This window comes from Castor canadensis, chromosome 9 (assembly GCF_047511655.1).
Source record: "Castor canadensis chromosome 9, mCasCan1.hap1v2, whole genome shotgun sequence".
Classification (NCBI taxonomy): domain Eukaryota; kingdom Metazoa; phylum Chordata; class Mammalia; order Rodentia; family Castoridae; genus Castor; species Castor canadensis.
Window position 1 is genome coordinate 148,968,107 of NC_133394.1, and position 275,200 is coordinate 149,243,306.

Here is a 275,200-nt window from a genome sequence, read left to right on the forward strand (position 1 = left end):
CTTTGAGAACAAGAACTATAGCAAAAATTCCTGAAAATGAAGGTCTAGTTCAGAAAATTGAAACAATCTTGATTTATGTTTTAAGAACAGCTTGTTTCTACTTGGGATCAGGAGTATTACAAAGGTGGAGCATTAAGTGATTGGTCTGACTCTAAGCCTGGCTAGTTTTGTTTTTCAAGTGGATGGCATATTATGTAAGCGGGTTAAGTACACACTGCTTACTCAACCACCGGACAATCACCGATTTAGCTGAAGTCCTAAAAAATTGATTAACCTGAAAAGCATGAGGATTTGTACCTTCAAGCTCTGAAAGAAGTACCTGGACTCACTGATCTTGACCTTACCATTACAGAACAGAATGGTCCCCTTAAGACTCAAGACACGATACAATTTTCCTATTCATAAATAGTGCAATGCTTTTTGATTTATCTGTATAGTCCAACCCAGCACAGCTTTCAGCTGGATAGTCCTAGAAAAGCAAGCACTCAACGTTCTTTGGTAGACTTGGGGATATGGGAATGACAGAAACCAAGCCATCAAGTGGTAGTCTCTGCTGATCCTTCCCTGCCAAGAGTATCAAAAACTCCCTCAGTCCCTCTCAACAGCTACAGCACCTTCCTAGCCCTCTCTGGGTAGTCACCTGTGAGATTCACTTGGCTCAAAACACCTTAAACCTGCCACCAAGACCTCAGTCCCACTTGTCTTCTGTACTCCAGTTAAAGTTCTTTGTTGGTTTTGAATTCAACTCTAAGTTGGAGCTCTCCAGATACTTTTATCAAGCAGCTCTTCCTGGTCATAAGAAGGGAGGAGCCCTTTACCTGAACTCTTCAGGTGGTTGTAGGTAACCACTCGTCTCCCCCTCAAGTAGTGGAACTCATTTGTGATATAATCCTTGCCAGAAAGAATCTCTAGCAATGGCCCAAGAAGTTTCCATACCACCTAACAGGAGGCGTGAGCATGGACTTGGGCCCTAATCTACCCTGGTGGTTTAAGAGACAGCTTGGGCACCCAGCACGGTATCTGAAACATAGCTTAGTAGAAAAATGGTCAACGTTGATTTTTGCCCCATACCTAAGCAGTTTCTCTCGCAAAGTTTCCATTCTCTCCAAGTCTCAGTTCTGCCACTTATTGAGGTGTCAGGTGAGAAAGCCACCAGTTATCTGTGCCCCATTACGTCAATATATATGAGCTCATCCGTACACCTTGCATGCACCTTGGAAGAAATAAGTCAAGCTTCCAAGTCTCAGTTCTGCTACTTAAAAATTTAAGCTGATAAAGTGTCAGTAGAGAAAGCTATTAGTATCCTGTGCCACGATATACCAACACATCCAAGACTCATCTGCACATGTAACACCCAATAAAGCATGCATCTGGGAATAAGTCAAACTCCCTGATCACAGAACCAGATTAGAACTTGCATACACTGCTCAATTTGAGATTAGCTCAGAAGACTCAAAACTCACAAGATAGACCTGCCTAAGAGTTGTGTGCCCAGGTGACCAAAATCATTTGTGATTCCACAGTCGCTGCTGCCATGTGTAACTTGCTATGTCACAGTTTTGGTCTTGTTAGTGTATTTGACTTTCCAGGAGAAGGGACTTCTGACCAAGACATCCCTTCAATCTGGAGCTAGTTTAGGTACACTTGGGTTTCTTGTGTGCTACCCAGCATAACTCCCTTTATTCAAAGCATGACTTCATTCGTCATTAATGAGCCATCCAAAGAATTGATTTGTCTAACCTAGCTTTGCAAGAACTGACTTTGAAACTAATTAGTTCATCTTAACAGCTATGTAAGATTTCTCTTGCAGCCAGACAGAAGTGGTCAGAAAGTTGTATACACTGTATCCACTGTGTACCAGGTGGTAACACAGGACACAGGTACTGGACAAGTTCTTAGAGCCAATGTCAGCCCACCTCAGGATATCCCAAGCAGACTTGGTTCATCTGGCTGCTGGGACAGACCCTAGCAAGGGTGGTGTACCCACACCACAAAGTCAGAGCAGTGACGCCCGACCATCTAAACTGACGCGCACGCTTTGCATCCCAAGACTCTTCCTTGGTGCCATAAGAATTTAAAGGTACTTCTGGGGGCTCCATCTTTCTGCTGAGCACATCACATCCTCAGTATCTTCTTTCCTTACCACAGTTCTCTCTCGTCCTTCAGTGTTTCACCTTTGGAGTAATTTCTCCTGTAAAACAGATATCCCCTGTGGTTTCATATTATCACAGCTACTTTACAACACCTCAGTTCCTCCAAAGAACATGCTTCCACTATAACAAGACCTTACGAGGAGTAAGCTTTTTCCTCAGTGCACCAACATTTTTACAGAGGGGAATAAGAACCTAGCACCAAGTTCCAGAGTCTTGTACATCTGACCTTTCGGTAGACAAGAGACCCATGCAGTGTGGCTAGCAGTGGCAGCTCTTCCTTCGACTAAGCATTTCTGGATTTCATGTTTCTGATGTTACAAGAAAATGTCTATGAATATGTTGATTCCAGAGTGGAAGAGTTCACTTCCCTGAAACAGTCAATGGAATTGACACTCATTTATTCAACATCTACATGCCAGACACTGGGTACATGGCTGATGTGCAAACACCTTACTGCCTTGACCTTGGTCATCTCTAAGCCTACAGAGGGCAAGCATTTTTGGGGTCCTCTCTTTCTGGAAATGCCTATCTCCCCTGGGAGCAAAACTACAGCATCACCATTTCTGCATTCCCCCAGCAGGACACACACCTGTGGAACCAACTTACTAAGAACATCTGCACCAAAAGGCACTTAGGATTTTTATAAGTGCATGACATGGCTACTACTGGATACAGGATAGTTGTACATTGAAGCTGAAAGCCTTGCTTAAAAGTCAAAACCACTGCCAACTGTCCCCAAATGTCAACAGAACAAGTAATGCCACATGGATCTGAACATTGCCATTTCCAATCTCAACTTCAAAGTTTCCCTTTCAATCCACTTATGAAAACAGGCCACAGAACAAGTTGTCTGTGTACAGAAACCCTTACTTGATTCCCAAAAATGCCATCCACAGTAACTGGAGACCATCCAGACAGCAACAGCCTGGTTCTCACTCAGCTAGGCTCCAGCCCAAGCCAGGAGCAGAGACAGTAGCATCCCCAGAGAGTCTGTAGCCCCATCATCCTCTGGCCACACATGGAACTACTGCCATCAGTCAGGTTAAGGAATTGGTCCATGGTTCAAGGCCAGGGGCAGATGCCAAGTAACTCCAGGTGAAGCAAAAAATGCTTTAGTGGGTATTTCAAAGACTGATACTCAAGCCACTGCATTTGAGCACTGTAAGCACATCATTTAAGTGGTACACCATAGATGCTGAATAAATGATTCTCATTCCCACTGAAGTCAGGAACTGGGATAGGGAGAAACTTTGTAATCACGCCTTCAGTGACCCTTTGGCCAGGCAAATGTAGTACAGGCATCTGTTAATCTTATTGTGCCCAGGTTTGAGGTTTTCTCAAGGACAGATATGTGACAAATCTTTGTGATATGAATGCCACTGTTACCATCTAGAGGAGAAACTCTGCAGAACAGCTGTTTAAAGCCTTCCCTGCAAAGGGACTTCAAGCCAGGGACTGGAGCTTTGGTTTAGAGAAAAAGGATGACAGAAGGCAAGCCCAGCCTGACCTGCTTTTAAGAGGAAAGTTGCATCCCTCGAGTCACATGTGAAGTCCTTGCTTCCAGGCTCAGAATGTGACCGACTAGAAATCAAGTCATGGCAGAATACCGTGGGCCCTTGGAACAAGTTCGAGAGAGGGCACATTCAATGTAACCTTGAATTTCACTGGTTGGAGAAATAGGGATGCTATAGATCAAGAAGCCACAGTTTTATGCTATCTTGAGTCCTTCTGGCAGTCGTTATCCACTTCTACGTCTAACCTAGCTCTTGTGACTACTGGCCAAGACTTTACAGTATATACTAGGCTTTATAAACGTCTGGCCAGAATCAACCTTAAGGCTGGAAATGAGCACCTGAACCCTGTCTGTTGAAGGGTTCCCTTGAAGACATCTGAATCTTTTTAAAGACTTCCCTGCCTCGTTGTGGTCCTAATTGCCTAAGTGTAATTCTTTGGGGACAATAAAAAGCTTGTGTGATCTCTCATGGGAGGATCAAGTCCTTCAGGGACAAGTTCTAGGAAACCTGAGTTTGTACTCCAGGGTGCTTTCACTCACATTTTGCCTCACAATCAGCTTTTCAAGATGTTTTATAGTATGGTTATACTCCAGTAGGACTCATGCCTTAGAAGGAAATTGGAAGACAATGACACGCTCAAGTGAAGATGAGGCAGAGCTAGGGTAATACTCCTACATCTAAGAATACCAGTGATGGCCAAAGCACCAGAAGCTGGGAGACAGACCAGCTTCTCCCTCACAGTCTCAGAAGGCACCAGCCCTGCACACCCCTTGATATTGGACTTCTGGTCTCTTAACAGATAAGCAGTTTCTGTGTAAGCCACTGAGGCTGGGGTACTATTCTATGATGGCCCTGGCAAACTAGTACACCTTCTTAGCCAAATGAAGACCTGAACTCTGGATCCCCTGTTGGGGGGAGGGATATCTACCTGGACACATGACTACTTAGAAAGATGAGAGCATTCTCAGCACAGCCCAAAGGGAAGTCCTATTCCCTAGGTCTATCTAGGAGTTCAAGCTCACTCCATGCCCCTCAAGAGGCAGGAGAAAAATGGAGAAGGCCAGAGTATCTAGTCAGCATCCCTCTCAATGGAAACAAAGGGGCACACGCTGCCAGTACTTACATAGTCTTCCTGTGCTTTGGAAAGGAGCTGGGCCTCTGTTCACATATTCAGAGACGTGGACTAGGGAAAAGGCTAAGTGTAGAAAGAGTTTAGAAGTAGCTAGTAGAAGCCACTTAAGGAGTCTAGGACAGTGGTCTCTAGTAAGGCACTGGCAGAAGCTGTCATGGATTTCTAGATGCTGCAGCACTCCCTGGAAAGAGTTGGATCCAGTTCTGCAAGACAGATTTGAATAAGTCCGACACATGGAGTAGGGAGTACAGTGTCTCTCCAAGCATCATGGCTGGGGTGAGGGACCCAAGCACTGATTGAGCAGTGAGAAAAGGCAAGCCAGCATCTCTACAAGGACACTCTAAAGAGCAGAGCCCCTGCAACTGAAGGTTCCATGTCATCAGCAGAAGGCCCTGGAATAACCATCAGACTAGAGCCTTCAGCAGTGTAGGACACAGAGTGACTGAAGAGCCAGGGCCTCATACCATGGCACAACTAGGTCAGAAATGCCCAAACAGACCACGACCACCCACTCAGTGGGAGGCTACCAAGGGCTGATGTCTTTGACGTAAGTTGAGCGAAGGAAAAACACCAGGAAAAAAAAAAATCAGTATTTGCACAAAGATAGAAGGCTTTTCAACTGGAGCACTACTGACACCATTCAAGCTTTGCTAGGGAAAATCCTGGCTTTTACCACTCACTGGAATGGCAATCATTCTTTAAGAACACCTCTAAGGGTTGCAAATCCTGATCCCCTGTTTTCAGGCTCCCTGTTAAGGACAGCAGCTTATGCTCTGAGGGAAGACTGAGGTTGAATCCTCATTGCACACCACCTAGTTACTTTTGAACTTGGACAAGCAAGAACCTTAGCCCCCACTGTAAAGTAAGAGCCAAGAGAGAACAGGCCGGCTTCTGGCTTCCATGAAGAGCTTAAAACATGTGATGTAAGAACACTGTCCTAGAAAGGGCCAGCTCTATGAGGCAGGAATGAAGGTTGGCAAGGGCCGGCAAGGCAAGACTCCAATACCTGGTATTGGAGTACGGCTGTACCATGCACCGTCACAGCAAGGGAAAGAATTGCTGAGCTCTACCACCCATGGGAATTTAACATGCAAAAAGGGCGAAGACAGTTAACAGTCCAGAGCCCCTAGCAGCTACAGGAGAGGTTTTAACTGAAGCCATGTAGGACACAGGTTTAGGTCCCCACATTTTTCAAATAAGATTTGCCAACTCCAGCAGGTTAGCTCTCACCCAGACTTTACAAGGCCTATCCTCAGCAATAGGCTTAGCTGCCTATGAAGTGACTAGCTCAAAGAGAGAAAGATAACAAGTAGGGTATGTTCCCTAATCTTACAATTAGTCTTGAAAGTGCCAGCAATGTGTTCTTAGAAGTCCATTTACTGTAGATAATCTCAAACTGGACAGCTACTTAATCAGGAGGCTCCATAACCTGCAGGAAACAAAGCCAATGTAGCACTGGTTACAGGTGTTAGAAATTCACCTGTTTGCAAGACCCACCTTCCCTAGTGTGCTGCTCAGTTGAAAATAAGGTAGATTGCTGTAGAGCCACAGAGTTCCTGCTCATTATGTAACAAGCACTCAAGAGGCCACCTGAAACCCATTTCCCCCTTCCAGCTGGAAGGTGTAAGACAACCCATAACACTTAGGCCAATTAAGGGTGTCTCAGTTACCCAAGTAATGGAACTAGCTTACCTACAGCCAGTCTTGACTTAAGTATTTGTTTCAAGTTGCTTCAGTTTAATAACTTAAGAGTTAAACACAAATTGCTAGTTCCTTCAAGAATTCAAATCAGGAGCTTCATACAAGTCATATGGAGAGCGCTATGCTAAATGTTGGAAAAAAATGCAGTCTTTGGTGGGGGAAGAGAGCAAGGAGAAGCTAATCCTGTAATCAGCATTGAATGTGTAATATACAGCATAAGAAGTGTCGTTAGAGACGGGAATGGCCTTAAACTAGGGTGTCATAAATGGCCTGGAAACAGCCAGTGCAGCAGCCTGGGGCAATTGCTAGACAGACAACCACCAGGAGATTGTGCTTGAGAACAAGGTAGAGTCGGGCACTTGAGGGCTTTGTAGGCCAGGAAGGAGCTGCTCTCTAAAATACAGAAGTATGACTGAAGTTTCAGACCACTCTGGCTGAATGAGGGCCTGAGTAGGTGCAGGGAAACTTGTCACAAGTTAGTAGCATAGGTTAGGTGAAGCTTGGCACAGGGCAGTGCTAGTGATAGGAACAGAACGGATTCGGCTAAAGACTGGACCTGGGAGATTAGAGCAGAGGTGGGTGAGGTTTCTGACCAGGACAACTGGAGACACAAGGACACTTGTCACTGTGAAGGGACATCCCAGGGGTAATGTTTGCAGGGCAGGGGGAAAGGCAGAGTTTGGTCTCTGGTTTTACTGAGTTGCTTTTACGACATTTCAGACACCAGGTAGGGGTTACGAAACGTGGATAAAGTGACCAGGCTGTGATGAGTCACTGCAACAGACTTGAAGTCCACTGATTAAAGCTTTGCATGGGGATTAGGGAACCCCAAAGAATAGGCTAGCCACAGCTGACTCCACTGAGGTGTTACTGAGTCCCACAGCTGAGATGACCCAACAGATCACACCACAGGGTGAAGCCAGGGGAATACTCTCCTGCTGGCCCTCTTCCATCCACACCCTGCAAATTGCCAACCACATATTCATCTTCATTAAGTTGTAAGTCGATTTTATAGCTAACAACTGCCCCACATCCAAGCTTTTAGCTCTGATGTGTAGCCTTCTTAATTAAGCTGAAAAATAAGTCAGAGCCCAGCCAGCATCTTGCTAGAGGCTTGCAAGTGTTTGCGGTAAGGTTGCTTTGCCATGTCATTTTCATCCTTATGCCCGCAGATAAGTGTTTACCAACTTGCAAGAGTTTGAAGCTGATGCCTTGTTTTTCCCAGTCCTTCTGATCACACTGGTGTGTGGATTTGTACCACTTGCACTAACAGCCTCATTTAGGAGGTCCGATTTCCCTGCAAGTTGATTGCTCAGCAGGTAGCTACAAGTTCCTTGTGGAGGAATGTTTTAGGAATCACAGCATTTTGCACAGATTTAACATTGCTACTGCCCTTTAACTTGCAAAACGATCTTCAGTATTTCCTGATCAAGGATTTCGGGAAGTAGCACCCCTTTTCAGTCATGAGGCATACCCAATAGACAAGGAATGTTTACAGAGCTTGGAAGGTTGCAGCTTGAGGTGGTTAGAGCAGGCGATACTCAAAGCAACATCTGACAAGTACTTTGGAAATTACTTTCCAAGGTTGATCCCCAAGAAGGTAATCCGGCTAAGATGTCTGGGAGAACCTGGAGGCAGATACATGCCTGGGGCATTTCTAGAACACCAAAGATAGTTGCTAGAGAAGTTGAATCTTAAGTAACAGTAATGTCTACCACATAGGACCTAAGGCCATTTAAAGAAGAGCAGAGTGAGGGCCTAAGGCCATTTTAAAAAGCTAGCTTGTATATCGCAGGACTGGCGCTCCTGTGTGCTTTAAGTTAACGTCTACGTTTTGAGGATCACCTTGCTGCTACCTGGAAGAGACAGGAAGGTGGAGGAAGGGAGAATGGGCGAGGTAGCGGGATAGGAGACAGATGCAGTCAATGACCCAGGTGAGCCAGAGTGAGCTCGATTCTGCAGCATTTTCAGGGAGCACAGGTGGCAAGTGATTAGGCCGGCTAGACTACGAAAGCGTCGTCTGAAGGTAGCGCCAGGACTTTGCAGACTTGAAAGAGCACCGCCCTCCGCAACCCCCAGATTTCCTGGCTTAGGTTTCAGTTTGTTTCTGGGGGCCACAAGTGTTTGTCTTCCTTTCGCCCCTTCCCCCACGCTCGTCCCCACTGAGAAGCGAGGCTCAGGGCGTCAACTCCCTCTTGGCCTTGCTTCCCCCTCCATGAGCTGTTCCTTAAGAGTGGGGAGGGCCTTTCTCGTTTAAGAACCAACCCCTGGTTTTCTTAGCAGCCTCATTCTCCTTGTCTTTGGTTTCTTTGCGCTCTTTAGAGTTGAGAGAGAAAAGCCGGGAGAGCTTGCGCCTAGGAAGCTGTTATTTCTAAAGGTTTTGCTTCGAGGGAGGAAGGGCAGCCCCTCGTCATACTTCAGAAAAAAAGCAAAGCGAGTGTCTGCAGAATACTTGAAGACTTCTGCAAACCGAGCTTTACTCGGTGAAGGCTGGTTAGGGGCTTGGCAGTACCCGCCTCGCAAGCACGAGAGAAAAAGGCGGCCCCGCTCCCGTCCCACCGACCCCTCTCCCATCCCACCAGCCCCGCTCCCTTCCCACCGGCCCTTCCGGATCCCGCGAGTGGGCTGACACCGCCTTTTCACAGGCCGTCTGTCTACGTCACTTCCGGGGCGTGGCGCCAGGCGGCCGGCGGGGGAGGGGCGGGCGTCCGCGCAGGCTCGCGGGGCTGCAGCCGCTGAGCTGAGCGCTTGACTATATATGGTCAAAGCTGGGGGCGAGCCGCACCGGGACCGCGCTTCCGGGTTCGGGCGTCCGCAGCGGCAACGCGCAGGGCAGGCGCGAGCCGGCCTCGGAGCCCGGCCTCGGACCGCCCCCTCCGCGCCCGGCACGCCCGGTGCCGCCTTCCGCGCTGTCCCTGGGCTTGGCCTCGGCGAGGTCCGTTTGGAGCGCAGCCGGCCCCCAGGCTGTTGGCGAGCGTGGCGCGGTAACAAGTGGGCAAGGATGCCGTACGAGATCAGTGAGTGCGCGGGGGGCCCAGGCGGGCGGGCTCGACTGCCGGATCTCGGCAGGGTCTGCGTGGGGAGGGTGCGGCCGGCGACGCGCTCAGCCGATCGGGATGCGGGGCGGCGACCCCCCAGCCCGGGGTCCCCCCGAAGTTGTCGCTGCGGGCTGGGCAGAGCCGGCAGAACCCCGGCGCTCCCGTGGGCCCTGGCCCCGGAGCGCGGACTAGGAAGTGGAGCCGGCCCTTGCGCTCCTGGAAAGTGGCGGCCGCCCCTCCCATAGGAGGCAACAGGTGACCGGCCGAGACCGGTTCGGGGCCCCTGTCGCTTCCCTCCCGTTCCCTCTGTCCTCTAGGGGCCAGACTGGGGTCCTTTCTAATGCGCCCTGCCGCGTTTGTGTCTCTGCAGAGAAGGTGTTCGCCAGCCTACCCCAGGTGGAGAGGGGCGTCTCCAAAATCATCGGCGGCGACCCTAAGGGCAACAATTTTTTGTACACCAATGGCAAGTGCGTCATCCTGAGGAACATTGACGTGAGTAGACTACCCCCTTCCCCACGAGGCCGGTCTCTGCAGCTACCTTAGGAGTGGAGAATTCTCCCCACCCCCCATCTCCCTGCCCCAGTGGCCTGGGGAGGGGGAGAATGCCACGCCCCCTGCGCCTCGGAGCCACACCTCTGGAACCTTAGAGGACTGGTCTGCTCATCCAGTCATCCAGGCCTTTTTTTTTTTTTTTTTTTTTTTAAATGGAGAAACTAAGGTTCCAGTTAGTTCAGTCCTTAGGGCAAAGGCTCTGAATTTGAGGGATCAAACAGAAGTGGTCAGTTGCTGCTTATCTTGGGGATGGGAGGGTGCTTGGGCCTGTCTGACCCCAGTTTCCTCATCTGCAAAACAGAGATGGTGAGATGATCCCTACTTCCCTGGTTGCCTGGGCCGCCTGAATGAGCTGATCGTCCTCAGCTGGCCATGCCTGGCACACATGGAGCACTTGGTAAATGGCCCTTACTTAGGCTTAATCATAATGCCCAGGGTTTCCCCATGTGCCAGAGCCTGGACTAACACACCCAGCACTCTGGACGCCAGCCTGATCTGCCACTATGAATCTGCGCCTCAGAGTGAAAACAGGAACCAGTTTATTCCTATGAATCACTCTCTCATTCTCTGCAGGCACTCTGTACCCAGGCTGAACGTGTCTAGAGCCAGCTTCTTGGGAAGTCCTTGCAGGTTCACGTTATTCCCTTGTAGTTATTGCAATGACCCAGTCTGCTTGTCACAGCCCCCTTTCCCCCTTCCAGGTCAGCAAGCTTAACTCTTGCTTCTCCCTTCTTCAGCCTAAGAAATTGTATGGGGACTGGAGGCTGGCAGTGCCAGACCTGTTGTTTGGGGGGGCTTCTCCTGGGTTGTGTTTTGGTGAAGGGCTAGTACACAGGTGGAGGTTTCATTTCACTTCCTTACAGGGATGTCAGCTCTCATTCCTGTCTTCTGGAAGGAAGCCCTTGGTGGGTTGAGGTTGTGGCTTACATTCATACTTGGCCTCACAGTGGCTGAGGGAATGCAGGGGCTTTGTGGGCTCATTTTCCTTGTCTGTAAAACGAGAGGCTGCTCCCAAGTCTGCAGTGTTGCTGGCTCTATCTGGGTAACCTAGCCAGTCACTGCTATGCTCTGCTGGAAGCAAAGAGCTCTGGTGATTCCTGCCCTGCCAAGGATTGCTGGACACCTCACATGAGAGGGTGGCAGGTGCGAACCTGCCTTGAAGATGCTAACAACTTACTAGTCACATAGATTCCTAGAAAGCTGATCTAACCTCCTTCTAACTGGGAAGGCATCACCAAGGGCTTAAACAAGTAGAGTGGGGTCCCAAGATTTGGAAAAGGTAAAAATCAAGGTGCTGACCAGTGACTCAGTAGTTTGGCCACAGACGAGGCACTGAAGCATTCTCGGGAATTTCTGGCAGTAGGATGTGTGATTTTTGCCACCAGCCAGGCACCCCCCCCCATGCCATTGCAGTCTGCAGTGGGTTCCACCTGGGGGCACCAGCCTTGTCTGGTGCTGTGCCAGCTTCCCTTCCACCAGCGGTGGCCCAATATTCCCAGAGGAGTCTTGCTCGGTGAGGGGAAGGGGCTGATTCACCACCAGGGAAGAGCAGCCCTTTGCAAGAAGCACTCTTGAGTCTCAAAGCCCGTTCTTCCTTCTGAGATCTCCAATCTTATTCCTCCCTGGGGCTTATCATTTTGTCCTGAGTGTCCATCCTCTTCCTGCCCCAGACACCCTGGGGTGCTGCCAGTACATCCCTCTCTGCAGGCACTAATTAGTTTGATTGATGACCCACTGGTCCTCAAGTAAACGTGCGTAAGATTTTTATCAGGGCAGAGTGTTCCTAGGAGAAAGTGAGTTACGAATTCTCAAGAACATTCAGGTGTCTGGTTGAAATCTAGGCTCAGGAAGAAGGAGGGAACAAAGGCTGGCGCCATGTCGTGGAAGGTCTAAATCCATGATTGGTATCTCACACTTCACCTTTGAGGTTGTCTTGTGCCCTTCCCCAAAAATGCAACCCCATTCCTCTGACCATTGACACCCAAAAGCTGGTACTCCATTCTCCTATACCATGTTTCATCCTTCAGCCAGCCCTGCTGACACCACAGAGTATGCAGAATTTGACAGGACTGTACTGCTGTGCTCCCACCCCATCCTTTAACACCTGGATTATTCCACCCTCCACTCGCAAAAAACAAAAAAAAAGCCAAACTGCTCTCCCTGCTTCCATCCTTGCTGCAGCATTGTCCGTTCTTTTCTCGACACAGCTGCTAGAGTGGTTATGTTCAGACAGGGAGGTCCAGTTTCTCCTTGTCTCCTTCCACAGCCCCCATTGGTGAAAGCCAGAATCCTCTCTCTGGCTGAGAGGGCCTCACCGTCCAGCTCTCTCCCTCTGACCTCCCCAACTCTCATTGCCAGCTCTAGACCCACCGCATACTTCCAGACCTGCCACATACTCCTCTAAGGACCTACAGTGCCCTGCGCTGGCTTGCTCCCTGATGAAGGTTTCCCTTTAGATGTTGCCTCATTTGCAGGGATTCGCCTAAATAGCATCTCCACCTATGGCCTTCTCTCACACTTGGTGCTGATGTTGAGTAGGAAACAAGCTTGCACATAGGCCGCTGCTGCCTTGAGTGCACACAGGTCTCTGCCTTTCCCACCAACTGAACACCCACTCCAGGAAAGCAGGCTTTCCCATGTCATTCACTGCTTGTCCTCACACTGGAAGAGTGCCCAGCACACGGCAGCTGCTTGATTAAGAGAAAAGTTATGTCGATGTGCAGTTTTTCTTTGAGACAGCGTCACTGTGTAGTCCAGGCAGGCCTGGAACTCGGGATCCTTCTGCCTCAGTCTCCTGAATGCTGAGATTCCACATGTGCACCACCATGCCCAGCTTTGCTGCACTTGAATTTTTTGGAACCACCTTTTAAACTTGGAACATACTCTTACCAACTTTCTACTGGGAGCTACCTCTGTCATTTATTTTGCTGACTTAAAAGTTGTTTTGTGAACCCAGGATAACAGCACTTCTCAAGCTTTAGGAAGAGAGATGTTTTTCTCAACACATACCACATCCCATTGCCTCATGTGAAGAGGAAATTCTCTGTAGGATTAAAGCAGGTGGTGATGAGGCTGTTTACAAACTAATCCAGGAGAGTACGCCAGAAGTAAGGCTGCAGTGAGAAGTGACCCCGAAAAGCGCACACAGGGATTTTAAGGAAAGCACCAGGTCCTAAATTCTGGAACTAAAATATACATTGGAAAAGTTAGGACTATGAAGTTAAATTTCAGAGAGTAAAACATACATAGCAGTTTGACATGGTTGTATATCCACATACAGTGTCACTGGACTTGTCTCTTTGAACAGCATATGTAGGCCAGTTTGGGGGAATGCCCACCGACTTTCTCTTGATCTGCCAACCACATGTGCAAGGACCCACAGGTGGGAATGGGGGAGAGCAAGACTTGAGGACTAACCAAGTCTCTCTGTCCAGCCACATGCCTGCTAAGTCCCTGATACACATCCAGAGTGGTTAGAGGCCCTAGCACATGGAGCTTGCTGTTGGGTAATGAAATGAGCTCCAAACAGCAGAAGGAAGTGATAGGTCGAATGACCTGAATAAACAGGAGCCAGGAGTCCATGCACCTTAGCCTGGCCACCTGATAGGAGAGAGGAAGCAGTGGGGACCTTCATCACAGGACAGTCAGGGAAGGACAGTGAGGGCCAGTAAGATGAAACTGGGGTTGTCACTACAGTTCTGTGGGAGAGGGGAGCAAGCAGAACCAAGGCTGGAGGCCTCAGAGCAGCTAGTGGCAGTGAGTGACACAGGCAGCCCTGAAGTAGACCCTGGAAGGAAAGAAAGTTGTGTATCTAAGGTTTAAGGCCAGGAGGCAATTGGGAAGCTGCTTAGACATTAATGCATCACTCAAGGGCTCCTCAGCTGTGGTGACCATCCTTTGTTCTGGATGTTTCTAACACATATCCACTAAGCCAGGATCTTGCTGAGCCATGCCCTAAGCCACAGGGTTCATCATTCATCACTGCTTGTCAGGAAGGGTGGTTTGCCCCCACCCTCATCTCCCTGACGGATACTGGCAATGTTTGAAGAGTTGTGTTGCTGGTATCCAGTGAAGAGAAGCCAGAGGTGTTGACAAGCATCCTGTGAGGTGCAGGACTATTCTATAACAAGGAATTATTAAGCCCCAAATGCCAGTGCTGGGTTTGAGAACCCTCTTAAATGACTCACACACTGAATATTACAGGCATGTCTTCGAGCCTTTGGAGCACGAGGCAAAAACCACGTGTGCTTCCCAGTGGCAAGGGTAGCTGCTGGAGTTTAGGGCCGTGGAGAATGAATAATAAGCGTTCTCCTAGAAGGGGGTTTAGACAGGAAGCAGCATGAGACTGGGATCCTCTCAGCCCCTCTGTGGACTCCTGCAGGGTGGCCTTGGTGGGTGGGGGAGAAGAGCCATGTTTAAGGTAGTGGAGTGATGATCTGCTTGAGGCTGCAACACACGTGGTACAGGTCCTGCCTTGTGGGGCAGCACGGGAGTCACCGTATGTGTTCGCTGCTGCACCCCCAGGGCTTGCACAGGGGCAAGTGCTGGGTGGCTCTGAGGCCGTGAACAAGTCGTACTTAACACCTGTCTTCTGAGACAGCGTGGTCAGGTTCAGCCTTGCCTGGGCATAAGTTCTGGTCGGGAAGTGCGAAGGTTTGTGTTGCTGCTTGGGAGCTGGGTCCTGCAGTAGTTAAGAGTTGGCCCTAGTCACCACTGACAAGAAGGGCCCTGTACATTTTGTTTAGCACAAGTCCAGCTACTGCAGGATCCGCCTTTAGCCCAGGAGTATTCAGAATGCAGTGCCCTGCCTGGGAGCACATGCCTACCTTACCCTGGTAGACAGTGGAGGAACCCCCAGGCTCTAATCTGTGATGGATGCAAGGGGACCCCCTTTTCATGGCTGTATTGGACCGCTGAAACGTTTGGTTTGGAGACCTCCCAACCTTCTAGTATATTCACCAGATTCACTGTGGGCTAAGAGCTGAGGTGAGAGGGCCAAGCCCTGGACGGTCATATGTTGCCTGTACCCCGACCCTTCCCTCAGATCTGACCTTCATCCCAAAGGGAAGAGAACTTTGGAGCTTCAGGGGAGAAACTGCGTGCCATCCCAGGCACAGTGGTTATGTAACTCCTTCTAGAGGCCCGTTAGCAAGATGTTGGTTACGTGAGTCTCCTCCCAGACAGGACAGACTTTGGAGGTGTCGGGGCATTTGACAAGGCTCCAAAAGAGGATTGGAGTTCCTGGGCAAGAATTGGAGAGGCGGGGTGGAGTGGCAAAGGATGGTGGTTTGATGCAAGGTAGAGGGACTGGGCAAGTGGTGGTTGCTGTCCCCAGAAGGGACAGGAAGAACTGGGTTGCAAAGAGCTGATAAAGACAGACTGCCGACAAGGGCCAGACCTGGGAGGCCCCACAGGGTGGGTCTCTGTAGGCCAGGACTTCCTGCTTGCTTCCTGCAGACCTGTGTCCTCTGATTGCCAGAGCCTGCCCAGTCTGCAGCAGTGCTAGAAGGAAGTCTGGGGGAAGGGCACCCTGTATGGAGGACCGTGAGGCTGTTCTGAATGGTGGAGTGAGTCTGGGGGCCCTGCCCACAGCAGTAACTACACCCTGGTGGTCCTGAAATTGGTCCCTTCCCATCTCATGCTCATTATTGTAACTCCTTCCCCAAGACAGCAAGAGGGGACAGTCTGGACTAGGCTTTCCAGAAAAGTACTCACTGGGGGCAGGGAGGCATCCCATCTTCCTGGCAAGAGTAGAGCTCCCACTGTGAGTGGAGTAGGTGGGGAGGAGCTGTGCTGACTCAGATGTAAGTCATTATCTGTAATTTGGAGTCTCTCACCCCACGGCTGACCCAGTTGTATTTAGAATACAAACGAGAGTGAGTGAGAGAGAGAAAGAGTGATTCATCCAGCCCAGGGTAGGATTTGCTGCCCTTCAGGGCTTTTCATACCCTGTGTGCAGATCTTGACCATTTAGGGGAAGGAATTTTAGGGTCAGAACTTCCACCAGGCCCTGCCTAGTCATCTTCCATCCTGGGATCCTTTCTTCACTGACTTGATTGCTCCCTTGGAAGGCAGTGTGGTCTCAGAGGTCACCCTTCTTCAGATCCAGTGAGGGGTTCACAGCCCCTGAGAGGTGCGGTGTCACCTGCAGAGTGGGTGGTGTTCCCATATGGGTGAGTATGGGGCTCTTAGTGTCGAGCCAGTGCTTGGTGAGTGTGGTCTCCTGTCCACCTGGTGTTCAGCTGAGTGCTTTGTTAGGAAACTTGTCCATGTCAGAATATCTGAACATGAAGGAGGGGCAGCTTCAGTGGGTGTGATTTAGATACATATATACAGCTCAGATTTTGACACCCTAATCTCATCCCATAACTGTGGCCAGATCACAGTGCAGAACATTCCCATGATTTCAGAAAGTCCCTCAGCCCAGCCCACAGCAGCTCCTGATTTGCTTTCTTTCCCTGAGGTTGCCTTTTCTAGAATTTCTTTCCTGTGAAGGGAATCACACCGTATGTGATCTTTTCTTTGCTTTTACATAACAAGCACAGAGCGTTTGAGATCCATTTCTTGTTGAGCGTTCAGTTTGTTTCTTTTTGTTGCTGAATGGTGCTGTGCTGAACGATTGTACCACACCTAGTTTCTCTTCTCGTGCATTGATGGCCATCCAGCCTGGGGCTGTTCTGAATAAAGCTGGTGGCCTTTTGTGGACATATGCTTTCCTTTCTCTTAGGGGGACACACAGGAGTAGGATTGTTTGATGATACGTGTGTGCTTAACTTTATAAATAACTGCAAAACTTTTGTAGCTTATTGCTTTCTATTTGGACCAAAGTATGTGGACATTCCAGTGTCCATCCTCCCTCATCCTCACCAGCATTTGGTGACATTGGTCTTTTTATTGAGTCTCATGGGGGGTATGTAGTGACATTTCCCACAAGACTAACGGTGTTGAGCACAGTGGCTTATTTGGCACTCATAATGTCTTCACTGGATACTCCATCTTTCTGATTTCATTAGCAAATGTTTTTCCCAAGATGGATTAATCACACATAATAAATAATGCTGTGTTAAGTCTTAGGGGTGAAAGATAAAGACTACAAACATTTTTCCTTCCAAAACCATTTAGTGAGCACGTTACTTGCTAAGTGCTCTGATAACTGTTAGATGTCACACTAAACAGGTTACAGAAACAGAGAAGGATGGAACGTTAGGCAGTGTTCTGTGGCTGCTGGAGGGCCAGCGTGAATGCTGTGCAAGCATAGAAGACCCACTATAGGCCATCTTGGGAGGCTTCTTAGAAGAGGTGCTATTTACACTGGTGAATGGTTGAGTGGTATTAGCAGGCAGGGAGACCAAGAGAACTGGTGTTCACCGATGTGGGAGGTTATGTGTGCCAGAAGGTGACTGCATTGACTGGGCTAGAAGCTGAATAGTCTCTGGGATTGGGGCAGAGTGGGATCCCATGACCAGGAATAGACAAGTTTCTGGGGTTCCAGACAGAGTAGTAGAGAGACAGGAAGGGATTGCAGGTAGTAAGAACAGGTAAAGATTCTGGAAAGCTGGGCAGCCCAGCCACCACACCTATTGTGTCCTCAGCCTTGAATCTGAGAAGCTGCCGCTTTCTCAAAGTCCTTTGGTTATAGAAAGCTGGCATCAGGGATGGGAGAGTAAATAGCCATGTCTTTATTTCCTCCTGAAAGCTTACCTGTGCAGACCATTTAGAGTGTGTGGGGAATTTGTGGGAGTGTGCAAGGCAGAGAGGACAGGAATCTGTCCTTTTAGTAAAGTGAATGTCATTACTGAGGAGTAAGGATGATCCTAGTCCCGAATGCTAGCTCCATTCTTGACACAAACACCCTCCAGCCTTTGGTCTGTGCTACAGAAGGTGTGGGGAATCCGCATCTCCCCCAGCCCCATGCCTGCTCTGCTGAGCCTCAGAACCAGGAGCTGTTCCCAGTCAGACACTGACCTGGCTCTGGGAGTCGGACACAGCTGGCTGGAGTGAACGTAGCCTCAGCTGACAGCTTCCCACACACTGGCGGAAAGGAGAATCATGGAGTTCTTTTTTCAATCAAGCTTTTGCTTACTGTGTACATTCTACAAATACGTGTGTTCTATGTCATGGAAAGTACAAAACAAGCAGAGGAGAAATGGCCTAAAATTGTCACCCTGAGAGGCAGCAGCAAGTGGCAGGTGTACTTGCAGATGTACTTGTAGGACTTTATGGATAATGCTTTGACTTGGGTGTTGGTGTGCCTCTTCCTCAGTCTATGCACAGGGGAGCTGGCAGCAGCTGGCTGTTTGTGCGTTTCACCCTGATCTCCTTCTCCCCGCAGAACCCAGCCATTGCTGACATCTACACGGAGCACGCCCATCAGGTGGTGGTGGCCAAGTATGCACCCAGCGGGTTCTACATCGCCTCTGGAGGTACCCATATGAGCACAGCTCTAGGACATGTACAGTGTGGCCCAAGTGGCACCTGGGCCTAAGACCAAGCTGGGCTGTTGGTTTGCAAAGGCTGGGGAGGGGTGGCAGGTTTTGAGCAAGGGGATTGATGTAATTAGCTTTAGTTGAGACTGCCCAGGAAAGAATAAGCCACCAGAATGCCCCATTGCAGACCTGGCCTTCTTTCTAGAAAGTACACTTTGTAGTTTGCAGTTTTTCAATAGGCTTCAATTTGTAGGTCAGCAGAAACATTCATGTGAAACTGGCCAGAGGCCTTTAGGTGGCTGTACCATGAAGCATTGGAACTCAGCGTGTGTTCGTGCGTGTGCGCGCGCGCGCGTGTGTGTGATAGCTGTGTATTGTGTCATTCTTGCCCGCTGCTCCTTTCCCAGCCAGCCTCAAAGCTGATGCTGGCATTGTGTGTGAGTGCTGGCCTTTTCCCTCCAGCCTGGGCTTTCTGTGTGGCTCAGTAGGAGGCTGGAGCAGAGGAGGGGTGTGAAGTTCTTTACATTTGTAGTAGCTTTATTCGTTTAGTGCTTTGAGGTAGAGTTTAGCCATTTACAGATGAGGAAAGGAAGCACGGGAGATAAAATGGCACACCCTGCATCTCATTCATTTGTTCACTCATTCATTCATTCATACACTCAACAAAAATTTATGGCCTGCCTTGTTTACTGCTGTCTCCAGTCCCAGGGAGGGCATGAATGGCTGCTGTGACTTCCTCGCCATTGCTGAAGAATAACAGCTGGTACTCAGTGCTGAGAGAGTTGTTACTAAAAAGGGGAAGGACCAGGACCAGGATTCTTAGTGCTGGGGCCATCTTTATCTGCCCTGCAGATGGTGCATGACTTGCTCCCTGAGACTGTGTATCTGGGAGATGGAGTCCTGCAGGGTTGGGAGAGACCTGGTCTCACCCCTTACTAGCTGTGTAGCCACAGTTGGATCTTTTTCTGTAAACTGGAGCTGTGAGTACTCCTCCCCCCACAGGGGTTGGAATAGGATCCAGTGAGGTGATGGGAGTACAGGTCTCGTACCAGGTGCATCATTGTCACCTGTCACTGAAACTGGGGCACGCTTTAGAGAGAAGGGGTCCTGTGGTAATAGAGCCAGGACAATGGACGTGTTGCTGACAGCCCACCAATTACAGTGTGGGCTGGGCCAGGAATTTGGCACATAGTAGGCATTTAGTAGTTGCTGTGTTGAGATCTACTCACCTCTAACCCACGGTTTATGTTGGCTCTCTGACCATCTTTACTTCTCTGGCCTTGGTTGCCAGCAAGTGTCTCTTCATGTAAGCCTCAGGATTTGGCTCTGGTGCCTTTTTAACTTGTGTTCAACACAGCCAGGAGCCCTGACAATGTCTTCTCAGGGCAGAAAGGTAGTTGGTGAGGGCATCCACTCAGCTCACCACACCTCCCTGCCCTGCCTGCCCCAGCTCAGACCCTGGGGTCCCAGACCTGACCTCCCTGTCCCCAGGGGGCTGTTGAACAGACAGAAATCGATGGCCTTCAGATCTAATTCGGAATCTATGCAGAAGACTGGTGCAGAGACTGGAGCGAGGATGGGCCACATAAATAAGTGACCATCAGTTTGATATTTTCCTCTTCAAAGCACGCTGATTTGGTGGAGGAGCCAAGGGCGTTCATGGGCCGGGACCACTTTTGCACATTTCTAATCCATTTCTTTGAATAGAGCAAGGCGATTGTTAAGGATTACAATGAAATGTTGGCTGCAGAGATGAGGCTTTGGGCTAAAAATAGTGTAGCTTGAAGGGTTTGGAGAGAGCAGGGTGAGAGAAGGGGAGGCTCAGGAAGGACCGTGCTGGTTGCATGTTGGTTACCTGTTACCTGATGTGCCTGGTGGGGTTGAGGTCCCAGTACCCCAGAAAGTCCTCAGCTCCCTTTCAGCTGGGCCCAGCCCTCTGTGGAATCTGTAGATGTGTGTCATTCTGACTGGCTGCCAACTCCTAAAAGAGAGAACCTTCCAATAGGGCTACTACATGAGGGGCCTGTGCCAGTGAGCCGAGCACAGACAGTGATGTTCAGTCTTGGCGTCTAGAGCCCAGCTCCTATGGGAGGGTCCTTAGGGCAGTGGTCATTTCTAGGGCACCTCAGAGCCAGGTGCTGGTGGCTTATGCTTGTAATCCTAGCTACTTGGGAGGCTGACATCTGACGATGAAGAGGTTCAGTGCCGGCCTGCGCAAAGAGTTCCAAGAGTCCCCATATCCAAAATAATCAGAGCAAAATGGACAGGAGGTATGACTCAAGCAGTAGAGCGCTTGCTTTGCAAGCACAAAGCCCTGGGTTCAAACCCTATTCCCACCAAAAAAATGTTCTAGGGCACCTCAGCTCTTCAGTAGCACTGCCTTTGGGGAGTTTGACGCTCATCTGTCCCCTCACTTCCTGGAATTTACGCAGTCAGTCCCCTCAGCACCTGACAGTGACCCTCTGATGGCCCTTAGGGTGCAGCAAGGGTTCCTGGCAGGCTTCCTGGAGAAAGGAGTGTTGGTGCTCAGAGTTGAAGGCTGGTGGGTGGCTGGGCCAGGAAAGACCAGGCTGGGGGTTCAGTATGAGCTGGGTTCTCCTTTCTCTGCTCCACCGCACCATATCTGCTGAGCAGCAGTGTGTACCCAGCATATGTGGGGATGCAGACACACTGAAACAGCTACTAGCATGGTGGCTCCCTGTACTAGTGTGGACAGGAGCTTACTAATAGAGGTCCCTTCCTTTTGTCATTCGGTCCTTTGCATGGGTGCTGTGTCTACGAACAGATCAGTGAAAGTGTCTTTTCCTGTGTGCTTCCCCTCTGGCCCCTTACCAGGGGGTGATTGGTCCCAGCACCTGGCTTGGCACCCAGTAGGCCCTCAGTCAGTTTTTGGCAACTGCTGCAGGATTTCCCTGATAGGTCAACATCTAGTTCTTTCTGTCTCTTTCCTGCCCCACCTGCTTCTGAGAAGAGTGAAATGGTCTAGGGGGAGGCATTGGAAAAGCAAGTGGATGCCAGTGGAGGAATGGAGCCAGAGTTAGTGCAAGGAACAGCAGATTAGCTCAGGAAAGTAGAAACGCAGGGCATGCCCTGTCTGAGAGGGTCGGGCATCCTCCACCCTGTCCTATAGAGTGTTATCTTCTCCACGGTGCACTGAGCACAGTGGACAGCCTTGTGGCCGTGTGTATTTGGGTGAATGTGATGTGATGGTGTGTGTACACACGTGAGCGTGAGTATGTGTGCATGTGGGTATGTTGCATATGTGTGAGAGTGTGTGCCCATCTGTACACGTGGGTGGCCTTCCTGTGCACAGCACTCCTCTAATGCTGCAGCGCCTTCTTGCCTTTTTTGGTGAAGGGACTTAACTGATCAGGTCTCCAGGTTATCTTTGGAACAGACCTCAGCAGCATGCCAGGCCATCTTCCCAGACCTTACCAAGCAGTGACTAGGGGCCCTTGTTGAAACCCTCCAACCAGACTTAGCACTGGCAACAGCCCTCATGTGTGCACCCTCTTGGGTCTAAGCACTGGCTGTATGTTTGCACATAGGGAGGAGTCTCCAGTATACAGAGCCTGCGTTAACTCATGGCTAACTCGTAATGAGTGCTTACTGAGGACTAGTCTGAGACTTTGCACAAGGGCCTTGTTTTATCCTCATAGCCCTACAGATGGCACTGCTCTTCCCCCTCTCATTGGGTAAAGCCACAAAAGAGGCCGTGTGGCTTATTGGAGATCTAAAAGCCCGAACATGGTGGAGGTGGGTTTGGGCCCTGGGTTGAGGCTGGACTGGGAGCTGTCTCTACTTCTGCCTTCCCTTGGCTCCACTTAGCCCAGAAGATGAAAACCAACTTCACTGGAGCCACCTGTTGGTTTTGTGCACTGCTGGGTAAAGAGGCCTGGGGTCCCTGGAAAAACACTGCCTGCTTACGTAGAGAAGAGGCAGAGGTTGCACATGTTTCTTACCACAGGCACAGTGCTAATTTGGGAGGAGGTATGTCGAGACTGGTATTTAGTGGCAGGATCTGGAAAGGGGTGGGTCTTCAGTGTTCCTTTCTTTACAATGTGCTGACAGTGCCCTGGTGAGAACAGAACTGTGCCACGGTCTGTGTACTGTTCTCCTTCCTTCACAATGCCCACTTCATCTGTCTCACTCAGCCCTCGCTCGAGCGCTCAGAACCTCATGTGATGAGTGAGGCTGCTGATCTGCCTGATGGCAGTAGCTATACAAAGGTCAGGTCTGCAGGTCTCCCATGGTGGGAGAGATGGGCACCACAGCAGTGTCATGCTCCACAAGTGAAGGATTTGGTTCCAAGTGTTAAGGAGGTGACCTGGGGCCCACACGCCATGTGGACACCCTACCAGTCATGAAGCAAAATGCATCGTGTTGGGATTTGGGCTTTGCATGTCCCTGGGCTTTTTCTGGTGTCTATGCAGGGTTTGCTGTCCAGGTGAAATTCAGGGGCCCCACAGCAGCCCTGTGAAGGCAGTGCCTTGATTTAAGAGTAGCTGAGTGTTGTATACCTAAACCAGGCTCTTTCGTCCAGAAAGCTGGGAATACAGCCTGTGCTAAGGGGGTTGGAAATGTGTGGCCCTGGCCCAGCGGAGAAAAGTGGCTTTCAACACCCTCATTGTATCCTGTTCCACAGATGTCTCTGGGAAGCTGAGGATCTGGGATACAACGCAGAAGGAGCACCTTTTAAAATACGAGTATCAGCCTTTTGCTGGAAAGATCAAGGACATTGCCTGGACTGAGGACAGTAAGAGGATCGCCGTAGTCGGGGAAGGAAGGGAGAAGTGAGTTGCTTGCCTCAGCCTCTCCCTGCCTACCTTCCCCTGCCACAGCCTGCCCCTGGTGGGAGGGTCTTTGTTTACTTGGACTGGTGGGGCTGAGCTCCTGGCATGAGATGCATGAGTAGCTGGAGCCACTGGCCCCTTCACATCTGGCTTGGGGCACACATAAGGAGGATACTGTATCACAGGCTGTCATCAAGGCCTAAGTACCTTCTCTCCCCTCTCTGACATCCTGAGCCCTTCACCTCCTACGAAGTCCAGCTGTTGTGCCCACATCTCAGGCAGCAAGAAAGGAAAAATGAAAGAGACATGCCTCTTTGAGGGGATCCTCCAAACAGCTACTGCCCAGCCACTAAGCTGCAAGAGGGGCCAGATATGTGTTCCTCCTAGCTGAGCATGTCTTCTGAAGTCCTGTGAGCATAGCAAAGAGATAAATGGTTAGTGGGCAGGCAGCACAGGTGGTGGCTGTCCTCAGGGCTGGTGACCAGCAGGGTCAGTGCTAGAGCTCAGGTCTCATCCTGAGAGCTGTCAGGGCTCCCACCATAGCTTCCCTCAAGCACTTGAAGTTGACAACCACATATGTATCTTTCTCTAACTCAGAGACATGTTCTGGTAGGTTTTAGTTCTTGTGTGGCTTCTCAAGTCCATGCCTGTTGATCTTAATTCCTTTTTTATTCAGCAGCAAACAGTAACTAAAACAATCATTTTCACTGAGTGTCAGTGGAGAGTGAGGGAGCTCCTTTCCCAGTAGAGGATGGTAGCTGGCATATTTCTTGGTCCCTTCGAATAAAACTGTTAGGGAAGTGATAAAGCCATAAAGAGACACCTCTAGTGACACCTTCCACATGGGAGGCACTGACACTGGGCCATGCAGACATGGACTTCCAGTCCCTTCCCAAAGGTACTTGGGTTGCTCCAACTTGTTCTCAGATTCCTTTGGGCATGTACTTTGTAAAGCCAGAATCACAGGCTTTCTAATGTATCCCATTAGTACCCTGAGCCAAGGCTGTGCAAACATCCACCCACAGCCTTTGTGGTCTGGCAACTTAGCTCTTGCATTTTTCCTTGACCTTCTGGGATTGATATTTTTTCTCCTTGACTCCTCATTGGGTAAAGGTTTGGAGCTGTCTTCCTGTGGGACAGTGGTTCTTCTGTGGGTGAGATCACAGGACACAACAAAGTCATCAACAGCGTGGACATCAAGCAGAGCAGGCCATACCGGTTGGCGACAGGGAGCGACGATAACTGTGCTGCATTCTTTGAGGGCCCCCCATTCAAATTCAAGTTTACAATTGGCGTAAGTGGACTTCAGTATTTAAGGGTGGTTTTGGGGGTGTGCTTTGTGTATAATTAGACAAGTGTCCTGAGCTGGAGGTACCTGTTAGAAAGAGCCACTAGCTGCCTGCTTCTTGCTGGTTCAACCTCAGGCCTGCTGAGCCACCAAAGGGGCAGGGGCAGTGGTCCCAGGACATACGGATCAGTCTCTCAGGTGCCTCCTCTGAGATACCGGGACAGCAGAGATGCGCCTACACTGTGGCTTGTGACTGGTAAAATCAGATGTTCAGCTTGGTAGAAGAGTGCCCAAGTGCCCTAGGAGCTGTCACATGCTTTGGTATAAACATTGAGCCTCAGGGGGCCCGCTCCTCACATACCCCATCTTGCCCAAGTGCTGGCTTCTCAGACTCGGGTTCCCATCCACTGTAGGATGGTGGTATGTGGAAGCCATCTGTGTCTTGAGGATTTTAGCTATGGACAACCCATGGAAGTCAAGAGCGGCTCAGTGCTCATCGTGTCCTGTGGTTTATACCTGTTGGTCAGACTGGCACACAGTATTGTGGGAGCAGGGGGCTTAGCGTGGACCCTGTGGTTCTGTACTATCCCGTCTTTACTGTGGAAAAAGTAGTCAGCACTTGTCCTGGTGATGAAGAGAAAAAGGTGGAGTGACCACGCTTAACTGAAAGAAAATGTTTTAGGTGGTTGAGTTTGGGGCTCTGCCAAGGTCTCAGGACTCCTCATCTTTCAGGAATGTTGGTGTTCCTGCCTCATGAGGGATTAAGTGAGATAATGTCCCTAAAGTGGCTCACTGAGGAGTACTGTTCATTTTAATGACTTAACACAGTGAGTCATAAATAGGCAAGGGTGTGCACAGGACTCACACGGTGGGCAATTTTCAGAGACAGATCTTGGCTTAGGGTACAGACCGCTATCCATGGACTCCCCATTGCTAGTGAAATGTGGTCCCTGGAGCTCAGATTGAGCAAGCTGCGGGTTGCTGGTAGGCCATGAGGGAAGCTCAGTTAGGCTGTGTCCAAGGGCGCTTCCCACACTGTAGCTCTCAGATCCTCACTCCTGCAGCTACTGCCTAATTGGTAGATAGTGAAGACCTGGCTATTTTGGGAGGTTTGTTGAAAGCTGTAGCTCCAGGTCAATGGTTTTAAGTGGTGCAGAGGCCCTGCAGACTATGGAGTGAGTAATACTGAGCCAGCCAATCACCTGAAGCTGAGCCCAGCAGAGGAGAGAAGAGGTTTCTATAGCAGCCACTGTTTCCACTGACAATCTCTCCACTTCCGAGGCCTCCCATGAGTTCTTTTTGGACTTATTTGGCCTTACTTTGGGCTGTTTGTGGGTAGGGGCTCCTTTCCATGTCTCGGGAGGGATCCTTTCCCTTGCAAATGTGTACTAAATGCAACACAGAGCATCTAAGTGGTGTAATGGAAACGGCTTGAGTCCAGAGGAACAGCCTAAGCCCATGTCCTCCACTACCCTGTATTATCCTGTGTGTGCTCATTCAGAGGCATGGCCAGAACATTGTCTCTTCCTTTTTACTTTCTAATCTCTGGATGCAGTCCTTGCCCAAAACCCCAGTCCTAGACTATTAGGTAGAAGCATTTGCTTTAAATGGTCCCATTCCCAAGTAGGCACCACCACCTATACTGAGGACTTCACTCCCAGGAGCCCACACCCGTAATCCTTCCTGTCTGGGGACCTAGAGGTGAGGGAAGGGCTGGGAATCAAGGTCGGAAACATTAGGTGGCACCTGATATTGAGCTGCTTGGCTGTGCAACCTGCAGGCTGGACATGCCTTTAAGGCTCCCTGGGAAATGAAAGATGGCAGCCCTCCTTCATGGCCCACAGCCATGGGAGAACTCAGAATTTGGTGAATGGTGAGATAATCTCCACAGGTGGTTTGCACTTGCATTTGAGCTCAGCTGGCATACTACGGAAAGAACAAGGGAGGGCCTTCAGGAAACCCACCTGCCCAAAACACCTGTGAGGTGCTGCTGACGTGTGTTTGGCCTGGCCTGCTCACCAGTGGGATGAAACTGCAGCTGTGGGACTGGGCAGTGGGCTGCCTGCCTTTCCTCAGCTTCTCCCCTGCTGCCTGTTTCTGAAGCATGGGACGGTCACTTACTTCCCAAACTAAAGGGCCAGTGTGCAGACAGATGAGGAGATGAACAGGGCAAAAGCCTAAGGCAGGCAGGACGTTTGTGAAGGACTTGGAGGAGTGAGTACCTGCTGGCCGCCTTTCCCTGTATGGGTTCTTCTGATCATGTCAAAAGCTGGGGGTGTGGTGGTTCTGAGAAATTACAGAGCCTTTTTATAGTGAAGGCTTTAAAAATGAAAATGTGTTAAGGGGTTTTTTTTAATTATTATTGGTTTTTGTTGTTATTTTTAAGTGGAAATTAAGTTTCTTTTACTGTGAAAATCCAAACAGTAGTAGTCTTGTCCCCATCTTCATCCCCAACCCTATGACCACCGGGGATCAGGGCTACCTTTGCCTCCTTCGCTGCTCTGCAGGCCAGGTGGCCCGTGCTTGCTGGAACTCTCCTCCAAGTGACCAGCCCACAGGCAGCTCTGTCCTGGGGTGGCCATCCATTCCCACACCTCTGCTCCCTGCTTCTTGGCCTGTCTAGGCCAAGTATGGAGCTGGGTGGTGACATTACAGAGCTTTTCCAGGCTCCTGGGCAAGAAGGGCCTGCAATTTTGTGGTGAGGGAGGGCACAGGCTGAGTTTGAGCTGCTGCCTTGAACAGGAGTAAGTCGTTTAGAATTTCATTATAGTACACACTTAAACAACCCTGCCAGTGTACCCAAGAGGGAAGGAAAGCAGCAGTCCAGAAAAAAACAAGAGGGACCTTCCTTTCAGAAGTGACAGCAGGCCACTTCCCATCTCAGTTGCCCAATCTTGGGGTCACATTGTTTTCTCTTTTGTTCAAGAGCTCCGAGCAAGCATAGATTCTACTCCTCTGAACCAGAGTTCTGGCTCACCATTAGCCAGAGTAACCTGCATCCATCAGGCCTCAGGGACTATAGCCTGGCCTTGCCTGTGTATGAAGATGGAGGAGTGCTTTTCCCTAGAGTGGTCCCAGGCTTTCTCCCCACCTTCGTGTTCCAGATGCAGTGGGTGACCTGAGGAGGTGACAGGAGTCACAGGAGACACTGGGTCTGAGTTAGGGGTGGTTCGGGCCCAATGGCCCCCTTCTTCAGTGCTCACATTCTGTGGACATAGGTTGAGGTCCCCTTGGAGGATCTGAGCAAGGCCTAAGGGGGTGGGTGGGTGGGATTGTGTCTCTGTCCCCACCATGGAATGTTTCTGTGTCAAGCATGCCCCTCTGATAGACACATCTTGAAGTGTGATCAACACCCATTGGGTGATAATTTTTGGTTGTGGTGTGGCCTTGAACAAGTTTCTGTGCCTCCAGCCTTCCTTGTCTTCTTCTGTCAAGTGAGCATTTGACGGTCTGGGATGACCGAGGCTTCTGGATCTGTGTCCATGTCCTTGTTCTTAGGTGGCGTGGGGCAGTTTGTGTCCATCAAAGAGATGGTTCAGAGCTGCCATGACTCTGTGATCTGGAGCTGTTCTCCCCACCTCCCACTCCACCCCTCAGTCTGACTGTGCCTGAGCGGAGTAAATGTGCACTGAGAGGACCAGTGTTCCTGGCTGGTAGTGTTGTGTCCCTCTGCTTGTCTGTCTGTGTGTGGTCGTGCTCACAGCAGGCTGAACTGGGCTTTCCACTTTCCAGATGGAGGAGAATGAGAGGCAGGGGCCACAGTGTTGGCTCATAGTAGAGATGTTGCCTTCCTAGACAAGTGAGACTTGAGCTCCAAGTATGCAAGGCTTCTTGGTGGTGGTGTTTTGGTTCCTTTTTTCTTTTTGTGTTTTTCCGATTTCCTTCCTCATGGCAAGGCCAAAAGCGGACATTTCAGTTCTTTAAGCACTTTTGGGTGCCTGCTCTGTCCGTGCTCCTGGGCCAGTCACCCAGCATGCCCTTCCTCATCCTTGCTTCCCAGAGGGCTGTCCTGTGCACTTACTGATGGTCTCACTGGGAGACCAGCAGGACTTATCTCCTTCTCCATGGACTCCTGAGACGCTCTGGACTGACAGTAAGCAGAATGTCCCCCAGCCCAGGGGGCCCCAAGGGGGATCAGGGTGAGCCCTTGTTCTCCCGAAGAAAGTGGTAATGGGACTGATATGTCCAGGGTGAGTGGAAACGCTTCCAGGAGTGTGCAGGGGGCTCCTTTTGGCTTCTTAGCCAAACTGAGGCAGTGAAGGACATGGTGCTGCCCTCTGAGCACTTCATAGGGAAGATTGCTAGAGCCTGAGGAAGAAGCCAGGTAGGGACAGGGGGCGAGAAGAAGCGAGCCAACAGGCACCAGCTGGCCACAGGACCATAACGTGTGCTAGGCTAAGGTGGGAGGGGCTGGTGGGTGCAGGTGGGCATGGGTCATGGCAGGGAGCAGGGAAGGGTGTCCTCCTATACGGTGGTAGCTGAGGTTGGCAAGAATTGAGGAGGACTCCTAGAGGGGACACCTGAACTAACGAGGTAGTCACTGACCTGGAGCCCAGGGGCACCAGATTCCCAGCAGTGACATGGACTTGGGTGGGTAGCTTCCTACCTGGTTGCTTCAAGCCTCCTTTTCCTTGGTGGTGAGAGGGAGATGATGGGAGGAAGGAGGTATAGACAGTGAAAGGGGGGAGGAGGGAGGGCAGGTAGGAGAATGGTGGTGGAGGATGGACTCTTGGGGACTCACTGATACCCCACACCAGGGCTCAGTGAATGTTAGCTACAAGGAGCCAAGCAGGAGTGGAGTAGGCACAGTGGCACTGGGCTTCTGAGGCTGGACCCCTGAGGTGGCTCTGTGACCCGTCTGGATGACTCCAACAGAGACTTGAGAGTCTGGCTCAGGAGATGACTAGGTGAGATAGCCGTGCTAGACTGCTGAGCCTCTGGACTTGCTGTGATGTTTCCCCAAACGCTCCCTCTCTATACTGCCTGGCTTCCCTGCGGGAAGTGCTATTTTTAGCCCTCGCTTTCTTTGGCTGATGAGCTGCTGGCTGCTCTCTGCCTGAAAGGGGCTATTTCCAGAGCAGACGTGTCTCCTGCCCCTGTGGACTCTCAGTGCCTGGCTGAGTTTCAGGAAGTGGTGGTGGCCTGAAGCTCTAAAGCAGAGGTCCCAAAGACATGCCGGCCCTGAGCCTCCAGGGGCATCTACTTTCTCCAGCCTTCATTTGGCCCCTGTCTTGCAGCTGTTGGTCCCCAGGACACACAGCACTGCCCCTGCTAGGCTGGAGACACCTTTTCAGAGTCACAGAGCCTGGGTGTGCTGTGCTGCTTCCCAGGAGCGTCCTGTCTCTGACCTGGGGTTGGAGTAGGAGGTCTGACCCCAGGACCACTGGAATTGGAGTTTGTTACAGGTTGGAATTGAGCAGTGCTAAATAGTTTTCTCTAATTCATGACATACTCCTTATACATAGCACCCCACTTTGGCCATCCTCTCTTCCCAATGTCTGCTTCATTGGGATGAGTGCTTCCGGCCTCCTAGTTCTTCAATGTCCTGCTGCCCCTATCTGGCAGAGGGGCCCCAGAGTAAGCTGTCACCAGTGTGGCTCCTTTGTCCCCTTCACCACTGAGGAAGTAGCAGGGGTGTGACAAGCCAGTGCAAAGCCCATGGAGAGTTAGGCCCTTGCTCGCTGAGGAAGGGGCATCAAGCAGGGGGAGTGAGCTGGATATTCTCGTCAAGTTGTGGTTACATTGTTAGCTCTGGGTTGTTCAAAGGGGATGAGCACACTGCTCTACTCCATAGATGGTGTAGGGGCTTTGTCTCTAAGGCCTTTCTTCTATCATCCGTAAGTCTCTTGGCTGACAGGGATGGGGACATGGTCCCTCAGCGTGCAGCGGGCTTCCTTGCACCAGAGACGGATGGCAGATTGGTGGCCTGAGGAGTTAAGGATCTGACCTCTGGGGTGGCTCCCAGCCAGAGCATGCCTGAGCCTGCCCAGTACCTGCCAGAGTCTGAGAGCTGGTGCAGTTGGGACAACTCTGGACAAGAAACTGGAACCCGGATTCTTACAACTGGCAGGCTTAAGTTACCCAGCCTCTTTGGACCTGGTGTTCTGTAAAGAATTTGCCAGGAAGCTTGCCACAGCTCCAAAAAGCAAAAGGCAGTTGAACTTAACTGCAGAGTAGGGCATCTCCAGCCTTGGAGCCTGGGTGTTGCAGCACCTATAGGTCCCTGAAAACTCCCACACACACAGGGCACCCCTCAGTTACTCAGATGCTTGTTCCTGTTGAGAGTCATAACCACTGTTTCATTTCTTTTAAAAGCCCTTTGTTGCTCTGCAGATAGATGCCTCCTGGACTGGGCTTGACACAGCCTCATGGTCATGGCCATGACAAAACCTAAGGATTTAGGGCTTGAACTGCGTGGGACCCCAGAGAGAAGAGGGCAGATTCAGGGGAAACAATGATGAGGTTGGGAGGCCTGGCTGGAGAATGATGACCTGGGCAGGGACAACAAGGCTAAAGTGACCAATTCAAGGGACTGCCTGGGACTCTTTTCTAAGCTGCAAGGTTTTCCTGTGGACTGACTTCCTGTTGTCGTGGCAGCTGATGTGAGACAAGTTTTCTGAACTTCATCAGGTGGTAACACTCCTCTTGCCCACAGGACCACAGTCGTTTCGTCAACTGTGTGCGATTCTCTCCTGATGGGAACAGATTTGCCACGGCCAGCGCTGACGGCCAGGTAAGGGCTGGGGCAGTGGAGGGGTGGTGGACAGACAGGCTTTGGGAAGCTCTCCCTCCTCCTGTGTCCTGGGGCATACCACCAAAGCACACCAGACACTTTTGCTCTTTAAAGACCTGGAAGGCTCTGTAGAGCCACAGTGCAGAGAGAAGTGGTGTAGTTACTGCAAGCGTTTACACACCCAGACCCACGATCCACATACATTTTGTTTCTTGGAAGATATACATCTATGATGGGAAGACGGGAGAGAAAGTCTGTGCACTCGGAGGGAACAAAGCCCACGACGGAGGAATTTATGCTGTGAGTATGGATTTGTGGTGCTTGACTTGGTAGCTGTAACTTGGCTAAGTCTGTGTTTACAGCCATTGAAATTCATTTTGAAGTTAGGGGTTAACAGTCGGGCAGTGATGCACAGCTTCAAGGTCAGAGTGAGGTGACCGAAACAGGAGCCCTGCCAGCTGGGGCCATTCCACCTCCTGCCCAGGGCTTGCTTTTCCTGCTCAGAATTGAGGGCTGCTGTCTGGGGTCTCTTTCCACTCTTAAAATTCTCTGACATGTGACACTGGTTTTGATTGAATAGATTAGTTGGAGTCCTGATAGCACCCATTTGCTTTCTGCCTCTGGAGACAAAACCTCTAAGATTTGGGATGTCAACGTGAACTCTGTCGTCAGCACATTTCCCATGGGCTCCAATGTCCTGGACCAGCAGTTGGGCTGCCTGTGGCAGAAGGACCACCTCCTCAGCATCTCCCTGTCTGGGTACATCAATTACCTGGACAAGAACAACCCCAGCAAACCTCTGCGGGTCATCAAGGTGAGGCCTATATGGGGGTGGCTCTGCCCCTGGAACACTAGGAGAGGAGGGAAGAGCGGGGACCAAGGGCCAGATAGAAGCTGGAGAGTGTTTGGGAGGGCAGGCGCTGGTGGGAGGTCATATGTCGCCCCCTTGAGCAACTGTGACAGCTACACACGTTTGGGACCCGGGGGTTTCGGAGGCAGTGGCCTTGCCCTTTGCTATTGTTCTGAGGGACTCGGCCTTTGTCGGTCAGAACACACTGAGTACCAGGGTAGGCGACAGTGCATCATGGAGGATGAGGTAGGGGAATGAATCCCTGGGGGAACCAGCAGAGAGCTTGGGGTAGGAGGGAGTAGACAGCCTTGGATCTGAACCTTGACTGTACAATTTGAACATGGACATACGTTTGAGGGACACTGTGGGGTTCTCTGTGGTCACAGTGCAGAAGACCTGAGTGAGAGCATGGCAGGTGAAGTTGGAGGAATTGCCAAGGGCCAGGCTGGGGAGGACACAGTGGCAGTTTTTTAATCCTCCCTAGGAGGCTCATTCTGGCCTGATGCTGCTGGCCTGGCCTTCCACTGTGTGCCAGGAGGCTGGGTGGGGTCCTTCCTTCTGTCATCCACCCCTACCACTTTGCCCTTTCAGGAGATCTGCAGCCAGGAGTCAGGGTCACCCTCTCAGGCTCCAGCAGCTCCATACCTGACATTTTATGAGTCTGAGCCTGGGTTTAAAGGGAGGGTTTCCACAGCAGGGTCTACCCATCTTGGTGGCTGAGGCTTTCTGGGGCCCCCAGCTGGAGCTGCTCCAGGTCGAAACCCCAGCCTTTCCCTCACCAGTGCAGCCTGCTGCTATGGAGCTGTGGAGACAGCATCTCAGCTGGGCTGACCCTGCAGGGTCTCTGCCCCCTGGTGGAAAGGGCTCCCCGAATCCTGTGGGAATGACTCCTTAGGGCAGGATCAGCTTGGTGCTGCCCTGAGGACAGAGGGAGCTGGGAATGCTTCCATGTTGGTGCCCAGTCCAGAGTGATGAGTACAGAAGGGAAGGTGGGCATAGCCTGGAGGTAGGAAGATCAATCAGCATGGCTCTTCTGGGCCTCCAGGTGTGAGGGTGAGCAATTGAACACAAAAGATTTAAGCTTAGCCACTACCCAGCATCCTGTGCCCAGATGAGCAGTTTACTGTGGGCGCCAGGTATATTGGGCAGGGACCAGAAGCAGTGGTGCAGTTAGACCACACCTCAGCAGCATTTTCTGTGCAGTTAGAGAAGAAACAGAACAAGCTGCCATTGGCAGCAAGAGAAGAGGGTAGAGTCACTTCTAGAGGCAGATGTGTGGTCATAGACAAATCCTCTGTGTGCACACACAGTCCCCTGCATCACCAGCAGTCATGGAAGGTGAGGGGGTAGTTAGTTGAGAGAAAAGAAGTGTCACCAAGCAGGACCTGAAGGCAGAGCCATCACCCCTGCTTGTGAGCACCAGGACCTCCTAAAAGTAATCACATCACTTCCTATGAGGTGAAGCCCAGGTGACGTGCTCATCTGTGACAGTGGGGGCAACATTTCTTCCTGTAGGTGGCATCAGGGGCTGTTGGGTGAAGGCCACATGTCTGCAGCCCGTTCTCATCACTGGGCTTTGATTTAGTCCCTCTCCTTGACCCACATGGGGGTTAGGTGCCTCAGAGTGGGGGATAAGTGGTGGTGGGGCTAGGGGACACAAATGGCCATGGTTTATCAGAAGATCAGTGAACTTGGGGTGGCAGATCATGGCTCTGGTACTTGTTTGTGGGCAGTGGGGCTGCCAGGGTCCCAGCACACCTCAGCTGCTACATGACAAGCTTCCGTCTCTTTCCTCTCACCCAGATAGCAGCTGACAAGCCACAGAGGACAGCTGAGTCCACAACTCACCCTGCCCCGCTTGTCTCCTCCACAGGGTCACAGTAAATCGATCCAGTGTCTGACAGTGCACAGAAACGGTGGCAAGTCCTACATCTACTCTGGGAGCCATGATGGGCACATTAATATCCTTTGACTCAGGGAGTTGGCTCGAGCCCTGGCAGGAGTGACTTTCCTGTTCCCACAGTGCTAGAGAACAGGCCAGCCGGGTGGCCCCAGCCCCAGCTGTGTGCTCCGGGCAGCTCTGGCCTCTGGTGTGAGCGTATGCATCTGGGGCCTCACCCAGAGCAAGCCTCCGGCCAGGACATCATTGCCTCAGTGGGGTCCAGCATGTTCCTCAGCTTCTCTGAGTTGGAACTTCTTTCTTCCATGTAAATGAAGCTGGTGTCGCCCTGTGCTCTGTCCTTTTTAAGCAGGAATCATTGAGGACTCAGAATGACTTAGAAACCATCTAGTAGAGCTCTCCTGTTTTAAAAGTGGGGAAACTGAAACCTAAAGAGGTACGGTACCTTCCCCAGAGTTGCACATCCCGTTGGCAGCAGAGCTGGGACCAGAACTCCTCCCGAAGTTTTTTGTGTTCCCTTGGTGACTGACATTTCCTAGAGGCATGAGTGTCTTCTCACAAACTCCCCTCTCTGGGGCTTCTCCCTAGTGATGGAGTTTCTTTCATGCTTTCCCTGTGTCTCCATGAACAAGATGCTAAACACTCACCTCACAGGGCGATTGGGCCGGCCATCTGCAGAGGCCCTGGACCCAGACCCCCACGTTATCAAGCCAGCCGGCGCTGTGTGTTGTGTTCTGCCGCTTCTGTGGGCGCTCACACTGTGTTGGCCACCCTTTATGTAGTCCTCTTGTTTGCATGCTGCTGTCCCTCCTAGAAAGGGCTGTCCAGGACCCACACTTCTCACCTTACAAACCTGCTTTGTCTTTTCAGGGTTCTGGGGTTTTCACAAGTTTTTTCCCAACCTAGAGAGGAGAGTGGATAAATCACTCTGTGCCCCACTAAACCTAAGAGAAGTGTCACACTTGGTAGCAAAGAAGGTCCTACGACCAGTCTCTCTCTTATTCACAGTTGATCCCTCTGTGGGCCTGAGGCACCACCTACGTCCATTTCCCAAATGTCAGTGCACCTGTTAGTTGAGCTGTGTCATGTCCCTAGCTGGATTTTCCATCTCAAGGATGCATCAGCTTTGGAACACATGTCCAGCTTCCCAGGGAAACACTTGTCTTTATTTGAAATAAGATTCTCATTTGTTGATGTAAAAGAATCTCATTATACCCGGGCGCCACACGCGCAGAATCTCCAAGCTGGTGCATCAGGTCAGCCATCAGCTGAGCAGAGAGCAGAGCCAGTGTCCCTGGGAATGGTCATAGGCCTGACTGTGTTACAGGCAAATGAATCCTTGCTCGCCTAGAGTCCTGGTGAACAGTGGCTCCATCTGAACTGTCCAGTCACTGTAAGAGCCCTCTTCCAGAAGGGCTGTTCTAGAAGTTGTTTTTCATCCTACAGGTTGAATATCCCTTATCTACGATGCTTGGGGCCTGAAGTGTTTTGCATCTTTTTAAACTTTGAAATATTTGTGCATACATAAGGATACCATCTTGGGGCTGGGGCCCAGCTCTAAACATGAAGTTCATTTGCTTCATGTACCCCTTGCACACGTAGCCTGAAGGTAATTTTACGCAGTATTTTAACTACCACATGAAGGATAGCCATCACAGGCCAGTGTGACTCAGTGATTTGAAAATTGGCGTCGTGTGGCATTATTACAAGGAGATGGGGTTGGACTGTCTTGGCCCTCTGACTTGCAGCCAGGCTGTCTTGCTGCCTCCCACTGCCTTGGCTTCTGAAATCCCAAGCTTGGACATCCACGAGGATCTTGTTCTTTGTGGGGCTTTCTAGACCGCCTGGATGAGGGGTTGGTCGGGGTCTCTCTGGAAAGGCAGATGCCACCCACCTGAAACCAGGCTTCTCCTTAACTGTGCTCCACATTACTGGGATTCCGAGACTGGGGAAAATGACTCCTTCTCTGGGAAAGGTCACACGAATCAGGTGTCCAGGATGACTGTGGACGAGTCTGGGCAGCTTGTCAGCTGCAGCATGGACGATACTGTGCGGTACACCAACCTCATGTTGCGGGATTACAGGTGAGAGCTGCCTTTGAGAGCTGGGGATGAGTCCACAGGGGCCCAGGATGAGCCACAGGCACCCACAAGGCCCAGGGCCAGGGGTGGTCACTGTTCTCCACAGCATCCTGTCTGCTCTTTCTAGTTCTTCCTGGGCACCATTGTTGTTGGACCCTTAGACAGGGCCTGAGATACACGGTCCAGATGTGCAGACATCAGGTCGCAGCCCTGCTCTTCAGGAGCTGGCCAGCTCTCCCTGTCACTTTCACTAGTAGAGGTGGGTGAAGGTAAATCAGACCATTGGGAAGGTCAGGTGAGACTCTTGTCATAGCTGGTGCTGGGTGTGACTCTCCTGCTTAAGTGTGAGGTAGGCACAGGCTCTCTGACTCCAAGGGCTGCTCTGTTTTTCACTCTGATACCTTTGATCAACAACCATTGGAACTGGGAGAGTAGCTTCTAACAAGTGGCTGAGCTCTGAATGCAGGCAAGGGGAGTGGAGGGAACATTCCAAGTCCCTGACTTAGGAAACAGACTTCCAGACCTTAACAGGGCTTCCACAGCCCACTGTCCTCACACTAAGGACACACATACACACACAGGCACATGTGCACACCCCTGTGCTGTACTACTTGAGGAGACCCAATCATGACTCTGTCCTACCCAGAGGGCACATTTGTGAGCCCCACATGGGGCATGGCACCTGCGTGCAGCAGATACGCAAGTGCTTACTTCCCAGGGTGGCGTCTGAGCCTCCCGAGCTGTCCTAGAACTAGGCGTCCTCGTTTTCCTCTTTGTGACTCTGCTCTTTTTTTTCTTTTATTATTCATATGTGCATACAAGGCTTGGGTCATTTCTCCCCCCTGCCCCCACCCCCTCCCTTACCACCCACTCCGCCCCCTCCCTCTCCCCCCTACCCCCTCAATACCCAGCAGAAACTGTTTTGCCCTTATTTCTAATTTTGTTGTAGAGAGAGTATAAGCAATAATAGGAAGGAACAAGGGGTTTTGCTGGTTGAGATAAGGATAGCTATACAGGGCATTGACTCACATTGATTTCCTGTGCATGGGTGTTACCTTCTAGGTTAATTCTTTTTAATCTAACCTTTTCTCTAGTTCCTGGTCCCTTCTCTTATTGGCCTCAGTTGCTTTTAAGGTATCTGCATTAGTTTCTCTGTGTTAAGGGCAACAAATGCTATCTAGTTTTTTAGGTGTCTTACCTATCCTCACCCCTTCCTTGTGTGCTCTCGCTTTTATCATGTGCTCAAAGTCCAATCCCCTTGTTGTGTTTGCCCTTGATCTAATGTCCACACATGAGGGAGAACATACGATTTTTGGTCTTTTGGGCCAGGCTAACCTCACTCAGAATGATGTTCTCCAATTCCATCCATTTACCAGCGAATGATAACATTTCGCTCTTCTTCATGGCTGCATAGAATTCCATTGTGTATAGATACCACATTTTCTTAATCCATTCGTCAGTGCTGGGGCATCTTGGCTGTTTCCATAACTTGGCTATTGTGAATAGTGCCGCAATAAACATGGATGTGCAGGTGCCTCTGGAGTAACAGTCTTTTGGGTATATCCCCAGGAGTGGTATTGCTGGATCAAATGGTAGATCGATGTCCAGCTTTTTAAGTAGCCTCCAAATTTTTTTCCAGAGTGGTTGTACTAGTCTACATTCCCACCAACAGTATAAGAGGGTTCCTTTTTCCCCGCATCCTCGCCAACACCTGTTGTTGGTGGTGTTGCTGATGATGGCTATTCTAACAGGGGTGAGGTGGAATCTTAGTGTGGTTTTAATTTGCATTTCCTTTATTGCTAGAGATGGTGAGCATTTTTTCATGTGTTTTCTGGCCATTTGAATTTCTTCTTTTGAGAAAGTTCTGTTTAGTTCACGTGCCCATTTCTTTATTGGTTCATTAGTTTTGGGAGAATTTAGTTTTTTAAGTTCCCTATATATTCTGGTTATGACTCTGCTCTTCTTAACACATCCCTTGTGAGGTCTTCCTGCTGCAGGCCATGGTTGCATGCTCCGAGAGGACCCAAGGCCCCAAGGCTCCTACAAAGCCAACCATGGCCTGATGACCTCATAGCAGGGCCCATCCAGAAAGCCTTTGGGGCCCACACTTGTCCTAGTTACATGAAACATTTCTAATTGACTGTTTTCAAGGGGCGTGTGTGTGTGTGTGTGTGTGTGTGTGTGTGTGTGTGCACATGTATGCGAATTCTAGGATGAGTTTTGATAGCATTAGCCAAGACAGAAGGTAACACAATTTTCCCATTAAAGGTCTTTAAGTTTCTCTCCTGGGAGGAATGGGTTATAACTGGTGTAGGAGGAGCTCAATTCTGCCTATACCCAGGAAACTCAGTCTTTGACCAGTAAACATGGGTTTCCAACCCATGCAGAGTGGAGTGATGGGAAATAGGAACAGATCTTCCCTTTACTTTCTCTCACTGACTCCTTTCCACACCTGTCTCCCATCATTGCCCAGAATAGTGGTCATTTTGTCACCTCCCTCCCTCCTGTCTGTCCGCAGGCTGCCACGTCACAGTAGATTATGGTAGAATTTCTCCCGCATAGCTGTTTTGGTTTTGCAGGTTTTTTGAAGTAAGTATATGTTAGTATCCACAGAGCCACATAAACATAAGTGTTCTCTCTCTCACAGTGGCCAAGGAGTTGTGAAGCTGGACGTTCAACCAAAGTGCGTGGCTGTTGGCCCCGGAGGCTATACTGTGGTCGTGTGTATTGGGCAGGTATGGATCCAGCTGGATTTGGGCTAGAAAGGACTGCATCTTCCAGCTGTGTGATGTCTAGCCTCTAAAATCTACTCATACTCACTTGACAGTAGCTGTAGCCAGTGTTTTGGTTGAGCACTCATGTGGCTGTGCCCAGGGCTTCCCATGTATGTAATCTTTCCACAGTGTGACAAGTTAGGCAGAGTACTCAGATGCCCACAGGCTGGCTGGGAAAAGGGCAGAGCTGGGATCTGTCTCTGAGTCTCAGATCACACTGCAGGCCTCAGTTGGAGCTGTGTAACTTTAGACACTTGCCTCTCTGAGCTCTTATATTCTCCTCCATAAGACATGGACAGGGATGATTGTGAGGATACTGTTGTTGAGCTCCTCACACATCTTGAATTCCTTTTACAAATGGGGAGGCTGAGACTCAGAGCAATCTGGTGAATTTGCCTAGGCCACGTGAGGGTAGGGTGGCACCTGGGCCTGGATGGGTTCTAATTCCACAGCCCGGGTTCTTGTTGCAATGCTGAGGTCACCTGCACACCTTTTCTTTTGGAATGCCTGGAACCAAGTGCCTTTGACTGAATCCATGGCTGACCTACTTTATACCGAATTCCGCTCCACTGCACACATCATCTGTCAGTAGGCCTGGACACCCCAGCGTGTGGACACACACTGCTGAAGAAAGCTGCCATGCAGGATTGGTCCACCCTCCTCGTTCTGTGAACCTAATTGCTTCAGGGAGAATGGATTCTGAGTGTCCTAGATAATACAAACTCCCTGCCAAGTAATTATTGCACACAGCCTGGATGGTCACGGGGGTGCAAACCTCAGGGCGGGGACTGCAATCTCCAGCCTTGTATTAGGACACCTGGCCTCTGTGGGGACCAGATGAGAATTTGGGGAGAACTTCTTTGTGGGAGGGCCTCAGTGGAGCTCCCCATCCCAGGCCTTGGTTTCTTCATGTGAGGTTTGGGGAGGTCACAGGCTTACCCTGCCCCTGAGGCTCATAGCAAGCAAGAATTACCTGGGGTGTGAGTAGTCTCAGCCCACCTGCTGAGGGAGGTGCCAGCAAGTGTCCTAGTGGACGAAGAGACAGACTTCTGGGAGCCCTAGGCCCCACTGACTTGCCAGCTCTCTGGGGCATCCATGGTCTCCTGACCAGGTGAGGACCTTCTGTTCCAGGAGCGCTGGCCCATGGAAACTGCAGGTCAAGTCTTACCTCAGGTTCATTGGGCAGGTGCTTGTGCCCTCCTTCACCTGGCAGAGACCAGGCTGTTTCCTGAGGTGGGTCTTAAGAGGTAGATTATAGTAGGGTGCTGCCACCTAGCCACTCCTCAACACTCAGAAGCAAAGTCCCTGAAGGGGCCCTCAGAGCAGCTGATGGCTCAGGCATGGGTATGATGGGGCAAGGCCAGACCTGTTGAAATTAGGCCACACTGTCTAGGGGCAGTCCAGTCAGAATAAGGTCATTGTTTCTTCTGTGTACACCGCAGGGTAGAGATAGGTTCACTGTGGTGGATAAGGGCAGGGTTGTAGGCTCCAAATGTGAGTCCTGACTCAGCCCCTGGACAAGTGGGGACACAGCATGTGAAGGTTTCCTGTTCTCCAACTTCCCTTCTGACCGGGGAGAGCTGACGCTGCTGTCTCCTAGGGCTGGAGCAGTCCTGGCCAGGTGCTCTGTACTCACTCAAGGGTGGGAGCTGCTGATTTGGCTTACCAAGACCAGTGCCGGATCTATCCTGAGCATTGAAATTACATCTTCCAGATGTGTAGGCCCTGCTGGGTTCGCATCCCCCCAGGAAACAGGCCCAGGACCATTTGTGAACTCTTCCCACCACAGGTGGGTGCCTGGGCCAGGATTAGGTCACCACCTGCTTACTTCCAGAGTCCTGTCTGGTCAGCATGTTCTGTGGGAGTGTCTCCACTAGGGCTAAGGTAGCTGGGCCCAGCATCATTAGGATTTTCTGACCCCACACATGGACTTCCAGGTACTCGGCAGGCTGGACTCCAGGACCCCTGCTGTGGTACCCTGGTCTTTTTCTTCCCACTTCTGCAGCTGGAAGTGCTCAGGTGGAGTCCATGGAACTCTGCTGCTGGCCCTGAAGACTGGGTGTTCAGTGTCCTCTGCCACATGGGTACCATGCTCTCCCAGGCCCTGGCAGGTGTCAGCCTGAGTCCCTGTGGATTGTGCCATTGCTCCTGTTGCCTTAGAGCCAAGTCCCTTCCTGGTGCTTCTGTCCTTTGCCCTCCAGAGAACACTGCTCAGCACTGTTAGTCACTGTGCCCATTGTCTCAAGGTGGTGCTTGCAGCTAGTGATAATGCGGTCTTTTTTTTTTTTATTTTTATTTATTCACATGTGCATACATTGCTTTGGTCATTTCTCCTCCTGACCCCCACCCCCACTCTCTCCCCTCTCCCCCTCACTTCCAGGCAGAACCTGTTCTGCCCTTATCTCTAATTTTGTTAAAAAGAAGACATAAGCATAATGAGAAAGACAAAGCGTTTCTGCTAGTTGAGTTAAGGATGACTATACAGAGAGATTCCTAGCATTGCTTCCATGTACAGTGTGTTACAGTCCAATTTGATTCATCTCTAACTGACCTTTACACTGGTTCCTGATCCCAATAATGCAGTCTTCATGATGGTGGTGACAGCCACCACTTCCTGATGCTGGCTGACCAGGGCCTGTCACTGCCCCTACTTGACTGATAAGGGAGAGACACACCTCAGTCCAAGACTGGGACTGTACCTGGGATGTGACTCAAAGCCCAGGGTCTCCACCAGGATGCACGCCCCTAATGATGAGCAGTGTCACAGGTGTCCACTGTGCTAACTTGTAGATCGTCTTGCTGAAGGACCAGAGGAAATGCTTCAGCATCGACAACCCTGGCTATGAGCCTGAAGTTGTGGCAGTGCACCCTGGCGGGGACACAGTAGCTGTTGGAGGAGCGGTAAGACCCTTCTCATTCCTGTGCCTTCTGACCTTGGTATTCTAGTGATCTGGGGACCACGTGAGCTGTGTGAGTCCTAGGGAAGTGGGGAGGCAATGACAGTCCTAGATGTGAAAAGCGTGCTCTGGGTCCCAGCATCTCCTGCTGTCTCCACACGAGTGTCCCCAGTTGACCAGACCTGCCCTGCATTGTGCAGTCTACATGCTTTAGTGGGCCTTCTGCAGTAGGGTGGGTAGCCACCTCACACCACAGGTGTGTTGGCTCGCTGCCCCCACACTCAGGGCATCTGGTGTGGCAGAGAATAGGGGAGGCTTGCACTGCGGCCATTCATCTGCAGGCCCTTACCAAGCACCTTACTGTACACTGCCTCGGCCACAGCATGGCCACACAGTCCTGCAGGAGCTCATGACCTTGGGCAGGCCCAGGGCAGGGAGCACCCAAAAGTGGGCATCTTGGCCTCAGAGTTAGAGTTAGCCCTGCAAGTGGTTGCGAGCTAGAGAGGGCAGCATATCAAGCAAAAATAGTGTCTCATGGTGCTGGGCTTAGAGGTGGCAAGAAATTTCTTAGTAAATTCTGGATACTGAATCATTTCACAGTTTTCCTTGAGTTCTAGCTTCTAGTCACCCACAGAGCAGTCACTGCCTGCCAGGCCAAGTGCCTCCAGAGGATGTATTTCATCCTCCCCTTAGCCCCAGGAGGCTGGGGCTTCTGATAAGCTAGTCTTGCAGCTGAATTGCAAACTTTTGAACCCCTGGGCAACAAGTGCCTCCCCCAGAGGAAGCTAGGCCAAGCTGTCCATGTATTGCCTAGTCCCATTGGTGCCTAGAAGCCCAGCTCCAGGGCCTCCTGCCCAATGCACCAGCTTCCTGCACCCATCTGTCGAGGCCCTCAGGCTACTGGCTACACAGAGATGCTGGTGACCTTTTTTGTGGCTGTTGGGGGCTCAAAGGCTAATGTATAGGAAGGGCTTTGTCTAGTGCCTGGATTATGGAAGTGTGCGGCAGCATTAACTCAGCAGCATCACCACACAGCCCCGCCTCCAACCTCAGAAGCCTTCCAGGCCTGCTCCCTCTGCCTTAGAAGTGTATGAAGCTAAGGACCTGGGGTCAGCTGGTCAGTGTCTCCCATGAAGAGGTGAGGGAGTTCTCCCAACCCTCACCCCACCAAGAAGCAGTCCCTAGCTATAGCTCATGGCAGAGGTTTCCAGCTGGCCCTCACGTCCCAAGTTAGGCCAGTGCCGTGGCTTGTTTAGACCTTCTGTTGCCTCATTCCAGTGTCCTGGGAAACTGGATGAAACAAACCCCAGGTTAGACCAGGAGGAAAGTATTTTCTTTGAACAGATACATGGCCAGAGTAGCCTGTATCCTGTGCCTGAGCTACAAGGCCTCTTTCAGGAGGCAAGACACACACACATGCACATGCACACAGGCAAGCATACACTTCTCCTGGCCCCAATCAGCAGCATGACCGCCTCCCCCATCCTGTTTGCACTATACAGACGGGTTGGTTTTCCTTCCCTCTTGTTCTCAGGCTAGGCAATGTTCCTGGGGCTCCTCTAGTTCTGTCACTATCCCTGTCCCCCACTTTTTGGGCTCTGGCATGTTTATGCCAGGGTCCTCAGTGGAAGGTGAAGGTTTGAGCCTAGTGTTCCCTTTACACAACTCCATCACCCCACCTGGCTCACTCAACCTTAATCTTTTGCATGTTAGAACTGCCCTTTAAACAGCACTTTGAAGGAAACTGGGGTGTATCTTCCTAAGCCACGCAGGTACACAGCTGCTTTGTGCTGCTTTTTCCCGTTGTACCACACACCATGCTGCACCCATTTCAGTGACATGATATTCCAGCAAGTAGATGCCCACAGGGTATGCAGTCCATGTTCATCCATGTGAGGAAATTTAGTGGTACACTGAGATTATGTCCCAAGTGCCCCTGGAGCGACCTGGGCAATCTGTCAACATGGCTCTTTTCCTTCATTTGAGCTTTCCCTGTGGGTGATTTCCTCCTTGCCAGACCATGAGTCCTTGAATCCTGCATGACGGACAGAGCCTGGGCAGGGCTTTGTGATCATGTGGGAGGACAGTGCTGGGGCTCCTAGCAGTGGAGACTGGCAGATACAACCGCCCCACTGAACCCTTCCACTGCTACCCTCACTGCTTCATTCAGGTACATGCTGCTTTTCAAAGCCAGTATGGTGGACAGGGCAGCAGCTGTGAGAAGTGAGGGGCTCTGGGGAAAGTGGTTTCTGCCCTGGGGTCAGAACCCTGCATCTCTAGAGAGTAGGTGCACCCTTCTTTTTTTTTTTTTTTTTTTTTTTTTCATTTTTCTTTTATTATTCATATGTGCATACAAGGCTTGGTTCATTTCTCCCCCCTGCCCCCACCCCCTCCCTTACCACCCACTCCACCCCCTCCCTCTCTCCCCCACCCCCTCAATACCCAGCAGAAACTATTTTGCCCTTATTTCTAATTTTGTTGTAGAGAGAGTATAAGCAATAATAGGAAGGAACAAGGGTTTTTGCTGGTTGAGATAAGGATAGCTATACAGGGCATTGACTCACATTGATTTCCTGTGCGTGTGTGTTACCTTCTAGGTTAATTCTTTTTGATCTCACCTTTTCTCTAGTACCTGTTCCCCTTTTCCTATTGGCCTCAGTTGCTTTAAGGTATCTGCTTTAGTTTCTCTGCGTTAAGGGCAACAAATGCTAGCTAATTTTTTAGGTGTCTTACCTATCCTCACCCCTCCCTTGTGAGGTGCACCCTTCTGAGGGGAGCTGCCCGAGCACAATAGTGTGACAGGAACATTGCCAGTGCTGGCCTAGTTGAACTGGTATCTTGAGCCCACCAGTGCTGGGGGTCACCACAAGGCAGAGGCCCCCTAGGAGGTTGTGTCCCCAGAAGGCTATGTCCCCTGAAGGCTGTGCGTGTAGGTATTTCCCCAGGTTTGCCTAGGAGCACCTGTCTGAATGACACAGGTGTTTAAGGAGGGCTTCTTGACCTCCAGCTGACAGAGAATCAGAGTGAAGAGGCCTGGTCTCCAGTTCCAGTGCCCTCCAGAGTCATTCTGCCCACACAAGAAGGAAACTGAGCACTGCTAAAGCACTTTAGGGAGTGTGAGAAGGAGCATGCAGCTCCCCCAGTGACCAGGGCCCAGGGAAAAGCACTTCCTAGCTGATGTCCTGACCTTCCTATCTAGGAAAGGGTATGTTGCGTGTGTTGGGAAATGACTGTCTTCTCCATCCCGGCCTGCAGGATGGCAATGTGCGTGTGTACTCCATTCTGGGCACCACGCTGAAGGACGAGGGCAAGCTCCTAGAAGCCAAAGGACCTGTGACAGACTTGGCCTACTCCCACGATGGCGCCTTCCTTGCTGTGTGTGATGCCAGCAAGGTGGTCACGGTGTTTAGTGTGGCTGACGGTTACTCGGTGAGTGGGCCGTGGACCCTTCTGTCCCTCTGTACAGCACAGGTGCAAGTGGCTGGAGGATCCCGGACTATTCTTCCTGAGCCTGTGTCCTTGTTTCCATGATTGGCAGGCACTGTGGGGTTCTTGGGAGGAGGCAGTGAGCTCTGAGGGTTGCCTGGCTTGGAGTAACGCTAAGGGAACAGACTCTGTCCTGTCCCTGGTCACTATGAGGGATGGCAAAGATGATGTGTGGGAACTGGCCTCAACCCTGACCTTCCACTTCTGTTTTTAACCTGCCACTAGGAGAACAATATTTTTTATGGACACCATGCAAAGATCGTGTGCCTGGCCTGGTCACCAGACAATGAACACTTTGCCTCTGGCGGCATGGACATGATGGTGTACGTCTGGACCCTGAGTGACCCAGAGACAAGAGTCAAGATCCAAGGTGACTCCCACCTGCAGTCCTCAGTAGAGTGTCCATGAGCTGGGCTCTGCAAGCTGCCCCAGAGGCCATTGCCAGGGTCCAGTGTCCCTGGGGTCTGTGGGGTGATAACGACTAGCTCTCCTTTCCAGCACACACGGGGCACTCTGCCAGCCTGTGTGGAGGGGCCGTGTAGAGGGAAGCCAAGGCACTCCATGAGAACACATGGGGCGTGTGAGGAAGGGCTCCTGGCATCTTCCTTCCCCTGCCTGTCCTAGAGCTCAGCCGCAATCAGGCTCCTGCACTCCTGCCGCGGCAGGAGCCACAAGGGGATTACAGATTTCCCAAGGGGCTTCATTTTAGATAGAAACCAGTTGTTCTTAATAGCGAGTTTGATTCAGCCCAGCATCTCATTTTCACCCGTGCTGGTGGCTCATGCCCTAAGCTCCGCAGCAGGTGCTGGTGGCCCTGTGTGCGGCACCCCTTCTCCCCTCCTGCCTTTTGTGTTAAATGTGACGGGGATCCTCACCTTCTAAGTGATCCGGGAGCAGTCCCAGAGCTTTATGGGAGGGAGATGCTGCATCATCACCATTCCTGGTGGGCAGACCAAGGTGTCTTCCAAGTGGCCATCCTGATATGTGTGGAAATTCACAATCTTGTAGTGAGTAATCTAGCAAGTTCATGAAAGAAATGAATCAAGAAAGAAATGTGGCAGAGCTAGTGGGGTGTCCAGTGGAGAACAGGGCCCGTATCTGTCACGGTCCATGAACTTCCAGAAACAAAGTGACCTCCAAGCTAAACTTTCATGCATGTGGATGAGTCCTGTGCCCAGAAAGAGTCAGTGTGGTGGTGCGGATGTGGCTCAGAGGTTCAGCCTTAACAGTTGAGCTTGGTGGTTTATGGAGCTACCAGGCACCAGTGCCCCACGCTACCTCCTGTATTAGGGCCTGGATGGTCTGACTTACAGGGTCCTCATCTGACTCCCCATACTCCATCCATGTGGGGCTGTAGACCAAGCCTGGTAGCCGCCTAGGGCTGGGGAGCAGAGAGCCAGTGGTGCCCACTTCCTGGAACTGAGAGGCTCCCAGGACCTCGTGGGAAGGGCCAGCCAAAGAGGAAGCATAGAGGCATGGGCACCTCACCACTGGAATGAGAATGGGAGGCAGTGAGGGGCAGTGTGGGGTCTCATCACCCTGGTGTGACCTGAGATGGGGTGTCAGGTGGGTCAAAACCCTGTGTTTCTCAAACTGTTACTCAGCATCATGTGTTTACCTGTTTTATGCTACTGGTGACACACTGCTCAGTCATCTCTTGGGCCCGGGGGCATTGGTTGTAGGCCCTTCTCAGATACCAAAATGCAAGATCTCAAGTTGTTTGTATAAAATTGTGTAGTGGAATGATGGGCTGGAAGCATGGCTCAAGCAGTAGAGGGCCTGCCTAGCAAGCTTTGTGCCCTGATTTCAAACTCCAGTACTACCAAAAAAACAACGTAGCATAGTATTTGCTTATAACCTGCATATGTCCTCCTGTACACGTGAATCGCCCCTCGATCGCTCACAGTGCCTCATGCAGTGTGCATGCCATGGAAGCAGCTGTTACACGGTACTGATCGGGGAATATTTGACAAGAAAGAGTTTGTCCTTCTTTGTGACAGATACAGGCATTGTGGGCCTGACCATATTTTCCATCCTTGTTGGCTGGGTCTACAGATACCCATGACTGACTGCATATCTGCTTATGTCTTATCTGAGAATTGTTGCTTTATACGTACAAAGAAGGGTGCTTTTTACCTTCTTTGGGGGAGGGGACGGTTGGTGTTGGGGCTTAGAAAGGAGCCACTGGCTCCACCCAGTGTCCTAGTGCAAGGCTGGGTTTGCCTGCTCCTTGGCCTCGATCCTCTGCAGTCCATCCTTCTGGTGGTTAGTTATGGGGCCTTTGGTGATAGTCAGAGAAGTTCCATTTTCCTTAAACCTTTGTCCTTTCTTCACAGATGCACACCGTCTGCACCACGTCAGCAGCCTGGCCTGGCTGGATGAGCACACTCTGGTTACCACCTCCCACGACGCCTCTGTCAAGGAGTGGACAATCACCTACTGAGGACTCCCTCCCACCCCGACGGACCGAATCAGGGACTAGAGTTTAACTGCCGCGGAACATATTTCTCTAACTATTTCTGTAATGCACCCCTTGCCCCGCCCACCCACCCTAGGAGCAGGGGGCCTGGTGACTACCCTCATCTCTGCAGGGTGTTCATGTCTGTACGCGTCCTTCTAAAAGCTTTAGACAGTAACAGTTTGCACATGAAAAATAAAGCGAGCACTTAAACAACGTGTGGAGCATAACTCAAAACCCACAACTCAACCAGACCTTGAAAATATGGAACATTCCAGAGGCAGAGCCTCCAAAGCACAGAGACCCAGCCCCGGGGCTCTCGCTGTCTGTCGGGAGGCTGCACAGGGAGCACAGCGCACGTCCCCTTTCCCATGCAGGACACGTCTGCACTGGAGAGGAGGGACAGCGTTGCAGTCAGCACGCCGGCGTTGTCGGTAGAACAAGCATCTGTTCCACACTGAGTCACGCCACGTGGCTGCCCCCGGGAGCCGCCCGGGGTCACATGGGGACACACGAAAACCTTGGATGTGTTTCATTGTCAGCTTTTGTGCTTGGTTTTAAGAACAGAATTGTGGGATTTTTTTTTTTTAAGTGTATCTTTAAACTGTTGCCTGTCATTCTTGCGCTGGCACATTGACAGCACCGTGTCCAGGCATGTAGAGCCCTTGTTAGCCAGACTGAGGTGTCCTGGCCACCATTATCATCATGCTTCAATGTTTACTGTCATCCCCTCTGCCCCCAAGAACAAAGGTTAAGGGCAAAGGTGAAGTCACTGTAATCTGTCATTGTTTTTACCTTTTCTTTTTCAGTGCAGAAATTAAAAGTAAGTATAAAGCACCGTGATTGGGAGTTTCTTTGTGTGTCGGAATCGCTGGTAAATGTTGGCTAAGAACAATCCTCCCTTGCACTTGTGAAAATATTTTGAGCGCTTTAAGAGATTAGACTGAGAAATAATTAAATATCTTTTCTCTTGATTGTGGATCACTGGCTCTGTGTGATGGGGCACATGGAGGTGGGGGGAGATGTGGGGAGCCCTGGCGGCTATAAGTGTCTCACCAGCCTGCAGCTTGGGAGGCAAAACCTGAAGTGGTGACTTCTTTTTATTTCTTCGAAAGGACACTTTTTGTGAGTTATTATAGTGTGTATAAATACTTACATGGTGGTTTTGTGTGGTTTTACTGAATGCCAAATATACCAAAGTAGTCATATCAGATACCAAGCTTGTTCACTCAACACCCATTTCTGACCTTTATTTCAAGTAATATTTGTCTTTGTATGTAAATATTTTAAATCCACATTGAAGGGGCCAGGAGAATAGCCATTCACAAAATCAGAAACACTGAAATGATACAGAAATTATAAGTATGTACTAGATCAAAGGACATATAAGTGTGTTTGACATGACATAATTTTTAACATCTTAATTTTTCATGGAAATTATATATCTTACAGTTTTCAAAATACAGGGTTAGAAACTAAGTCACAAAATAATGTATATGGAGTGACCCCATTTATGGAAAAATATCATAAACTCAGAATTTTAAAGTGGCTTAGTTTAGAAGGTCCACAGGGAAGGAGGCTGTCTCATTCCTTCACTCAACAAAATTAGAGCCTTTGGGGTATTTTTTGTTTGTTTTACTTTTGAGACAAGGTCTCACTATGTAGCCCAGGCAGGCCTCAACCTCATGGTCCCCTGGCTCAGCCTCCCAAGTTCTGATTATAGAGGTGCTTGCACACTATACCAGGCTAAAGGCTTTTTGAAAAAAGAGGCACACCCAAGATCTTCACCTATTTTAAAGGAAAATTTTTACTTGTATACACACAAGTGAACTTTGAAAGAGAAGACTGGGAATCAGAACAAAAAGCCACTTTCTGTAGAGAAGACACAGGCAGTGTCTGTGAGCAAGCAGTTTGCTGTCATCAGCAGTTGCACACCGCCTTTTGCAGCAAATCCTGGTCACTGGGGGAGAGGAGTGACGTTCACAGATGGGGAGACCTCCCTGGCTGGCTCCTTTGTAGGCAAGGTGATACCTCCATGCATGCCAAGTTCATATTGCAGAGCAGCCTTGGCTGCCAGGAGCTAGAAGGATTCTGAGATCTCGCTGGGCTGCACTGGATCCGACAGCCATGTCTGGCTGATCCGAGTGGGATCACCACTCAGAGCAGGAGGCTCATCGCCAGCTTAGAGCCGCAGGGAGGCCTGGTGGAGCAAGAAGGCTCCACCTTAGCAAAACTGCACCAAGCCAGGGGCTTGGATTCCTTTTTTTCCAGCCCTGCTAAGATGAAAAAGCCCAAAAGAAAGCTGTTAGCGCGTGTAGGTCTCGGATAAATTCCATAGCCTCCCTCCATCAGCGCTGCCCTTGAACGGGCATGTAGATAACTGTGCATCTGACACTGCCGTCAGGTTGTCAAGTGCGTGTGTGCAAATGTGCATGCAAGCTGAACATGAGGAAGTCCTGGAACTGAACCCCTGCCGCAAAGAAAGTCTTCATGCTCACAGTCAATCACCACACTGACATAAGGTATTGATCATCAGACAACCAATGGGCATAAAAATACTTAGACAAGGATCTTTTGGGTTTCGCCTTATGTAAATTTGCCTAATGAGTAACCCGGAATATGTTAGAGCCTAATTCATCCTGTGTGAGTCTCAGAGCTGGGGCCCCATTTGTGATGTCCGTATCTGGAAATTATTAAAGACCCCAAGAGCTTGTTATATGGAGATGTACTGTACCAGAAATTGAAAACCAAGAAAAAAATTTACAACTAATGTATCTAAAAGAAACTATTATAAGATCATTACTTGTTATTATAGCATTCTTATAGGAAAAATATTTTCCACAAAAAAAAAAAAGAGGCATCATTTTACATTTAGGAAAATCTCTTAGCGTCTGGTTTTCTCCATTCAATCTGTGACATTGTTTTCATTAAAGTAAATGAAGAAAAGCGGGTCTCAACGCACGTACACAGAAAAGCTCAAGTGCTTGTAAGCATTTCAGACACTTGTGAACATCCGTCTTTGACACGATACAAAAACTATGTGGAAACTCCCTAACGGTTCAATTCTCTATGGAATCTGAAGCCACACCGATGAACTTGAGCTTGTCTTCCATTGCATTAAAGTCCTCTTTGCTTGCATCTTTAACCATGTGTGAGTTTGTAGCATTCATTGGTTATTTGGACAAGTGATTCACTGAGTTAGATCTCTCAGATGTTAAGACATTTCACACAGTATCAGAAAGTCACATTTCTTTCACCAATTCAAAAGCATCATTATTGGAAGTTAACACAGCTCCAAGTGACTACGACAGGTCCCGGGGTCTCTGTTCCCTGAGGCCTTCATAACCTCCCATTGTGTCTCCAGGTCAGGGCCAACTTGCTTCTTATTTTGGTTCCACTTTCCAGAGATGCAAGTGTGGAGGAGACACGTGTCCACTCCCACTGAATGGGAACCCATTAGTCACGTGAGCACGTCAATTTTCAAGAGGCTGGGTGGCTGGAGTAGGGGACTGGGAAGCACAGGCTCTGGAGGGGAGGCGCCATACCCAGTTAGGCTCCATTACTTAGGAAAGGGAGAGCAGCCTTGTCCCCTTCCCTGCCCCTGCCACACACATCAAATTCTATCTTGGGCATCTCTGGGAATGTTTTCTCCTGACATCTCTGTTAAGTACCCTTGGACTACAAAGTGAATTTTAAAAAATCAGTTACAAGTGTCCACCTGAATGAGCCAAGATTTTCTCAATAGTCTGCAACCAAAACAAAATAGAAGAACATTTGATTACTGAGATTGGCATGGAATTGAGGCTGACAGAGAACTGCAAGTGACTATGATACAAGCATAAAACTACACGTAAGAGTGTACATATATAACCTGCAACTGAAGCTGAGGTTTTAAACTGCGACACAGTTAACATTGATTATACAGTTGAGCTAAGAGTCGTTGGTTTTTAACTAATAAATAACCTGCTTAATGCTTTTATAAATTAGAATTCTGGGTAAAATTTTGTATAAAATAATTTTACTAAAGTATGTTTGAAAGTCACTGGATTAAATTGTCTTAAAAAGCAATAATTTCTCATTATAGAATAAAAACAAACTTAAAATTTGCCCATGAGTATTTAATCCCAGAAAGAAAGTTTCTAATTTTATTATTTTTTTATTCAAGGGTGAAAAAAAGTCCAAAAAGAAAATCAATGCCATTTCTGTGGTAACCACAGCACTGAATAACACTTGAATTTTTTTTTAGTACACATATATCCCAAATATTGCACCCATAGCTACAAGTGCAGAAAAATATTCATTGTTGATCTGAAATTCAGATTTAACTGGCCATCCTGTTCTTTGTTTTGCTAACTCTGAAAACCCTAAGTCGATGGGCATATCACATGTTTCATGGTCATCCTGCCAGGTGTGGGTATCCTCCCCTTGTAAGGGACGCCAAAACTGGGAATATTCAGCTGGGTAAGTTGAGGCAAATTATGGATTTGGAATTAAGTCTGCCTGACCCGATCCTCGGGGAAAGGTCTTCATCATTCCAGAGTGCAGAAGCAAGACAGAAGGACAGAAAGTGGAGGAAGATGCACTGCACTTCTACAATGGGGCGGTGAGCAGCCTGCCCTAGTCAGAGTGCAGCAAAGAGATCACTCAAATCATCAGGCTGAAGATGATTGAATGGGGATCAATTGAGGGGGTACGGATAGAATTAGGACACCAGGCAGGGTGATGAAATGCTCAGAAGTAGCTTGGAGGAAGATGTTACCAATGCAGAGCCTGCAGGAACAAGGGGAGGGAGTTCTTGCAAGGGAGCAGGGGTACCACGGAGACTCCCACTGGCCAAACCCAACAGGAGCAGAGGCCTGGTTCACAAGGCACCCCGTCTCCATGACAACCCTTGGTCACTACTCTCAGGTACCCAGGAGGAGAGCAATCCAGTGTCTGTGCTGATGGGAGCAGCTGTGTGTGGCTGCCATGGAATCATGTTCGTCCCAGCTCTGGTCTTTGGACTCCACCATCTTTAAATTAAACATTTCCTCACAGTTGCGTCTTCATTCCATTTTGGCACTTCTCCCTCCAATACTGTGTCTGGATTCCAAAAAGGAAACTAAGGAAGAAATAAAGGAGGAAGGGGGTGATGCAAATCCTAGGGAAGGAAAACACTTTCCTGGAATGATGACTGACTTCCCTTTAGGTCTCAATAGCCTGAATTGGGCCACTGTAGGTTCTGTAATCCCAGCTAGATGGGAGACCATAAATAGAAGGATCACAGTCTAAGGCCAACACTGGGCAAAAACATGAGACCCTACCTGAAAAACAACTAAAGTACAAAAGGGCTGAGGGTGTTGCTCAAATGGTACAGTGCCTGCCTAGCAAGCAGAGTCCTTATGTTTAAACCCCACTGTCACAAAAGACAAAGATCGTGAGAGATGCCCCTGCGTAGAGAATTCTGTTAGAGAATGGCATATGCTTTTCACTTTTCAGGTATGTTTCCAGTCACCCAATTATCATCCTACTTTTGACCCTGTCACCACAAAAGTGTTCTTGCTTGAAGACTCAATCCATTAGTTTATTACATCAATTATTCACACTAACTAAAATGCTGATATTTTGTTAGTAGTAGATGTTAATATGAAGCAATATGGTTCATATCATTAATTCCTGATAATTAACTTTGAAAAGGAAAAGAAGGAGCTTGGACAAAATAAGCCAAAGAGGTCAGAAAGCATTAGAGACCCCATGCCAGAAGGCCATTTTCCCTGTCCTACGAGCCAGGCCCCTCCCATGATCCTAGACTGGGTCTTTAATTTGGGTTCTGTTCAGTAATTCGTCACAATATCTGATGAGAAGGAGAGAAGTGATGACCACCTCTGTCTATCTTAAAAGAAGGTGGGGAGCAGGATGAAGCTGGGGCTCCGTGTAAATGCTTGCCTGGTTCTCATGGAAGAAGCTGTTCACACAGTCCTATTTCAGAGTCATTGTCCTCATGCCCTCCCCACCCCGGGCCCAATCAGCTCAGCTGTGTTTGGTTTGCAGGCCGGTGCTACCTGGAGTGATGGAGCAGGCAGGGGAAGCATCTGGGTTGTGAAGGGTGGGTCTCCAGAGTGCACGTTGCAGGTCTTCTCAATGCCAAAGGTAAGTGACCTTGGGACTTCCTTTGGGAGGCAAAGAAGGCCACAGTTGGACAAATTCAACTCAAAGCAAGCAGATACACACAGAGTTGTCTGTACAACTGGTATTTCCAGGACCCACCTGCAACACCAGATACTGGAGACCCGAACATGCCACGCTAGGTGTGTGCTGCCTAATGAGGAAAGCTCTGCTCTCATGCCCAGAAGAATGGCTCTTTGTGCTTCATCTGCTCCTCGCCTGCTGAGTGATCTTGGACACTCAGGAGCAGGGAAGCCAGACTGGGAGGAAATTTATTACATAGGATGATTGAGTGCATAGGCATGGAATTACATCTTAACAATATAATTGGGGTTTATGTTGTTGTATAAAAACTAAGTCAGTTCAGGCTAATCCAAACTCTGAAGAAGTGGTGCCATGTGTCAAGAAAGGAGGGGGAAAGGGAAGAGGAAGAGGAGGCGGAGAAAGAAGGAGCGTGTAAGGAACACTGGCTGGAGCCATTCATATGGCCATATGGAGAACGGTACTCTGCAGGGGGAAACAGAGCAACACGTTGGCAATTGAGTTAGAATCACTGACTTGTTTTCTTGTGATCAGATCACAAATTAGCCTAAATGGTACCACAAGGAGATGACTTTTTTTTTAAGGCAGCTTCCAGAGAAACAGGAATAACCTTGTCTGCTGCATTCTAACTTGCCCTGATTTGTAGGTGGTCCAAAAATCAGGCCAAGCAATGTGCCTCAGATAACTTGGAATTTTGGCAAGTATGCCTCTTTTACGCCTCTTTGACTCCCTCTCATCTTCTCTTCACCCTTCTCTTCCTTCCTCCCTCCCTTCCTTTCTTCCTTTTTCCCTTTCATACCAACATCCAGCTCGTTAGATTTGGAAAACGACATTGACAGTACTTAAAGGTTACAGAGTACTAATCACAGTGAAGCCAGTACTCAGGCTTGGCCACGTTGACGAACACAAGCTGCCATCTTTGACCTGAGGCTTCAGTCACCAGGTGCAAACAACCCCACCCATTGGTTCTCTCTCTGGCACGCATATGTAACTTCGTGTGCATTTCAGTTTTTTAAATCTCACATTTGAACTGGAGCACAGGCCCCTGTGGAACTTCCTGAGAACAACTTCCTCCCCATTAGCGTTACTCCCGTGGTGGTGGGGCTGTCCTGGAAAGAGTAAGACATTAAGCAGCACTCCTGCCTCTACACGCAGGAGCCAGTCAATCCCCCTGCCTTGGTGTGTCACCAAAAATGTCTCCCAACACTGCTAATTCAGAGGAGGATCCATTTTTTTATTTCTAAAGAGCTGGGTTGCTATTGTAGGGTAAAGAGCTTTACACTTTGTGATTCTAATAATTTTTAAGAAAGAACTGATGAATTAGATATTTGACTTCTTCACTTTATTCGTTCATTTAAAATTCACTCAATTATTTGTTCACTCATATATTCAAGGGGAGAGGTGGCAAACGCTAAGTCCATGTCTCTTCTCAGGGCCATCATCCTTGAGGACACGGAAGGTACGTCTTTCACGTAGGAATTTCACCTTGTTTCTAAAAAACATCAGCAACAGCAGAATGATTTTGCACCTGCCATTTTCAAGTGCATTTTACTTACATAGTCAACAGGCTAGCTTGGCACATTTTAGCTCCTACACTTCTAACACTCATGGGTTACCCTCGGTGTACCAGCTGCTTCACTTGGCTTTGGGAACACACTCAACTTTGAGAGTTGGGCAGATGTGGTCTGTCGCTTCACTGCATTTCTAGAGCAGTGGGAGAGTCTTAACGAGGGATCATAGGGTAACAGTGCGTGCTTGCTGTGGGAGAGATGTCCACGGCTATGGGAGGGAGCCATGGGTGCCTGGACAAGGGACATGAAGTCCAGCCTGGAGCTGGGGGAGGGATGGGGGCTATTAATCCACCTTTCAGGTTTCAGTGAGCTCCTGGATGTACAGCGGCTCTGTACCACTTCCACCATGTCCCAGGCCTCCTACCAGCCAGGGTGTGCCCCACCTCCACCCCCACCTTTCTGGAGGCCTCATTGTCTCTGGTTCTGAGGTCCTTCGGTTGCAGTGCTTAGCTGAAAACAGCAGAGAGCAGCTGCAAATCCTGGCTGGGCAGAAGCCAAGCCTGCTGTTGGATCTTGGGCTCCTGGCAGAGGGGCTGAGGAAGCCCAGCTTGGCCAGCAGAGGGGCAGGCGCTCCCTCCTCCTTGTGCCTCCACCTCCAGGGAGCCGCCTCCTGGCCTTCTGCCTTCAGAGAAACTGGCTGGGTCTGTTTTGAAACATCCCAGGTTGGCAGCAATGAATGGATGGTTTCCCTTGGCTGACTTTGGTTATGAACCTGTGGGGGGCCCAGCAGGAAGAGTGCCAGCCCTTTGATCTCTCCTCCTTTGTTAAGAGGACAGACTGGCAGGGGACTGCTTTGTAATTATCTTGTTTGAGATGAGCAGAGAACATAATTGCCCTCTGCAGGGATAACCCAGTCCAGGAAGATCCCTTTTTACTAACACATAATGAGTGTTTTTCTAGCCCACTTTTGAGTGGAAGGGGGCTTGGTGTACTGGGCACAGTGGCCTGGCTTCTTCCCTTCCCAGTCCTATCCAGGATCCCCTCTTCTCAGCTGCTTTCTTTCAGGCAAAAGAGGTCAACGGCAATAGATTTTTCCTAAGAGGTACTAACAGATGGTGAGTGTACGGCCCTAACTCAAAGTAGCACAACCTACTCCATTTTGTAAAGGATCCTATCTTGTCTGGCAGGAAGGCTGTTTTACTTTGTTTTTTAGGAACTGCTTTTCTGAACTCAGGGGGAAACCAATTTGCATCTTGTTGACAATATATTTGGCCTCATGATGTCATAGAAAAGATTGTACAAGTTAACAAGCAACCACCTGGGCAACAAAACATTGAGAAACTGACCACCCCAGCTGCTTCCTGGAACAGCCAGCTAAACAAACAAACAAAAATGTCAATACTATATTCCTTTTGCATCTTAAATGCTTATGAACCCCAGCTCTAACCTTGTTCTAAGCAGATACCTCTTAGTATCAGCCCCTTTCCTTCCTTGGAAAGTGAATAAAACTTTGCTCTGCTTTGATTCTTGTTTTGCTATGAAATCTTTCACATCCCACGGACTGGTCTTTTGGACTGGGACCTACCAGTGGGGAGTGAGTTTCTTCTTTCCTCTTCCCCAGGTCAGCCCACTGGGACCTTGGTGTTAGCCAGCTTTCCAAACCTGTACCCTAAGAAGGGTGGACTAAGAGGAATGTGCCTGCCTGTATAGTGGGTCTTTTAGCCTTCCCAACATGTGATCCAAGACCGTCTGCATCTGAGACTACTTACAAAGGCTTGAATATCATTGTTTGCCCATGGCAACAGCAAGAAAACACAGCCCCACTTCTAAGTATATACTTGAGATTGGGGCTCAAAGGTATAGGTAAGGGTTTTTGAGCACCTCTGTTCAAAAGAGCCCCAAACTAGAATCAGTCCATCAGGAGGTGGACTGAGAAGCAAAGGTGATCGGTTCATATTCAGTGGTCAAAGTGAAGGAACTACTGATACAGGCACCATGGCATTCATCTTGTCAGCAGGACACAGAGCAGAGAACCTGTGTGATTCCACTCATGAACCCCAAGAGCAGGCTAGAGTGATGTGCGGGAATGACCATTAGGATGGTGGGACCTGGAGTAGGATGGGAGTTACTGCTTAGGAAGGGGTGTGGTAGAGCCTTTGGGGGTGTCAGACACACACACTAGCTGCTTATGAGTGATGGTTTTTACACAAGCGTATGTGTCCATGTGCAAACATGCTCGGAGTTCTCTGCTAAAGATCTATAGGCATTACTACATGTCACACACATGCACACACACGCACACATGTACACACGCACCCCTCTAGCTTCTTTCCAGACCTAGCAAATCAGAATCCGTTGGTGTGGGGGACTGGGGTCTGCACCTCGCACTCCTGACATAACTGGGCACATGGACCCCTGGCCTTATAGGCTGTTGAGGGAGGTGCTTCAGTCATCCCCAAGTCACACCAGATGCCATTTCCCATCTGGGCTGGAAGATTTCAAGATTTTTCTAAATCCGTCACTAGGGAGTAAGATTGGTGCAATAGGACCAATCCATTCACCCTGGGACCTCACTGTCTCTACCCAAGACAGAGGATATCTCGCAAGGAAGCACGGACAAGCAAACTATTTCCACCTTTCTAACTCTTATGGACCAATGTGTGTTAAATCTTCAGTCAGTTTTGCACATCATGTTCAGATCTGCCACCTTCTCCCCAGGTGTCACATGGCTTTATTAAGAGGTTGAGGCAGGGAATATGCAAGACTATGTTTATGTCATCTCGTTGGATCCTCAAAACAAACCAATGAGCAAAAATGAGGCTCAATAAACTACCCCAAAGGGACAGAGTAGGTAGGTGTGCTTGGGAATTTGACCCCATCTGACCCAGCAAGACATGCCTGTTGCAGTGCTGGTAAGAACCTGCTATGGGATTCCTGCTTTGTGTTTATTTATTTCAATATATGAGTATTTAGATGATAAGTAAACCAGTCATTAAAAATTATAAGTAGACATTAACCTTGGTAACTACATCTTAACCAGCAAGTGGATGGATGCACTATAATTTAGTAAGCTATACCCTAATACCAACATTGTTTGTGGTTTTGCCAGTGAAAAGATGATAAATGTGTTTTTACATAAATCTTTGCATTTAGAATTATTGCCTTGAGAGAAATTATTCAGTAGAATAACTAGAACCAAGATTGTGCACATATTTAAGACTGAGGGACAAGTTTGCTGCACTGCTCCCCAAAAATCTTCTATTACCTTATACCCTCTCCCTAGTGACTGCCTGTCTCACTGCACCCTAGCTAATTTTGGGTACCCTGACTTAAAACAAGTGTCATCAAATATGGCACCCAATGCAATCCAATTTGCACTGGTGAGGCCAGCCATCTTAAGTACATTTCTTATGCTTTTCATATGTGAACTTCTTAGTCTGTAGAGTGTCAGTGTGAGCTCTTAATAGATGTGTTAAGAAGCTGGGACAGTTTTGTATCTGCTGTGATGTGTTTCGTGGATGATTCTTTGTGTTGTAATCATGTTCCCAACTGACTCAGTCATCCAATCTTTAGTCAGTTAAATCTCTCCACTAATTCCTTTATGACTGCTCATTGGCTTAAGGTTGAAATTTTAGAAATTTGACTACCAAAGCAAAATAGTCACCCATGTTTTTCTATTGTGTTGTGATTTCATAATTTACCTATATATCAATAGACCAGGAGAGAGAGAGAGAGAGAGGGAGAGGGAGAGAGAGAGAGATTGTGACTGTGTGTGTATAGCCACAGCAAACTACTAAGTGAGATCCAACTTGGTATTTTTCAATTACAAATTATCAGTAAGTCTGTTATTTTAAACCACTGCCAGTGGTGCCACTTTGAATTTATAGTAAATTTATTTAGCGTAACTATTAAGCATCCATGTCAGACATTATGTATGCCACTCCACTGGCCAGTTCCTTATTGTAGTAATGCTGCATCACCCTATAATCCTAGCTCTGCAACGTCTCTGCTAGGAAAATCCCCATCATCACTTTTCTTTTTCAATGTATTTTGTCATTTTCTATGTATTCTTCAAGATCAATTTCAAAGTTACTTCATCAACTCAAAAATTGCTCCACTGACTTTTTTGTGACAGAGTTAGGTTTGTGCCTGATATTTATATTTCTAAAATAAAACATATCCTATTTAGTGATATTTATGTAAATGGTAAATCCATTTTAAAAAAGCATAGGAATGATCAAAACAAAAACCAGGAATTTCTTCTGGGGGAGAGAAGAAGACATGAGTATTGGGGGGGGTGTGGAGATTGTAAGATACGGTGATGTCTGTCACTTAACTGGAGAGGTGAAATATTTTTTATCTAAGGTGAATGTGTGATCACAAAAACTTAGCAGCTCAAGGAATAGACTTTATTATCTCAGAGTTTCCATGAGTCATGTTTCTGGGCACAGCATAGCTAGGGCCCCTGGAATGCTCAAGTCAAGGTGGTGGTGGCCTCACAGTCAGCCAGGGAGAGGCCCCAGCAAGATGGATGTCACAGTCCTGTGTGACATTATCACATGCATGCAACCCTCACCTTTGCCAGAAATAGGTCAGAGGTTCTACCCACACTCAGGGGAAAGGAACCCCACAGACACAGGAGCTGCACACCATGGGGGCCTCCCTAACAACCTGTCAGCATTGGTGGTTACACCTGTGTTCATTCAATTGTCTGTTAAGCTATATCCATGTGCATTTTATAATTATTTCTGTACCTACAATAAGCTTCACAGTTTCAAAATATTAAAACTAGGCTGGTTACTGTGGCTTACATCTGTTATCCCAGCTACTTGGGAGGCAGAGATCAGGAGGATCACAGTTCAAGGGCAGCCCAGGGGAAAAAGTTAGTGAGAACCCATTTCAGCAAATAATCTGGGTGTGGTAGTTCACATCTGTAATCCCAGCTATGCCAGAGGTATAGGTCAGAGGATCACAGCTTGAGGCCAGTCCCAGCCAAAAATATAAGACCCTTCCTAAAATAATTAAAGCAAAAAAGGCTGAGGATGTGACTCAAGGGACAGTGTGCCTGCCTAACAAGCATGAGGCTCTGAGCTCAAACTATAGTACTGTCAAAAAAAAATTTTTTTAAGCTGTGAAACAATTTCCTAAAATCAGTTAGTTTAGACCTCTATACTGAGATGTTGAAAGTTGCCATGAGCTTGGAAGGCATTCTACACATTGCCCTCAGAAATGTTTGAATTGTTCCTAAATTATTCTCATGCCTAATTCTGATTTGAAAAATGTAAGCAATCCTATTAATCCACAACCAGTTTTCAAAGAATTGACATTTTGCAAGATGTGCTGTGTGCACAGACCATAGGAGCAAAGGCTGAACCTTCTCTCAACCCTTTGTGACATTCAGCAGTTGTATTCACTCACCATTCTTACCAAATTTACTTCCTGCCATTTTGGTTTTGTTCCTATTGTGGATGGGCTCTTTATTTTTAAATATATTTTCTAAGGATTGGCACCATTAACCTGGAACATGGCTGAATTTTGGATTTGTACCACTTCCCCGTGCACTTTGTTAAATTCCCATTAAGTCTAAGAGTTTTTGTTTTTATATTCTTGTGATTTCTTGGTGTGTAATGGTGACACCTGGAAACCATGTCAGTTTTGGGTCCCTCCTTCCCAGTGGCCATCACAGGTTGGTGTCTCATGGAAGTAGGTCCCTTAAAGAGTCTTAGTCATCAGTCACACTTCTTTGACATTGTGGCAGATGGCTTAGTCTCCTTGAACCTCCTTTAGAGCCTGGGGTCATCAAAGTCTACTTCATAAGATTCTTGGGAAGATTAAATAAAACTGGCTGCTTTTAACAGTAGCCATCTCAAAGTTCACTAATGTTAGATAAAGCATGATCATTATTCTTTTCCAATGGGAATTTAAGAACAAGAAAGAGCCCCCCAAGTTGCTAACACCATTCTGGGTGGGAGGAGCAATGTCATCCACTGACCGCCTCCTCCCCCAGGCACAGGCTGCTAAGCCCCAGCCTTGGGGAGATAAAGTGGCAGCTCAAATACCCATGACTGATTTGAAGGGGAGGGGCACTCAAACCCAGCCCACCTTACCACAAAGCCTGCGCTGACCTCCCCTGGGCATCACACTAGAGCAGGGTGGAGGGGTGCCATCATTCACCCAAGCTGCTCAGCCCACTACACGTCAGGACCACGGGAGCCTCCCTGACAAGCTCTACCCATGCCTAAGCCCCTCCTCAGAGGAAACAGATCCGACTCCCAGGAGCCTCTGACATCTGCATCGTTTCCCAGCTCCCCAGGTGGTGGTAATGGCCAGGGTTGAGAACCACAGATGGCCCAGTGTGCAGTTACACACACGACAACCAGCGCACGAGGGTAATTCCAACTTCTGACTTTCCTGGTGTCTTTCCAGTAATGTTCCCCCATTATTTTCTTCCAGTCCATCAACCCAGTTCCTCTCACCTCTTGAAGGAGGAAGGCTTTTGGTTTAGGCCAAACCTCCCTCCTTCTGTGGAGTAAAATAAACTTTCGTAACTGTTTCCTCATTCCAACTAGAGTTTGTCAGCCTTGGCACTAAGACATTTAGACTGGAAAGTTCTATGGCAAGGGTGCCCTGTGCATCACAGGGTACTGAGCAACATCTGCCTCTGCCTGCCAGCTACCAGTAGCATCCTGCAGTCCTGAAAACTAAAAATGTTGCCAGATGTTGCCAGATGTCCCCTGAGGGGACATGTCTATCTCAGCACTTCTACTTCAGCGCTCCAGGGAAGAATCACAGCCCAAATCCAAATGCCATCTGTGGGGAGGATCCCTTCCTGCGTGGGTAGGTCAGTGCTACGGTTCAGATGTGGCTCATCCCTGCCGAGACCCCTGCTGAAATCATGCTGCCAGCGTGGTGGTGTGTTGGAAGGTATGTTCATTAGATTCTGTGTCCTTTCATTTATTCTTTCCTTGGGCAAACAGTTACTAGTGTTGTATTGGTTTCCTGTGGCTACTGTAATGAATTACCACAAACTCCGTGGCTTAGACAGCAGAAATTTACTGTCCTACTGTGCTGGAGGTCAGAAGGCCAAAGCTCACTAGGCTGGGCTAAGTCCAAGTGTCCACAGACCCTTACTCCTCTAGAAGAGCTCAGGGTAAGGTCTGAGTCCTCGCTTCTCAGAGCTGCTGGACACGGCCTGCACTCCTTGGCTCATGGCCTTTTCCTCCATCTTCAAAACCAGCAATGGCCGATTGAATCTTTCTCATGTTTTCTCTCTCTCTCTCTCTCTCTCTCTCTCTCTCTCTCTCTCTCTCTCTTTCCCTCCCTCTCTCTCTCATCTATTTATCCCACTTTTAAGGATCCTGTGATGACTCTGGGCCATCTAAATAATCTAGGATAACTTCCCTGTTTTAAGTTGGCTCATTCAAAACATTAGTTCTCTTTCTTAATTACCCTTTGCCAGGTAAGGTGACACATTTCCAGGTTCCTAGGGTTCAGATGTGGACATCTTTAGGGAAGGTAGGGCATTATTTTGCCTTCCCCCAGTTCCTGGGCTGTGTAACACTATGCTAAATATACATGAGACAGATCAGTGACATTCTCTTCTCTCATAGGAAGCATACATTCTAGAGAAGAAGACAGAGATTAAAATAAATAGACAGGCAGATCAAGTAGTATAAGTGACAAGAAGGCAGATACAATACAGGGACAGAAAACTAACAGGTATTGAGTGACTACTTCTCAAAGCATGGTCATAGGAAGCCTCTGTAAAGGTGACATCTGAGTCCTGGATGTTGAGGTAGGGTCTCCCATATGTACTAGTTTCTTCCAGACAGATGGAAAACCAAGTGCAAAGACCCTGAGGCATGTTCAGGCCAGCCATATGGCTGAGGCAGGTAAAGCAGAGAGAGTGAAGGGAATCAGGATAACAAATGCAGGGGTCAGATCATTGGGATGTTGAAAGCCAACTCATTCGGGTTTTGGTTCTAAGGACTGGAGAGCTTTTGGGAAGGACAGCAGAATGTTCTGACTGACATTTCCAAATGATCAAATGATCATCCTTTCATGGTGGGGTAGCATTGGGGGAAAGGGGGAGCAGAGGGAGCTGTGGGGAAGGGGCTGCACTGACACAGACAAGAGATGCCCAGCTGGCAGATGGAGAAGAGGATGCTGTGAGGTGGTCTTAGCAGTACAGTCCACAGGTCTGTGAGAGGCCGGTGAGAGGAATGGACTCAGCTTGAGCTACTGCAGGGAAGAGCTGTGGGGCTGACTCAGATGTTGCCAGCAGTGCAGTTAGGACAAGTCACTTCTACTCCTCGAGGTTCTGTCTCACTGTGGCTTAAATGCTATAGTAAATGGGATTGTTTTCTTAACTTTCTTAGGGGAGTGGTCATTGTTAGTTTACAGCAACACACTGATTTTTGACTTGGTTTTTTCCTGAAACTTTGCTGAGTTCACTTATTCTAACAATTTTTAGTAGAATCTTTAGTGTCTTTTATATATAAGATCATGCCATCTGTGAGCAAAGATGATTTTATTTCATCTTTTTTCAACTTTAATGCTATTTATGTCTTTTTTCTCACCTGTTACCATTTTGAATGGTAATGGTGGCGGCTGGCATCCTTGCCTTGTCCCTGATCTTGCAGGAAAAGCATTCAATGTTCCTCCATTTACTGTGCTGTCAGTTATGGGCCTTGTACGCATAGCTTTTGTCATGTTGTGGTACTTGCATTATAGACCTAGTTTGTTGAGTTTTTAAAAATGAAATGTGGTTGAATCTTTTCAAATGCTTTTTCTATATCTGCTGAGATGAGCGTGTGTTTCTTGTCCTTCATTTTGTTACATTGTTTGTTTTCCATATGTTGAACCATCCTTGCATTCCAGGTATAAATCCCACCTAGTTATGATGTCTGATCCCTTTAATGTGCTATTGAATTTGGCTTTCTAGCATTTAGTTTGGGGGTTTTGTATCAATATTCATCAGGGACATATTGGTCTTCAGTTTTCTTTTCCTGTCTGTCATGTCTTTGTGTGGTTTTGTGTAACTTTGTCAGGGTAATTCTAGTCTCATAGAATAGGTTTGGGCATATCCTTTCCTCTGATTCTTTGAAAGAGTTTGAGGATTGGTGCTAATTCTCTTCTTATTGTTTGGTAGAATTCTCTGATGACTCCATCTGGTCTGGAGGTATTTGACTACAGCTTCAATTTCTCCACTAACCTCAAGATGCTCAGATTTTCTATTTCTTCATGATTTAGTCTTGCTAGGTTGTATGCTTCTAAGAACTTAACACTTCTTGGAGATTATTCAACTTTTGGGTATTTTTTAGTTTTCAAAATTATTCATTAGTAGAGCAATGAATGGTTTCAAAATGATTATAGAACAGAGTATGAGCAATCTCGCATACAATTGGAAGGTGATTCAAAAGCCACAAATCATTGTAAGCACTTTGTTTTAAAAACAAAATTTAAGTTTCTCTATTAAATAACATGCTTCCATGATTAGAAAAAAATCATACCCTTAGAAGGAAGCAAAACCAAACACATCCTGGAAAATATTGTGAATTTTATTCTGTATTTCCTTTCTGACTCTCCAACAGGTGCTTCATAACCAGTGATCTGCTCACCAGGCGCTTTGGCTGTACTCACTGAGTAAAATGGATGGATGATCACAGACCATAGCATGTACTCCTGCCAGCCACTTCACTGAAGTTATTTAAGAAGGAGGACTCTGTTCTTGGCAATGAGAAAGCAGCCTATCACTAGTGGTATTTACTCCAATTATTCAAACATCTGCAACATTTCCAGTCCCTGAGGTTGCCTGGCATTCCCCATTCCACAGCTTGCATAACCAGGTCGCATTTCCTTCCTCCCCTTCTCCTTATTGGCCCCTGAAGGTCCTGGGTGTGGAACAGTGAGTCTAGCTTTTAGCTTTGTTAAGAAGCCCCAGCAGGGCTGGAGACACTGGGCATGCTGAGTGTCACCTGGCATTGGAGAAAGGCCTCAGTGCAGCTTGGTGAGCCCAGAACTGACACCCAGCAGAGAGATGACCAGAGTACTTCTATTCTCTAACATATAAAGAAGAGTTTCTGGCTGGAAAATCTGAGTCCCCAATACCACAGTGAAAGTGACATCAGGTAAGTGTGGCTTCAAAGGGGGACTTTGGCTCCCTTTCACTCAAGTGTCCAAGGCAGGACAAGTTGAAATCTATTTCCCTGCTTGAGGGAGATGTTGAACGTTGGTCTGTCTGTGGCTAGGTCAGCAGCCTGTGGATTCTGTGGGTCATGTGAGAAGCCTGTTGCCTACAGGGTTTAAGAAGGCTCCTGGCCAACCCAGGGTTCTAGCATAGAGATTGCACTCTCTCTGTCCAGATTCTTCCAACTCAAGACTCTTGAAATAGTCAGAAGGCCAAGAGGAGCCAGCCAATGTAGTTGATTTCCAGTTTTCCCCTGTCCCTCAGCTTGTACAATGAAAATTCTCTATGATTTAGAGGGAATTCTAGCTTTGCAGTGCTGTTGTGTTGGTGGCAAACACATAGCACCTGCAGGTCAGTTTCTCCTGTGAAAAGGGAGACGACTGAGGGCGTGGGGGCTGCCTCACTCTGTCCCAATTCTTGGCTGCGACCTCAAGCAAGTTTTTGATCTCTCTGAAACATGTTTCCTCACGTGTTGTCCCACAGGGGTCAGGGGAACAGCAGACAGCCCCTGTGCAGACAGGTGATTAGGCCGGCCTTTTCCGGGGAGGGAAGTGGCACCCGGGAAAGCAGGCTGCTTCATTGCCCATCAGGGAAGCTGCCCTTTTGCCAGTCTCATGACTGGCTGACCGATTCTGAAGAGTCACAGAATTACAATTAAGTCCTGATCGGTCTCAGTTCTTGACCACAGTACCAGTGCCATTTCCTCACTCAGTCCCCCTTGGCTAAGTGTCAACACTGGGCCTGGCGCAGGACTGGAATTAAGCAATCAAGAGATCAGTGGGGAATGGGAGGTTCCTCCTCTGCCTGGAGCTGCTCCCAAAGGCAGAACTGGCCAGGTGGGGAGAACAGGCCAGAGGCCTTTGGTGGGGGATGCCACCTGCCATGGTAGCAATGGGGAAGTGTCACTGTGTGAGGCGTAGGCCTTCCCGATACTTAGAGCAGGAATGTGGGCAGGACACATGCCAGGGACAGGTGGATACTGCTGGCCCAGCACTGCCCTGGAATGGGCTGTCACAATGCTTACATCTTCCTCCTCCCTCTCTCCCTGCCCCCCACTTTTTTTCTTTAAGTTGAGGCTTACTTACCTAGCAACTAGGAGGCATCTATGGCTTTTGAGCAGAGATGTGAAGACATTATCTGCCTTTGGAGAAAGATTACTCCAGGGATGCTGGAGAGAATTACTTGTAGAGTATGGCTATTGTGAGACCAGTGGGTGGATGTCCGGGTGGGAGAAGACAAGGGCCTAGACCACTGGGGTGGAGAGATTAGGCAGCTTTTCATTACTAGGACAAATAATTGAGCTAATAAACTTAGAAAGAGAAAGGGTTGATTTTGTCTCATAATTTTGGAGTTTTCTCTCCATGACCATTTGGCCCCATTGCTCTGGGCCTGTGGTGAGGCAGCTCATCACGGTGGGGCACATGGTAGAGCAAACCTGATCGCCTCAAGAAACAGGAGAGGAAAAGGGCCAGGGTCTCACCATCCCCTTTGAGAGCACACTCCTGGATCTCCTAAAACCTCCCACTAAGCTCCACCTCCTAAAGTTTCTACCACCTCCCAGGAGTACCAAGCTGGGGACCAGCACATGAGCCTTTGGGGGACAGTCAAGATCCAAAGCACAGCAAGAACTATATTTAGAGACATCTGAGGCAGGCTATGTTAGCTGAGACAATGGAGGAGAAGGAGGGAGGTAGAGGAGATCCCGTGCACAGCAGTGGAGGGTGCCTGGTGGTGACATTCATATAAGTAGAGGGCAGAGAAGACAGAGGGGGAGGAGAAGAGGGGAAGGAAGTGTTGTCTTCATGAGAAACTGAGGGCTTCCAGGGAAATGGTCTTTGCTCAGCTTCAGTTTCATTGCCCTTCACTTCCTTCCTGTGCTGTCTGCTGCTCACCACTGATGGACAGTGGTTAATCCAATACCCACTCCCCCTACTCCACCCCACTCTATTCATTGTCCACAAGTCTCTCATTGAACATATGTCTGGGAAAAGTTCCCAGTAAAGTCATTCTACTAAGAACCGGTCTGGGGACAGACATTGCAGGAAATTTGTGCATAAGCAATGGGTCAGAGCTTCAGTGAGATGACACAAACACTCCAAGGCAGCAGCTAGCAATCTTGACCTACAGGCCAGATCAGCCTGCTACGTGTTTTTGTAAGTAAAGTTTTAGTGGAACACAGTCACGCTCATTCATTTACACAATGTCTATGGCTGTTTCCACACTACATTTGCAGAGTTGTAGGAGCATCAGGTGTATGACTGGGTAAGTTAAAAATGTTAACCAACTGGCTCTTTGCAAAAAATGTTAGCGTACCCTACACTTGTGTGTTCCCTTCTCTCTCTGGTGCTGTGAAGGGGTGTTTGATAGTGACAGGGGACCTTGGAACCCCTTTGTCTAAGTTCTCTGTGTCCAAGAACAAAGATCAGGATTCTGTTCTCCTTGGAGATGAGGCAGACATCCTCCATGTCATTGATGTGAAACACTGGTACATGTCATAACATAGAAATATGCATCACATCTGGGTCTATGCTCTGAGTTTTATACTGCAGTCCCGTCTATTAAAAGCTATTCTAAGGGAGGAATCCACAGAGTAGAGGATGAATTTGGTCCTTGGCCTGGCTAAAATGTACCACCCCTAGCACACACTTCACAAATACATAACACGTATGGGACAGGCAAGGGGAAAGTCTTAGGAAGAAGCACCACAGCAGAGAAAGAAGCCACTGAGTACCAAGTGCGAAGATGTTTTCGGTCGATGTAGTGTGGAGCACCTGCCTCAGGATCTGATCCCTCACTTGCAGGACACATCAGCCACCACCTGATCCCAGCCACATGGGGTCCTGCCTCTGTTTAAAATGCTGGTATTTTGTTCATCATGAACACTTTTTGCTGTCATTTTGATTTTTCAAAATATTGCATTAACTATGATGTCTCTTGATGGCTGAGTTCTCCGTGGCCCGTTAAATTTTGCTTTTGAGGCAAGTGCCTCACATACCTCACCCTGGACCTGGCTCTGGGAGAGGGAGCAGCCAGGGAAGCAGGACAAACACAATGAGCCCAGCATCTTGGAGGCCAGGTGGAAAGGAATCATTAAGGCTGCTACAACAGAGTGAACGTCCAAATCGTGTTTCCAAGTGAGAGACACCAGACACAAAAGGTCACATATTGTATGGTTCAACTTTTATGAACTGTCCAAAGATGGAAAATCTGAAATCTGTGGAGACAGAACACAGCCTGGGACTTGGGATGGTGGGGTGACTGCAGCTGGCTGCAAGGTTTCTTTTGATGATGATGGAAATATTCCAAAGTTAGATAGAGGTCATGGTTGCATGGTTCTATGAATGTACACTTAAACTGCTTGCATGCTAAATGTAATATAAATCACATTTCAACAAAAAAACACAAAAGAGCTGAATAAAGTGAAAATAAAGAATTAAGCATTGAATGAATAAATAAAGATGTAGCTGACTTAAAAATAGAGTGTGTCTCTAAACAAAAGAAGGACAAATCGAGAGGCTCAGGACCTTTCTGGAACATGAAGCATCGCTCTCAGGACACAGCAGATCTCAAAATCTATTGGAAGGAGAGAGTCCCATGGCGGGAGGGAGGGAGCCTAGGATGCTTATTGCAGAGCTGTTTGTAATATTGGAAAAAAGAGGAGCAACCCATGTGACCAACTGCTGAAATGAAACATGGTCGCGTAAAGGATGGGATGTCACACAGCTATTGCAAGTAATGCCAATGATGAGAGAAGGAATGCTGGAATATCACCAGAGGAGTGCAAGAGGACAAAGGGTGAACCAGCACTGGAAACAGCTCCACGGCATTGCCGGTGCCTAAGGGCCAAGGAGTGCCATGTGAGAATCAGAAGCCACTTCACTGATTGTCTCGTGCTCTGCATTGCCCCATCATGGGGCATTTTCATACACCACATTTTAATCTGGACGTGAAGTGTGTGGGTTAGGAATCTTCTTATTCTCAGTTTTACAGGTGAAGAAACAGACTCAGGTTTCAGGCCATGTTGCAGGGTCGCACAATTTGCAAGTGGTGGACCCAAACTTCACTAGGTCTTTATGCTTGTAATTATCATTCCTTTCTTTCTGTATTACAAAAGTGTGAAAACCAAAAGGGTCAGATTCATCATGGGCTACTTTTAATGGCAACAGCTAACATTTATCAATAATAGATCCTCAGTATCCAAGAGGAATTGGTGCTAAGAGGCCCCCACACTTGCCACAGATTTTGGTAAACCTGAAGGTGCTCCAATCCTTATATAAAATGGTGTAATATTTGCATAGGATCTTTGCAATTAAATTAGCTCTAGATGACTTATAATGCCTAAGGCAATGTAAAACATTTTTATATTGTAGTGTTTAGAGAATAATAACAAGAAAAAGTCTATACATGTTCAGTACAGATGCAACTTGTTTTCCAAATATTTTGATCCATGGCACAGAACCGGCTTGCACAGGATGAGCACTGAGCTCCTCTCTTTTGCTCAAGGGTGAGAGGAACACCGAACTGAATTGTTGTTTCCCAGGTTCGTGTCCTAGCACAGTTGATGATTGAAGGCACCTGACAAGCAGTTAAGAGTTAATTCAAGTTCACATCACAGACCAGAGTTAAGAGTAAAGCAAGCACAAAGCACCCTGATGGGTGGGACTTAGTGAAAGAGCTAAGCCAAAGAATGACTGACGTTCACAAGATTATATAGAGGCCACCTTAGGCACTCTCCCCACTCTACCTTTGACACTGTGGCTATAACCGACTGTCTAAGTGACTTTTGGTCAAGTCCGACCTTCTAATTGCCCTCCGTCTTTATCACACTGGACATTCCAAGAGGGTCTCATTAGTCCATCCTTTCCTTGAGGCTTATCACCTACATTTTATGACTACGCTTATTATTCTGATGAGACCCCTTTTTTGTTTATCTTGGGAAAGTTTGCGGGGTCTGTATTTTATCCCTTTAGATGTCTGCCTTTAGGAATGTTTTATCTTGTTTCCTTATCTAGGAAGGAAAACGGCTATGTCTCTGCCTCTGTCTCCCTAAATGTTTTGCTTTTAAGTGTGCCTGCCTGTCTCCTTTATCTAAAACAAAGTTACTTCTACCATTCTTCCTTTTACATTTCCAGGGCCATTTCTGTCATTTGTTCCCAGAAACATTCCTGCCATTTTATTTCTGCTCACACTTATCCCCTTATAGTAGCATCTCTGGATTGAAAGTGGCAAAGGGCCTCCTCGCAGGAAGGGTGGGTGGATCTGCCTTCTGTTGAGTCACTGGAGGAAGCTGGGCACAGGGCTTGAGCATGCAAAAATCAGGGATCTTGGTGACCTGCAGAAAGAGCAGAGTCTGGTTGTGGGGACACAACTTAGCACAGTAGTCCTCAGTGCTGTCTGGACCTCAGCAATCCACAAGCCAGCCGTGTTCTTCAGGGAGTGGGGACAAGATGACAAAGAGCAGAGAGCAGAGGCTCCCACTGTGGAGCAGGTTCAGACTTTCAGCGATAACTGATTGGCCATTAGTGTTTTTGCCAAGACTGATAGTGGAGACCTTATCCAGAAGATCAGGGCAAAGTTAGGCTGAAACACTTAAGCTTTGCACCTGGACTTTCTGCCCCCAGTACCAAGAACACCTGGAGAGCCAGTGGCCTTTATCATGCCTTGAGGGTTAGGAGGGAGCTCCGCTCAGATGTCATTCTGCCTCTTTCTTGCTGTGCAGCTTTGGGCTAGTAGCTTCACATCTCTGAGCCTTTATCCCCTCACCTATGGAGCAAGAATTTCTAGCACCAGATACTGTAAGTATTTGTTAAGTGAGCAAATGGAAGTGTGTACAACAGAGATCTTAATTGAAGCAGGGAATGGCCAAGTTTGGATTGCCAACAAAAGGAGTCATCCCCTTAGATAGGAATGGATTCAGCCACACAGGAGCTTGTCCACAGACATATTTTAAGTGCTAAATGTTCCTCAGAAGCCAGGCTGAGAGCTCTCTTGGTCCAGAGATTGCACTTGATGAAATCTATCCCATGCTTATTTTTCCCCATTCTCGGCTGTCATCACTGCCTCTGCTGATTAAAAACAGAAAATCAATAAAGGCTGAGCTCACCATTTAAAACTCCTCTGGGTCACTAGGCAACGGTGAGGACTTGGTGCTGTCAGCCTCGGGTGCAGGTCCCGGGGAAGGATGAAGGAGTCATGAATTCTGTCTGCAGCTTTGGAAGAATTCAGAAAGACGGAGGCAACATCTGGATTGGGTGGTAATGACCGGGAGGAGCAGGCAGAGGAAGCAGGTAGATGGGCAGAGGCTCTGGGGTGCACAATGTATGCTGCTTGTCAGCAGCGAGGACAAGCAGGTGCCCCTCATTTGGTATCCCAGGTCCCTGGCTGCCACTGAGGCTTGTGGCACAGTGTCGAGACAGATTCCAAGATTGCTCCTGGGCTCAGTGGGGAAAATGGTATGATTGATTAAGAATGTCTGCCACAGAACCAGACATAGTGGCTCACGCCTGTAATCCTAGCTGAGGTTGGGAGGATCATAGTTCAAAGATAGCATGAGGCGGGGGTGGGGGGGGAGTTTGCAGGACCCCATCTCAATCAATAGCTGGGCTGATGGTGCATGCCTGTCATCCCAGGTGTGACAGAAAGTATAAAATAGGCAGATCATGGTCCAGGCCAGTCCGGGCAAAAAGCAAAAATAACCAGAGCAAATAAGGCTGGAGGCTGGGGGCATAGCTCAAGTAGTAGAGTGCCTGCCTGGCAAGTGTGAAGCCCTGAGTTCAAAACCTCAGTACCACTCCCCACCAAAAAAAAAAAAAAAATTCTGCCGTGAGACTGGGAGGGGAGAATGATGTTTCAAACTCAGGAATTGCTATTTCTTGGTTAACAAAGGCTGTAAAGGGAGAGGGAGGCCAGTGATGCAGGCCAAGGTGCACCCTCATATGCACTTGGCCCTGGATGCCAAAGGTCCCAAGCTGAGCTGCTCCATTCATCAAACACAGAACCTTATCCAGAAGAACTGGAGAATTCTTGGAAAGGGTGTGACTGAGGCTAGGTTTTGAAGACTCTGTGAGGTCAGATAAGCAGAAGAAAGAGAGGAGGCTCATCTGAAAGCAGTCTGGGACTAGCTAGCTGAGTCTGAGCAGAGGTAGGGAGTGGAAGGTACTAGGGGTGGTAGACAGGATGGGCTGACATAACAATGTACCCGACTTACTCTTTGCATCGGCTGTAAGGCAGGCAGTCTTAGTTCTCCCCTATAACATAATCCAGAGTAACAAACTCACCATCAGGGGCAGAAATTAGACTTTCACAGAGCCCTGAACAAAAGGAGAGGACTGAGCCCAACAACGAGAGACCCAACACTCTAAGCAGGTGGACAGAGGAGTGTGTATTCCTAAATGTGGGCACTGAGTTTGGGGTACCCAAATCCATGTGTCTTATTTAATTGTAGCTACTAGCTCATAAAGGGAGCCAAACTTCCCTTTATACGGAGAAGTCGTGGCAAGCTTGGTTACATAACTTGCTCATGGTCTCACTGCCAAACCATCAAAATTGGAACCTGCCAGGTATTTGAAGACAGTGTCCCTGTGAGGTGCACTGCACTAAGCTGTCCCTCTCAAGCTGTCTTCCTGGGAAGTTTTGGAAGAAGATGACCTTCCCCTGCAGCACTCCAGGGCAGTACAGGCCGGTTACTGCCCACCCTGTGCTAGGTACCACCACGGTGCCAGAGACACAGCAGAGGGTATCTCCCTACCTTGACACCATGCAGGTAGTTTTCAATGACTGTCCTTGCCTGGTCTATTGGCACTATAGTGGGTCTTCCCCATCTCCCCCTCCTCACAGCCCAGCTCCATGGGCACCGGTGAGACCTTTGTGAAGGGCTGACTTGCTCATCTTCCAGAAATCCACCCAAATTTAGAAGCCATCAGCATTCCCATTGCTCCAAGGACATCATCCCACATCTCTCCCCTTGTCCTCAGGACAGGCCTGGTCCCACCCCACCACCTGGGCTCCATCCACGTGGGTCTGTCCAACCCTTAACACAAGCTCCTTCCATTCCTGGCCCTTTCTACTGGCTGTTCTTCCTGTCTGGAATGCCACTCCACCCCACACACACGTCAGTTAATTCTTACTCCTGTATAGGTCAGAATCTCCTGACCTCTCCTCTCCTACTCCTTACACAGCTTTCTAGACTTTCCCAAAATTATAACTAAGTACTAATGCCACGACTGTATCTAAACACTATATTAAGTGTATGCTCGTTGGTGTCTGACTGATGCCCACTTGTGTGTAAGAGCTAGAATAATCGAGACTTTTCCTACCTTGTTACTATCCCTAGAGTAGGGTGGGCCTGACTCACAGTGGGACTCCACACACACTATTGAATGAACAAGTGAATGAATAAATGAACACACGAATGGGTGAACAGCACAGCACAGCTGCACGCCTGCTTTGCAGCTCCCTGCTTTACCTATGACAGCCTGAATAACAGAACTGTGGCATGTTCTGCCTGTGTCTCTGACACACTCCCTAGGGTGCATTCCGGGGCACAGGAGCTAAGCCTATGTATGAATCTCAACATTGACCATGTGCAGAATCCAGAGAGAAGACAGCCTTGGACACCAAGCAGGTGCCTTTCGTCCCACACCACGATTCCTCTCCTCCATCCCTTGCAGAGGGGATGGAGAGTTAAAATTTCATAACCAGAAGCAGTCACTATTTTGAACTTAAAATAAATGTAGGGATGCCTTCTAGCATGCTACTGGGCTTTAGACGTCACCCTCAAAATAGTCAATCTATAATTACAGAGCAGTCTTGGGCTGCCCAGGGCAGAGAGACCTCTTTACTCACACTATGAAGAGTACAAGATGCATCTCGTTGCTCTTTAGCTGGTCTGGAAATGTGAAGCTAATTAGATTGGATCTGTCAATAATGCAGCCTGCTTACAAGCCGTGCATGGCTTTTGTGTAATTAGGCTTTGCTCGGAACTAAAAGTTAGGGGTCAGTCTCTTAATCATGAAAACAATGAAATAATGAAAAAACCTGATCTTTAGAGTGCTGATTAAAACTGAGTTCCTCTGGCCATAGTGAAACCTTGGTCCCATTTTTGTAATCTTGGAAGAAACCAGCGGGAATTAATGACAAGGTGAGAGAGGTGATCCAGGTCTTTGTGGAGTGTGCTTGGACCCCGAGCCCAACCCTTTGGGAAGCTCTGCTTGGATATTACAAACCTGCACCCCCCCACCCCGGGGTGCAGGGCCTCCCATTGCTCTGCTCTACCCTGAGGGGTAGAATCTAGCAGCAGGATTGAGCTCTGGGCCAGGAGCTGGGCCAGCGCCCCCTAGTGTTAGAACAGTGTGCCTTTCCTTGCTTTCCAGGTCTGTCCTATGGGAGGGCTAATGAGCTCCTGCAGGGCTCAGGGATCACAGAGATGAAGAGGCCTGGCAGGGCCTAGGAAGGAACAGTTCTGTCTTTCCCTAGACGTAGGCCAGAAAACCTGGAAAGGACTTCACGTCCAGCCCACGCTTTCTCAAAATGCAGAAGCCAGAATGGATGGCTTTTGGCTGTTTGTTGATGAGATGTTTTTGTTTTTAGAGCACTTTTAGAGTTCATATCAAGATTGTGAGAGAGGTACAGAGATTTCCCAGATTCTTTCTGTCCCTACACATGAAGGACCTTCCCAGTTACCAGCTCCCCCCCCAACCCCACCAGCAGGGCACGTGTTTCAGTCTACCCTCCATGAGCCCGTGTTAACACGCTGGTCACCCTGTCCACAGTGGACGTCAGGGATCTCTCGATGGCATACATTCTGTGACTTTGGGCAAACACATAAGGACATATATTCACCATTAGAGTATCAGGCAGAATATTCTTTACTTATTTTACTTAATAAATATTTTAATATCTCCCATATTTCACATATATCTTTACTTAACCAGTGCCATGCCTTACAATTGTCAGGGAGCCTTGAAAAATATTCTGTCATCCAGACAGAGGTCTGGCATTGGGGGTTTTGACCACACTCTCCAACGGTAATTAACAAACATCCTGAGTAAGAGCCACTGGCTCAGTCACAAGTGTAGATGAGGCTGTTTAGAGCAGTGCATCTAAACATGGAGGAGGCAAGCCAAGGCTGAAGTTGGGGCCACCCTGAGAAGCCATGGTTTGCCTGAGGCTGCACATCATCAGGGACGAGGAGGGGCTGGTATTCCTTCGTGTTTTTAGTACAGTTCAGATGCCCTGCCCCATCCCAAATCCCTTATGTCAGAATCCCAAAGGATGAGCCCAGAAAAGCTGCGTCCTTCTCAGCCAACCTGACCCTGTCCTCTGGAGGGCATCAGAAGTCACTCCTTTTACAAAGGCCAAGATGCACTTCAGGGGATCAGAGAGGTTGGCCAGCTGAGGATGTCACCACGCTATCAGATTTTGGCAAAGGGAAGAGTTGAACCGAAGCCCCACGCAGGGCAGTTCTGGTGCACGTGGGGCTCACTGGAGGAAGCTCTAAGCTCTGTGTGGGCTGGAAGGTGTCTCTGAGCATGGCCAGTGGTTGTCTAGGACAGGAAGGAGATTGATAGGCGGGAGCCTAATTAGAATTACCTGGGACACTTGTTATGCCTGTTGTTTCTCGGCCTTTTGACTGAGATCAAGTGTAAAAATCACAGCTTATTAGATCTTTCCAATTCCATGGGTCAGGACTGAGGTGACACATCTGGTTTTTTTTTTTTTTTTTTAAATGAAATAGTCCACTGTGTTATTTTTTTTTTCATTTTTCTTTTATTATTCATATGTGCATACAAGGCTTGGTTTATTTCTCCCCCCTGACCCCACCCCCTCCCTTACCACCCACTCCACCCCCTCCCGCTCCCCCCCTCAATACCCAGCAGAAACTATTTTGCCCTTATCTCTAATTTTGTTGTAGAGAGAGTATAAGCAATAATAGGAAGGAACAAGGGGTTTTGCTGGTTGAGATAAGGATAGCTATACATGGCATTGACTCACATTGATTTCCTGTGCGTGGGTGTTACCTTCTAGGTTAATTCTTTTTAATCTAACCTTTTCTCTAGTTCCTGGTCTCCTTTTCCTATTGGCCTCAGTTGCTTTAAGGTATCTGCTTTAGTTTCTCTGCATTAAGGGCAACAAATGCTAGCTAGTTTTTTAGGTGTCTTACCTATCCTCACCCCTCCCTTGTGTGCTCTCGCTTTTATCATGTGCTCATAGTCCAATCCCCTTGTTGTGTTTGCCCTTGATCTAATGTCCACATATGAGGGAGAACATACGATTTTTGGTCTTTTGAGCCAGGCTAACCTCACTCAGAATGATGTTCTCCAATTCCATCCATTTACCAGCGAATGATAACATTTCGTTCTTCTTCATGGCTGCATAAAATTCCATTGTGTATAGGTACCACATTTTCTTAATCCATTCGTCAGTGCTGGGGCATCTTGGCTGTTTCCATAACTTGGCTATTGTGAATAGTGCCGCAATAAACATGGATGTGCAGGTGCCTCTGGAGTAACAGTCTTTTGGGTATATCCCCAAGAGTGGTATTGCTGAATCAAATGGTAGATCGATGTCCAGCTTTTTAAGTAGCCTCCAAATTTTTTTCCAGAGTGGTTGTACTAGTCTACATTCCCACCAACAGTGTAAGAGGGTTCCTTTTTCCCCGCATCCTCGCCAACACCTGTTGTTGGTGGTGTTGCTGATGATGGCTATTCTAACAGGGGTGAGGTGGAATCTTAGAGTGGTTTTAATTTGCATTTCCTTTATTGCTAGAGATGGTGAGCATTTTTTCATGTGTTTTCTGGCCATTTGAATTTCTTCTTTTGAGAAAGTTCTGTTTAGTTCACCTGCCCATTTCTTTATTGGTTCATTAGTTTTGGGAGAATTTAGTTTTTTAAGTTCCCTGTATATTCTGGTTATCAGTCCTTTGTCTGATGTATAGTTGGCAAATATTTTCTCCCACTCTGTGGGTGTTCTCTTCAGTTTAGAGACCATTTCTTTTGATGAACAGAAGCTTTTTAGTTTTATGAGGTCCCATTTATCTATGCTATCTCTTAGTTGCTGTGCTGCTGGGGTTTCATTGAGAAAGTTCTTACCTATACCTACTAACTCCAGAGTATTTCCTACTCTTTCTTGTATCAACTTAAGAGTTTGGGGTCTGATATTCAGATCCTTGATCCATTTTGAGTTAATCTTGGTATAGGGTGATGTACATGGATCTAGTTTCAGTTTTTTGCAGACTGCTAACCAGTTTTCCCAGCAGTTTTTGTTGAAGAGGCTGCTATTTCTCCATCGTATATTTTTAGCTCCTTTGTCAAAGATAAGTTGCTTATAGTTGTGTGGCTTCATATCTGGATCCTCTATTCTGTTCCACTGGTCTTCATGTCTGTTTTTGTGCCAGTACCATGCTGTTTTTATTATTATTGCTTTGTAATATAGTTTGAAGTCAGGTATTGTGATACCTCCTGCATTGTTCTTTTGACTGAGTATTGCCTTGGCTATTCGTGGCCTGTTGTGTTTCCATATAAATTTAACAGTAGATTTTTCAATCTCTTTGATGAATGTCATTGGAATTTTGATGGGAATTGCATTAAACATGTAGATTACTTTGGGGAGTATCGACATTTTTACTATGTTGATTCTACCAATCCATGAGCATGGGAGATCTCTCCACTTTCTATAGTCTTCCTCAATCTCTTTCTTCAGAAGTGTATAGTTTTCCTTGTAGAGGTCTTTCACATCTTTTGTTAGGTTTACACCTAGGTATTTGATTTTTTTTGAGGCTATTGTAAATGGAATTGTTTTCATACATTCTTTTTCCGTTTGCTCATTGTTAGTGTATAGAAATGCTAATGATTTTTCTATGTTGATTTTATATCCTGCTACCTTGCTATAGCTATTGATGATGTCTAGAAGCTTCTGAGTAGAGTTTTTTGGGTCTTTAAGGTATAGGATTATGTCGTCTGCAAATAGGGATATTTTGACAGTTTCTTTTCCTATCTGTATTCCTTTTATTCCTTCTTCTTGCCTAATTGCTCTGGCTAGGAATTCCAGTACTATGTTGAATAGGAGTGGAGATAGTGGGCATCCTTGTCTGGTTCCTGATTTTAGAGGGAATGGTTTTAATTTTTCTCCGTTAAGTATAATGCTGGCTGTAGGTTTGTCATATATAGCTTTTATAATGTTGAGGAACTTTCCTTCTATTCCTAGTTTTCTTAGAGCTTTTATCATGAAATGATGTTGGATCTTATCAAAGGCTTTTTCTGCATCTATTGAGATGATCAAGTGGTTTTTGTCTTTGCTTCTGTTAATGTGGTTTATTACGTTTATTGATTTTCGTATGTTGAACCACCCCTGCATCCCTGGGATGAAGCCTACTTGGTCGTGGTGAATAATCTTTTTGATGTGTTGCTGAATTCGATTTGCCATTATTTTGTTGAGGATTTTTGCATCAATGTTCATTAAGGAGATTGGCCTATAGTTCTCCTTTTTGGAGGTGTCTTTGCCTGGTTTTGGGATAAGTGTAATACTGGCTTCATAAAATGTGTTTGGCAGTTTTCCTTCCCTTTCTATTTCATGGAACAGTTTAAGGAGGGTTGGTATCAGTTCTTCTTTAAAGGTCTGATAGAATTCAGCAGAGAATCCATCAGGTCCTGGACTTTTCTTTTTGGGGAGACTCTTGATTGCTGCTTCAATTTCATTTTGTGTTATAGGTCTATTCAGGTGATTAATTTCCTCTTGGTTCAGTTTTGGATGATCATATGTATCTAGAAATCTGTCCATTTCTTTTAGATTTTCAAATTTATTTGAATATAGGTTCTCAAAGTAGTCTCTGATGATTTCCTGGACTTCCATGGTGTTTGTTGTTATCTCCCCTTTTGCATTCCTGATTCTACTAATTTGGGTTTTTTCTCTCCTCATTTTAGTCAGGTTTGCCAGGGGTCTATCGATCTTGTTTATTTTTTCAAAGAACCAACTTTTTGTTTCATTAATTCTTTGTATGGTTTTTTTGGTTTCTATTTCGTTGATTTCAGCTCTTATTTTTATTATTTCTCTCCTTCTATTTATTTTGGGATTTGCTTGTTCTTGTTTTTCTAGGAGTTTGAGATGTATCATTAGGTCATTGATTTGGGATCTTTCAATCTTTTTAATATATGCACTCATGGCTATAAACTTTCCTCTCAAGACTGCCTTAGCTGTGTCCCATAGGTTCCGGTAGGTTGTGTTTTCATTTTCATTGACTTCTAGGAACTTTTTAATTTCCTCTTTTATTGCATCGATGATCCATTCTTCATTAAGTAATGAGTTATTTAGTTTCCAGCTGTTTGCATGTTTTTTGTCTTTACTTTTGTGGTTGAGTTCTACTTTTACTGCATTGTGGTCAGATAGTATGCACGGTATTATTTCTATTTTCTTATATTTGCTGAGGCTTGCTTTGTGCCCTAGGATATGATCTATTTTGGAGAAGGTTCCATGGGCTGCTGAGAAGAATGTATATTGTGTAGAGGTTGGATGAAATGTTCTGTAGACATCTACTAGGTCCACTTGATCTATTGCATATTTTAGATCTTGGATTTCTTTATTGAGTTTTTGTTTGGATGACCTATCTATTGATGATAATGGAGTGTTAAAGTCTCCCACAACCACTGTGTTGGCGTTTATATATGCTTTTAGGTCTTTCAGGGTATGTTTGATGAAATTGGGTGCGTTGACATTGGGTGCGTACAGATTGATGATTATTATTTCCTTTTGGTCTATTTCCCCTTTTATTAGTATGGAATGTCCTTCTTTATCTCGTTTGATCAATGTAGGTTTGAAGTCTACTTTGTCAGAGATAAGTATTGCTACTCCTGCTTGTTTTCGGGGGCCATTGGCTTGGTAAATCTTCTTCCAGCCTTTCATCCTAAGCATATGCTTATTTCTGTCGGTGAGATGAGTCTCCTGTAAGCAACAAATTGTTGGATCTTCTTTTTTAATCCATTTTGTCAAACGGTGTCTTTTGATGGGTGAATTAAGTCCATTAACATTAAGTGTTAGTACTGATAGGTATGTGGTGATTCCTGCCATTTAGTTATCTTAGTTGTTTGAAGGTTTGATTGTGTGTACCTAACTTGATGTTACTCTCTACTGTCTTGCTTTTTCTTATCCTGTGGTTTGGTGCTGCCTGCCTTTTCATGGTTAAGTTGGGTGTCACTTTCTGTGTGCAGGATCCCTTGCAGAATCTTTTGTAATGGTGGCTTTGTGGTCACATATTGTTTTAGTTTCTGCTTATCATGGAAGACTTTTATTGCTCCATCTATTTTGAATGATAGCTTTGCTGGGTAGAGTATCCTGGGGTTGAAGTTATTTTCATTCAGTGCCCGGAAGATCTCACCCCACGCTCTTCTTGCTTTTAATGTTTCTGTTGAGAAGTCTGCTGTGATTTTGATGGGTTTACCTTTGTATGTTACTTGTTTTTTCTCTCTTGCAGCCTTCAATATTCTTTCCTTAGTTTCTGAACTTGTTGTTTTAATGATGATATGTCATGGAGTAGTTCTATTTTGATCTGGTCTGTTTGGTGTCCTGGAGGCCTCTTGCATTTGTATGGGAATATCTTTCTCTAGATTTGGGAAATTTTCCATTATTATTTTGTTGAATATATTACGCATTCCCTTCGCTTGCACCTCTTCTCCTTCTTCGATGCCCATGATTCTCAAGTTTGGTCTTTTGATGGAGTCGGTGAGTTCTTGCATTTTCTTTTCACAGGTCTTGAGTTGTTTAATTAGTAGTTCTTCAGTTTTTCCTTTAATTACCATTTCATCTTCAAGTTCTGAGATTCTGTCTTCTGTTTGTTCTATTCTGCTGGATTGGCCTTCCGTTTTGTTTTGCAGTTCTGTTTCGTTCTTTTTTCTGAGGTTTTCCATATCCTGGCTGTTTTCTTCTTTATTGTTGTCTATTTTTGTCCTGAGTTCATTTATCCATTTATTCATTGTGTTCTCTCTTTCATTTTGGTGTTTATACAGTGCTTCTATGGTTTCCTTTATTTCTTCTTTTGCTTTTTCAAATTCTCTATTTTTATTGTCTTGGAATTTCTTGAGTGTCTCCTGTACATTTTGGTTGACCCTATCCAGTATCATCTCTATAAAATTCTCATTGAGTACTTGTAGTATGTCTTCTTTTAAATTATTCTTGTAGGCTTCATTGGGTCCTTTGGCATAGTTTATCTTCATTTTGTTGGAGTCTGGCTCTGTTTTTCTGTTCTCTTCATTCCCCTCTGGTTCCTGTACTAATTTTTTGCTGTGGGGAAACTGGTTTCCTTGTTTTTTCTGTCTTCCAGTCATTGTCCTTGGTGTTGTTACTGTCCCTGTACTGTGTGTAATTAAGTATTTTCTAGCTTGTAATAATAACAATGGTAATATTGAGAATGGAAGAGTGAGCTGAGATGGAAAGCAAGAAGTTAAAGAAAAGGGGAAAACAAATATACAGACAAGAGGGAGAAAGCAGAACAAGGTATCAGACAAGAGAGTTTCAAAGGTATAAACAGGGAGTGTTAGTGTACTAATCGACAGTAAGCTGAACAGACAATAGAGTGACAGAGAGAGGATTGAAAATCAAAGATAAAAAAAATAAAAAATAAGTATATGAAAGTAATATCTATTTATAAAAATGAATTAAAATAAAATGGAAAATAGAAAATTAAAAAAAACAAAAAAAACCAAAAAACCAAAAAACTTCTAAGTTTATATGCAATGCAATTTCAGTCTTAATAATTTGGATGTCCGTCTCAATCTCCAGTCTTGGAGTTGGTGCCTCAGATGTTGTTCTGTAGTTGTCTCATCAAAGGGGATGCATAAAGTAGAACAAAACTACACTCACACACACACACACAGAAGAAAAAAAAAAAGCCCCACCAAGTGTCCCCAGTTCAAATGCAATACAGTTTCAGTAAGTTTTTCGGCTTGCAGGTGTAATTCGGTTGTTCTCTCATCAAAGGTAGGGAGAAAAAGAAAAAAAAAGCGTCTGGAGGCAGTTCTGAGAGTGGTATCTGCAACTGTGGCTTGCCTGCCTGCTGCTCTCAGCCTGTAGCTGGCGGCGTTATTTATGCAGATCTCTGGGGTGAGCTTAGCGCTCACCTGGTCCCACAGGCTTTGTTTGCTCAGAGTTCTCCTGTGCGGGGGAGGGGAGCCTCTGCTACAGGCTTTCCCCTTTCCAAGCACTGGGAAAGGCGACACTGCCCCGCGTTGTCAGGCCTGCGTGTTTATTTACAGTTCACGTGGGAAGTGGGTCTTCCCTCCTCTCACAAGCGTCCCCGCTCCTGGTTGCTGGCGCGCCCCTTTCCCGCCAGAGCCTCTCCGGCCCGCCCGTCTCGTTTATTTACAGTCCCGGGAAGGATTCCCTTCCCCCAATCTTCAGCGCTCAGGGCGCCCCACCCTCTTTCCAGCTGTCTTAACTGTTCTTATTGCTTAGTACTCAGTTTCTCTTTTTTTCCTGGGTGGAGGTCAGTCTGTCCAGGGGGCTATGCTGCTCTGGCCCAGGCTTGTCTGTGGGGGAACCGCGGTACCGCGAAGCTCACCTGGTCCGCGTCTTCCCAAGCCGTATGGGCGCCGGCCACTGGCGGCCCCGGGGGCCTCCTCGGTTCTCCGTTTAAGGTGAGGTGGAGATTCTCTGCGCCGGCTGGAGATGTGGAGGGGTCAAAGTTATGCCTTTTCTCGGTGATTATGCCTGCAAAGTGTGTCTCCAGCGTCTCTCCAAGATTTCACTATAGGAGGGTCGCTTTCTGCTTCCTCCCTCTAGCCGCCATCTTGGAATTCCCTCGACACATCTGTTTTCAAGGAACTCTCCGGTGATGTCAATGACTAGTATATCGCTGTGCTGTCTTCTGGTGTTCCAGGGTTCTCAAGGTCAGGCTTCGCCCGTGGCCCTGTGCAGGTCTCCCAGGGTGGGCATGTTGGTGTCTCTGGTCCCTCATCTGGACTGCAAACCCAGGGGAAGAAGTCACACCTGCATCTCCCAACACAGTGTCTGGAAGATGGCCAGTTCAGAACTCATGTGGAACCCAGGAATAAATTGCCTTTCTATCAGAGGTTCAATACTGTGATGTGTGATAGGGCCTTGAAAGCTTGGTTCCCAAGCCCTCAAAAGAACCTCCCTGCCCCCTGGGCCCCACACCCCACAGTAGATCCACACTCTATTGCTCCTAGCAGCACATACTGCAAGTACTGTGTCAAGGCCTTAACCCTAGGAGGATAACCCTCTGTTATTCTTCCCATTTTAGAGACTGGGAAGAAATGACTTGCTCAAGGTGACAGCGCTCATGTGGGGCTGGCGTTGGAACTAGTGGTCTAGGGTCGGCATCTTCACTTCCGTCGTGGCCGCCTTCCCACCATGCAACACAAGACCCTTAGCAACCAGATCCGAGCCAAGCTTAGGAAAGCATTCCCTCCCTCCTGGGAGAGCTCCCCCTGACTTTCCCACCCATGCACCCTGCTCTCCGGCCCATGGGCTTTGTCACCTCTCCATGAGCAGCCAGCCCTCCCCTGTTGGCCCCCTCTCTTGCTCTCCTCCTGAAACCTTTCTGTCCCACACAGGCAGCCTTCTTGCTGATCTCTGGGACAAGAGGAGCCATTCCTGGTCCTTACATCCTCTTCTGGCCATTGGAGCACCCACCCAGTTCTCTATGCAGCCCAACCTCCCCCTTCTTTCAAGTCGGCTCAAATGTTACCTGGCCAGAGAGGCCCTCCAGAACCTTCTTTCCAGAATTTCCAATGCCTTCCCAGCACCTCCAGGCCCTCTTGACCCTGTCCTTTGCATTTTTCCAGAGCCCTTATCACATTTTAGTACACCAAGTCATTCATGGATGGCTTCACTTATGACCAGGATCCCTTCCCTAGAGCATAAGTCTATGAGGAGGCTGATGGAGCAGCTCAAGTGACAGAGCACCTGCCTAATAAGCATAAGGCTCTGAGTTCAAACCTCAGTACTGCCAAAAATAAAATAAGTCCACGAGGATGGCAATTGTCTTTTTTTTTTTAACTGCTCCATTACCAGTGCCTGGACCACAACACATCCTCAGTAAATGTTCGTTGAATGAATATAGGAACAGTGTCTTAAACTTCTCTGTGTGTCTTTCTCTTTCCCATGTATGTGTGTGTTCTGGAAGGGACTTTATCTGCTTTATTTTTAAATTTTGTGGGCCTGGTACTTGTGGATCATCAAGAAGCCTTTTAGACTAGATGAATAAGTAAATTAATGGATGGGTGGGCTCTTTCCCAGAGAAACACCTGCTTGGCACAATGCAGCAAACAGGAGTCCATTCGTAGCCCTGTCTGTGGCTGTTTCTCTATCCCATAAGAGCTCAATGTAGCAATGACGACATTTGTGGCCCCAGGAACTCATTCAGGACTATCAAAGGTGACCTGGATCAAGTTCAGCTGTCCTGGCCAGCAGTGACAACAATGGAAGATGATGGTCTTGACTCTTCCCATTTCTCCCTGGCCAGAGAAAGGACCTGGCTTCCAGGAACCCCAATCTTCCCTCATCCTGGTGACCTCCTGGTGACCTGTGCTCACCCTGACCCCAGCCACTGCTTCTCAGCAAGCAGAGCTCAGCAATGTCCACGCACTGCAACTTCCTGGCCCAGCTACCCTTGGGTTTGTTGCTTTGGATTTTTTCCTCCCTATCCTCTGGCCCCGGCCCAAGCTTTGACTGGTGCAGCAGAACCTGCCCACCGTGGCAGCCTAAATGCTTGTAGGTGTCCCTCTAAACCTACTGCCATTTCTCCACCCTTGGAGGAGTTGTCACAAAGCCACCACCAAAGCAACACGAACCAGGCAATCCAGAAGGGCCATACTTTCAGATGGTGCCCTTCCTAGGGGACAGTCCCCACCTGTCCCTGCTTCAGGATTTCTGCCTGAGAAGGTCAACAGTCTTTGCTGCTTTGGGGCAGAGAGTATGATCCTGAATGTTCCACTCACAACCCCTGAGTGTGTGCAGCCAGTGTGGGAAGACAGGGCTTGGTTCTAATGTCAAGAGGGTCTCGGAAACTTTATCCAGCTGGCTAGGCAGAAAGTCCTGGGATTTAAAACTCAAACACAAAGTTCTTTGCCCCATTCATTCGTGTATTCATTCCTTTAAGTAACAAGTCCATTTTCCTCCATCTTTTTTTTCTAATTAAATCATTTAAGATACTTATTGAGCACCTACTATATTCTAGGCTCCATTCCAGGAGCTGTACACAACAGCAAGCATGACAGGCTGGCTGAGTTAGGGTTCCAGAAGGAAAGAGAATGTACCATATGCATTAAATCATGGGACACGGCTGAAGGGAAGACTTAGAGAGAAGTGGGGGTAAGGGATCAAAGGAGAGAGACACTCTCCCCCACCAGAATAGCAAGGAGGCATCACCCCTAGAACCAAGAGGCCAAGAGAAGGACAGCGTGGGAGCCAGATGTACTGGGAGAGACACAGCTATTGGAAGCCATTGTCAGAGGTGTAGACTTGGAGCAGGAAGGAGCAGGGAAGGGACACCCTGCCAGGCCCTCTGTTGGGCTGTTGGTCAGCTGCAAAGTGATCTGTAACCCAGATGCTGTCCTTAGTGACAGGCTCCCACCATTGGAGCAGAGTGGAGACTGAAGCCAGGGAGGCAAGGAGAGGGACCAGTCCAAGGGCAAACCTCAACACTCTGGACCCCCTGTTCCAGCTGGGGGAAACAGAGAAATAGATAGGCCACTAACATCCTCCTTGGAGGGGTGGGGGCAGTGGGAGGCAAACCACTCCAAAAGAGAGTAGGGGCAGGTGAGATGGAGAGTAACAGGGTGTATTTTATGTCCAGTTTCAAGGCATCCTCTGCTCAGTCCTACTTGAGCAGAGACCTGAGAGGAGTGAGCGGGAGCCTTTCAGAAACTTTGCAAAGTGCTACAGGCAGAGAAAGTGCAGGTGGAAAAGGCCCCAAGATGGGACTGCACTTGACCTGCTGCAAGGACCAAGATTGATGCTTTTGACTGGGTGGATAGGCAGAGGAAAGGGAGGAGGAACAGATAGGAGTATAAAATTCAGAGCCTGGGAGGGTCGGGAGCCATCGGAGGGCTCTGAGCAGAGGAGAGACTGGATGCAACATACAGAAGAAGGAACACAGCACTGCAGGTGCAGGTGCAGGTGTGGACAGCAGACAGAATGATGATGCCGTTTACCATGAAGGGACAGCTGCAGAGGAGCAGGTGTGTGTGTTGGGGGTGGCGGCGCTGACTATGGACACACCAAGTGTGAGCTGCTTACTACGCATCCGAGTGGAGCAGCAAATGTGGCATGGGAGCAGCTCTAGTCTCCCACTGACTCTCCTCAGGTCCCAGGTCTGCCGGGAGCCAACTGAGCTGCCTTTTATCCCCAGGTTCATTTTGTCCCATTAACTCTGTGGTTCCTTTTCTGTATCTGAGTGACGAGGTCAAGTGGGCTGGCCAGCAAGGCGAGCCACAGGCATGGGCTGGAGCCACAGGTGGATGGATGGCCCAGGAGTGAGCACAGAAAGAGGAGAGGCAGAGGAGGTGAGAGGACCCTGAAGAGCCTCCAGGTGCAAGGGCTCCAGGGAGGCAAGGGGAAGGCGGAAGGTGCATTGCCTGGAAGCTGCTGCAGAGGGAGAGAGGGGAGCTAAATGACACACACTCTGGTTGGCCTGCTGGAGGTCATTTGTGACCAAGAACTTCAAAGTGGTGAGGGAGAAGGATGTCAGACATGGGTCTTCCCTGGGTCCTTGCTAAAGCAGCCTCACCCCCACCACCAACCATACCTAGTAGGTACACTTTTCCCCCTAAACTATGCCTCGCCTCTTCCAGGGAGCCCTCTTTGAATTGCTTCACAGTCCACAGGCTCAACTCCAAGCTCAACTGCTTATGCATCATATAGTCCTGAAAAAAAAGACCAAACCAACTATGTCCCAATGCCTTGTTGGTAAATATGACTGACAACAGTGACGACCGGACACTGCAGTAGAGAGTCACAGATGCACACCTCAGGGTGTCCCCTCAAGACACACACTGCAGGCAGCGCCAGCCCCCGTGAGGTGCTCAGTAGACAGAGCTGCCGTACTGATCGCTACTGCTGCCTTCCCCGACCCCCACATCATCGTTCGTGAGCGTGTCTCCTCAATACCCCTGTCCACCTGCACCTGTTCTCTGTCCCTCATGGACCATCTCATTCTGTCTGTGCTGCTCAAAAGTGGGCATTGGCCCACCTGGGGCTCATCCGCAGCTCTTCCCACCAGGGCTGCATTCCAGTGGGCCCTCCGGGTCTAAGAACGCATACTGGCCAGGGTCTGGGGCACAGGCCTTTCCTTCACCATCTGGACCATGTGCTGAGTCTCCCTGGAAGCAGCAAGGTGGTTGAGATCTGCTCAGGCCACCAAAGGTTGCAATATTCTTGTTAGGAAGATCTGGTCATGCAGAAGTCTAAGCAAATATCTAAGAGTATAGATATTTATCTTGGGCCCTCCAAATTTTATGAATGACTGACTTACAGATGTTAAAAACAGCTGTAACCTACGAGTCTGCTAGGTGTGGGGTGTTACATCCACGTGTTATTAATCCCTACACAGGGACATGTTGTGACCTTGTGATAGAGGTAAGGAAGCCAGTTTCAGAGAGGTTATGTGAGGGGTCTAAGGTGGAATGGTTGGTTGGCCGGTGGCAGAGTCAGGGTTTGAACCTGGGGCAGTGTGGATGCTGGAACTTTGCTCTTTTCACTTAAGCCAGAGGGGCAAGGAGAAGGGTCTAGATTTTAGGGCATTTTAACCAACTTTCTTTTTTTTTTTTAAATTGTTGTACTGAGGGTACATCATGACATTTACCAAAGTTCTTCCAATGTATTATAGTTGAATTCACCCCCTCCATCATTCTTCTTTATCCCCTTCCCCCTGGAATAGTTTCAACAGGCCTCATTTTTCCATTTTCATACATGAATACCTAATATTTCTAAATGACTACAACCCTGATGAAGTCTCGGGAGCTGAATTTGAATTTATCAACTTTTCTCATCAGAAAGGATTCATGTTATTCTTAGCCATTTTCACACCTAAGTTGTCAAACCCAAATCAGGAATGACCCATGGCAGCCACAATGAGGAAGCCTGGTGCAGAAGCCTGAGTGTGACCACTAAAAGCAGCCCAGGGACAGTTGGGGTCCTGGTGAAAAGCACCTGCAACAGACTCTGAGGGGCCCAGGTAAAAAGGGGCTTAACTGGTAGGCAGTGGGTGGCTCATGGCTGATCCAAGCTCTTAAAGTATGCAGAAACCATGGCAAGCCAGGAAAAGAAGACAGGGGAGGAGGTCCCTGGCTCCCCACCACAAAACACTCAACCCCAATGTCACCAGCCTCACAAAGCTGCACCTCTGCTGCCTGGAGCTCAAGGCTTCCCCTACACTGAGGGTGCCTTTTCCTGCCTCCCTGTGCCAGACTCAAGTCCCAAGCTGGGCAAGACCACCTGGCCCTCTAGTTCAAGGTTTTGGAGAGCAGGGGAGACCTCAGCTGGCATTTTTACTTCTCTGTTCAGGCATGGTCAGTAGTCAAATATTGATTAAGTATCTACTATTACATGCTAGTCACTGCTCCGGGCACTGGGGAGGCAGCAGTGGTCACTAGTGACGAGGACACTGTCCCCAGGGAGTTAAAAAGTTAAATTCTGTAAGAGAAGAAAGACAGTGACTGAAAACCCAGTTGAACAGGGTAAACTCAAACACTGAAAACCCATAGACAAACAGGGTAACCTCAACACTGATAAACACACTGGATGGAATAAAAAGAAGAGAGAAAAGGAGGAAGAGAAAGAGGAGGAGGACCAGGAGGAAGGAGAGCTACAGAGGAGCCCTGGGGTGTTGGGAGGGTCTAAGTTAGCAGGCTGGTGAGAGCAGCAGTTCTAAGAAGGAGACATTTGTATTGACACCTGTTGGACCACAGTAAGGCAGTCTTGCAGGGGTTTCCTGGGTAGAAATAAAGGCAGGCCCAAAGGTTCTTGGGCATGGGAAATGTGGTTGCTGGGGACTGTAGGAGGACCAGGGGAGGGAAGTACAGTGGATGAGGGAGAGGGCAAAGAGTAAAGAGGTGGTGACATGGCCTTGTCACCAAGGCTGTAGTGACCTGCTTAAGTCTCCCAGGTGACTGGCAGCAGAGCCAGACCTTGAACCCAGGTCAGGGGTGCCGAAGCCTTGCTCTCGGGGCTGCAACCACACTGCTGAGAGGACTTTGTGAGTCAGGACAGTAGAGGAGGCCCTTGGGGTAGAGGGGACAGAAGTGAGCACAGAGTTCCAGGAAAATGTTGGAGGCTTTGGGAAGGTGGGTGGTGGGGTCTGACTGTCTGACTGTCACCATGTTGTCTGTCACTAGGATAATGCCAGGAGAAGCATAGGGGGAGATGTCAGGGAGCTGTGTCCATTGCCCAGGTGAGAGGTGTCATGGCCCCAGACATAGTAGAACACAACAGATAAGTTTTGACAGTACAGATGGGCAGAAGGAGGGAAACCAGAAGCTGAAAGGGCCTTAGTGTCTTGACCTGAAAAACTAGGGAAGCTCAATAGAGGGAGAGGCTCGGGGAAAAGCAGACTTAGGCAGGAAGACAGGAAGTTCACTTGGGACTGCCACGCTTGAGTCAGGGGAGGACACTGCTTGGGCAGGTGGACATGGGTCTGGATATTGGAGGAGAATCCTAGCCGGGCAGACGGATGGGGGATTCTATTGTGGGGGGGTTAAGGCCATGGGTCTGGATAGGGCACCAGTGGACAGCATGTGGGCAGAGGACAGAAGAGGCTTGGTGCTGAGTCTGGAACAGTCCACTATTAGAGGTCTGATGGGGAAAGACGTGGAGAGAAACCCTTTGGTGTATGGAAGCCAGGAAAAGGAACTTTCTAGAAAGACCCAAAAGGAAGAGGCATAGTCAACCTCATCAAAGCTGCTGGGAGGTTGTGGGGAATTGGCACTCGAGCAACTTAGCAGGGTGATTGATGGGTCCTATGGGCAGGACTGAGGGGACATGAAAGCTGACTGGTGGGGACAGTGCCTTATCTTAGGATTCTTTTGCTGTAACAGGTGGTAACAGGAGGCTGTGGTGTCAAGTGAAGTTTTTCTTGTTTGTGTGTTTGTTTGTTTTGAGGGGAAGTCATACAGCACAGCATTTTAAAGTAGACAGTTCCTTGGCACTTATACATTCCGTGTTCCTCCACCACCATTACTATCTAGTTCCAAAACATTGTGTTCACTCCCAAAGGACAAGTACTTCTCCATTAATCAGTGTACCCAGTCCCCACTCCATCAGCTTTGATCAGCCACTAATTTGCTTCTGTCTCTGTGGATGTGCCAATTCTGGACACTTCATGTAAATGAAACCATACAAGGTGTGGCCTTTGTGATGGCTTCTTCCACTCAGCATTGAATTTCCAAGGGTTCTCCATGTTGAAGCATGTGTCACACGGCCTTCCTTTTGGTGGCAGAACAGTATTCCATTGTATGGATAGAGCGAATTTTGTTTATCTTTTTAGACAGGGATGGACATTGGGCTCTCCCCACCTCGCAGCTATCGTGAATAGTGCTGCTATGAAGATCCGTGCACAAGCTTTTGTTTGAACACCTGTTTTCAATTTCCAGATGTAACACCTAACAGTAGAACGGCTGGCCATGTGGTGACTCTATCTTTACTATGTAAGGAACCAGTAATCTATTTTCCAAAGGTGCTACACCATTTCACATTCCCACCGGAAATACAGGAGGGTTCTGTTTTTTCCACTTCTTCACCAATACCTCTTAGACATTATTTTTTCAGTGGGTGATATTAAGACAGTTTTTTCCAGAGCCTGGAAGGATTCAACCGAGGGACATATGACCAGTGCTGAAGAAAAACAGGGTCATGGCTGGAGGGAATTCTTCAAGAAGGCACAAGTAGGGATTCCCCAAATGAGGAAGTCTGTTTGATGTTGGACTGCCAACATGAAAATACAGAACTAGCTCTGACATCAAAGCACTTGAGTCTCACCTGGTAGGCTTGTCCCCTCCTGGTGATGGGATTGTCCCCAGAGCAGCACGAATGGAGGCAAGAGAGGAGAGAGCGGTCTTACTTTAAGCCTCAACTCTCTCCTACAAACATTGTGCTTTGCTGAGTATCTAACCTCTTAAACTTTAGCATCCCAAGCTGTAAGATGAAGATAAGACCATAATGTACTGCTCTAGAACTCATAAGGCCATGCATACCACGTTCCTTGCACACCGTAGATGCTTGCTAAATGTAACTCCTCTCATTGGCCACATTCTTTTGACTACATTGTGAATGACAGGTTATGATTCTTTACGGCTTACATATTATCCAGCCCCATGTAAGGCCTATAGGAGGTGCTCCATAAACATTTGGCAATTAGTAAGTTAACAAAAATAAAAACATAATAAAGAGATTGCCAGGGCCACCCAGTGTTGCTCCTGGGCTCCTCACTTGTTTCTGTTACATCCCTCTGCCACTGTAGTTCTCTATTCATCTCAGAGTGCTGAAGAGTGAGAAGAATTAGCCTGTGTGCATCACTTTTGAGCTAGGGAGAGAAGGCCACTAGGCATGCAATGACCATGCAATGGTACTGAGCAGATGGCAGCTCTGGGTATGTCTCCATGGCCGAGTTTCCTCCAACCTGGACCAAGCAGCAGGAGCCAACCGCTCACTGCTCACCAAGGCTCAGGGCTTGATGTACCTGCATTTAATTTGTTCCGGGTCACTTGACCTTCGCTTCAGTCCAGGCAAGTTGGTTCATCACTGCTCACATCCTTGTGCTCAAGAGAAGGGATCTGACATCCAAGGAGGCAAAGTCAAGGTCAGTCCCTTAGTCAGAAAAGGCTTCTTCAAGATTCTCTCCCTTGACTCCTGCTCCAGGATATGTTTGTCACACACCTGCGTATGTTTGTAACAAGCTGAGCTAGCCATCAGCAGTTAGGCACCAGTCATTGATCACTTATCAAGAAGGACATCAGAGATATTTATAGTCATAGCAGTTTAATCATTAATGCCATTTTTTTCTAAGACTTAAAGAGCAGCTGGCAGAAGGACTTGAGGACGTAAGACTCTGAGAGTCAGTCTTATGGGATTCTGGTGAAGAGAAAGTGAAATGAAGCAAGTGCTTAGTGTAGAGTCTGGGTGTTAATATAAAACTGATTACAAGTGATTATGGCTATGGTTATTATACCAGTGTCCACTAATCAATAATCCATATAATCCATGCTGATCTCCCTCCTCCTCCAACCTTCCCCCCTTCTCCTCCTTCTTCTCTTCCTCCTTCTCCTCCTCCTTCTCCTTCTCGCTCTCTCTCTCTCTTCCTCTCTATCACCCTCTCTCCCTAAGCTTCCCTATTTCCCCCATTCATTTTCAGTTCTTTATTTTAGGATTATCTTTAGTTTCCTGGTAGTCAGCAGACAACCTGAGAATCAAGGCCTGACTGATTCTAATCAGTTGGAAAGCTTGGAGCCCGTGGTGTGTTGTAGGGCTTTCTGTTCAGAACTGTCACCCTGTGGCTTGTGGGAACCACATGGCTCTGCTCAGAGGGACCACATGTCAGTGTGGACAGTGTACAGGGAGGTACAGAGACACTGAGTAACTTTCCCTTGATCACACAGCTAGGCACTTCGAGGAAGGATGGCTTCTAGCTTGCCCAGGCCAGATGAGGGCAAAAAGTCCACATTTGCTGTTTGCTGTGGCATATTGCTGCTAGCCAATGTGTTCACTTTGCCTTTGCCCTTGTAAACACAGGCTATAAGGGAGGTCTCGCTTCAAGCTGTCTGGCTTAGATCCAAGCTCCATGGCCAGCTGTGTGGGTGAAGTTACTTTTTGAGCCTTGACTTCTTTCTTTCTAACAGGAGTCAGATGCAGGGTTTTATTAACAGCAGCAGCAGCCATGGTAGTAATGAAGGTGATTTTATAAATATTTAACCTATGGACAGCCAAGCTGGGGGCCAATCAGATTGCTGGGAGTAGAGTCCTGGTGTTTTGCTGTGCTAGATATTAACCCTGTAGCTGCTGGATTGGAAGAGGCCTGACAGAGATGGGCATGGGCTGCCCGGGCGGCAGGTGGACATTCAGGGATCTAGGGCTGGTAGTTTTTCACCTTCTGGTCTTTGAAGAGCTGGCACAGACACAATAGAAGGCAGCAACAGAGTTGCTGTACTCTTCTATACTCATTCCTTTCTCCACTTTCGTGATGTTCACCTACTCTGACCTTGACTTCTAGGTGGTTCCAGTGTTGGGTGAGTGACGTATATCCCAATGAAAGCCACACTCTGACCACAGCTGGAATCATATTTTCTCTAAGTTGTTTTCAAACTGAAGATTCCAGTGGAAACTTTGAATGCCCACCATCTTCCTTCTCCACTACTGAGCCACGGATGGACTCAACACCATCCCATGGCCTGCCCAGGCATAGTGGTGAATGCTGCTTTCTAGATTTCCTTTGTGACTGTCCCACACCATCTCACACCTGCACCATCTCCCTCCTTTGCCTTTCCATTGATTGCTTTACCTCACACTTCATAAAAACCCCAGTAGACAGAACTGAAGACAGAATATAGGTGATGCCATTAGAATGTAAATGGCAGCTGGGCACCGGTGGCTAACACCTGTAAATCCTAGCTACTACTTGGAAGGTTAAGATCAGGAAGAGCATGGTTTCAGGCCAGCTTTGACCAAAAAAAAAAAAAAATTGGAAGACCCCATTTCAATGGAAAAAAAGCTGAATGTGGAGGCATATATCTGTCATCCCAATTACAACAGGAAGCCAAGTTAGGAGAATCAAGGTCGAGGCCAGTCTGGGCAAAAAGTAAGACCCTATTTTGAAAATAACCAGAGTAAAAAGGCCTGGGGCCATGACTCAAGCAGTAGAGAGCTTGCCTAGCAAGTCAAAGCCCTGAGTTCAAACCCCAGTATCACCAAAAAACCATAATAAAACATGGGTTGAGAGTGTGGCTCAAGTAGCAGGGCATCTTGCGAGGCCCTGAATTCAAGCCTTGGTACTGTCAAAAAAAACAGACATAGCACTGGACAGAACGTAGACACTAGCCCTTGCATGGAAATTCCTCATTTGCCAACTTCCAAAGTTGTATCCTACCATGCGTTTACCCACGTTCCATCCTTTGTGCCCACACTGCCACTTCCCTGTGCCTCCTCACAGGAGATACGACTTGTCCACACACAGACTCTTTCAAATGCACTGTCTTTCCTCAACCACTCAAATTGCCTTGTTGTAGTTACCGGTGGCCTTCATGTGGCTACATGCTGTGGACACTTGTCATTCATCTGTCTTGATTTTCAGCCAGTGTTTGACCCAGCTGACCTCTCTCAGCTTCTTAAAGTTCTCGTCTTCATTCCTACCCCTCACTCTCCTTGCTTTCCCAACTGGATCTCCTTGCCTGTTTCCATCCACACCTTCTCTTCCTAGGATGGACTTCCTCAGCGATTTTCTCTCTCTTCACTCTCTCTGGCTAATCTTACCTAGTCCATGGCATTAATTACATTTAATTCATGTTCAGCCTTGACCACTTCTCGAGTCCCATTCCAGTGTCCAACTGCCCAGATAGTAATTCCACTTTGATGTTCCACAAACATCTCAAGCTCAACACATCTAAAAAGAGCCCTTCAGCCTCCCAGTCCCAGTGCTGGTACTTTTCTAGTCTTCAATAGCTCAGTGAATGATAGTTTGCTGCTCAATAGACACCAGGGATTTGCCAGGCATCTCCCAGGGCCTTTCATATACGGTATCCCTCATCTATGATCATGGAGCCATCTTCAACTGGCTGACAAGAAGACAGATTCACAGGTTTGGTAGCTTGCCCTGGGTCACAGTATCAAAGCCAGGATTGGGACCCAGGTTTCTGAGTCCAGTGGCCTTGCTCTTTCCATTCTGCTGTCTTTTCCAACCCTGGCTCTTCCTTAATCATTTGGAGTCCATCTTTACCCTTAGGCACCCAAAGGACCACCACCAGGTTGCATAACTCCAGGGGGAACATTCACTATGTCATCTGTGAATGGTGGCCCTGAAGTTATAGTGACAGTCACATCCACTAGAGCAAGAATAAGCCCATGGAGGTGGGCAGAGTGGTAGCCATGGACACTGCCATTTGTTTTCTTTTATCCCCTCCTATCCTACCTGGCTTCATTCTCTTACCTACTGTCCTCCCCTCTCGTCCACTGCACCCCACCTGTTCTGCTTGCTGCACACCTCTCTGGCCAGGCTTTCTGTCAGACTGTGGATGTAGGTGAATTGGTTATGGCCTCGAGTGTGAGGAGGGTAGCAATGGCTCAGCCAGGGTTCTCCAGAAAACAGAACCAATAGGATCTGTGCACACACACACACACACGTATGCACACACACATTCATATACATACAACACATATACACACATGTACACATATACCATACACTTACACAAATACACATTCACACACACTTATACACATATGCACACTCACGTACATACAAACACATACATGCACACACACTCACACATGTACACCCACCCATCCACATACATACATACACACACAGATGGACTAGCTATCAATCTAGCTATCTATTCATCCATCTAGATTTATTTTAAGAAATTGGATCATGTAATGGTGAAGGTGGCAAGCCCCAAATCCATGAGATGAGCCAGCAGCTAGAAATCCCAACACTGACAATGCTGTAGTCTTGTTCCAAAGAATGGAAATTTGGGGGGAGTTTTTATTTTCTCATCTTAAGCCCTAATTCCTTCCTCTTCAGGGACCTCAGCCTTTTCTCTTAGGATCTTTGACTGGGTGAGGGCCCTTACATCATGGAGGACTCCTTAAATAGAGTAAGGTACTTGGAAATACGAATCATGTCTAGACAACACCTCCATAAAAACTGTTCTCTGGGTATCTGACCAAACAACAGCACCATAGCCTAGCCAAGCTGACATATAAAGTAGTCCATCATGGATGGGGACTGTCACAAGTGAGGACACAGACACAAGAACCATCAGCCCAGGCATCCAGATTCCTCCCTAGCTGATCCATGTACTCTTTGGGGGGTGGTTACACAAGAGGAAGTGAGTCAGGGTTCCAGAAGAAAGCAACGGAGGTATGGAGGAGGTGAATGCTAGGAGAGACACAGGAAGGAAGAAGGGCCCTATGAGCCAAGTGGCAGCCTAGGCAGTGGCAGAGAGGCCTGAAGATGCTTCAGGAAGACAAGGCCAAGGTCTGAGCATCCCTTGATGTGGGCTGAGATGACACAAACAGGACTGATCCTTCAGTGCAGGGCCTCCAGTGTCACAATGGAGTCTGTCTAAGGCAGCTCCCCAACAACAACAGACAGCTGGACTGACTTCTGGACTGGAATCAGCCCAGATCCCACCATCCTACAAAAACCGTATATTCTCCTGGTGTGGTATTTTCTGTCTTAGAAAGCAGAACATTCAAACTTTATTTTAATTCTACTTGGTATGCGATACCTTATAAATTTAATTCGTTTTCAAAAACATTAAAATTTAAATCAATTTAACACGTTTGTTTGTGTGGTTCAACACTATTTTATTTTCAGTGTAGAAAATTGGGAAACTATGGGAAAACAAAAGGATAAAAAAAATTGGTGACAATACCACAACTCATGTTTTGCTGTTTCCTGTAGGTCTATTTTCTATGTACATGAACCTGTGTCTGTCCCCCACACATCTCTGCAGCCCTGTCTCCACTGTCCTTCTGCCCTGTGCTGGGCCAGCCACTCCCTTCCATAGACCTGTGAGCAGTCTGCCATCTGTGTGTTCTTTCAATGTCATCTCCTCCCCTAAAATGTCTGCTCTGCCCATAATCCAAGATTCTAAGAGCTTACTGTTTGTTGAATACTTAATGTATAAGCACTATATTTAAATTTTAATTAAAATTATTATATGCACATAGTTTAAGTACATATAATGTTTAATAGTGTGAATCTATTAATGAATCCATTTTGATGTGATAATTATACTCATTTTTGAATGAATATGCATTACATTGTCAAGTAAGAGTTTATTCTGTGTGTTTCTACTTGCATCAAATGTTCTCAAATGACATAGTTTTAAGGACTACATGGAATTCTATCCTCTGGATGTACCCTAATGTAGCCAAACTTTCCTGCTAGACATTTTTCCTTTTGAAAATGAGGCATTTTTCCAACACACAAAATGCTTCAATGAACAGCTTAGACTTAAATCTTTGTGTACATCCATCCCCATTCTAAAAGTCACTCCTTAAAGAGGGGGCATTGATGCTAACAATGATTTTCACGCATTAGGATAAATTTTTACAAATGCAGTAATTGGGACAAAGGAAATCAATACTTTTATGGCTATAGAAACATATTTCCAAATTCCAGAAAAGCTGCACAATTTCCCATGTCTGTCACGCCCGTGACTTGGGTTATAATTTTGGTGATTGTTTCCAACTTGACAAGTGAGACTGGCACTTTGTCTTAGTTTCCACTGATTTCGCTCTCACCTCTTGGAGAGACAGTCCAGCATTTCCAAAACATGGCCGGCGGAAAGCACAATCTGAGGAGAGCACTGTGCAGAGCAGCCTGTACTCAGCAAGTCATGAGGCAAGCAAGGGAAATGCAGCCACACACCAACCCCACGCCTCACAAATGGAGAAACAGGCCAGAGAAGAGCAGGGAGATGGCTGGGTGCTCAGTGCTGCTATGGCTCATCTTAGTGTCCTTATCTGATGTCCCCTAAAGCAGTGCTTTCAAAGGTCACTTGGGGTCGCTCCTGTGACTTACTCCTCTCTCCAGCAACTGTCTGATGGTGTCTTCCCTTTTCCTCTTTCTCAGGAACAGCAAGAAATCCAAAGTCTGAACAACAAACCATGAAGTTCAGTGAAAAAGACCCAGCAGAAAACAAAGAAAGTGAGCTGGCAAGAAGGAAAGTGGTCAGTCCTGGTTTCGTGGTCTCTCCCTGGTGTGAGCCTTCAGGTGACCCAGTTCCTCCCTGGCCCCTCGCCCCCCTTTCTCCAAGGGAATCAGGCTTAGGGTGATGCTGGCAGAGAAGAGCGAGCAATAGCTCACAGCAAAGCTACATGGGAAGGACTGTGTGACCACACCATGTCTGGGATAAGGCAGTGCTTGAGAAATGATGGTATCCACAGTACTGACCTTCTGGTGGCTTCCTGGACTTGAGCAAGGGTCTCCATTCCAAGGTCATTTCTCAGTGAGGGGCCATTTTCCTTAAGACTACATTGAAACTCATCCCCTGCTCCACCTGCCCCTTCCTCCTCTTCCTGCCTGGGAGTCCTTATACCCTCTCGGAACCAGATTCAAGAGGCAACAGCTGGAGAGTGGCCCTCTGTGCTGGACCTTTACACCTGGTTCTCTCAGTCATGGTGAAGGCAGCACAGTCCCACTTGGCAGGCAAACATGAGACTTATAGGACACTGAAGTCACCTGTTCAAGGCTGTGTAGCTAATACCAGGTGGAGCCAATCTCAAGTCTTGGGCCATCCGTGTGTCATTTCCTGTGACGGGTATGGAGGCAACCAGGGTTCAGAAGAAAATATGTCCATGTTTGTAATAAGTCTTTTTGTGGCAGGACAAAGATCATCACAAGTTTAGTGACCATATTGCTAGGGAAGTGGGAAATTGACGAGATAAATGTCACTGTACCTGTACAGGTGAGGTTCAGGGAGGCAAAGCCACTTCCCTCAGGTCACCCACAGACATGGAAAAGTCACTAAATAGACAGCAGTTCCTCTAGGTGGACACTATGTCTTTTCTTCTATTGGATGAGTCAAGGATCTACTGTCCAGGTATTTGGTGTGATGAAGGAAGGAATCCTGCTCAAATGATAATCAATAGAAAACTCTCCTTTCATTTCAATGCTTCCCTATTAGAGAATGTTCACCTTCTCCAAGGCTCAGGAAATCATCCAGAAGACATTTGAGTTCAGTTCCAGAACTATCTACTTTCCAAAAGGCACTATATGAGCCAGCTCAGGCTGTCGTGACAAAGTCCCACAGACTCAGTGGCTTAAACAATGGAAATGTATTGCTTCACAACTCTGGAGGTCAGAAGTCTGAGATCAAGGGGTGACATGGTGGTTTCCTTCTGAGTTTCTCTCTTTGCCTTGCAGATGGCATCTTCTCCCTGTGTCCTGACATGGTCATCCCTCGTGTGTGTCTATATCCTAATTTCTTCTTATAAGGACATCAGCATATTGGATTAGGACCCATGATCTCATGTTGCCTAAATTATTTCTTTAGAGATCTTGCTCCAAATACAATTACATTCTGAGGTCCTAGGGGATAAAACGTCAGCATTTGAATCTGGGAGGACACAATTCAGCCCACAAGACATACATAGTCCTTTGTCTCAGGGCACTCCTATCCAGAGGGATAGGAACAAGATGAGTGGCAAGATGGGGAAGACAGAACCAGAGTGGTAAGAGGTCAAGGGAGGCTTCTCAGAGGAGGTGGCAAGAAACCTGAGCATTGAACGATAAACAAAGTTAAGATTGTCACCAGTGCAAGATGTCATGAGGGAAATCCACAGATGTGCTAAAGGGTTCTTGCTCTCAAAACACTCTTAAGAATAAGAGGCTGGAACACCGGAGTTACAGGCAAGAAAGAATTTTATTGATAGAGAAAGGCTAAGCAGAGGTACGCACAGCAGGGTCTGGAAATAGGGTGTCCCCTGAGTGTTGGAGTGGGGGATATATATATATATGTAAGACTTCACCCTAACCTAAAGAACAGTTCATAGTCAGATCCTATAGGTCCATTCTTGGTGCTTGCAGGCAGCCTATACCTCCTGGTTCTCTGGCTGAGCTGGTTCCTCTGCTTCTCTCAGGTTGCAGGGAGCTTCCATATTCCTAAGATGCCATGGGGCTGATTTATGTTATGGGGCTGCTACAAGATCAGTCAGGAGCAAGGGCCTGGGCAGACCCCAGATGCTAGGAGCTATGGAAATGTTGGCAAGTTGATGTGTGAATTGCTCTGAATTTAGAGGCAAACTGCTCCAGTCTTCCGAACCTCAGCATTCTCCTAATGTGAGCCACAAAGGCCAATGGGTGACTGCATGACCTCAGGAAAGCAGTGAGGTGTACAAGATGAGATCGGGATCAGGGAAGGGTGTTTTGGTGTGGGAGCCCCTCCTAACCACCATCTGGTTCACTGAGAGTATACCATCCTCCCTCCGACTTTATGCCCAGTGCTTCTATTGAACCCCAGGTTCCTGGTGCCTTCTGGGTTTTCAATCCCAGTGGTATCCATGGAGTGATTTTAAATGGGGGAAGGGCTTACTGATCCAACTTGAGCGTTAGCAGGATGTGGTAAAGGCTACTGTTACTGAAGAGGAAAGGGGAGGCCACACAGAAGGAAGTATGGTGGTGGAGTGAGGAAGAAGAAACGAGATAATGAATATAAAGTCACATCAAGACGGGTCCTTAGTGTACAAGTGTGTGGCTGTCCCCACCCTTCCTCTGCCCCTCCTGTATCTTCTGCCCTAAACATACTCGACCATTTGGCTTCCCACATACACCAATCATTTGGGCCTCCACCCTGCACCCTTCCCTGCTCCCACACCTTGTGCTCAGAGTTGCACTTTCCAAAAAGACTCCAGGATCTGACTGAGATGGGTGTGGTACCCCACTACCCCAGGGAGTCCTCTGCCCTTGCAGTCATGTTGTAACTGAGTGTTTCCCATTGGGCTCCTGTTCTGGACCTGTAGCTCATTGAGGCTGATAAACAGTGCAAGAAATAGCAGCTCCCCAGAGGTGTCCCTGACTGATGTATTTGCAGAACGCTTGTCACACTCCTGTGCTCCTTGCATCCTTAACCTAACTACTGAGGTGGGGCTTCCTTGCTGGTTCCCATTTGCCCTGAGTAGCCCTGTCTAACTGCTAAGCAGCGTGGGACTGGATGTTTTCATGTGCAGGTGACATTTGGGCTCCCAGTACAGCTCTTGTATTTTTTATTTTGGTAGTAAAAATAATAGTAAAGTTTATTAGGAAAGAACTTTGGTATAATAGGATAAAAGTGGGGAGAAATGGAAAAATGAGAGAACCATTTCCTGCCCCCATGCAGGAAATGGGAGTAGAGACTCAAAATGGTGGCCCCCATCTGTAGTCTACTGGAGAGATGGGGGAACACACTGGTCAAAGATAATGGATCTGCGTGGCTGAGATGGCTGCTAAAACAGGGAGGGGTCATCCTTGCCCACCCAAACCACAGAGACAATAGGTGTGTCTTCCCTCTGCTAGATAGAATTATTCTCCACCCATCCAAGGAGCATAGGAGCTTGTTAACATCTCAAAGAGAAAAGCAGGAGGAAAATCCTATGGTTCTTCTTCTCCCATCTTTACTTCAATGTGTGCTTTTTACTATACCCAGTTTGCTGGCATCTCTTATTTGTGGACCCCAGTTCTGCCCTGCTCTTGCATCCTAGATGCTCTGCATTTGCCAAGCCTGCCTCTGTCCCTGCTCTAGCCTCTGTACCCCCTGTCTGCTTCTGGCCATGCCTGAAGGCACTTCTCTGACATTTGGGACAAACAGGCCACACACTGAATTAATTCTTTGATAGCCCAGAGTGCATGAGGTCCTCATCTCTTTAGTACTCTTGAGGAAGGAGGTGTTCCCTCCTCCAGAGCAGGATGAGCAGGACGCAGTCATGCCCAAGAGGCAAATTCTTTTTCTTCCAAACCCAGGCCCTCCCATTCACTGTAGAGCTGCTTGGCAATCCAGATACATCTCCAGCCTGCTGTTCTGGGCTACGTGTTTTCTGTGTGAGCTCCTGAATAACTCTGCAGACGTTTGAAACAAAATCAATATTCCATTTTGTACTGTGCCTGAGGTCACACAGTTAACAAGTGAGAGTCAGCTGAGTCCACCAGGCTTCCAAAGCCAAGCCAGCGACCGACCACTCCCTTTGACCCCAGCTGTTAGAAGGGCACCCTGGGTTTATGCCAGGTGCTGCCTTCAGAATGCCAGCCTTATACAGAGAGACATTAAAAGATGCCAAAGAGGGGGTGGGGGGTAAGGAGAAGATATGGCCCAAACAATGTATGTACATATGAATAAATGAATAAACAATTAAAAAAAGGATCCCAAAGAAAAAAATCTGCACGCTGTTAACTCCACAGAGGACAGAGTTCCCTTTAAGACTCTTCAGTTGCTGAAATGACTTTGGGGCAAGGAAAAAATATTGCCCGTTTCCTGTTCATTCAGGCATGATCAGATTACCACATTTCCTGTCGGGCACTCCCCACTCCTTCCCGTGGACTCTGCCTCCTTCCGCACTCTCGGAGATGCCCTGGTACAGTCCAGGGTCTCTGGGCTGAGCCATCAGCTGGACCATTAGGCCCCATCGACAGGAAACCAAACATGGATTACAGGGAGTTCAGCGTTCCTTCCTTGACACATGACACCAGCTACCCTAGGAGGAGTGAGGTGCCGGGTGGAAGGAGAAGGAAGGTAAATAGATGGCTTTTGTGCGATGGCAGGCTGTGGGGAGTCACTGTGGGTGGCCACTGTAGGACAGGGTTCAGCCCCAGTGTGACAGCTGTGTGGCTGAAGGGCCTCAGGATCTGCATGAGGAAGGTCTGAATTTGAATCATGCACTCATGCCTGTGTGCTCTTGGTGCTCCGGCCCCCAAGCTTCCATTTCCTGGGTAGACAGCACCCCGGCCACCTGACTGGGCACAAAGAATGAGGCTCCAGTAAAGAACTCTCCTCTCCCGCCCATGCTTGCTTGGGGATGTCTCCCTCCTTTCTTTCCCATGGCACCACACAGGCAGTGACACCATCAGTCATGGTACCCTCTGTCCAGGGGCCAGTGGGAGGCGATAGCAGGCACAGGCAGACCACACAGGGATGAGAAGAGATGGCTTCCATTTTACCCTTCTCCACCGTTGGGCAGGGCCTCTCACACCCGGCCTGTCTGAAGAGTCCAAGTCCTTTAAGAAGACTGGGGCTGGAAGCAGGGGCAGGACTCAGAAGAGATGACCAGCTGATTCCCAGAAGCTCAGAGGAAGTTGCATCTGAGCTGAGATCACAGGAGGACTTTAAACAGAAAAGGCAACACAGACTGAGTGGGTCCCATTCAACTCAAGTTCCTCACACTGTAGAAAAATACTTTGGGCCCCATTTCACTTGGTAACACCCATCCCTGGGGCTGTAATCCCTCTGTCAGCCCTCTGGTCACCAGCGTCTACCAGTCCCTCCTCTGTAACAGGCTCCATGCCCAGAAGTAAGGACCAAGACCCACGGCCCTTGCCCTCAAAGAGCGAGCCTGTCTCTGTCCACTGTCCAGCCTGGCTGCTGACACCACCAGGGCACCACCACCTGCCAGCCCCTCCTCAGAGGATCTGACCTGCTTTAACTGTTTTTGTGCATAACCCCCTAGGGGAGGTGTCCCATTATCTCTCCCATCTTTTTTTTTTTCTAAATGCCTCTAAGATTGTTTACAGAATAACTGCTACACTTGGTTAAGAAAGAAACTCCTTTCACATGGCAAATCACACACCAACTGGTATTACAATACTCCTAAATCCTATCACCAACAGATTTAATGGAATAGCTCATTAAGGACAAGCAATTAATCTGAACAATTTACATTAACACTTAAAAACAGAAAAAAATAGGTATTCATTAAATTGATAATTCTGTTAGAGTTGGAGAAAAATATATGGCAAATATTACTCATGGTACAAAATATAACAATATTTCTTTATAATTTCTATTAAAGCATTAACCGGGAAAAGTTTTGACAACTTCCATAAAATTTCATTGGAAAAAACATCTTATGGTAAATAATGTACTTTATGTTACATTACACCTACAAGGATATTTACTTTTTTATTTTTAACTGATCGAGCATTCTTCATCCTTCCATTCCCTATTCATTTCTCAAATCATGGATCACCCCCATCTTAAAGATGAGGAAACCGAGTCAGGGAGCTGCCATGTAACCAGCCAAATATTCCACAGTCCTTAGGGGCTGAGCTGGGGATCAGACACGGTTGAGTTAAAGAGATAAATGCAAAAATGAGGGAGGTGGAGCTTTCACCTGAGAAAAGAGGCTTTCTCAAAGGAGGCGTTGGCAATGGATCTCAGATATGACACAGCCTCCAAGACGGTGACTTCAGACAGATGTCATGGAGAGACCTTAGGCCGGGGCTACATCAGCGAGAGCAGTGAGAAAGAAAGTAAATTAGAAAACAGCAGCCCATGGGCTCAACAGCCTCATCAGTGAGGTGTCATTAAGATCACATTTTACAGATGAGCAGACTGAGCCCAGAAAGCTCAAGTCACTTGCTCTGGCAGCCAGGGTTGAATGGTGGAGCGGTCAGGTGCTGGAGCCCAGGGAAAGGAGGTGAGTGGGGCAGAGAATTGCCACCTGTGCTCAGCGTTGCCTTCCCAAAATTACGTTAGCAATTTGGGTCCCTGAACTTGGCCTCATCTGTCGTGTTCACTGCTGCGAACGCCCTGGGAGCTTTGTTAGAGCCTCACACCTACAAAACACAGACATGTTTTTTTTTCTTTTATTATTCATATGTGCATACAAGGCTTGGTTCATTTCTCCCCCCCTGGCCCCACCCCCTCCCTCCCCCCCCCCCAGTACCCAGCAGAAACTATTTTGCCCTTATCTCTAATTTTGTTGTAGAGAGAGTATAAGCAATAATAGGAAGGAACAAGGGTTTTTGCTGGTTGAGATAAGGATAGCTATACAGGACATTGACTCACATTGATTTCCTGTGCGTGTGTGTTACCTTCTAGGTTAAATCTTTTTGATCTAACCTTTTCTCTAGTACCTGTTCCCCTTTTCCTATTGGCCTCAGTTGCTTTAAGGTATCTGCTTTAGTTTCTCTGCGTTAAGGGCAACAAATGCTAGCTAGTTTTTTAGGTGTCTTACCTATCCTCACCCCTTCCTTGTGTGCTCTCGCTTTTATCATGAAAACACAGACATGTTAAGTGATGCCTGCAAAAGTGCCTTGCATTGCACTTGGTCCCCCTGTACCCAACCTGCACTCATCTGGCCAGCCTAGGATGGCACCTCTCTTGGCCCCAGCTCGTGCCAGCTGATCAGCCCTCGCCAATGGCCCAGGTGTTTCTGCTGCATGGCCCTGTCCTGGCTGTGGCCATCTTGGGTGTGGCCGTGGGCAGGATGACATGGAGGCAGATGCCTTTCTTCTCAGCAGGAGCTCCTCCTCTCTCCTTCTGCCGGTCCTTATTTTAAGATGCTGGGCTGAGCATGCAGGTGGATGCCTTAGCCCGGCACAGCGTGTGTGAGTGTGAGTGTGTGTGTGTGTGTGTGCAAGCATGTGAGTGAGTGTGTGCGCATCTGTGGATTGTCAGGCATCTAGGCCCCATAGTCACATCCTGGTGAAGAGTCCACAGGGGTGTCAGGGAGTGGTCTCCTGGGCTCCAGGCCCCTCCCCAGGTAGCACCAGGGACAGCTCTGTGCTGGCCTCACCTGAGAAGCAGGAAGAAACAGCATCTGGGAGAGAAAGCCCCAAAAGCACTTGGAACAATGCCTGGTGGAGGGCGCTCAGTGACAGCCAGCTGCTGCCACAACTTACTATGGCTTTGCTTTTGGCTGGGGTCTGGGTCACACACTGCCAAATTCATTTGACACGGTGCGATCTGGTTCTTCAGGGATCCTTATGCAGCCCTGTGAGGAAGACCATGGTTCAGTGCTCCCACTCGCTTTCCTCTCTCTTCCCAGGACTGGTCCTGCTTGCTCGTCGTGGCCTCTCTGGTGGGCGCCTTTGGCTCCTCCTTCCTCTATGGGTACAACCTCTCCGTAGTGAACGCCCCCACCCAGGTGAGTGTCCGCGCGGGGTCGCCCGGCAGAGGGCGCTACGGCCCGCGGAAACCTCCAGGTCGCCGGCCTGGCCGGCCACGTGCAGCCCTCTGCAGGCTGGCGGGTCCAGACCTGTGCTGGTCACTAAGCGGGGCGGGGGGGAGGTACGCAAAGAGTGAGACCAAAAACGTGCTGACAGTGTGTTTGGGACAGGGGTCAGCTCCCTGTGGCTAGGATGTGATATCCTGGGGTGATCCTGAGCGCCACAATGCCAGGGCAAGGAGTGGGAGGGGCTTATGCACGGACACCTGTACATTTTCTTGTCTTGTTCTTTTTGTTGACCTTTGATCACAACCTGGGGGCCGCTGCTGTCTAGGACTTCCTGGTTTCTATTTCAGTCCGGCCTCCTGCATGCCCTGCTGCTGGATCGCAGGTGGAGGTTTGCTCCTTATCTGGGCTTTCAGGTTCCCACGGTGCCCTGTTCCTGGGCAGGATGGAGGTGTGAGGGACATGCCCCAGCAGGTGATCCTGAGTCCAGTCTTGTGGGTGGAGGGACAACAGGGAGGCCTAAGACCTAGGGACCAATGGGGGAATGCAGGTGGCTTCAGGTGGTGTATTTCAAGGGCACACCGGGCAATCAGAAGCTGGCTGGACAGCTCTGGGAGCTTTTCAGGCTTTGCTTCGTTTGGGAGTCTGGCACCTCCTGTGCTAAATGTGGGGGATCCTGAGTGGTAGGTCTCAAAGTGTTCCCAGGAGCCCTAGGGTTTTCAGGGGTGCCTCAGGGATCTGGGCTTCGTTTGTGCAGGATCAGATCCAGGTTTTCAAAAGTTCAGTTTGCTGACATCTTTGGGTTCTCTATAAATTCATTTGAAAAATAAGTTCTTGTGTGAAAACTGTTTGAAAACCAGGGGCTTCTTGAGGTGCTTGTATCAATCAATATTTGACATTGTCATTGTGGTGTCATTCAGAGATGGGGTCTGACTTGTCCAGAGTTGTCTCTGAGTGGAAGGGGACTGCGGACTTGGAATCTTGCTTCATTTTTTTTAATTGTTTTGCTGGGTCGGGGTACACTGTGGCACTTACAAAAGTTCCCACAAAGTATTCAATACATCATACTTGAATTCACCCCCTCCACCCCTCTCCTTTATCCCCCTCCCCCCATTCCTGGAAGAGTTTCAACAGGTCTCATTTTTCCATTTACATACATGTGTACACAGTATTTGCACCATATTCACCCTCCTACCCCCTTTCCCTACCTCCTCCCCCACTCCCCAGAGAGGACATGTTCAGCCCTCCTGTCCTCTGATTTTGTAAAAGAAAAAAAATGGCATTTTTGTTTGTTTAAGATAGCTACACAGGGAGTTTCCTTGCTTCATTTTGAAAGTTTAGCAGATGGGTCAGCTGAGAGAGTGGTGAACCTTTGTAATCATGGCTTGTGAGTTGGAGAGACAAGTAAAACTTGAACTTGGGAGTTAACTGATGTGGGCTTAAGCAATGGCTATGGGAATTTGAGGCAGGAACAGCTCATTCATTCATTCAACAAATATTTATTGAGTGCTTATCACGGAGAAGGCAACCTGATGGCATTCGAGCTGAACCTTGAAGGGCAGGCAGGATTTCCAAAGGGGGTTGTGTGTGAGAGGGAGAGCGAAGTTGAAACACACAGAGAGCCTGGTTGTGTTGAGCTGATGGCATGTTGGGACATGGAGGTGTGAAGTGCCTGTTCCCAAGGGACATGGGATGGAAGAATGGTGGGAAAGCAGGGTAGAGTCAAACCAGGAGCTCAGATATTAAACTGAGCAGCAGAGTTTAGTGTGTGGGTACTGAGGAGCCACAGCAGGTTCTTGAGGTGTGAGGATGAACCATAGGGGTAGGGCTTCCACATAATTGTTTGGGGGGTGAGGCGCACAATTCAGTCTGTTAATTCTTCATCGTGAGGAAATAGGGGCTCAGGACTGAAGCAACTTGCCCAAGATCACATAACTAAGAGAAGACAGTGCCTAAATTCAAACCCAGGTCTACCTGAACCTAACCCATGTCCTTTCCAGCCCCTGGCATTGACCACCAGTGCCTGGTCCCCAAAAGCCTAGTGGTCAGGAGTCTTGGCATGGCCAACTAAGGAAAGAATGAGCATGGGGACAGTGAGAAGCCAGGACTCCTGAGTGGGCTGTCTGTGCTGCTGCACCTAGAGTCTAATGGCTGTGCTGGGGCTCTCCTTGGAAGGAGCAATGCCTGGGAAGTGCAGGTCCCACAGAGAAATGAAAGGCTGCTTTGTTGCTAGCCAGGCCAAAGTCTGCCCTTCATGGAGACCTGGGTCACCCTTTCCTGCTCTGTCTAAGACCCAATAATGCATGCTTTCTAAACGGTCTCATAGTTTAGTTTCATGGAGATGGGCAGACACTTCGTTCTTTGGTGGCTTCACTGGGTACTTACTCGTGTTTGTCAGGACGTCAGGAGCTGGGATAGAAAGATGGACAGCACACACAGCCACATCCCTCAGGTGCCTCCTGGCAGCAGTGACAGATTCAAGAAGTTACCGACCTTGAGAGACAACTGCAAGGAGCTGTGAGCCAGGATTGTAGATTGGACAGACTCTACCTGGGAAGGTCAGAGGGCTTGCTGGGGCTCTTGGGAACCATGAAGATCTAGGGTCACTGTGTGGCATCAAGAGGATGGAGTGAGAGGGAGCTGGGTCAGCTGGAGAAAGGCTACAGTGCCAGACAGGGGCGGACAGCACTGCCAGGCTGCGAACAAGAGGCAGGCTGAGGTCAAGCTCACCGGGAAGCCTTCCGAGGCTGGAGCCAGCAGTCTGCAAGGGAATTCCACCTTCACCTTCATCTCCACCTCAACCTGGCTCTGCAGAGCGCTGGTGACAAACTCCTGGATAAGTGGCTGTGAGAAGGAAAGGAGATCACCTGTGTAGCAAGCATGAGGCCCTGAGTTCAAACCCGAGTACCTCCAGAAAGAGAGAGAGAGAGAGAGAGAGAGAAGGAAAGAAGATCCAATGTTGGAGGGGCTCAGCCCTGTGTCAAGCGGTCACTTTCAGTTCTCTCTTTACCTGCAGTAGGAATAACTCTGGGGGAGTGAGGCTGCTCCAGAAGCAGGAAGGTCCAGAGAAGAGACTCCAAGGGAAGTGCTGGAGCTGGAGGGAGTTGGGCGCCAGGCTCTCAGGAAGAAGAAGAACACCCTGGGAACCCAAGAGATGCAGACACGGGGTGGGGGGGGGGGGGTGGCACTGCTTGCAGAGATGATGATAGAGGCTGCCACCAGGGGGCGCTGCAATGGACAAGCTACAGCGTGGTCCCTGCTGGCTCAGGCTGGACACTGGTGTCAGCACTGCACCAGTCCCTAATTTGCTCAAATGCTTCAGTTGTAGGACAGTTGGGGTCCAGCTGATGGGGTTCAGGGGGACTCCAGGTACAGCTGTCTACTGACAGGGAGGCAATGTGTCACTGAGCAATTATGCACTAACTGACCTTGGCCCTGGCACAAGGCCAGGCCAAGGTTGTGTCTGACCTCTAGGCACACCTTAAGAACACTCAGTGATTCTCCCACATTTGGAAACCTTCTGGAATGCTGTAACTCCCACCTCTGGGCACCATCTGTGCACTTGGCCCATATTAGGAATTGTACACACCTACTCAATTCTCTTTATCATCCTGAAAGTGAGTCACAGTTCACCCCCTTTGGTGGAGGAGGAAACTGAGGCCAAGAAAAATTACTATGTCCAGCTTCCAGGACTGGCACATTCCTGCACTTCTCCTCACTGCAGTCATCCCAAATGAATGTATTTCCTGTCCAGCCAACTTTGCAAGAATCCCAAAATCTGACTATGTGCCGGATCTGGATCCCTCTTTGGCAAGAACACCCACAAGTTTCATGTAGCCACAAAAGGTCCTCGGCCAAATCAGCTGATAGGATGTGAACTCATGGTCTGTGCTCTGTGGCTCTCTCAGGGGAGAGAAGTCATCCCGTGGGTGTATATTTCCCAGGTTTGTTCTCTTGTTTGTCCATTTATTGGTGATCATCAAGCTTTGCCTTTCTGATCAATTCCAATTGGCTCTAGCTACCTACCTACTATCTTTATTCTCTAGCATCTTCCTATCTGCCTGCCTGTCACCTATCTACAGTGTTCTGAAGTCCTTGTAAGGGGGTGCAGAATCCAAGGCTAATTTTCACACAAACCAAATTTTAATTGTCTGAGTTTTCAAGCAGTCAGGTGTGGAAGCTAATCTGAAACCTGGCAAATGGCCTCATACGTATGCCATTTAAGCTTTGCTCTTTAGTAGGAAAGTGTGACTCTTTCTGGTACTGGCTTCATTAAGACTGCCGGAATAGTCTGTGATTGCTGGAGATGTCCCCTGGTGCCTGTGGGCTCCAGAATTGCAGTGGGAGATGTCCTCTGGTGCCCATGGGTCCCCCATGACTGGACCCACCTGAGAGGGCAGCGAGGGTTGGAAGGTGACACTGAAGCTGCAGTGGGGTTTCTGAGCTCCAAGGCCATTCTCTTGAGAGGAGGCAAATTTCCATCCTTGGTCAGGCATTGCTGATGCAGGTGTCAGGGCAGGGCAAGTGAAAGCTCTTTTTGTGCATGAGCTTTGTGCAGAGAATCTACAGGAAGATGCTGGAAACCACGTGCTAAAGAAATTCTGAGCCAAGGTGGACAATATGGAACCCAGACTCCCGTCCAAAGAGCCCAAGAAAGACAAAGCTGGGGTGTGGAGCACAAGACTGGCCAATCCATGAGGAACCCCACTTGCTGAGAAGTGGGATGCCTGACCTAGGATGTGTGACACTGACCGCAATGTGGGAGGAACCCAAGAGAACAGCTGGCTTGGGCAGAATGGCCACTGGGCTGGACACCAGGAAGAACCACCAAGAAGGAGTGGAGTGGAGATGAACAGGAGGCATGAGGCATGACCGAAATTAGCAGGCAAACTTGGGGCGCTGTGGTCAGAGAGCAGAGGGGTGAGGGAGGGGCAGTTTAGAGCTCTGCAAGGAGAGAGCGTGAAGTGCCTCTTTGTGCAGTCCCTGGTTAAGAGAAGTACTGGAGCCCGAGCACCTGTTCAGCACCCAGAGTTTCAGAGACCAATGTGTCCTTCCAAATAGCGTTCTTGGGCACCAGTTTCCCTGTGCCTCACACAGTAGCTGTGGTTCACAAGTCTCCAACACTTCAGACGCTGACCACCCAGACTTAGGTAGGGCTGACTTCCCATTCCTCCATGAGGCAGCGCCCGTTGCAGACACCATCCCCAGGCTCGGGCTAGCTCAGGGAGCTAGCCATACTTCCGATCCTGGGGTCCCAAGCCGCCCTCGGGGTTGACAATTTGCTAGAACAACTCACTGATCTTTGGAAAGTGCTCTATTTAACATTACAGCTTTACTGTAGCAAAAAAAAAGGATGGAACTAACCCAAAAGAAGAGGTGTTTAGGGTGAGGTCTTGGGAAGGTTCCAGATGTGCAGCTTCTCCCAAAGAGTGAGTATCTCCCCAACTCCACATCGATGTAACACTACACCCATTGCTCTGGAGCTGTAGTGTCCAGAGGTTTGGTTTTGGTTTTTTGCTGTACTGGAGATTGAACCCAGAACCTCGTACATGGTAGGCAAACACTTAGCCACTGAGCTGCATCCTCAGCCCTCTAGTGTCCAGCGTTTTCATTGGAATTTCATTATGGACATGTGGTGTGGTTGATTGGATCACTGGCCACAAGTTAACTCACTCTCCAGTCCCCCTCTCTTCCCTGGAGGTATATGGGGTGGATAACATTTGTTCCAAAACCCCAGGCCTCTATTGCATGGTGTTTTGGCATGACCAACCCCCATCCTGAGCTATCTCATTCACACGCACTGATGGGGTCTGAGAGGCTCATGAGTAACAGGACATTCCTGTCACTCAAGAAATCCCAAGCACTCAGAGGCATTCTCAAGGGAACCAGGGGCAAAGCCCAGCCAAGTTCTTCACTCCCCTCAGTAGCATTCAAATTTATTGTATGGGCACCTGCACACCCATGTTTATTGAAGCACTATTCACAATAGCCAAGTTATGGAAACAGCCAAGATGCCCCAGCACTGACGAATGGATTAAGAAAATGTGGTATCTATACACAATGGAATTTTATGCAGCCATGAAGAAGAACGAAATGTTATCATTCGCTGGTAAATGGATGGAATTGGAGAACATCATTCTGAGTGAGGTTAGCCTGGCCCAAAAGACCAAAAATCCTATGTTCTCCCTCATGTGTGGACATTAGATCAAGGGCAAACACAACAAGGGGATTGGACTATGAGCACATGATAAAAGCGAGAGCACACAAGGGAGGGGTGAGGATAGGTAAGACACCTGAAAAATTAGCTAGCATTTGTTGCCCTTAACGCAGAGAAACTAAAGCAGATACCTTAAAAGTAACTGAGGCCAATAGGAAAAGGGGAACAGGAACTAGAGAAAAGGTTAGATCAAAAAGAATTAACCTACAAGGTAATACCCACGCACAGGAAATTAATGTGAGTCAACTCCCTGTATAGCTATCCTTATCTCAACCAGCAAAAACCCTTGTTCCTTCCTATTATTGCTTATACTCTCTCTTCAACAAAATTAGAAATAAGGGCAAAACAGTTTCTGCTGGGTATTGAGGGGGTGGGGGGGAGAGGGAGGGGGTGGAGTGGGTGGTAAGGGAGGGGGTGGGGGCAGGGGGGAGAAATGACCCAAGCCTTGTATGCACATATGAATAATAAAAGAAAAAAAAATTCAGGCACTTAAAAAATAAATAAATAAAATAAATTTATTGTATGTACTACAATGCATGTGACACAAATGTATTTATAAACATAAAATTACTTTAAAATGTTTGTTAAATGAATTAGCTGTGAGAGCATAGCTTTAGGGATCTCAGAGTTGTCTCTGTTCTCACCTCATTTAAATTAGGACTTATTTGAGAAAAAATATCAGCATCCACAAAAATTAGCTGGGGGTGGTGATTCACATCTGTAATCCCAGCTACTTAGGAGACGGAGGTAGGAGGATCACAGTCTGAGGCAACCTGAGCAAAAAGTCAGAGATCCTACCTGAAAAATAGCTAAAGCAAAAAGGGCTGAGTGCCCAGCTCAAGTTACAGAGCATCTGCCCAGTAAATTCAAGGTCCTGGGTTCAAACCCTAGTAACACACACACACACAATAATGAATGGCTTGGCTTTTATAATGAATTACTCAATTTTCTAGTGGTTTCTGAGTTGGCAATGGTTATCTTCCCTTGGGGAACCTCAGACTCTCACCCCTTCCCCAGTAGCATTTAAGACCAAGGTGTCTGCAGAGTAATTAATTTGACTGCCTATAAATTTCCCAACAGAAGTGTTCTGTCATCTTCCTCTCCCCACACCTTCCTTAAGGACAGATATGGAAGTGATGATAAAAAGACAGAGTCAACATCTCTGTCTGAACAAGTAGAACCACCCAATTAGCTGCAGAGATTTGACTCTGGTGAAAGAAAAGGCTCAAGTAAACCAGCAAAGGGCTGGAGGCCTGGCTCAAATGGTAAAGCACTTGCTTGGTAATCACAAGGCACTGAGTTCAAACCCCAGTACCTCCAAACCAACGATGAGAAAAACCAAAAGAACCAACAGAGAACCCAGAGGGGCAATCTGGGGCTTTCGACCAGCCCCGTTCCATGCTGCAAGCTTGGCCAACTGTGCTGGGGTTCCAGGTACAACTCAGTGTGGCTTCTGGCAGGTACCTCCGTGTGGCCTGAGGCTTCTTCTCAAGGGAACAAGACAGGACTGATGAGTAGACATTGTGTCAAGGATATCCATCCTAGTCACCTTGAACGGAGGTGTTTAGGGCTCCAAGCGTTTGTAGGAGAGGGCTGAGATTACAGAACCCTGGTGCAGTTTGTCACTGCGGCAACACCTGGCAACTATGCTGATGAAGTGTGCATCTCCGAGCCCCAGAGTGTCTTTCTGGATGGCTCCATTCTGCCTCTCTCTTGCTTCTGCCTCATCCCCTCTCAGCAGTTATAAAAGCAACAGGCGTCTGTTAGGAAAAGCAAACAGCTCAGCAATTTAACAACAAAACTGCTAGCATGAATCACCTCTGTGAGTCAGGAACTTTGGCTCTCGTTAGTGTGCCAACCACTTAGGGAACAAGCTGGGATAATAACCCCATTTTACACACCAGGAGGAGGTGGATAGCCCAAGTTGGCTGGGCTAATGTCAGACAGTCAAGACCTGGCAGGGCGCCACCCAGGGCCACTTTGACCTCTTCCTCTAAATCTCTTTTCCTGAAGTCATCCTCACAGTGCTATTTTACCACCCTCCTTCTTTTGGCTCACTGGTTATATTGCGAGCATCTTTCCAGGCTGTTCAAGTCTTGTCGCAGGATGTTGGATGTGTACTGCTCCATCCTGTTCTGTGGGTGGCCCATCTCCCGACCGTGGGCCTCTTCAGCTGTTTCTGATCCGGCCTAATACACTGCTGGGTTGTTGAAATTGGGAAGTCTGAGTCATGGTTGGCTTTGGTCTGATTCTAATCAGAGCTGGCCGAGCTGCTGACTGACAGGAGAATGGGGCCTTCTGGGCCTTGGCATTGGTGTCTGGTGTTCCAGCCCGTGAGTACCAACCCACCCTGTTCTATCCCCTGAAGGTCTCAGCCAGCTTATGAGAGCCAGGTAGACTGAATTTATTATTTGTTTATCTATTTGACAGTAGTGGGGATTGAACTCAGAGCCTCCCTCTTGCTAAGCAAGTGCTCTATGAGATAGGGTCTTCTTAACTTCCCTAATCTTTCCATCTCTGCCTCCCAAGTAGCTGGGATTACAGACGTGTGCCACCACATCCAGTCGGGCTGCATCTTTGATTCAGAATTTTCTCACCCCATAAGTCCTTCAGGAAAATGCTTTTGTTGCCCTGGTAGGGAAGGCTTCATGGCCCAGCACAGCTCAGTGGGTCAGGGCAGTGGTTACTACAGTCGGAGAGCTGGGATCCCTGCCCTAGAAAGGTGAGAGGTGGGGAATCTTGGAGGGAGAGGGACTGTTGGTGTGAACATGTTGACAGGGACTTCAACACCTCCTGTAATCCCCGCAGAAGCCCCTTTTCCTGGTCTACACAGCCATCCTGGCATTGCTGTCCAAAACACCACTCTGAACTCCTATTGGATCCAATGCCCTTAGATAGTCCCCACTGCCTCTAGGCTGACTTTTTTGCAGCCATAAGCAATTTCAGTAGTCATCTGGCCAGCTAGGGGATGTACAGAAAGGACTGGGAAGTGCTACCTTGGGTCTGCCTCAATGCTCTATCCTTGTAACCACAACTAGCTGCACAACCTCTCAAGGTCTCTTGCTTGCTCGGCAGGAGAGAGACTTGGGATGCCCAGCGGTTGAATAAGAAGGATAGCAGAGTGCCTTCCTTCTCTCCTCCTGCCTGGAGCCACATGCAAGAGAAAACCTAGGGCTGGGGGTGTGGCTCAAGTGCTAGAGCACCTGCCTAGCAAGTGCAAGGCCCTGAGTTCAAACCCCGGTACTGCCGAAAAAAAGCCCTACTTTCTTTATATTTTTCCATAATTACCTGCAAGAGCCAACTGACACCCCACTGCAGAGAGACCTGAGGGGGACCCCAGGAAACTCTGAAAATCTCTCTCTCCTGACCACTGCTTGCAACCCACTGAATTTAGTCTAGGTATCTCCTCAGGACATGAAGGTGCACTGAGCTCTCCAAGCCACCACCAGGTTGATGACTCAGTAGGAAGACACAGGGAAAGATCAGAGGAAACCAGACAGCACGGGCCTCATCCCCCAGCAAGTGTGGCAGTTCCTGTGAGATTTGTCTACCAAGGAGACTCGAGGGAGGGTAGATCAGGGCTTTTATCGAAGGCTGGTCACATGGGCCTCTCTGCTAGGCATGTTAGAAATGCCAGGTTCCTGGAAGAAAAGCAGGTAGAGACCACAGGGAACACCATCAACTACACTGTCTGCACAAACAGTTAGGCACATCTAGGAAACAGTCAAACCTCCTGAAACCTATGTCCCCAGATGCCAGATCAGGCCAGCCTCACAGCAGGCGTTTTTAAGGAAAGTAGTCTCAGGCCTGCTGGGTGAAGTCTTATCTGCACAGGAGGCCTTGGTGTGGGGAGCCAGGTGACATTGGGTGGCACTGCAGAGATTCTGTCAACAGGCACCTTTGAAAAGACTTCTGTACCATTCTCCTCACTGTGCCACTCTGCTTGCTGATCTTCACAAACCCCTCAGATGCTATGGGCGCGACTTGCTCTGTCATACAACAGACATATTCTCTGGACATTCACGAAGTGTTCTGCTTACATGCAATTTTATGGCACCCCTGAGAATAAGTTTAGATGAGTGCATGACAGGCTTTTCGTGAATCAGTAAGCAACCTTAATGTGGCAACATGGGCTGCAAGGTAATCAGCCTCCCATCGTCTTGCAGTTTCCTGTCATGCGTTTGGAGGATGGGAATACAGAGTCAATTTATTGCCAGAAGTGTGGCTCTTGAGTTCTTGAGCTGGAAGATAATGGTGAATTATTTATAGATTCTTGGACCTGAGGAAAATACAGAAATAATGATACTGACACCACCACAACCACCACAATTCCTGGGTTTTGTTATGTGGCCTGTGGAGTCAGAGCTGTAGTTTACAGTCACAACAAATCCAATAACTCCTGACAGATGACAATGGTTTCACAAATGAGGCACTGGAGGCCCAGAGAGGTCAAGTAGCTTGCTCAATCACCCAGCAGAAAGGTGACAGAGGGAAGAATGGTACAAAGCAGATGGCAAGGGTCCCTAGCCACTGAGAACACTGCCCAGAGGGGCAGAGCACCTTGCTGCAGTGGGCCACACTGAAGGACTCGGTGGAACAAGTAAGTCTTGAACGCAGGACTGTCAACTCTTTGTTCAGTCTTCTTACTTTTCTTTTCCTTTTTTAAAAATTTACGATTCACTAATGGTACAAGGGGTTTTGTGTGAAAGTTACATATAGGTATACAAATAATCCAATTAATAAGCAGGGCAATGAATTAAGCAGTTTCAGAAGTACAAATGGCTGAGGAAATGTCCAGCATCCCTAGCCATGAAGGAAATGCAAATCAAGACTGCACTGGGATTCCACCTCACCCTGGTCAGGTGACAATCACCAAGAAAACAAACAGCAGATGCTGGCGGGGTGGGGGGAAGGAACCCTTGTACACTGTGGGAATGTGAGGAATGCAATCACTATGGAAAGCAGTGGAGGCTCATCAAAAAGCTAAAAATCGACCACCCTTAGGTCCCTGCCATACATCTGAAGGAGTATAAATCAACACACACACCCATGTTTATCGTAGCACTATTCACAGTGGCCAAGTGACGCTATCGGCCTAAGTGCCCAAGAACCAACGAAAGGATAAAGAAAATGTGGTAAATATACACAATGGAGTATTACTCAACCGTAAAGAAGAATGAGATTCTACCATTTGCAGGAAAATGGATGCAACTAGAGATCATTGTACTGAGTGAAATAAGCCGAGCTCAAAAAGCCAAATATCACATTTTTGCTTGTGTGTGGGATCTAGGTCTAAAATGATAAAAATGGAGAGTATACCAGGGGTCAGCTCCTTTTCTTTAGCCAACTGGCCTCTTAGTCATTCCTTTGCAGTTTAGACTTTGGTTAGTACTTGTCATAATATAAATATTCCTTGATGAATTTATAAAAAAATTCAATCAACTCATGATCTTGTACCAAATGCAGGAGCCTCCTCTCTGGCCTGGCTTTATCTACTCTTGACACTGGAGCAGCATTCATGCTACATCTGTGATGAACATTCCAAACCACCTGGTCTGCTGATCCATGTTCAGACCCTCAGTTGCTCTCCAGGGCCCATAAGATTACATGCAGTCTCCACAGACTGCAGGGAAAGCCAAGTGTAGACAGCCCCTGCCTCTTTCTCCAACCTTTCTCCTGATGTAGGGCCACTCTTCAAGACCACTGGGCCACTTATAACTCCCCAATGCCCACCCATGGTCTCCAGCTTCTGCACCTTGAGCATCTTTTCCTTCTGTCTGCAGGTGTCCACCTGAGCCCAGCCCACCTGCCTTTCTAGCTCACTTGATCAACCAAGTCTCTGGATTCCTTGCTTGGTTCCTGCTGTCACAGCACTTCTTGCTCATTATCATGGCATACTTACTCAGCTATTGTCTCCATTAGATCCTGAGCTCCTTGAAGGCAGGGGGACCAGAGCTTATGTCCAGAAGACAAGATGGACCCCTGGTGCCCTAGTGGTAAAGAGCAGATGCAATGTAGAGCCAGAGAAAGAGACAAGAATGAGCCTTAGATGTGTAGAATCCAGGAAAGAGGTGGTCCAAAGTGGACCAGTGGCTTAAAAACTATCTTGACTGCAGAATGCTTTCTTCAAATGAAATCTGACCAGTTCCCCATAAAAGGGAAGCTCTCAGTAAAGGGCCACATCACCAACTTGGACCAAATCTTTCCTTTCTTGCAGGTTATGTTGTAGTGCGAAAGTCGTGGTGTGGCCTTTAGAATCAGCTTGATTGCATTTGGATAAACTAGCTGCTGTAACTAATAAGCCCTGAGTTGTGATGCCTTAATGCAGTGAACATTCTTTCCTAATTCATGTCACCATCCAAGCAGGTGAACAGAAGCTGTGCTCCACAAAGCCATTCGGGGTCCCAGGCTCTGTCAGTAGAGTGGTCCCACCTGGTTCCTTAGGAAATGGCCAGCTGAAAGGAAAGGAGGTGAGCATGAAGAAGGCAAGAGGACAAGAGAGAAACCTGCACACCTGTGTTCATCACAGCACTATTCACAGTACCAAGTTGTGGAATGAGGCTAGGTGTCCGTCCACAGATGAATGGATGGAGAAAACATGGTATATATACACAATGGAGTGTTATTCAACCATAAAGAAGAATGAAATGATGTAATCTGAAGGGAAATGGATGGAACTAGAGATCATGTTAAGTGAAATAGTCATGCTCGGAAAGACAAATGCCACATGTTTTCTCTCATATGGGAATCTCAGATTTTCTTAAGACATGAATATAGAAGGGGGATTATTTGGGGGAGAAGGGACCAGTGGAAGGAGGAAGGGATACAAGAGAGGGTGATTGGGGATGAATATGATTGAAGTACGTCATATACATGTACAAAAATGTCATAATGAAATCCATCACTTTGTATAATTAATATATGCTAATTAAAGAAGGCATGCGAACTCCGAATGCCTTGGTGAAGGTAACATACATCACTTCTGTCACTTTTGCCTTCACTGCTGGGGTGAGAAGCAGTCCTATGGTCCCGTCCAGATGCAGGGACTGGGTGACATGGCTGGTTGCCAGTGTAGGCAGGAAGAGGAGGCAAGCCAGACCTGATGACACTAGCAAGCTCTGATCTGTCGGACTCCATGTGGCGATGGGATGTGTTGCTTATCTGGAGGTCTCTGCTACTTGTGAAATTTCTCAGGATGGTGACAGGGTTAAACAGGATGAGGTACACAAATGTCTGATCCATCCTTAGTAGTCAACCAGCCTTCATTTCAGGTCTCCTATGCTCTACAATACGGAGTGTTTCAACATGAAAGAGGTGTTAATACAGCCATCTTTGCATTTTCCACATTAAGAGTTGGAATAGGAGTGGTTAAGATTTGTGATCTGAGGTCCACTGCCTGGGTTTGAATCCTGACTATGCTACACCAATGGTGGGAGCTTGGGAGCCCCTTATGGCTCTGTATCTCTGACTTTTCATGTGCCCAGAAGAGAACCAAAAAAATGGTGCCTTCTCACGGAGTCGTGGAGGGGAAGAAATGAGTTTACAGGTGTCATTCTTAGAATAGCACATGATTATAAATATGACAAAAGCAATACCTATTTGTATTATAATATTTTTATGTGGATGTTACTGGCACACAGCCAAAACTCAGTTTAAAACACTAACGTGTCCAGGTGCTGTTCTGTAATATGGACACAAACCAGGTGTTCACCTCTATGAGGTTCATCCATTTCAAATTCAGTGAATGTTTGAGCAATAAATTAGCAGGACAGCCTTCATCACCTCGCTCCTGCAGTCACAAAGGCCTGTCAGCTGGGCCATGGCTACCTTCACAGCTGGAAGACAAACATTTAAGCACCAAAGGAGCTTTTGAGAAATGTGTTTCTGCAGGAGGTACAGGCTACACTACCAGTCTTCTGGCCTTCTCCAGCTTTGTGTAGAGGCTGCTGCTCCGGGGCTTCCCAAGACAAAATAAGAAATCTCTTCAGATTTCTGAAGCAACCCTGGGCCCTCATTTTCTCCCATTGGGCTCCTGAGTGCAGATCAACACAAGAGAGCAGAGCCTACTTCTTCCGAATTAGCACCTTGTCCTCTCCTTCCACTAGCGCCAGACACTGACTACAAGCATGGCACCAGGAGTCTTTTGCAAGAGAACTGCAGTCATTTGAATCAGCACAGGACTGCAATCAAGCCACACCCAAAGTCCTGTCTATCTGGTGACAGTGTAGACAGAATGTGTCCCTGAGAATTTCTGGACACGCATCACGTATACCAGCTTCTCCACAATGCCCTTACCCTGTGCATAGCTGCTGTGGCCCCTGTTATCCTACTGCCTTCCTGTGGCCGCTCTGTCTCCTTACCTTAGCAATTATCAGTGCCTCTCCTGGTTGACTGTGCTCCTTTGGATCACTGCTGTTGTACTAGTCAGAGTCTGACAGTGTGTCTAGTCCGTACGACGGCAGATTAATATTTGCTCTTAAATCAGTGCATGCACCTCTGAACTTAGCTGCTTAGCTTTTACCCTTGCACGGTTCATTGCAGTCTAAATGAAGCTATTGCATCAGAACCCTGAAGTTAGCATAAAAAGCTCCTCCACCACACATGGGCCACATGACCACGGGGAAGTTATGTCACTCTCTGTTCCTTTGTTTGTCAATTACAGCCTCTACTTCTAGGGTTGTCTGAGGTTGAGATGAGGTAATTTATGTGTTTCGGTAGAGTTTCCGTAAGTGTAAGGAACATAAAAAAATTTTATCCAACTGATGCTAAAAAAGAAGTTGGAGAAAATAGTGAGTTGCTCACAGCCTGGGTGGGAGGGCTGAAGAAGCAGGTCAGAGCTCTGCAGCCAGAGATCACACTCCAAGCCATGCCCAGAGCTGTGTGTGGGGTCCCCTGCCGTCACCACTGCTGGTGACCACACTGCTTCATAGGACCCTGCTGCTGCCCCAAGGCTGCACCCCCAAACCCAATCTTGATGAAGCCTCTGTGCTGCCAGAGGGTCCTCTTGAGCTCTGTGAGCCCCATCACACCCCATTCAAAGTCCAGGCATCTGACTGGCTGAGATTTGGTCATGTGTTCTCTCCCTAGCTGCAGCGTATTCTGGGAGAGCATGTTCACCTGCCCTACATCTCTGGCAAATCACTGTGCTGAGGATTTGGGCCCAGGTCTGTGGGATCTGAACCTAAGCTTTTCCTGCAATGTCATCTGCTGGCCCTGTGGGTTTGTGGACCCATGTTGGGTAGCAATAGGCAACTATAAGTATCTTGGGGACTGAACCCTCTGGGGGAGCTTAGTGCCATGATCTCAGTCTTTGGTGCACATCAGAATCACCAAACCCACCCCAAACCCAGTGGTAGTGAGGAGGATGGAGTGGGTTTGGAGATGCATTACATTGTGGTTTTAATTTGCATTTTCCTATTGGCTAGTGATGCTGAGTGTCCTGTCACTGCCTTATGGTCATTGGTATTCTGTTTAGGGTCTGTTCAAGTCTCTTGCTCATTTGAAATTGTATTATTAGTCCTCTTATCGACATCTTAGAGTCCTTTTTATATTCCGATACATTTTCTTTGTCTTGCAAATATAACGCAGTCTATGCCTTTTCTTCATTTTTGATGCTGTCTTTTGAAGAATTTTTGATAAAATCCAAATGAGCATTTTTTTTTTATGACTGTCGTTTTTGTGACTTGTATCTTTGCCTATTCGAGAGTCCTTCTTCTGTTAGGTACGTGCATTTGTGACACACTTCTAAGGTGGTCCTATTGTGCATTAAAGTCAGCGAGGCCCAGGTACAATAGTTATCACAGTCTTACGGTCAGACCTGAGTTTGACTCCAAGGTTTAACACTGAGCAAATCACTGTGTCTCTCTGAGCCTCAGTTTCCCTATCTTTAAAATGAGGTAAAAATAGGAAACATTCCCAAAATTTGAGAGTCCAATGAGATAAAGTTCAAACAATTTACCAAAGTGCAGAACTTGAACAAAGTGTTCTGGAAAACTATTCTGTTTTGTGTACTGGCTTGCTTCAAGCAAGGATGGAACAGAAGGAAATAACATGATCTGTTGTTTGTTTCCAGTATATCAAGGCCTTTTACAATGACACGTGGGAAAAACGGCATGGACATCCAATAGATCCGGATACGCTGACTCTGCTCTGGTCTGTGACTGTGTCCATATTCGCCATCGGTGGACTGGTGGGGACAATTATGGTGAAGATGGTTGCAAATGTTCTTGGGAGGTCAGTAGGGGGAGCCTCTGTGTGGGGGCTCCCTTCCTAAGGATCATAATATATCTGCATCATAGTCAGGGTCGCAGCAGGCAACAGAATTCCACTCAGACAGTTTGACCCTCACAACAGATTTTAAAGTCCTAAGGGAAAGGGTGGGAGCTAGGGTAGCAGAGCCCAGGAGGAAATGGAGCTGGAGTTGTGAAGGGTCTTGGCTGTGTCAGAACTATAGAACCCAAGTGAGGGCCACCAGGAAAAAATACCCTGTGTATCTCTCCTCTCATACTCCCATTCTCTTGCAGGTTCCCCCCCTCCCCCTGTCTGGCCAAATGGAAGTAGAAGACATAAAACTAGGGGAGCCTGATTAGTACCATCCAGGAGAGCCAGGTCCCAGGGTACAGAGCAGAGCAGCAAGGGAGGAGAGGGGATCTGGGTGAGGGAGCAAATGGAGAACGCTCAGCACAGAGCCTTTGAGATTGTTCCCCATGAGCACAGATAAATCTGCTTTTTAAGACCAGCTACATAGCTGGGTGCTGGTGGCTCACACCTGTAATCCTAGCTAACAGGAGGCAGAGATCAGGAGGATCACAGTTTAAAGCCAGCCTGTGCAAATAGTTCTTGAGACCCTATCTCGAAAAAAAAAAAATCACAAAAAAGGGCTGGTAGAGTGGCTGAAGGTGTAGGCCCTGAGTTTAAATCCCAGTACCACAAAAAAAATCAACTACATAGATTATCTTCCATTATATGGCTGGATCATCATTTATTTAACCACACGCTGATTGATAGAGGTTTAGGCTATTCCAAATAGTTTGCCTTAGAAATAAGGCTGCAGTGAGTATCAAAAAGTCCATGTTGAATTTTCTCACCCATGCCCCCTCCAATCAGATCCACTTTACCATGTGAGTCTTGCTCCTGCTCCTCACTTATTTTTTGACATGAAGCCCTCTCTCAGAGCAGATTAGTTTATTAGTAAATTCCCCCCCCAAAAACAATGTCTTCTGTAGACACTGTTATTCATTCTTATAACAACAGCCTCCTGGGAGCTACTGAGGTAAGCATGGAGAAGAGAGTCTGAAAATTTGATGTCTGAACTTGAGTTATGAGTCTTTCACTATTAACTGGAGGCTCTTGACCAAGTCATTTAATTTATCTTAACCCCAGTTTCCTCATCTGTAAAATGGAGACAGTTTCTACCTGCAGGGAAAGTTATGCAAGCTGGAGAAAACGAATGGAGAGAGGATGACATTGGTAGTGACTCATAAACTCATAAAACTGTTCCTCTTCACCTTCATCCTCACTGTCACCTTGACATCCATCTCTAATAAGTACTCAACAGATCCCTGTAGGAATTTACCTGAACTGGAGAGGACATTCATCTGACCCCAGAAAATCTCGTAGCTCCAGGCCTAGGGGCTACAGAAACACTACTAAGACGGATCCTACCCATTTTTTCCCACTGTGCCTTATATCCCAACAAGGAACAAATTAGAATGATGATAGTCAGGGAACGTTTTCCAAAGGCTGGGACGGGAAGCCACCTTGAGAATACCACATGGTACTCATGGAGGTATGTGGTGCCCAGTGAGGTGTGGGGGTGCTAACATTTTCCTTGCCCCCGAGACCACTTCCAGAATAAGAATTAATAAACTCAGTCCTGGGGGAGTACAGCTACTGCCTAAGGGAGTCAGCGATACCATTTCTGAGGTCCTCCGGTGTTCCTGGCACCTCACGTACCTTCTTTTGTTTAATTTCCTCTGCTCCTTGGGGTCTATAGATGGAGAATTGAAGGTCAGAGCAGTCAAGGTGTCTGCGCAAGCTTAGCTAGTTCATGTGTGGCTGAGCTCACGCTGGAACCAAGATGTGAGGATCTCAACACCATGATTTTCCCACTGTGCCAAGCAGATCTTTATTAGGGTCCTCTTGGCAATGGTGCTGTGGTATCCATGACGACTGGTAAGTGGCTGGTTGGCACCACTTCGCAGGATCCCTGATATGCTGTCACTCAGCCTCTGGCCCAAGCCACACCTTGTCCCCACAGTCCTTCTGTCCTATCCCAGTTACACAGAATCACACCCTAGCCTAGGCTTTGTGGACTATGACATCTACTTGCCTTATACTTGGCTGTGGCACTTCTGCCCTGCAGTTGCCCCTTAAGGATGTTCTGAACGCAAGCAGATGGGGAAAAGAAAACTAGCGTATGGACAAAGGGCTGTGGCCCAGGAAATCCAGACTCCCCCATGTATCATCTGTGTGGTGCAGAGCGTGACCACTTTGTCTCTCAGCCAGTGTTTTTCTCATGTAAAATGCAGTCATTGAAAGTGGCTTTATAACTCTCAACAGAGTAGCAAAAAGAGTAGGGTTGGACTGAAATTCAGATCCAGGTCTGTTCCACCACAGGCCAGTGCTATTTCAAACTCCTTGTTTATTCCTTGCCTTTGGGGGAATTTTCAGGGAAGAAGAGAGCCCCGGCTCATGGTGAGAGGCTGGGGAGTGCCAGCAGCAGCACAGGTGGTCCATCAAAAGATGCTCATACAGGTGGGAAGAGAGAAGTTCCATGGACTGGGGGCTTTAAGTTGCCCAGTTCCTGACAACTCCAGCCATGGGGCAGTTCCTGTGTAGGCCATGTTGAAGTCCTCTGTGAGTTGGGACAGAAGTTAACACAGGGATATCTCTGCAGATGAGGCATATTTCATTGTGTGGACCTCAAAGATGCAAGTTCCTTGCCTCCTGGAGCCTCTGGTCAGGAGAATTTGGGTCATAGAGAATTCTGGTGGAATGCCAGGCCCTCACTTGGGGTCCTCTGTCCTCTGCTCTCATGGCTGTAGTGACAAACCCCCTTTCCCTCATGAGACAGGACAATGGCTGTGCTTACAGACACTGGCTACAGACTCAGCTTCAAGTCTGGGCTCAGAAGCTCACAGCTTGTGGACTTGTGCACGAGTTACTGGAACTGTCTGAGCCTCACCTGGTTCACAGTGACATAGGGACAAAGTAACAGCCCATGAACGGATCGCTTTCAAGGTCAAATGAGATGAGGATATAAAGTACTCTTCTCAGCAATCGACTGGAGTCAGCACCCAACTTCCTGTTAGCATTTCGTCATCGTCACTACTGCTCTTCCCAACATGGGTCATTCGTCATTTGACAGAGCAGATTGTGAATATGTTCTTTAAATGGTGCTAAAATTGTCTTCGTTACACACATCATTGGATCTAGTTTTTCCCTCTGGAGCAAAGCAAAGGGAATATATTTAAAAAAAGCACACGCACACATAAGAAAACTCTCATGGGATTGAAGTCAAATTCTGGGTTAGACTCTTGAACAAGCCGTACAACCACAGTCATCTATGCACACAAGTGTTTGTCTATCAGGATGGGGGTGGAGAGACACTGGTTTGGCATTTGGCCTTCATGAACAAGAGAGACTGACACTGGGCAGGGAAAGCAGCCCTGAGCAATTCCTTATGCAGTCATTGTGACCCTGGGACATGCTATGGGTGGGTAAAGAGATTCAAGAAGAGGCAACTGACGTGCTTCTTAATTTTTACATCTGTAAAGTACAGATAAGCTGCTCCCCACTGAGGGGGCAGTTATGACAACTGAATGATATAAAATTTATTCAACAACTCCTGCCACTCAGAATGCTCCTTGAATACCTGTGATTGGAGTCCAAATCAAGTTGACTTAAGCCCCAAAGGGGCTCACATGACTGAAACATGACTTGGTAAAATCCAGTGACTCATATACTATAGAGAATCAAATATTCTTTCCTCCAAGTCTCAGCTCTGGCTTATCCATGTCAGTTCATCCCCAGGCTATCTGTCCATGGAGGATCCACATGGTCCAGCATTGTGAAACCTCTTCTTCCAATGTCACACAAAAAGTCCCAGGCATGACTCTCAGTGACCTGAGTGAATTGCATGCCTCCGGGGATTGTCAACCAGGGGACAACGCCACCCCACCAGGGGGTATGTGACAATGTCAAGAGACATTTCAGGTTGTTAGGACGATGTGCCTATGGCACCTAGGCGAGGCCAGAGATACTGCAACACACTGTACAGCCCTACATAAAGGAGTTCCCCAGCCCCTAATGTTAATAATGCCAAGATTCTGAAATTCTGGCAACTAACCTTGAGTGCATTAGATGGAGCATTTAGGAAAGAGAGTCCAAAGGGCTTTGAGAGTGATTGATGGCTGGCCAGGTCTGGATCGCCCACCTATTCCTAAGGCCACAGTGGGGTGGAGATGAAAGCACTGCTAGCCATCACAGTGGGAGTGGAGATGAGGAGGTTTCTTGGGGATAATCCGAGGGATCTACTCAAAAGAAGGAGGATCTGAACAAGCACCAACAACAGGCATTCCACTCAGGACTCCAGAGGAATAACAGGTTCCTGGAAGTACTATTTCTGCTCTTGTCATTTTCTCCTTCCAGCTTTTAAAATGTGTCTTTATTTTATTTGTGGTGGAAAGTAACTTCAGCTCTGTGGATGCCTGCCTGAGTGGTCTGCAGTGTACATGGCAGGCATATGCTGCCATAGCACCATGTCACAGACTAGGAGAATTCAGCAACAGGGTTTGTCAGCTCATAGTTCTGGAGTCCAAAGGTCCAAGATCAAGGTGTTCACAGGTGTGGTCTTTCCTGAGTCATCTCTGGGCAGGAGACAGCTGCTTTCCACTGTATCTTTACATGACCTTTCTCTAGGCCTGCACATTCTGGTATCTCTTCCTCCTCAAAAAGGGACACCAGTCATATTGGATTAGGGCTCCAATATTTAATTGTAATTACCTCTTTGGAGACACACTCTCTAGGTGCAGTGAACTTTGGCACATGAACTTTGGGGACCACAATTCAGTCCATAACAGAGCACACGCACTGTGTTTCTACAGTTTCTTCTTTGAGGCTAGATTAATCTCAGGAGGCCAACTCTACAGGAGTGGAGGCTGGGGCAGGGGCTGGGGTCCATGTGTTCTGTTGAGGGAGTAACGCAAGATGAGGGAAGCAGGAGAGGCAGGGGAAGGAGCCAGCAAGGCTGTGCTCTCTGGTCAAGCTGAGTTTTGTAGGTGTGGCATGTGGCAGGGAGACATATAACTAACCAGGTAGGGTTCCACCAGGTGCAGAGAGTGAAATGAAGGATGGTGGAATTCAAGCTGGGGAAGGCAGGATGGATAGATGCAGGAGGGTAACAGATATGGGGAATAAGGGATGATTTTGTCTTCTAGGCCTAGTACAGCTGAAGAAGAGCTGGAGGGTTCGCAGAGGCAGCCAGTAGTCCAGAGGTTCCCCATTTCACTAGGGGCTTAATAAAAATGCTTTCCAAATTCAAATAGCAGTCCCTGTGCCTTGCACCATTTGATTCTGGTCCTGGATAGGATGGCATAGAAGAAGGTGGGTCTCGGGCATTCTCTGACTTTCCTTGCCCAGGCTAAGTCTCCCAGTCTCTTTGAGCACTGCCCAAGAGCATGGGCTCCAGGGTCTTCGTCACCCCATCACTTTTCCTTTCTGCCTGAGAGCAGATGGCCTTCTGGATTGCACGAGAAAGAGTCTACAGTATCGGAGAAGCTCGAAACATTGAGTCAGGGGTCCTGGGTGAATTTCAGGGGGCCCTGAAGTTCTGCTCTCAGTGTTGATCTCCATTGTTTTTGTTGGTGTGTTCATCCTTGAAAAAAATCAAAACACAGTGATTAAAATTCTTATCTCTGAACCCCAGTGAGTCAGCTTTGTGAATTATTTGCAAATAAGGCTTCCATTCACACTGGGATGCTGTCAGGCTGGGGGTTATTTTGGGAAGGAATATATTAATATGATGAACTTGCTTAGAAGGGTGCAGTCTTATTTGCAAATGTTTCATGTCAGACTTTACTGTGATTTTAACATTTTCTGCATAGCTCAAAAGGCATCATCAGGTCCAAATGCAAGAGTTCAAGCCACAGCCTTAGGAGACCTCTTTGGCTTCCCTATTTCTCTCCATCTCTTTCCAGTCATCAGCAAATCCCAGTAATTCTGTCTTCCAAATACAGGATCCCACCACTTCTCACAACCTCAACTGCTACCAATTTGGTCCAAATTATCAGCTCTTGCCTAACCCCTTGCAATAGCTCCCAAAGTGGGCCACCCTGTCGCCCACCTGTGACACTCAAGATTGAGTGGTCTTGTTAAAGTGTAAGCCAGGCCACATCATTCCCCCCTTGGCATCTTCTGGTGGCTGCCTACCTCACCAGGGTGGAAACCCTGGCCCTCCTGGTAGCTAGAAGAGTTTTGGCCACTCCTCTTCACCTGTTTACCTTCAGCTACCACCTCACCGATCCTCTACTGCCTCCAGACATAATACTCGGGGATATTCTGAAATAGGCCAAACCCAGCTCTTTTTACCTCTCTGCCTAGAGAGCTCCCCCGAGACATCCACACAACTCATTTACTCTCCTTCTTTATGTCTGTGCTCAGATGTCACCTCCTCGGGGTGACATCTGGTCTACCTTGTGATATATTACGCCCTCTTCTCTGCTTTAGTTGTCTACAAAATTTGTCACCACCGGAAGCTACAGTTTTATAACTTGTTTATTAGGAAGAGCATAAGATAAGGGACTTTGTTGTGGTCATTGTCATATACCAGAGCCTAGGCTGGTGTTCAACACCCAGTCCACACTCAATTGTGTATTGAATGAATGAATGTTAGTGAATAAATGAATGTTGAAAGAATGAATGGCTCTGGATGTAGGTGACAGCCCTTAAAAGTATCTTAGTATCATGGTTACTAGAATGCTATATCATTCATTTAGTAGTGTGTGGCCTTGACTTGGGTACTTCTAGATCTGTTTTATCATGTGTGGAATGTGGTGACAGATTATCTAACGTCACAGAGTAACTTTATACAATAAGTATGAAATTTTTAATCTTGAGCTTGGTCCATAGTAACACTCTGTGTTTTTTAGCTATCAGCATTATTTTAATGTATTTTTTAGTTTCTCAAGGCTCCACACAAGTTCCAGGTGCCATCCTAAGAGTTTTTCATAAGTCATCTAATTCTCATGGGAGGTTACAAAATAGGTATTATTACACATTTTACAGAAAAACAAGGCTAAGAGAGTATAATAAACCTGCCAGATAGTGAATCTCTGGATGTGGAGTCAGGAAAAGCCCATGTATCTTGCCTCTAGACCTAGAAACTGAATTGAGACTCGGGGCAGATAGAGGCAGGCCACCTGGTGGAAGTCCAGGTTACTATGGCCTACCTCCCAGGATTTACTCTTTCATCTGGGCTACAAGAACGTTTTAGGCTTCAACATGTGACAGTAATTGATTTAGTTGCTGGGACTACAGTAACAAGACAAACTCTTTGGCCTTGTGGTGCTTACATTTGTGGGAGAACAAGGACAACAAACATCAAAATAAATAGGATAATTTCTTATGGTGCTGGGCTGGGAAGGCGATAGAACCAGGTGACAGGATGGAGGACAATGGGCTCTTCAGCTGGGAGAAGCCATATCTGATACAGTGTCAGGAGGTGACATGTGAGCTGAGACTCTAATGAGATCAGTCATGCAAGGAGCAGAAGGGACAGCAGGAGAGAGGACAAGGCAGCAAGGATGAGGGGCAGGAATCGTGAACCCCCCTGGCATACCCCAGAAGCTGCAGGAGGCTCATAAGTTTGGGGCAGTTAGAATGAGGGAGAGAGTCTTAGATGCTACAGAGGCCATCTCACACTGGGTTTTATGGGCCTTGGTGTGGAGTTATTCAAGTGCAGTGAGAAGCTACTAGAAGGTTTTAAACAAGGGAATTTACTTCTATGTAGGCTTTGAAAGAGTCCCTTGGATGCTCTGTGAATGTGAACAGCAGTAGGGAAGCAAAAGCCAGTAACTATGGGATTCTCCTGGAAGATATAGAAAGGGAAGAAATCTAGCTCAAGGTTTGAGACAAGTCAGAAAGAGTGGATACAGTCCCATCCTGAAATTCAAGAAGTCTAACTCCTAAAATTAATAATGAATGCCTCTCCAAACCCCTAGCTCTTCATTATTTACAAAACACATTAACTCATAGGTAACTCATAGGTATGACCTAAAACAAGTTTCTAATTTGTTGGAGTCCTAGTTAACTTGTGGCGAAAATAGGAATATTTGAGAGTACTTACCTCATAGGGTTGTTTTCAGAATTAAGTGAACTACTCATGTAAAGTGTTTAGGATAGTATCTCAGATACAGCAAGAATTGAAGAAATATGGACTATTTTGACCATTTTGCAAGTGAGGACAAGAAAACACAGATGTCCTCACTCCTGAAAGATAGAGCCAAGGCAGGAATCCAGTCCCCTAAGGGAGTCACGCTTCTCAACAGTGATATGTTCATAAAATGACAGTAGTCCTGACACACACAGCAATCACCAATAACAACTGTCATGGGAATTTGCCTAGCTGGCCTTGTTTGAGGGTTCAAGTCCAGTCTTACATTTAGTACTATAGCTCATCAAATCTGAGATGCATGGTGGGTGTAAGAAGTATTGTTTTATGAAGGGAAAGGAGAGGGAGAGAGTAAAGAGGGAGGAGAGAGGGAAAGAGGGAGTGAGGGAGGAAGGAAAGAAAGGAGGGAGGGAGAGAAGGAAGGAGACATCTGCTTCTTGTGGTGGTTGAGAAGCCATTGTCTCTCAGCTCCACACTCACTCATGTTTTTGTTTATCTGAGTTTCCTTAGCCGTTGATCCCAGCTTCCAGCTTTTGTTTGCTCCCCAGAACCAGACTTGGTGCCCCTCAGAGGAAACAGTGTCCATGGGCAGTACCCACCCCTCCCCAAAGTTCTGAGTTAGCTCTCCAGAGCCCCCATTCCAAGCCCCTAAGGAACTTTCATCACAAGGGTAACACCCTATTTTCCAAGAACCCCCTTTGACATCTCAGTCCTCCAATACTACTTATCCAATTTCCTATGTTAAATTCTCTCCATTAAAACAACTAGAGTTATTTCCATTTTCCTGTCTGGAGCCTGACTATAGATTGTAAGATGCACCTTATTGTCAGAAATGTTGAAAGGCTTAGAACTGATTGAATAAAATACTGCAACAGGGAATTCACAAATGACAGGTTGACAGTGCCTTCGCAAGTGACCCAATTGACTCCATGGTGAACCCAGGGGAAAGAAATGCCTGATTCAAGGTCACACAGCCACAAGATGTCAGTGAGGGCTGGACCCATGTTGCTGATTCTTAGACTGGTGCGCTCCCCACTGTGCCTGAGTCTCACTCTGCTGACCCTTCTGAAGGTCGTGGCCTCTGCTTTTGGGTTGGACAGGTCATTGCCATGCCTCGTCACAGTGGGGGTGTCCTCATCAAATCCCTTCTTTCCTTCCAGGAAGTCCACCTTGCTGGTCAACAATGGCTTTGCGATTTCTGCAGCACTGCTGATGGCCTTTTCTCTCCAGGCAGAATCTTTAGAAATGCTCATCATGGGACGCTTCCTCATGGGTGTGGATGGAGGTGAGACTTCCCCGTGATGGCAGAGGAGGGCAGTAACGCATGCCTAGGGATTGTCTGGAAATGTGAGAGGTGATTCGGGCTGTCACAAGACTGGGACTCTCTGCTAGTATTGAGTTGGCAAGAATAATAGAACCCTGCATGAAAAGGGATCGTCCTGTGGGAAGAACCACTCCATTCCAATGCCCTAGCCTCCAAATTGAGAAACATTTGGCTGATCAAACCCAAGCCAAGTCCAAACCCTGGGTGGTTTTCAGCATATCACTTTTAGCATAAAATGCACACTCCAATGGTGTCTGTAGTTTCCAGGGGTTGCTTGTGAGGATTGTGTTTCTGTCCAGTGTTTGACTCATTCCTCTTTTCATTTATTTGCCAATCACTAACAGAACAGTTACTATGCCTGGTGTTCTGTATGCTGGGGTGTAATGATTGAGAAGACCCAGGGCAGACAGATGACAAAAAAAAACCACAGGGAAGGGGGATAATGAGGGTCATCTTAGAAAAGCCATCAGGGAAACCTGTTTGGAGGAGGAAACATGGCAGAGACCAGAATGAACCAAGGTTGAGAACTGAGCAAGTATCTGGGGAACTGGGTTCCCAGCAGAGAGGACAGCACCGTGGCTCTGAGGTAGAGGGGTGCTTGGTGCATCCCAGATAAGTAGGGGTTCACTGTGGGTGGAGCTTATGAGTGAGGAGTAGCGTGGGAGCTAAGGCTGAGGAACACTCAGGGCAGATCATGCAGGTCACACACAGTGAGGATGGAGGGTCTGTGCTGAGTGTGAGAGGAGGTCAGGTGACAATTGAGAGGAGTGGGACCTGGACCAGTTCACATTTTCATAGGACTCCTGCTACTCCTGTGCAAAAGGCAGGGCACCCCTACCTTGGGACCAGGGGACCAAGGAGTCCAGGAGAGACAGGCTGAGGCCTAGGCAAGATGGTGGTAGAGCAGGCAATGAGGAGTGGCTAGATTCTGGATGGTGGTGTTGGATTGGGAGACTCAAGATTCATTGTCAAAACCAACAAACTTCTTTCTCTCTAAACATGCAAATCTGTGACATATTACTTTTAAGCCTCTGTAGAAAGATTAAAAGGCTTCGTAGTGCTGCCAGCTCAGCTTTGAGGGTTTTTTCTTCTTTTCTTTCTTTCTTTCTTTTTTTTTTTTTTTTGAGGTACTGGGAATTGAACTCAGGGCCTCCTGTGCTTGTTAGACAAATGCTCCACCACTTGAGCCACACCCCCAGTCCTCAGCCTTGAGCTCCTTTGCTCATGGAGAGACAAGCAATACCGTCCAAACAAGGGATTACTGACGATTATGTTCAGGTATAATGCAGACAGCACACAGGATAAGGTTTCTGGATTCATCTCTGAGGACAGGAGAGCAACGCTTACCCATATGCAGGGTGGGCTTGCACGGGTGCAGTCAGCTGTTGCATGTGACCCCAGGATTTCTGCACGCATCTTGTCAGTTCTTTGCTCTCACTTAACAGGGCATTCTGCTCATGTGCATTGGGTCCTCTGTGCTTGGCTCATGAAAATGGTCCAGTTGTTGACTTGCCACACTGGAAGGTCACACACCAATCAAGGTCAGACCTATTTTACATGGAGAGGCATGAGAAAGCTTGAGGAACAAGTCAGCAGCTCCTGAATCCAGTCGTTGATGGAAACAGCTTTTTTTTTTTTTGGCAGTGCTGCAGTTTGAACTCAGGGCTTTGTGGTTGCTAGGTAGGTGCTCTGCCACTTGAGCCACGCCCCTGGCTCTTTTGCTTTTAGCTCATTTTTCACATAGGGTCCCATGCTTTTGCCCAGGGCAGCCTTGGGCTGCAATCTTCCTACCTCTGCTTCCCAAGTATCCAGGATTACAGGCATGTGTTGCACGAAGCCCAGATTGTTTTTTGAGATTAGGGTCTCACTAACTTTTTCTCCAGTCCAGCTTCAAACCATGATACTCCTATTTCCCCCCAACTCAAGTAGCTGGAATTACAGGTTGTAACCACCATGCCCAACCCTGGAAATAACTTTTGTTAGGCAGGAAACCTAGACTGAGGAATCAGGGCCCTCCCTACTTTGGCTCATTAGGACTTGAAATCCTTCTATTTGGACCCCAGTTCTTCTTCTTGCCAATCTCTGACTTCTAGAAAGCTACTATCTCTGAACTTGTTCCCCCACTGTATCATTGAGACAATAATACCTACCTTTGTTAGGACCCGGAATCCTATTCCCCCGAGAGACTGAGAGCCAGGCGTGAATGCAATCAACAAAGCAGAGTTTATTGGGCTGGCTAGCCAGGGTCGAGCTCCCACACGGACATGCAGGACCGGTTAGGAAAACACGACCCTGAGCCTCTTTAGGGGAAATCTTATATAGACCACGGTGGCATGTATATTTTTGTTATCAACATTGGGCAAGCAGGCAGAGCACATCTTGCGCGTACCTCACATCTTGCACGTACTTCACATCTTGCATGTACCCCCCGCTCACATTCCCCACATTCTATATGCCCTAACTGAGCCCTGCCGCATTGCTTATCTTATCTACATGGGGTGTTTGGTACTGGTTTCTCCAACAAGGGGGTTGGGGCCCGCTGAGACCTCCTATTCCTTTCATTCCCCCCTTTTCTTACGGCCTAAATTGAGGAATCATTTTTAAGGGGATGAAGAGCCTGATATTGTTGGCGGAGGACCAGAAGTTGGATAGTATTAATTCGACTTTTGACAAAAGTCATAAGTCGGTTTAGAATCCAGGGTCCTATGGTAACAAGTAATAGGATGATTATTATTGGCCCTGCCAATGCAGATAAAAGGGTAGCCAACCATGGGGACTGGTTAAACCAAGACTCGAACCAGCTTTTTCCGGCCTCTTTTTTTCGTTTTTTTTGTTTTAGGCTCTTTCGAAGTTTAGACATGGAGTCACGAACAACTCCGGTATGGTCAGCGTAAAAACAACATTTTTCCCCTAGAGCAACACATAGTCCCCCCTTTTGGAGGAACAACAAGTCTAGACCTCGTCAGTTTTGAAGTACTACCTCAGACAGGGAAGTGAGGGATTTTTTTAGGTGGCTAATGGAGGTTTTTATTTTTTTTATATCTTTGTCTATGGCTGTACGCAGCGAAGACATCCCTTTCTGCTGGGTGGCCAAAGAAGCTATGCCGGTTCCTGCTCCCGCTAACCCTAGGCTGAGTAGGGTAGCAATAGTTACTGTGGAAATAGGTTTTTTCTTTTTTTTTTTTTAACCATTTTTGTATTTTAGTATGAATATAGACTCTCTTCCGAATGATAGAGGATGCGGGGCAGCACAGTCACTATAACACAGAATTCTTTAGAGCTGTTAAACACCTTAGTTGATAGGCACGGGGTGAGTCCAGACCGCGAGCATAGCCACCACCCATTGTCCTTTGGAATTACCCATTTAATAGCATTTTCCCAGGTAGAAATGGCGTTAATAACAGTACATAAGTCCCGTTTGTTTTTTGGCACTTTTTCTAAGCAGGTTTCTTGGCCGCTTACCTGCTGTATGGTCAGACCTCTCTTACGGTCTCCCCAGGAACACTGAGTGGGGTTTTCCTCAGATGAGGTATTGTGAGTGGTGTTTAGCCCTATTGCCTCATAGAATGGGGGCCTCACATCATAACATAACCAACAGGAGTTAGTCATGTTAGGGTTGGTGTGGTTTAACGTCAGGAAGGCAGCACCCACTAGCTCCCAGAGGGGGTCTTTAGATCTGGTCATGAGACTGGGCCTCACCAGGGGAGGGCTGGTTTCTGATGGTCTTGGAGTTGTAACATTAGCCCGGGCTATGGTTGAGGGAAGGTGATGAGCTGTGGAAGGTCGGGGAGGTGGCTTTACATAGGGTGGCCTAAGTACCTTATTAGGGCCTATTGTTAGAGTAGAGACTGGTTGTTGTACACGCCGCAAAGTAAAAAGGGCTCCTGGATGATTTGTTTTGTAGAGTCTGACTCCCCAGGATTTACCCAATTCCCAATTCGTTGCCTTTTTTTCTAAGTCAGTGAAATTTATCATAATGGGATTACAATTGGGGGGAGTTGGGCATCCCTTATTTATAGGTCTAGGTTGGTGGTATGTAATGCCAGATTGAGAGACTTTACTTAATTGAATAAGGTCCCCCTGTTTGGGGGGTGGCCACCATATATCCCCTGAGCTCTCACAACCCCATGACTTATAATAATAGTCTGCGATTTTTTTACATTTTTTTCTGTGGTTGGGTTGGGGAGCGGGGCAGACATAGAAGTAATTTTGGCGTAAATCCCATTGTCCCCTGCCAGTGAATAAGGCCCTTAAGTCAAAGTATAATTTTGGGAACCAGGTGCTGGGAGGGGTCACCTTGGAGGTCTGGTTAAGAATGTCTCCTGTGGATACATCTACAATCATCCAGGTCAGGTTAAAAGGTTGATGTGGATTTGTATGCCCCCAGCAAGTGGTGGACAGGGTTAGAAAAAGGAATAAAGTTACCGAGGTCCAGTATGAAGTTTGAGTTTGAAAAAATTTTCCTTGTGGTGGGACACCCTTCCTGTTGGCAGGAAGCCTTTCTTCATAGCTACCGGATCTGCCGGTCTGATGTGGGTGTAGTGGACCCAGGTGATAATCCCATTCTAGGAGGGCTGCGGAGCATCTGGAGTGTTTTCGTTTTTCGGAGCATCCCGTATCAGCCGGAGCTTGAGTGGGTTTGTTGGATGCTTTTGTGTGGACCAATTTTTCTGTTTTTTCTCCGGAGGGTGAGCCCGTCTTACATGGGAATGGTGTACCCATGCTGCAATCCCGTCGACCTTGAGGGCGGTAGGGGTAGTAAACAGTACAACATAAGGTCCTTTTCATCTAGGCTCTAGGGTTTTGGACTGATGCCTTTTAGTCCATACCATGTCACCCGGGACTATGCCATGTTCCGGAGCCGGGTCCCTCTTAACAGCGTGGTATGCTTGAATTAAGGGCCAAATCCGTTGTTGCACTTTAGCTAAAGCCTGCAACATGGTCAGGTAATTTGGGGCCAGATCACCTAGTTCTGGGCTTAAGGTCCTCTGAATGATGGGGGGTGGAGCCCCATACAGGATCTCAAAGGGAGTTAGCCCATGGACATAGGGGGAGTTCCGGACTCGGAAGATGGCCAAGGGAAGGAGCGTCACCCAATCACCGCCAGTCTCCAGGGCCAATTTGGCTAAAGTCTCCTTTAGTGTCCTATTTATCCTTTCTACTTGCCCTGAGCTCTGGGGGTTATATTTACAATGTAGCTTTCAATTGGCCCCCATAGTCTGGGCTAGTCCCTGCAGGACTTTACTAACAAAAGCCGGACCGTTATTTGACCCAATTGCCTCGGGCACCCCATATCTGGGTATGATTTCCTCTAGCAAAGCCTTTGTCACTACCTGACTCGTCTCCTTCTTTGTAGGAAAAGCCTCCACCCAGCCTGAAAAGGTATCTATGAATACCAGCAAATATTTGTACCCAAACTTTCCCGGTTTTACCTCAGTAAAATCCACTTCTCAACTTCTTTTCGGAGCCCTCCCCCGTTCCCGAGTACCTGTATGGTGCCCCTCCCTTCGTCCTGGTTTTATGATTGTGTAGCTGGCACAATCTTTCACAATTTGGCGGACTGCTATGGTCTGGTTCGGAAATCGGAGCTGCGCAGATGTCAACAAGTCTAGTAATTTTCTCCGCCCCAAATGGGTGGACTTATGTAAGTTAGCCAACAGGAATCGTCTGAGTTTTTCAGGCAGAATTAACTTGCCTTTCAAGTCGCTTTTTCATCCGTCTTTTCCTTTTCTAAAGGGGGAGTGGGCTCTCATCCAGGTGAAATCCTCTGTGGAGTATTCTGGTGGGGGGGGTAGCGGAGGGAGCTCTGGGACTGGCACGTCTATCACCGCAACCGTGGAAGGTTGCCCTGTCTCCATGGGAGGACTCACCATTGCTACTCTCTTTGCTTCTTGATCTGCTCTGTTGTTACCGACAGCTTCCGGCGTCTTGGCAGACTGGTGGCCTGGGACATACATCACTGCCACTGCCTTTGGTTTTTTTTACTGCCATTAATAGACGCTGGACTTCGGCTAGGTTCTTTAGATGTTTTTCTTCTGCTGTGCGGAATCCTCTTTCGCGATAGATGGCCCCGTGGACATGGATGGTACCGAAAGCATAGCGGCTATCGGTGTAGATATTGACTCGCTTTCCTTTTGCCCTCTCCAGGGCCTCTGCCAAGGCAATTAATTTCGCTTTTTGGGCTGATGTTCCGGGTGGGAGGGCGCTGCTCCATACCGTATTTCCTTCTTGGTCGACTACAGCTGCCCCTGCCCTTCGGGCTCCATCTTGGAAAAAACTGCTTCCATCCGTGTACCAGTTTAATTTGCAGCCGGACAGAGGGGTGTCCTTTAGGTCAGCCCGTACCTGTGTAACTTCGGAGAGGAATTCTTTGCAGTTATGGACAGGTGTCTGCAGTTCCGGGTTAGGCAACAAGGTGGCAGGGTTTAGGATTACGGGATCTGTGAATGTGATCCGAGGGGAATCCAACAAGAGCCCCTGGTAGTGGGTGAGCCTGGCATTTGTCATCCATTTCCCAGGGGGTTGTTTAAGGATTCCCTCCACCGGGTGAGGGGCCGTTACCCAGAGGGCCTGTCCAAAGGTTAGTTTATCGGCTTCTCTCACCAGCACGGCAATGGCCGCTATGATGCGGAGGCAGGGGGGCCATCCTGCCGCTACTGTGTCTAATTTCTTGGAAAAGTATGTCACTGGTCTCTTCCAGGGACCTAGCTGTTGGGTCAAGACTCCTTTGGCTACCCCCTTTTTTTCATCTATAAACAGAGTGAATGGTCTTGTAGGATCTGGCAAGGCTAAGGCAGGGGCCTGCAAAAGAGCGTCTTTTAGCTGATCAAAGGCCTGTTGTTCTCTCTCTCCCCAACTCCAATCTGGAGCTTCTTTGGTGGCCTCATATAGGGGTCTGGCTATTTTCGCAAATCCTGGAACCCAGAGTCTACAGAACCCCGCGGAACCCAGGAATTCTCTCACCCCCCTAGTGGATGTCGGGGATGGGATAGCCAGAATAGTCTGTTTTATGGCATCAGTCAGCCATCTTGCCCCATCTGCAATCCGATAACCCAAATATGTCACTGACCTTTTACAGATGTGAGTTTTCTTGGCACTTGCCCGATACCCCAGCTCACCTAATTCCGTTAGCAGGTGTTCAGTAGCCTTGATGCACTCCTCTCGGGTTTCTGCCGCTAACAGTAAGTCATCAACATACTGTAATAGAGTGACTCGTGGGTGGCTCCGACGAAAAGGTTTCAGGTCCTGGCTCAGGGCCTCATTAAACAGGGTGGGAGAGTTTTTAAATCCTTGCGGCAGTCTGGTCCAAGTGAGCTGTCCGGATTGGCCCCCATCTTTTTGCCATTCGAAAGCAAATAGCGGCTGACTAATTTCTGACAATGGAATGCTGAAGAAAGCATCTTTCAAATCAAGGGTTGTATACCATACTTGCGAGGGGGGTAGGTGGCTGAGCAAGGCATAGGGATTCGGAACGGTGGGATGAATGTCCTCCGTCCGCTCGTTTACCTTTTGTAGGTCTTGCACAGGCCTATAGTCTCCGCTTCCCGGCTTTCGGACGGGGAGCAGAGGAGTATTCCAGGCAGACTGACAAGGCCGCAGTATTCCTTCCTTTATTAGCCTGTGAATATGAGGGGCTATGCCTCTTTGGGCCTCCTCAGGCATAGGATACTGTTTCACCCGAATGGGGAGAGCAGAAGCCTTCAATTGTATAACTACAGGCGGGAGGTGTTTGGCGAGGCCGGTTCCCGCAGTCTCTGCCCAGGCCGTGGGAAATCTTTTTACCCAATGAGTCATGTCCCCTCCTGGTTCCTGTTGACTCTCAAACAGACGATGCTCGTCAGCCAATGATAGGGACAAGACATGAATCGGGCTCCCTTTTCGATCAGTCACAATTATTCCATCTGGTTCAAAATGGATATGGGCCCCTATTTTGGTGAGTAGGTCCCGTCCGAGCAGGGGAGCGGGGCTCTCAGGGACGACCAAGAAGGAGTGTGTGACCTGGTGTTTTCCTAAGTTCACCTTTCTTTTGGTAGTCCATGTACATAACTGCGTACCGGTGGCCCCCTGAACAACACTTGTTCGTGCCTTGTTCAAAGGTCCATGTGCCTTGTTTAAAACCGAATATTGGGCGCCGGTATCCACCATGAACCCCATTGGCTTCCCCTCCACATGCATTGTTACCCAGGACTCGGGGAGGGGGTCTGAGCCCCGTCTCCTTCAGTCCTCTTCTCCGGCTAGGAGGACTCTGGCCTGCTCTACTGCTCGTTCCCTTTCCCTGATTTCCCCCGGTCTCCTTCCAAACCCTCTTTTTCCCTTTAACTTAGGACATTCTCTCTTCCAATGCCCCGTTTCCTTACAGTAAAAACAGTGTTCCTTATCCGGGGTCCTGGCGTGGCCCCCTCCCCTGGGTTGGTCCCGGACACCCGCTAGGAAAATACGAGCCATTTTTCTCTGTTGCTTTCGGTTTTCCTTAGCCTGGAACTCCCGGTCCTCCTTTCTCAATTTCTCCTGGGCCTTTCTGTCTTCCTTTCTCTGTCTTTTTTCCCTTTTTTTTGGAGTTTTCCTAGCGGTAAAGACCTTTTCCGCTACCTGCAGCATTTCTCTTATAGTCATCTCCCCTAAGTTTTCCTGTTTATTGAGTTTTCTCCTAATGTCTGGAGCTGCCTGATTAATGAATGAGAGTACCACAGCAGACCGGTGGAGGTCCGCCTCAGGGTCAATAGGGGTGTACTGACGGTATGCCTCATAGAGGCGCTCTAAGAAACCGGCTGGGCTTTCGTTTTCCCTTTGAACGACTGCTTTCACTTTTGCAAAATTGGTGGGCCTTCTGGCGGCCGCTCGGAGACCGGCCATAAGAGTCTGGCGGTAGATCCGAAGACGCTCCCTACCTTCTGCGGTCCCGAAATCCCAATCAGGGTGGCGTAGGGGAAAAGCCTCGTCTATGGCCGGTTGGAGAGTTGTGGGTCTCCCATTATCCCCCAAGACGTTCTTCCTCGCTTCGTTGGGGATGCGCTCTCGTTCCTCCGTCGTAAAAAGAGTATTGAGCAGCTGATGACAGTCATCCCAAGTGGGACGGTGTGTATGCATGATGGACTCCAAGAGATCTATGAGACACTTGGGGTCTTCAGAAAAGGGCGGGTTCTGCGTCCTCCAGTTATATAGATCACTGGAGGAGAAGGGCCAGTACTGAAACTGTTGCCCTCCTCCCGGTCCCCCTTGGCCCACCATCCGGACTGGAAGTGTAGGGACAGTTTCCTCCCCCTGTGTTGATGAGGGGGGCCCGTCTTCCCCCTCCCTTTCCCGGATCCCTCGGGGGCGAAGTCTTTGACCCATTCCTCCTTCTGCTGCCAGTCCTGTTGAGGAGGATGAGGAAATTTCCTCCTCCGGGGCACTGGCTTGGCCAGGGGGAGTCACGTATGGAGGCGGCCGATCTTCCTCTGCCCCTGCGAGAGATGGGTAAAGGGGGGAACTCTCTGGTAAGACCGGAGATGGTGAAGGAGATGCCCTAATTTGAGGACCGGTCAAGGTGGGAAGAGGAAGTTTTTCCTCCTCCTTTATGACCAAGGCGGGCGTGACTGGGGTTTTAGCCCCGGGGGCCGAACTGGAGGGGTGGGTCAGAAAAACTGTTAACCAAGGGGGAGGGTTCCTCACCAGATCCTCCCAAACCAAAATGTAAGGAACTTGGTCTGGATGGCCTCGATTGTCTGGCTGAAAAATGACTGCTTTAACCTTAGTGATCAGGTCTAGGGAGAGGGAACCTTGAATGGGCCACCCGACTCCAAAGGTGGGCCACTCTGCAGAACAAAAGGTGTCGAACTTACCTTTCTTGATGACCAGACCCGCATTTAAGGCCCTTTCTTTCACTTCTGAAAAGTGAGAAAGGATCAGAGACTTTGGGGTTGTTTGTCCCTGTCCCATTGTGGAAGGAGACTCAAACACCAAGAGAGATAGAACAAAAAGGGTAAAGGCAACAATAATTCCACACACACACAACACTCTCCAGCACTCGCTCGGACCGGTCCTTCTCTCACACTGGTGCGCACCCCATTCAACCTCCTCACCGTCCAACTGGGATATCAGGCCGAAAGGCGTCCACTTGATGGGTGGTCGGTCGACTAGCTCAATTAGTTCTTTACCTGGCGCCAGGGTTCCTAAAATGCTCGAGCCCAAATGAGAGGAAAGCCTCTCCCAATAGGACCCTGTGGTCCTCCTTGCGAGATTCCCAGAATGAATCTCCCTGGGGATTGGCCGAATCCCCGCCGCGGCCCAAATGGAACACTCAAGTTCCTCCAAATGAGGGTCTGGGATCCCCTCCCAATGCCTAGGACTTGGGATCACCCCTGCTTTCTCGCAGGCAGGTTCTGTCTCTCGAGAAAATGAAATCTCGGTGGGACCTCCAAATGTTAGGACCCGGAATCCTATTCCCCCGAGAGACAGAGAGCCAGGCGTGAATGCAATCAACAAAGCAGAGTTTATTGGGCTGGCTAGCCAGGGTCGAGCTCCCACACGGACATGCAGGACCGGTTAGGAAAACACGACCCTGAGCCTCTTTAGGGGAAATCTTATATAGACCGCGGTGGCATGCATATTTTCGTTATCAACATTGGGCAAGCAGGCAGAGCACATCTTGCGCGTACCTCACATCTTGCACGTACTTCACATCTTGCATGTACCCCCCGCTCACATTCCCCACATTCTATATGCCCTAACTGAGCCCTGCCGCATTGCTTATCTTATCTACATGGGGTGTTTGGTACTGGTTTCTCCAACAAGGGGGTTGGGGCCCGCTGAGACCTCCTATTCCTTTCACCTTGAAGGACTGTACTAAGGCTGAGATGAAACTACACATAAAATACGCAGCTGTGCACACCACTGGATACCTGGACACTGGTGTGAGCTAGTGGAGGCACAATTCCCTTCCGCAAAGAATTCTTGGAGATGCAGCCATGAAGAAGAGCGAAATGTTATCATTCGCTGGTAAATGGATGGAATTGGAGAACATCATTCTGAGTGAGGTTAGCCTGGCCCAAAAGACCAAAAATCGTATGTTCTCCCTCATATGTGGACATTAGATCAAGGGTAAACACAACAAGGGGATTGGACTTTGAGCACATGATAAAAGCTTTAGCACACAAGGGAGGGGTGAGGATAGGTGAGACACCTAAAAAATTAGCTAGCATTTGTTGCCCTTAACGCAGAGAAACTAAAGCAGATACCTTAAAAGCAACTGAGGCCAATAGGAAAAGGGGAACAGGAACTAGAGAAAAGGTGAGATCAAAAAGAATTAACCTAAAAGTTAACACACACGCACAGGAAATCAATGTGAGTCAATGCCCTGTATAGCTATCCTTATCTCAACCAGCAAAAACCCTTGTTCCTGCCTATTATTGCTTATACTCTCTCTACAACAAAATTAGAAATGAGGGCAAAATAGTTTCTGCTGGGTATTGAGGGGGTAGGGGGGAGAGGGAGGGGGCAGAGTGGGTGGTAAGGGAGGGGGTGGGGGCAGGGGGGAGAAATGAACCAAGCCTTGTATGCACATATGAATAATAAAAGAAAAATGAAAAAAAAAAAGAATTCTTGGAGCTGAAGGTAGCAGGTTTGCAAGGGGAGTGACGGACAAAAGTATGCCTCAGGGGACAGGAGCAGAGGCGCCAGGAGCTGGAAGCAAGACCAAGGGGAAGATTGTCTTCCTTCCCTCACTGTCCCCAGGGGGACAATTCAGGACTTTATAATAATCCAGAATTGGGGTGAAATCACTCCTCTTAGTCATGCATTTGACTAGAAAGGAGACAATGGCTAAGGAAAGAATGTTTACCATGAAAAGTCATGGCTGCCCTTCACGTAGTGTTTCCAACTCACCAACTGTGTTCCCAGAGTTCATCTCTGATCTTTCTCGTTTTCCACACAAGACACTGAGGCTCAGAAAGGTGGAATAGAAAAGTGCTTCAGAGTGAGGACTGGCGATTCAGACCATCTGGGCTCTGTCACTTACCTGGGCTAATTTCTTTAGCTTTCCTGTGTTCATGAAGCTCTGCTACATACAACCAAACAAAACTTAATGGAGTCAGGTCAAGCTAAGCTTTCAGTGCATGGCTGCTGGGAAATCTCTTTGCTGAGCTCCACTGGGCTGTCTCATGTCTGCCATCGGTACAATTGTGCAGTGGCTGATGCCTCAGGGGGGTCTCATTCATGTGCTTAGTGTTGGCAGGTGGGTTGCTCACAGGGGCGTCCAACAGGGCCGGCTCATCTCCACTGCCAGGGTAGCCCAGGCTTCTTCACATGGAGATCCAAAGAGCCCAAACTACAGCAGGAGGAGAAAGTCCCGACATACAAGCTCTCTGAAAGCACATTTGCTAAGTCCCTTTGGCCAAAGCAAGCCCAATGCGTGTGGATGCACAAGCAGCCTCCTCCCCATCTGAGCCTCCTCCTCACCTGAGACCTAACAGCAAGGCACCCCTGGCTGGTGATGTGAGAGTGAAGTGATCTCCTCTGTGTGCTACTTAGCCCAGCCCTAGAAGCCTCCCTTGCCTGCACCCACCCCAGGCAGGGTGGGGCATTCGTGTCGTGATTGCCTTGGCTACTAGTTCAATTCTCAGTTCATAGGGGCAGATCCGGGACCTGCTCGGGCATAAATACAGACCCCCTCGCCTGCCCTGGAGAAAGGCTTAGGAGATCAGTGACCTTAGAACGCCCTTCATAACAAGGCCACTGAGATGCACTCTCTGAAAGTTTTCTATTCATCCACTCAGCCCCTTTTCCATTGCTTTTTTGACTTGTCTTGCTAACTTAAGGAAGGTGATACTGTCACACATACCAAGTGCTCCCTGAATTTCCTTAACTAAAAATAAGATACATTCAAAGATGAATGCCACTTTTACACACCATAGGTTCAAAACAAATGTCTTTTGGACTATTTTCCTAGAACTATTTAAAAAGAAGCTGGAAGAAAAGGAAAAATAGGAGGGAATTATAGAAAGAAAAGGAAAAAAGAGAGAAGAACACTGCCTATTGGAGCCTGCCAAGACTCAAGGACTTTGTGTTATTTTCAAGAAACCCTCTCAGAGCAGGGAGGGGAGCAAGGGGAACGCGAGGGCATTTAAGGCGATGCAATTGGTCAGAAAGAAAGGAGAACTGCTGGTCATGAGCTAGATTGTCTGTGTGCTCATAATAAAGAATTTAGAGCCAAGTGGTAATCCTGGAGGATTCTAGAAGGTGGAAGACTCTAAGACTGGCTGACAGACCAGGTTCTCCTGGAGAATTTAGAACCAGATAGACACACAGCAGACCCTCCTAGAATGAACTTTTTCTAGAAAGTTTAGAGAAAGTAAACACGTTATCTTTCACACTTAAATATAATACAAACTGGCATTGGGGGCAAAATGCATGTGAATTGTAAAATTCGAAATAGAAGTACAGAATTTGTGCTGGTGGGAGACTGAATTGGACATGTTCCTGCCATGGCCTTCCCAGGACTGCCTGGGCTCCTGGAGTTCAAGTTCACACTGCTGCATTAGGAGCCCTGGCACGCACAAATCGTGTCTGCTGCATTAGGAGGTCCATAGTTTCAGTCATCAGAAATATTACATAGAAAGGTCCCGAAATAATTCATAAGTTTTAAGTAAATTTTATTATAATATATTGTCATTAATCTCTTTTTTGTGGTACTGGGACTGGAACTCAGGGCCTTAAGCTTGCTAGGCAGGTGCCCTACTGTTTGAGCTATACCCTAGTCCTTTTTGCTTTACTTATTTTTTCAGATAAGGTCTAATGCTTTTTGCCTGGGGCAAACCTCAAGCTGCCATCCTCCTAGCTCTGTCTGTCTTCTAGCCTGGATTAAAGGTGTAAGCCACCATGCCTGGCCTGTTAATCTCTTACTGTGCCTAATTTATCCATTAAGCTTTACCATAGACATGCATGTGTAGCATTAAACGTAGGCTGCATAAGATTTGAAACTATCCACGGCTTCAAGCATTCACTGGGTGTCTTGGAGCATGTCCCCATGGATAAACAGGGACAACTGTACTTCCAAATAGCTCTAAGTGCTGTGAGGAACACAAGTCAGGATGGAGATATGGAGTGAAGGACAGGGGCTGATTTATACCCACTGGTCAGGAAAGACCACAATGAGGAGATGTGTTGGTTTTCTGTGACTGCTTTTGCAAAGGGCTGCCAACAGAGTGGTTGAAAACCACAAGAAGTGTGCACTTCCACAGTTCTAGAGGCTAGAAGTCCAGATCAAGAGTTGGCCCTTCCTGAGGCTCTGATGGAGACCAAGCTCCTGATTTCTACCCCAGCTGTCTGTCTGTCCTCGATGTTGCTGTCCATCCTCAGTGTTCCCTGTTTTGTTGCTCTCTCTCCATCTTTACATGGCCTTCCTCCTTCTGACTCTCCATGTCTTCCTTCATGTGGTCTTTTGATAAGAATGCCAGGCATTGGATTTGGGTCCACTCTGTTGTGGATTTTGGTGCCATGGGTTGGTCAAAGAATTTACCAAGACAAGCAAGTAGGAGAAACGGCAGTTTAAGAGGCTGCTGAGCTAAGTAGCAGGCATTGAGCACGAGGGAGTGTTGCTGTGTTGCCATCCTGAGGGTTGGGACAGGTTTATTTATGCAAAGCAAAGCAAAAGTGCACCCTCTGGTGGGAGGGCAGGCAGGCTCAAGAGGGAGCACTAAGCTGGAGGTCCCCAAGACCTCAAGCTTTTATTGGGATCTGCAGAGATGGGAGTGGTTAGTCTTGGAAAACTGCGTTATGTGTCATTAACTCTCATAGGCTGGGTTACATGTCATCTGCTCCTTCCACAAGTAGGGGGGAAGGTTAGCCTTGGATGGTCAGCCTGGGTCTGTTTTTTCTGTGAGCCCCAGGGTCTGTGGATCTGCAAGACAAGCCATGCTGTTAATGTCAGCAGTCTAGGATGTAATTGCTTATCGACATCCAGGGCTGACCCTTCCTTTCTCATTTTGCCTGGTTCTTGGTGTTTTCTTTGTGCCATGCCTCCTTAAGGGGGCTTTCCTCCACACATCCCAATCAAGTATCACCTCACCGAACTGATTATAACTACAAAGACCCCATTTCCAAATAAGGTCATATCCACAAGTCACGGAAGTTAGGACTTCAACATAGATTTTGGGGATACAATTCCAACCCCACAGTACAAGAGGTGACACTGAGCTGAGACGGGAAGAATGGGAGGGAGTCAGCTTGGGATCTCTGAGGACAGAGGGTTCCAGACAAACAGAATAGCAAAAACTAGTCACCAGGACAATGAATATGAAGTACCAGTGAACCCCAAGGCAGGAAGGAAGGGTGGCAGGGGATAGAGTCAGAGGTCAGGAGCGGCTGTTCAGGCACAGAGATGCTTGGGACAGCATGGAGGGCCAGAATGACCAACCAACCAGGCTGGTTTGTTCAGGAGAGAGGGAGTCCCAGGATGGATGATAGATAGCAGGATAAGAGGATGTTACCAGTTGAACCTATTCTACCCAGGATAAAAATTGCGAAGAGTTGACCCTTCGGAAGAAGCGTCCGCTGGGGCCTGAGGCTTAGCAAAGTGTTGGGAAGTGCACCAGAGAGAAGCCTCCAGGACTAACCTGAAAACACTGAGAAACAGCCTGCTTATATCGCTAGAAAAGGGGAGGGGCACCATTGTGCTCAGGTTGTACTTCCACCAATCGCAGCCGTGCGTATGCATGGCTTGTATTTCTCTCAGTCACAAGCCTTACGTGTGCACCGGTCATAAGCCTCATTTATTAGCCAATCACAAGCCTGGCATTGCACCAGTCATGGCTTTTTGCTGAGTTACTGAGAAGTTCCCCTTCTCCCTTCCTGAGTGAGAAGAGCTGCAGAGTGAGCAGGGTCATCTCTAGTCACTGAGCCTTGTCTTGCCTGGAGTAGTTTCTAATGCCAGAAAAGCCAGCTGCCTGGAGCTGCTGTGATTAGAGCAAGGCCTCCTGAAGCAGAAGTTGTAGCTTCAGCAGCAGTCCTGCAGTGGTCATTGCAGCGGAGTAGAGTTTCCTCGGAGTGACAGTGGAGTGTTCAATACAGCCAGAGGGCTGCCGGCCCATTGCCTTCTAAGGAAGGGGCTGATGGCTGATGGCTTCTTGCTCAGGGAAGCCAGGCAGAGGGGAGTGTCTTCCAGCTGTCATTCAAGGGCCCAATGACCTGCTCCTAACAGCTTAGCATTAGGGGGTGCTTACAATAAAGACCTATAATAGAATGAACATTGAACAGTCCTTATAGAGATTAACCTCTAGCCAAATACACTTAGAGAGTGTTGGATCCCTCTTATCCACCTCAATAAGTGTTAATAATCCCAATTTAGACAGCATTTTGTAGTGAAGTGAGGAGGTACTAGGCATATCATGACTCCCACAGAAATCCCATGAAATTGGGTTCAAGTTCATCCCCATCTCATGGATAGAGAAACAGAGGCTGAGAGAAGCTACCAGCCCCACCCAGATCCCACAGCTTTGTAAGCACCATGATCTCCACCCAGGAGGCCGTGTGGCTCCCATGTGAATGGTGTATGCTCTGATCAAGCCAGGGATCTGCCTGGGAGGGAGCATGGCTGCTACATACAGCCCCACAATGGCCATCAGAATAACCCTGCCAGGTACAAGGGGACACAGACTTCTTGAAACTGGCAAAGCTTATACTACTTTTTATTAAGAATTATGCACAGTATTTTGTAAAACTTTACATAACTCTTTCTTAAGGCTCTAAACCTGTAAATTGAGCTCACAGGTAATACGTCATATAGGGATGACCCATTCTATAAAATGAGTCTAACTGTATCTGCCATAACCGAGTCCCATAGCTTATGTAAAGAGGCCATGTTAGCTGGTGGGAAAAGCTCTAGGATCAGGGACCTACTGGGGCTGTATTGTGAAAAATAACCTCTTTGGGTGTCTTTGAACATCTTGGTGGTTTAGACAAATTATTCAACCTCTCTGAGCCTCTGTTTCCTCATACTTAGATGGAGATGGTAATAGTACATTTACTTCTGAAGGGTATTATGAAAAAGAAATACATTAATATATGTAAAGAGATGAGTAGGACCCATGCTCATTGCTAAGCGCAATGTGTGTTGGTTATCATCACCACCACTACCACCACCACCACCACTGCCATCACCTCCCAATCATCATAACCACCATCACCACCACCACCACCATGATCACCATCACCACCGTCACTGCCACCACCACCACCTCCACCACCATCATGATCTCACCACTTCCATCATTATGACCACTACCACCACCATCACCACTCCCACTCTTACCATTATTGCCACCACCATCATAACCACCATATCATCACCACCACCATTGCCACTTCCATTAGCTGTATCCTCTTCCAAGAAATGTCCCTCCAGCCACACTTTATGGTTAAGTGATAAGGCCTATGTGAAGCCCTAAGAATTTGTGCAGCATGCTAGGTACAGTACTGCAGTCCTACTCCATTTATTGTCAAGAGCAGAGCAGAGCAGAGCAGAGCCAATGGAGGTGGGGGGAGCTCAGGGAAGATCGCTCTCTCACTGCTGCATGCTTCCTCCTCAGGCATCGCCCTCAGTGTGCTCCCCATGTACCTCAACGAGATCTCACCCAAGGAGATCCGGGGCTCTATGGGCCAGGTGACTGCCATCTTCATCTGCATTGGTGTGTTTTCTGGGCAGCTTCTGGGCCTGCCTGAGCTGCTGGGAAAGGTAAGTGTGGCCTCCTGGCCATCTTGCTTGCTGTCCTTTCACTGTCACTGTCACCACCTTGGAGGAGCACCTTCCTCCAAAGCTGTCCCTATGTATTGTGTTTCATGAGGGTTCAAGTCTTTTATTTTTAGTGAACGAGAGTTGTAAGTTCCTTTCATGTGTTTAGGATGTAAAGAATATATAACATATCCAAGCTTTACAGAGTGTTCAAATCTGCCTACTCAATGACATTAACAGCTCAATTTGTATTCCTTTAGGCTTTGTCCTCTGCTTTTAAAACCAAACAAACATATATAGATGGTGATTTTTTTCCCCAAGGAATCATGACATACACACTGTTCTACAACTTGAATATATATTTGAGCATCTTTGCAAGATGTTAGCTAAATACCTCACTCTTGAGTTTTTTTTTTTTTCCGTAAATAAATAATTACACAATCTTCTGGTTTGGCTTGCTATTGCTCAACAATGCACTTGCTGTGTGGCCTTGCCAAAGAGGATTGCTCATCCAGATGGAGGAGGTGGGTAGAATCAATGAGGCATCCCAGACAAGGAGGCCTCCAAACTGAAGTCTAGGATGAGCAGGAATCAGGCAGGTGACGATGGGGGTTGGAAGGGAAGAGGCCCTAGAAAAAGGGAACACTGAGCCCCAAAGACAAGGCAGAACCCTCTGACTGGAACAGGGAGGGCTTGGGGGCCTAGGGGAGTGAGGAGTGAGGCACCTGTTCTCTGAGCCCAGCAGACTTTAATCTGGGAGAATAAGTTGCTCAAGTGAAACCAGACATTGGAATGATACAGTCGGATCCATGTTAGAAGGGGTTCGAGGAGGTGGGGAGCGGGGGAGGACAGACTGGAGTGGGAAGGGTAAAAGGGAGGAGAGAAACACAATAGGAGGCCATGGCTGCTGGTGTATGTGGTACCAGCAGGGTAAGGCTGGCCAGAGGCAGTGGCCAGGGATATGAATCAGAGCAGCAGGTGGGTTAAGACTGGGGAGGAATCTGAGTACAATAATTCACACCTATAATCCCAGCTCCTTGGTAGGCAGAAACTAGGAGGATTGAAGCAAGCCCAGAGGAAAAAGTCAGTGAGACCCCATCTCAACAAATGAGCCAGGCACAGTGGCACACATCTGTCAGGGTCCCAGCTACATGGGAGGCATAGGTTGGAGGATTGTAGTGGAAGACTGGCCTTAGGCAAAATCACAAAACCCTATCTGACAAATAACTAAAGAAAAAAAAGAGCTGGAGGAAAGGCTCAAATGGTACAGCACCTGCCTAGCAAGTGGGCAGCCCTGAGTTCAAACCCCAGTATTTCCAAAAAAAAAAAAAAAAAAGACCATGGAGGAAACAGAGTCCTCAGAACTGTTTCCTGATGATGGATGAGAATGAAGGAAGGAGAGGGTTCAGGATTCCTCTTGGGGACACAGAGGAAGATAGGAAACCACTGGTGATAGTGGAGTAACCACTGTGTGCCTTAGACTCTTCTGGATGCTTGAATAGTATCCACCACCAACAGCTCCTGGGCAGCTCCTCCTATAGTCTGGAAACAGATAGGAGAGGGAGGTGCAGGACCCAAGGATAAAACTTACTGGAGCGGAGACTGGAACTCATGTCTCAGCTTCTAAACCCACATGCCGGGTATCTTACATGGCTGGGTTCTCTGGGAATGCAGACTTGGAAAGAAGGGCTGACTCCACCGTGGGCCCTAATTATGCCACTGTCAGAGCCTCACTAACTGGAAAGCTGTCTCCTGTCTCACCCCACGGAAGGTTCTGCACACTCAGAGATCAAGCATGGTGCCTCAATGTAACTGGTTGACACGTGTCATAGTGTTTTTAATTTTGAATGTCTTGATCATTTTTATTGTGATAAAGCACACATAAGTTACAATTCTGACCATTTTTAAATGTACCTTTCGGTGACACATTGTGTATGACTTTCAATATTTCAGCCATTCCAGGCCACCTCAGACACTTCTGCTTCTGATTTCCCTTTATTGAGTTATTATGGCTGTGCTTTTGTTTTGTTCCTTTGCGAAAGCAGAAACGACTCCCACTTTACACTTGCAGTTGTCACATGCCTGATGGTCTCTTTAATTAGTGTGAGCATGTTGGACTAGTCCCCCAGCCAAAGTGAGAACACACATTAAAGAGCTCTGATGCTTTTTGTTTTTAAAGATATTTTAAAATTCCAAAATGAACATTCTGTAGGTGACAATGAAACCCAAACAATTACACTCTCAGTTGTTTAAACATAAAAAAAAAAAGGGTATTAAAGTCAACAAATAGTTCTGCAGTCTTCCAGGGATAAAAAAGTAAGTACCTGTCTTGCTGAGGGCAAGGCTTTTCTCTTTAGGGATCATTGCCGAATTCCTCACTTATCAAACCCTTCTTTTGGAAGTCAACGTCAGGTCCCTTCTTCTACTTGGGTTCCCAGGTCCTTCTTGAACCTCCATCTTCATCATTCATTCTTGCAACACTGAGTTGGAAACTGAAGCTGCAGCTTTGAGAATACCGGGTACAGCTCGCATCTTTATGATGCTACAGACAGTAAGAGCTGTGTTCCCTTCCTCTCTGAGCCCATGTCCTCCTTGGTAGCAAGCACAGTGACATATTCCAGTCCCCAAGCTCTGCTCAAGCATGATTTCTTCTGGGAAACCATGGCTGGCAAATTGTCTGTTCAGTGTGTCCTAAGAACACAGTGTACATGGGCCTCTCCTGCTCTGTGCCTTCCATTTCCTTCTGCATCTTGTCCCTCCTGTACATCGTGTGTCAAGCTTATGCTCTCATTCAAGTGTGTAGAGGGCTCTGACTATGTGATGGGTGTTAGGCCAGCTTCCATGGATGGCGTAAAGGGGTAGGCAGCATAGGCTTGGCCTTGTGGAGATCACAGGAAGACAATGAGCCAGTAGTCACCAGGTGACTGGGGAGGCTGATCGCTGGAGAAACCAGAGAGAACAGAGAAGGGAGAAAGACCCGAGGCCGAGGGAATTATCAGGCATGTGGTTTGCAAATGTTTCATCCCCATCCATAGGCCGCCATTTCACTTTGTTGAGTACTTCCTTCACCATGGCCCAGTGCTTAGTCTGATGTCATCCCATTTGTTTGTTTTGGCGTCAGTAAACTGAGCTTTTGGTGTGCTATCCAAGGCCAATGTCAAGAGCACTGACCCTATGTTTCCTTCTACGACTTTTATGATTTCAAGTCTTACATGTGGTCTTTTATTTCAAGTTGATTTTCATGTATGATGTAAGAGTCCAATTTCCCTCTTTCGATGTGGAGATCCGGTTCTTCCAGTTATATTTATCGAAGAGAAAATCCTTTTCCTATTGTGTCTTTTTTGTGCCTTGTTACAAATTAACTGACTATACGTGTTTGGTCTTATTTCTGAGTTCACTGCTGTGCTCTGTTCACTGGCATATGTGACATTTTGATATCATTACTGTACTGTTTTGATTATTGCAGCTTTGTGATAGAATTTCAAGTCAGAAAGTGTGACACCTCCAACTCCTTTCCCCTCAGAATTGCTTTGGCTATTCAAGGTCTTTTGTGCCACGTGAATTTTAGAATTGTTTAACATATCAATGGAAAGATATCTCATTTATCATGGGCTGGAAGAATTAATATTGTTACAATATCCAGTGGTCTTCCTCACAGAAATTGCTGAGCACATTTAAGAAGACTCTTGGACCTCAGCCAAGACTGGGAGGATTACCCTGGTCCCCCCAAGAACTGAGGGTGTTGGGTTAGAATAATGGTGGCAAGGATGGGAAGAAGCAGATGAGACTGAGGAAGGTTAGGGGGAGATGAGCTGTGCTGTTACAGCAGGTTCTTAGAAATGGCTTTTTAGTGCTTCTAAAAAGAAGCACTGACCCCACACTTGGGCCCCCAAGGTAACTAAAAGCAGGAGAAAACTCAAGCATAGCATCTCTGCCTCCATTTTACACCTGTCTCCTTTCTTCTAAGCCCGTCTCTCCCTCTCTCCCACAGTCACCTTGGGTTCCAGGAAGACAGGACTAATGGATAAGCATCTTATGAGAGAGTTCAATTTACCTCCACCCCCACCTCTGCCCCCAGGCAGCAATGACTTTCTTATTGTGACAAGGCCCTCCCGACCAATCCTGAGTACATGATCAATCAGACCACACCTTTTATGAGACTGCTTAACTCTAAACACCTCTTGCCCACATCACAATCCATTTCTATTTAAACCTATAGCTAATGTCAGTACCAGAAGATAGGCAAAAATGCCTACTCTCCCTCTTGCTGCCAGCACACAAAAATACCCGTCTTTAATTTTCATATTGGGGTGAGTGGCCAAACCTGGAACTCCTGGAGTTGGGCCTCTGGCCTAGGATGTCAGTTAGAGTCCTGGAGAGAGGTCATCAATCAAGATAACTCCTGGGTTACAGGTTCCATCTGGTACATCCACCAGATGGAATTGTGGTACCAGATTCTAAGATAAGGAGTCGGTGAGAGGACAGCTTTGGAAAGGACAAGATGACAAGTTCACTGACATGAATGGTCCATACCACAGAGCAACTGGAACCCAGAACTGATTTGAGAGCCCAGGTACCTGGGCTCACAGACTGGCAGACTATCTCTCTGGAACAACAGGCCACATTAGTGTGATCCTAGCCAAAGGACACAGCTGCCTATGCCTTCTTCCTGGTCTTGGGCCAGCTGAGAAGCCACTGGTTCCTTCAGGCTTTCTCTTCCTGTGCTACTCAGTTTTTCATTACTATAACAAAATACCTGAGAAAAACAATTTTAGGGAGGAAAGATTTATTTTGGCTCATGTTTCCAGAAGTTTCAGTCCATGGTTTCATTGCTGTGGACTTGGATTAAGGCAGAACATCATGAAAGAAGGGCATGGAGGAGGAAGGCTGCTCGCCTCATGGCAGCCAGAAAGCAGAGAGAGAGAGAGAGAGAGAGAGAGAGAGAGAGAGAGAGAGCCGAGAAGGAGCAGGGACAATATATATCCTCCAAATACATGCCACCATGACCTGTTTCCTTCAACAAGGCCCCACCTCTGAGTTTCCACCACCTCCATGAAACTATGAATCCATCAGTGGATCGTTCACTCATTAGGTCAGAGCCGCCACGAGTCAATTACTTCCTAAAAGTGCCACTTTTGAAAATTGCATTTGGAGCCAAGCCCTCAAAGTGAGCCTTTGGAGGGATGCTTCCTATCAAAACAATAACATCTCCAGCTTTCCCAGGCCCTCTAGGCTCTGGCTAGGAGGATGTGTGCATAAACCCGTAAATATCTTGTTTTGTTTTGTTCTCTAAATTCGTTCTCTGGGAAGATAGATATTGATCTCCTGGTCCGGGAAAGGACATAGTGAGGACTTTTCCTTCATCTCTTTGGGGATGAATGGTGTTCCAGCCAAGTGAGATGCACAGTTATTTCGTTGAGTCTCAGAATTTCCTTTTCTCTATTTTAATAGTATTCCTCATTTACCTTCAAAGACTGAGATAACTAAGCTTGGAAAAAAATCAAAGCTTGTAGAGCTATGCTTTGATGCAGGCAGGTGCTTTGACACATAAAGGAAGTGGTGGGAAGGTGGCTTTTAGATTAGGCCACCAGAAGGCAAGAGGAGGAACTGAGTGTAGGAATTAGTGCTGGTGTTATGAATCAGACTCATCATGAAACAGTGTGGTGGTGACATTTTTATGCTTGCAAAGGATAGTTTCCAAAGCATATTAATTAGCTATTTCTCTTGCAAAGATAACGAAGAAAGGAACTCAGAGGAGAAGCGTGGGTAGGAATATGAACAGAGTGGTGGGAATAGTGTGGGGCCATCCACGAGTGATTTCAAGTGCTTGGGGAACATTTGCTCCAGATGAGGCCTCGGGCCAAGGAAAGGCAAATTAGGAGGCCAAAGTTAATCACTGTTTCCTCACTCAACTGTGTCCACTTCTTCCAGTACGGAACACTGTGCGTTCCCGTGAGAACATTTAGAAACCGTAAAAAGAGAGGTTAACCACTTGAAATTCTGCCATGTTAGGGGAGGCAGCTACTTTTAATATTTTGGTCAACTTCTTTCTATCTTTATGTGTATTTTATAATTGATATAGTCGTAAGCTTGCCTCAGTGTTTTGCTTTTTAAAATCACCGTCACATCCTAATCATTTCTCCATATCACTCAAGATGCTTTATAAAAACATATTTTAGAAACAGAAATAATTTTTCAACATTGGCATCACGCTCCATCACAAAGGTGCTCAGTAAGTCTTATCCGATGTTGGACAATGTTCACTGTTCCTGAATTTCACTGACGTGAACACTACCGAACCAAGCATCTTTCTTCAACCTGTTAACCCTCTCTCTTCACTTACTGGCTTATTTTTATGGTTAGGATGCACTCACACCCACTGTGCACAATACGGGAGAGTCTGAAAAACAAAACCCCAAAATTTCTGTCTCTCTCCATTTCTATGTACGTATCTTAACAGTGTTTTAATTTTTTTCCATTATTTTTATACATACCATCTCACACATAAACATTTACTCAAACATGCAATTCAATTCATTCTATTTGTAGTGTTTTTAATGTTGGTTATTTCACAGCATTGTGAATTTATTTGCCATGATAATTTTGATAATTATAAAATGTCCCATCATATGAGTTACTATAATTTGTTTCACTGCTCCTTTACTTGTTGGACATTTGGGTTGTTTTATTATTGTTTATATTGTGTTTATTATTGAAACACTACAATTTACAAACTTGGGATGAACAATCTCCTATAAAAATCATTATTTAAAAAATGTTTTTTGAAGCACGTCTTGTTATGAAGTCCAGGCTGGCCTCAAACTCATAATCCCCTTGCCTTAGGCTCCTGAGTGCAGGGATTACAGACTGGTGCCATTGTGCTGGCTTAGAGGTTTAATTATTAATGTAGTTTAATGTTGCAGAAATGGAAACAACAGGACAAAAATATATTTATTTAAGCCTTTTATACATGTTGTCAAATTTTTCTCAAAGCTAACTTAACTTACATTCCTACCAGCAGTGCACAAAACCATTTGTCTCACTGTATTGTAAGTACTGAAGCAGCTCTGTGGTATTTGACAGACAAATGAGTGTGTATTATACTATCTTTTTTTCTGCTTATTAGCAAGATTGGAATTTATTTCATTTCCTATTGATGTTCTGACAAATGACCACATAGACACACGTCTCATGTTTCTGGAGGTCAGAGGTTGAAAATCAGTTTCCCTGGGTGGAAATCAAGGTGCCTCAGGGGCTTCTGGAGGCTCTAGGAGAGAAATCCGTCCTTGCTTCTTCCAGCTTCTGTGCTTGCCAGCCTCTAGTCTTTGCATGTGTGGTGACACTGCCCCTTCTTTTCTGTTTGTGTTCAAAGACAGAAAGAAAGGTTGGTGTGTGTGTATACTCCTGTGTATCTAGGTGTGTGTATATCTGTGTGTGGGTGTGTGTACATCTCTGTGTGTATTTGTGTGTGTACCTGTGTGTGTATGTGTGTGTGTGTGTCTTTCTGTCTGTTGAAAAATTTGGCAACAAGTATAAAAGCCTTAAATGAATGTATAGGGACACCTGTGATTGTACCTGGGGCTCACTAGAATAACCCAGGACGGTCTCATATCTCCAGAGCCTTCCTGCACAGTCCTTTGGCTCTGAGAATTTAACACTCACAGGTCTCACAGATTAGAAGCAGATCTCTTCTACGGGCCAGTATTAGGTCTCCCACAATAAATCTGCTAGTTTTAAAATATTTCTTCTGTATATGACCTGCCTATTCACATACTGTACTTTTGTGTCTATCGGGATGTTAGCAATTCTGTGATATATATGTGGCAAAAGTTTTTCTAGGTGTTTTTTTTTCTTGCCTTTAATTTTCTTCTTAATTTCAGTATATGAAAGTTAAACTATCTTTATATAATGAAGCCTTATTTTTCTTTGAGATTTCTTCCCTGAGTTTTTAGCTTAGAAATCTCTGCTTCATGTAGAGATTCAATAAACCTGCATCTATATTTATTTGCTAGCTGCTTATGTTGTTAACTTTTACATTCAATTCTTAGAATCATTTGAGTTATTCTAGAGTATGATTTTTAAAGCATTTCAATTTGGTTTTTTTCCTCCCACTCTCTTAATTCTTTTCCCCAAACTATTCATTAAGCCAAATAATCTTGCCATGTTGATTTTTGAGTTTTTTAATACACACCATATATGTGTTACATGTATATACATATATGTGTGAATGTATAATACACACACACATGAACATACAAGCTTCTGCTTTGGCCCATCCGCAGTGGTCATTCTGTTCTGCATCCACACTGCAGTGGCTTCACGATTGTGACTTTGTTCTAGATCCAACCCTCTCCTCCCTTGTCTCTACTTTCAGAGCTGTGCTGGAAACTCACTTGTTTGATCTTCTGTGGGAACTTCAGAACTCTTTCCATCACAAGTAAAACTGTCAGTGATCATTTTATTGGAAGGTGTTAAGCTAATACACTGATTTGGACACAGTAGATATTGGTTGAGCTGTGATTTCCACTGAGAAACATGTTTTCTTTCCCTTTTTGTTTCCATCTTTTGCATCACTCAGTTGTTGGTGCTGCTGTGATTTTCAATGTTTATTGAAATGTTTGCCATACTAGGGGCGGAGCCCAGGGCCTCACATATGTTAGGCAAGTGCTCGCCACTGCGATACATCCCAGCCTTACTGCTTGATTTTTAATTAAGAAAATACAGATTGTAGTTTTCTTTCTTTTTCATTTATTTACTTATTTTTTGGGTGGGACTGTGGTTTGAACTCAGAGCTTCATTCTTGCAAAGCAGATACTTGAGATTCGCCTCCATCCATTTTGTTCTGGGCATTTTGGAGATGGGGTTGCCCAGGGTTGGCCTTGATCCTCAATCCTCCAGATCTCAGCCTCTTAAATAGCCAGGTTTACAGGTGTGATCCATCAGTGCCTAGCTGTAGTTTTCCTATCAATTGATTACCTGTTGCTGCTGTTGGGATTTCTTTTCTTCACTATGTTTCTAACTGACCACTAACAGACTGGAGTACAGTAATCTGGAACTCTCTTTTGCTTTCTACTGGCTTCTGTCGAATCATTTACTTACTTAGATAATCCCAGTGGTTGTGGAGCACATCCACCAAGACTGATCATTTTCCACCCCCTTTCTAATCCTGATTTACACCTCTTTTTTAAACTGACATTCGTGTCTTACTCATTTCCCAGGATAGTGTGGACAATGAATGGTATCATGGGAATCTTCATTTATTTCCTCATGTATTGTCAACACTATTGGGTTTCATTATTAAGATGATAATTTCAAATTTGAAATTGATATTCTTTGTCTTGATGTGGTATTATTTTCTCATCTTAATTCTTATAGACCACATCAACAATGAATAAAATTTCTCCAGGCATTTATTAAGCTATTAATCCTTATTTGTAATCCAAGAACTAATTATTGGATGTGTTGTACCATTAGAGTGCCTGGAATCCTGCCATCCTTGTCTTTCTGGAGTACAGCTTTCTGCTCATGATAGGTTCTTTTTTTCTATGTTATTAAATTTGATGCATCAATAGCTTATTTTAAGTTCATGAACTTACATCCATAGATGAGTTTTGTCTAGAGTTTTAATGTTTAACCTGTTTCTGGATCTTTTCTCATCTTTTACGCATTCTAGAACTGACCACTTAACATTAGTTTTTAAAGTACCAAAATATCTCACTTATTCTTTTATTTACATACATTAAAAGTACAACAAGGCGTCATTGTGATAATTCTATAGATGTATACAGTGTACTTGGAACAAGTTCACCTCTCTAATATGTTCCCTTAACCCCCTTATCTCTTTTCTCCCTTTTCAGGGTTTAGTGGGTTTCTTTACGCTATCTACACACACACACACACACACACACACACACACACACACACACACACACATGGAACGTACATTGATCCTCTTCACCCCCCAGTACCCTCTCCATTTCCCTCCCCCTCCTGCTTATCTTCCCCCAATAGTCCTCCTTTTACACTAAAGTCCCACTCGATATTATTATTATCTTATCATTTTAAGTCTAGAGTCTACATATGAATGAAAACATGCAATATTTGGCTTTTTGACCTTGGTTTATCTCAATGTGATGATCTCCAGTTAAATCCATTTTTCTGCAAATGACATAATTTCATTTTTCTTTGTGGTTCAATAATACTCAATGGTATATATATATATATATATATATATATATATATATATATATATCACATTTTCTTTATCCTTTCATCACTTGCTGGGCACCTAGGCTAATTCCACAGTTTGGCTATTGTGAAGAGAGCTGCTATAAACATGAGCGTACAAGTGTCTTTCATATATTGATTTACACTCCTGGTTCCACAAGAGTGTTATAGCATGGTCAACAAGTAAGTCTATTTATCATTTTCTGAGGAACCTCCATACTGATTTCCATAGGCATTCCACTAGTTTACGTTCCCACCAACAGTGTATGAAGGAGGTGTGCCTCAAGCGGTAGAACTCCTGCTTTGCAAGTGTGAATCCCTGAGTTCAAATTCCAGTCCCACCAAAAAACAAAAGCAGTGTATAAAGGTCCCTTTTTCTGGCATCTTCACCAGCATTTGTCATTGTTTGTTTTCTTGGTGACTGCTCTTCTGACTAGGGTAAGATGGAACCTCAGTGTCAGTTTTGATTTACATTTCCTTTAATAGCTAAGGTTGTATTGATTACCATTCGTACTTCTGAAAACTGAGAATTTATTTGCCAGTTTATTAGTTGGGTTATTTGTTCTTTTTCTGTTTAATTTTTGAGCTCTTTGTATATTCTGGATATTAATCCTTTATCTGTTGATCAGCTGGTGAAATTTTCTCCCATTCTGGCTTGTCTTTTCACTCTGGTAATTGTTTCCTTTGCTGTTCAGAGGGCTTTTAATTTGATGCAATTCTATTTGTCCTTTCTTGTTCTTTTTTCCTGGTTATTGGAGTTCTGTTCAGAAAACAATTGCCTATTCCTATGTCTTCCAGTGTTTTCCCGCAGTAGTTTCAAGGTTTTAGATCTTACATTAAGATTTTTGATCTACTTTGAACTGATGTTTTCTACAGGGTGTGATGTGAATACCTGGTTTTCCTAGCACTATTTGTTGAAGAGGCTGTGTTTTCTCCAGTGTATGTTTTTGACTCCTTTGTCAAAAATCAGGTGGCTATTAACTTCGTGGATTTATTTCTGGGTCTTCCATTCTGTTCTATTGGACTTGACATCTTTTTTTGTGCCAGTACCATGCTGCTTCTGTTACTCTAGCTCTGAAGTATAGTTTAAAATCAGGTATTGTGATACCTCCAGCATTGCTCTTTTTGCTCAGGATTACTTTTGCTATTTAGGGTCCTTCATGTTTCCATATGAATTTTAGGACTGATTTTTCTATTTCTGTGAAGAATGACATTGGGGTTTTGGTCGGAATTGCACTGACTCTGTAGTCTGCTTTGTGGAACATAGCCATCTTCCCAATATTAATTCTGCCAATCCATGAACATTCAAGAAAGACCTCATTTGTAAAAGTATCTTTTGGGACCAAAATTCTATGAAAACCTTTTATCATTTTTTTTCTTAATTATCAATCAGTTTCTATTTTCTTTTGGGTCAATTTTAACTCAGCTCTTTGAATTACTCATTTCAGTGCTTTCCAGATTTATTAACTTCTGCCTTGTCATTACTTGTCACGCAGTTTTGGAATAGTGTGCCAATATTGTAGAAAATTTAATATGCTGCATTCTCAGTGATCTGGTTCCCTAAATAATTTGTCATTTTGATTCCATCTTCAGCACTATTATTTAGAACAATATTTTTGATTGCACATAGATGTGATTTTGTGATTATCATTTTGTTTCATTGCACGAAGAGAAAATAATCCATAAAGTCCTCCTTTGTGAAACCATGAAGGTTGATTCTGTCATCAGTTTGTCATCAAATTTGTAAATATCCCATGTCTGTTGGCTGAAGGAGTGTAGCTCTTTCTTAGCACAAAATAAAATGTAGACCCAGCATTTAAAATGACTATTACTTCAGCAAAACAAGTACTGTGAGACAGAAAGGATCTCGAACCAGAAAAGTTTCCCATGAGATTAAAAAGGGGCAATAACGTGTGCTTCTGTCACAGAAGAGAAACCTTAGACGGTCACACCATGGCTATAGGGTCTCATCCTTGACAGCTGGGGCTGCATCTCAGCCCCTCACCCACTCACTGTGGGACTTTGAATAAATTGTTGAGCCTCTGAGTCTGTTTTTCTTACCTATACAGTGGAACTAATAATGGTATCTCTTTTGTGGGATATCTATAAGGCTTAAAACAAGAAATAATATGTCAGGCACTTGAAATAGTGCCTGGAACTGGTGCAGAATTGACGCTAGCCATCATTTCACTTAATTCAAGTAGCTGTGCCTAGGAATAAGCATCATGAAGTTTGGTTTTTACGGGTTGAGAGCTTGGTCTTCAAGAGGTTTGGGAAGTGCTCCATGTTCACAGCAGGGAGGCCCTGGAAGCTCAGAAGGCCCTGCTCTCTGTGCAGTAGCTCTGAGGTCCGGGCTTGATGGGCAGCAGGAGGGGCTTGCCTGTGAGCCTGGGTGCAGGAAGTCACTCTGTCTACTGTTTTCTCACTTGAGGCCAGCCCCACAGGCATGGACACACTTTGCCTGTGAGCTTTTTGACTTGGAATGTTCTCAGCTTCATTCAGGCCCAGGAAGAAAAGAGCTTTTGATGTTTGTCAAGAATACAAGGGAAAAGGGATTCATCCACAGGAACATTATTTCCAGTTCCCAGCAACACAGCAGCATCCTCACCTGCTGAGCACAGTCCGGATTCACCAGTGATGTGCCAATCACAGCTTTCTCCTTTGCAATGAAGACAGAAGCATGGTGAAATGAGGCACTTGGATCAACACCCAAATACTTTTGGTACCAGAGATAGCACCCTTATGGGTGGGAACAGTCACAGCATGAATTCCCTTTGGAGGGGAAAAAAAGAAAGAAAATGAGCGAGTGTCACCTTTGGGGTTTTTGGTTTTATTTTGTTTTGGTGCTGGGGAGTGAACCCAGGGTCTTGTGCGTGCTGGGCAAACACTCTACCTCTTGAGCTACACCCGAACACTTTTGTTTTAGACACAAGGTTTTACTGCTACATTTGCCCAAGTGGTCTCAAACTCAAGATCCTCCTGCCTTTGCATCTGAAGTAGCTGGGATTACAGGCATGCACCGCCACCCCGGCATGCCTTTGCATTCACAATGCCACTTCAGAATCCACACTCCTTTAAATGATACTCTGATGACACCCTGATTCTGAGTCTCCTCTTTTGGACAATGTGGGCTGGACAGCCATGGCAGCCAAAATTCAGTCTTCCTCTCTAGCACGAGGAAATGAATGCTGTCCTGGGGATAGAATGCTGTCACCTGTCAGATGGTGGGTTGGTGTCTAGAAACTGCCATGGCTGGCTTTCTTCAGCAAACTGCTCCTGCCTCAGTCTTCCCAAACAAGACTCTCCCTACCGACTTGCTTGGCCATTCACCTGTCAGTCTTTCCCAGAGCCCAAGGTCGAAGGTTTCATCTTTGTATCTGAATGCAGGGTCAGCGACCTTGTGCTGCCCCCTCACTGAGGAGGGAAGGCACCCATCTCTCTTGACCTTGGACTTAGAGGAGGGCTCTGACTTATGAATTTTTTAATGCTTCTTCCCTTCTGAGAACAGAAGATACAACCCTCCCACGCTTCCCTGCCGTGACATATACGGTCAAAATTCAGGTCGCCTTAAGTGCTCAGAATGCTGTGGCTTAAGTGAGTCGCCTCCCCTGACCTCCAGTTTGCTGTCACTCAAAGGAGGCTGGTGCATTGTTGCAGCGCTGAGGCTCCTGCCAGCTTGCACTTCTGATTTGATGGTTAATGCTGGGTGGTGAGGTGTGTCCCGGGGCTGGTGCTTAAGTTTCATGGTCAGCTCAGCTGGTGTCTCCATCCTCAAACGAGGAGGGCTGAAGGGCAGCAAAGATAAATTTAATAGTTCTTGAAGTCAAGTCATCTGGAATTTTAAAGAAAATCTTTGAAGCTTGTCTGAACTTTGCTGTGCTATCTCTAAGACAGCCTCCAGGAAAAATCATTAGGTCAACTGCCCTTTGAGTGAGTGGCCTGGAGCAGGGGCTGGGCAGAAGGTGAGGGATGCTGGAGGTGAGTCATGCAGCTGCCTCCTCAGCCCTCTGATCACTAAGCCCAGCCCTGTCTACTGCATCACACAGTGGTGTTTCTTAGAAAATACAGCTTATAAGGTGGGTGCAGTGGCTCCTATCTCTAATCCCAGCTACTAGGAGGCAGAGATAGAAGGATCACAGTTCAAGGCCAGCCTGGGGAGGAAGTTAGCAAGACCCATCTCAACCAAGTTGGACGTGGTGGCACATGCCTGAAATCCCAGCCAAATGGGAGCTGTAGAAAGAATTCTGTGTGGTCTGAGGTTGACAGAGGCAAAGCTTAAAGGAAGCCCAAATTCCTCAGTCTGGCACTTAAATACCCCTGAATTTGGCTCTGCTGTCCAATTCTGAGCCTTTCTAGTTTCTAGCACCATGCAACTATCCACTCTCCTAAACACTGCTCTGCCCCCCATCATCCCATAATGCTCTCACCATTCACTCAGGCTCCTCTCCATCAAATGCTTAGGACAACCTTCCATTCCGGGGCTGCCCCTAGCTCCGCTCTGACTTCACCTTGACTGTTACCACTTAGGGGCTTGGGCCCCTCTTGTTTGGTTCCCCTTTCTCCCCCTGTACTCCCTGGCATGGTGTAGGCATCACCAAGATTGCCCACGACCTAAGCATAGGATAGGGATGACTCAATGGCTAACGGTGACATCTGGGGCCAAAAATGAGGCTCCTTTCTTTCTTCTGTGCATTTTGAATGATGTCTGAGTGACTTGGAGGCACAGGGACCTGGGGAGACACAAATATCAATAATGCACCTTTATGGAACAAGGCAGATGCCATCTCTGGCAGATTTAGAGTCCTAATATTTGGGAGATGAAACACCTCTCACACGGAATTTCTCTGACCTTGATCTGCCCAAACAGCTCCTACCTGCTGATAGCAAGGCCTCTCCATGCACTGAACCCCAACAGAGCCCATCACCCAGGTAGCCTCCCCAGCAGGGCTTGGTGTGGAAACTGGACAGAGATTTGAAAGAAGTTTTCTCTCAACCCCACACCCATCTAGCTGTCAAGTCAAACTCACGATGGAACTCAGCTCCTTCCCGGGAGCCAGAACATCTGGGCTTCTTGGGGATGTGGCTGAATCACCACACGTGGAGCCCCAGACTATAAGCCAGGGATTTGCCACCCAGAGAAAACCTCAGGGGGTGCGTGGACTCCAAGAAAGTGCTCTGAATATAGTATTCATATTTCAGTTTCATATTCATCTTAAAATGTCGATTGTTTCAGTCTAATGACACATGCAAATAGTTTTTAATAATCCAGCATTACTCCTGGTAATGAACAGAGTCCCTTGTTTCAGGCCCTTAAGCCTCCCGTTGCCTCTGTTTTTTTGATATTTCCTCCATATTTAAACAAAATCGGCTCTACCACTATGTCTAGATTCATTTGCTTTAGACATTGTCCACTGATGTCCTACCTAGTAGCAACCTTACCATTGTCATCCATCCTTACACCACTATCGCTCTCTCCCCTTCCTCTATCCCACCGATACAAGTACAGCACAATGCTTTTTGTTGACTCACTGGTTATCGTCTATATTATTATGACTCTGCACTGAACACTTTTCTTTCTTATGCAACTTTTTGTTTTCCCTGGAGTTGATTATTGCTGCTGCTTTCTCACTTGTTAGTCTTCTTGCCTAACAAGTGAGAAGACTTGCTAGACTTCTCGCCGTACCTGTGGTTGATGCAGATACTCATGTCATGGGTGTTTTATCAACTCTATTTTCTGCCTCAGCCCTCTGAAGATTCAAATGGTTCATTTCTGATCTTGCTACAAAATAGTCCTTCTAGATTCTTTGCATCTCTTTCCTGAGCAGGATCCATTGAGCCTTAGGACAGAAGAGTGAGGCAGACTAGGGTCCTAGCTACTGCCCAACAGGGCCTCCTGGATTAGATGAGGCACTGGCTCTCTGTGGGCTTTGATTCTACCTCTTGCCCAGGGCCCACTGGCAGAAGGGCTCAGGAGACATTAGGAACACAGTTCAACCCAAGTGTGCCCTTCATCATCCTCTCAGATGGGCATATGCAATATAGATCTGAATCCCTAAATCTGAAGAATGTAAGTTACAGAATGTGCAAGTCACAGAAACTTGATCATGGAACATTAAGACCACAAACATGTACTTCTAAAGCTTTTAACCACATAGAAATTCCAGATTCCTAGAACTACAGGACATTCAGATCAGACAATCCGTGTAGATTTTTATCTTAGCAGAAATTGACCTGCCCCTTGGGGAATGCATACAAGTCCCAGACAGCCCTGTGGTTACTTTTGCCACTTACCAAATGGATTTGCAGCATTCCCACGTGTGAGGCACTCTTGTGGACTTAATTCTATAGGTGAGGAGGGGCTCAGTAGTTTATCTATAGCCTCACAGTCAGTAAGTGGCATGGAGGCAGAGGGTCTGGGGTCCTGGCTTCTCCAGCACTGGAAGGGATCCAAGGGACACTGGAGTTCCAAGGCCACAGGGCTTGGCTTCTGCCTCCCAAGCAGGCACTGTCCTTGAGCTGTTCTGGTCATAGCTCCCGTTCTACAACTGTCCATGCATACATTAAATGAATCCCTTGTGAGTTTCCTGTCTCCTTGTGGCCATTTTACTTCTCAAGTTTTTTTTTTTAATTCCATGTCTCTCCTTTCATTTGGGAATGAGAAACACTTACAAAATGTGACTTCTCTCATCCTTAACTTCTCCTGAAAGAGCTGCGTGTCTTAGATGGAAAGGACAGTTATCCAAAACCAAAATCCCAAAAGATTATTATTTAGAAACAAACTTTTCTGAGCTCAAAATGACCCTCTTCAAGGTCCTATGTATGAAACTTGCAAATTAGAACAATGTAGAGCTTTGCTTTCACTGTGTGTGTTTCTCTTAATGTGTATTTTGAGACTGATAAAGGGTGTTTCTGTATAAAAAGAAGAAAAGAAAGAAATTAAGTCAGAGTTTTGTAATCCAAAGGAATTCCAAGAACAAAACAAAGTCTCCCTAGATTTCATCAAATGACATTTGTGACAACAGAAATGAGATCTGTTGTCCCTAAAAACCAAGGCAGGAGCATTGTGATTTTTCAGAATCGGTTTTGGATTTGCTTTTCCCATGCATTAGCATTTCACATAAAGGTGAGGGAGGAGTGAAGTAGTGGGTGCACCCTGCTGACTGTGCTGATCAGAGCTGTGAGTGAAGGAAAAGGCACAGGTGAGTATAGCATTGGGGGAGGGCACGGACAAGCTAAGAGTCCTGAGAGATTAGTTCAGCACAGTTCATTTCTTTTCCCTCCTACCTTCTCGCCACAGGAGGAAGCTCCATTAATCAGAGCCCCTCAGCATTACCAGAGCCCCAAGGGTGACGCACTGCACTTTCTCTCCCATGGGTCCCTCAGTGGCTTCTCCTGTCCATGGATACCCTAGGACTGCTGCTTGGACCTGGGAATTGGCTGAGTGAATTTCCTTGCCTTAGCTTCCTGTGCAGCCCAAGTGTCCCTATCTCTGTGGGAGCTGTTGACTCTCTGGCCACCACCATGAAAACACTGAAAAGGGAATAGAGGTGACAGGGGCATGGAGCCCCAGGGCCATCCACTCCAGAGGCAATTCAGTTCCACAGTTAAACGGGCCTCTTGAGTGTCCTCTTAGTGTCTGGCTCGGAGATCAAAGAGAGGTGAGGAGCTGGGGAGTGCCTAGGAAATGATGTAAACTGCGTGGTCAGGAAGGCTTCTCTAAGGGGTGGCGTTAAAGGTGAGATCTTTGGTCAGAAGAAGCAAGCCTGCAAAGAGGGGACAAGGGCAACAAAGGCAAGGGTCCTGTGGCATGCTGAGGGAGTGAGAACATGGCTAGGAATATGGAGTGAGTGGGGAAATAAGTATGAGGTGGGGCTCAGAGAAGTAGACAGGGACCATGTGGGGTTTAGAGACTTCTGCTCCCATCCATGATTAACCCCACCCCCACCCTAAACCACTTGGAAATTAGCAAAATAACATGAAATCATTTTCACACTTTGACATCAGTCAGAGCAGAAACAGATGAAGCATCCCTACAAGAATTTATAGAATTCCCAGAAGAATTTATAGAAGAAAAGAAGGGAAGATAGAGAGAGAGAGAGAGAATGCTCAGGGTATCAGCAGAGGTCTATTCATGTCTTGTTGAATAACGAGCTGCACGTGTTTTGGAGGAAATGACCTACAGCAGGGGATGAAGCATCAGAATAAAACATAAGCCAGGCAGCACTAGGATGTCACACATATCTGGAAATAGTTCATGTTTCAAGTGGTCCAAGTGAAAGAAGTGCCTCCTAGATAGGCATTGGGTAAGGTCCACAACAGTGGGACTAAATGAGTCTGAAATGAAGGTGCTCAGCGTCTGCTCTCACCAGGCTGAAAAGCATCTAAACAAACCATTTCTAGGACTTTGCCTTGTTCACAAACAAAGTCCAGTGCTATCTATAGAATAATGAAATGCCACAAAGAACTCCATAAAATTTACAATGGCTCCCATCCAACAAGAAACATTATCAGTCATGCAAATAAGCAAGAAAAGAAAACCCATAGTCAGGAGGAGAGTCAACCAATAGGACATGACCAGAAATTTCAGAGATGATTGAATTTTCAGACTATGATGTTAACATGCTACTATATTCTCCATATGTGATAGGAAGTTGGGGGAAATATAAATATGGTGAGAAGAATGGAAGATGTAAACAAAGACCTGAGCCAAACTTCCAGACATGAAAAATATAATACCTAATATGCAAAGTACATAGAATGAGACGGAGAAGATTAAATCTTATAGAAGAAAAGATTAGTACACTGGAATACAGAGCAATAGGAACTGTCCAAGAGATTCCAAGATGGCAGCTAGAAGGAGGAAGCAGAAAGCGTGCCTCCTAAAGTAAAATCTTGGAGAGATGCTGGAGATACACCTTTCAGGAAAAACCACCGAGAAGAGGCAAAACTTTGACCCCTCTACACCTCCAGCCTGTGCATAGCATCTCCACTTCACATTAAACAGAGAAATCAGGAGGGGTCCCGTGCCACCTCCAGATGGCTTGGGAGGAAGCAGACCACAAGGTGAGTGAAGCAGGATGCGGTACTCCCACAAACAATCCCGGGCCAGATCAGCATAGCCCCCTGGACAGACTGACCCCCACCTGGGGGAAAAAGAGAAACTGAGTAATAAGCAATAAGAACAATAAAGTCACGCGTAGCAAAGAGGGTGGGGCGCACTAAGCGCTGAAGGGGGGAGGGGAATTCTTCACGGGAACTGTAAATAAACAAGCCGGCTGGAGAAGGCAGGAGCAGCGGCACGCGCCCAGCAACCAGGAGCGGAAAAGCTTGTAAAAGCAGCAGTGGGAGGAAAACTCCACAGGAGAGGGGGGAAGACCCACTTCCCACGTGAGCTGTAAATAAACACCCAGCCCAGAGAAAGCAGGTGCAGTGTCACCTTCCCCAGTGAGCTTGGAAAGGGGAAAGGTTGTAGCAGAGGCTCCCACACAGGAGAACTCTGAGTAAACAAAGCCTGCAGGGCCAGGTGAGTGCTAAGCTCACCCCAGAGATCTGCATAAATAAAGCCTCCAGCAACAGCAGGCTGACAGCAGTGGGCAGGCAAGCCACAGCCTCAGATACCATTCACAGACCTGTCTCCAGACTCTTTTTTTTTTCCTCTCTCCCTACCTTTGATGAGAAAACAACCGAACTACACCTGCATGTTGAAAAACTTACCAAAACTGTATTGCATTTGAACTTGGGACACTTTGTGGGTTGTTTTTTTTTGTTTTGTGTGGTTTTTTTGTTTTGTTTTGTTTTTATTAGTTTTTGCTCCCCTTTGATGAGATAACAATAGAATTACTTCTGAGACACCATCTCCAGGACTGGAGCTAAGGGATGAACACCAAAATTATTAAGACTGAAACTTTATTGCATTTGAACTTGGAGGTTTTTTTATATTTTTTTCTTTTTTCATTTATTTATTTTTAATGGTTTTTTATTTTTTATTTTCAATCCTCTCTCTGTCTCTCTAATGCCTGTTCAGCTTATTGTTGATTAGTACACTATTTCTCCCTGTTTATATCTTTGAAACTTTTTTCTTGTTTGTTTGTTTTGTTTTTTCTACTTGTTTGTTTTTCCCTTTTTCTTTAACTTCTTTGCTTTCCATATCCTCTCACCCTTCTATTCTAAATATCACTATTGTTGTTATTACAAGCCAGAAAATACTTAATTGCACACAGTACAGGAATAATAACAACACCAAGGGCAATGACGGGAAGACAGAAAAAACAGGGAAACCAGTTTCCCCACAGCAAAAAATTAGTACAGGAACCAGAGGGGAATGAAGAAAACAGATACTCAGATACAGAGTCCAACAAAATGAAGATAAACTATGCCAAAGGACCGAATGAAGCCCACAAGAACAATCAAAAAGAAGAAATACTACAAGTACTCAATGAGAATTTTATAGAGATGATACTGGATAGGGTCAACCAAAATGTACAGGAGACACTCAAGAAATTCCAAGACAACAAAAGTAGAGAATTTGAAAAAGCACAAGAAGAAATAAAGGAAATCATAGAAGCACTGTATAAACACCAAAGTGAAACAAAGAACATGGTTAATAAAGAGATAAATGAACTCAGGACAAAGATAGACAACATTAAACAGGAAAGGACTCAGGATATGGAAAACCTCAGAAAAAAGAATGAAACAGAACTGTAAAACAAAAACGGAAGGCCAATCCAGCAGAACAGAACAAACAGAAGACAGAATCTCAGAACTTGAAGATGAAATGGTAATTAAAGGAAAAACCGAAGGAACTGTCCAAAATGAAACATGAAGGAAAAAGAAAACAAGAAAAGACAGAGAATAACCTAAGTATCTATATAAACTCTAAATCCCTACAGCTAACACCACACTTAACTGTGAAAGATTAGATACTTTTCCCCAAGTTCTAGAAAAGGCCAGATTGTTACCTCTCATCACCACCATTCATCGCTGTGCTGGAGATTCCATCCAGTGCAGTAAAGCATGAAGTACAAATGAAAAAGGGGGACTTAGAACTGTGTTTATTTGTAGGTGACATGTTCATCTACATTGCAAGTCCTAAAGATTCAACGAAAAAGTTACTAGAAATGATGTTTATTCAGTTCACAAGATGCAAGGCCAACATGCAAAAAATCAATTTTATTTCCAGATGCAAGTGACAAGCAATTCAAAATTGAAAGCTCCTCTGCAATAGCATAAAATATTAAATACTTGGGGATAGAGTTATAAAAATTGTGCCCAACAACTACAAAACACTGTTGAAAGAAATAAAAGGCCTACGGAAATGGAGAGATATACCATACTCATGGAGTAGAAGACTTAATATTGTTAAAAGGTTAATTTTCCTCAAATTTGTTCATGATTCCAATGCAATCCCAACCAAAATCCACCAGGCTTTTTAAAAATAGATGAATTGGTTCTAAAATGTATATGAAGATGAAAGGTCCTAGAATAGCCTAAGCATTTTGAAAAAAAGGAAGAACAAGATTGGAGGTCTTGTGCCATCTGATTCAAAAATCTAGTAATCAGTGTAGTGTGGTGCGGTTAAAAACGGAGAATAGACCAATGCAATAGAACACAGAAGATAGGAATAGAGCCAAACATATCTGGTTGACCAAGATGCTAGAAAAATCTTGTCATTAATGGTACTTGAACCATTGGATTTTGATATAGAAAAAAGTGAAACTGGGCAATGGGCGTTGGGTGTGTTTAACAAGGGCAGGGGTAGCCGAGGTGGTCTGGGCTCTCTGGCTCCCCACTCCTTTTTCTGAGAGAGACTCCTGTTGACCAACAGAGACATGCATGTGCTCCTCTGGGATCATGCACAATCATAAAGGTTCTGTCTGTTCTAGTTAATGTACACTTTTAAAACCACTCCTTGAAGAGCTCAGCTCTGGAACATGTGATCATTACCCATCCCCACTCATTAAAAGAAAAAACCAGCAGGGAATCTAGGGCTTTCCAAATCCCCTCTCTGTGTCACTCAAAGCACCTATTCACAGTCTGGTCTATTTAGAAGGAACAACAGAATCACTTAATCCAAGTTCCTCATTTTCCCCTGAAAACTGAGACCGGAGTGAAATGACTTGCTCAAAGACCCAAAGGAGTGAGTAGCAATGATGGTGCTCACAGTGATAAGATCAGAGTCTTGCATGGCACTCACTCTGGGCAGAACATATAGGTAGGTGGCAGCAAGTAGACCAAGTGAGTCATCTGTTTGGCAGAGAAACTGAAGTAGATGCTCATTTCAGCATTGCCAGATGCAATGAGGGCTGGTAGAAGTATGGGAAGCACACAGAGGAAAGGATAGACAGACCTCTCTGACTGGAGTGCCACCTTGTGGCAAAGGGCTTCAGGGCCAGAGCATCAGAAAGCTGTACAGAAGCCCCCCAAAAAGAGTGCATGGGGAGGAGAGGCAAGGCTGCTGAGGATGGATATGCCTGTTCTCCAATCCCAGGTGTGCACCTGGGCCTGACATTTGGCGTTCATGCATTCAACCGAGACACCACAGTCCCCAGGGTCAGGAGCAGATGTGGCCTCAAGCTAGCTCTTAGATTAAGCTGGGACCACAATAAGGAGGGAAAAAAGCAACACTGGCTCCCAACCATGTGCCAAGCTCAAACTAGGACACCACCTCTCTGTGTGTCACAGCAACCCTGCAGAATAAGCGTTATTTGAGAGAGAATAAGTAAGTTGTTCAAGACCACATAACTACCAACCACATGAACCAGAATCTGAACTTCAATCTACTCCAAAGTCGATGTCTTTTCTATGACCTTGGGCTCGTTTTCCCAGATGACATCCAAGGTCACAGAGTTCATTAGCAATCTGGTTTAACCCTGGCCATTGAAAACCAAGGCATTCTGGGGACCTTATGTATCCCCAGAACCAAGGTCACTATGAAGTGCAATTCACATGGTGCATACCTGTGCCATGCAAGCCTTAGAATGAACCACCTGTCTTTGTCTTCCTTTCTTGAGTTCTGTGTGGAGGACACTGATCTGATTGAGGGTGACCCATAATGAGGAGTGAAGAAGGATATGGCAGACAAAGGGAACGTTGTGAATGGGGTCTGGAAAATGAGACTCAGAAACTGGAACAATTCTGCTGGAAAACAAAGATGAAAAGGGATTAATCATGGGTTTTAACTCCAGGGAGAGCAATTTAGAAAAGAGTGGCAGTGAGCTAATTCTCTGTGGAAGAGAAGACCGGAGATGCCTGTAAACACAGGGGAATCAGGTCTGCCTTAGCAAAGTGCACCTAAGCAGTGACCTGTTTGACCTTGAGAGCAGCAGAGGTTGAGAACACAGAGCTGTTGACCACACTGCCTGGGTCAAGGTAAGAAATGGAACCAGCAGGACTTCCTCAGGGTCAGTAGAAAATTACATGGTAATAGGAAGGGTGTGAGTTAAAGGAGGGGGCACTGAGGAGTCTGAAGTGGTTATTGGATCCAAGATGATGGCCCCAGCTGGGGCCAGGGACTAGGCATGCATGAGATTATGGAAGCCTTGAGTTATCAGTGGGGCTGCCCACCAGACACCTAGGAAGGGAGTAAGGCAGTAAAGAAATAAGTCCCTCAGTAACGGTGGTAAAACCTAGTAAGGAAGACCTTCATGAGGACTGTGAAGATTGAAGCCAGAACCACTGCAATGTGACTTGCCGTGGGGGAAGAGATCAGGTCAGTGGATGGAAACTGCTAAGAGAAAACATCAGGAGTGAGGTGGACTCCAGCTAAATTGATCTAGTGAACACCGTGCATTACCTAGGGGGTGGAGGAAGATGAGGATGAGGACACTGAAGGTGATCAGACAACAAGGGTGCAGGGCTCTTGCTACACCCACTTAAGCAGGGTTCTTTGTTGAAAACGGATTTTGTAGGAGAATGCACAGGTGGGCCTTAGGGAAGGTTTGGGTCCCTCAGCAGGGAGCTGAATGCTGGGTACAACTTTCACAAATATCCAGAGTAGCCTTCACCCTGGATCCCTCTGGACTGCTGCAGAGAGAGAAAGAGAGGCAAATGCTCAGGCTGCAGGGAGCTGGGTGGCTCCAGGGGTAGAAGTTTCCAGAACCCCTAGAAAGTACTCATGACAAGAGAATATCAGCATTGAATTCATCACCCCAGAGACCCAGCCCAGCCCCTCACCACTCTTCCATACCCATCCTGGATCTGACCGCAGAGTCAGACACTGACTAGCAAGCTAGGGGAGGGAGGAGAGAAATGGAGAATTCAGCCTTCTACCTCTTGCTCTAGATCTTTCCACTGTAGGGTCCTGGCCCCACGTAGACTTGGAAGGAGAGGGATGGGGAGATGGAAGATTTGTCATTCCATTCATTCAGTCAGGTTGGTTTGGGTTGTTATAACTGTGGTCCTGGGATAGGACCCTGTTTATAGAAAGGAACAGAAAGACCTGGACTTCTGTAGTGGGGCATGGGAACAGACCTCCCCCCCCCAGGCTAAATTTTAAAGAAATGTAGGAGATAAACATGGAGATTGTATTTTAATGACATAAACAACTGTGCTACTTTAACATCAAGTTACACTTGTGAAGCACTTGTCATGGAACCCAGCACATGGAGGACACTCTAACCACCATCCTAGGTAGAGCCTAAGGATGAAGGGGTTCAAGGAGATCCCCACTTCATCTCCCAAGAGCCTTGTGCCTCATCACCACCTTCTTGCACCTGCTGTCACTGAGAGCAGCTGCCTCCGGAGCCCCCATCCTGCTGATGACTGGAATGGCCCAGACAGCATCAAAACCCCTGCTCCATTTGTCTGGGAGCCATGAGTCTCTGGGACGTTCTTTAATAAGAACTTGACTCTGGGTAAGATCAATGGTGCCAACTCTACTTAAAATAATTTTGCTGTCTCATCACAGCCCGGGAGGGTAGTATTTATGGAAAGGATTGAAGTCACCTATAGCCTGGAAGAAATATGTAGAAATCACATTTAAAATGAACCCGTGCAGATTAAAGAGCAAGTTATTGCAAGACCCATTCCCCTTTGCATGAAATAACAGTGTGTAAGAAGCCTCTTCCACTCCCATCCGGTCTTCCAAGAGATGCATATGGAACGGTGCTGTCCAGGGCTGTCTCCGTCCTCATTCACTGTAATGAGAAATGGATGCTGAGTCCTCTGCAAATGTTGGGACCAAAGCCGAGGCACACCATGGGGGTCACTGAGGATTCTTGGTCCTGATCCTCCTTCCCTTTTTGAACTTAGTCACTTTGTAAATGGTCACCATTTTTATAGCTGTATATGGGTGGCTGTGGGCTGACACCACTTGGCACAAGTGGCCAAGGATTCCATGTGCATATCCAGGCCTCAAAGGTGACCCTTGGTTCAGAAGTCCTTTCAGGTCTAAATGTGCTTCCTTTTCCCCTTGGCTGTCTCCTTTTCCTTTCTTAGGAAATTAAACAGGCCAAGTACTGGGCTTGGTGCCTGTGGCTTTCTTCCTCCCCATTAGAGATGCCTCAGCCAGCATTTGCCTGACAGTGGGAGCTTATTTGTAATTAGCTGGGTGAGAACAAAGCGAATAGGCCCTGACAGGCGTAACCCTTTTGAACTGCACTGTAGGTGAACATCATTGCTTTGCAGTTAAATGCCTCTTAAATGGGACACCTTGTAGGGGCCAGCTGGAAAGAGGAAAGTTCTTCTCGCCTACCTATAGACGGTCTGGACACTCCCCTGGACAAGAGAAAGAGTGGACACCATAACTTTGTAGGGTCTGATGGTTGTGCATGGCCTCTGTGCCCCTGTGATGCCTATACTCAGAGTCAACCTGGAAGGCAGTTGTGCTGGGGGAGAGGTGGAGATCCCAGGAAGGCCGGAGGCTCCCCTTGGTGCCCCAGGCCAGTCCTGGCACTCTCTGAGTGGCTTGGCTGCCTCTTTTTCAAAGCCACCCTTGCCAATTGTCTCAGGAGGCCTTTGAGGAGTCATTGACTTGTGCATGGAAGATGCCATGTGCGTGGGGCTGCCACCTTCCCTGACTCTGTTCCCTCTCACACCTCTGTCATTGGTACCATGCTGAGCAGAGTGGCCTTCTGCAGAGGCAAAGCTGCTTGGCCCAGTGGCCCAGCCCCTGGTAGAGTGACAAAGCTACCTCCTTCTCCCCACAGGAGAGTACCTGGCCATATCTGTTTGGAGTGATTATCTTCCCTGCCGTCGTCCAGCTGGTGAGCCTGCCCTTTCTCCCCGAGAGCCCACACTACCTGCTCTTTGAGAAGCAAGACGAGGCAGGAGCCGTGAAAGGTAGGGGCCCCTTCGCTTTGTCACTCAGCTCCAGCCTGGATGCAGTCAGCTCTGCAAGGCTGCAGCATTGTTTGGCCGAGTCCTTCTCATGCCGCTGTCTGTCTGATTCTCTCTCTGACTCCAGTTCCATCATCAGAGCACTTGTGATTGCACTGGACCCACTCTGATTAGCAACCCCCATTCCACCTGTGGCCTTAATTCCTTTGTAATGTGCGATCGTTAATCTTGATTGTCAACTTGATTGGATTAAGAGATACTGGCAGACCAGTGATCTCACACCTCTGGGAGTGTTTTTGAGGGTGTTTCCTGAGAGGATTAGATAATGAGAATTTTGACCTAATGAATGGTTTCATCCATGGATGGATTTAAATGTGAATAGACTTTTGGAGGGTGGTGGACCTGTCGAAGGCAGAGCCTGGTTGAGGAAGTAGGTCACAGGGAGTGTGTCTTTGGTGGCTGTATGTTGGTCCTGGCCCATTCTGGTCACTGCTATACTCTGCTTCATGTCCGCCATGATAAGAACTGATCCTCCATGCCTTCCCACCTTGATGGACTGCAACCTAAAACCATGCGTGAAAACAAATTTTTCCTCCCTTAAATTGTTTCTGTCAGGAATTTTGTCACAGTGACAAATTCAGACTAATTCATTATGCAATTTAACATACTCACGGGCTCTGAGAATTAAGAAGTGAGTCCCTTTTAGAGTGGAGAGGGTGGAGGTCGTTATTCCACCTCCCACACTAGCACACAAGAAGAACTCCAGCAGCGGAAGCTGTTCTGAGAGCAGGGAGACTCACTGAGATCTCCTAGCCTTATCCCTTGTTTACAAGGTAAAGTTCACGGCTCAGGGAGGCGTGGGTGCTGGGACCCAGGAAGCTAGAGCTCTGCTCTGCACCACTCATCTGGCCCATCCCAGGGACTATGGCAAGGAGGACAGACACCTGTGTCTATCAGTGTGCACGAGAGCAGATACCACCCTGAGCACTGGACACTTAGTTGACTGCTCCAGGCTTTTTATTTTTCCTTCAACTGCTCTGTCCCATCTTTCATGCCCTAAAGTGACTGATCCCCTGAGGCATTGTCTGATTGCAATCAAGAAGGATCCTCACTGTCTCTGGAGGAAGGTTCTGGCCTGTCAGTGGCCTGGGACTTGTACTGAAAGAGCCTTCAGTACAGTCTAGCCTGCCTTGGCCATGAGTAGGCAAGGGCACAGGGTGCCAAAGAGCGGTGATCCAGTCAACTGGTGGCAGAGCTTGGGTTAACTGTGGGGCTTTTGAGCCCAGTTAGCACTCTAACTGTCCCTTGGATGGGGATCAGGACACCCCAATATTTTTAACTGTCCCCTCAAAAAATGGTACAAATTTCCTACTTCTTATTTTATAGATGAAGAGACTAAGTCTCAGAGAGGTTAAGTCGAGGTCATAGAGCTAGTGCATTGGTTAACATTCATTTGGGGAAATCAGGCAATCATTTATTTCAAATGAAGAGTCCCTGAATGCAGGAAAATGGTTACAGAGATACCAGAGTGGTTTGGAGGACAAAGAGAAATCAGGTAGGGTCACCTTGGAGCCCTAAGCTCACCCTCCTCTCGAGCACTGCTAGAATCCTGACTACAGCCACTGGAGCTGCTGTCACCAAACTGGTCAATGCTTTGTCACTAATAATGCCAGAGCTACAGTCTCTGAGGGTATACAGCCATCACCCCCCCTCCCCGCTAAGGATCTGACTAGAAAGCATCCCCGTCCTCCTGCCTGCAGGCTCACCTCAGGGCCTCCCAGTGGTGAGATCCACCCAGAATCCTCCAGCTCCAGAACCAGGAAATGTGGTTTGCAGGCTTCTCACCCCAGTGATGCAACAGAGTCTAAAAGGCAGCTGCAGGACAAGTCCCCTGGGCCAAAGCTGACACCACTAGGAAATGGGCGCCTGCTCTGGTCACACTTCATCTCAGTGGCTTTGCACTGGCTCCTTCCACCTGGGAGACTCTCCCCACAGGTGTCTGCCTAGCACAGCTCATGCCTCCCTTGCCTCATTTGGCTCCCTGCTGAGATGGCATCTCCCCAAAACATCTCCCCCATCTGCAGTAGCTCAAACTACTCTTTGTCCACCATCTCCTGCCCTGACAGTTTTCCTCGGAGCACTTATTGCCACCTGAAATGCAGTGTATATGTGTCACTCGGTTCAGGGTCTCTCCCCCACTAGCACGAAATGCTCCATGAGGGCAGCGACTTCCCTGTTCTGCTTCTTGCTGGAATCCCAGCACCTAGAGTAGTGCCTGACAGACAGCTTTTACTTACTAAGTCACTGTCAAAGTAAAGAAAAGCGGTTTACCTATCACCCAAGTCCACATGTGGCCCATGGAGACTGCTGCTTCTTCAAGCTGTGCAGAGCGTGGTGGAGCTGTTCATGGCTGTTCATGCTTGGTGTGGCAAGAAACATGGAATGGTTTCAACTAGAGGAGAAGAAGGCTGAGAAACAGAAATGGGGAGTGCTATTGAGCAGACCAGCCACCTCTTCTAGGGAGATGTTTCAGGTGATTGTTTTGGACCTTCTGATGTTTCTGTCTGGATAGTTTCTACCCCTGAACCTGAGAGGTCTTCCTCAGAGTAGATATTGCAAATCAAAGCAAAGAATGGATAGATGACTGCTAGCTAGCTAGACAGACAGATAGATGGTTGATAGATGGATGAGTAGAAGATAGATAAATGGATAGATGATTTAAAAACAGATGACAGGATGGATAGATGATAGATGGGTGAATAGATAGATGATAAATAGGTGATTTACAAGTAGAGTAGATGAGTGGATGGGTAGATGATAGATAGATAGATAGATAGATAGGAGCTGAATTTGTTCCATCAGCCTCACTGTCCTCCAGGTTCTTTCCATCGTTCTTTTGAGGTGTGAGGAAAGAGATCAAACACCACCCATTACTCTCCCTGGAGATCTGGGATGTGTTTCCTCACCTCCCTGAAGCACTCACAATGCAGAGAGGAGGGCTGGCGGATAACAAGTTCTATGAGGTACATGGCATAGAACCTGGCACACAGGAGATTCACAGTAAATGCTAGGCTCCTGTCCCCTGCTGATGTCCTCTGTCCCTGTTCCCTCTTGACAAAAGCAACTCTGATTCCCTGACAGCCCCTGTCCCAGCCCAGGAGTTAAATATGCTGCCCAGGGGGTTCTATCCAGTTGAGGATGTAAATTTTCATTCTTTGTCAAGGTTTTTGGAGTGAGTGATGAGAGTATGGCCAGGAATATGAACGAGGAGTGAGGCATGGGAAGGCTTCTCACGTTGAAGTAGAAGACAGGGGTGGGGAGCATGGGCCAGGAGAGGCCCAGGTGGACCACTGTTAAATGACTTGGACAGTCTGGAGCGTGGACCCTGAGAGTGCTGGTTTCCATAAACTGGCATCTTCCTTAGAGGAGCTCCTCCTAGCTGCAAGTCCCTGATGCTCTTTCCTGTCTGCAAGGGGACACTCATTCCTCATGGGGAGTTGGTTCCTGTGCATCGTGGCTCCTGCCTATGGTCCTCGTTCTGAGAACCTAAGGGCAAGATCAGCAAGTGCAGTCTCCCCACGCCCAGGCTGCCCTCCAGAGATCCCCTTCTCCAGAACATCAGCAAATATGGGTCAGGCTCTGTTACCTCCATCCAACACGGTTTGAATGCCTGTTGTATGCATGACCCTGGGTAAGACCCAGCTTCTGTGGAGAAATGGCCCAAGCCTCACAATGGGCCAAGCACTTCCCAGAGCTGATAGGACTGGGTGAAGACAGAGCCACCACCACAGGTGGCTGTAACCCCTGCAGCAGTGCAGTGCACCCCCAACACTTGCACCTTCAGTTTCCTGGCCTTTTGTGAGTGATCGCCCTGCCCGCCCCCCACCCCAAGACAGACCCAGGCCCTCACCTAAAGATGGGGAGGAAGGGAATGGGAACAGGAGCTAATTCCAGAAAATCCCCTGTGTGCTTCCAACATACAATGACATCCATGTTAAGATTACAACACAGACATTTGCCTCACTCATGTCTTTCAGGGAAATTGAGAGAGCGAGAGAAGACAGTGGGGAGAAAGGAAGGTAAACAGCATTCAAAGTTCTAAGGGTCCTGGATCTAAGTTCCTGTCAGGGACCAAATGTGTGTACCCCACTAAACTCCTATGCTGAGGTCCTATCCTCCAGGGAGATAGTGTTTCGAGGCAGAGCCTTTGGGGGTAATTAGGTTACAGGGGATCATGAGGGTGGAGCCCAAGGTAGGATTAGCGTCTTTAGAAGGATAAGGATACTCTCTCTCTCTCTCTCTACCATGTGAGGACAGACAGACACTATCTGCTGGCCAGGAAGGAGGCCTTCCCCAGGGAACTGAGCCTGGTGACACCCTCAACTCAGACTTTCAGCCTCCAGACTGTGAGGAATACACTTAATACCAGGCGATGCCCATGGCTTCTTCTGCTGTTCCCTGCACCTTCTCTGATCTCAGCCCATTGTGAGAGACCACACATGTGAGGAGAGAGGTGGCTGACACTTTCCCAGTTCCAGCACACCACATGTGTTCCCTGTGGCTGGGAGGCCACCCAGCCTGGCTGCAGTGCAGTGCAGATGTGCGGGGAGTTACTGTCTCTCAGGTCAAGGACTGGGAGAGAAGTACCCCAGCCTCCCCTGTGGGGCCACTGTAGGAACCATTCATTCCTCCAGGAGCCACTCAGAAATTTAACAAAGCGGACCCCCTTTACCCCAAAGTCTTCCCATTGCTCACCTTCCCTCACCACACCTGCAAACTGCCTCTGACCAGTCCTTGTCCCAGGCTCTGCTCCCAGGGCACCTGTTCTCCTGAGGATGAGTCTCTTCCACCTTCCACCTGCAGAATGGGAACACTGACTATGCCAGTTCAGGGGGTGGTCACAGAGAATGAGATAAGTAAGAGCGTTGAAGCTGTCAGAACAACACCCAGCAGAGAGAGAGAGCAAGTGTTAGCCAAGGTCATTTCAACCTGGCCATGTTGATGAGAGCTCAGCTGAATCTCACAGAACAACATAGATGGGAGAAAGCAGCAAGGCTGCCACACCAAGTGCACTTGACATTCAACCTGCCACCCATCCACCAGGATGAAATGTTTCAGGCAGATGAAATTGCAGCCAGTACATTTCCATCTTCCCTGGTGTCAATCACCTGTTCTGACAAATTAATCAGAAGATGTTGACTTTATATTTTGGCACCTATAATTTTGCAAAACCCACTGAGACTGCAATATTATTAAATAGGAATATTTTAAACCTCTTTTCGAGTTTTTTTTTTTTTTAGAGTGCAGATTTGAGCTTTGGTTGGTGATCTATGAATATGACTTTGGCTACCAAACCACATGGTGATAGAAACATTTCCAAATAGTTCCTCTTCATGGCTCATTAAAACGTCATCTTTCCCTTGAGGAGATCGATTAGTTACACCTTAAGTTTCAAAATACCTAGGCAGCTTGCTGCAATGACCACGGGGGCTAGCAGCCTTCTTGTACCTGGAAAGAGGTGACACTCTACTACTGTCCCCTCTCGGTCTGTGCTGCTGCTCTTAGTTTTATCTTTAATTTATGGTTTCTTTAGAGGATTCTTCATAAACAACCTGTACATTTGTCATGGTTACTGAAATTAAAACCAAACACTACTATTCCCAAATTTGCTAACCAGTAAATTGTACAAGTAAACTGCAATACTTCATTCTATAATGAGAGCCAAGAAAGATGAAGAGCTCTCTGCCAGCTCCTCCACATTACTGGGACCCCTTCACATGGGCAGTGCAAAGGCTTCCAGGCCAGTCATAATAAAATATTATAAAATTATAAATGGGACTCCAATATCTCCTGCACCCCTTTTTCATGCCCACTTAGGCACCCACAGCTATTGGTAATAAAAAAGGCACTAAACCTGCCTTAAAAGCCCATTGATTTCCTCCTCTTAAATCCCCAGAGCAGTTGAAAATAAATGCCTCTGTAAAACCTCCTATTTTTAGAAGCACGAGTCCTGCACTGAGCAAATAATGGAGCTCCATGCTCTCAGCACAGGATCACAAAAGACCACACATCCATGTGACATCCTTTGGCTGCCTTGTCTCAAGCCTCTCCAGGTCACGGGAAAGAAGCCTCCAGACTGCTCTGTGCTTTGCTCAGGCAGGAGGTGATGAAGCATGGGTGCTGTCATAAAGAAGTGACCCAACATAAGTTGACTCTGGCACAAGTGTCTGAAGATGACAAGTCCAAAATCAAGGTCCAGAGGGACCCTGCTCTCTCTCCTAGCTGCTGCTGGTGGCTGGCCATCCTCAGAGCTCCTTGGCTTGCGACTGCATCACTCCACCTCTGCCTCTATCAGCATGTGCTTGTCTTCTCTGTGATTCTCTTCTTCCTATGCCACCCAGCATGACCTCGTGTCCTCATCTTAATTTGATTCTTCGTTACGCTGGCAGACCATCTCCAAAGAAGGCCACATGCAAGGTACCAGGTGTTAGGACTGCAGCATATGTTCATAGGGGCATAATTTAACACACTTTAGAAGGTTATAGCATTTTGTACCCACTGTCCAGCTAAAGGGAAAAGAGAAGAATGAAGGGAAGAGGAAGAAGGCAGCAAGTCCCTACTGTAATCGTTAGCATATTTTAGTGTTCTTTGCTCACTAGGAGCCATGTAGTATTCTAGTGATGTTGTGTGTGCTAACACTAAATACCGGTGGCAACACCAATGATATTATGTCTACTTAATAGATGAGGAAACTGAGACACAGAAATGTTAAGTAACTCACCTGGCATCAAATTAGGTGGAAAGTGGTAACACTGGGATTTGAACCCAGAGAGTGTACTCATGAGTCAGTCTCTTCGCCTCTACGTCATACTGTTGCACACAGGTGAGCTGACCTTGTGAGCATTAGTTCACTAAGTTGTCCTGAGGAAGGAAGAAGGGGAAGCTACAGTGACTTGCCAAGGTCACCGCTGATAGGCAGCAGATCAGATTGAATCCAGCTCAGTCTGTCTCCACAGCCCTTCCCCTTTCCTCTTGACCTTTCAACTCTCCATGTTTTTACTGCAGGGCACCATACATCACTGGGTGTTTGAGGTCATGAACTGGGTTGTGACCACCTTTTGGGTCTCTGAGTCTGTGAGGCACAAACACCTTCCAGACTTCTACCTCTTCATTGGTGTGGGGCACTTCAGGGCTGTAAGTGTGACCTGGTCAAGAACACCCACCCTTCTTTATGGTCCATTTTGGGCATGAAGCTTGGGCTGGTGGAATTCAGGAGCCCAGCAATCCATGATAGAGAAAGAAAGAAACCCCAAGGGACATGCCATCAAGAGAATCTGTGTGCCCCCAAATTCCTGTGTTATAGCCCACGGCCCCGGTGTGAGTGTGCCTGGAGATGGCCATCTGAGGAAGTAATTGGATTAAATAAATGGGGTCCTGTGGGTGGGGCCTCAACTACAGAGCTGGTACTTTATGAAAAGAAAAAAATACCAGAGCTCTCTCTGCCATGTGAGGATGCAGGGAGAAGGCAGCATCTCCTTCCTGCTAGCCTGAAAGTGTCCTCTAACCCCCACTGAATTCAGCCAGCACCTTGATCTTGGACCCTAGCCTCCAGGCTGTGGGAAAACAATGTCTGTTATCCAAGCCCCAGTCTGTGGTTTTCTGTTACAGCAGCCAGAACCGACTGCAGCAGGATTGTTCTGCCTTTAGCTCTTAACCTGTGTCCCCAGCAGGTATGCCAACCCATCTCCAAAGCCCAGGGCCTTGCTGGCTCTGGCCAGGAAAGGTATGAAAGATGGGTACATTGGAAACTCATGGTCTGTGCTGTCCAGCTAGCACCTGTCACCTGAACCACCACTCTGGTGTCCTGCATTCCAAGGCATTTTTGAAAGTCAAGTGAACCTTTAGGGCACACCTAACTGTTGCTCCAGCTAGCACAGGCATGCACTGAGCACTTTGCAGGGCTGACCACCACTCCAGTTCTAAGTCACCTACCTACCTGGTCCTCATACTGGGAGGTCCAGGGCAGACAATCTAAACAATTCACCCTAGTGGACACAGTGAGGATAGAGCACAGTGGGGCCCCACCAGCAGCCTGGATCCAGAGCCATGCTTAAAGTTTGGCTGGCAGCTGCTTGAGAGACCCCACATCTGCCCTTGCACCATGTGTACCATGATGGCTGTCATACCTCCTGGTAGGGTTACTCATCCCTGCAAGGGGGACAGCATGAGTGTCTTTCTGTGGCAAGCCAGGCTCTGGGCTGCTGCTCTGTGTCCCCTGCACATGGGACAGTCATATGCCCTGGAGATGCCAGTGACTTCTGCCCCACTTTGCAGATGGGCACTCCAAGGTCAGAGAGAGCAGGTGCTTTCCCCCACCATTATGCAAACTGAGTGACCAACTGAGAAGCTTCCTATCTTAACAGTTGCATCTTAGTTTCTTGTGGCCATGGCAACAGACTAATGGCTTAAAAAAAAATTATTATCTTACAGTTCTGGAGGTCAGACATCCAAAATGGATCTTCTAGAGCTAGACTCAAAGTGTGATCAGGGTTACTTCCTGCTGGAAGCACTACAAGAATCAATTCCTTGGCTTTTCTGGCCTCTAGAGGCTGCCTGTGTTCCTTGGCTCATGATCCCTTTCCCCATCCTCAAAGTGCTTCCCTTCAACCTCAGCCTCCGCGATCATCTCCTCTCTGGTTCCAATCCTCTTCTAAGGATATTTGTGATTTTATAAGATAATCAAGGATCATTGCCCCATCTCACAATCTCTGACTCAATCACATCTGCCAAGTCCCTTTGGCCATGTCAGGTGACACATTCACTGGTTCTACAGATTGGGTAGACTTTCTGGGGGTCATCTTCTGTCTGGTACAGGCTCTTTCTGCTTCTCAAGGTGCCTCCTACAAGGCAAAATGGGGAGTAGCCTAGAGTTGTTTGCCTTCTCAGTGCTCAGTGCTCCCTGTAACGTCTTCTTCCAGGTCCTAGGATATCTTTGGTTCATCCTGTCACATATACCACATAGTATTTGAATGGCATTTCTCCATGTTCTTCTGTAGCTGCTTCAGCAAATATATTTAGGAAATGTGGACTGAAACTAAAGTACTCACATATTTTTGCTGCAGGACTTGTTCAGAAATTTATTATTCTGATGTTTGAACCATCAAGGAGTGGAGTATGCAGTGATATTAAACGTCTTTGATCACACCTTTCCCGAGATTGTTTCCATGCCACAAAGTGCACATAGGAAATGTGAGGTCATTGTGCCATGGGGACAGTACCTATGCAGGCTCTAGCTTTTGTTCCTCCATCCCCTACAAGCACAACACAGTGCTTAGAACATAGTGGGTGCTCAGTAAGGATGTGCTGGGCGCTGACTTTGAATGGAACCATGATTTCTGCCAATTAGCTCCAAGTCTCTCCCTTTTGCAGGCTATTGCTTCTTCCCAAGGGATGTGTGGGCCTGAGAACTTGAACTTGCTGACAGCTATCATCAGGCAAGGGAACTGTCAGTCACTCAGACCTCCCAGGAGAGGGCCTGGCCTGGCCACAGGAGTGTGGCCTCCAGGGAAGGGAAAGCATTCGAATTTTCCACAAGAGGCCTCAGACAGGAAGCCCCTCACTTTCTTCCTACCCCCAGAGCACTGTCTTGAGCATCTGTCTCCCTCAGAGCCAGGTCCTCCCAGCACTGGTGAGCAACCCCAGGGCCCGAGGCATAGGTTCTCCAGGCCAGTGACTCTCAGAGGCACACAGCTCATTCTTCATCCTCACTCAGCCTGCATGGGGCTGCCCCCTAATGCATCAGAGTCTGTCACTGCGGGGAGCCTGCCACTGGAAACAAGGGCTCTGAGAAAGTGGAGGGGAAGAGCCCCAGCTGATGGGACTGCTCTACTGATTTCACTTTGTGGACATTTTACATAATTTTTCTCTGTCCCTGCTGGCTCTGCTGCCGACACCCACTTCTGTATTTGTAACATGCCCCTCCTTCCCTGTCACCCTGAGTCTCCGTTGTCATTCTGTCATCCAGACATACCAACAGAACACATACTTATGTCAGGTTCTACAGAAAAGAAGTGATAGAGCTTATTATTTTTTACTTGACACCCACATATATCAACGCTGTAAGTGTAGTGATTTTATTCCTCCCAACAACCCCATAGGAGGCTTTATGATCACGGTTTTGTGGAAGAAGGATCACAGCACAGAGAACAGGTAGCTAGATAGCCCTGCTGGATGTGATGCCCAGGCTGATCTCGCCCCAAAGCCTACATCTGTGTCACTGCATCCCTTAAGTGGTTCCTTCTTTAGGACACTCACAGGGGAGAGCATCGCAGGAGTGTGGACAGGACATCCCAGCCAAGTGCCTAAAAGGGGAAGACACCTGTGTAAGAGAGGCCAGATGAGAGCAGGACAGTGACCAACCACGACCAGAGCAGGGAAGCCTTCTGGAAGACGTGTCTGCTGAGCACATCTTCAGAAAAGAATGTTCCAGACAGGCAGCAAAGTGTCAGGGTATCCAGAAAGGACAACCATGTGCCAGGCACAGAGGCCACTCTGTGGGGTGTATCTGGGGTGGGGGGAGGGGTTTCTCCAGCATGGTAGCAGGGCGGATAGGGAAGTGTGGGCCACCGCTCTGCATAGCAGATGAGAACTTGGGCTGGATCCTGCAGCAAAGGCTACTGTGCAGGAAGCACGCAATCATCTCAGAGGAGGGAGGCTGGTGACAAATGTCCCCAAGGAGATGCTGAGGCCTGAGCTAAGGTAGCCCTGGGCTCCGGCAGGGAGGAGCTCACAGCACAGGTGCTGAAGAGCTCATAAAACTTAGAATCTAGATTAGACAAAAGCAATGGGGAGGTTGATACCATGGGACCACAAGGCATCTAGTTTAGGTGACTTCGTGATTGTCATTGGGTGGCCCCAAAGCCTGAATCCAGGTTCTGAGGATGGATGGGTAGTTTACCTGGGAGGAGATACCAGGAAGCTCCATCTCCCCAGCTAGAAAAGGGAAGTTGGAGACTGAGGTTCGTCACCAACAGGTTTCAGCTCTGGTGATCAGCGCATCACTACCAGGACACCTCTAGGAAACAGCAGAGAATGTGCATGTGTCATGAGGAAGCCAGGTTTTCCTCTGCTCACCTTTGTTCTACCCATAGTAGAGGGCTGTTTCTGGGGTGCTCATGGCTGGGAGCTGAGCACTTTCACATGAGGATAAAGGCATAGAGAGAGAGGTGCAGGGGACTGCTATAGCCACACAGGGAACAGATGTGACAAGCAGCAGGTTGTCTGTGTCTCTTTGGTGTAAGTGAATGAGGCTGAGAGCTTCCTGGCAGTCAAGGTGAAAAGAGAGGGAAAAGGCTATAAATTATTCCTTGTTTTGAAATGGAAACTATGTATATCAGGCAGGAAAGAGATATAGTTCCCTGCCCCCAAACGCTACAATTATTTTAGGAGATGGATGTAAGAAATATGAGGACTACAGTGGTTTTGTGCCTGATGCAGAAATGTTACTCATTCAGCTACTTTTCTCCTATCCCTTAATCAGTGCTGGCAAAGCATTAAATCACTGCCTTCAAAGAGACACTCGGAAGCAGTTTCAGAGCCGTGCTGTAAACAACACTGCAGAGCCTTCGTGAGCTTGCTCGCTTGGAAAATCTGGAGCAAGCTTAACAGCTTTTTTTTCCTGCTTAAGAAGAGCAATTTCACACACCCCATGGTGCAGAGCGGTGTCATTAAGGATTCTGCTGCTGGGTCTGGAATGGACCGTCCACAGGATCCTGCATGATAGCTGCCTTTCCCTGTGGGTGGAAGGATGGCAGAGCACGGAATATTTAAATCCGTGCTCTGAAAGCATATCGGTGACCTGAGAATTAAAATCTCAGGGATGGGATGAGGTAGCCCACCTTGGAGCTTTCCTCCACCAAGGTTTACACAACTAAGGGCTCCATAAATATGAGCATTTCTCAGAGGCTGGGATTTGCAGCATTCCACCTGCAAGTGGCACAAATCACGAGAGTGAGTTTGCTCTTGGAGACTATTCCTACTCGAGGTGTCTATACTCCAGAGGGTCACTGGGAAAGGGCCTTGAAGGTCGTTAGTTCAGTCCTCCTTCTGATGATAGAGTTAACTTTGGAGTGTCCTGGCCAAATGGCAATCGACCTCCCTCTGGACATATCCAATGAGGACAAGCACACAGGCCTAGGTAAACAGGAGGCACTCAATGAATGCTCACTGAAACAGTACTTCCAGAGTGGGAATCTGTGAGCAGGAATTAATGTATGCAATTTCCCAGCAGCCATGAGAGCCAGGAATGAGTACAAAAGATGAACAAGGACTTACCTCCTCCTTGGTAGAGATGGATTTGAACCCTGGACATGCCAGGACAGTCAGGCGACCCGACACGTGTTCTCTCCCAGCAGGTGGGCAACACTAGGCCTCTGTTTTCCCACTTTTAACAAGGACTTTGGACTTTGAAATTTCCAAGGGCCCTTCCCAGGTGTGTGTCTGGGTGGAGGGACCCGTCTGCTGGGGGCTAGCGTTAGCTCCCATTCATGCTAACTGTCTGTGCTGTCCCATTTGCAGCCTTCCAGAAATTCCTGGGCAAAGCAGACGTGGCCCGAGAAGTAGAAGAGGCCCTGGCTGAGAGCCACGTGCAGAAAAACCTCCACCTGGTGTCCACCCTGGAACTGCTGAGGGACCCCTTCGTCCGCTGGCAGCTCATCACCGTGATCATCACCATGGCCTGCTACCAGCTCTGTGGCCTCAACGCGGTGAGTGTGGGGCTCCAGCCGGGCGTCAACACAACAGAGGAACCGAGGGTGGGTGGCTCGGAGTTTAGCTCTCGATGCCCGGATTCAAATTCTAGCTCTGCCAACACCCACATCATAAGCTGATCCTTAGTCTCCTCATCTATGGAATGGGACGACCGATGCGGAAGGAGAGTCCCACAGAGTATCCAGTTCAGCAGCTGGCTCAGTTGTCCCTTGCAAATGTTTCTGTCTGCTGTCGCATTTATTGGTTCCTAGACATACTTGAAAATCACATTTCTCAATAAAACAGAAAGTCATAAATGGGAAAACCCAAGGTGATTTAAATGAAAGAAGTCTTGGCTGGGCTGGCTTCAACTCATGACTTTGGCCTGAGAAAACTTCAAAGCATTTATTTGTTGCTTCTGGGAAACAGACTCTGACCATCTGGGATGGTAAACCCCCCATCCACGCGACAGGGAGTACAGAGCAGGCCGGCCACTTGGCAGGGTACGAAGAGGACAGGCACACCAAAGTGCCCAGACTCCTTAAGATCATGCCTGCAGCTCTGCAGGAACATGGCTGAGCCCGGGGGCCTTCAAAGAGCCAGCCAGCTCATCTGGAGACAGCTACAGGACAAGTCTTCCATTTGACACCCAAAGGGACATAGGCCAGCATGCTGGCTCAGGCCCCAGCTTTCCCCTGGTGCCTTCAACCCATCCCTGAGCCCAAGGAAGAATCAAGCAGTCTCACGCTGCAGGTGTTCCTTACAGCTTGCTTTGGCCACTTCTCTTTGGCAGATGTCATTTTGGTAGACATGGTCTGTCCTTTGAAATGTCTGTAATACTCCCAGGTGCCCTCCAATTCCTCACCTTGTTTCAGCCCCAAAGAGTCCTGCAGGATAGGAGGCACTGGTCCTCGCTTTCTAGGTGAGAAAACGGTGGCTTACAGAGAGCCAGAGGCTTGCTGAAGGCCCTTGCTGGTGGGAGGGAGGGGTCGAATTGATCATTTCACTGTCAAAATCACACTCCTTGGTGCCAGGTACACTGCCCCAGAGGACCCGTCCAGGTCTGGCCAGTGTCTCTAAGCCCCAGGGATCTGCAGTAGGGCAGACTTCTCGGTCTCAGAGCTATCCACTTTTGGGGTTTGGTCATAGAGGCTGCAGGATGTTCAGTGGCCTCCCTGGCCTTTGCCTGCTGGATGCCAGGTGCCCCCAGGTGCTGCAATGTCTACATACTGCCAGATGGCCTTAGAGGCAGAGGGGCCTTTGGCTAAGAACCACATTGCATGCTTCTTGGTACACTTATGCTAAAAAGTGGATAAATGGTTTCCCACGCTTTAGAAACCACGCCCAAGTTGGATTTAACATTTCACTATTTCCAAATTCTTGATCTGTGCTGAATTGTTCTTTTTCCAATACCTTTTATGATAGCTTTCAAATTCCCCTCTATAAAATTAGACCTGTCACTTCCGATTACTCATCTTAGGCAGATGCCTTCCTACCAAGCATCCTGAGTCTCGCACCCACCAGGGTCTGTGTCAGCATCAGCCTGAAGGAGCCTCCTCCTCCTCGATCACCTGTCCCCTGCACTGGAGCAGCTCAGACCCCTCTATGCTGGGGGTCTGTCCTCAAGGATGGAGATCACATGTCATCACCCCCATTATCTCCAGCTCCTACAGCAGCCCATGACACAGGGTAGACACCAGAATGTTTGGGAAGGAAGGGAGTAGGCAGTGAAAACAGGGCATAGAGAGGTGTTTCTATCACATTCTTGGGCTGAAAGTTGGATCAATAGCAATGGTCAAAACTGGTTTTCCCAAACCTTCCAGAAACTTCCAGGATGCCAAGATTCATGGTGGTGCTTTTATCTACCTTGCATTGTCCTTCGTTTCTCTGCATTCCTCCCTGTTTATTTGTTTGTTTCTAGTTTTTTGTGATCCTGGGCATTGAACTCAGGACCTCTCACTTGCTGGGCAAGCACCACTTCAGCTGTGACCCTGCTGAAACTCTTCTGCTCTTTGTTTTTCAGATAGGTTTTGAGTTAACTTTGCCTGAGCTGGCCTTGAACCTGCATCCTCCTATTGCTGCCTCCTAAGCAGCTTGGATGGCAGGCCTGGATTCCTCCCTTCTTGAACACAGAAAGCTGGTCATTCTAACTGCCTGGGACTCAGTTTCCTATTCTGAAAGGTTGGGATGGCAATATTCACACAGCGGATATGAGGATCACATGGAGTTAGGCATGAAGACGTCTCACAGACGAGCACCACTCACCTGTGCTCATCTCTCCAGACCTTGCTGTCATCCGTGAGATGTTTGAGCATTCTTTTTTCTCTCCTCAGACCCATTGCTTCTGATGCCCAGTCTTGGTTGGGAAATGAGACAGTTAAGCTTGTTAGGCATGGATGTAAAACAAGAGCCACGAGGCTCCAGGGATGGGCTGGAGTGGGGGGACATCCATCCCGGGCCTGTCACTTTCCCCATGTCTGGCCCATCTGATCTGTCAGGCCGTCATTAGGAGTTCTGGAGCTCAAAGCATATCTTGCACAAAATTCCTAATTACAATTTCACAAGCGTCTATCAGGAGCTTTTCTTTTGAACAGATTCTTCTGACTCAAATTAGAAGAAGTATGAAGATGTTCTGTTACCCTAGTGAGTGGGCTGTGTCCTGGGGGGAGGGGAGAAAGCTGCACACATGGCCTGTCCATGTGGCTGCCTGCAAATCACTGTCACAAGCTGATTCAGTCAGTGCAGGGGTTGCAGCACTGAACTTGCAGGAGTTGGGACCTTGGACAAATTGTGAAACTGACCTCAGCCTGTTTTCCCAGCTGTAAAGTGGTGGTCAAGGCAGAGGAAAGGAAGGGTTTCCATTACAAAGGTGGTGCCCAAACCTGACAGCTGTCATCTTGTTGAAAGAGCCCAACTTTGAGGCCACTCTTGCCAAGGTCACCAAGATGGCTGGGTTTCTGTTCTATTCACACCCTCTGATTTCCCAGCTGTGTTACCCTGGGTGAGACACTCACCCTCTCTGAGCCTCAATCACTCAGATGTCTGAGTCCAAATGAGACCAGATCAGAAAGGTCATAGCAGTTGGCAAAAGGCTGTGTCAGTGACATTATCTTTTTATCTATAAGAGAAGGACTGGGAGATCCAGCATTCTTAGGCAAGTTTTTATAAGCTAGCGTTTTCTGCCCACTCTTAAAATATGAGTCCTTTCTTTGTATCTTTCTGGAATTTTGTTATAAAAAAAAGGAGATGGGGGCAGAGAAGGAGGCCTCTGCTCAGCACTGCAGAGTACAAGACACCAAGATTCATCGTTCAATTTAATTTTTGCACACACTTGAAGACTAAGAGGCTGGGAGAGTAAGAGGCAAGTCCAAGTTCTCACCATCATAGCATTTTCTGGGGGTGAAACCCCTTCTGCCCGGCTCTCAGCCTCCCCTCCATCCAAACAACAGCAGCTCACAAAGAGGGGCATTCAGTTTCTGTTGCCCTGACCCGGGGCTGAGCCTGAGCCCTGCAGAAGGCGGGGAGTGGGCAGTGTGGGGCATGTAGCTGCGGTGACCATGGTTAGTCCCACTCCAAGAGGCTGGGAGGGTCAGCTCACCCTGCTGCCTCTGTGGTCTGGTTGAAGAGAGGTCTGACAAGAATGAAGGATGACATTTGCCTGGGGCTTTGGATGGGGCAGCTCTGCCGAGGAATAGTCTGGACTGTCAGGCAAGGTCACAAAGCCTAACCTTGTGAGGTAGAAAGGCTCTAGCCTCACATGGCAGAAACTTACACAGGATGGACAGCTTTCTCTCCATACTAGCAGGCCTGCTACAACCCCAGGACCCCAAGTCTCGGTTTGCCCAAGATGCCCTCAACATATGCCTGCTGTCCTGAGATCATTTGTTGGAACTCTCGGATTTACCTAGGTTTGGAGAACAACATGCAATCACTCTGACCAGAGAGGACAGGCTAACTTCTGCTAACTTCCTGCTCTGGGACTGAATAGGTGACTTTTATTCCAAAGCCAGGGCATGAGTCATCGGTGTATAGATTATGCATCCCACAAATCTTGGGTGCATCATTGACATTGGACTCATTAAAGGTTTCTTATGACAATTTTCCAGTGGTTGACAATTAAGAGGCTTGTGGAGCAGAGGCCTTTTCTAATTCTCACAAAGTTGGGGGTTAATCTATTGATTCAAAAGGGCTACTGAAGCTCCAGCAATCACACCCACCATCCTAAAGGAGAAAGGAAGAAGTGCAAAAGGAAAAAACTGGGAGCACACCTAATTGATGAAAAGCTCCTTTCACAACAAAACAAAACAAAGAAATGGCTTCCTGGAAGCCCCACAACATTTCCGCTGGGCACCTGTGTGAACTGTAATGGAGACAGGGAAAACAGGGGGGAAGGGTGAAACCGAGTGGCTGTCACACAGCTCCACCTCATGCTGAGGGTTTAGCAGTGAGGCTCGGAGTACCTTACTCCTGAATTTAATTTAGGAACTGGACTTGGGTTTCCCTGACCCCGTCCCTTCCTTTTCTTTCCCACACTACAGATTTGGTTCTACACCAGCAGCATCTTTGGCAAAGCTGGCATCCCTCAAGCGAATATTCCGTACATCACCCTGAGTACAGGGGGCATCGAGACGCTGGCTTCCATCTTCTCTGTAAGTCACTGAGGGCTGCTGGGGACCCCGATCAGCACTGGAGTGCACCCTTTGTCACCCCATGGTGTCTGGATTTTAGGAGTGAGTCATGCAGCTCTCCCCAGCATGTCACCCACCTACCCGGGTATTCCTTTCCACACTCCTCTTCCTCTTACTACCAACGAATAGCCGCTCTTCTTCCAAGTTCTGGAATCAGACCAAACTGGATTTGAATCCTGGCTCTGGAATTCCTTGGTCGTGTGAGGTTGAACAATGCTCTCAATCCTTGGAATCTCGGTTTCCCTCTTTGTGAGATGTTGGTGTCTGTGCTGTTTGTCACAGCTGGGGGGGGGGAGCTCTACCAACAGAAAGGAGAGAGGGCCACGGGCCCAGAGCACACTCTGACCTTGCTGTGCATTCGTACAGAGCAGACCTCAGTCAACACTAGTGGTGAGCACTGTATCCTCCAAAAGTTTGCTCTGCTTTGGATTCCTGACCACTGTCCACGGGGTGAGGTTGTCCCACCTCTGCTCAGGACCCAGAGGACAAAGCCACACCACAGGGCTCCCACCCCTGAGCTCTGTTCCTCCTGAGCTTCCTGACCCAACTAAGTTATCCAACTTCTCCGTGACTCAGTTTCCCCATTTCTGTGAGGACAGCATCCCTGCTTCATAGTCACGGGTTGAGGACTAAACAAATGAATGGACAACCAGAGATTCAAGCAGAGTCTGGAGGACGACATGCACTCAGCTCAGCAAGCACTGACCCTTCTTGTCCTGGGCGGGTAGGTCGCTGCAATCTGTCACTTGAAGTAAGGCAGGGATGACATCCTTGCAGAAAGCAGGATTTTACAGGCATCCTTGCCATCTCTTGATGGTTGAGGCAGCAAGACCCAGGCCACACAGGGGGGCAGAGCCTGAGGGCATGGGGAAAAATGGCATCATGGGGCTCTCACTGTCCCCACGCCCTGACGGGTCTCCTGCAAGTCAGGTGACTGTCCTGGACTGAAAGAGAAGCAAACTGAGGGAGAGGCTGGGCGAGGATGGGCCAGCCTTGGCCTCCCCGACTCCAGTCACTGCTCTGACTCCCCACTTTGCCTGGCAGACATGTTCAGCGAAAAGCTGATGGTATTTGTTGAGGTCGATGGAAGTCCCAGAAAGAAGGGGGAGAGACTTTGCCTCCCGGGAAGGAAGGGGACCGTTCTAAGCCGAGGCTCAGAGTGGCAGTCCCTGAAGCGTGCTCTTCATAGACCACAGTGGACCTCGGCCACTGGGACCTGGAAGGTTGGGAATGGGTCCTGCGGGGAGCTTCTGCCCACTCCTCCTGAGGGCAGCTGCTGACCTGTGCAGGGTCACATGACCAGTTACCATGGCGCCTGCCTGCAGGAGCTCACAGTCCAGAGATGGTTGACCATGGCCTCAAACAGAATGAGGTCATGCTTTCTAGGGGTGCAGGGGCATGACAGTGTTCATGCCCCTGACTGTTCCACAAGAACCCCCTCCCCAAGAGCACCCCACATATAGGTCACTGTGGAGTTGTAGTGATCTAGAAAGACAGACCTGGAAACAGACAATGACCACATGCAGCATTGAGATAAATTCTCCCATGGGGAGGCCCAGGAGGGCTCCCTGGAGGAGGAGACCAGGAATCAGAAGACTGAAGTTGCTGTTGGACTTAGGGGAAGGAAAGAGAAGTAAACTGCAGCTCACCCCTCTTGTCTTTGAAAGGACCTGAGGTCCAGAGGCATGTAGAATGTAGGACTTTGGATAAAGTCCCTTAGTGGTGGCATTCACCCTAATCCCCAGCCCTTGAGACTAAATGCAGCCTGGTGTCAAAAGTCTGGCACAGAAAGGGCTGGGGAGAAAGCTTGGGCTTAACATCTGAACAACTCTGAATTCAAATCCTACCCACCTGCCAGCTGGTAGTCCTGGGAAAATTGGCCAACATCTCTGACTTTATTTGTTCATCTGCAAAATGGGTGTGACCGTGCCACCTATGGTTGGCAAAAACAATGGCTCCCAAAGATGTCCACCTCCTAATTCCTGGGAGCTGTGTGGTACCTTATGGGGCAAAAAGGAACTGCAGATGGGATTAGGGATCTTGAGGTGGGGAAGGTACCCCCAGATTATCTGGGTGGCTCAGTGGAATCACAGTATCCTTTTGAGTGAAAGAGGGAGTGAGGAGGGTCCAACACCGGGAAGGAATGGGATTGTGGAAGCGGAAGCAGGAGGGAGGCCATTGCTGGCCTGGAAGATGAGGAAAGATGAGACAGAGCCTCCCTGCATCTCCAGAAGGAGCAGCCCGCTAACATGGTGACATTTGCAGTTTGACATGTATTTCGACTTCCGACCTCCAACACCACAAGATGCATTTGCATCCCTTTGAGGCTGAGTGTGTGTTCATTTGTTACAGCACCAACAGGAAACCATCCAGCAGCTAACAGAGTTAGCACTGAAACAAAACTCAAAGTCAGTGAGGGCTACTTGCTCCTTCCCCTAGCAAGTCCCCGACTCTCCAAAGACTGCATGGCCTTCTTTCCATACAAGACCACTTCATCCGGCTCTTTGAAGTCATTGCCTATTGAAAAGGACTTTCCCTTTCTCTTCTTCGTTCTCCTTAGTGGTTTTGACAGATTATTAAAATGACGCCAGGACCTAATAAAACTGAGAAGGGAAAGACGTTTTTGTTCATTTGATCTGCAGTTAATTTTGGTGCCGAGCATCACTGGGCAGTTTGGCGGCTGTATTTAATTGTCACTTTGCAGAACAGCTGGTTTTCCAAATCAGTTTCCATGGTCCAGCGTTGCTTGGCAGGTGAGTGAACTTCCAGCAGGCACCATTCGGGCCACATGGGGCTGAGCATCGCATCAGTGCCACATGGGCTGGGGACCAGGGGGACGGCTGGTTCTGTGAACGCACGGGCTCTGCATTTGCAAGTCACTGGCAGAACTCACAGCTAGTCTGTCATCTTCAAGGCAGCAGGTGTTCGCAATCCTCAGGATCAGACTGTTCTCTGGGGTTCAGTAAAAACAAATCTTCAGTGGGTTCTGCTGTCTACAGTTCCTCCTGCTTCCCAACGAATTCCACAGTTTCAGAATCACAGCGTTCAGCACTCACTGCTGAGCTTCAGGGCACCAGACCCAACACATGTTCGAGGAGAAAGTGGGGAAGACAACAAAGCAAAATGGGGGAGTGTTTGGGCTCTGTGGTCTCCTGGCCCTGCACTTACGAGCTGGGTGACCTTGGGTCAGCTACTTAACCTCTCTGATCCCCATTTTTCTCTAGGGAAGGCAGGGTTGATACTAGATCTGTATCTCAGTTAGTATTATTGTGATGATTAGGCAACAGTTTGCAGTGCTTAGAATACAGCAGATATTTAATAAGTGTTCATTATTCTTATTATTATGGGTCTCTCTAAAATTAATATTTTGAAGCCCTTAGGTCATAATATGACCTGATTTGTAAACAGGGGTGTTGCAGATGTCAATACTTAAGGTTATACAAGAGACAGGACATTTCCATTGTTTAAGCCCCTCTGTTTATGGTGCTTTGTTTCAGCAGCCCTGGCAATCCCAGGAGGCACTCTTTGTTCTTTATTTCCTACAGGATTGCTCCTGATTCTCCCTCCTCTCTGGTCACCTCCTGTAGCTTCCTTGCGTCTGGGACAGCCCCAGGGGCTTCCTCACCAAAGAAAGTGAGGGCTTGGCTTGGTTGGGGGGGAAGGTGCTCCCCTCAGCTGACCACCTCTCCACTCTGCACTGCTGTGTGGGAGCGCCAACTCCCAAGTTATCTGGACACCAGGGTCCAGTGTCTCTTTCTCTGCTGCTTTGCCTAAAGAGTTAAATTTTGGGGCTGAGGGTGTGGCTTAGTTGTAAAACCATGGTTCAATTCCCAGCACACAAGGAAAAAGAGGGGGAAAAGACTATAAGAGCTATTTTTAACTTCTTGCCCAAATTTGTGGACAGTTTAACTGTATTCTCACAAATGCTTCAAGAATTGCCTTTTCCTATTTTGAGACGAGCAAGGGATGGGGACCACACTGAGCTGCTGCAGAGGATTTGACCTGAGGCCAAGATTCCAAAGTGATCCCAAAGAAAAAATGTCCAGGACTTGAGCACTAAGTTGGAGCCTGGTCAGCTATGGCCTTTCCTGCCTTTCCAGTTGGCCCTGATCCATGTCTGACTTTGCACTTTGATCAAAGTATCTTGAGACCATTTTAGTGTGCTATACTTAGGGGTCATGGACTCACACACTGGACACACACCCCCATGACAAGCAGCTAAAAGGTAACTCTTTTTTATTTTTCACACCTTTGGTCCAAGCAGATACACAGGTTTCTTTTATGCACATTCATCTCTTAAGTAGAAATTTCCAAACAAATTTTATATTTCAACAAACTATAATTTTCAATATAGAGAGAGCCTGTCCCAAGTAGGTTATTTGACACCCTGTGTTCTGAAAATGATGTTTAAAGTTCCATTAACTTGCAGAGAGCCAGGACTTCCCAAGGTCTCAGCTTCTGTTCAGAGACAGAGTCAGTTGCATATTTAGAACAGAATTGCTACCGTGGAAAGTGGTTTTTCTGGGACTTGAACTCCCTTTCCATGTGATCTGCCTCGGCCTCCTTTCCTCTGCAGAGAGAGCTGAGTTGCGCCTTCCTCAAGCTTTCTTCTGTCCCTCTGTAGCCAATGCTTTGGCAAAACCCAGTTTCTGCCTACAAAGTCAGTGGCAGCTGATGTTGGCGAGGGAGTCTTCAACCCCAAAGGGTGAGCATTGGGGGACCACATCTAAGCCTAGCACTTAAACTCCTTGTGTGGGTTCCCACTTGTCCCCACCACGCTGGCCAGTGCTATTGGGGGAAACTTACAGACTTGTTGCAAAATGTAAACTTAAAATATGTGTGTGTATGTGTATATGTTTGTGTATGCATACACATGTGTGTGTGTGTGTGTGTGTGTGTGTGTGTGTGTGTGTGTGTGTGACCGTAGGCTTGAAGAAGTGGGAAAGGCAGCTGTCACCCTGTATCTCTCCAGTCTTTGTCTTCCATGGTCCATTCCACCACACCAGGCACTGACTGCTAACAAGCATTCAAAACTCAGGTGCTTAATGGAGTAAGGCTCAATTAAAGACATCTGAGGAAATCACCCTGCTAACTAGAGTGAACTCTGTCTTTGGCCAGGACCCAGGCCTGAGACCGGCCTGGGAGCAGGCAGGCAGCCAACGGAATTGTTGCTCCCACCACAGCATCTCCTCTGAGAGGCTTCTGGGGCCCCTGCACATGGATCACCCATGGGACCCACATACACAAGCATGAAGCCAGTCAGGCAGGAACTGAGCTCATGGGAATCAGCAGACTCAGGAAAGTCCTGGGGAGGACAGAAATCACCATTTCACCATGGTACATAAAGGAACGCTTTCAGGCAATGTAGACCTTAGAAAGTCAGGAATTTCCACCAGGCACTGAGTACTTCATGCATGGGTATAAATGTAAAATACAATACAGACAGACATGGTTGTGTAAACTGTATATAAAGTCACATAAATAAAATAATATAAAGACAAATTAAGTCAGATGTGGAAGCTCTGATTGATCCAAATTTAAAATAAAAGAAGTATATTATTTTCCTTCCCTCCATCCTTCTTCCTTCACTCAGCTGGTCACTCAGCACACCACACTCTCACTTTATCTGGTAGCTCACCTTGGTTATGGGGGCTGCTGTGACAAAGTTCCACAAATTCAATGACTTCAACAGAAGAAATTTATCCTCTCACAGTTCTGAAGGCCAGAAATGTGAGATCAAGTCTCAGCAGGGTGGTTTCTCCTAGGGTATTTATTCCAGGCCTCTCTCCTGGTGCCTGGTGGTGGTTGGCAATCCTTGGTGCTCCGTGGCTTGTAGAACCATCACTCCATCTCTGCCTTCCCCTTCACATGGCACTCATTCTTCCTGTAAATCTGTCTCTCTGTCCAAATTTGCCTTTTTTTATAAGGACACCAGTCATGATGGGTTAGAGCTACCCTAATATCATTTTAACTTGATCGCCTTCTGTACAAACTCCATTTCCAAATCAGGTCACATTCCTAATTATTGAGATTGAGGGTTTAATCTCTCCCTTTTGGGGAGAATCAAATTCAACCCATAAAATTCCCCCAGAGGTGGGACTCCTGGCTCTGCCCTCTCCGGACCCCAGTGCCAGGGCCTGACCATTGGAGTCCCCAGCAACCACAGCAGCTCACTCAGATGGGGAAGGAAGGCTTTGAGGCCATGTGCATACTCTTGCTAAGCCTACTCACATCTGTTTCAGGGATGGTGGGTGCAGAGGAGCAGTGGAGCACAGGCTAGCTGAGCTAGAATCCTGACCTCTACCGTGTGACCTCTCCCAGGCTGCTAAACCTCTCTGAGCCTCAAGTCTTGAATATAAGAGGGGATGGTAATAGCCCCCACTCCATGAGGACGTTATAAGGATTAAATTATCACTATGTGCAAGGTGTCTGGAACTACGCCTGGTTCGTAGTGAGTGATCGATCAACGTTTACAACACAGTAATCAGTACAGCATGGTACTGATAAAAGGACAGTGAAACAGATGAATGGAACAGAAGAGAGTGTAGAAAACCAAAGTCGCCAAAGTAATCTGATGGGGAAAGGAAAATATTTTCAGGAAATACTGCCATAAAACTGAGATGATTCATATGGAAAACATGAATAGCAGCCCGTATCATGCTATATTTAAAAATTACCTCCAAATGGGCCGTGCATCTAAACACAAAAACTAAACCTATAAAACTTCGAGAAGGGAATGTAGAAGAAAGGTTTGCAGAATTGATAGGCATAGATTTTTTTTTTGAAATAAGATACAGAATCATGAACCAGATTTTTAAATTGGATTTCATCAAAATTTTAAGCTGTGATTATTTAAAAGACATTGTTAAGAAAATGAAAAAGCAAGCCACAGGCTGGGAGAATACATAAAACGCATGTCTGGCAGAGAACTTGAACTCAGAACATGGAAAAAATGCTTAGAATTCAACAAGGAAACTAACTACTCTCTAGAAAATGGTCAAAAAATTCAAACAGATAGTTTGATCATCAGGGAAGAACAACTAAAACCCACAGAGAGATGCCACCAGGCTGACCAAAATTTAAGCAGCTGACAATGCTGAGCATTGTTGAGGATGGGAGCAATGGAACTTTCAGGAACTGCTGGGGAGGGGGGGAGTTTAACATGGTACAACCCCCCTGGAAGACATTTTGGCCATTGCTTATAAGACTTTTACCCATTAAACCCAGACAGTCCACTCGTAAGCGTTTGCCCATGGGAAGGCAAATCTCTTGTCTGAGAGACTCATGCTGACATTCTCAATGGCCTCCTTTATCAAAGGCAAAACTGGAGACCAGCCAGTGTCCATCCACAGACGAATGCAGAAGCAAGTTGTGTACATTCCTGCAGTGAAATACCGCTCAGCAACGAAAGGGACCTTTGATAACTTTCGCCACAAGGATGAATCTCAAAAACATCTCAATGAGTGACAGAAGCTCTAGGAATGGCAAAACTAACACCAGCGCCAATGGTTGCCGGGCTGAGGGGAGGGACATGAAGGAATTGTTTGGAGTGATGGAAATGTTCTAGATCGTAACTGTAGCTGTGGTTATGGGAATATAAATTTGTCAAAAACATATCAAATAGTAACAATTAAGATGGATACATTTTATTGAACAAAAGCTAAACCTCAATAAAGCTGATTCTTTTTGGGAGGGTGTACAGAGCTGGGATTTGAACTCAGGGCTTACGTGCTTGCTGGGCAGACACTCTACTGATTAAGCCATACCTCCAACACTATTACTTTGCTTATTTTGGAGATAGGGTCTGGCTTTTTTCCCAGGCCAGCCTGAGCTACGATCCTCCCACTTTATGCTTCCCGCAGTAGCTGAATGGTAGGCGTGCACCACCATGCCCAGCTTAGTGTGGGGCTCTCACAATTTTTTTTTTTTTTTGCCCCTGCTGGCCTGGAACTATGATCCTCTTGATCTCCAATTCCCAAATAGCTAGGATTACAAGTGTGAGCCAACACAAAAACTTCATCTTTTAAAACCTAACTAGAACAACAACAAAAAAGTTTATCATTCTTATTCCACTAGAGGGTCCAGCACTTTGGGGAGGAGCAGTGGCTGAATGACCCCATGGTTCAGGAGTGCACAGAGAGGCCTCTTGGGAGCATTGGGACTCTGATAGTCAGTCCCCAGCTGATATCAGAAACCTTCAAAAGCTGTTCATTTTGAGTTACTGTCTTCACCGAGAACTTCAGCGTTGAGTGAACACTGTGGTCGCTCTAATCACTTTTGACGTCTGCACTGTAACGGGGTTAAAGGAGAGAAGCAGGAGACAGGAGCTGGCACACCAAGGGCTGCTTCATCCCTTCCTTCTGCTTCCTCAGAGTCTGCTGTACCACCTTTTAGAGTTCACTTCCGAATCAGGGAGCATCTGCCCAGCTACACTTTGGCCCAGGTGACAGGTTCATCCAGCGACTTCAGGGAAGTTAAAGAAAAAACCAGATCCCCCCTCCACCAGCAAAGCCTTTTAATATTAACAACATGCTGTAAAATAATGGTTCTTAACTTGTTTGTGTTTGGGGCACACTTTCAAACACTGAAATAGTGGGTGACTTGCTTGAAGAAACGGTTCCTGTCCCCCTCACACATGCTAGGCAAGTGCTCTACCACTGAGCTCTACCCCCAGCTGAAGAAACTAAAAAGCCCTCAAAACCTGGAAACCAATAAGCAGTGTTTGTTAACTTCAGTGTAGCAGTGTCATACATTGTTACCTCTCAGTGTAATGATGTAACACAGTTATCTTCATGTAACAATATAGTACTCCTTATTATTGTTATTCTCAGTGTAACCATGATTCTTGTTAACATCAGCCTAGCAATGTAACCCTCTTGGTATTCCTGTGATAGTGTCTCCTAGTGACTGATGCTCATTGCTGATCATTGCTGTACTGACTTCAGCGCCATGCCACAGGGGACACTCACCCAACTACTCCAAGATGCTTCTGAGGCAAAGCTCCAGTGTATGAACAGCCTTCGATTTTATTTCCCATTTGTCATTGGTCCCGCGCTGTTGGCCACAGAATGGTTATGCTATCCTCGGATTGTAGTAAAGACTTATTTTTTGTGGCTATGGAAATTTACTGGTATGGATATTGGAAATAATTGGTGACAGGAGAAGAAGAAACAGTTATGACTCAGTGAACAGAGATTTGCAGCCCTGCAAACTATCTGTTTTTTAGTCTTTTTACATTTTTAAGTAAAAAAAAAGCTCAACTTAGAAAACTGAAGAATAAGCAAAAACGATTGTCACAATTATTATTAACTCCCATATAGAGTTAACGATTACAAATTAGTTCTGCATACCTTCTTCTAGGACATAGTAGCCTAATACAATTAACAATGTAATTTATGTAACTGCATATAGAAGAATATATGGTTTTATGTTCTGTTCTCTTCACCTGAAATTATAGCCTGAGAGTCCTGGATGCCTCTCAAAAGTGTATCCATCCACAGCCTGCTTTCCTGCCAATCCCCACTCATGCCCCTCAGTGTCATATCGTGGTGACGGCAGGTCCTTGGCCCCAGGCAGCACCAAATGGCCTGGTGATCTGGGCTCTTGGCTGACCTGCAGGAACCCAGACTGGCTATATCCTTCATACTGGCAGCTGCCACTCACCCTCAGTGCCCACTCTGCCAAGCAGGACAGCCATGCTTGGCTCAGCTCTGCTCAGCTCAGGGGAGAACTCCCGTTTCCCAGGCAGTTTTCCATCACCCACCCTCTTGTGAGCAGGACTCTCTTGTGAAAGAGGAAACACCAAGGGACACTGGAGTCCTGAAGCAAGGCTCCATGGTACACACACACACACACACACACACTTGTAAAATCCCTATCCCGACTTTACCAGGTTGTCGCTGTTTCGCTGTTTCTCTAGTGTTCTGGCTTTTTAACCATTACCTGAAGCTTGAGGCTCACAGGTTCCAGCTACATGGCCTTCAGCAGTGTCACTGTTCCCCTTGTCCCCAGACGGTCCCTGGTGGGGACCTTCCCACATCAAGTCTTTGTTCCTGCTTCTCCCCCTGCCCAGATCCCCACCCCGCCCCCAACTTCAAAAAGCCTTGCCTGGTTGTTCAGTGAGAAAAACCATGAATTTTGGTAAAGAGCTTCCTGGGTTCAATTCCTGGCTGTCTTGCTCACTGGCTGTGTGACATCTGCTGAGTTACTTCATCTCTGGTCCTTAATATTCTCTTGTGAAATAGTAGGGAGGGAAAGGGAAGGCATCTGACATAATCGATGTGTGTGCTGCCTGCAGCCTCTTTTTACCCACCCAGCCCTCCAGACATCCTTGGTGGAGGATATTTTGCTTCTCCTTTCCTTTTGCAGTAAAGGTCCCAGTGGCTTTGGCAAGTGAATTCACACACAGAGTCCGTATATCTGGAAAGTGGTAGAGCCGGAATATAAACCCAAGTCTGCCTGTCTCTGAAACTTGGTGGCCATCACTAGTTTTGGGGGTCACTGTCCCTTGAAGGAGCTCAATGAAGGGGCTGTGCTCCTACCCAACCAGGGCATAGACAGAGGGGCCAGCCAGAGAAGGTCAATGACAGTCCTGCAGCTGCAGGAACCTGGATAGGAGGATGAGGTTAAACCAGGCCTCCCTGTATCACACACTGGGATGAACTTGACCCTACAGATGTGAGCACAGTGGAAAACTTCAGAACCTTCTTCACCATTCCTGCCATGCACCCAGCCTCATGTGTCTGCCACACGAAACTTTGCCACCGAGGCTCAGAGAAGTTGAATCTGCAGCAGAGGGAAGGGCTGGCATGACCACGTCCTTCCAGTTCCTTCTTCCATACTTACTAGCAGGGAGCCACTCTGACCTGGGAGAGAAGAGGAGAGAGGACGTGCTGACACACAGCAGGTGCTCAAGTTTGGGATTTCCTCCCTCCTTTTTTTCTTTCCCTGATCATTGTTTCTCTGACTGTAGCTGTGGAGAAAGTGGCTAGTGGCCAGGCTACCAAGTGTCAAGTCCAGCCTTGAACCATGACCCCACTGCTGGTTCTCCATCACCTGTGCTTCCTGCTAGAAGTGGAATAATAATTTGCTCTCTTTTTCTCTCTCTTTTACCTTGGACCAGGGCTTGGTTATCGAGCGCCTGGGGCGAAGACCCCTCCTCATTGGAGGCTTCCTGCTCATGGCCCTCTTCTTTGGGACCCTCACCGTCACACTGTCACTGCAGGTACGAGGCTGTACCTGCCACACCTTGGTGGGGGGCCTTTGGTTTGTGGGCTTCATCTTGTCTACAGATGACTCCTGGGATCTGACTCTCCCACGGGGTTTCAGCTCCAGAGCTGCTGGATGGCTTTGGTGATGAGACCTTGGACAGGGACACGAGAGAACTGACTTCTGGTCCTGTCCCTGACAGGACTGGGGGAAAGATACATCCCCTCTCTGAGCCTCAGCTTGTCCATTAATGGAACAGAGGAAATGGATTAGCCAGCCATTAAAGTATCCCTTCCCAATGTCACCTTCTAGTACAGGGCACTGGACACTGCATGCTAGGCCCTTCCCAGGGCCCCCAGCAGGTGCTTTGGAACAGATGGCGTGCATTTGAGTGTTTGGAAACCATTGTTTCCAATGGTTGTCTGCTCCTTTGAGGTCCCATCTCTAAAATGGGATCTTGTCTGCTCCTTTGGGTTCCCATCTCTAAAATGAGACAGTAGTCTCCATAGCCTGGGTTACTGTGAGGATTGAACAAGGAAAGGGCACTTGGAACAAGTGCTCATGAGTGTGAGTTGGTTTGGGAGGAGAGGCAGTGATAGTCTCCATCCTTGCAAAATTGCTCTTTTCTACTTTTATAGAAATGAGTGGTCTTAGGCATAAATATAAACAAGTAAGCTGTCCAAGATTACACAGCTGGACAAAGGCAGATCCAGGATTAGATCCCAGGGCCTGGGGGTTCCAAACCCCACATCTTTCCTCCCCAACCCCTACACAGGCAACCTGCATGAACTGAGCACTTAGTAGGAGTGTTGGATTAATTGATGAATCTTGGCATTTTTCAAACATGAATCTTGGGATTGAAAGTTGTGCACGTTGACCCTTTGCCAAATGTCTAATCTTCCAAACGTTTCCAGAAAAAGGCAATGGTAGCATGGTGCTGTCTGAGGACGGTAGCTTGCCTTCAGAGAGGAGGAGCTTGGGAGCTCGCTGGTCAGTATGAGGTAGAAATACCTGCATCAGAAGTAGTGTGCTTGCAGAGATGGCTCTTTCCCAATGGTCAGGCCCCCTCTCGTCCTCAGCAGGGGTGGCTTTGTGGTCTCCTTGGACCTCAGAGGTTCTGGACAGCCCCTTGGGTGATGTTCAGTGGCAGTGTCTTTCTGCTGTTATGTCAGCTATCTGAAAGGACTGTCTGGAGCCACTCCATCTAAGCCTCACTTCACAGGGTTTGGTAGCTGTCTCTGCTTGCCCACCCCCCGTCCTTCACTGCCCCACTCCTGTCAGCTAAGTGACAGCCCCCAGATATACTCCATGAGATGAATTAACTCATCTCACAGTATATAGGGCAGGGATGTAACTGTGGTGCCTCACATAATAAGAGTGGTAACTAAGTAAAATCTGAGTAGGATAATGACTGAAAAAAATTCTATGATTTTTTTCACTATGAGTTAGGCACTTATTTATCAATTCCTGAATGCCAGGGACTGTGCTAAACTCTGTGGGCGTTATCTCCCTGCATCCTCACATCTGAACTCAGTGGGTGGAATGACTGAGTGGTTATCATTTTTCCTATGTTATGGAGACTGAAACTGGGACCAAGGACTTAAAGTGACCTGTCAAAGGTCACACAGATGCACTAAGGAGGAGCCAGGATGGGAATCGAGGTCATCTGGACACACAGCAGCCTCCTCACCTATCCATATCTCCATTCTCCCACAGGACCGTGCCCCTTGGGTCCCTTACCTCAGCATCGTGTGCATCCTGGCCATCATAGCCTCCTTCTGCAGCGGGCCAGGTAAGGCACCCTCCTGTCCTTGTGTCTAGCCCAGGGGCTATGGCATGACCAAGTGGTGGGGCCCTCCTTGTAATATGGGGAGCCTGGGGCCCAGAGAGAAGCAAATCATGATGAGGAATGCATATACCCCTTGCCCACTCTTTGGCCCTACTTAAATGCAGTGTTCTGCCTTCATTCACCATGGGTGCCTGGTAACATGCTAATCCAAAGATGAGTGTATAATTAAACATAACACAGGAACAACCAATGTTGGGAGTGCTGTGAGCCAGAACTGAGCCTAGTTTGTGATGACTCAAAGATAACCAAGCACAGTCCGTGGCCCAGAGGAGTCACAAGTTAGTGTGGCAGACAGAACGCAGACGACATCTATGTGTGCTGTGCTCTCTAAAAATCTGATGGGTGCTAGCTTGTTTATGGCTCCTGGCAGTTCTAGAGGAGGCAGAGATGGAAGGAGACATGCAGCATGAGGAGGTGATGGAGCTGTTCAACCCCCCCCCACCACCACCACCTTACATGGCACCTGTGTGAGTGTGGAGCACAGTGTGTTCAGAGCCTCACTTTACCAGCTTTCACTGTTATCCCCAGCTCTGGCATTTCCTAGGCATGAATCATTGGGAAAGTCTTTTTCTCTATTGAGCCTCAATTTCCCCATCTGTAAAATGAAGTGAAATTGAGAGCCATGCAATTCCCTGACCTGAGTCTGCAGCCAGCATGGACCACCACCTGGGGCTCAGCTGGTGGGTTCAGGGCTGGGTCTGACACGGTGATGCACTCTCTCCATGAGACAACGTGTGGAGTTCTTCTTAGTTTGGTTTCTATGTTGATGAAAAGATGAAGCTTCTATCAAAACATCCGTCTCTATTTGCATTGCTGGTTTTCATGGGTCATCAAGTTGTGGCAGAGGAAAGGCATGTGTCCCCTCTGGGAGGGAGAAGGTGTTATTGAGATGGCACAGTGGGCCGTGCATGACACGGAAGGGGATATTGGGCACACCCCTTTGCACATGCCCACTCCATGCTGAGAGAGACGGGCTGGAGGGAAAAGAAGGTGCCTCCCCGGCAGGGGCAGCAAACCAGCAGGACCTTGGACATGAGCACGGGTTTCAGCTGCCTGTGGATTCAAGCTGTGGAAAATGAACATTTTTTGTGCACTTACTGTATACCAGACCCTGTTCTATGTGCTTTAATTCTCACAGAAATACTGTGTGGATATAAGATAGCACAGAGTCAGACTGTCAAATGAAAATCGCTCAGAATGAAACTATGAATAATCACAGGATACAGGTGTGGGATGAAGCCTTCGAGTCAGCTCCCCAGGTCTTCCTTGCCATCTGTGGATGCACTCTGGTCCAGATCAGCATGCTAGGTCTCTAGAAGGGACATGCAGGTGACACTCTGTCACTTACAGAAGGAAGCATTTTAACCACTTCACAGTCTGATAATTGCATAGCTGATACTGACATATTCCAGTCAGTATATGCATATTCCACAGCTATGCATCCACCCTACGCAGACCAGGTGCAGTCCACTAATGGCACTACACAGAAAAATGCTCTTACCTTTCTGTTAGCAAGGACCATCACTTGCCATTTGGTAATGGTCCAAACTTCTGGCAAGTTTGTGTGCAGAATGGTTCATTTTCTGCCAATCCCAGGGGTTCTAGATACGCTGCTAAAACCTTCTTTCCCAGGCTTGTCTTATTCCCATTTTGTGTGTGAAAAAGCAAAATTCATATTGATTAAATAATTTATCTTGGGCCAGGCAGGGTGGCTCACATTTGTAATCTCAGCTACTCAGGAGGAGATCAGAGACTGGAAAACTAAAAGGGCTGGGGCGAAGCTCAGGTGGTAAAATACCTGCCTAGCAATTGTGAGGTCCTGAGTTCAAACCCCAGTATCACTCAAAAAAATTATAATAATAATTATCCCTAGGTCACACAGTTAAGAGGTCAGTGCAAGATTGGAATATTTACCATGTTGTTCTAGGACCTATTATCTTAGCTGTATTTGTATCTGGACCATGCTTTTTAAACTGGAGTGGAATTATCCCATTTTGAGATTGACTTGCAAGGTTAAAAACTATTTAGAGGCAAACTGGCCTACACAGAGAATTCTGGGTAAGAAGAGGAAGCGTCTATTTTGATCTTCCCAGAATGGGGTTCCTCTTTATCACCATTAATTGTTGGCTGTTGTCTACATGGGAAGATCGAATTTTGCCATTTATATCTGTCTCATCTCCTTGGCCAAGGATGAGTTGAAAGCGTGTTGGTTTTCAGTTTCCAGCCTCCCCTGCTTCGGCACTATCTCAACTCAGAAGTCAGAGGCAGTCTTTGGTCTTTGTCTCTTAAAGTCAGACACCTAAATCAGAGCACTTGGTGTTAACATGAAGGTGGAACCAACACAAGCAAAGTGTCACAAGGAACTGAGGCAAAAGGGAACAGAGGAGCAATTGGGAGCTGCAGGGACCTCAGAGATCACTTGGCCAATGAGGAAAACATCCAGGCGTCTGGAATGAATTAGAATTAAGCTATCCCACCTTTGGGAAAGATCATAGCTTTTCTAGTGTAGTCATTGGAGTTTAAGTCCCAGCTACTTTTTCCTGCCAGGAACTCCTCCATGACTTGATTGCTTTGACTGGTGGGGAACTTACCACCTCAAAAACATACAACTGTATACTCCACTGCTCAGATTGGCCTGTGGCCCATTTTGTGTGACCCATGAACAAAGAATGGCTTTTATATCTTAATAGGGGAGGAAAGAATCTATGGCAGAGACCACATGAGGCCAGAAAAGCCTACTATATTTTTTATCCAAACTTTTATAGAAAAGCCTGCTGATTTCTGCTGTATTACCTCTGCCCTGACGTACGGAAGGGAGAATATGGTAACTTATGTGGCAGAGAAGGAGGGATTTTGAAGCAACAGATGCAGTCAGTAAAGCTGCTAGAATATATACATTGATGTCAACAGAACCACAAATACAACCGGTCAGCCAGAGCAGTGGTGCTCAGACATGGCTCAGTCAGCTGAGATGCTTTTAAAAGTCCTGATAGCCAGGCTGCATTGAAGGTCAACCAAGCCAAAAATCTCTGGGGCTGAGACCCAAGATCAGTATTTTCTAACATGGCATGATTCCAAAGTGCAGCCAAGCTCGAGAACCTCTGGGCGAGCACAGTGGTTTTCAACCCTGGCTAAATTTATTAAAATCACCTGGATGGCTTTAAAAATCCACCACAAACACCAATCTTCAGGCCTCATTGATGCCAGCTAAGACAGAACCTTTGAGCGTGCCCAGCAGGAACCACTGCTCATAGCATGTCTTGATCACCAGGATTGTGGTGGAGCACAGCTCCAGGAGCCTGGGGTTAGCACTGATTTTGGTCTCATCCTCGTTCCATAGAGGTCTGTAGGAAATCTTCTAGCAAGAACTCTCAGGGCAGATTTGTAGTGAGGAGAAGGGAGCTTGGGGGTGGGAAGGGAGCAAACCAGAAGCAGAGACACCAGCCAGGGGTCCTGAAGGACCTCAGCATGATTAGCCAGGAAGTGCCACATCTCCAAGGGTCCTGTGAACGTTGCTCTGTGCTAAGTGTGAGTCATGGGCGCAATGCAACGTTATGTTGCATGGTGTGATTTTCTTGCTTCTCATGTTACCTTTCCCTATAACAACTACTCTCAGCAAATGCCAGCATTTGCTTGTCTCAGTGACAAGGCTGGCCCTCCTCCCCACCCGGTTACACAGATCACTGGACTGGCTGCATCCACAAACCTGCATGAGATGCTTTGCTGACCAAGCCCACAAAGCTTTGTCTTCTCCATTTTTTCCCAGCTCTCTCAGTTCTTGTGCTAGTTGGTTCCACCCTCAGTGTGTGCAAACATGCCTTTTGTGACCTTGTAGAGTGTGCTACATCTTCAGGCCTTGAGTTGCTCAGCTCCCCACCAGTGTCTAGGGAACATCCTCCAGAGAAGTCACCTGCACCCCACAATCAGATCAGCTGTCGGCTCCAACCTTCCGCTTCCCGAATCCTCACCGTACTGGGTTTACCCAGCAGCTGGACCACCCCTGCTGGCAATGATCTTAGCTCCGGGTTGACCGAGGAGAAAGAGCAACCCATAAACACACATTGACAGTGCCCACAGCTTGAGACCCTAGGGAAAATACCTGTTTAAGGGAAGCTGCCACTTGGACTGTGAGATTGTCTCCTTCCTCCTAAGTGGACAGGGAGGAGCAAATCCCAAGAGGAGCCACCCTGCAGAAGTGGGGCACAGAAATGCTGAGGGATGAAGGCTGAGACTCCCCTATGGGGCTACCCTCTGTGATTAAATGCTACAAACAGTCCTCCCAGGAGGGAACCCAGGAGTTCGCCCTAGGTGGCTTCTCCAGTGAGCAGATCAATTTAAGGAGACTTGACAGGAGTTGAAATCAGGCAGAGGGAAAGAAAGAGAACAAGAAGGGCAGCCTCCTGCTAATATTTGTGTGTGTGATCCCAGCAGAAAAGTCTCAAAAGCCAGGCACAATACAAGTGCTTTACCTTTGAAGAAGAGGTCATCCTCTACACACATCAACTCCAGTTCGAAAAATCTCATCATAGTCTGACTTTGTCACTGAGTATAAGCCCTCTGGGTTGGGGGAGGGGTTCCAGTGGGGAGGACAAAGGGAAACAGATGGAGGATGGTCGCTGTGTTCCTCCATATTAGGACTGGAGTGCTCCAGAGGATGGGGCCTTCCTGCCAGGGTTCTTTAGGTGCTTACTTAGCACATGTCTGCCTTGAAATGGCATTGATTGCATTTGGAAGACACACATGATGTGTGTCTGCCTGCTGCTCCCCAACCCATCCCATTCATGCTCCCTGTGCTCTCCACCCATCTGAAGCCACAGACACTGACAACACACACTCACACACTCACTCACTTACACACTCACACACTCACTCACACTCACTCACTCACTCACTCACACATTCACACACTCACACTCACACACACTCACACACTCACTCACTCACATGATCCCACCCTTTGCACACACTGCTACCCCCACCAGCCAGTTCTTATCCATCCATTTGAAGAATGGCCTTCATCTTTAAAAGCCAGCTTGTATTGCATGTCAAGCTCTTAGGCAGCCCCGCTGTATTAGGCAGCCTCTCTGGGATTTGTGGATTTGTTCTGCCACAGCCCTCACCACTGACACTGCAGTGGCTATGAGTGGTCACTTCTTCAAGAACATGGATCTTGCTTCCATCACTTTGTTACTGTGCACAAGCACTGTCTGCTCCCCACACTACAGAAGCCAATTAGTCAAGAAGCAAGATGGTGGTAGAGAAAGAACTTTATTAAGAAGAGCTGGCTGATCCGAAAATGGTTGGACTCTCATCCTGAGGCCCATCTGAGCCAGTGACCACAAATGAAGAGCTCATAGTCACGGATGGGTGGACACCAGAGCAACCACTAATCCTCAGTAGTCCCTTTCTTTGACACACATCCAGACATTATCTGCTGGCCACCAGATGTTCTGAGTTCTGCAAGATTACTCTTAGGAGGGCTGATGTTTCCCGTGTTCCTTTTTGCTGGAACAGTAGACTCTTACAGCTAATGTCTTCATCATGTAGGTGTGGCTTTTCTTCAGTCATTTTCCATGTGGTCACTCAGCACATTATGGCACAGATGCATCCTGCAGGAGCAGGACCTCTCTCCAGGCTTTAGGTTCACCACGAATTCTCCCCCATGGCTGGTTAGGCTTGGGCACTGGGCTGATTCCCACTGTTGCTTGACTTTGGTGCCTGCGCCTCTTTTGTCAGACTGCCATGAAGTTGGAAAAAAGTCAGGGCAGAGAGACCTCAAACTCACATGGGGGCAATCTTCTCATATCCTGACAGTGCCCCAGTTGGCCAGCCCAGAAACCAGCTCAAGGCTGTAGGGATCCAGAGCAAGATAGGAAATGGTAGAGAATGGATTGGGAGCAGGCTGAGTGAGAAAAGAAAAGCCAGCTCAGGACTAAGGTTATCTTGCCATCTGTGTTGGGGTTATTTTGGCTCACAGTTTTATAAGTTCTGGTTCATGATGGGTTGGCCCTGTGGCTTTGGGTCTGTGGTGAGAGGCAGCACATCATGGCAGGAGCACATAGTGGAGCAAAGCTGCTCGTGTCACAAGGCCTCCCACTCAGCCCCACCTCTCCAAGTTTCCAGAACCTCCCAAGTGCTGCTGTGGTCTTAGAAGACCTGAGTTTTTGCAGGACACTCAAGATTCAAAATGCAGCACACCAATTGATTTAAATAGCCTCCTACACTTCTCAATTTCAGAATAATTTTCGTGTCTTGTCTTATTCTAGTTCTCTTCACAACTGTTGTTGCCTTTTTACAAAAGTGATTGCATTACTGCAAACAACAGGAATTCATTCTCCAATAGACCTAGAAGCTAGACATCCAAAATCAAGACATTGTTAGAACCAAACTCCCTCTGAAGGCTCCTGGAGAACCCCTCCTGTCCTGCTCTGCCTTCTCTTGGCTGCTGGCCATGCTTGGAATGCCTTGGCTCCTGTCAGCATGATCTGAAGCTCCTCTTCCATCTTCACCTTCACATGGATCCCCCCCAGCTCTTCTATGCCTTCAAATCTCTCTAAGGACACCAGCCGTTGGGTTTAAGACCCTCCTTGGACTGGAGCATGGCTCAAGTGGTAGGCGACTTACCTAGCATGTGTGGGGCCCTGGGTTCAATCCCTATTTCTGAAAGAAAGAAAAAAACCAGAAAGACCCACCCTAATTCACTGTGGCCTCCTCTTAACTCTACTGTACCTGCAAAGACCCTTTTTCTAAGCAAGGCCACATTCACTGGTACTGCAGGTTGGAAGCTCAACATATCCTTTTGGGAACACAACTCAACCCACAAAAGTAATATATGTATACAATAGAAAATTAAATATAATTGTGCTAACTAAAGGAAATAAGTGTCTCCATTCCTAGACAGACACAGCCATGATCAACATTTTAATGCAATGCTAGCTAAGATTTATTACGTTCTTCCCGTGTAATGGTGTTACTCAGAGCCCGTTAGAAGGATCACTTCACTTTATGAGGTAGACTTATTCATATCTTCATTTGGCTGAAGTTGTAACTGAGTCTTGATCACCCAGGTGGACCATTAGAATCAAGCTATTCATCCAGGGGTCTGGCCTCAAAGGTTGCATAGGCATTTCAGGCTACTGCCTGTCTGACCCCTGGAAGGAAAAAGAAAGGGAGGGAGGGGAATAAACTTCCAGTCTTTCTACAACACATGTCTGCATTTAGATAGCTAGATAGCTAGATAATAGAGGATAAATAGGTAGATGATTGGCAGATAGATGATAGGTAGGTAGGTAGGTAAATAGATGATAGATAGGTAGACATGTAGATAGATATAGAAATTTAAACAGGGATCATTGTTTCTCAATCTGCTTTGAATATTGTCCACCTATGGAAAAATTCAAATTTAACTTAAATTTAATGTAATTTAATTTAAGTACTTTAGCTAAGTAATTCATATTAATTGATGAATTGGTTAGTTCTCTTTATTTGAATGAAAATTAGTTTCTCTATAATTATGAACTGAGCTTTGATACTCCAGATTTCCTGCCCCTCATCCGAAATTCTTTCCACCCCGTGGGGTGTGTGCAGTGTAGCTATAGATTCGTTTCTGCTTTTGTCAAGAGCTTCTGAGACCTTGGAAACTAAACAGGCAAAGTCAACAACATGACCTGTGAGAGACTGTGGGAGTCCCACACTCGGATATTGTTTTGGAGCCACTCCCAGTAGCAATCCAGATTAATCAATAATGCCACTGTGCCTTTAATCCTAGGCACCAGAAGCATGGAGTCCGGCTTGCAAGGAAGAAAAGGAAGTGGCAGTCATTGTCTTGTCATTGAGATGGGTAGAGGAAGTGGAGACTCAGAGAGGTTAGGAACTCTTAGATAATCACACAGCAGAGAGCCAGGATTCCAGTTCAGGTCAGTCTGATCCCAAGCCTGAGTTCTTGGTCTACAGTAGGCTGCAGCTCTCCACCTGGACGGTACCCCACCCCCCTGCACACAGGCCTCCAAGCCTCCAGGAGTCTGCTGAGGAGGCCCAGGAATGACCACACTTCCACACTGTGTCTGGAGGATTCCTCAACAGCCAGCTCAGCCCAAGCCACTTCCCATGTATGGAAGCTTGGACCTTGTCACTGGATCTGCCAGCTCCACCACTGCTCGACCTCTCTCGTCTGTCATCACAGCAGCCCCAGGGGCAGATCTGCTTTACCCATTTTGCACATGAGGTGGTAAGGCTCCTCCAAGAGGTTATAATTCCTACAGATGACCAGGTGCTCCCAAGCCAGGGGGTGGTGACATTTGTGCTAACTGTCACAGTGGGTTGAAAAGTGTCCACCAAAAGTCAAGTCTACTCAGAACCTGAAATAAGGGCTTTGTTGACATAATTAGATAAGAATCTCAACCTGTGATCATCCTGGATTTAAAGTCGAATTACATCCACTGACAGGGTCCTGGAAAGACAAGAAGGCCATGTGAGAATGGGCCAGAGACTGGAAGACTGCTTCTACACTCAAAGGAATGCCAAGAAAAACCGGAGCTAACAGAAAAGTATGGGCAGATCCCCTCCTAGAGTCCTCAGAAGAATGTGACATTGTCTACACCTTGTTCCCAAGCTTTGGGCCTCCCAAACAGGAAGTCACAGAGTCACTTCCTGTTGCCTTAAGTCACCAAGTTTGTGGAAATTTGTTACAGTACACACAAGAAATTCATACAGCCACTGAGTCATCAGGAGAGCACGTTCCCAGCCAGGTAACTCTGGACACAAGGCTTCAGAAATGAGAGACTTCTGCCATCCAAAGCTTAGTAACAGAGATGGTGGCAAGCTGCTTGCCAAAGCTGAGGTGCACATTCCCCTCATCCAAGAAGACCAGAATTCCTCTCGTCTCCTTCAGTTGAGCGCCTGTTCTGCACAGGTGCTTCACCTTCACCACACTCACCCCAGTCCTCGCTGCATCCTGCAGAGGATCCTCCTCCCGGATGAGACCACTGCGGCCCTGCCTTGGCCACATCGCACGACACACAGGTGATGTGGCAGAAGTTGAACCTGCCCGACTCTGAAGCCTCCCCCCACATCCCCATCACACACACAAATGCACACCCACACACCCCCAGCCCTCCCTGGAGTTCTCCACTGCCACTTTCCCTCTTATCTCTCCCCCACAGCCTCAGACGGAGTTAATTAGTGAGCTCACAGCCTGGAACTTGAGGATGAAAGCATGACAGAGTGTGTTATGACTTTCTGCCAAGTTCTCTCCAGAAGGATGCAGCCCTCAGAGGCAATCCCCAGAAAACACTGTCAAAGTTTCAGTGCATGAGCCTGGATCTCCCACAGACATCTAGGAAGTTTCACAAACTGTTTCTGTAGTTTTCAGAATCAGTGACAACTGCCCCTCCTTTAGAACCTTCCTGTGGTTGTCTTCCACAGCTGTCTACCTCCTAACTATGACTTGGGAAATTCCTGGAGATCCAGCAGAAGAATTTGTCACTTAATTGTGCCTCACAACAACTGAGATGGGGACCCTTGGACTCTCTTTCACAGTGTATGAGTTGCCTGTGGCCACTGTAACAAAGAACCACAAACTGTTGTCTTCAAACAACATAAATGTATTCTCTCACAGTTCTGGAGGCCAGAAGTTCAAAATGAAGGTTCAGCAGGGCCACAGTCCTCCAGAATCAGTCTATGCCTCTCTCCTGGATGCTAGTGGCTGCTGCTACTCTGTAGCTCACAGCTGCATCCCTCCCATCTCTACCTCTCTCTTAACATTTCCCTCTCCTCCCTGTGTGTTCCAAATACCCCTGTGCCTGTGAGGATATGTGTGGTTGCATTAGGACCCAGGCTTATAGTCAAAGATAAGCTTCTCTCCTTAAGATCCTTGGCCCAATTATATCTGTGCTAATCAGCCTTCCATGGCTGTGACGAAAATACCTGAGCTAATGAACTTATAGGGAGAAAGACTTGTCTAAACATATGATTTCAGTCCATGGTCACTTGGCCTTGTTGCTTTGGGTCTGTGGCAGCAGAGTACACCATGGCAGGACACCACTGATACAGACTTCCAGAACCCTAACCTGTAAACAAATACTTTAAGATTAGCAACGAGTACTAAGAGGGAATGAACTGAGTGGAGGCTAGCGTGATGGAAGGAGAGGGCTGCTTTCGTGAGGCTGGACAGCTTCTCTAGGACCTGGCATAAGAAGCAAGACTCTGATGACAGAAGGGAGCAGCCCTGTGAGGAACTAGGAGAAGAATGTGCAAAAGTCCTGAGGTAGGAACTTGCTGGAAAGTTTAGGGAAGGCTGGAAAAAGTTTCTTTTTCTTCAACCCTCATAGATTCTTGTTGGAGCAGACCCTGTGACAAATGAAAGACTGACAAGAAGGGAACAAAGGACTTTGAATCTCTAGGGTGGCAATCTGTGGGAAAATAAATTAAGGACAGATAAAAGGTTAGTTAGAAAAGCTTGTTACTGTTGGTTCCTGTGGTGCCACTTGCCCCAGAGGCTGTAAATTTGCCTCTGCTCTCCCTGCTGGATGAGGCTGCGATGCCTCTGTCTTTGTAAATGTGTTTCCTATTTAGAGGCCAATGGAGGACGGCAGAGCCTCCCACCCCTGCCTCTTCTTGTCGCCTTGCACTCAGGTCTGCATGTTTAGGGGCAGCACAGCCTGGTCTCCCACGTTAGCAAAGGAAGGGATGGAATCCGAGAGATTGGTGGGAAGTGGGAATGTGATAGGGACCTTCTCACTCCCTGATAAGGCCTTGGGGTTTTACTCTTGATGCTGTGGGGAGGTTTGAAGCTGAGTAGGGTTTACGTCTATCCCCAAACTGTGAGAAATGTGGCTAGATTTTCAATTATTCACTCAACAGTAGTTATTAAGCACCCACTGCAGCCAAGCATAGTGATATGTGTTTGTAATCCTAGCACTTGGGAGGCTGAGGCAGGAGGGTCATGAGTTCAAGACCAGCCTGAGCTACATAGTGAGATCCTGTCCCAAGGAAAAAAGAGAAGGAAAAGGCTGGACGTGGTGGCACATGCCTGCCTGTAATCCCAGCTACTCAGAAGGTGGAGGATCACAGCCTGAGGGCAGCGCTAAGTGGAAGCACAAGACCCTGTCTGAGAAAAAGAAAAAAAAAAAACACTTAAAGCAAAAAGACTGAAGTGATAGAGCAAATGCAAGGCCCTGAGTTCAATTCCAGTACAAGCAACAAACAAACAAACAAAGAAACCACCCACTACATAACCAGTTTCATATTATCTTACTGTTACAATGAAAACTCATCTAGTGAGGAACCAGCCAGGCTCATTCAGTCTTTCTTCACTAATACTTATCAAACTCCTACACTCTGTGCCAGAAGCTGCTGTAGAAACTGGGGCAGTGCACAGAACAAAAGAGAGCAAAGCCCTGCTTCAAGGAGCAGGAATCTGCTGGGCGAGGCTCACGGCAAACACAGACGATGTAGCAACAGAGCTCTGAGGGAGAATCATGCAGCACAAGAGGCAGGAGATAGGCATGGAGGTGCCACTTTAGACAGAGTGGCCAGGAATGGCCTCTCTATAGAGGCAAGGAACAGAAATCTGACAGGAGGGAGATGAGCGATGCAGGCAGAACGAGCAAACCATGCAAAGGCCCTGAGTGTAGTTCAGTGGTGAGGACGAAGCTCTGGGTAAACACAGTAATCTCAGCTTCAGGCAGGACTTCCAAGGGAGTGATGACATCTGAGCCCAGTCTTAGGAAATGATCAAAACTCGTATTTGGGCTTCACCTGAATGCTTTCTTTGGAAAAGGAGTGAGCTCCCCATCAGCTGAGGAGTACAAGGACTTATTGATGGGATTCCACCTCCCTTTGTCTCTTTGTGGCTGGAGGCCCACCTGTGATGTGTGCTTTCTGGCACGTACATAGTTTTTATACACATTTCATCATGGCTTACCCCTCCCAGTTTAAGTTCCCTTGTCAGTTGGCCTCCCCCCATCCCCAGTATGCTGTTTGTGGCTTTTTTGGTATATGAACTTTGTCACTTCCACAAGCTGATACACAAGCAAGTGACTAGTGATTATCCACTGAGTGTTAAATGCCTTACCTTGAAAATGGACCACCACTGACTTTATTTCCAGCACCTGGGGGAGTGTCTGTCTCCATGTGCACACGTGCAGCTGTAGCACGGGTACGTTTGAGGACCGAAGACACCCCGAAAAGAAAAACAAGCTCACTTGAGAGGCATCACAAAGTGTGACAAAGCCTGTGAGGAGCACTTGAGCCAGCCTTCTTCACCGATCCGGTCCACTCCCTCATGGCTCTCCTGTGCTGAGCTTCTGAATGTGAATTTCATTCCTGGCTCCTCTGCCCTCACCACTGGCACAGAAGTAAACTTGCATCAAATTGTAGAACGACCTTGAGCAACTCACTTCTCTATGCCTCAGGTGTCCTCACCTATAAATTAGGGACAACACTGCCTCTGGAAAGAGTCTTAGGCACATGAAAATGGATTCCTACACCTCTGCATCAGAGGCTGCTTTGTGTGTGGGCAGCACCTGGTAGATGTTATCTGGGGTAAGACACTCACCTTGACAGAGAGGACAGTAAGCTGGGCCTAAATCCTGCCTTGGTCCTGCCTTACTGACTGGGGGACCTCTGCTGAGGGTTTCTTGCCTTGGACCCAGATTCCCTCATCAAGGATGAATGAACAAAGGGATGGCAAAAGAAACTCCTGAGACACAAGGAAACATAGGCCCCTCCCCATAGCCGGCTGCCTCCGCAGTCTCCCGCACAGAAACACTCAGCCCGTATCAGAAAGAGGAAGTGACTTAAATTCTATGGCCACACGGATTGACTCACAGCTCTCTCCACCTCAACAGGTATATTGAGCACCTGCTTCCCCAAGCTCCCAGACCTCCTCACATTCGAACCCCTATGCACCCCACCTCCCTTCTTGCCTTCTGCTCTGCCCTTCCTAAAATAGACCAGTTTAGCATATAAGGAAATAGTCACAGTGTGGTAGCTTTTCTTTAGCTCATAAACACCATTAAGTAAGCCCTTTTAAGCAATCAGGAAGCAATTAACTTGAGATGCCACTAGGGTGGCCAGCACCCTGGTTGGCTGACTCTGAGGTTTCTGAGACATAGGACATTCTAGATGAGTTGGTCACGCAGGATGCCACAGGAGGGTGGTTTATAAGCCAACAGGAGCTCAAGAAAGGGTCAGTGCATGTATGGGGACGCTAGTCTCAAGCAGGGCAGTTCTTTAAAAGGCTAGGATGGGCTTCCCCCAGAAAGGACCCTAAGACAAGGATTTGAGCAATAGTGATTTATTTGGGGGTGATCCCAAGAGACACCAGGAAGTGGGCCCAAAGCTGGGAAGGAAGGCAGCCAATGAAGGTACATCACAGAGTAGGTGACATGGTAACCAGAGCGTAATCCGGCCAGGAACTCTGGGAAGCTGTTGGGAGGACACACTTGGAATCATCTAATAGGACTTACTTACATCCATCTATCTTCTGTCCATCCTAGAGATGGGCTGTCAACCCTGCTGGCCTGTGGAAATCCAGCAGAAACCTCAACCAGGGATGCTGCAGGCAGGTGGATCCTGAGATGGTGCAGGCATGGAAAGGAGGTGGGTCACAGCACACCTGCCCCAGCCTCCCAAGTCCAAGTCAGAGAACAGGACCCCCCAGGATTTAAGGTGCCTTTGACCCAGGGGCTGTAGTTCCTTCAGAGCTAGTGACCCAGGCCCAGCCCAGCAGCTCTTCGGGGCAGAAACTCTGTCATTTCTATGCTATGAATAAGCAAACCCATTCATTCTGCAGCTAAGAAAACCAAGTCCTTGCTGAGGGGTGTGATGGCCTCAAAGCCCAAGGATGAATGAGGCCCAGTTTCTCAGTGAGGCCCCCATAATCCTTGACCTTCAGCCAGAATGCCCTGTAACTGCAGCACCCACACACACAACCTTCCGTGTGTAGTCACCCACACTTGGCTATTCCACACTCCTCTCCCTCAAAGAGAGGAAGAATGTGCAAGTGTGCTGTGAGAACCCACTCCCAATCCAATGGAGGCCGGCCTCGGCCTCCATCTTTCCTGATCAAACTTTAGAACACGTCTTCTGAGGGTGGTCAACCCACCCAGTGGAACACATGGCTGTGGGCCTGTTCTGTTACACTTTAATTGTGTTTTCGTAGCTGATAATTAACCATCTGCACCCATTGAGATGTGCCAACGCCTTAGTTTTAATTAGGATTAATGGCGCTATTTTGAACTTACAGAACCCATTTCCCCTGAGACATCAAAACCTCCTCTCCACTAAGAAGTCCCAGATGGTGGCTTCAAGCCTGAACATCCTCTAAAGATAGCAAATTAAAGGAATTCCACCGGAATAGTCTGTGTCAAAATGTGCTAAGTGGTAGTCCAGAGGGAGAATTGCTTATCAGTGGAGTGGGGTCAATGGCAGCATTTAGCTAAGTCACAGGAGCTGATGCAAATTCAGGGGAAAGGTGTGAAGTGCTTGCTTGCAAATATTTTCCTTTTTTTTAAAAAAAAAACTAGTGTTCTTAGCTACTGTGGCCCAGTCAGCATCCCTGCTCTCTCTCCCTCCACTGGCTGGTAATCCACCCTGCATCCTGGACAGCTGTCCAAACCACAAATTTGATCTGGTCTCTCTCCCACTAAGACCTATAAGCAGCTGCCTGCTTCTCTGTCTACAAATATCTAACCCTTACGTGGCCGGCTGGACGCTCCAGAATCTGCCTCCCCACCTCTCCAGATGCCACCTCTGCTGTCCATCCCCTTTCAACTATTCCTGTGTTCTTCCCCACGCTGGTCCTCGGCCTGGCAGCCCCATCCACAGAGCACACAGTGCATGTGCACTGCTCCTTCAGAGACCTCCTTAATGTCCTCATCTCTAATCCATCCATCAGCAAACCCCACTGGACATCAGCTGTGGGGAAGGCAGCAGAGAGCAAAGGAGACACAAGGCCTACTCGTGAAGAGCACAATGAACAAGGAGCAAGGAGAGAAGTTGACCATGCTACCTACAGAAGGAAATAAAAAAGAGACATGAAGGAGGAGAGAGCAGTTCAGAAGGACCTGCCACTTCAGCCTCATTAGCTAGACACCACAGTCCCATTTCCCCCCCTGCAGAAGCTCCTGCTGCCTCAGGAAACCTGGCCCATGGGGAGGAGGCCATAGGTCATACCAGACACCTGTGTCAGGCCACCTGCTTGGGCTACAGTTGGACTGCAAGGACAAGAGAGGCATCTGGAACAGAGTTACCCACCTCACATCAGCCAGGAAACAAAGACAGGAAGGGGCCAAAAACGAGGAGTGTCATTCCAGGGCACACCTCCAATGACTCACTTCCTCCAAATAACCCTTCTCCTTCTTCTCATCAAGTTAGGAACCCATCAGTGGATTAATCCACCAAGTAAGTCAGAGCTGGGGACCAAGCTTTAAAACACATGAGCCTTTTAGGCTCATATCCAACACATAACAGTGGCCTAATTTGAGGAAATCAGTTAAAAGACCCCTGACCACATGAACCGGGTTCTTGTGCAAGTTGCCTTACAAAATCTCAGAGCAGAGAGCAGAACTCAGATCTCCAGAAAAGACATGTGCAGCCCCAGCCAAGCATCCACCCCAGCTCCACGTTCTCCCTTGATCTGTAGAAAAGTTCCGAAGGCAATACTCGGCCTTCACACTGAGACTTCAAAAGGAGACAAATCAGAAGATAAAAAGAAAACGTGTCAAATATGAGTCATCTGCCATCTTACTGACCCCAGAGCCAGCTCTTCCCACTAGGCTCTGAAGTGACGTTGACCTTCAGGGAAGCCAACTTGCCAGCACTCCATGGCATTGCAAGCTGGAACACCACACACAGAGGCTCCACCTTGAGAGTCTGATGGAGGTACTTCCAAGACCCTCCAGGGAAGTCACGAGAGGTGGGATCTTATCCCCTAGCCCTTCCCACGTTACAGAAGAGCTGTGAGCTGCCCCCTAAGACGTGCGGCAAGGGTCACAGTGATTTCAACTTCAGGACCAACCAGGAGTGTGATGAAAACACTTCCTGACAGTAAATATCCTGCACTCCACAGCCCCGAAGGCTGGTTTTGTCACATTTCAGTGTGCAATGTAGGTTTCACACATTTGATAGAACCCTTTAAGATGGAGTTCACTTTCCATGTGTCAACTGCAAGCCAATCTTCCCAAAATCAAGTTGTAAGCATTTAACTCTATAAGAGAATCCTGGTGTGTCTGCTATCTGTACAGACCCAGATAAATGGAAACGGTGCCTGCCCAAGAGGGCTCATGGTCTGGACGGGGGCATGGCCCAATCTGGGTCCTCTTTGATTGGCTGAAGTCCATGGTCTTCTGGCAGTGGAGTGAGCTGTAGCAGTGCAGGCTCTGGAGAGAAACAGGCTGGAGTTGGTCCTGCCCCGTGGCTCTGTGGCACTGGGTGGCTTCCTGATGAGTGTGTGCACTAGAGTGCAGTGCTCACACAGGGAGCTTTGCCTCCAGAGGCTTAGGGCCTCTGAATCCAGACCCTTTCTCTGTCCCCACTGCCACTACTGAGCCCTCCTGCAAACCCACCACCTCCTTTCTGGATGTTTCCAACAGCCTCTTGTATCCACTTGTACACTCTCATCCTTTCTCCAAAGAGCAGAGCTCTCTATAAAGTGCAAATGGACCACTTCAACCCCCAGTGGTTTTCTTCAATAACCAACCCTTGCCCTGCTTGCCTTTGCCACCACATCCCATGCCTCTCTACTTCCTTCAGGTGCCCAGATGCATTGACCCAATCCTTTCACCCCTGGACCTCTGCATTCCCATCCACCCACCCAGAATGACCATCTCTGTGTCTTCAGGAGCCAAGTGTCCTCCAGCATGGCCCAGCCCCGCCCCCCACCAGTGCTAAGGTCAACCCCACTGCCCTGTGAATCTCCTCCACAGTGCTGATCTTACATGCTACTATTCAGTCAATCACTCATGCCCTCCACGTAAAGGATTTTCCTGGAGACAGGGTCATGGCTGTTCAGTTGGGGAAGCTACAGCCAGCAAATAACTGCGATGTGTTCACAGAATGACTGAGTCCAGCATGGTGACCATCTAGCAGTGTTCAGTCTTACTGATCAGGATGAGTGGGGAGGGAGGACACAGACCTGGAGGTCAGGAGGGCTGAGGCATCTGGAACTGGTTGTCATGGTGATTGGGAAGGGTGACATGCCCTGCAATTGCACAGGACAAATCTCTCAAAAAAAATTATTATCTTGCCTGAGTGTCAATGGTGTTGCTGCTGCAGGGCCCACTCAGGAGCGAGGCCACCACACACCCAACCAAGAGAAGTTAAGAGGACATAGGAGAGCAAGCTGGGCAGGAGCTTCTGTTGTCACTCAGGCAAGGGTTAGATGGGTCAGAAGGGTTAAGAGAGGGTCCCAAGCCAGAGCTCTGATGCTGCTCTGGGGGCTGGGTAGCTTTGGGCAAATCAAGTGACCTCTCTAGGCTTTGGTTTTTTTATACTCAAGGGTATAGTAAGCCAATACCTGCATGGCTTACTTAATCTGAAGGCTAAACTGGGAAGATCCCTAACACAATAAACAGATGGTCTCCAACTTACCATGGTTTGCCATAAGACATCTGGATTTTATGATGTATGAAAATTGAGCTGGGAGTGGTGGTACATTCCTGCAATGCCAGCGCTCAGGAGGTTGAGACAAGAAGATCATGAGCTCAAGTACGGCCTAGCACAAATAGTGAGACGCTCCAAAAAAAAAAAAAAAAAGATATGTATTCAATAGAATTGTGGCCTCTTCCTGGGCTAGTGACATGCAATCCAATACCTTCTCCACATGCCCACCTGTAGGTTAATGTGGGTGGTCTGAGCAGGTTTAAGGGAGGCGGGACTAAGCTGTTACTCAGTAGATTAGGTGGATTGAATACAGTTTCGATTTACAGCATATTCAACTGGGGTTTTGGACGACATTACCCTGTCCTATGCAGAGGAGTGTCTGTGCTCAATAAATGTCATCAAAGGTGTCCATGAGGTTCTCAGTTTGTGATGAAGACAGCCTGACACAGAGCAGAGGGCCGTCAGAGAGCCAATAGAATGCTGCTTTCTCCTTTGATGGGCCGACCAGAGAAACGTTTGCATCCGTTGGAGCTTAAGGGCTGAGGGCTGTCCAATGCCAGCACCCTGTCCTCAAACCATCGCTTACACAGGCATCACTGCTTCTGATAGGCGAGCACTCCCTGCCCAGAGGTGGTCCTATGGCCTGGTTCATGGAGGTGGGATGAGGGGCACAACCTGCTCAGGGTGACTAATTCCTGCCCACTACTCTCCCACTTCAGGCGGCATCCCATTCATCCTGACTGGAGAGTTCTTCCAGCAATCGCAGCGGCCAGCAGCCTTCATGATTGCGGGCACTGTCAACTGGCTGTCCAACTTCGCTGTTGGCCTCCTCTTCCCATTCATTCAGGTATGATTGACAGGAGCCCCTGGCCATTGGAGGGATTTCCTTTCATTCCACAGCCCATGGAGGCCAACTCACAGTGCACAAAGGATCTATCTCTCTTTTCTCTCTCCCTACCTTTCCCCCTCCTCTTCCCCTCCCCTTCTCCCTCTCTCTCTCTCTCTCTCTAGCTGTCTCTGTAATCTCATGCTATTGTTCTGAGAAAGGAAAAAGCTAAATTTTCACTAACATTCTTCTTTTCCCTCCTGTGCCTTTCTGGAGCTGTCCCTGATGCTGTGGGCTGCCTGGAAGAGGTGGGCTGCCCTTGCTGAGGGTACAAGAAGACTTGAATTAAACCCCCAAAGTTTATGACTTCCTCATCATTTCTGCAATGTGCTAGTCACCATGTCAGACAAGTTTCATATAATTCTATTGCACCCTGCAACCCTGCCATCTACTTAACATCCAGTGGTGCCACTGTCCCAAGGGTGGGAAAATGCCTGCATACTGAGGGATTGAATGCAAGTTCTTTTCATGAAGGTAAAGAATTATTCATTCACTGAATAATTAATTCAGCACAGGCTTACTGAGTCCCCACTGTGTGCCAGGCACTGTTTCATGTAACAGGGATAGGTGGGAGCAGAGATGCACGTGAAGTGAGGGAGCAAAGCAGACTGGGAGTGACAAAGTCTAGGCTAGAGAAACAGCAGTGCAAAGGCCTTGAAACAAAACTGTGCTTGGCCTGCATGGGGCGCAGTACAGAGGCCAGTATGGCTGGAACAGGGTGAGCAAGGAAGGCGAGAGGCAGATGTAGTGACTTCCAAGGTCACCCCACTAGGACATGACAGAGCTAGGACTTGACCCAAGTCCCTCATCCTTACCCATAAAACAAGGGGAGAAAGGAGCCCTCTTACCATTATTCAGCAAGTGACCCCATCCAAAAAGTCCATTTTAACTCCAATAGTTAATTTGATACCTGAGGGAGAGGGTTTCAGGACACCTGCTGATTCCAAACACCCCCCAGTGCTCTTGTCTCTTAGATCAAACAGCTCAGCATTTGCACAGAACCTTTGCACATCCTGCCGTACCCCTTAAATTACCTACTGCGCCTATGCTGTGCCGTAGACATGGGGGGAAATGGCAAGTCTGTACATGTTCAGTGCAGACACGGGATTTTTTTCAAATAATTTGCATCCACAGTTAGATATGAAGGGTTGATTGTATACACACACACACACACACACATACACACATCCCTCCCAAAGGAGCCTCCAGCTGAAGTTGGATCCACATCACTCTTATCTGGTAAGTCCTGCCCATCCACGGCTCCATCCAATAGGAATGCAGTACTGCCTTTTCCTGTAGGCACTAACTTGGACTCGGTGCATTCTAGTCCAGCTTACATTCTTTTCCACAAGCCTCTTCATTCAATCCACTCCACTGGATTTCTTATCGAATAGGCCAGGGAGGGGGCCATGAACACTTGGCATCCACAAGGTCACCTTGATGGTCACATTCTGCTGGATGGTCTTCCTGTCAATTCAGGGAAGGAAGGAAACAGGAGGAAACAGCCCCAGAGTCTCAGTGGCTTTCAACCCTCCAGGATCATTTGTCACTCACACTACAGCCAGAGTGGACTGGCCAGGCTTCCTGATTCGGGGATGCTCTTCCCTGGCGTAGGGAACATGGCACTTGGCATGCTGGCCCTTTAGAGGAGTCACAGCTACATTCCCAGCAATGTCCCTCTCATCAACTTTCCTTGTTGAAGGAAACTGCCACATTTCCACATAGTTCTGATTCATGGGAGTGGAAAAAAGCTGAGATTTTTCTTTAATATCAAGGACCTTTTCCTAAAAGTATCACTTTTCCAAAATTGCCTTACATTTTTGGCACAGTTTAACATTATACTATATTCTGAAGAGAAAATTTTCCCTGAATCAGAGAACATGGAACATTTTCATGACCATTTCTAATGACATAAAAGGTATATTTGCAGAAGTGATGCAACTATGGCTAATAGCTTTTATGTCATGTGGAAATGGAGTAGAAAGTAGGTGATTGCTCATGTCAGATGGAAGGACCAAGTGCCCCTAGCACTGTGACCTGTGCAAGTAGCATGAGCGTCCTCTGGCTTGATGTCCTCCTCTGTGAAGAGGAACTCAATAGGCCTAAGCAAGAGGCCAAGATCTGGCTCCATAAAAGTAAATGCTCGTTTCGTTGAGTTCCTTCCTTCCTCTCCCTGCTCCATGCCCTCCTACTGATGCCCTACTTAAGAGAAGGTTCTGCAGAGCCAGTACCTAGGGTGGTGGCTCTGAATATGTGTGTAAGATAGGAGCAGTGGTGAGCATGTGTCTGCAAGTGTTCTGTGCCCCCACTAGGGCAGGTCCTGCATTGGGACAGGGGCACTGTATTAGCTGTTTGTGCTGCTATGACCAAATCCCACACACTGAGTAATTTATAAAGAACAGTAATGTACTTCTCATGGCTTCACTCGGAGTGATTTAGGACGTGGTAGCTTCTTTTTTGAGAATAATCTTAGGGGTGAAGGTAAGAAATAGGGAAATTGGATGAGAAGCCACAGCAGTTTCCAAGCAAGACATGTTGGTGGCCTGAGCCAGGGTGCAGAGATGATAACCACAGAGTGGTGAGAAATGCTCAACGTGACTTTCTGGTGGATGAGATGGGAGTGGGAGAGGCAAAGAGGAGCTCTCCTGACTCTAGGTGCTTTGGTTGGCCTAAGCCATCAGAGAGATGGGAGAAGGGAGCAGACAGGAGCAGGCTAGGAGAGGCTCCACTGGACTTGGCAAGTCAAATGCTCATTCAGCAGGCAAGCGGAGATAGAGAGTGTGAAATGGGATGTTCTCATTTCATCTTCGAGACCACATGCAGTGCCTACTGATCACCATGTTAAAAACCAGGGAGGCTCCATGGGTGGAAACTGTTCTTAAACAGCACATCTTACATGTTGGTAACCTGTGAGAAATGGAGCCAGGATTTGAATCCCACTTCACTGACCCAGTTCCCTACTCTGCCCCCTCCACACTATTCATGGACTCTTTGTGGAAGAGTAGAAGGCACACACCCTCAGAGCAAAGCACCCTAAGGTGTACTGCATGCAGTACTTTAGCAGTATTCCACTTAATCCTTGCAACAGCTCTGAACCTTCCGCTATTATCCTTACTCTGCAACTGTGGAAACTGAGGCACAGAGCATCTCAGATGCTTTGTCTGTTGGATCTCAAATGTGATCTAGAGGTCAGGCTCTTAATATTAAGCTATGCTCCAAAAATAGGTCTCTCCCAGCCTCTTACAGAGACATACAAGACGATTGCTTCCATTCCAGCATTCTCTTTTCTTGTCTGTCTTGTTTGTGCAAGACTGTGTCAGAGAATCAAGTCATGAGTTAGATCTTTTGCATAGTTGCATATTTTCATATTGAAAAATCAGTGCTTTCTTTTTCTTTGTGGTATTGGGTTTGAACTCATGGTCTCACACTTGGTAGGCAAAAAGGAAAAAGTGTTTTCTTAGTCTATCATCCATATTTTTCTTATGAAGTGGGGCATTTCCCTTCCCTTTGTTGTCACACTTGTCTGTGAGTAGTGGGAGTGGAGAGAGAGCATGAGTGGTAGCACAAACCTAAGATAATATTCAGCAAGTCTTATATTTTACTTTCACACTGACCAATTTTAAATGCCTAATTTACAAAAAATGAAGCAATAAAGACTGACACATCCTCATCTTGACCTGGGTGTCAAGCTGCTTTATTCAGGTTGCATTTGGGAATGCTCCACATAGAGTGTCACTTGCCTGTGAGAGCCACATCACACGTGGGTTTTATTGCTATATGTTTGGGGAGTTATAAAGCAGCATCTCAAAGATGGTGTTGCAGCCTGTTAGCTTTCTGATTGTTTATTTGTTGTTCTTTGTCACTGCCTTTCCACAGAAAAGTCTGGACTCCTACTGCTTCCTCGTGTTTGCCTCAATATGTATCATAGGTGCCGTCTACTTCTATTTTGTCCTGCCTGAAACCAAGAACAGAACACATGCTGAAATCAGCCAGGCATTTGCCAAGAGGAACAAGGCTCAACCTCCAAAGGAGAAGTCGACTCCACTGTAGATTCTGCCTCCACGTTGGACAACCATGACAAAAACAGGATTGTTTAAATGTGGTCTCTCCATTTCAAAGAAACAAAGATTTCCCCATATTTGGAAGGCTTAAACAGATTGAAGCCACACGTCCTTAAAATACACCTACTGACCTAACATCACAACCATTTCTTAGCTACATCTCCCATATTCTTCCGAAGACTGGAAAGAACCACCTTGTGTTCCAGTGGACCCAGCACCCTTGGGATCCAAGGCCTGCCCTCTTTGAGACCTAGGCAATAGTTTTGAAGTGAAATTGGGGGAATGCCGTTAGGATGCTTTCTCAAAGGAAAACCATGTGGCCTGATGAAGGACTCAGTAGACCAGGAATCTCAGACTGAGACCTGAGTCCCCATGAGCCGTAAGGAGCCCAAAACTGCCCTCCACCTGAAGCCTACAGCCCCCATGACTCCAGGCTTTCAGAGTCCAGTGAAAGGTTATTTTCTACCTCTTGATCAGTGCCCTTCTCTAATTTTTGTCTCTGCCTTGTGGATATCAGGAAATGTTAACCCTCCACAGAACCAGCTGTGTCCCAGGAGCTCAAGACTGCCAGGTCTGAGGCCATCTTTAGTTCAGACTGTTACAGAGAAGCAGACATAAGGAAAAACTTTCTGGTCACCCAGGCAGGGACAGCAAGTTGAACTCCATCCAATTGAAACCATATTGAGAATGATTCTGAGATGAGGGCTCTACTTGATGGGCAAGAACGTTGTGACTGATTGACACAGAAGGTGTCTGACACAAAAGGAGCCAAATAAAGTGCAAATGGCTGTCGCGGGTGCAGGAGTGGCAGCGAGAGTATGGGCCGTGTGCCTCATGTCTGCCAGACTAGAAGGGTTTTATCTTAAGAGGTAATGAGCTGCCACGAAAGATGGCGAGTTCACCATCACTCAAAAAGCTCAAGAGAAGGCTGGGTGATCACTGGTCTTCACTGGTGCTAAGGGAACATAAGCGTCAGTTGTACGGGTGTCTGGAGTGGATACCCTTCCATCCTAGGGTTGTGTCAACATGAGGCCTGCCATTGTCATGGTGCTCAGCTAACTCCCCATTCTTGCCTCCAATGCAAAGTGCAAATGACAAATTTCATAAGTAAGTGACAGTGCACTCAGATTAGCACCAGCAGGTTTGAGTTTAATGTCACAGAAGGAGTGAGGCCAGCAAGGGAAGACTCTGGACCAGGCAACACCACGAGAACTTTCAGGTTTCTCTGACCATTCTTGACCAAGGGGGCCTTAGCTAAAACCTGAGCTCTGATTTTTCTTCCTGCTGTATACTCTTCCTGGTTGATTGTCAGCTCAGGGCACCGTGCCGTCCAGCTTTGGTTTGGACAGATAATTCAAAGTTGTTAATATAGAGAGAAAGTAATGTGTAAGTACAAAAAGTGTCTGACACAAAAGGAGCCAAGTAAAATGCAAAATATAAATCTTAACTTTTGAATGTTCTCGTTTATTTGGGGACTAGAATATTTAGTCAATATACACCACAGTGGTATTTATTACAGGACAGTGATATAGATACAGGCAACAGGAATGGCTGGAATAACAGTTGAGAAACAGGAAAGTCTTCCCAAATAAGTGACAGAAACAAAATGGGGAACTGTGACTCTCTGGCAATAGGACAGAAATCATTCTTTCATGTTATTATATTTGAAAAGAGAGTAAAGCTACACTGAGGTAATTTTTGCAAAATGAAACCACAAGACACCCATTATCTCATATGCTTTGTTCTCTCTGGCAGCATCATTTTGATTCTTATACCTCTGGCCATTTCTTGCCTATTACTTATCCAATCATGATCACAGAATATATGAAACGCGATTGCAGTCACCATTCTCTTATCTCCTGTTTTTCCCACTTGATATTCAATCAAACACACCATCTCAGCTCCAAAGCCTCTGCTCCCACTCCAGCATCCACATATCAAATTGTTTCTCAGACTCTGAATAACGGGGAGTGGCGAGTCGGAGAGGCAGACCTTTCCATGAGTTGTGCTATGCAGGCTTTGCCCCCTTGCTGGATAGAACGAACCATGGACAGCTCCCTGCATTCATGCATGGGCCCGGAAGACTCTCCAGTCAAATTAACGGGCCTCCTTTCCTAACTCCTGCCCAAGGTTGGGGATCCAGTCCTTGTCTTTCTGTCTCACCGGTTCCCTTATCTCCACATCCTGGAGGCTGCATTTCCACCTTTCAAATTCAACGAAAGAAAAGTAACTCTTTCGACTTCTGTTCTGGTTAAGATGATGTAAGCACACACAATGCTATTTCTGTCACTGATTTTAACTAAAGACCCTGGGAGAATCACAATGCAAATGAACGAGAATCCTGAAAACAAATTACAGCAGACAAACTAGGAGGGAGAACAAAACCGGGAGAACGACTAATGTGGCAGTCAGCTTTCTACATTTTTCCTCCCATATCTCTTGGCTTACACTCTAGGACAAACTGATTTCCAGAACTACACAGTGGGTGCTTGACAGAAGAAGATCCAAGAGATCTAGGGACCTTTTGTCTGTCCCTGTCCCTGGTGACAGAGGAATGAGCTTGTGGGGAAAAGAAGGTAGCTCGGCCCTGAGGCAGCAGCAGTGACTGCATAGGAACCTAAAGAAAAATCCTTCTTCTAATGAGGGAACTTGGAAAAATGGGTGTAGGAGAATACCTGGTCTTTTTTGCTTCTTTCTCTTTTTTTTCTGTTCATGTTTTGCCCAGATGTGATCCAAGTTGTAAGATGTATAGCACAATGGGAAGATAAAACCTTACATTTTTAGCCAAAAGACCAAGAGAAGAGAAAAGTGGAAAATTGGGGGTGTGGGGGAAATTAGGTGAGGAGGGATGAAGAAAGAAGACCCAAGATCTGTGTGAAATCCTGGGCTCACACCTGAGAGCTACATGCCTGAAGCCAACGGGCTCTGAGAATCAAAAATACACCTTGAAGCTACTCAAGACACAGAGGTCAGGAGGACCTCTGAAGTCAACCCTGGGCAAATAGCTCATAAGAACCTATATCAAAAATACCCAAAAAACACAAAAAAATATCCAACACAAAAAAAAAGCCCGTGGAGTGGCTCAAGTGGTAGAACACCGGCTTAGCAAGCATGAAACCTTGAGTTCAAACCCCAATACCACCAAAAAAAGAAAAAAACCCAAAAACGCATATAGACCATAGCACACACAGGTACACCCACAGGGTGCACACACAGGGTGGATCCAAATGGCACTGTGAAGACTTTCAAAATTAAACTGAAATCAGAAGCACAGTTCACAGAACATGGGTGAGAGCTCTAAATGATTGTCTGCTTTAAAATAAAATTGTCCAGAAGGCTTTAATAGGGCCTCATGTATAATATTCAAAATGTCCAAGACACAATTCAAAATTACTAGGCATATGAAACCTCACCAACATCTTTTGGTGGTACTGTACTGGGGTTTGGACGCAGGGCCTTGCACTTGTTAGACAAACACTGTGCCACTGGAGTCATGCCCTTAGCCCTTTTTGTTGCTTTAGGGTTTAAGATAAGGTTTCACTTTTTTGCCCAGGCCTGGCTGGAACCATGATTCTCCTATATATCCCTTCCGTGTAGCTGTGGTTACAGGTAAATGCTTATTTGTTGAAGTGGGGTCTCACTAACTTTTTGCTACAACTGACCTCAAACCACAATCCTCCCAATCTCTGCCTTCCAAGTAGTTGGGCTTACAGGCATGAGCCACTATATCTGCCTCTTCACCAACTCTTAGAGGAAATATCAATGAACCCCATAAGATGACCCAGATATAATTGCTAGTTTAAAGAAACTACTATGACCATTCTCCGTAAGATGGAAATCAAAGCTATTTCTAAAATTGAAAGCTTTAGAACTAAAAAATGCAAAAACTGAAATGTAAATCAAGTTCATAGCAGAATGGAGATGTTAGAGAAAAGGGTCAGTGAACAAACAGAGAGACCATTAAAAATCACTCATCCAAACCACAGAGAAAACAGAAACAGAGTTCCAAGGGCCTGTGAAGCAATATAACAGGATTTATGTCATTGGAGTCCCAGGAGGAATTGGTGCTGAAATATAGACAGATGGTAAGTAGGGAGAGAGACAGAGAGAGAGAGAGAGAGAGGGGTGGGGGGGAGAGAGAGAGGGGATAGATGGATGGATGTGTAGACAGATAGATAGATATACATAGATGGATAGATAGATAGATAGAATTAAGACTCCCCAAATTTGGTAAAAGACATAAATCTATAGTTTCAAGAATGTCAGAGAACTTTAAAGAGAATAAATTAAATTAATGTGTCAAACACATTAAAATCAAACTGATGGAAAGCTAATGTAAAGGAAAATATTTTGCGAGGGAGAAAGTCAGCATTACAAGATGATTTGGATGACTGCACTTTCTCATTAGAAGCTGAGTAAGTCAGAAGATACTGCAACAAAATGAAAGATACTGCAACAAAATTTCAATATTTTTCAAATGCCAAAAGGAAGACCTGTCAATTCAGCTTGAATGTTTGAAAGATCCATCTATGTGCTCTTTATGACAAGCCCACACTAAATAAAATAATATAGATAGGTTAAAAGCAAAAGAATGATAAAAGATATATCACGCATCATGAACTAAAAGAAAGCTATCATGGCTACACAAAAGCTAGGAAAATACACTTGAAACAAGGGGAATTACCAGTGGAGAATGAGTTACTAGCAAAATATATAGTAATTTTAGTGTATTTAGAACATTCAACAAAATAGTCTATACAATGGGCCATAAAACAAACCTCAACACATTTAAATAATTAAAATCTTAAAAAGTAGGACTGGAAATGTGGCTCAAGTGGAAAAGCACCTACATAACATACAGGAGGCCCTGAGTTCAAGTCCCAGTACTGCCAAAAAAATAAAGGATTTTAAAATTACAAAAAGTATATTCTCTGACTATACGGTAATAAATAACAAAGGAATATGGAAAATTCCCAAGTTTTGGAAATTTAAAATACACTTCTAAACAACATATGAATAAAAAAGGACACCTCAGAGGTAATAAGTAAATACTTCTAATTGAATGAAAGTGAAAATACAGTTGATCAAATTTTGTGGATAAGATAAAACAGTGCTTTGAGGAAATTTTAGTGTTGTAATGATCTAAATGCTAGAAAGTTCTTAATTCAGTAAATTATCAAAGCTTCCACCTTCTGAAACTAGAAAAAGATGAGTAAACTAAACAAGTAAGCAAGCAAAAGGTAAAAATAATAAAGAATTAAATCAATGACTTAAAAAACAGAAAACAGTAAGAAAATTGATTTAATAAATAAAAGCTTAGTTCTTTGAAAAGATCAGTAAAAATAATAAACCTCTATCCAGGCTAACTGAAATAGGAAGGAGGGGGAAGGGAGGATTAGAGAGAGGGAGGAGAATGACAGATTGATGGAAGGAGGAGAAAGAAAGGACATTATCAAGAAGTGATATCACAACAGATCCCACAAACATTAAAATGGACAAACTTTTGAAAGCCACTAAGTACCAAAAGTCACTCGATAATCTGAATAGCCCCATATTCATTTTAAATAAACTGAATTCACAGCTAAAACTTTCTAACAAAGAAATTTCCCCAACTGAAGATATTTCACTAAATAGTATCAGCCAAGTCCCTTTGCACCTGCTCTGGGGATTAGGCCCTGGACATCTTTCCCTGCGATGCTGTCTATTCATTCACTTATTTGGTCAACAAATATTTATTGTGTTCCTCCTACTATGTGTCAGTGCCACATTGGCTGAGGACAGTATGCCATGACACAGACAAGGTTCCTGTCCTCTTGGAGCTGTTTGTCACTTTTCTACAGAAGCACAGCTGATCCGGCCAGAGGGGGTGAGCATAGGTCATAACGTGAGAGCAGCTTTTCATGCATGCTTAATGCACATGCACAATCACACTTCCGTTCCACAATCATGTCTGTGCTGAGAGTGTGTAGTGAAGGAGCTTGAGTTGAGGGAATCAGCATGGGTTATCTAGTCAAACCCAATGTAATCGCCAGGGTTCTTACAGGAGGGAGGCAGGAAGGTCAGGGTCAGAGAAGGCTAGAAGGAGAGAGAGAGAGATTTGAAGACACCTCACTGTTGTCCTTGAAGATGGAGCAGGGTTCACAAGACACGAATCTTGGGCAGCGTCTAAACGCTGGAAAAGGTGAAGACAGAGATTGTCCTCTAAAGACTCTAAGAGGAGCACAGCACTGCCAAACCTTAATTTGGGGATTTCTGGCCTCCAAAATGGTAAGACAATAAAATTAAGCCACCAAGAAAATGTGTGTATATCTTTTTTTAAATTTTTACTTTTTAATTTTTTTAACTTTTAGTTTTTAACTTTTTTGTTTTGAAATAGTTTCACACAGAAAACCCATAAAAATAAGACAAAAGTGTTCAGATTCCCCTTTTTTTTCATTTTTCATTTTTGATGGAAGTACAAATAAGTATTGTATACATTTGAGGTATAGGACTTGATGCTTTGATATACATAAACATCGCGAAATGACCACTGTAATCAAGAAAGTTAACACGCCCAATACTTCATATATTTAGCATTTTCTTATCTCTTTTGATGTGTGGAGAGAATATTGAAGATCCACTCTGTTAGTCAATTTCAAGAACATGACACAACATTGTTAGTTACAGTCACAATGCTGTATGGGAGGTGTTCAGAATTTATTCACTTTGCTTCACTAAAATTGTACCCTGGGCCAACATCTCCGTTTCTCCTTCCCTCCTCCCACCAGCCCTGGCATCCACCATTGTCCTCTTTGCTAAGCCACTTGTTTCTGGCAATTTTTTACAGCTGCAATAGGAAATGAAGACAGAATGTTGTCTCCATCGTGGGTAATGGGTAAGTAGTGCACAAGAGGCTTCACTGGAATGTGAGAAGTAATATTGTAAAGCCTTCTTATTTTTACCTTTCTTTTGAAAGGTAAAAATCATGTTTTGCATGATTAACACACTGTCCCAACCCAGACTAGCTGTTGCTCAAATAGCAACTCTTGGCCACTTTTTCTCCAGACATTTTGAAGAATGTTTCTGTTCCCCCTCTCCTCGGAATCCCAAGATCCTGACTTTCAGTGCAATACTCTTCATCTATTTCTAGCACCAGGAACATTTGCCTTACTGGAGCAACAAATGCAAGGAGACTTAGTGACCCTAGGACTGGCCCCCATCTCAGACGCAAAGTTGACGTCTACACCCTACAGGTGCAGGGCAGGGATCTGTGAGGACCCTGGGAACCACAGAGCAGAGCTGTTATAACACCCCTGATCTTCCCACCTCGGGTCTTTGCTTCTGATAGTAAAAACTTCTATCTTGTTTATGCCTCTGTCATTTACGGCTCATCTTACTTATGACTAAACCCAAACTCAAATCTTGTACATTGTGACAAGAAAGAGCCCAAGGCAAATGAGACTATATGAAGAAAATCCAATTCTTTATAGACACTCAGCTAGTTATTTCTGGAGCACAGCCATGTCCAGGTTCTAGGTGGATCCACACCGCTGGGTCCTTCCTACACACAGGTGCTTTGTGGAAGTCGTGGGGCTGTCCATGGTACTGAGCTGGCTTTCTGCCTGAGGATGTTCCTTCCTCTTCTTTTCAGGTCTGTGAAAATATTTTGATGTTATTGCCTCTGATGCTGAAGATGAAGTATATGAAGTATATTATTGAGTTCATTTTATACGATTCAAACCCTGTTCTTCCAACTCCAAGGCCGGTCAAGTTTAACCCTCCTATCACTCCCAGGACCTCCCTTTCTCTACAATGATGACTCTGATCTGTCTCACTATCACATTTATATATTAATTCCTTCCACTGTGGCAATCTGATGCCTCCTGACCCCATGGTGGATTATAACATTAATGGTCTTGGTGAAACACACCTCCTAGCCTTCCTGCATTGTATAACCCACTACCACATTGCCTCTAGACTTGGTCGTGCAAGTTTCTTTGGCCACTGAAACATCAGAAGTGTAACACAGGCAAAAGATCATAATTAATATGCCCATGGAATTTCCCTCATAGAATACCAGTGTCATTTGAGCAAGCTTAATCTAGCCTCCTTGAGGATGTAAGACCACATAAAGTGAGGGCTCAGTGTCTCCACTGTCCCAGCTGTGCCGAGATCCAAGTGACCCTCCAGCTAAATGCCACAGCATAAGTGAGCCCAGGAGAAAGTAACAGCAGAACCACTCAAATAACCCACAGAATCACAAGAAATAGTAAATCATTGTTGCTTTAAGCCCCTAACTTTTGATATAGTTTGTTAAACGACAATAAATAACTAGAAGAGACCCATTATTTCTGGGTACATCTTTCTCATTTTTCAGTGAGCCCAGACCCCCCAAACAAGAACAAAATTAACATTCTCTGGATTAATGACTCATTCATCCATCTCCCAAACATTTATTGAGCATCCATTATATGCCTGTGCTAGGTAATGGGGATGCAAAAATAGGTGAAGCAAAATTCTGCCTTCAAGTTGAGAAACTAGCGGTGAAGATAAACATTAATAACCATCCCATGCCTAGGATCCCATGTCTCCTTCTGTGGAGACTCTCCTCCTCCTCCTCTTCCCTTGGGTAACTCCTATCCCTCCTTCATGGCCGTGCAGAGACACACGTGCCTCTGGAGCTCTTTCTATGAGTCCAGGCTGTGTAATTCCCTTTAGGTGCCACAGAAACCTGCGCTCTCCTTTGTTGATGTATTTCTCACTGCTTCAGGGTTTTTGAGAAATTTTTCACTTGCATTTCTCCTCTACTAGACTCTGAGATCCTTAACACCAAATTTATCACATTAATCTCAGGACTCCAGGCTCCTAGATAAACGCTCATTACATGTTTTCTCACCAGTGATTGTTGTGATCAAGTTATGAATGGGTTGCGATGGGAACCCTGAGAGAGGAGTAAATGTGGCTAGGTGATTAAGGCAGTCCTTTCTGAGTGGGAGCATAGGAGCTGCATCTCTGATGAGGATAAGGATTTCATCAGATGGAAAAGGGGGGTAGAATTCAAGACAAAAGACTGAAGACATGGGAATGAACACATAAATGGCATACTCAGAGAACAGCAAACTATTGGTATGAGCCAACGTGGTTACTCTGGGGTAAAGGTGGAGATAAGGCTGGTTAGTGGTTTTAGTCTAGACTGTGAAAAACGAGTCAACATCACTTCCTGGGACAAAGCCTGGCTCACATCATCCATCTTTGACTGTACATAGGTCTATGCAGAAAACTCCTGACACTGCCTCTTAATCGCATGAATGGTGAGGCTCTAGGGATCAGATCGTTACAGTCAGCCTTCTTATCATTTTGTTTCCACTGAACATTCAGTAGCCGGTTGAGAACCCTAGAGAACAGAGGTCACATTGAGTGGCAAACACAACGGCTGCTCACAGTTTTAGGCATTTGCTGTAATTTGTGCTAAGCTGCCGATGTAATTATCTTTATCAAATTCACTTCCCTTGACAAATTTGTACATTAAATCAAGAAAATTTCCTCCCATTAAGTCACATCACTTGGGGACTACAGTTTGTCTTGGCCAAGATCTAGAGCTGGGAAGTAATAAAGACAAATAAAAAGAGAAAGAAAGAACTTGAATTCGCAGCGGAAGTGTGGGTGGTTACAACAGAAGCAGCACTTAGACGTGTCTGAGGAGCCCAGACCTCTGGCATTCCACGACTATGTCTCTTGAGGTTAGAGCGTCCTAAAAATGTGGCACTTGTCAGCCTCCAATACCTCAATGCTTGGCAAGTTGACAATATTGCATGCTGTATAAAGTCTGGATGCAGCGAAGGACATCTTTAAAAAGGTGTTTCCAGATGTTTCCAGGTACTCTGGAAGGGATTTACAGTTCCCTCCCATGAGGGAAAAGAGAACTCAGGGTGTGTGCTGAACTCTGCATGGTGCTGTCAACAGCTGATGCCTTTAGCACTGGGGCAGGAGTGCACATTTTCCCCACACCCATCTCTTTTGCTCTTTGCAATTTAACACAATTCTAATTAAATGACCTGGAGTGGAGAATGAGTCACATTGCATGCTGAATCCCCAGCAATTACCAAGGTTCCTTGCACATAGTAAGTTCTAACTAAAGAACTGCTGAATGTATAAACTAATTTGTGGATAAGAGAATGTTTAAGCCTTTGAATTTTGTGGAGAGAGATAGGAACTAATTTTAAAGATATCATAAGTCAGGGCTGGTGGAGGGGCTCAAGTGGTAGAGTGCCTGCCTAGCACGTGTGAGGTCCTGAGTTCAAATCACAGTACTGCAGGAACCAGCACATGGTTAGATGGGAGGCCAGGGAGCAGCTCAGTTGAAAGGCAAATTATAGTCAAAAGGCTTCTAGGTGATCATGACATGAGAAAAAGGGACATGACTTAATTGGCATAAATATTTGTCATTTCTTAGTATTTTCATAGCAAAAATCAGATATTTATCATACATGGCTTGTATAGCAGTCTCTTGTGTGACTAGTGTGTCATCTCCCAGGCCAACTAATTCTCAGGTGATGTTGGGAAGCATGGCACCTTTAACAGGCGGAGCTTAGTGCATGATAATTAGGTCATTGGCGTGCTACCTTCAGAAGGAATTAATGTAGTCCTCATGGGACCCAGTTTGTCCCCACAAGAGTGGATTCTTATGAAAGCACAAGCCTGACCCCTGAATTGCTCTCTGGTTTTCTGTCTCACCATGGGCTGGCTCTCGTAGGCATCCCCACCATTGTCATGCCATCTGCCATGAGGCCTTCATCAGAGGTTCAGTCTATAGAGCCACCCAACCTTGGACTTTCAGCCTCCAGATAAATCCCTTTTCTTTTAAAGCTACCCAGACTAAGTTATTTTCTTATAGTAACCAAAGACATAATACTGGTAGTCAGAGAATGAGAAAAATAACATCAAAATGTTTATCTATGAGCTTCAGCTGCCCACCTATGAAACAAGTTCCCATGGTCAGCAGAGAGTCTCTATTTGAGTGGAAAAGGCATCTAGCTTCCCACAGCCAACCCCACTCCCTCCAGGTCCCACTGGCCAGGTGTTTCCCCAGCCACTGTCCCAACACTAAGACTCCCTCCAGGGAGCCTCAGCAGCCAGGACAGCTGGGCCAATGCAACAGCTGTGACACCCAAGAACTTCCGCTCTTCCCACCCTTTCCCCACCAGGAAACAAAGGCAGGGATTATTTGCCTATTTGTACAACTTAAAAATGACTCAAGTCTGTGACTTGCCCAAGGTTTCCTCAGTGATGAAGGATGGACTTATATTTGACCCTAAACACTCTCGGCCCCAAGCTGACACACACCTTACCACGCCACGTCATGTCAGAAGTAAGTAGGCTTTCCCAAGAAAGCATGAGGAGCATGAACCCTCCCTGCCTCATTTCACTTTTATCACGGGCCTCTCAAGAAAGGCCAGTTGGACCACATACAAATTCCCACTTCTATGGCTGCCTTGAAAATCCTAGTGTTTGATTCAACAGGGAAATGATGCCTCCAGGGCTGAACCAAGTCAGGGTCACTGGGATGCAATGTGAATCATGCCCCACAGGGTTGCCAGGACAGCTCTGACCCCAAGATCCAGCAAGACAGGAGGAGAGATTTCTCTCCACAATTCACTGCTCACCTTAGAAGCTTGTTGTAAAGGGGAGACAACAAACATTTCTCTAGACTTATTAGGCTTCATCTTCCAGGTGGGCAACCTTATTTGTGAGTGTGAGTTACTGGTAGAAGAATTCCAAATTCTCCCTTTTAAATGTGGAGCTTTACTTGCAATCTCAGAAAGTGAGAGGGTGTAGGAGAAGGTGCCTTGTAAACAGGACTCTCAGATGTAATAGATTGCTTATGGAGTGATAATAGTTACACCAAAGAACTTCACTGCAGCAGTTTTGCCTCCAAGCGCATCTCTGCCTCCCTTCATCTTCCATGAATTCACATACTGTGCTCCGTGGGTGGCCCTCACTGGGGATACAGAAGCAATTCCAACACACGCCCCTGTCAATGAAGGCAGCCAGGGGCACAAGTCCAGGACATTGGGCACCCACCTCCACCAAGAGAATCAGAGAAAGCTTCCTGGAGGAAGTGGCTCTCACTAGAGGACATAAATGATGGAAAGCACTGCTCAAGCACTGGAGAAAGAGCTGTAGTTCAGGGGTCCCCAACATGTGCCATGTGGCACATGGGGAACAGACATGACTATGGTTGGGCCACAGGGTGTCTTAGAAAGTGGAGGAAGATTCTAGACTCAAGAAACAGAGAGGACCTTCCACTCTACTTTGACAAATAAGGGCTTTGTGAAGGCGAACTGACCCAAAGTTGCTCCCTATAATCCTAGATCCTAGATCTGGGAAAGACAGATTGCACGCTCAGATAAATTTGGGAAATGCTCACACTAGCCAACATTCATGGAGAGTCATAGGCGTATTGAAAGTCCTGAGGGGTCCTGTAGTGAAGAACTCTGTTCACCACAATCTAAAATCTAAGCCACCCTTCCCAAGCCTATAGATAGCTCACAGACCATGGATACCTGTGACTTTCCCACAGAACAAGAATACATTTCCGAGGTGAAGGAGATTTTGAATGCTTTTTGAAGCACAAGAACACCTGGTCAGGTCGGTGTATTAGAAAGATGTCCAGCACAAAAGGTCAACCTGCTTCTAGATTTTCCCCAGACATGTCATCACTGTAGCATGTTCTGTCCCAGGGTGCTCTGAGCTTCCATGTCCCCCTGGTGTCTTCCTTCCTCACCATCTGCAGAGCCATTTTCAAGGTACAGTTCAGACGTCACTTCTAGGAAGCTTTCCTAACCAACCAGGGAGGTTGGATGACCCCCACTCCATCCCCAGTATGACCTAGAGCCCGGTGAATTGTGACATCACAGTCCCTTTGGCCCCCTTCCTTCTGAGCAGTCCTGCCTGGCTTCCTGGGCTGGCTTGTGCTCTTCTCACTCTTAGGAGGCCCTCAGCTTCATCCCCTCACTCAAATGCCATCCCTGGACACACCTGCAGTTCTATGGCTTCAACAACCCAACATGTCCAGGACTGCCAAGTCTATATCCGCAGGCCATGACCCTCTGGTGAGCAGCAGACCCATACTCAAATGAATACCAGACATCTCCACCTGTGTCCCCCAGGCACTGTCATCAGCATGTCCAAACCAGACCTCACCATTCTCCTTCTGTGCACCCTGGCTCAGAGAGCAGCAGCCTCTACTCACCTGCCCAAGTGAGAAACCCAAGGACCATATGGGCTCTGCTGTCTTCTCACCCCCCAAATGCAGCCAGCATCCAATTCTTGCAATGCTACCTCCTAAAAAGGTGTTTCCCTCCCCTGCCCCCGTTCTCACTACTCCACTGTTGGGCGTCGTCATTGCCCGTCTATCACTGCAATAGCTCTGTGGTTGGAGCTGTTGGTAGCATAGCCAGCCAGGGCCCAGCTTGTGGAGCAAGGCGGGTCTGGCAGAGCTGGTGCCTGGGGCCGTGTATTGCACATGTGTACAGCCATAGCCTGCAGACTGTGGGCTAGGCATGGGTCCTTGGCCAGCTTCTCAGTGAGCTTTTGAGACATCTCTGGCATTGTCAGGGTCAGGCTGAGTCCTGCATGTCTACTGACAAAATAGCCCTGTTTGATAAATACTCCAATATATACCCACAGATATATCGTATATAGAAACAGACAGAAATATGAGTATATAGAGACAGAGACAGAAATAGAGACAGAAAAATACATAGCATATGTACCTATAAACATAAATATAGAGAGAAATGTAAAAATATATTCATTTAAATGTGCAGCCCAGGCACTTCACCATGCAGAGAAGGCATAGCTGCACACAGACACGCACACACACACACACACACACACGCACATTCATATTGCCATGGTTTGGACTTTAACTGTCTCCAGAGGCCCATGTGTTAAAGGCTCAGCTGCCAGGGTGTAGCACTATTAGGTGTTAGAGCCAGGATCCCTCTCAGGCACTGCCATCAGCATGTCCAAACCAGACATTGCCTTCGGAGTGAAAGCCCCATTTTCCTTTTGTGCACCTTGCCCCCACCCACCTGCCTCGTGGGGGCCTAGCGGGAGGAAGTTAGGTCACTGGGGGCATGCCCTTGAAGGGGATATTGGAACCCTGACCCATTCCCATCTCTCTCTTTGCTTCTCAGCTGCCATAGGTGAGAGCTTCCACACCGTATCCTCTCACCATGACATGTGGTGCTTCTACAGGCCCAAAGCAATGGCCAACTGACCATGTCCTCAAACCATGGACAAAAATAAACTTTTCTGCCATTTTAAGCTTTTATCTCAAGTATTTGTCACAGCAGTAGAAAGCCAGCACACTATTACTCCAGCTGACTAATCTTCTGAGAGTACAGACGTGATCATGCCACACCCTTGCTTAACACCTCCGTGGTCCCCTTGCAGCTCCTTTGCTCACTGACAGGTTCCCCACTGTGGCCTGATCCTGCCCCCCCACTCCTGAACCTGCCCTGGTCTCACTGGCCATTCTGTCCCTATGTTATTCCTTCACCACACTAAGTTTCTGCGGGTGCTTTTCCCTATGCCCTGAATGCCTTCCTGATGCCTTTCACTCTGGAAAGCTTGCTGTTCTCCAAGTCTCATTTGAAGTGTTATCTGGCCTCACAGGGCAGCTTAGACACTCTTTCCCCAAACGTACATAGCCTGTCCGAGCCTCAGCTTCCTCATTCAAAGATGGCAATGCCTACAGCCACCATTTCTCATGAAGAATAAATGAGAGAAGCCAGGCAGTGCCCACACTGGGCCTATTCCCAGAGAATGAAGTACATCATCAAAATGGAAATGGGTTTCTGAGAAGGCTTGCCAGTGGAAAGGGAAGCCTGTGCACCAGAAAAGGAATGAGCACAAGTCCTCAAAGTCAAATCAGTGCTCCAACCAGACACTGAGTCAGCCATGCTTCCACCTGGCCAAGGACAGAACCAGGGAGCCAGACAGCCAGCTCAAGAGAGTAAAAGGGCCCCATGAGAGCCACTGTATCCATGTCCCATCATGGCTTTGAGCCAACAAAGCTGCCAGGTGGCAAGGCAAGGTGGTCCCTTGGAGCCTGAGGCAGACTAATTCAGGGGCTCACTGAAGTCTATGGTGTCCAACTCTGCCCATTGTACAAAGAAGCTAGTTAGGAACTCATTCCAGAGCCCAGAGATTGACAGAAAGCGTTTGACCAGCCTCATCTTCATCTCTCCTTAGAGAAACTGTCCTAGTTGCTGACAGTTTACCAAGAATATGGGGCACCTTGGATTGTGGCAGAATCTTCCATTGAACCTAAGGTCAAGATGGAGCCACCTGGCCCCTGCATCTCATCAAAGTCAATAAGAGTCCTGTAAGTCAAACCTGGTTGTCTGAGCTTCTAGAGTCAAAGCAATTGACTTCTAAGCAAAGCCATCTGTACCCATCATGCATTAGTGCTATGCACTGGAACTACATGGGGCCAAGAAGATGGTCTCTGACACTAAAGTGTTCAAGCCTCAGTGAGGGGAAAGCTGATACATAGACAAGGAGGCTTGCAGCAAGGGTCAAAAATCGGCCATGCATGACCAAAAGAAAGACATCTGGCCTACCTTAGCAGGGAAGGTGGTGGAGACCAGGGATAGCTTCCCAGAGTTGAAGACACCTCAGTTGCACCTTAAAGGAGGTTAGAATTGTACAGTATAAAGAATGAGAAAGGGTATCCTAGAAAAAGTGAACTGAATAGGGACACAGAGACATGAAATCATGGTGTATGCAAGGGACACCCAGCACCTTCACAAATGGAAGGAGAGTGGCAAGTGATGGAAGCCAGCAGGATGCATGGGAGTGAGGAGCTAGGGGGTGAGGACCTCGCCTGAGTTTGGTCCCTTGCAAAGGTGCCACCCTCTCTTTTGCAGAGTCATGGCATGTTTCAGCTCCATCCACACACCAACCAGTTTGATTGTCATTTAAGCCTGGGGCTGTTTTAAGGGACATTCCTTCTGTCCCCAGACCCCAAATTGCACGTGGGCACCTGAACAGTGCAGACAAGGTGGATTTCAGTTCACTGAAAGGATTGAGAAGGAAGGTCAGGATGGAATCAATGAATCGGTCTGTTCTGCACTTTCAGAGTTTTAAAAACCCATCAGATGCTCCTGTGGCCATTCAAGTATCTCCTCAGAAAATTATTCTGAATTCAGGCATATCCTGTCCTGACAGCCAGGCAGCAGGATGGCATTTTTCCAACTTTTGGGAAAAGTACCTGACTAGAGGCATGGCTCAAGCAGTAAAGAACCTCCTTTGCAAGCACAAAGCTCTGAGTTCAAACCCTAGTCTCACCAACAAAGAAAGAAAAAGATGGAGGGAGAGAAGGGGAGAGAAGGAGAGAGAAAGGAGGAGAGAGAGCAAGAGAGACAGAAAGAAAAGAAAAGAAAAAAGGAATTATAAAACCAGGAAGGTATTAAAGAGCCCGTTTCCTGGGTGACTGTGAGGCTAAGCCCTCTCTATCATGCCCCACCACACCCTCTCTGTTCCCCAGATAAGGAAACCTTCTCCAGGATTACCTCACCTTAAAATCAGAGGGTAAAAGAATTTCAGAGCACTGACCGTATCCAGCCACTCAGCAGAACACCTTACACAGCGTTAGTGGAGAGCAATGCTGAACAGCACCCTCTGCACCTGCAGGACCTGGTTGCCTGTGTACTTGCTGGAGGATTTAGCCTGCCTGTGCTTCAGTGTAAAATAGGATTCTAGTAATGCCTGCTTCCGGGAATGCTGGGAGAAAGTCATGTTTCTGCCTACTGCTTACTAATCACACAATAATTTTTGGCTTTTACAACTGCATCCACAGAGCAATCCTGTAAGAGAGAGTAGAAACTCCCTTGTTAAAACCAACGGGGGCTAGTTGCTGGTGGATTGTGCTCAACTGTACAGCTGCTCCCTGGGGGAGGGCTACCTTTCTTCATCCAGTTGAATTCAGAAGTGATTTTGTGGCTTCACTTAGCTAATGGATCATGGATGGGAGTCACGTGAATCATTTCTGAACAGAGCTCATGGCTCACCATTGATCTTCTTCCTTCCGCCATGAAATCAGCACCTTCTCAGAAAGGGGTTTATCTGCCAGCCTAGGCTCCGGAACAGACTCCTCTGGCCTACCACAATCACACAGCATGAGCAAGAAATAACACTTCACTACTAGAAACCCCTGCAATGCGGGGATTGCTTGTTACTGCAGCATAACCTAACCTGGCCCTACTGGCTGAGCATATTAATAAAAAGTCATTACAGTAGGAATGAAAGTGATACATATAGATCACAAATGTTTTATTATAAATGTGTATTTATTCACTGTTTTATGAAAGGCAAGACTTCCTTAAGCATTATTCTGCTGATCAGCCCTTGTTGCTGTCTTTCACAAGTCCCAGCTGTCACATCCTTCAAGTGCAATAGAGATATAAGAGCCCTTGTGGTGAAATCTGAATGCAGATTTGCTTAGATTTTTACTGGTTTTCCAGCAAATAGTCTACAGTTGTTTCACCCACATCTAATTTGACAGCAACCTTTTAATGACTCAAATTTGTATACATACATACAGTGAAATGATTATTAAAGATAAGCAAAGTAGTATATCTATCGTCTCACATTAGGTGTTAAGATCACCTAATATCTACTTCATAGCAAATTTGCAGTACACAATGCAAGAGTGTGCCCTGTAGCCTGCCTGCCATGCATTACATCTCTAGACTTAGTCATCCTATGCTGCAATGTGGTACCCTTTGACCTACAAATTCATGGAGCGTTCCAAAGGACTCAGCCTTTGTTTCATGGAAATGACTCTTTTCACACGCATGCTTCATTGCTCTGTGTCAGATTTCACTAGATTATGAAGTGACTGACAGCTGGAATAAAAGAATAGATGTAAACATAACTATGTAGGTAAACACAAACATGATTTCTTACTAAACACAAAATTCAACTCTTTTAGTCAAAACCCAGCCCATTATTGGCACCTCAGGGTGTGGAGAGCCTCCATTAAATGATGCTTGATTGAGAGAAGGTGTCCCTATTTTGCAGAGGTACAAACTGGGACTTTTATCCTGTCCTTGCTCTGGATCACAGGGAGCTGATACCAGAACTATGCTTCACAGGCTCCCTTGCAAAGGGTCTTCCCATTGGTTTTGGCCAATAGGAGATACAAGAAGTTGGGCAGGAGGGGAAGGAAAGCAATGCATCTCTCTGCATCATCACTGTACAGGGATGCATTTCCTCTGTGGCACCTGCCATCTCCTCTCTTTGTCCCTTTGGCTTTAGTAATGACAGTGACTTCCTGCTGCTGCTCACGATGGGTGGTGGTGTGTCTCACCATCCCTTGTGGCTCTTCCAACATCTTTGTAACTACTTCCCTATGTTCAAAAGTTTTCTCTTTTGAACTTCCAGGCCTAGGTTCTACCTTCCTGAATGGATCCCAACAAAGTGGCAGGGCCGAGATTAGAACCTACATCAAACTGTGTCAAAGCCCACATGTGCCCTCCACGCTGCTGCACACCTGGAGATTGAAGTGCTTTTGTGGCAGCTGGGAGGCTAAAGAAGTGATTCGGCACAATAATAAGGAAAAATGTAGCATTTGACCAAAGTCGGGCACAGCATCAGTCACAATGGAAGGAAGGGAAAAGATCCTCATCCTGCTATGAGCCCATAGGATGTGCAAGCAGGAAACTCAGCTGGAGCATGGTGGGCAATCAGGAAATGGGCACAAGCCAATGGCCTGAAAAAGTGTCCCACCCCTTCGCACTTCTCCCTCAACATAGGCTGCTTTCCACAAGTTCATGGCAACTCTGCCCCATGGAGAGGTCCCTGGGTAAAGGAAGTGAGGAACAAAAGCCAAGAGAAGGGAGAATGGTGTTGAGGGTCAGGCAAAAAAGTTGTGAGCTCCACCTAGGCCTTCCCTTCTCTAACCTAGACCTCTGATGTGACTCTAGACCTGTAAAGGCCATGACTCCGAGTCCACCTAGCAAGTGCCTGTTCATCCGTGGACATGGTCACCACTGCCTCCAAAGGCTTTCATGATCCAGGTAGAATTGGTTTCTATTTATGTTTTTTTGCTGTGGGTAGAATTATTTGCCTCTCTCACACAGAGTTCCTAGACTTAAAATTGTATATGTGCTCTGTGTTCATGTCTCCTTGTCACTATGAACTTACTGAGGAGGAGGAGCGTGGATAAGGCACCTCCAGGTCACCTTGCAGAGTACCAGTGGTTAAATATCTATATATACATATGCACTGCTGGATGCATATTTTGTTGGAAGATGGAGAATGATATGAACAGATGTAACCTTTAGATAACTTATTCCAAGCTTCATCAAAACAAAAATGCAGCCTGTGTTGGTGACTGTTAGCTATGCAGGATCTAACATATTCACTAGTACGTGGGAGGTATTAAATAAGTATAGCATTGATTCATTTATCCAAAAATGTGTCAGATGTTTTCTAGGGACTGAGAATACCACAGTCAAAGACCATCCAGCACTTACGTTCTGAGACAGACAGACCACAGACCTTAATTTAACATCAAAAAATAACAAATGCTGTTAGACTATTAGTCAGAGGGAGGGGTCAGAGAGTGAGAGAAGGTCTCGGCAGCAGGCACAAAGATCTCCCCTGTCTCTCCTGGCAGACAGCAAACTGCTTCTTTAGTAGGAGTGAGTTTCGGGTTGGGGTTGGATCCTGACTGCACTGTACCTTATGAAAGTAATATAAATTGTGTCTCAGTTTCTCATTTTACAATGTCTCATCTATCAAGTGAGGAGATGACCTGTAAAGTGCTGTGATGATTTAAACAGATACAATATTGAAAACATTGTCCCAGTTCATTATACATGTAGAACCAAACAGTGACAATGTCATTAGATGATGTGGTAAAATCCTAAGTCCAAAGCTCCGTCTAGCAACATCGTCCCAATCCTCACCATCACAGGAACAGCTCTCAGCTCAGATTATGTGTCAGGCTCATACGTCATCCTCAGACAACACAACTATTACTGGATGAAAAATATTTGTGTATTAGATGATGTCATAAATAAGAAAACAGAAATAATTGGAAGATTGAAGCCTACAGAGGGTGAGTGGTTTGCCAAGGTCAAATAGCAAGAAAATACCAAAATTAGACCCAAGTTACAGCCCCTCCAATTCCCGGGCTAACATTCCTTGCCTCCTGCTTATCAGACAAATGTCACCTCCTCTGAGACCACACAGCTGTTCAGGAAATAGGTGTGTGATTAAGTCCTGCAGTCCCAGGTCTACAAAGGATTCCTGATGTAATTGATCAGGGGCTTACAGAAAGGATTCTGGGATAAAGTATGCTTGGAAGATGTTGGCGTGTTAGGCAGCTCTCTATCACTATAACACAGACCTGAGACAATCAACTTATAAAGAAAAAAAAAGATGTATTTTGGCTCACAATTTCAGAGGTTTCAGTCCATTATCAGTTGGCCTCAAGTCTTTGAGCCTGTAGTAAGGCAGCACATTGTAATAGAAGTGTGTGGCAGAACAAAGACACTCACCTCATAACTGGAAAGGGAAAGAGAGGAAGGGGGAGAAAGCAGGATCCCACAATGCCCTTGAAGGGCACCCCCACCCTACAATTATCTAAAGACTTCTCCCTAGGCCCCCACCTCTTAACGATTCCACCCACCTCCCAGGAGCACCAAGTTGGGGACCCAGCCTTTAACACATGGGCCTCTGGGAAACAGTCCAGATCCAAACTGTAACACTGAGTTAGGCAAGATGAGAGCTATCCTTACTGCGAGTCTTCTGTAGAGACGAAGGCTCTAGTGAGCATCGAGGCTCACCCAAGGAGAAATATTCTGTCCGTGTCCACTCTAGCTTCAGAGCCTTCCCTCCAATGCATGGCTGTGCCCTGAATGACCAAGGGACATGGTGCCAGGACCAGCATCTCATCTCCCATGCTGCCAGTACCCACAGACCATCACTTCTTTGAAATTCATTATTACCCATTTTGAGCTCTAATTTTTAAAAAGAGAAGTGTCTGCAGGCAGTATTTCTCCCAAACCTTTAATCTGCTAATCTCCCAGCTCTAATCTAATACATACACTCACACGCCTGTTGTCCACTGGAATGGCCATTTAAAAGATTTGGTCCCTGAGTCAATAAGCCTGATTAATAAGCATTTGTTTCATGCTGGTAATCCCTGCATTAAAGCAGCAGGAAGGAGGCCACACTTAGCAAGGCAGCAGCTGCCTCCCATGAGCTGTTCGAGTGACACAGGAACTCCCAGCTCTGCAGTTCAAACCCATCCTCCTGGTCAGTCTGCTAGGGTCATCTTCACTTCCCCTTTGCTTGACATGTTCACCATCACGGTGATCTAAGTCAGAGTAAGAATAACCACCAGTGTGTTCTATTCAGCAGTTCACATAAAACTTAGTGCATCTTAAGCCACTCTCCTCATCTCATACCCCCAGAATTCTAACATTGCACCATGCAAATTATAATTGAATAGCTTGGATCCACCATCCTGCAGATGTCAGCAGGGCTGCCTTTAACTGTTACCAGGAGGGGCAGTTCCCAGGTACACAGATGGCTTCTTATCTCAAGGTCCCTCTGAGTCACCTTTTCTCCCTCAAGGCTTTCTTGAAAGTTACTGCTTCTGGCTCAACCCCACAGCCCAGAGGCTCAGAGCAGTGATTGCTCTCAACAGAGGGAATAAAAAAATCTTTGAACACCTCAGCCTCGTGTTCTGCAGCTCAATTACACACACTCAGCTGGCTTTTCCTCTGTGAGGTTAGACCTATCCTCACTTAGCAACAACTATGGCTGTAAGAAACCACTTTTTATTTTTTATTTCACTCACAAGTCTCACTCACACTTAGTGGGAAGCTCTTCCAGGTTGAGCCAGGATGATTGTGGCTGGATTTGCTCATGCGTCTGGGGTCAGAATGTGGATCAACTGAGAAGGTTGATCTGATGACTTCACTTGTGCCATATGGTGGTTGGCAGTTGAGCAGAGTAAGAAGTGACTGAGCCCTGCGTCTTATCTATGTGACAGAAACAGAATTTCCAAAAGCAGTAAACTCTAGTGCTATCGTTTGGATCTCTTTTGTGTGTGTGGTACTGGAATTTGAACTCAGGGCTTCATGCTTGCAAAGCAAGGTTCTCTACAGCTTGAGCCACACCACCAGTCCATTTTGCTCTGATTATTTTAGAGATGAGGTCTCATGAACTGTTTGCCCAGGCTGGCCTTAAACATCAATCTCAGCTTAAGGTAGCTAAGGTTACAGGTATGAACCAACAATGCCTGGCTGGTTTGGATCTCAAATGTTCCCCAAGGATCTATCTTTTGGAGGCTTGGTTCCCAGGCACAGACTATGGGAAAGTGGTAAAATCTCTAAGATGGGACCTAGTGGAGGTCTTTAGGTCAGTGGGGTCGTGCCCTGAAGGAGATAGTGGGACTACAGCCTCTTCTTCCTCTCCTTCGCTCTTTATCCATGAGGGGAGCAGTTTCACCCTGCCACTCACTCCCTGCCATCTGATGTGCTGCCTGACCACAGACCCAAAGCAATGGGGCCAGTTGATCATGGTCTTCAAAGCAGTGAGCCAAAATAAACCAGAACTTTCTTCATATGTTGATTTATCTCAGGCATTTGTTATAGTGACAGAACTCAGGACAACACATCCAGTCAGGAGGCACCTTCCAAACTTCTGTCTCTGTCCCATTGGCTAATGTGGCTGCCATGAGCGTGTGCCTCACAGACTTCCAACCACAGGACCTGTCACTGGCAGTATTCATTTCATAGGTGGCTAACCCAGGGGCCTAAAACAGAACCTGTTTCTCACACTTCTAACAGCTAGAAGTCTGAGATCAAGGTGTGGCAGATTTCCTTCTAAGGGCTAGAAAAGAAAGATGCAAGAGATCAAAGGTCACTATTTGTCCAGAAGAGTACAGGATTGGGCGCTTTCCAGGAAGTACAGTCATGCATACGTTAATGACAGGAAGCTGTTCTGAAAAATGTGCCCTTAGATGATTCATTGATGTGTGGCCATTACTGAGTATGTAAGATGGCTGTGATGTTACTAGTTGATACAACTTTATGGGACCATCATTGTATATGTCATCCATTGTTGACTGAAACATTGGTAGGTAACACAAGATTGTACAACTCTCTCACTATCTTAATAGGTATTTTGTTATTTTATCCCAAGAACCAATAACCATACCTCAATCCTTTCAGCAGTCACATGGCTTTCTCTGTAAGCATGTAGACTCTCCAGTTTCTAAGGGACAGTCATGCCTGTTCTTTTTTCTCTAAGCCATTTTGTCCACATGGAATACATGAACTCTCTCCATTTTCCAGAACAGAAAATGGAGAGTGACATTAAGCATCTACTCAAATCACGCATGTTACATGTCATTAAGCCTCTAGAACTGGAAACTCAGAGTTCCCATCCCTACCCTTTTCATAGCACCACCTGACTTCAACAGTTAAATAACCTCTTTGATCCTCAAGTTTTTCCATCTGTAACATGAGACAGCTGGACTAGAAATCTCTAGGTCCCCTTTTGCCATTGGGAATCTTTGTCTTTAAGGAAAAGAATAATGGAATTCCTTTGCCTTTAGCACTTTCCAATTCATAACGAACCCTATCACCCTCATTACATCTAATCACTGCAGCCAGAAGCGTTAGATGAAATGGATAGATTGACATTTGGGGGAAGAGGGAGAGTGAGGAAACAATGAACACCCTTTGCATAATGATTCTCTTTACATAATAACCCGTGAGGACAATTAGCCTTGTATAGCAGGCCCTGGTTGTGAGGAACACTAGGGTACCGGTAGCCACACAAATGTCCAGAGGATTGGGAAGGAGCCATTATGAGTCAGTGGCTTAGGTGTTTAGCATAATTTAGTATTTAGGTTAATGACTGAAGAAACTGATAAAATATAAGAACCCAGGGGCCTCCAATTACTTCTTGAAGAGAAAAAACAGTGTTTATTGTGGTACCCAAAGAGAGTGTCACTTGCTTCCCTCCATGCCTGTATCATTTAGAGACCCTAGTGCTTGAGTGCTACCCACCCATCCTGGCTAAAATCCCTCCAAGCAGCCAGGGAGGAGACAGGGACAAAAACCAATCTAATCTGCCTTCTGCAGACGGACCCAATGTCATCTATTCATCCAGCCATTCATTCTCTCACTGCGTGCACTTTTATTTAACGCCTTCTCAGCGCCAGACTCTGAGCTAGAACTCTAGGTACTGTGGAGGTGAGATAGGTGAATATAGCATTCTATGAGTAGCAATCACCTAAAAGATGCATAAAAAATTGTAGACCAATAGAGAAACTGCCTTAAAAAAAGTGTTCACTACTGTGGACAGACAGCACAGGTGGGAGTTCATGGCTAGGGAATCAGAGCAATTCTTCATGAGGAAGTGTTTGACCTGGACTTGGACTGAGCATCACAGCACCACATAGAAGCAGCTTCTGGACACTCCACTGGATTGGCAGTTGGTAATGTGAATCCTCTCTCCAGGTGGTTGGAGTCACTGGTCCAGCTGTGAATGTCTAGATTGTAAGAATTAAAAAAGAATTCTTGCTGACCTGAGGGTTGTCCTGGGAACTATCTCTGCTCTTGCAGTGACCACATTGCATAGTGGAAGGGCCCTGAAAGGCCCTGATTCATCTCTGAATCCCTGGTGTTCTGATTGCTTCCTGGAAGCCATTAGGCACTTGAGAAATGCTTGATACTGTGGCAGATTGCATTATTGTTATTGCATGGCCATTGGAATGGTGTTCTTCCCCACCCACCGAGGTGGAGTTTGGTCATGTGACTTGCTTTGGCCAGTGAAATACAAGTGAACTTAATGACTGCCACATCCAAGCAGAGGCACTAAATGTTCCTGGTGATTTGATACATGAGACCATAATATCTCAGACAGCTACTGTTACTTTTCTGGATCCTCTAATGAGCACCAAACGAGGCAGACATGAACCCAACTCACAGCCTAAATTTATACCCTTCTGAATCTAGCCAAGCCCGGTAGAGCCCAGCAGAGCTGTAGCAGGCCTTTGAATGTGAGATGTGTTTGTTGTTGCTAGCACTGAGATTCTGGGACTTTTCGTTATGCAGTATTTTTACAACAAAGCCTGTCACTCACTCAAGTCTTGAAGCATTTCCAAAGAAGTGGTCAAATTAAAATGAGCCAAGCAGCCCAAGAAGCAACCATCAAGTGATCGACTGTGATTCCCTCTTAAGCTTTCACATTTATTGTTTGGTTTATAACACTAGACTCTGAACCGCCTGACAAAGTAAGGCTTTGGGTTAGGTCTACAAGGACACAGAAGCAATCTTCCAGCCAAGCAGACATGGAAAGCTGTCCCAGATGCAATAAAGTGACAGCATGTACCAAGGGGAGAAAGCACTGTTTAGGAAATCAGGAGCCAGCCAGGAAGTTCTAGATCAGCTATTGGCACAACGTATGACTATGTAGTCTGCTAACCTATAAAAGGCCCCTGCTAGGGACAGTGAAAGGTTGCATGAGGTAATATGGAGAAAGCATGAAACACAGGGCCTGAGCACACCAGGAACTCCGTAACAGTCACCACCACCACCACCATCACCAACATCATTGCCTGTGTGACTATTATCAATATCATTGTCACCACCAACATCCCCATCACCATCACCATCATCACCACCAATCACTGCCATCAATATCACTGTCACCATGATCTTTACAACCATTCATCATTATCATCATTAACACCATCACCATTGCCATCACCAGCTCAGTATCACTGTCACCATCACCATCTTTACCACTGTCACCATCACCATCACCATGATCATGATTAATCCCGACCTTCTGATGGATGGCAGTAGAGTTTCTAAGCAGTTACTGAGTCCATGCCAGTCCAATAAGACTGGACTTGGTTCTATACTAAGACTGAGGAAGCCTCTGAAGGTCAAGAGAGTGAAGAGTGATTGAATTCTACTTTACGCAGATAAATCAGGCAAGGTCTGTAAAGAATAGAATAGAGGAGTAAGAGTTCAGGATATAGGATACCTTTCCCCTTGGTCAATTTTATCATGGTAGGGACAAGAGAAAAAGGTGCAATAAATGAGTGTTGGGAAAGTGACAACCAATTCAACAGTGACTTTGTCCTCAATTTGCTCAGAGTTCTTGACACAAAGAGGTAGCAGAACTTGATTCCCAAAGGTGAGGACCAATGTGATGGTTTGTCTTAATTGTCAATCTGATTGGGTTGAGAAACACCTAGGAGATTAGTAAAGCACATGTCTGGGTGTGTCCATGAGGAGTCTCCAGAGGTGGTTAGATCACGAGGGCTCTGACCTAATGAATAGACGACTTCCTTGATAGACTAATAATATGATAGCTTTATTGAGAAAAGTAGAAGATGGGGCCTGGTTGGAGGAAGTAGGTCCCCAGAGACATGTCCTTGGTCCCTTTCTCTACTTCCTGTCTGCCATGATATAAAAACCTCCTTGCCACAGGCTCACCAACATGATTTTCTGCACAAGTTCATGGTGTTAAGCCACCATGGACTGAATGAACCCTCTGAAACCATGAGGTAAGATAAATCATTTCTCTCCTCAGATGTTTATGTCAGGTGTTTTGTCACAGTGACAAAAAAAGTCATTAATACAACCACCCTAAGAAAACGTCTTAAGCACCTGTAACAGTGTTTGTGACTGCTGTTACACATTACCACACCTAAAGCAACAGAAATGTCTTTCTCAGTCCTACAGGACAGAGTCCAAAATCAGTTTCACAAGGCTAAAGTCAAGGTGTCAGCAAACCTGTGCTCCCTCCAGATGATCTAGAGGGATCTAGTTCCAGTCACAGTGTAAACATTTAGACACAATATCCAACCTGCTCTCATTATATGAAAGAATTGAGTGAGTAGTACAATTGGACACTCTAGGACCAATTGACCAATTCTGAAACATCTGAAATTTACTTATAAGTTTATCATGGATCAGGAGGTAAGTCTAATTTATTAGGGTGTAGTCTTATTCATAGTGAATACTACTGATATAAATCACCAATGAGAAAACTGACAATCACAAAATTAAATGGAAAATTGCTAGAAAGAACTTCTTTCCCCAAAATCACAACAGCAAAAGATACTGATGATATTTGACAAGGAGGGAAAAAATGATCAAAACATCAAATCTTCATTGTAAAGTTTTGAAAGCAAAAACTTGACTCAATAACAGTAAATTTAGTGAGATAAAAAAGAAAATGGGAAGTAACACAGAGAACTTCTTAAATGTACCCAAGAGAAAAATAATCAATGCATTTAATTGACTTACTGCATTTTCCTCCAGAAAATACTTGCTGAGGGAAAATTTCATCAATGTTGACATACTGCTTGTCTCCAGAGTCAAACATCCTCACTTCTTGATTTGGGGGAAATGTCTGTTCACCTTTACTTGCTGTTCCTCCTCCCTATATTGCTCCTCCATACTCCTTTTCACCTGTTCATAGGCTACATTTCTCTCAAGGCCTAGTTTAAATGACACTTTAGCTACAAAAAATTTCATGATGCTCCATCTAGATGGGAATTCACCCTCCTTGAACTCTATACTTTTTCTCATTTCTTGTGACACCAAGGACTTTCAGCCTTAAATTACAGTTGTTGGAATCCATCAACTGTCCTTCATTCTGGATTCTACACCGTCTCACCACCTGCCTACTTCTCCAACGCCAGGGCCCACTTCAGAACCTCAACACCTGAGAACTCACCGCCAACCACTGAGGAAGGAGCAGGAGGTGAAAGTGCTGCTGTCTGTCATTTGTGACTAGTGTGAATTCAGGTCCATGTTCTACTTTCCCTGACCGGGTCTGCCTCTTATGCCGGGGGCCTTGTCAGAGGATTCCTGAACCATGACACCAGGCAAGGTGGGTGTTGTTGGGAACTCAGAAGATGGAACTCTCACCCAGAGGTGACACATAGTTCACTGAGGCATCTGGTCAACTCATTTATGTTGTTATTCTTTACTTCCTGTATCTGAATGACCCAGGCCCCCAGTATTCATTAGAACCACAGGCTAAGCTTGTTGGAGCAAGATAGCTATGAAAGACGGGAATGACCTGGGGAACAGACTAACTGCAATGGCAACGTTAGTGTCAGAAAATGCTCTCAATGACCTCAACTGATGGCACTCATGAACCTCCTCTGGAAGAAACAGGGACCAATGTCTTTGGATTCCTTGGCCCCAAGGCTACAGGGGCATGAGCTTCAAAGTCATGATAGACAGAATATTTTGTGGGAAGAATGAGCTCTGGTGTCTTCTGCTTGGGTCTGAATCCCAGATCTGCTGCATGTATTGTGTGACACAGTCACACAATCTCTCTACTCCCCAATTTGTCACTAGCAAATTCCAATATTATCTCCCTGCTAGATTTGTTGGAAATATAACTGATCTGATATTTGTAAAATTATTAGCACAGAAACTTTGCCTGTAGCAAGTGCCAGATAGATTGGCACAGTCATGGCCTTTCGCTCAGAGTGCTCTTTGGTTCCCCTGAGGTCCTTCGAGGACAGAGAGCATGAGAATTCTCTTTACTTATGTAGAGGAAGAGGACTGGGGTGGGGGCTGGGATGGCTGAACTCAGCCACGGTCAATGCATCCCTCTCCTTAGGTTCAGAGGCACATCCTTCCCTGTGCCTTTGATGCAGGACTCTAAGACTTGTCATCCCATTGGAATACAAAGGTAATTTCCCAAGGAAAATATGGCCCTTCAGCCCAGCCATTCTCCACTGACTCTCAGGGAGAAATCTTTTTGCACATGCGAAGTCCAGAAGAATTCAAGTGAAGCAAAAGAAAGACACCAGAGAGCTCTCACAGACTGAGTCACTCAAGTGAAAGGAAGCGGGGGCTTGGGGACTGAGAATGACCTGTGAATCACCAAATTGGGAAAGCCTGGGATGAATTCCAAGAAATGTCCTGCTTATGGTTTCAGCTTTCAACTCTGTGTGACTGAGAAGCAAGTTCCGGCATCACTCGGTACAGTATGGGTAATAACTGCTATATCACAGCATCTTCACGATCCCTGAATGGGTTGTAAGTTAAGCAGTCAGTCAACACTGGCCATTTCCTTTGCTAGTATCAGGACCTCAGCTCAGACACCCACCTGGACGGCCTGTGTTCACCTTAAACATCCATCCAAAATGGAATACAAAACATCAGACCCTCACCACCAGCAGAGACTGTGATGTGAATCCGTCTTCAATTCTGGGCCCCTGACAACAGCACAGAGCAGGCCATCAGTAGACCTGAACCTGTGGGCTTTGTTTTCTCCTGCAATCCATTGTCATCACGTCCTTACTCCGAGATAGTGTCAAGCCAGACAGGCTTGAGTTTGTCTCCCACCCTTGTCACATCTTGGTGTATCACCTTGAGCAAGGACCTTGACTTCTCTGAACCTCAGCACGCTTTGTCTTTTCATTCAATGACCATGAAAAGGCTTCTCAGAGAACTGCTATGACACTCGATGCTATCACCCTGTACAAGTCCCAGTGTGACATCTGGTAAGGCGCAAACTCCAGTAAATGAGTGTTCCCTACATTAATAATAACCCTGTGACGTAAGCATTATAGTTTTCATTACTAAACATGAGTAAGCTGAGCTCAGAAGTGTTGAATCCGAACCCAAGACCTTTGCTCTGTAGTCTGGTGTTCCTTCTTTGTTTCTTGAAATGTCCAAATTGGATACTGGGTGGGGAAAAGAAAATTGTATAAATTCCTAATCTCACTTTAAAGCCCACTCACCCTGCAGAGAAACTCGCAGCAGGAAAGGCCCAGTGCCTGGAGTCTGTTTGCAATCCATTTTTAGTTCCTCTTTCCCCTTAGCTCTTCTTTGAAGCTGCCTTCCTGCCACTTTGCACAGAAAAGCCTGCTGCCTCTTGTGAAATACAAAAACCAAACATAGGGCTTTGAAATGCTGGTTTGCCCCTCTAAGAGCTAACATTTGTCAGTTTAAATTATCATTCCCCATGCTGCTTTCAATAGAGAATTAATCAGGACCTAAAATCCCTGCACATCTGTATTTAATCCAACAATGAAACAACATTCCGTGTTAACAGAGGATGTTGTGGGAAGAGCACAAATGTCATCAACTTCTTTTACATGGAACTTGGCACTCATGATATCTCAAACTCTAGGAGAACCTCACCCCTCACAGGGAGTAATGAATGGCAGTTGAGAGACCCAGATTCTAGTTCAGCCTCCGTGCCAGGGTACTTCTCATTAGTCCCATTTTCTTTCAGGAGTAATGGCCTGGATATAAAGACTGAGGTATTGGAGACTTGTTCCCTGGATGGTGGCACCATAGAGAAGGTTTGGAGAAACAGAGGATTGTCTTATGAAGGTACAAACTTCATCAATGGGCTAACTCATTGGTAAGCTCAGAGCCGAATGGGCCCGCTAGGGGAAGCATGTCACTGGGGGTGTGCCCTTGCAGAATATATCTGTCCTGAGACCCTCTCTAGCTTCCTGGCCATGAGGTCAGCAGCTTCCTCTGCCACACGTTCTAGCCACCATGATGTTCTGCCTCACAGCAGTCTCATAGAGATGGAACCAGCATGGATGGAAACCTTAGGCCAAAATAAATCTTTCCTCCTTTAAATTGTTTTATTGGTATTTTTGTCCCAGCCACTGGAAGCGACTGACACACTTGATTAAATCTTTCTACCCTCTGGCCTCACGCTCCACATCTCACAAAGAAGGGAGTGGATGAAGTGAATTCAGAAGTCTCTTTGGAAGTAATTTCTTACACACAGCTCCTAGAATGCAATTGTTCTTAGCGTGCGTGGTTCCTGTGTTAGCTTCCATTGCTGTGACAAAATACCTACGAAAAATGACTTCAGGGAGGAAAGATTGATTTTAGCTCATGGTTTCAGAGATTTCAGTCCATGGACACTCGGCAGCATCACTTTGGGCCTGCACTGAGGTAGAACATCTTGGCAGGGAACACCTGATGGAGAACAGCTGCTCAGCTCATAGAGCTGAGAGAAGGGGGCCAGTGTCCCCAGCACACCCTTCCAAGGCACATCACGGATGAGTATTTCCTCCATCTAGGCCCACTTCCTACAGTTGCCACCACCACCCAAGAGGGCTCTCTCCTGGGAACCAAGCCTTTACCACATGAGCTTTTGAGAGACATTCCAGGTCCAAACTATACCAGCTCCCACACACCCAGAAAACACTGGTGCTGTGGGCATCCGGTACCTGCTCTATGCTTCTCCTGGCTTCCTGGATTTCTAACAAGGATTTGATTTTTTATTTTGCCAATCCATTCATACACAGGTATTTGTTAGGTACCTACTTTATACACTCCTCCCTTCTGCACTCCCATTTTACCAACGAGAGATCTGAGAATCAGCTTGGTCCCCTGAATTATTTCCTCTGGAGTAGGACCCCTGGGGTCCATCCATAAGGACTTTCTAGCCACATCTACAGTGAGTTTGAGCTAGTTTGACCATTTAGATCATCAGTCTCAAAGACTGCTAATTCAAATTCTTTTATGTAAAAGAATGTCTAAGAATAATTCGAGCTAATAAGAGACATCATCACCGCTAATAAGAGCCCATTTAATATTGTAGCAGAAGCACAATTCCAGGTAGCAATACTAATTGATTCAGAAAAGGTGCATTAATAGCTACTAAACTGAAGGGTAAAAAGTTTGAGGATTAATGGGCATGGTGGCACATGCTGTAATTCCAGCACTCGGGAGGCAGAGGAAGGAGAACTATGAGGTTGAGACCAACCTGAGCTGTATAGTAAGATCGTATCTCAAAAAACCATGAGCTGGGGATGTAGCTCAGTGGTAGAACATTTGTCTAGCATGTGCAAGGCCCTGGGTTCGATCCCTAGCATCACAAAAAATATTGTTCATAGTTCTAATTATCTTTCCAAAGGATACTTAGTCATTGCTAAGGGTAAAAAAGAAACTTCATAATAGATACTGCTGTAACCCCCTCAGCAATAGGACCATTGCTAGTAGCAGGACTAATTAACGAATTGTCCCCTGCTATGAAACTCCAGAGGAACATGTCACAATCCAATCGGGAGCAAACACCAGAAAACCCACATTTAAAGACACTCTACCAAGTGCCTGGGCTGGAGACCTTCACAAAGGTCAATGTCATGAAAGACAAAGAAGCAGGAACTTTATGAGATTAAAGGAGCCTAAACAGACATGAAAGCTGGACGCCGGTGGCTCTGCTTGTAATCCCAGCTACTCAGGAGGCAGAGATCAGGAGGATGGCAGTTCAAAGCCAGCCCAGGCAAATAGTTCACAAGCCCCTATCTCGAAAATACTCATCACAAAAAGGGTTGGTGGAGTGGCTCAAGTTGAAGGCCCTCAGTTCAAGTCCCAGTACTACAAAAAAAAAAGAAAGAGAGATCTGCAGCACACTGTCTTGGGTGGCTTTTCCATACAAGACATTAGTAGGAGACCTGAATAAGGTCTGTAGATTGCATAAGTGACTCCTTGTTTTTAGGCAATATGCATTGACCTGTTCAAAGGTAAACGGACATCGTGTCTTAGACAATTCCGAAGAGAGAGAGTGGAATAAAGTAAGTAATAGAGTAAAATGCTATGTTTGAGAACCCGGGAAAATGGTATTTATGAATTCTTCATGCTCTTTGCAACTTTTCCGTAAGTCTGAAATTATGTCAGAATAATCTTTAATAAAGCATACATTTGAAGCATCTCTTCTGCCAGTCCTTTGAGAGGTGAAGTCCAGTCCTCCCCTTGACCATGGTCTGACCTTGGTGACTCCCCTCTGCTGAGTGAGTGTGGTCCAGGAAACCAAGTCAGACAAAGAGATTCAGTGTCCTCTTGCTTCCCCATCTCTGGGCATCGGCTTTGGAACCCTGAGTTGTCATCAAGAAATTCAGCTACCATGAAGTCACCAAGCTGTAGAAACTACCTGGGGAGCCCCTGCAGTACCCAAAGGGACAGCAAATGTATCTGTTTCCCTGTCTTGTCTCCCAAAGCAAGGTAAAGGTCATTCCTGTCATCACAGAGCCAGGACTAGAGTCAGGCAGGTGAGATGGAGAGGGTGCAGGGGTGAAAGCCACCTTCAGTCAAGGCTCGTGTCTTTGTATGGGTGGTCTAAGGGGAGTCCCTAGACCCTTCGCCACTCCAACTCTCTCATCTCACTAACGGGCAGGCTAGTGACATCATGGGTGTGTGAGGGTCTGGGGACGCTATGGAGGCATTTTGTTCCTTGTAAAAAAATAGCATTCATTCAGGGGTGCTACGGATGACACCACTTCCTTCCTGGGGAACTTGAACGCTTCAGAGCTCATCAGACCCAGCCCAGGTATGAGGTCAGCACCTTCTGATGGTTCTCGTTGTGCTAATCACTGAGTTGCTCACAGCGTACAGCACCTAAGACCACTGGTGACTACAGGTAGGATACACACACCCAGGCAGAGAGGATTAATATTTACTGAGCACCTGCTCTGTGCCGGATGCTGTTCTAGTAACAGCAGACAGGAGTTAGCAGGGCAGAGAGCAAATCAGCTCTCATGGTCCTTAACTTCTAGGACGATGTGGTTCTGCCACAGAACCTGCACATCCTCATAAATATATCAAACTCTGAGTTCTCTAAAAGAAGAGGAAGAATAACGACACAGAAGTAGCCTCTGAGCTGTATGCACCCTGAGGTGTTTATATACCCCTTGCTCAGATAAAGACCAAAATTCAGAGAGGTGCCCAAATTCAGACAAATAGAAGTGGGGCCGCTCAAATTCGAACTCGCCTGGTAGCCCCAAAGCCAAGGACGGCAGGTTGTGAGAGGCAGCTGGGACCTGGATCCCCTCAGCCTGGAGCAGAGTCCCTACCCTCCGGGCACTTGAGACAGATGCTGCCGTACTGTGGGGACTGTCGTGTGCACCGGGGGATGCTTTGCAGCACCCCGGACTCTTCTCACAGGATGACCAAGTGTCATCAGGGCTGGGGGAGCAAAATGACCCTAGCTGAGAACCTCTGTCCTGGATGTGAACCCTGACTCCTCCGTTTATCATAGAACCTCAGACCAGCAACTTAACACCTCAGTGTCCTCCTCTGTGAAATGGGAGTATAGTAGCACCTGAGGTTAATATGAAGAATCCAGCACATAGCTGACCCACGTAAAGGTGTAATCCACAGGCTATTCTTTCCACTACCCTATTCTCCCTTCCCTTGCAGCTTGCAGCAGGTGCACAGTGAAGATTTGCCAACATGGATAGAGGAACGAATGAATGAACTAGTTAATGAACAAGTGGGCACAGAGGCGAGTGTTCTGAGCTGTGTATTCCTACACTTGCTGATTGGAAATGCCAGGCAACCCCTCTCATCACTGAAGGACAGTTAAGATTAAAGAGTCCAGGGCTAGGCTGCCTGGTTCAAGTCTAGCTCTGCCAGCTTATAAGCTATGTGACCTTGAGCGAGTTACGTAGCTACCAGTGCCTTCATTTCCATACCTGCAAAGTGGAAGTAATAAAAACGCCTGCATCTCAGGGCTGTGAGGGTCAAAGGAATTAGTGCGTGTGTCAGCTCCTGCACGGATGAGGGGCTACAGGGCTCCGCTGTTAGCACTGCTGCCGTTCACATTGACCCTGCATGCTTACCTCTCTTACCTCTCTTACCTCCCCGCCACACTAACCACCATGTTCTTCTCCAGGTGTGCAAAGCACAACCCATCTCCTGGGCTTTGCACCTGGCCTTCCCTCTGCCTGGACCACTCTTCCTCCTAGATTTTACCATTGCCCCAACCTGCACTTCATCCGGTCTTTCTTCATCATGACTCTGCGGAGAGGCCTCCCAAGCACCTAAACACAATGGCTGCTTCTCCACTCTGCCGCTGGTGCATCACGGCCGTTGTCACTGCCTGGTCAGGAGACCAACACAATACAGGAGGCAACAGCCTCGTTGACTGGCTTGTGTCTCTACCACTAAAGCATGACACCACAGAGAATGTGCTGGATGACTGCACTCCCAGCATCTAGGATGGTGGCGAGCACATAGGATATGTAAATAATTATAACACTTGATGGGTGATATTTACAGAAGGGAATTCCAAAGTCCTCAAATAAAACATTTTCCATAACACAGAACTTATTTAAACTGAGGCTAGGACAGCATTTGCTCTGAAAGGTTTTGCTTATAACAACCTGTTCTTCAGAAAAGAATAGCTGGATTTTAAAGTCTTCCAGATAAGTTACATTCGAGTTTCTCAAACTGTGCTCCCTGTAGAGAACAGACATAGGAATTCAATCAAACATGAATTTACGAGGTCAAAGTCATTGAGAAACAATGCAGAATCCCCCCCCACCCCTACCCCACCCCCACCCTCCCCACCCCCGCTCCCAATTTGGAAATTCATAATGCTGAGAAATAGCTGTAGGAAGCCCTGTAGAGAAAACAGGCATTGAGCCTGGTTTGCTGAATTTATTTCACCATAGAGTCTGTCCGTTAACGTTTGCATCACAGAGCACAATATGGTAGACAGTGATCTAGTACAAGTCCCTTGATTTCTAAGCGTAGACAGAAAGTAAGGCCCAGAGAGGTTAATAGGCTCACTCAAGATCACACAGCCATCTCCCAAAACATTCAGCAGTATAATTTTCACTGCCCCCGATGTGGCCCTAATAGACTGCCTAGCTGTTAGTTTATAAGAAGTCAAAATCTGAACCCAACCTGGGTGCTGTACCTCACACCAGTAATCCCAGCTACTTGGGAGTTACAGATAAAAGGATCACAGTTCAAGCCCAGCCTGGGCAACAAAAGTTAGCAAGATCCAATTTCAAATAACAAAGCAGGTGTGGTGGTACATGTTTGCAATCCCAGTTACAAGAGGGGTAGGTAGGCGGATTGGGGTCCAAGGCCAGTCTGGGCAAAAATTGAGAGACCCTATCTCAAAATTAACTAAAGTTAAAAGAGTTGGGGGAGTGGCTCAAGTGGTAGAGCACCTGCCCAGCAAGTGTGCAGCCCAGAGTTCAAACCCCAATACTGCCAGAGGGAAAAAAAGAAAACCGACCTCAAATTTCAGTATCAGTGTGATGAAATCATATATTAAAATTAATATACCAAATCAGATCTGCTTCCAGCCTCCAGAAATCACCACTCAATAAATATTTATTAAGTGCTACGTGCCAGACACTACACATTTTCCACTGAACAAGACATGGTTGTTCAGAAGACTGACAATGAAATTATCCTTAAGAAGACCAAAATTGATTGAGCTGCCCTTGATAAGACGTCACCCAGGCAGCGACTACCCGTGAGAAATTGCATATTCATGTTTCATCTGCTTTCATTAAGTTTTACATTTAGGTCTAACAGTAATAAGTCCTTACCCGAAATCGTGTTGATATCAAATACACTTCACTCTGCACATTGCAGAGGAAAAACAAGTAGACGGTGTTAGTTTGGCTTTTTGGTTGAGCATCTCAACCTATAGATTTCCCAATTTCAAGTTCATTCAAATGTTACTCTGCCTTTGTATATTTCAGCTAAAATACATTCTCCTTTTTGCTATTGTCTGCAAATAAAAACGCCTGTTGCAAAGTGGGATTTCTTTTTAAAGCACACTGACTCACGTTGCAAAGCCCTTAGGAAACATGATTTAGCACAGCAATGTCACTCTGAAACACACTCTACACTGAAGATGGAGAAAGACCGAGCGGTTATTCCAAACAATCTTTACAATAAACTGTTAGCATCTGTGCAGGAATCAAGAGCACTGTCTCACATAGTTTTCTAAAGAAGTTTCCAAGGGAGAAAAAATATTCCGTTCCAGCCTTGAGAAGTTCATGTCTGATCCTGAGGCAATGAAACCAGCTTTCAATACACACTCTAGATGTGTACATCTTAGAAAAAGAAATCTTAAATATCAGAATCTCTTCAAGGTCCTTTGTCCTGTGTGTTCCTTTAAAGTCAAACTGTTAAAAAAACGTGTGTGCATCTCCACCCAGCAAACATCCTTGCTGCTTTTTAAAAGAAGAGCTCATGGTTTCTCAGCAGTGATCCTGAAAAGCAACCTGCCAAAGCAAAGATGAGCACCCCACAGCACGCGTAAATTGTGTTTTTTAGACACAGAATAAATCTGGAAGGGTTCTTCCTCTACAGCAAAGACAGACCCTGCACAGACAGCAGCAACTGCGGAGACAGGGAGGCCAGCCCCCACCCCACCATCGCCACCATCATCACCACCTAGGCACTGAACGTGTCATTTAAAAACCAGCCCAAACACAAATAAGTCACTGAACATGCCAAGGCTTTCAGAGGGAAGGGAGAGGATTTCTTAAAGGACCAGGTTCCACTCTCTAATGGGAACACTTGGCGGTCTCCACTGGGCTGGGTTATATTTGACTATTTATTGCAACTTCCTCTGCCAACTCGTTAAGCTAAGTAAGAATCGATAGGTGAGGTTTCTAAGCACCTGGGTTACTACACGGTGACTCAGAAACACGGGAGGAACTGAGCAGGCTGGAAATGTGTATATTTGTGTGTGAGCGTGTAAATGTCAGGCGCACTACACACACCCACGAGGGTGTTTCTTACGCAGTTTAGTGGGATCCATTTGGGGTAAGAGGTATGATTTTGCCTAATGAAATCTCCCCTTCACAGTCCAGTTCCCAGAGAGACTCAGCTGCGGGGTCAACATGTGGGGACTGCTGAGAGATGTGGGGCATACGATCGAAAGAGCCCTCCTCCTCCTCCTCATTGTCCACCTCCCCGTCGCCAGGTTCCACGGCGTTGGGGATCACGTGGACACAGGCAGCTGCGATCTCTCTGTGGAAGGCGGTGTCTTGGTTGTAAGAGATGACTTCGTTGCAGATGTTCACGGTCTCCACCTGGGTGCGGGAGCAGAGGTGGCTGCAGCCCAGCAGCTGGGCGAACACCTTCCGGAAGTCGGCGTTGAAAGCGTAGATGATGGGATTGAGCGAGGAGTTGGCCCAGCCGAACCACACGAAGACGTCGAAGGTGGTCTCGCTGATGCAGGGGAAGCCGGCCCTGAGGCCCTCTGCATCTCCACCGCTGCAGAAGGGAACCATGCAGTTAAGGATGAAGAAGGGCAGCCAGCAGCACACGAAGACCCCCATAATCACCGACAGGGTCTTGAAGACCTTGGTCTCTTTCTTGATGGAAACTCGCAAGCTGGTGTTGGGCTCGCAGGCCGCGCGGCTCCGGCAGCTCTGCGCGTGCTCCGCGGCCCTCTCCAGCGAGGCGATCCTGCGGATCTGCGCCTGCGCGATGCGGTAGATGCGCGTGTAGGTCACGATCATGACGGCCACCGGGATGTAGAAACTGATGAGCGAAGAGGAGATGGCGTAAGTTCGGTTCAGGCTGGAGTCACAATTCTCTGCCCTCACCTCAGGCTCCCCGGGTTCCTCCCAGGAAGTCCCATTGGCTTGGTTGGATGGAAAGTCCACCCCGCCCCAGGAGCCCGCCTTGTCCCTGTGCCAATGGAGCTGGACCGGAATGAAGGAGATGAGGATGGACAAGGTCCAGGCCAAGCCCACCATGACCAAGGCCACACGCTGGGTCATCTTGCGCTCGTAGCGGAAGGGCCTGGAGATGGCCCAGTAGCGGTCCAGGCTGATGATGCATAGGTTCAGAATGGAGGCGGTAGAGCACATAATGTCGAAGGCCACCCACACGTCACAGAACGCCCCAAAGGGCCAGTAACCGGCCACCTCGGCGACCGCCTTCCAAGGCATGACCAGCAGCGCCACGAAAAGGTCGGATACGGCCAGAGACACGATGAAGATGTTGGTCATCTTGGCGCGCAGGTGGCGACTGTGCACGATGGCCACGCACACCAGCACGTTGCCAAGAAGGGTCCAGACGATGAGTACTGTCAGGAGGCTGGCGGTGACCACCTGCGCGGGCCCCAGCGTCGCTGTCCCCGCCGAACCCCGCGTGGCACCCCCCTGTGCCAGCTGCTCCTGAGTCCCGGAGCGCACCGAGTACGAAGTGCCATTGCGCCCCGGCGGCAGCATGCCTGGCTTGGCTGTACCCGCGCGCCGCGCGCAGTCTCAACTTCAGCCCTGCGCCCCCCAGGCGGCCCCATCGGGCACCCCAGGGGGTGCGCAGAGCCCCACAGCGAAAAGACCCCGAGCCCCGAGGGACGCTCACCGTGCGCTGCTCCGAGCCCCGGAGCGGTGGCTGTCCTGAGCCGGGCCAGGAAGCGGCTAGTGCCCGCGGGCGGCCGGGACTGCGCCCTAGAGCCAGCAGCGCGCCAGGCGGCAGCAGAGGTGGCGGTGGCCGCAGCGTGTGTCTGGTTCGGCGTCGGAGAGAGGAAGAGCGAGCCGCCGCCGAGGGGGCGGGGGCCCAGAGCAACCCGCGCCAGGCGAGCGCTGCCACCGTCCCCGCTGCTCCGGGTCCCGCGCTCCCGCCCTCTCCGCCGCGCTCCTCTCTCCCGCGCCCCCGCTCCACCTGGGCCCTGGCGCCCGAATTCTCCGCGTCAGAGTCTAGGCACCAACACGCAGGTCCTAGAGGCTTCCCAGGGCCAGACCCTTGCCCCGAGCCACGGCAAACGCACCCTAGGAAGAAGAAGGGGCCTAGCCTGGCCCAGCCTGTGACCCTAACCCTGGAAACGAAGAGGTGGGGAGAGGAATGGGGAAGTACTGGCTTTTAGACTGGGAATGCACCATGTAGGGTTTTTTAAACAAACAAACAAAAAAGCAGCCTTGGATGGCTCACACATCTAAGCCCCAATCGGGACTTCAGTCCTGGCCTTATAACTTGAGCTCCGTACCCAACCCCAACCTCACAGGCCATGGTTTTGCGGTTTCTGGTGAGATAAGTATTTCTACTTGTCTAGGTGCTAGTGGATTCAGCAAATCCATCCAGGAGAAGGTGCGCGTGAGACAATGTCTCTTGGAACAGCCTGCTCCCGTGGTCACCTGACCCCTTGAGAGGCGGTCCTGTCCCCACCACCCTTAATCTTTGAGCGATTTTTTTTTCCTTTGGGGATAATTTAGGATGAACTCAGAAGACAAGCAGGAGGAAGGGAATCCCCAGAGAGTTAGGTGGCCTCCTGCTTGAAGGGTGCTGAGAGAGGGGAGGGAAGGAGAGAAGAGAGGGGAAACTGAGGCTTAGATAGATGGCCCAAAGCCCACACTGAAAAAAAGAAGGGTGGGAAAAGAGCAGAGAGAGGCTGTCCCTGAGCGTTTTAGCCACCCCTCCCAATCTCTTCTGTGAACTGCTCCTGTATTCCTGCTAGCACTGAGCTCAGCTACAACTGCCAGAAAAAATGGGTGAGGCAGCAGCAGCTCCACAGCTGGGTGTGAGACCTCTCCGTTCAGACCCCCCTGCACCCTGGACCAACACCTGCAAGGGTTTCAACTTCTCTGCCTTAAACCCTCTTCCCCCTTTCAGCACTTTCTGCTGCTGGATATGGCAAGACCCTCTGTCCACACACCTGAGCCCAACACTAGCCACATTTCCCTCTTCTAGGGCTGGACCCTCCTCTCTGCCGCTGATGTCTCATTCAGGACCGTGTCTTCTGTGACCTGTGACCTGTGTTATGGTCATGCCATCCTAGCCTCCAGGTTCTGCCCTGGCCCTCTGGGAACCCTTCACTCAACCGCAGGCAGAGTGCTCTTTCTGCAGTGCAGCTGTGACCAGGTCCATCCCATGGCCACCTCCCTGCCAGCCCAGATCCTCAGCCCAGCGTGCACGTTCTTTTCATCAACTTGTCCTTGCCCATGGCTCCTGCTGCTTCTCTTACCGCTGCATCACACACAGCCTGCATCCAAGACAGCACTACCGCCACCACCAAGAAAGAACACTCATTGCAGTTCACCAAATGGGTCAAGAAGGAGCTCCTGAACCTGGAAAGATCCACATCCAGCCTGTCTTTTGGGAGATCACCAGCTCATGGTGTAACAAAAGAACTTGGATTTTCCAGACTGGGGTCTGAAGTCCAGCTATTCCTTGCCGGCAAATCTTTATTTTTGGCAGTGCTGAGGGTTGAACCCAGGTACTTGAACATGCTTGGCAAATACTCTACCACTGAGCTACATCCTCAGCCATTATATTCAGCAAATATTTATTGAGCACCTGTGATGTCTCCAGTCCTAGCTCACTCAGGGACTACAGTAGGCAACATGGGTATCTTACCCTCTAAGAGCTAACAGGATTGCAATCTACTGTTAAAGATAAACTGTAAACCTAAAATCATCCAAGGAAATACACAGTCATGACAGGTGCTATGAAGAAAAGCTCACAGTCTTATGGAAGTGTACAGCAGAGAGAGATCACCTGAGATGCTGTAAAAGGCTTGCCTGGGGCCATTTCTCTTTGCCTTGAAATCACAGGCAAAGGAGAAGACAGAGAGAAGGAAGATATGGCAGGCAGGAACAGGCATCTACTAGCTCTGAAGCAGATTACTTGATTTCTTGGACTCAGTTTTCTCATCTGGAGAATGGATTAATAATAGTAGTTGAGAAGGCATGTGGGATGATTCCAAAATAATGCATGGAGGTCCCAAGCCTCCCCTTTTCCTCTCACTGTACTGAGCAGTTTCAGGCCCTGGGCTGCTCTGCACAGAGGATTCTGTTTGGCACTTGTGATGGAGAGTGGTTATGTTATTGAGCCTGGGAAGTTGGAAGAAGAAGGAAAAAGGTCCCAGGAGGAAGAGACTGTTTTCATCTTCACACCAGCATAGAGAGACTTTTGGCACACAACCGTGCTTCAGATGAGCCAAGTTGATCATGGCTCTGCGAGCTGTAAACAGCACTTAAGAATGTTAGAGGTGGGCTCACCTGTAATCCTAGCTACTCAGGAGGCAGAGAGAACAAGAGAATAGCAGTTCAAGGCCAACCAGGGCAAATAGTTTGCAAGACCCTATCTCAAACATCCCCAACACAAAAAAGGGATGGCAGAGCAGCTCAAGTGGTAAGGTGCCTGCCTAGCAAGTGTGAGGCCTTGAGTTCAAATTCTAGTGCTGCAAAAAAAAATTTTTTTTTAAGGTTAGAGCTTTCCTTCCTTTTTGATCTAACCCAGTCTCTTCTCCAAGAAGCCTTCCTAACTCTTCTGAACTGGCAGGTGTCCTGGGCTCCTGCAGAACCGTGGGCTGCTTTGTATTGCAGTAATCGTAAACAAGGCATGGCATCGCTCACTCATAGGTTTCCAAGTTCTTGAATTGAAGAACCAACCACGTCTCACTAGCTTGTGAATTCCCCAAGCCGACACAATGAGTGGGTGCCTACTAAATCCCAGCTGGTAGATGAGAGAAAAGGGAGACCTATGCCCAACACTGTGAAATCCGTGAATAGATGAGCCAGTCAACCCAGAAAGCCACATGTGTGCTCAGCTCACAATTGTCCATTTGTTTTCAGATACTCCCAAGCCCTGGAATTCCATCCGTCTACTCATTCATTCAACAAGCACTGACTGGGTTGTACATGTCATAGACAGGGGAGGTTTGTAAGATGATGGCGGAAATCTCCCAGCAGGAGCTGGTAAAGTTGAGAAGGGCTGAAGAGCCGTCACTCTCCAATCAGCACAAAAATACCTGTTCATGCTCATTGCTGAGCAAAACTTGCAGACCCTGCTCCAGGCCACAGGGATATGAGAAGAATCAAAGATGTACCTCTTTTCTTCCTGGAGCTTGTATTCTAGAAGGAGACAAAGAATAAGCAATTTCAGACTGGGGTGTAGCTCAGTGGTGAGGGATTTGCTTAGCATGCATGAGGCCCTGAGTTCCATCCCCAGCACCAAAAGAGAAGAGTAAAAATAACAAATAATTTCAGATTAGATAGTTTCATTTACAGCTAAGCATTATGAAGAAAACCGAGCAGAATAATGAAACAGGGAGGAGCTGGACTGAAGGGAGTGGTCAAGAAGACTTCTTGGCAGTCAGAATGATGAGAAGTCATGAAAGTCATTCGAGAAGAGGAAGACACACTGGTGCAAAGGCCCTGGGGCAGAGTGAGCTCATTTGAAGGAAAGTAAAAGGGTCAGGAGGACTATAGCATAGTAGCCAGATGGAGGTGTGAGATGGAGAAGAGGTGGACCCTGCTATCATGGTAGAATTATTCTAGATCCCAGATGCCTGGAGTTGAAATTCCCTGGAACAGATAATCACCGAGGTCTCTCACAGTCTATAGGCCCCAGTAATAAGAGCCCCAGGAGGGAGGTCAGGGTGTCGAAGGTGGCATAGGCTCAGGGCAGCAGCTAGTGGCCAAGTGTCACGGAAATACTGTTATAACTGGCGATCCATAGTGGGCGTCCGGTCTGTGGCGTGAAAGACCATGCCATGGTGCCCAACCTGAAGCTTGTTAAAGCTGAACATGGCAGCAGCCACACAGGATGTGTTCCCACCCCCCCTTTAATCATCTTGAACTTTTCTGAATCATCCAAGACACTCTTCAATACCACTGCCACCTCCAGGTTGGTTTCAGACCCCTTTCGACTTGCCTCACTTGCTCCCTACAGCAGAGACCGCCCGGTGCATCTCTGGGTGCTTTTCCCCTACACGTGCCACACGGAGGCTGTGGAGCCTCCGTGCCTCCACATAGCCAACAGCATGGGATCAGAAGTGACATGAATCACAGATCTGAGCTGTAGGAGTGTCCTGTAGGGCCCTCGGGCCCTTTCTTCTGCTGCTTTGGTGGCCTTAGAAGCCACCTGTTCTAGAAGCATGGCTGCAGATGGAGACGGTCCATGTGGTGACAAGTCTCCATGGGACGCTCCCTCCTGGTCTCCACAGTCTCCTCCCTCACTAAATCTGGGATGGCCCTGGGGAAGCAACAGGAATGTGGTGGGCACGACACTGTGTGATGCTGAGGAGAGGTCCCCAGAAGGCTGGCGGCTGCCACTTGGCTCTTTTGCAAACTTTGCTCTCTTGGGATTCTCCCTGTTGGGCCCCTCTGGCCACGCTGGATGAAGTGTAAGTCACATGGAGAGACTTCAGGAAGGCCTTCTTGTCCTGAGCACAGCTGAGCCCCCAGACAGTGACCAGCACCAACAGTCAGTCGTGGAAGGACCGCCTTGAACACTCCAGGCCAGTCTGTCTTCTGCCACCTTAGCTACAGGGGTGGCTCATGACCTTGGAAGTGCTGGTCATCTGCCGAATCTCTTGGCCTCAGTGATGGGTGGAAACATGTCTCGCGCAGGGTCAGATGGTGCTCTTGCCTGGTTGGGTATCTCTGCCAGGAGGCTAAGCCAGGGTGCTGTCATGGCCTTGGCTTTCCAGGCACATTGACCCCGTGTGCAGTGGGAGAAAATGAGGCCCAGACAGAGAGCTAAGCAAAGCAGAAAGAGAGACAGAGACACAGGGGGTTGAGAGAGAGGAAGAAGAAAAGGAGAAAAAAGAAAAGAAGGAGGAGGAAAAGCAGAAGGAGCACAGGGGAATGGAAAAGGAGAAGGAGGAGGGACAGAGGAAGGAAAGACAGAGAGACAGAGAGAAAGACAGAGACAAAGCAAGATCTGTGAACCTCTAAATCCAGTCATACCCTGGTCTTTATAACTACAAAAGCCAACAAGCCACCCTTTTGCTAAAGCAGAGCTAAGTGTTATGATTGAAAAGCTGAACTAGGTAAGGACTCAGTGTTGGGGGAGGATAGGAGAGGAGGTGAGAACAAGGGGATGGACTTCCTGTTGGATGGGCAGGACTGGAAAGGGCTGACAGAAGGGGACACGAGCTGGAGGGCCAGCAGAATTCTTCAGCACACAGGCAGCAGGGCATTCCTGACAGAGGGAACAGCCCATGCAAAGGCTCAGAGGCACAAAGGCTCATGTATAAAAAGATACATTTTGGAACTCTCAAGGCATCCCGTTATCCCAAAGACCACATTTCTCACCAGTTTCTGCTGTCACTTAGACCTTGCAAACACAGAGGACGCACAGGCAGCCAGGTTGCCATAGCTCCAACCTCTGTAGGCTGGTGGGATGATGGTGTCAGTAGGGGCCGGCCACCCCTTCACAGCCTGGCTCTTTCCCATGTTTTCAAAAGAGCAAAGCAGACTAAAATGCAAGGTGTCTCTCCCTATCAGCCTTGGGACTCAGCCTCATCAGCGCAGATTCTAAGCAACTGAGCACCTAACAAGCCCCTTCCTTTTTATCGCAGAAAGTCATGAACTCAGGGGACACCCATGAGGAAACAGTCCTTTCACACGCTGACTCCCACAAAACTGGACTAAGAGGGTTTTCACAGAGCATTTGAGCACAAAGGCAGCTTTGCTAATCCGCTCAGCAAATACTCTTCTGTTTGAACTCATTGATCCCCCTATTGCTGAAGACATATTTTAGTGGAATTTGTGTCCCTGAGACAAATGGCAAAGTCTCTAGGAAAACAGCCATGGCATTGCCACTACTGACATGGAGAGACTCAGTGCTGTTCGACACCGAGGATCGCTCAGCTGCGTGGCTCAGGACAGACGCTCAGCGCTGAGCCTTTGCCTATGCCAGTGCCCAGATTGCAATGGGGGAGTTCAGGCTGAAAGGTGGGGAGAAGTCCCCCCATCACCTCAAATGCGGGTCACACATGGCATTGAACAACCCCTTTCAAAC

At 47.3% G+C, this 275,200-nt stretch overlaps 3 protein-coding genes across 6 annotated transcripts; 2 read left to right on the plus strand and 1 right to left on the minus strand.

Annotated features, from left to right (window-relative positions):
• Positions 1 to 9,328: 9,328 nt before the first annotated feature.
• Wdr1 (WD repeat domain 1) lies at positions 9,329 to 48,750 on the plus strand. 2 transcript variants are annotated; one of them, XM_074042617.1, is made up of 15 exons: positions 9,329 to 9,517; positions 9,909 to 10,030; positions 18,423 to 18,513; positions 23,162 to 23,309; positions 24,423 to 24,603; positions 31,253 to 31,330; positions 31,550 to 31,630; positions 31,911 to 32,144; positions 34,054 to 34,146; positions 36,013 to 36,164; positions 38,809 to 38,896; positions 41,726 to 41,836; positions 45,088 to 45,261; positions 45,544 to 45,688; positions 47,655 to 48,750. In XM_074042617.1, exons 1-15 carry the CDS (start codon positions 9,502 to 9,504, stop codon positions 47,759 to 47,761), a joined length of 1,821 nt encoding a protein of 606 aa, XP_073898718.1. In that variant the 5' UTR covers positions 9,329 to 9,501; the 3' UTR covers positions 47,762 to 48,750. The 2 variants fall into 2 exon arrangements, with proteins under 2 accessions (XP_073898718.1, XP_073898719.1); XM_074042618.1 differs by lacking the exon at positions 9,329 to 9,517 and adding an exon at positions 10,392 to 10,487.
• A 13,339-nt stretch (positions 48,751 to 62,089) lies between these two features.
• Slc2a9 (solute carrier family 2 member 9) lies at positions 62,090 to 231,093 on the plus strand. 3 transcript variants are annotated; one of them, XM_074042619.1, is made up of 14 exons: positions 62,090 to 62,397; positions 65,067 to 65,603; positions 98,457 to 103,086; positions 106,340 to 106,438; positions 122,755 to 122,915; positions 132,234 to 132,358; positions 149,959 to 150,104; positions 176,474 to 176,606; positions 189,180 to 189,367; positions 193,889 to 193,999; positions 205,161 to 205,262; positions 206,963 to 207,038; positions 225,419 to 225,546; positions 229,462 to 231,093. In XM_074042619.1, exons 3-14 carry the CDS (start codon positions 102,997 to 102,999, stop codon positions 229,633 to 229,635), a joined length of 1,533 nt encoding a protein of 510 aa, XP_073898720.1. In that variant the 5' UTR covers positions 62,090 to 62,397; positions 65,067 to 65,603; positions 98,457 to 102,996; the 3' UTR covers positions 229,636 to 231,093. The 3 variants fall into 3 exon arrangements, with proteins under 3 accessions (XP_073898720.1, XP_020033958.2, XP_073898721.1); XM_020178369.2 differs by having other exon boundaries at positions 98,457 to 98,554; XM_074042620.1 differs by lacking the exon at positions 193,889 to 193,999.
• Positions 231,094 to 265,503: 34,410 nt separating this feature from the next.
• Positions 265,504 to 268,680, minus strand: Drd5 (dopamine receptor D5). The gene has a single exon (XM_020178366.2). It carries the CDS (start codon positions 268,678 to 268,680, stop codon positions 267,244 to 267,246), a length of 1,437 nt encoding a protein of 478 aa, XP_020033955.2. The 3' UTR covers positions 265,504 to 267,243.
• Positions 268,681 to 275,200: the final 6,520 nt, after the last annotated feature.

What these genes read in the sequence shown, in the direction of transcription:
- Wdr1 (XM_074042617.1), top strand. An exon ending in AATTCAAGTTTACAATTGGC is followed by an intron (nt 24,604 to 31,252) that starts GTAAGTGGACTT and finishes TCTTGCCCACAG; the next exon opens with GACCACAGTCGTTTCGTCAA. An exon ending in CTCATGTTGCGGGATTACAG is followed by an intron (nt 36,165 to 38,808) that starts GTGAGAGCTGCC and finishes TCTCTCTCACAG; the next exon opens with TGGCCAAGGAGTTGTGAAGC.
- Slc2a9 (XM_074042619.1), top strand. Translation starts at nt 102,997, where the DNA reads ATGGATTACAGGGAGTTCAGCGTTCCTTCCTTGACACATGACACCAGC. An exon ending in CGAGGCAGGAGCCGTGAAAG is followed by an intron (nt 176,607 to 189,179) that starts GTAGGGGCCCCT and finishes TCCCATTTGCAG; the next exon opens with CCTTCCAGAAATTCCTGGGC. An exon ending in CCGTCACACTGTCACTGCAG is followed by an intron (nt 205,263 to 206,962) that starts GTACGAGGCTGT and finishes ATTCTCCCACAG; the next exon opens with GACCGTGCCCCTTGGGTCCC.
- Drd5 (XM_020178366.2), bottom strand. Translation starts at nt 268,680, where the DNA reads ATGCTGCCGCCGGGGCGCAATGGCACTTCGTACTCGGTGCGCTCCGGG.